This window comes from Dromiciops gliroides, chromosome 4 (assembly GCF_019393635.1).
Source record: "Dromiciops gliroides isolate mDroGli1 chromosome 4, mDroGli1.pri, whole genome shotgun sequence".
Taxonomy (NCBI): domain Eukaryota; kingdom Metazoa; phylum Chordata; class Mammalia; order Microbiotheria; family Microbiotheriidae; genus Dromiciops; species Dromiciops gliroides.
In genome coordinates this window covers 315,818,277-316,106,634 of record NC_057864.1, presented here as the reverse complement: position 1 = coordinate 316,106,634, position 288,358 = coordinate 315,818,277, and the positions used below count along the sequence as shown (strand labels likewise).

Here is a 288,358-nt window from a genome sequence, read left to right as displayed (position 1 = left end):
AAAATCTTCCTAATATGTACTCAAAGCTACCCAAAGTCAGAACCGATTGTCACAGTAGGTAGTCTTCCCTTACAAGTTCTTCAAATTGGGAGTACATCATTATTTAATAGTGTTGTTATAGGTAGAATTCATGATTCAGATAGAAGTTGTTACATGATTTCTTAGGGGGCTTCCAAATTTAATATTCTACAATTTAATGAAAATTCTATCACACAGAGACATTATAATAGATTTTATATGAAATTTGATACATATTAAACAATATTAGTAGGTACCTACAACAGTACATCCTTTCATTGTATTTGAACAAAGCCAAATCATTTAGATGAAAAGTGAAAAATTCAGCAAATAGTGCAACTATTCTATTGATGCAAAACATATAATATTTGTACTTATACAGAAATTTTATAGTAATGGAGACGGACCACATATGTCTCCTCAGCTAATTATACCCCTTTTATTTGGTTGTGATCGCCTGACAATCAAGTTAATATCCTCCTAAAAAATAAGATTTACTTCATATTTCCCCTGGTTGTCAATGCAATCAGAAATTTTGATATGCTATGTCTATTATTTCCTTATTCTCTGCATAACCTGTCACTCTATCATGAGGGGGGAAAACTGAAAAAATTTCCTCTCCGGTATTATGAAGGCATGGAAGAGTATTTTGTACTTTGGGGGTTATTTTAAATGAACATATGGAAACAGTCATTTCTTTAAAAAGACCATCAGTGGGGGCAACTAGGTGGTGCAGTAGATAAAGCACTGGTCCTGAATTCAGGAGGACCTGAGTTCAAATCCAGTCTCAGACACTTCACATTTATTAGCTGTGTGACCTTGAGCAAGTCACTTAACCCTCATTGCCCCACGCAAAAAAAAAGAAAAAAAATCAGTATAAATTTAGACTGGTCATTCTTTTCTTTACCTAAAAAATATATTACAGTGAAGACACTTATTTTCCCCAAATGATGAATTATTATATATTAATAATTAAATGAAATATTCTATAGTGAAAAAGTAAACAGTTCATGTTCCTGGGCCTGACAAAGAATTGCCTTAGACCAGATGAAATGGACTGGATGGGTTTTTTTTTCTTTTTTACTCTCCCAGACTTCCCACTATTGTGGAAAGTATCCCTTTTAAAATAGAATTATTTGTGCTTCTTTGCATCCTCCAACCTTGTACTTAAGACTAACTAACAGGCATCTATTGACATATAATGTCCATATTCATTTATGATCTTTAAAAGACTAGGACGAGGCAGCTAGGTGGCAAGTGGATAGAGTACCAGCCCTGGAGTCAGGAGGACCTGAGTTCAAATCCAGCCTCAGACACTTGACACTTACTGTGTGACCTTGGGAAAGTCACTTAACCCTCATTGTCCAACCAAAAAACAAAACAAAACAAAACACAAAAAGACTAGGACCAAAAACTATATTGCCCTACTTTGTGGATCACTGCTCTTTGGTCCACAGCCCAGGAGAGATTCCCATCAGCCAAAGTTACTCTGAAGTCATTTCTATGACCTACTTTACTCCTATCCCAATTCTATCTTGGAGCTCTTTGGGAAAGAGAATATTTCTTTTTAAATAAAATGTCACTGTTTCCACTTAAGACCTCTGAAGGGGGAAGAGTTTGTTCAGGCAGGGAGTTTCCCAGATTCTTCCTGTTCTCACATCTGATTTCAAGCAAGAGTACAAGATAAACTAAAAATATTGGAGCAATTGAATTCCTTGGTGCACAGAGGAATGTACCCTCAGGCAACTGAAATTCAGAGGAGCACATTGGGCATTTGTTGGAAACCAATTCAGATTGTGAGGTTAAAGAGATCAACTTCACTGACAGATAAGAATCTAAGTTGATATGCAGCACCAGTAACCACAGTGCAAAATTCTAGAAAAATGCCAAAGTTTTGAGGTAAGTAGGACAAGTTGGGGATATGTTAAGATACAGGATGCATTTATTTATTTGTTTATTTAGGGGAAAACAGATGATCCTATTCTCTCTGGGCATAGTCTAGTAGGTAGGGTCTTTGCCAAGAATTTGGACGATTTCCCAAAGTGCAAGGTGCCCAAGCTATACCCTATTGTTCCCACAAAATGGATTTACTGTGGTCCTTCTATAGTGATAGGATTGGCATAAACCCAGAAACTTGTTGTGCTTATCTCTTTTTTTTTTTAGAGTCTTTTTTTCTTTTGTTTGTTTGTTTGTTTGTTTGTTTGGTTTTTTGCGAGGCAATGAGGGTTAAGTGACTTGCCCAGGGACACAGAGCTAGTGTCAAGTGTCTGGAGCTGGATTTGAACTCAGGTCCTCCTGAATCCACGGTCAGTGCTTTAACCACTGCGCCACCTAGCTGCCCCTGTGCTTATCTTTTGCCATGCAAAGAATCAGTATAATTGAAAGTTCAGATATGGCTTTCTACAGTCACACAAGTAGAAAAGCTTCAGAAAAAAAGAATGACCTAATGATTCCCTTGTTCTATGACCATAAGTCAGTCACTAGTTTCTATTCCTATTTCCCTGTTGCCAGAGGGGATAAGGCATTCTTTCTCTAAGATAGGTAGTGAGAAGCAATGTGGTATAGCTTTGTAATCCCCTCAAATCCAAGAAGAGGTAAGTTCTAGCCTTGCCTCTGACACACACCAAATGTGTGACTTTGTACAAGTCACTTATCTTCTCAATAATATTGTTGTTTTTCAGTCATTTTTTGAGTCATTTCCCACTCTTTGTGACTCCATTTGAGGCTTTCTTGGAAAAGATCCTGAATTGGCTTGGCACTTCCTTCTCCAGTAAGCCTGGTATTCTATTCACTGTGCCACTTAGCTGCCTTCTCAATACTGTGAGATTAAAATTGGATATTAGATCATAAATCTCCCCTACTTAACCTTAATTTATCTCCCAGACTAGTAAATGGAAGAAGCTTCTGGTTTTCTAGTTAGAGCTTTTATTGCATGGTAGTCACAAGGTGATGTTGATTAGAAGGATAGGAAAGTAGAAATACAATACAAATCGTCTTAAGTCTAGGCTTAGTCTATATTCTGTATAAAACTCACCAAAACCCAAGGCCACCTTTGGGGAGAGAGACCGAGTCAAGCGCGTGCTGTTAACCGAGAGCCGGGCCGAGTCAAACTCCAGTCAGCGTCTGTCTGTGCAGCTCAGTCAGGAGACCAGCGGAGCAGGAAAAAAAGGCCCCACTTCCGTTTTCTCCTTGCCTTTTAAGCTCGCACCCCAGAAGTCGAGTGCTCAGCAGGTAATCTGGCGTGCCGCAGGCAGACTAGTGTGCGTAGCTCATGCTGTTGGTCTCCTCCCCAAAAGGGTGGTCCTAAAAAAAAACCTGGCATCTCTCCATTATCTAACTGACTGTTAAAACTTTTTACCACATTCCCCCCTTTTGTTCCTCAAGAAACAAAATATTTCCTTGATGGAACAGTAAAAATAATATAATAACTATTGCTAACTAATAATATGTGAACAACAATATAGAAAAGGAAGAGAGGAAAGTTTTGTCCAGAGGGGCGATTGTTTTTTTGTCCTCATTAGTCTTGCAAAGGGAGAGCCTCTGCAGAGAGTACATGTTACACTGGTGTCTCTCCATTATCTAACCAACTGTTAAAACTTTTTACCACAATACCAAGCAACTCTTTAAAACTAGAAGTAGTTGAGAACTTTACCTACTTTGGTAAAGAGAATTTGCTATCCTGAGAGTTCTTAAAACCAATGGAAAGAGAAGTTCAGTATCTATTTCCTGTGCCTTTTGGGAGTTTTAATTTTCAATACCATGTTGAGATTTTTATGAGAAAGGGATAAGTATGATCCTTTTTCCTTATTTTAATGGTCAATATAATTTAAGGCTCCAAAGATTCTTTAAGAAAAATAAACAGATGTACTCTTTATTTCATTAAAATAGCACCAAAATAGTATCTCCTTTCATTTTAATGAGAAATACTCCATTCATTTCCATATCCATAAGAAAGTAGTGGTCTGCATATAATTTATATAGTTAGTAATAGCATGATTGGTAGTTTCTGGGTGATCAGTCTTGTATAAGCAAACAAACAAACAAAAAATTCATTGCTACTAGATGTATAGAATAAGTTCTAAAGAAAGGAAATCATGTCCAAAAATGCAAGCATGGCTTTGGAATGTTTTCTCAAGATAAAAAAAAAAAAGTCACACTAGTCCAAAAAAGCAAAAGTCCCAATGCAAATTAAGCCTAATATTTCAAGTGTTTAAAAGTGGCTCTCAGATCTAATAGTATTTTTTTTTTCTATCACTCTTTTGTCACAGGCTTCTTCTCTAACTTTTCACTGATTTGGTTCTTCTATATCAGATAACATTTTTGATTGTGAATATCTTTGAGTTTGATTCAAATTCCAACCTGGAATATGAGAAGATGCATATAATACATAATGAAGTATACCTTTCTTCTCTTGGCAAAGAGATGGAAGACTATCAGATGCACTTACTGAATATCCAATAGTTTAATTTAACGGTTATTAATATGTTAATAGTGTGTAATTCTCTGTGTCTCTATCACTCTCCTGGTAAGGAAATTCCTTCTTGTAATGCAGATGGATGACTACTGTACAATTATCCTAAAATCAAGCCGTGAGGAGGACAAGTGACTTACTCAGGGTCAAACAGCCAGTGTGTATCAGAGGCAAGATCTGAACCAGGTCTACTGGACTCTGGCTAATTATCCAATCATTATACAATGAAGATTCTCTTTTCTTTGTTACAAGTGATAGTCAATTGGGGGGCTATGGAAGGGGAAGGGATTTCCAGAATTGACTATAATATGTGAAGAAAACACAGCAGTAAAACTCAAAGGGTTCTTTTTTAATATGATTCAACCTTCTCACTAGATGATAATCAGTCTCCAATAGTTTTTATCAATAGTCATTAGAACAGAAAAGGACAGCTATTTTCCAAGACTATTTTAGTTCTCAGCTTTACTTTACCCCCTAAGGTATTGTTTTCTTAAGCTCACATCATGATATCTGGAGTTAAGCTCCACGTCAACCCCGGGAAGGTTGTAGCATGGTATCTGATCATGATTTTAACTATTCACACTTCTGTGACTTATGGCTGCCAGCTGGTTGCAACTTGACTTACTGTGAACAGGGGTTATTAAATATCCAATTTAATCCTGATCCAAATCCCAAGTAACTGGGTAATATATTCTATCTGAATGATTAGGTAAATCTGCTCATAAGCTTATAAAACAAGCAAACCCTACATTTCTATTCTCATGACATAGTGAGAAAGAGAGAAACAATAGTAGAGATTTGGTCAACCAGAGAATGTCACAGAAAATTACATATCCTTCTCCCAAGGCAGGAGCAATAGATATAGGATAGTGGCATTTCAAGTGTGATGATATTCATATTTTGGTTTTGTCCTTTATAAGTTATTAGCATTAATCTACATCTTATTAAGAACTGAGAGAAGGTAGTGTCCAAGACCTGTCCAAGATTCTTTCTAATTGCTTTTCAGTGAAAACTATTTGAAAATTTATTTCAATGATGCCAAACATTGGGCTTTAAAAAAGAAATCATACTTAAAGTTGAACATATTCTGTCTCTCACTGCAACCATCTTTGAAAATGGTTTCAAGGGTGATTGCCAGCTTCAGAGAAGCCAAGGCCATCCTTTCAGTCTTTGAAAGTTGTGCAATAGAGAGCAAGGTCCCCATAAGCATCAAGATGCCATGCTTCTGGTAAACTCCATTTTTAAAAACCCACTGACTTTACTTTGAAGACTACATCAGCCTCCAGAGGAAAATAGGGCAGCAGTCCAAAATTTTCTTGGCAGTCAGCACAAAGGAAGCAGCACATCAGTAACAAGGAGAAACAGCAAACTTCAGCAAAAACAAAGAACTGTCCCAGCTTAAAGAGAGAAAAAAAGAAAGAAAAACAGGCTACACGATCACCTTATTCCACTGCCAAGTGGTACTAAGTACCTCCAGAAAGAGGGTAATATTCCCCTGTAAATGAGAAACTGCAAATACACCTAGAGTGACTAAAGAGAGGAATTCCATATCCTGATGAGCATTAATTACAGATGGTCAGTAGAATTAAAGCCTTGAGTGGAGACAGGGCCTTGTCTAATAGCCAACACATTATCATGTCAACAACATGCTCTGCTCAAACCTTTGTTTGAGGGGAAAGTACTTCAAGATTGGCTAATTGTGCAAGGCAATGTTGCTGTCCATTATAGAAAATCTGAGACTACCTAGTAGATTCCAAAAGAGGAAAGGACTTTATGACTGTCAGATTACTCATTGAATATACTCATATGGTACTGCATTTTTGTTTAAGGACTCTGTGAGGTTTAAATTATGACAGTAAGTTTAGATGTAATTAACTCAAAGAGTCCTTTCAGTGTACAATCAACAATGCCTATCCTTGGGTAGAACCAAGCACAGTTGATCCTTGAAATTTTCCACCATATTTGGAAAATACATATGTTTTTGATGAGAATTGGACTATGAATAGACTTTCCAAACATTGAATCCAGTCCAACAGTTAGGTAATAAAAAAGCCATTCCATCATCAATGTTCTTGTTATACTTTCATTCCTTCTGTCACATTCTCCTGCTTGTCAGCCTCAAAATTAATTTCAAAGGGGCGTGGGGGTGGCTGGGGAGGGGAAGCCTACTCAGGGAATAATTCTTCTCTTACCAGCATTTGTCAGTTGCTATTGTCTAAAATAAGTAGGTTGCCAAACAGATCAATGACGATGTCATTGGCACAATGATAGGTAAAATGTGACTTCTGGGAGTTTGACTTTGCAGCCCTCTATCAGAGACCCAAATATCTGATGGAAGTCAAAATCATGTTTCTTTTTTAGCTCAAGAAAAAAAAAATCATTTTACAGCTTATGGAAGACAGGTAGTTAGCATGGTTTTCATTTCTATCATTTAAGGGGGCTAAGGGGACATGTCTTTCAAGAAAACTCAATGTTTTCTGATTGACATTTATAACAAGAGCCATAGTTTGCTGACCCCTGATTTATAGTGTTAACCTGGAAATTAAGGAAACAATCAATATAGGAGAAAATAAGGTCTTTAATCAGGGCAGAGGAACTATAGCTCCTGGTATTGCAAAGTTCTGAAGCAAGGAATACCCAAAGATGGGGACAGAAGACAGGGTTTTGATGGGTAACAGAACAAAAAGGGAACCAAAGATTGCTTCAGAGTGACATATAGCTACTTAATGTAAATGAACCTTTGACAAAAGAAATAATAGAACTTCTCCTAAGTTAAGTATAGGCTACTGACTCTGAATAGAAACTACTTAATGTAGGTGGACCCTTTTTACATAATAACATAAAATCCAGGGATTAAGGTGGGGAACATTGGGAGGGGATAAGTTACTTGCATAAATCCATCAAGAGTCTGGAAATGACAAAGACAGTCAGCCCCAGGCAATTCATTTGTCTGGGAAAGAGGGACTGCATGGGGAATCAGTTCTCAGTAAATTTTGTAGTTCTCAATAAAAAAGCATTGTGAGAAACAACTGGGACTTTTTTTTCAGGGACTTGAGCAAATTTTCTACTATAACCCAGCTATACCAATCATTTTAGCTCTCTTTTTGCCCCAGTTTACCTCTCTGAAAAGAGTGAAAATAAGAACAAGGCAGCAATACACTCCCATGTTAAACAAAATGAAAAGGAACCCAAGGGATTACTTTGAAGTGAACAACTATGAAAATTATGACAACATTGGAAAACAGCTTTCAGTTTAATTTCTGATTCCTGGAAAAAGCCATTGATGAAACAAACAAACGCAAATTTATCATATAAAAGAACACATAGTGCAACTATGAGCAGGAACTTCAGGGAATTCCCTCTTCCTCCCTCACCCCCCCCCCCCCAAAAGAGACTTCATAGTTTTTCTTTTTTTGTTTTTTTAGTGAGGCAATTGGGGTTAAGTGACTTGCCCAGGGTTAAGGTAACTAGGAGTATTAGGTTTCATTTCAGGCTAAGAAAATTTTCTTAAACAGCATTTACTTGTATCTTGGTAATAATTTTCTTTCTTTTAGATTTTAACATAGGGCTCCATTAAGAATTACCTTCTTTGAATAAAACTGGTGCTTTAAAAAACAAGTTGTGAGAGTATCACAAGTATCACAAGACTATTCTATAAGTAGTGTCCACTTCTGAGAGGTGTGGAAATAGAATCCTTATCACTAGGAATCACCATTATAAATTACATTTCTAGAGAGAGAGAGAAAGATACAGGCACACATACTTATTTATATTTCTATTATTTTAAAATTGTACTTCATATGATATAATCAACAAGTTGAAAAAATATGATCTATTTCATGTAACTAAAATTTGTGAAAGGTCTGACTAAAGCAATTTTCACGTAAAGAGACATTCTTTAATAGAAAAGTGAATAAGTGAAATGAACAGTTTTTAAAGAAATTAAAAGCTATAAATGACCACAAAGCACTACCTGTAAGAGAAATGCAAATGAAAACAACTCCAAGGTTGTAAATTGCAACCATGCAATTTGGCAAAGATGACAAATGGAAATAATTTTGGCAGGGCAATTGGAAAACAAGCATAATTGTGACATAAAAAAGTTTGAAAGACATAATTTTGGGGAAATTAATCATTGCTAGCAGATAATTAATAAAAGGGGTCAGTGGCACTCTTGAAAGCCAAAGATCCCTCATGAAGTCTACTCTACCCTTATATGCTCTTGGAAGAGTGGGTGTTCCTGAGAATTACAATCAACTCTGATTAGTTAACAATTAATGAGAAGAACGAACATTATGAGAGGTGGGCTGGAGCTGGGGAATGTGACTCTGATCACTCAGTCTTGCACAAAGAGTCTCTTATCCATATTACCCCCTACCTAGGGTAATCTAGACAAAAGGGGGTCCACCTACACTCAGACCTGGCTAAGTGGAATGCAATGGGTCTAAATTCACTTTAGATTAAATGCTTTGTTTCTGTAGTTGGATGGGGCAGCAACTCCCTCTACATAAGATGGTCTAGGTGGGGTAAATTTGGGGGCAAGGACAGAGATTTTCTTAAAAAGGAAACAACCCTGGATCTTCCCAATAATTGGTTATTTAATAATCTTCTCTCTCACAACGAAGGCCTGGAGTTTTTATGTGGTCTATCCATTCAACTTGGAATTATGTAAGAAAAATAAACCAAACTATTCACATCTTTTGGGTAACTATTAAACTACTCAACTGAGTAAATAACACAAGAAAGTCGAAGATAGAAATTAAAGATCAATATTTTCCAACAAGTTCATAGTAGCTCTAAGATTTCAGGTTGGGGAAGAGGAGAAGTAAATGCCAAGTGATTGGAAAATGATTGGAAAAAAATATAGAACATGAATGTAGTAGTATTTTTTTCTAATATTAGAAATGATGAACATTAGAAACTTAGGGAAACATGGGAAGATTTCAGTCAACAAACAGTTAAAAATGCCAGGCATGATGTTAAGTGCTAGGGATGCAAAGACAAAAATCAAGCATTCCTTACTCTCAAGAAGTTTAAATTCTATCAGGGAGAAATAATCTGTATACATATTATTAAATGCAAAATATATGCAAAAGCAAATATTGGCAATTTCAAGCAGGAAAAAGGGGGGGGGTGGCAGGAATAACAGAAGACCTCATAGAAGGTGGAACTTCAACTCCATCTTGAAGGAAGGTAGGAATTCTAAGAACAGAAGTGGGAAGATGATAAATTCCAGCCTTGCAAAGGAATAAAGAGGATTGATTGTTAGTTGTAAAGAACAGCAAGAAGGCCAGTTTTGTTAGACCATAAAATATGCAAAGGGGAATAATATATAATAAGACTACAAATAAAAATGATACATTACAAAATATATTATAAATATAAATTGAGCAAGGTTATGAAGGGCTTTAAATGACAAGCAGAGGAATTTGTCTTTGATCTTAGAGATAATAGGGAGCCACTAGAATTTCTTGAGGGGTGTAATGACATGGTCAGACTGATCCTTTAAGTATAGCAGTTTGGCAGGTATGTGAAATATGAAGCAATTAGGAGAATGTTGCAAAAATCCAAGTGAAAAGCAATGAGGGCCTCTACTGGGGGGTGACCATGTGAGTGGAGAGAAAAGGATGGATGCAAAAGATGTCGCAATCTGAAGAGAGAATGAAATGACTGATGTAAATGCAAAAGCCATCAATAAAGAATTGTTCGTAAATTGACATAAAAGAGGAGGAAGTTTGGGCATCACTCTCAGGAAACATTAAGTTTCTGTCATATTTTATAAAGTGTAGTTCAGAACCCATTGATATTTAAATATTTCATCAATGATAGAGATCAGAGGTAAGAGGTTAAGAAAACTTTTTGTGTCAACCCTTTGGCATTGGGGTGAAATTCATGAAACCCTTCTTGGAATAATTTAACTAATTGAAAGAAATGTCAGATTTAATTTAAAGGTTTGTGAAAATTAAGGTGTCACTTTTTCCCATTCAAGTTCACAAACCCCCTGAAATCTAGCCCCTGCTAGAATTCATCTGGATGAAAGATTCACCCATACTTCAGTCATTCAGAACTCATCTGTAATCATCTAGAACTCCATCAATTCACACATAGTGCTAGGAAAACAGAGTTTAAGGATAAGCACTCAAGAGAAGAAAAAGAGGATCTGGAAAATAAGGAGAGAAAGTGATCAGAAATAAGCAAACAAATTTAACATCAAAAAATGCAAAATGATGACACTTAGGTGTACATGTGATTCTAAAACAACCTGGATGAAAAGTAAAACATTTGGTCAATCATTCAGGTGTTTCAGTTCTTCATCTATAATATCAGTCAATTAATAGAACTGCAATTTCAATGGAATTTGGTCATTATAATAATTGGAACAACCAGATGTTGGGGGAAAATAATGACAGCTTACAAAAACTAATTAGATAGGGATCAGTGTATTGGCATAGACAGATGAAACATTTAAAATTTAAGCTAGTAAAGAGCGTAGGTTTTGGTATTAGGAGGGAACTTTGAGATCAATCAATTAATCAAGCACAGTTTACAAATAAGAAAACTAGGGCCAAAAGAAAGGAACAGACCTGCTCCACTTCAGAAAGGTATTAAGTGGAAGGGCTAGGATGTGAATTCAGGTCCTCAGATTCCCAAATCAGGGTGCCTTCAATTGTTGTTGTTCAGTCATTTTTCATTCATGTATGACTCTTTGTGACCTCATTTGGGATTTTCTTGAGAAAGATACTCAAGTGGTTTGTCATTTCCTTCTCCAGCTCATTTTATAGTTGAGGAAATTGAGGCAAACAGGGTTGAGTGACTTCCTTGAACTCACACAGCTAATAAGTGTCTAGGATTAGATCTGAACTCAGGAAGATGAATCTTCCTAACTTCAGGACCAGCACTCTATCCACTGTGCCACTGTACTAGCTTCCTTCAGTTACACTATAGTAACCATTTTCCATAACAAATGATATTTACATACAGTTTTAAAGTTGACAAAGTACTTGATATACTGTTCCTCATTTGTATCTCCTTATAACCCTATGAGGTAAATAATACAGGTCATAGGGTCCTAGAATCATTGAATTAGACCTGAATTGGATTTTCGAGGTTATATGGCCCAATCCCCTCATTTTACAGATGAGGAAATCTAGATAGAGGGACGCAGAGTGACTTCCCCAACATCACAAGAGTAGTAAGTGGTAGAATTGCAATCCAGATCTTCTGACTCCAAATCCAGTATTGTTTCCATTATACAATGCCTCTATTTTATAGATAAGGAAACTAAAGCTTGGAGGGGTTAAATGACTGACCTATGATGATACATCTAGCAAGTGGATTTCATAAGTGTTTTGTATAGTGATGGGGCAATAAAGGAAAAAGCCATATACTTAATACAGAAGACTTAGGTTAGAAGGAAGAATTTCTTCATAGTTTAGTATGAAATGGATCACCCCAAAGACATTTTTTTTTTCAGGATACTCATCTGGAAGTCTTAACAACAACAACAACAACAACAACAACAACAACAACAACATAATAATAATAATAATAACTTCAACAATAACAATAATATTTTTCAAATAAAAATAATTATGGAAAGACAGACATGGTGACTAAAGATGATGGACTGGAATGTTAGAGAATTTTTCAATATTTATGATCATATTTAATTCTACTATACCTCTTGTGTAAGTTAAGATTCTAAATGTGGATTCTAATCTGTTCCCCCAGTTTTGGGGGAAACTGACTAAAATCACTGATAAAAACGAGTTTAGGTTTTTAAGGGTTTATTGGAAAATAGAAAGAAAAAGATTGAGAAACAGAATTCCAACAGCCTGGTATTCCTATCTTTCCTCAAATTTCCTGTGAAGTCCTCTGCCGCCACCACCACCAAGTCAGGAACCCAAAAGCGCAAGAGCTCTCCGCGCAGGCTCCCTCTCCTCCTTCCTGTCTCCTCCCAGAAAATAGGGGGCTCCTCGAGTTGATTGGCTGGTAGCCTTGATAGACAGCACCCATGAGCAAACATCATTTCCTGACGCCAAGGAAAAGCCACAATGCCTCTGAGACATTTTCCTCATGGTGGAGCTTTCCCACAGCAAATCTCCAGTAGGTGGCATCATTCCAATCATTACACTCTAAAGGTTTCATGACTTCAATTTATTAAAAGAAACAAAGTTGAAAGGCATCTAGTATATTGTAGTAAACAGAGCTTCAGTTTCAATGCCTCAATTTCCTCATCTGTAAGATGAAAAGTAGGTAGTAGTTGGGTGGGACAGTGGATGGAGCACTGGGCCTGGAATCAGGAAGACCTGATTTAAAATCTGGCATCAGAACACTTACTAGCTGCTTGACCTTGGGCAAGTCACTTAGCCCTATTTGCCTCAGTTTCTCATCTGTAAAATGATCTGGAAAAGGAAATGACAAACCACTCCAAGAATCTTTGCCAAGAAAATTGCAAGTGGATGTCACAAAAAGTAGGACATGAATGAAATGACTGAACAACAACAAAGGTAGTTGTAAGTAGTACATAGCCTATAAGGTCCTTTCTTGCACTTTTATGGGCCATACTTGATGTCATTTTATCATTGGAAATATCAGGTATATGTTAATGGAAGTGGTAGGTGGAGACTGGGTAAAGAGTAATTTGAAGGGAGCAATGGGTAATGGAATTTGCTCCAGTAGCTCACATTTATATAGAGCTTTAGAGTTTTCAGTATGCTTAATATATCATCTCATTTGATCCTCACAACGTCCTTTGAGGGAGGTGTTATTGTTTCATCCCCATTAATGATGAGGGAACCTAAGCTTCACAGAAGTTAAGCAATTTTCTCAGGATTACACTTTTTTTTTTTTACTGGTCCCAAGCCATTGCTTTTTTTTTTTTAAATAATAAACATTTTTTATTTATAGTTCTGAGCTCCAAATGTTTTCTCTCCTTCCTTCCCTCCCTTCCTCTCCTGAGGTGATAAGCAATCAGACATGGGTTATACGTGTACAATTATGTAAAACATTATCATATTAGCCATTTTGTACAAGAAAACTTGAATAAAAGAAAAAATGTAAGAAAGTGAAAAATAGCATGCTTCAATCTGTGTTTAATTTATATCAGTTCTTTCTTGGGAGGTACATAGTATGTTTTATCATTAGTCCTTTGGGATTGTCTTGGTCATTGTATTGCTGAGAATAGTTGTCATTCACAATTCTTCATCAAATAATAATGTTGTCTCTATGCACAATGTACTCTTGGTTCTGCTCAGTTCATTATACATCAGTTCATACAAGTCTTTCCAGGCCTTTCTGAAATCATCCTGCTTCTCACTTCCTATAACAAAATAATATTTCATTACAATCATGTACCACAGCTTGTTTAGCCTTTCCCCAATTGATGGGCATTCCTTTGATTTCCAATTCTTAACCATCACAAAAAGACCTGCAATAATTATTTTTGTACAGATAGGTCTTTTTCTCTCTTTTTTGGGGATGTCTTTGGGATATAAACCTAGCAGTGGTATTGCTGGAACAAATAGTATGCACAGTTTTGTAGAGCTTTCAGCATAGTTCCAAATTGCTCTCCAGAATGGTTGGATCTTTTCAAACTCTACCAACACTGGATTAATATCCCAGTTTCCCCACATACCCTCAAACATCCAATATTTGCCTTTTTTATTATATTTGCCACTCTGATAGGTGTGAGGTGATACCTCAGAGTTTTTAAATTTGCATTTCTCTGATCAATAGTGATCTAGAGAATTTTTCATATGATTACAGATAGCTTTGATTTCTTTTTCTAAAAACTGCTTGATCATATCATTTGACCATTTCTCAGTTGGGGAATGACTTGTATTTTTTATAAATTTGACTCAGTACTCTATATATTTAAGAAATGAGGCCTATCTCAGAAATACTTTTTTCAAAATTTCTTTCCCAGTTTTCTGCTTCCCTTATAATCTTGGTTACATTAGTTTTGTTTGTGCAAAACTTTTTAATTTTACATATTCAAAATTATATGTTTTACATTTTATTTTGCTTTCTATATCTTCTTTGGTCCTAAATTCTTCTTCTGTTCATAGATCTGACAGATAAATGATTCTATGCTTTCTTAATTTGCTTATTTTATCATTCTTTATGTGTAAATTATGTACCCATTTTGACCTTATTTTACTATAGTGTGAGATGTTGGTCTATACCTTGTTTCTGCCATATTGTTTTCTAGTTTTCCCAGCAGTTTTTGTCAAATAATGAGATTTTATTCCAAAAGCTTTGATCTTTGGGTTTATCATATACTAGGTTATTATAGTCATTTACTACAGTGTAATTTCTACATATTTTATTTCACTGATTCACTTCTCTATTTCTTAGCCAGTACCAGATTGTTTTGATAATTACCAATTTATAATATAGTTTGAGATCTGGTACTTCTGGACCACCTTCTTTACTATTTTTTTTCCATTTGATTCCAGAGCTTTTGTTTTCCAGATGAATTTTGCCATTATTTTTCTAGATTTATGAAATATCTTTTGGTAGTTTTATTGGTATAGCACTAAATACATAAATTAACTTAAGTATGGTTGTCATTTTTATCATATTGCCTTTTCCTACTCATGAGCAATTAATATTTTTTCCAATTGTTTAGATCTGACTATTTGCGTGAAAAGTGTTTTGTAGTTCTGGTCATATAGCTCCTGGGTTTGTCTTGGCAGGTAGACTCCCAAGTATTTATATTGTCCCCAGTTATTTTAAATGGGATTTCTTTTTCTATCTGTTGTTAGACTTTGTTAGTGATATCTGGCATTATACTTCTAATAGATATCAGAGACAAGATTTGAACTCAGTCCTATTTGACTGAAAGTTCAATGCTCTTCCAACTATATTACAGTGCCATTCTTTAAATAAGTAAATAAATATGTGCATGTATGCATGCATGCATGTATGTAAGTATGTATATTTAATTTTTAAATTCTATTTTATTCTCAGGTTTGTATTCTCTCCTTCCTATATACCCCTCCCCCACACAATGAGAAAACACACAGTGCCATTCAATAGACCTTGACTCCTATTTTGATCATATGAAAAGTAATATTAACCATGGGATTATATATTTAGAGCTGTTAGGGACCCAAAAGGTCACTGAGTTCAACCCTTTTCTATTATATATATATATATATATATTTTTTAATTTTTATTTACTTTTGGGGGGGGGGAGCGGGGCAATGAGGGTTAAGTGCCTTGCTCTGGGTCACACAGCTAGCAAGTATCTGAGGCCAGATTTGAACTCTGGTCCTTCTGAATCCAGGGCTTTAATATCTGCACTACCTAGCTGCCCCACCTACCCCTCTTCCTATTATATTTGAGAAAACTGAAGCTAGGAGAAGATAAGTGACTTACCTTGGGAAACACAACTAATAAGTATCCTGAAGGAGGTTTTGAACTCACTTTTTTTGTTTGTTTCTTGTTTCTTTTGGGGGGGGGGTTGTGGGGCAATGACTTGCCTAGGGTCACACAGCTGGTAAGTGTCAAGTCTGTGAGGCTGGATTTGAACTCAGGTCCTCCTGAATCCAGGGCCAGTGCTTTATCCACTGTGTCACCTAGCTGCTCCCTGAACTCACTTTAAATACATTACTCTATCCCCTACATATTTTATGCTGTTGTAAATATGGCCATTCTTTTCTAACAGATAGATACTGTCCCAAAGGTAACATGATGAATTGGGTAATTAATTCAGTTTGTCTAGGCTACAGGGTGCAAAGGAGAGTAATATAGAATAAGACTAAAATTGTAGATTGGTGTGAGATTGTTATGGACCTTAAATGCTTTTCTCTCCTAGTGTAGGAAATAATGATAGTAACAATTGTTATAGGGCCTAGCACCCCAGAAGTTCTCTGGGGTACATCAGAGAACCTTCTCCTTGAGAAACTAAACCAAAGGACAGACACACCTAAAGAGATAAGTGGAACCTGATTGTGACTGAGTTAGCTCTGGGACCACCATCTTTCATTCCAGTCTCCCTCACCCCTGGGGAGATAAGATTAGGTGTGGCTGCTGCCTTTGTGGCATAAGGAGGAGAGAGATGGTTTGATAGATCTGCAGCCATCCCTCACCCAACTCCTCCAGCCACCACCAGTGGGGGATGGTCCTTCCTCAATAAGGGAACTTTCTACAGTCAGATGATCACCCCCATGAGTCATCTATAAAAGTATCTGCCTGTCTCCTGTTCAAGGAGATTGGTATTTCAGAGCTATGCTCTGTGCCATGCCTTCTCCCCATGAGAAGAAGTCCAAGGATTTCTCTTTTGGTTTCCCTTCTCCAGTCCCTAAATAAACTATTATCTTATTCTATTGCATTTATGTGCAAGAGGGTGTAATTCTTTAAAGATGAATTCTTAAGAACTCTTACCCCAAAACCCTACCCCTATCCCAAACCGCCCACCTATTTCCCCACAACATAAGAATGGTAATAATAATATCTAATATTTATTTACAGCTTTAAGGTTTCACAAGTACTTTACACAAATCTCATTTTATCTTCATAACAACTCCATGAAGTATATTGTATTTTTGTCCTTGTTTTTGAGATGAAAAAACTGAGGCTAGGATAGTTTAAGTGACTTGCCCAGGGTCACTCAGTAAGTGTCTGAAGATGATTTCGAATTGAAATATTAATGATTCCAACACTCTATCCACCGCAACAATCTACTTCCCAAAGCAGAAATGTACCACAAGTACTTAAAATGAAGGAGATATAGGGAGGAGGAGATATTGCATTTAATATTTGGGAATCTTCTATTTAAAAGTGATAATTGAGGAAATGGGATACACATATCTGTATATGATAGTAAGGCAGAGGATAGAACTTTAGGGGCTATTCATATATACTATGACATTTATGGTGCAATTCTGCTAGAAATAAGATTATTTGGGGGGCAGAGCCAACATGGCAGAGAGAAGCCAGCAAGTTGCTTGAGCTCTCCTGCAGTTCCCTCAAAACGAACATTAAATCAAGCCTCTAAATAGGCTCTGAAACTACAAAACCTATGAAAAGACAGAGACACAATCTTCCAACTTGAGATAATTTAGAAGAATTCAGGAAAGGTTGGTCTCACTCAGGCAAAAGGGGAATATAGCTCAGCTCAGTGCAGCATAGCATGGAGAGGGTCTGAGCAAATCAGCAGGAAGCTCTTGGCCACAGCAGAGCAATTGAGTTCCCTTGATCCTGGCTCAACAAGCTGGTGGCACAGCAGGCCAGTTGTGAGATCTGCCAGCACCAACTGAGAGGGCCGGCTGCCAGTTGGAGGGCCACCCATGAGACAGGCTTTATTGGACTGGGCCATCCCAGGGAGCAAGACCAGGGTGATGAGGAATTGATAAGCCATAGAGGCCTCAGAATAGAAAGCCAGTGACACAGTCCCTATCCCCCAGCACAAGAAGCTTGAAACAATGACCCTTGTCAGTGATCCTTGTGCCCCAGGAGCAGACCTCAACTTAAAAAATAAGCTAAAATATGAGTAAGAAACAAGTGAATTCTACAAAACATTTAAAGAACAATTTAAAATTTAAAGAATAATTAATTCCAATATTATACAAATTATTTGGAAAAATAGGTGAAGGAGTTTTAATAAATTCCTTTTATGACACAAATATGGTGTTGATACCAAACCCAGGCAGAGCCAAAACAGAGAAAGAAAATTATAGACGCATTTCCCTAATGAATATTGATGCAAAAATCTCAAATAAGATATTAGCAAGGAGATTACAGCAAGTGATCACCAGGATAATACACTATGACCAGGTGGGATTTATACCAGGAATGCAGGGCTGGTAACATTAAGAAAACTATCAACATAATCAACCATATCAATAAGAAAACTAACCAAAATCATATCATTATCTCAATAGATTCAGAGAAAACTTTTGACAAAATACAGCACCCATTCCCAATAAAAACACTAGAGAGCATAGGAATAGGTTGAACTTTCCTTTAAATAATAAGCAGTATCTACCTAAAACCATCAGCAAACATTATATGTAATGGGGATAAGTTAGAGGCATTCCCAATAAGATCAGGGGGTGAAACAGGGATGTCCATGATCACCTCTATTATTTAATATTGTACTAGAAATGTTAGCTCTAGCAATCAGAGAAGAAAAAGGAATTAGAATAGGCAAGGAGAAAACAAAACTATCACTCTTTGCAGATGATATGATGGTATACTTAGAGAATCCTAGAGAATCAACAAAAAAACTACTTGAAACAATTTACAACTTTAGCTGTAATGATTGGAATGATGCCACCTGCTGGAGACTTACTGTAGAAGAGTTCCACCCATGAAGTGAAGGTCTTTGAGGGCAAGACCAGGAGTCTTTTCTTTGGCGTCAGGAAGTGACATTGGCTAGTGGGAGGAAGAAGGAAGAGACTGGTGCTCTGTCTTGCTCTCTTTCCTTTGGACTCTGGTGGAGAGCAGAGCTAGAAATGTGCTCTCCCTTTAATAGATATGAATGTAGGCCTTTCTCTCTCTCTTTACCAAATTCTTATTCTCCTTAATAAATGCTTAAAAGTCTAACTCTTGCTAAAGTTTATAATTTATTGGCGACCACACATTAGATATTTTAGACAGACTAGCTGGAATTTTAGCCCTTAACATAGCAAAGTGGCAGGATATAAAATAAATCCACATAAATCATCAGCATTTCTATACATGACCAACAAAGTCCAGCAGCAAGAGATAGAAAGAGAAATTCCATTTAAAGTAACAGTAGATAATATAAAATACTTGGGAGTCTACTTCACAAGACAAACTCAGGAACTCTATGAACACAATTACAAAACATTTTTCACACAAATCAAATCAGATCTAAATAATTGGAAAGATATCAATTGCTCATGGATAAGCCAAGCTAATAAAATAAAAATGACAATTCTACCTAAACTAATTTACTTATTCAGTGCCATACCAATCAGACTACCTAAAATTATTTTATAAAGCTAGAAAAAATAATAACAAAATTCATTTGGGAGAACAAAAGGTCAAGATTTTCAAGGGAACTATTAAAAAAATACACAGGAAGGTGGGCTAGCTATACCAAATCTGAAGCTTTATTATAAAGCGGCAGTCATCAAAACTATTTGGTACTGGCTAAGAAACAGAGTGGTGGATCAATGGAATAGGTTAGGCACAGGAGACACAGTAGTAAATGACTTTAGTAATGTACTGTTTGATAAACCCCAAAACTCCAGCTTCTGGGATAGGAACTCAGTATTTGACAAAACTGCTGGGAAAACTAGAAGATATTGTAGCAGAAACTAGGCATAGACCAATATCTTACATCTTATACTAAAATAAGGTCAAAATGGGTACATGATTTAGACATAAAAGGTGATACCATAGGTAAATTAGGAGAGGAATGAATAGTTTACCTTTCATATTTATTGACAGGGAACAGTTTATGACCAAACAAGAGATAGAGAATATTACCAAATGCAAAATGGATGACTTTGATGACATTAAATTCAAAAGTTTTTGTACAAACTGAAGCAATGTATCCAAAATTAGAAGGGAGGCAGAAAACTGGGAAACAATTTTTATAGCTAGTATTTCTGATAACGGCCTCATTTCTAAAATATATGAGGAACTAAATCAAATTTACAAGAATCCAAGTCATTCCCCAATTGAGAAATGGTCAAAGGATATGAACAGGAAAGTTTTCTGATGAAGAAATCAAAGCTATTTCGTATGAAAAAATGCTCTAAATTACTACTGATTAGAGAAATGGTAATTAAAACAACTCTGAGGTACCACCTCACACCTATCAGATTGGCTAATATGATAAAAAAGGAAAATAATAAATGTTGGAGAAGCTGTGAAAAACTAATTGGAACACTATTGCATTGTTGGTGGAGCTGTGAACTGATCCAACCATTCTGGAGAGCAATTTGGAACTATGCCCAAAGGGCTATAAAACTGTGCATATCCTTTGACCCAGCAATACCACTATTAGGTCTTTTTTCCCAAAGAGATCATAAAAAAGGGAAAAGGACCCACATGTACAAAACTATTTATAGCAGCTCTTTTTCTGGTGGCAAGGAATTGGAAATTGAGGGGATGCCCATCAATTGGGGAATGGCTGAACAAGTTGTGGTATATGAACGTAATGGAATACTATTATGCTGTAAGAAATGATGAGCAAGTGAATTTTAGAGAAACCTGGAAGGACTTACATGAACTGATGCTGAGTGAGATGAGCAGAACTGGGAGAACATTGTACACAGTATCAACAACATTGTGTGTTGATCAACTGTGATAGACTTGACTCTTCTCAGTAATACAATTGTCCAAGATAGTTCCAAAGGACTCATGATGGAAAATGTTCTCCAAATCCAAAAAAAAAAAAAGAACTGTGGCATCTAGATGCAGATTGAAGTATACTATTTGTATTTTGTTGTTGTTTTTCTTTTTTGAGGTGTTTCCCTTTTGCTCTAATTCTTCTTTCACAACATGACTAATGCAGAAATATGTTTAATGTGATTGTACATATATAACCTATGTCACATTGCTTGTTGTCCTGAGGAGGGGGGATAGAGGAGGGGAGGGAGGGAGAAAAATCTGAAACTAAAAATCTTATAAAAACAAATGTTGAAAACTATCTCTACATCTAACTAGAAAATAATAAAATACTTTTGTGATAATAAAATAAAAGGAAAAATATTTTTCTATGACAGTTAAGAATCTTGTCCACTTTTATTCTTAATGTACATTACTGGGCTTCCCATCAGGCCCCTGAGGTACCCCTCACTCCCCAAAACAGTTCAATATAATACTATACAACATATAATTCAAGTTTAGTCTTCAGAGACTTTCCCTAAAATTCAGCCCCAATGTTCTTTTTACATAATTTCAGTCATAATTAATACCACCCCCCACAGTGCTGACCTTTATATAAAGTACAATAAAACATTCCTCTCTCTCCAGGGTGTTAGCATTCTCTAGCACCCTTTAATCCCTCCCCTAAATCTTAGATGTCAGCAGAAAACAGTAAGCACTCAGAATACACATTTCATTGTAGCTCATTTCTTCAGTGATAAGAGTTGTTTTTCTTACCGTCCTAACTATCCAGAACATATTGTAAATACCTTTGTATGGTCAGCTGTCAAAAATCTGTAGGCTTTAGGACAGTCATCCTTTTTTATTTACAAATCCACTATTGTCATATACCATGAAGGTCATCATTGTGTATGAGGCCCTAGCTGAATATCTTTTTTCCCCCTAAAACCTGGTCATATCTTGATTTTCCAAAGATGGCAGCTCAAATTTAGCTTAAAATAAGGTTTCAAATATAAGGGCAGAGGGAAGAAATACTTCTTTCTGATATGCCTATAACTACATTTTTTTTTATCCCTATCCTCATTCTGATAAAAAAAGACTAATGGTTTAGTTACTCTTTCCTTATGGAGGAGTAAAAATCACCCCTTGACATAGTTCTAATTTCTCTGACCACCTCTATAGTACACTGACAGATTTCATTCAAAGTAGTTAAAATTATATTCATTAAAGTGAAAGATTCATGCTGAATATGTTCTATTAAAAAGGGGAGTACAAGGAAAAAAGGATCTTCCAAAAAAGGAAAGTCATTAAAAGTGTTTGGCTCTGTATGTGTCTCTGTCTCTGTCCATCTCTCTGTGATCCTCTGTATCTCTGTGTCTGTTTGTGTCTCTGTTTCTGTCTTTGTCTCTGAATCTCTGTATCTCTGACTCTCCTTTCTTCCCATCTCTCTTATTCCCAGTGCTTTTATTTCATAAAACTTAGAAAATTTGACACTATATGGACTTTTATTCTCTCCCATGTCCCACCCATGGACAATGTCAAGGTCATGACCCTATGCAGGGGTTCTTAAACTGGCATCTGTTATTTTCCCCCATAATTGTACCTCAGTATAATTTTTCTCTTTTTAAACCTATGGGTTTTTTTAATGTATTTAAAACCATGATTCCGAGTAGGCAGCCAAAGGCTTCATCAACCTGCCCTAGGGTTCCATGACATTAAAAATAAAAGATTAACCCTTGATGTACGGTCTCTGGTTGCCTGGGCTCCATGGTATTAACCAAGACCTTCCTATATTGAAGAAGGACCTGGGAAGAGCCTTCAGCAGAGGTCACCGAAATACAGTACAGTTAGAGTCACAGTACAAACAAGTCAAGATGAGACACTTGGTGTACCAATCTTTCAAGCTAAGGGACCAGGCAGTTGACTGGAGTGGAAGCCAAAGCCAGTAGCTTCAAGTTCTAATCAGAGAGCTGAATGGTCTAGTTCCAGTGTGGGTGACTGGGGGTGTCACGTGTACAAAAAGAAAGTTGGACCCAAATCAGGAATACAAATTCAGGGATTCTAACAGAAGAAAAGGTCTATGGTTCTGGCATCAAAGTCTCCATACTGGGTGAGGGACAGAATTATGCTACACAAGCATTCCTATTTGCCCCATATTGTGTATTGTGAGTTTTTAAGATTAGTTTCCCTTTAATTCCCTTCTATCACTGTATTGTAACGATTGGAATAACGCCATCTGCTGGAGACTTACTGTAGAAGAGTTCTGCCATGAAGCGAAGGTCTTTGAGGGCAAGACCCAGGAGTCTTTTCTTTGGCATCAGGAAGTGACCCGGGCTAGTGGGAGGAGGAAGGAAGAGACTGGCGCTCAGTCTCAGTCTCTTTCCTTTGGACTCTGGTGGAGAAGGGAGCTAGGAATGTGCTCTCCCTTTAATAGATAGGAATCTAGGCCTTTCTCTCTCTTTACCAAATTCTTATTCTCCTTAATAAATGCTTAAAAGTCTAACTCTTGCTAAAGCTTATAATTTATTGGCGACCACTCATTAGATATTTTAGACAGTTTAGCTAGAATTTTTAACCCTTAACAGTATTCATGGCTTAGTTGTCTTTTTTTAATCAACAATGAAATTCATAAGCAGACTTTGGGAGCCTTTTAGTCATAATGCATCCCTTTTCTACCAGGTGGGACTACACTTACAGTACCGTAGAATTTAGAGCTAGGGGAGATCTTAGAAATCTTCCAATACATTTATTTTGCAGGAGAGCAGAGGACCAGAAAGGTTATTTGATATGTATACTTAAGGTCACAGTAATACTAAGTAGTACTTACTATTTACAGTGGTAGGGGATATTTGTCCCTCACTCAGATATCTGGAGGTCTTCTGCATAGAGAGGATAATTGAAGAAATAGCATGACACCATAAAGGTACCAAAACTAGTTCTTCAAATCTAGTGCCCTTTCCCCTATACTAAACTCCCTTGTGCCTTCTTGAATTATGACTATTTTCACTTATTAACACTTATTCAGTGTTCTAAGTGTATGTATAATCCTTTATGATAAATCTGCTTTGCAACCTGGGTGTCTAAATCTTGAAAAAAGAGAAAGGTACAAGTATTTATTAAGTGCCTACTATGTGCCAGGCAGTGTGTTAAATGCTTTAAAAATATGATTTCATTTGATCCTCACAACAATCCTGTGAGGTCAGTGCTATAACCATTTTATGGTAAAAACAAACAAATAAACAAACAAAACAAAACCAAGGCCTACAGAGGTTAAGTAAAATGCACAGGGACTCAGAGCTAGTAAGTTTATGAGGACAGATTTGAACTCCAGGATTCCCAGGACTCTACCCACTGTACCACCTACCTGCCTTTTTTACAGGAAAGATTATAATAATGATCAAAGTGCTTAATAAGTAAAAGGAAGTGACTAAGATAGTGGAATAAAGGAAGAATAAAAGAAATAAGAAGGCAAAGAAAAAGAAATGAAAAGAGAAGAAAAAGGAGATAAATGAAAGAAAAATGAAAAAGGTATTGGAAAAATGAGGTGTTTTGGAAGCCAAAGAGAGCCAACATCCACAATTCAAGTCTAGTGCAGCACAGAGCAAAGGAATTTCCTGGGATTATGAGACAGAATCGCCCAGACAGAAGTAATCAAGTCTATGAATGATCACAGAAGTTATGGTCACCAGGAAATCATAGTGAAGTCAGCTTCCCCACAGAGACAGAGGGAACAGAGCTATAGGTACAACACAGACTCACCAGATAGGTGGCAGGTGTAATATACTTTCATCATCTACTACTCTTATAGGAGGCAGTGAGCCTGAGCCTAACAGGAATGTGTGATACTGATGATCTGCTGAGAAAAATTGTTGTAGAATGAAGATTCTGGGACAATTCAGATGCAAGAGAGTAAGAAGCTAAGAATTACCCTCCTACAATGTTTTAGATTCTCTCCTTTTGTGTGTCTGAATATACATTGCTTCCCTCCACCCTCCTGTATTGAAATATAAGCTCTTTAAGGGGATGGACTATATTTTTTGTTTTTTGTTTTTGTTTTTTAGTATCCCAGAACTTTGCACAATGCCTGTATCATAATAAAAGTTTAATAAATTCTCCTACTCTCACACTCACACTGTCTCTCTATGTCTGTCTTTGTCTCTATGTCCCTGTCTCAGTCTCCATTGTTTCCTCTTACCTATTTTCTCTCTCTCTCCCCCTCTTCCCTTTCCTTCTCCTGTCTCTCCTTTCCTCCACCCCGTCTCTCTCTCCCTCCCTCCCTCCCTCTCTGTCTCTCTCCCCCTTTCCCCCTCTTTGTCTCTGTCTCTCTTTCTCTCGCTGTCTCTCAGTAGTTTTAAGACCACCCCTGTCTCTATTCTCAATGGACGCAAGGCAAAGAGCAAAGTTTCCACAGGTGAAGGCAGTTATATCCTGCCACTGCAGATATAAGAAAACAACAAAGAAAAAAGTTTTACTTGCATGTCACAATGCTTGATAGAGAGTAATGCTGTTTGTGATGGATATCCTTAGAATATGGAAAGCAAAGCATTTCATTCATGGCTTTGTTGATTTTTACTAGTATTTAGGGAAATTAAAAGGCGAAGGGCGGTGGAAATGTTATAAGTTTAATTAGGTACTTCATTCCCCTCAATGTGTAAGGAATTAATGTTGCATCAGTAACAAGATTATATGTTCAATTCTAACTTGTATTGACCTAAAAGCAACCTACCTGAGTTATAATTCTTTCTGTCTCCTATACACAACTTCACTTGTTTTGGTTCATTAATCAGAACCACCTGGTAACATAAAACAAATTGGACAATTAAAGAAATGTGAGAGCCTTATATGCATTAGGACAAGAAAACTTGATACCTAAAGAGTGCCCACCAGTCTGCAAGTCTGCTAAGGGAATGTGAATCAGGAAAAGTAAGAGTCAATCAGAAAACTCCTTATCATTCATCATTACCACCTCTCATCACAAAACTAGCATTCCATTTTTGCAGCATGAGAGAAATCATTCCAGGTATCATTAGCTGGCCATTCTAATGAAAATGATACTCTTAACCATATATGCATATTAATATATACATCTATATGCATGTATCTAAGCTAAATACAAACACTTATGCATATCATGGTGTTAATATAAAAAAGAAAACTATTACTGTAGGATGAATGTTAGCATAACAATAACCAGAAAATATAGATTCATGTAATATTTACATGTATGCTGTCAATTATTTCAAATATCCTTATGTGCATGGCATGAAAAATACCAAGAAAATATGATGAAAGAAAACATTTTTCTTGATGATTCAATTTTATAAATCATGATTGCTCATGAGTGAGTGCCTTGAATACCAAATTAATAGTTTACTAAATGGCAGTTTAAGCACTAAATTTCCAAAATGCATGTCCAAAAAGGAAGCAAAGTAGGTTTATATGTTACACATTCGGTAGCTCTGACTTACAGCAAGCCCCTTTCACTGGGCCTTGACTTTGCTACTTTTGTAAAATGTTTGGGGGCAGGGGGAGGGAGGGGAGGCAGAAACCAGATTTCCTTTCAGTTCTAACAGTCTATGTTAGCACTAAGGTAAGCAATAAAAGTTGGGCATAAACAAAAGGAAAAAAGTAGATTCTATCCAGTGACCTTCATAAATGATATCTTGCATAGTTCTGTAAGGAATTTAGCTAATAAGGTAAATCTTTGCAATATCTGAAATCATTCTTTTTAATATGATGTACTTTTACATAAAATCATGTTCCTATGAAATGGCACCAGCAAAGATTATATTTGTTTCAAAACTCCAAATCAAATTGTGATTTCAGTAATCACAGATGGGTATAATAGCTTCTATATCTCCTTATCTTTTATTATTCCCACCTCTTATCACAGAACTAGCATTCCATTTTTGTAGCATGAGAGAAATCATGCCAGGTATCATTAGGGAGCCATTCTAATGAAAATGAGATTTTTAATCTTATATGCAAATTAATGTATACATCCATTTGTATGTATATTAAATAAATATGTATATACTTATAGCTACAATCTAGAAAGATATATGTGTGTATATATACATACATATATACAAACATACTACATATATACATACACACATATATATGTATATTAGAAAGGATCAGCTGTTATCATGTCCTTCTCCCAGTTACCTTCTACTTATTTTGTAAATGTATTTTGTCTATACTTATATATTAACATATACCTATATATTTCTGTATATGTATGTATTTCTGTATGTATATATTATTTTCCCTAGTAAAATCTAGGCATCTTGAGAGCAGGGATGATTGAATTTTTCTCTTTGTATCCTTTCACCTAGCTCAGTCTATATAGTAGGTCCTTATTAAATGTTTGTTGATTGATCAATCATATCATCTAATCCACACTTTTTCTTTTGCTATGATCTGTTTTGGAAGCCAATGGATCCATTTACCCATAAATAAAATTGTTGTTGTTGTTGTTGTTGAGTCATTTTTCAGTTGTGTCCAACTCTTCATTACTTCATTTGAGGTTTTCTTGGCAAAGATACTAGAGTGGTTTGTCATTTCCTTCTCCTCCCCATTTTACGGATGAGGAACTGGGGCAAACAGTGTTAAGTGACTTGCCCAGGGTCACACAGTAAATAAGTGTCTGAGGCCAGATTTGAACCCAGGAAGATAAGTCTTCCTGACTCCAGGTCCACCACTCTATCCTCTGCAGCACCTAGCTTCTCCAATAAATAAAATACATAGGATTAAAAGGAAACCAATAATACTGGAATATATATGTATACATATATATGTGTGTGTGTGTGTGTGTGTGTGTGTGTTTGTGTGTGTACTCCAGGTTAAGAATCTTTGATCTAGCCCAACTCTATTATTCTATAGAGGAGAAATGACAGAGAGATGATGTGATTTGCCCTGTTTCATACAGCCAACAAGTAGCAGAACTGAGATTAAACCCCATGTCCTCTAACTGCAAATCTAACACACTTTCTACTATAGTACCTTGCCATTACAATCAACCTACAGGAAAAAAAAAATCTTTCCATCTCCTCACTTCCATTAAAAAAAATTAGTTTTTCTAGCTAGCAACTCACAATTATGATATTACACAAGGTCAAAGGCAAGAACTCCTTGTGCATTAATATTGGGCTTTAGTCTCCTTGTTCTTTTTAGTCTTTTGTTGTCAATGTTTCACTTATGAATCAAAGTTCAGAATGAAAAATGAACGCACTGTTTTCCTCAGTTCTCACTTTTCTCTGTCTTCACTGGGAGTACCCTTTGGCCAGACTAGTGTTCTGCTCTTTTGCCATCTGAGCTTGCCATTCTCCTTGCTAAGCACAGCAGCTCTTACCTAGGTTATGTGAAGGCCAATTTACAACTGCACATCTAAGCATCTATATACCAATGTGAACCGTTATGTTTTTATCCATCCTAAATTCCTTATGTAGCTATTCTAACTACTCATCAATGTAACCAATTTCAATCAATTCTCAACACTCCTGTCTTGAATACTCTCCTTCTGACTCAGAACACCATCAACAAGTGATTAAACCAGCCAATTTGGTAGTCAGAGATAAGCTTTTGAAGTTCAGACTTTCCGTTAGCACAGCTGTGGAAATATCCTATATAAACAAGGTCACACAAGACTCAAACTTTTCTGCCAATACACAGAGCCACAGCAAATACTGTACATGAGGCATCTCATTGCTGGCTCCTTTCCAACTGAGTGATGAAATCCGTTTATCAAAATCACTGTCAGGTAAATTTTTTGCAAGACCTTGACCCGGTTGTTCCTTAAACTATAGGAGATGGAACACTTTGTAATATGTTTCCAAATTGAAAGTCACTTATCCTCTTAACAGCCCCAAGAAGGTTTATGAACTAAATGCATGCTAAAAAATATTTTGAAAAGATCCAGTTAAAGCCTAGATGGAAAGCTTCAATGCAATGGATTGTGGTATATTCCCAATTCTATTGGAAATGGGTTTTGAGAATTAGAAGTTTATAGTCCTATTTACTCAGGGAAAGAAAAAAAAAGCAAAGCTAAACATCCTGGAAATGGGATGTAGTAAAAATCTAGGATTTCATCCAACTATTGCTTGGAAATGAAAATTCCCTAATGGGAAAAGGTCTTTGAAATGGGACATCTGGGTTTTACTAAGTGGGTAATTAAAAGTTTGAAATCTTGCCTGGAAAATGGGACAAAGGCTCAAATTACCAAGATAGGTGAGACATTCCCCACTGCCTTTATCATAGGAATGGCCAGGGTCCAGATCCTAACAAAACAATGCATCTTAAGTGAGGGGAGTGTGAAACCACCCAGGGACCAAGGTGACCAGTATCTGATTTCACTGCTCCATATTTCAGAAAACCTTCTAGTGTCTCCTCAGCTATTGAAACATCCCAGTGCCTGTAGCCAGACAAAGTGGATAATGCCCAACAATGTCACTATCTTCCTGAAAGGCTGTGATTTTTAATGACCACAGGAAATCAAGACTTGAGCTCTCCTATTGAGTCACCTGGCATCAACTCGGAAGGAAAAAGCATCACTTATTATGCACTACTGTCACCTCCTAAAGGCTAGAGGTGAATCTGGGAGGGACCACCCCCATTCAAGCACTGACATGTTGACTCTACTTCATTCTAAGAATCAACAAGATTACAGGATAAAATAATGAGCCTGGATGAGAAGCAAGTTAAATAAACAGAGACATCTGGGGAGGATAACAAGCCTTTCCAAACTAGCTTATACATGATCCCTCCCCATATGATATAACCCGCTTAATCTTTCTGAAACATCACTATATTTTTTTAAGAGTCTCGCTTACAACAACTAAAGGAACCTGGAGATTAGTGACAGCGGATCTGGGCTAAAACTTGGGAGACATTGTCTGCTATATCTTGAGGTTTCAGGATATGCCCGACAGTAAGACCATTATTTTCAGCAGGCTGTGCAATGCATTAAGGGCAACTTGTGACATCATCTAGCATGTATTACTAATATCTTCATCGTCTTTGCAGAAGTAATATCTTGGAAACACATGGAGAATGAGGGGCTTTAGGGGCTAGTTTCCAGGAGGGGTTTCAGGGAATATTCCTCTCCTCACACAATTCTACAAACCAGTAGGGAAGTGTAAAGTATAATATTGTAGTAGAAATGTGAGCATTGTGCCATGCTAAGAAAATGTTTAGTTAGTTAGTAAGTGTAAATTACTTTAATTTGGCACAAAAGGAAGACTTCCTGAGGCTACAAGCTAATGCACAGCACATTAGTGCTTCATAATTAGAATGCAGAAATGCTCAGCACTGTTCCTTGGGTTGGAAATCTTTTACAAAGATATTTTTGACCATCAAAGTCTATTTCTGTTGCATAGAACATTTGAAAGAATGGTTGGTTTAGGCTCTTTCCATCACATACAAAATCGAGATTATATAACTTAATGACTGGATCAGATTACAAGGGTAGAAAGGTATCCAAAGTTCTTCCAGTCTGTACCACTGATAGGAACATGTAGCCAATTGTTTTTCAGTTTCTGTAGTTACTTCACCCCTGAAATGACGTTCCCTTTTCAAATTATTTTATATTACTAAGTAGATGCTTTGAATTTGTTGTCTTATATCTCTATTCCATCTTCATCCTTCCCTCACTGCTGCCCTCCCCATACATACACACAAAGTAGACTATATGCTTCTTGAAGGCATGGCTTGTTTTTATTATTGTATTTCTATGTTCTGCACATAGCATAGTGACTACCATATAATAGACATTTATTATATGCCTCTTCACTGTTTCTTTCTCCCCTGTCTTTTTTTTTTGATGCAGCCTCCTCTGGCCATGCATTTTTTCCTCCAGCCAGTGAGCATTTGAAAAAAGAATTTTCAAACCCTTATAGGTCATAGGGAATGTAATATATGCTTATGGGTCATAGGGAGTGTCCATATCTAAGCCAGCATAACAAGTGTCCAAAGGTTATAAGAAAACATAATCAACAAAGGCTGTAATATGAGCTGGAATACCACAAGGATTCAAACGTTTACCCTCTTTCATCATCAGACACCTACAAATGATTCTCAAAAAATCATTAGAGAAGGCAGAACAAATAAGAGACCATTTGAGTGAGGAAGTCAGAAAAAAATAGCTAGTTCTGGTCATATAATGTCTTTGTCAGCAGCCTTGTCCTTGCCCCCTCCAGATTCAGGTGAGAAGAAAGCTATATTTTCCCTAAAAAAAGGTAGATAACCATTGAAAGAAATGAGTTTAGACTGGTCTAGAATGAGATCAATTTATTAGACTATGAAAAATACAGAAACACAGAATCAGAATCTGAGAATTAGAATAGGCCTTAGCAGTCATCTTGTCTGATTCATATATAAGTAGGAATTCCCTCTGTAACATCTCCCTAAAGTGGCCTTCCAATCTTTAATGATATCTAGGAAGAAGAAAACAATTGCTTCCTGAAGCAGTCCATTTCACTTTTGAATAAATTTAATTTTTAGGAAGTAGTTGTTGTTTTCCTCCCTTGCAATGGACTTAAATGTACCTCTCTTTAACTTCCACATTTTGCTTCTATTGGTATTCTCTAGGGACAAGTGGAAAACATCTAATCCTTCTTCATGACACATGACAGCCCTTCCACTATCTGAAGACAAAGATCATGCCCTCTGTAAGTCTTCTTTTCTTCCAAGTAAACATCCCTAATTTGCACAACTGATGTTCACATAATATGGATTTGAGCCTCCACCTGGTTGTTCAGCCATAAGCTTGTTCCAGCTGACCAATGTCCTTTATTAAATGTAGCACTCAGAATGGAACACAACACTCCAGATATTGTCTGACCACAGCAGAATACAGTGATTATAACCAACCTTATTCTGCATGATACCCTTTTTATACAAGATTAGCTTTTTATGGCTATCACTTCATACTGTTGTCATAGAATTATAGTCCATTAAAATCCCAAGCCTTTATCTCATCAAATCCTTACATTCCTATACATGCACAGTATTTTTTCTTAAACAGAGTGTGGAGCTTTGAAATTATTCTTATTAAATTTCTTCTAATCAGATCCAGTCTATTCTTCTAGCCTCTCTTTGGTTTGGGGGAACCGGATTCTGTCATCTAACATGTGAGCTATCTTTTCTAGTTTCATGTGATTGGCAAACTTGCTAAGTATACCATCTTTACCTTCATCAAAGACATCGATAATACAATGACCAGTACCACTCCACCAAAGATTTACTGGGAAAACAGTTTGGTATAATGGAATGAACCCAGAATTTAGATTAGGAATACCTGAATTTTAATATGGGTCTACTTCTTAGATAGTAATGTGACCTTGAGCAATTCACTTAACTTCCCTAAATCTTGGTTTTCTCATTTGCAAAATGGAGTGAGGAAGGCTGTATAGATATTTTCTCAGGTCCCTTCCAGCTTTCATCCTATGTCTTCCCTTAGAGTTCACATGGAGCCCATGTCACAATTTTAGGGTTATAGCCATATCTCTCTATGGCTAGATAGTCATTTGACCAGCTTTAATTCCATATAGCCTTATCATTTATCTCCACCATATTCACAGCAGCATCATGAAAGACAACATTAAATATATGTGTATCTGAAACAGATATATCTAAAGCATTACCCTTATCCATAAATCTAGTGATTCTTGAAAAAATGGAAATTATTTTTATCTTGTGTCACATGTCCTTGTTGAACCAATACTGGTTCAAAGAGGCTAACACTTCCCTTTCTGAATGCTTATAGACCACTTCTTTATTAATATGTTGTAGAATTTTTCAAAGCATTGAATCAAGCCCATGGATTGTCTTCAATCCACCTATAAATCAAGAAAACACTTGCTTTATTTCAGTTCTGCAGCATATCTCCCATTTGTTGTTATTTTTCAATGATTACTTTAATTAATAGGGTCCAGCCAGTCTGAACTTCTTTCCTACTGCTCTTCTCTTTACTTCTACTTCCCCTCCTCTACCTTCCACTTAAAGATTTGTCCCAGGGTAACTTCAAAATTGAGACAAATACAGAAGGAAAAAAATCCCTAAAACTAAAATAAAAACCCCAACCAAACAAAAAGGATTATACTTTTTGAGTATGTCACTTGAAACAAAGAATTTGATGGATGTCTAATACCATAAATTGTTTACCTTAAATATTCCTAACTGTTCGGAAAGTTGAGTGTATTATGTGTATTTTTAGAATCACTGAAAGTAACTTTCTACTTCACCTTGACCGTCATTCCAAACTTGGACAAGCTGATCTAAATGTTTATAAATTATTGTGGTACCTTAAAGCTTAATTAGTGATTTGCTAAAACATGCTTTGGGAAGATAAATCATGTAGTTTTGTTCTTTTGGGAAATCCAAAAGAGTTATAGGATCAAAAGTTTTGGGATCAAAGTTGTGCTTTTTTTCTAATTCTCAACCAAGTATTCATTTCTTATTCTATGCCATTATTCATAAGAAATTCTCAATGATATACCTGGTTTCACCATTCAACCTGAGTAGCAACTATACAGCTGAGAGAACTGCAAAGTCTATAAATTCCCCAAGAAGATTTATGCTGAAAAGTTTGCCTATCTTTACAAATTCTCTTGTTCTTCTACAAATATCAGAAAGTGGTAAACAAAAAGAAAAGAAAGATTTTTCTTTTTTTCTTTTTTTCTTTTTTGTGGGACAATGGGGGTTATCTTACTTGCCCCAACAGCAGTGTTGTTTGAAAGAATATACTGGGGGCAGCTAGGTGGTGCAGTGGAGTCAGAAGGATCTGAGTTCAAATATGTCATCAGACACTTGACACTTAGTAGCTGTGTGATCCTGGGCCAGGCACTTAATCCTCATTGCTCTACGAAAGAAAGAAAGAAAGAAAGAAAGAAAGAAAGAAAGAAAGAAAGAAAGAAAGAAAGAAAGAAAGAAAGAAAGAAAGAAAGAAAGAAAGAAAGAAAGAAAGAGAAAAGAATATACACAACATTGCCACCATCTCTATGCAGGATTGTATTGAGGCAAAATTATAAAAGAGGTGGTTTGTCTCCATACTACTATTTTTTAACTCCCCTTTTTGAACTCTTCTGCTAGTCAGAGTCCCTTTTCCACCTGTAGGACCCAACTACCCTCATGGTCTTTTCACCTACTCTTTTATCAAAAGTAGGGTAAAAATAACCTGACAAATGCATTCATACTAAAATGTCAAGGACTGATACCAGCACCATTTATTATCTATTCTGGAAGCATTCAAATGTAACTAACTAATGTAAAAGTTCCATAAATTAAATAGTGAGCATTATCAACAGGCTGATGAAGAAAGGATGCTTGCCCTTCAAAGTATCCCTCAAATCATCTCCACAGACAATGAATTATTCTGCTTAGTCATATCTATCTCTGTAAAAACAAACAAAAAAAAGATACATGATACAATATGAAAGACAAAAAACTTACCTTTAAATATATTTTTTTAAATGGAAAAGCCCTTTTTTCCCTGCAACAACATACTGAGGTAGGTAGTGTGAGTATACTTATTTTTATTATGTAGATGAGAATGCTGAGCCACTGAGAAGTTAAGTGACTTTCTTGTGGTCCACCACTCATGAACAATGGAGACATGGTTTGAACTGAGAGCTTTCTACTACAGTGGCAAGTCCAAAAACTGCCAACATGTCTTTTTATCTGAAGTGGCTGCTGCTTAGGCTTATATGCCATGATATCAGAATTGTGGCATTCCATAGCAATGGAAAAATCAGATTAATGGAGAAACAACTGAAGAAAAATAATTTTCTCCAGAAAGGAGTGATAAAGGATCATCTTGAAGAGGGAGTGCCCTTGAAATTTTGCAGTGCCAGCATGTAGTTTGTATATGGAGATATAGTTGGTTTCTTCCCTCTCCGCTCCCCCCCCCCCCATTCTCACATAATGGGAATGGGGAAGGAAGTAGGAAGAGATTAGGAGAATGTATTCAGGGGAATGTTGGTAAATGTTTAATGATGTTAGCAACATGCTGGGGGAGGGGATTATGAAGGATAGATACACTTTTCAGATTAATCTGAATTATTAACATTTTCTCATTCATTTTCTTAAATCCAGATGATCAACAAAATAATAAATCAAGCTATGATTTCTAACTTTTGCCTATTTCTAAGGAATAAATGCTCATACTAAAAATTTAACAATCAGCTCTTCTGCACTAATAAGTGCTAGTTCCTGCACACCCCTTTGTCAGAAAAAGAATGTATAGACATTTTTTGAGCATAGTCCTATTTCAAAACATTAGAAATCATACATAGACACCAGCCCTGGATTCAGGAGGACCTGAGTTCAAATCCCTTCTCAGACACTTGACACTAGCTGTGTGACCCTGGGCAAGTCACTTAACCCTCACTGACCCTCAAAAAATATTTTTTTTAAAGAAATCATACATAGAGATGGACATTATATGATTATATGTACATATTATATATGTATATATATGTGCGTGTGTGTGTATGTGTGTGTGTGTGTGTGTGTGTGTGTGTGTGTAGTCATACAAATAGGTAAGCTACATGAAATGTTATCTACAGTGGAACTATCCCCCTGGTTGTTATTTTTTTTTTCCAGGCAACTGCTGTTTATTCAGGAATAATTAGTTAACGAGTTTGTGGGTTATTTAGACCTTTTGGTTTTCCTCCCCCTCCTGTCTCTTACTGTTGCCTCTCTACTGGTTATTTCAAAGCTGAATAGGGGCAAAATGAAAAGTGTGTCCATAACCATTTATACAATTTCAGTTAGGGCACAAGACCTCTCTGGATCTATTTCTCTCATATATAAAATGAGATGGTTGGACTACATGGCTACCAAGGTTCCTTCTAGTCCTACATGTAAATCTCTGTTCCTGTGAATTCTGAGGTCGTTTCCAATTTTTAAATGCTATTACCAATTATTAACATCGATATAATGTTTCACAGTTTAAAAGTTGTTTTAAAATTATATCTACTAACTATATAACTTTTGATGTGATTTCACCTCTCAGGATGTCAGTTTCTCCACATGTAAAATGAAGAGATTGGATTGGGTAGCCTTAAAATCTACTAACTCTAAACTTTTGTGATCTAATTTCATCTTCCCCAAAGCCCTAAATGTGAGCTAGTTATAATTAATAATAACTGATATAAAACATTAAAGCTTGGGGGATATTTTACATAAATTTTCCTATTTCAATCTCTGAAACAAACAGGTAGGCACTATATTATTATTTCCCCTTTTGTAGGTCCCCAGAGAGTTTCAGTGACTTGCTTATGGCCACATAGCTATTAAGTGTGGAAAGAATTTGTATTCATGTCTTCCATCCTTGAAAACCTATATGCTCTCTATTATACCATGCTGTCTCTTATTATTCTTTTAATTTTGTAAATTGTTATTATTATTTTCATTTACAAATAAGGAAATTAAGACTCAAAGAGTTCACATGGTTTATCTCAATAATCTCTCAGGGATGACCCAGTACCCATCACCTCATCATAGATAGGAATTTCAGATTTTAAGACATCAGTAGGAGAGAGATTAGGTAGAGAGGGGGAAAGAAATCATATATAACATGTAGCTAGTGCCTACTCTGTCTTTTAATAGAGAGAGGCCAGGACTGGATTTCTGGGGGAGAAAAGAAGGAGACGTAAGAGGGATGTGCTGGGAATTAAAGAGGACCAACTGGTAAAGCAGTCTTTGTAATAGTGAAGATTAGGGAAAGACTTGGAGTCCCATTAGTGTCAGGGAAATGGAGGTAAGTCATACAGCAGCCACAAGGCCTGTTGAGTGGGAACTATGGATTGTACACATTTCCATGATGCATGAGGTCGTATCACTGGGAGCCTGGCCATCTGAAACCTGGTGTATTTCTTAACACACAAGCCCTTGTTCACAGAGACAGGAGGGAAAAAAAAAGGCCAGTCCTCACTCCATTTTCAATCACAGTTTTGCAGATCACATAACAAAGTGCTCTGAAGAATGCATATTCACCTGGCTGAATTTTCAACCAACAGCATTGTGGGTTTTTTGGGGGTTTTGTTTTGTTTTGTTTTGTTTTTTAAAGCATGGAGGAGACGTGTAAAGAAGAGAACAAAGGAATCAGGCGTCACCTTGTGGGCAAATGGTGCTATTTCTTTTCAATTGAATTTTTTTTTTCTTCATTTCATGACTCTAGAATAGAAACAGCAATGAGAAGCAGCTTTTCTGATAAATTGCCTGAAACCTGGCAAACACAGCTATGAGTAGAGACTTGTTTTAAGAGCTAGATTGATGATATTGCTCTTAGAGAAGCCATGAGTATAGCCTACATGTTCTCCAATTGAGGCTTATCGGGAGCAAAGGAAAACTTAGAATACAAGTACCAGACATTCCTACATCCAATGGTCCTTCTCTTTTTAACATGGTCCCAAATCTCTCTGTCCCATGCTTTCCATATCTGTTATGGCTGATAATATCCTTTTCCTCCACTAGATTGCTAGGAGGAATAGCAAAATATGATTATGCTTGTAAATATGAAATGCTAATTAGCATTACATAAGCTACTAGCTGGAATCATCATTGCATGCTGGTTTAATTGGGGTATCTTTCATTCTTGGCACAGCACTCTGTTGAGTGAAGGACCAGTTGGACAAGTAGGGAAACTGAGGCATGGAAGGAAAAGCAGTTTGTCATAGTTCTTGCAGTGAAAAGAAAGGGAAAATAGCATTGGTTTAAAAAAGATTTTATCTAATAGAAACATTCTGATCCTTCACATACTATAAATTTCAGCCAACAAGGCGATTTGCTATTTCCTTAAACACACTGTTCCATCTCCTGCTCCCACACATTTGCATAGGCTGCCACCCATGCCTGGCAACTAGGTGGCACAGTGGATAAAGCATTGACCCTGAAGTTGAGAGAACCTGAGTTCAAATCTCACCTCAGACACTTACTAGCTACGTGACCCTGAGTAATACACTTAACCCAATTGCTTTAAACATCCAGGGCCATTTCCAGTCATCCTGAAGTATATCTTGTCACTGGACCCAGATCACTCTGGAGGAGAGAGTGAGGTTGGTGACCTTGTACAGCCCTGCCTCACTTAAATCCAATCCAGTGTAAGTCATGACTTCAAAGGTGATGTGCTCCTACAGAATGAAGGCCAAGCAACAACACTCATTCCTAGAATTCCCTTTCTTTTCATTTCCATCTCTGAGAATTCTTAGCTTTCTTAAGGACATGGATCAGGTACTGCTTACTGCTTCTGATAGAAAGTATTCTTAATCCACCAGTTAGTCCTCTCTCTGTCCTTGAATTATCTTTTATTTCCTTATTTATTGCCATATTGTGTTCTACAGCATTCTTCCCAATAGAAAATTAAGCTCGATTACAGCGCCCCAGTGTACAGTACTATGCTAATAAGAGAGCTGATTCACTTTAACTTATTTAAACCCCCAAGTGGCCACAAACAGGACAATCATAGATTCATAAAACCAGAACAGTTATTTGTTGTTTTTGTTGTTCGCTTTTTCAATTGTGTCTGACTCTTTGTGACCCCATTTGTTTTGTTTTTGACAGAAATAGTAGAGTGCCATTTCCTTCTCTAGCTTATTTTACAGATGAGGAAACTGAGGCAAACAGGGTTAAGTGACTCACCCAAGGTCACACCGCTACTAAGTATCTGAGGCCAGATTTGAGCTCAAGAAGATGAGTCTTCCTTACTCCAGGCTCAGTCCTTTATCCACTGCACCACATAGCTGCCCTAGAACAGGAATTTAGACCTAAAAAACCCAGTTCAGTCAAGCATAGGCAAATCCAATATTCTTTGTTTCCATCATGGTTATAATCAGACCCAACTTACAAATATATGGTAATAAATGATTTCACCAAGGAAGAGTCATCATCCCTGCTGTTTCTACGAACCCAATGTCATAGATCCACTAGGAGTGTGAGGGGAGACTTTGAACTTTTAAAGAAAATGGGTGGTCATGGTGAGAGGGAAGAATGAGGAGGGAAGGAACTATAAGAAGTAAGAGCACTTAAAAGACAAGCCTGGGAAAGGATTCTCAGGAGTAGCTGGTCTGCCTAGTAATGCCATCATTGCCTCTGAGTGCCTTCTTTCATGTAGTCTGGAATACTTTTCTCATCCTTTCACTCTTAAAAACTATTTTCTCCCTGACAAGGCTAAGCTCATGTGCCAACTTCTCTGTGAAGTATTTTATAATTCTCTCCAATGTTTTCTCCTGCTGTAATTTTACTAAAGGAATTTGCCTGGCTCTGTGCTTTGCCTCACTCCGTGTCATACTATACTTATCGGCATCCATGCCATATCCCTCTCAGTTGACTATAAACTCCTCAAGGACTAAAACTATTTTGCTATTCATCTTTGTATCACCTATGCCTATCATATTGTCTGGTACATAGTAAATGCTTTGTTTGCTTTGAAAAGAATTGCATAGATTTTCTCTTTTTTCATTTCTTTTTGCTACCCTGCCTAATACACCAGCATTTTGAAATTCATTTAGGTTTTGAAGCATTCTTTTTGAAAAACAAATGCTCTTCTGAATGATTAAGGTGTTACCAGTCATCTACCTAGTAGTGAAAACTGGTTCAGTAAGATTATTTCCTTCTGAACAAATACTGCACAGAGCAAAGAAAGGCTCAATTGAAGGAGTAAAATTGGAGAATTTGGGAACAGGAAACACTTGGAAGTATAAGGCAGGCCTGGGTAAGATGCCAATTTGAAGGATGATGGAATTAATTAGAGGACCACTAAGCAGTTCAGGGTCTGGGGAGAAGAGTAAGAAGCAGGAGAGGACTGTGAAACAGAAAATGGGAGTGTGTAAAAAATGAGCTTTACCTTTTTCAAAATTATGCCCAGGAGAGAAGAAAATTATCTTCTCCTCTCCTCCTGATGTCAAGGACCAGAAATTCAGAATATTATTATTTATAACTTTCTGGAAGAGGCAGCTAGCATTTCCTTTGTTTTCTTCTGGATCCCAGATCTAAGATCTTGGGCAAATCACTTAACTTCTCTGAAATTCACTTTCCTCATCTACAAACTGAGGGGTTAAGGATAACTGATCTCTTAGGTCCGTTCCAGTTCTAAAATCATATGAGTTTCTCTCCCTCTCAACAAACAAAAATAGCAAATCATTGAAAGCCTGTCATAGAGCAAATCACCTATTCAACCCACTACAATCTGAGAATGGGGTTGACAAATTATATTACACATGTTAAAGATACATGTTCCAATTTTGAGTGGTCTATGGACTAATCATTGCTACTGCTTCTTCACTGCTTATAAGTTGTTGCCTGTCACCTTCTCACTGCTTTCAAGAGTTGGCCTGTGGTCACACTGCTTCCTTAGCCAAGTCTTGACACTCCAAAAGAGCAGAGGTTATGAACTTGGCAAGCACATCTTGAAAAATTGCTGACCATTGGGTTAGGTTCTTACAAGTGGCAGTAAAGTCTGATCAACCCAAGTCTACGGTTAACACTGGGAGTCTGAAGTCCTATTTCCAAAGTGTGTTATGATTGAAAAGATGGTGGATTGTAAGTCATGGGACCTAGGTTCCAATCAAAACTACTACTTATTATTTGTGTGACCTTGGGTAAGTCAACTAATCTCTAAGCAATGGCTTCTTCATCTGTAAGATAAAAGGGTAGGATTATGGAGCCTCTAAAATCCCTTCTTTGTAATTTTATTATCAAATATGATTATATTCAACTATAAGTTTACTATATGGCCAAGGGCAAGTCAGTTTTAAAAGAATAAAAATTAAATCTTTCTATGGTACAGCCTTACTGTTTATTATACTATACTATACTATACTATACTATACTATACTATACTATACTATACTATACTATACTATACTATACTATACTATTAAAGATACTTTTCAGCCATAGACCTTGGTCACTGAAATTTGTGAGAATCAAGTAGCTAATTTTTCCCTGGGATGGAGATACTGCATGGTTCCCAACCTGTGAGCCAAGGACTCTAGGGAGATAATTTAAGGGTTCTTACAATCCATCTGTATACCAAGTATTGCCATGTTGATCTTTATTTAGCTCCAACAAAATATGCAGTGTGACACTGAAAAATAAATAGGCAATGTGTCTAGCACATATATACATACATATATATCTATATCCATCAATATGTGTGTGTGTGTGTGTGTGTGTGTGTGTATATATTCAAATGTGTGCTGATACCATTATTGTCTTACAAAATACAAATTCATTTAAAAGTATTACAGAATCTGGGGCAGCTAGGTAGCACAGTGGATAAAGCACTGGCCCTGGATTCAGGAGGACCTGAGTTCAAATCCGGCCTCAGACACTTGACACTTACTTGCTGTGTGACCCTAGGCAAGTCACTTAACCCTCATTGCCCTGCAAAAAAAAGTATTACAAAATCTATAGTAATTTTTGTTATCCTATTTGTCTTAATGGGGCACAGTGGATAGAGTATCAGGCCTGGAGACTAGAAGTCTCATCTCCTGAGTTCAAATTTGACCTCAGACTTAACAACTGTGGGACCCTGGGCAAGTCTTTTTTTTTTCCCAGGGCAATGAGGGTTAAGTGACTTGCCCAAGGTCACACAGCTAGTAAGTGTCAAGTATCTGAGGCCAGATCTGAACTCAGGTCCTCTTGAATCCAGGACCAGTGCTTTATCAACTGCACCACCTAGCTGCCCCATCTGGGCAAGTGATTTAACCCCATTTGCTTCAGTTTTCTCATCTGTAAAATGACCTGTAGAAAGAAATGGTAAACCATTCCAGTATCTTTGCCAAGAAAACCCCAAATGGAATCACAAAGAGTCAGACACAACTGAAAACGACTGAACAACAACACCAAATTTGACTTAATGCACAATTTTTCAACTATTTATCATGGGGAACACACGTGATAATGGAACTGTAGAATTCTCTGAGGTTAGAAGGGAAAAACACTTTTGGGGTACTGGGCAAGTAACCTCATCAGCAGACCTGAACTATTTGTACAATTTATGGAAATATTGGAGAGCAAAGCAAAAACCTTTTGCATTTCAAGCATTAAAAGGGGGATCTTCTTCTTGAAAAGGTTGGAAACTCCCAGTGTAATATAAAGAATTAAGGACTGGGTTTTGAGGCTTTGCCATTAGCCAGTTATATGATTCTGAGTAAATCACTTCATCTTTTTGGGTTATGGTTTCCTCATTGTGTTAGATAAGGACAGACAACCCTCCAGCTCCAATGTTAGATAAAGTGCTGTTCTTGTTGACTTTTCTCTGTTTTTCCTTGCCTACCCTTCCTTGTTGGCATATGATTATTTTTTTGAGGGTATATGGTTGGTTACTTTGAAATTGTGGTGCCACATAATTATCATCTCTGCCAAGGTAGCAAGTGAAAAAAAAATCTACAAAGCATAGTGGCTATGAATTTTCTTACAAAACTTGATGCCTTGGAATTGTTTCCTCATCTGTTTCTGACTCCCCCATCCTTCCTCTGTTCCCCAAACTCATGAACTAGAATAACACAGATCATCATAAATGGTCTCACTGGGACGTTTTCCAAGTTTCATATGATACATTTTTTAAAAAATAAAAATAAAATTTCCTCCTCTTTTCTTTTGCCCAGATAACTCTACTTACCAGAAAGCACCATCAGTCCTATCACTGAATCATACCCTATTTAATCAGAACCATGCTGACACTGCAATCATTAATTCTTTGGATTCCTTTCCACATTCCAAGAAGTATCTTCATTATCAATCATGTAGATCCAACGTATACTCCATGAGGTGAAAAAGACAAAGAAGGTAAGAGAAAATCCACAATATGTATTGTGATTTGTTGATTTTTTTTTAATGGTGAAAAAGCAGCTTAATGATGAAGACATTTATTTAGTAACCCTTAATTAGCATTTTTGTACATTTATGCAGCTCTTCACCCGGCGTTCTCCCACTCTTGGGTCTCCACCTAAGACCCCTAAAAAAATAAATATTTCTTTGGTCTCTTTTGCTACCCCCCCCCCAGAATGCACTCTAGAAAAATAAGAAAATATTTCTCTAACTAGTCTCCCCAAACACAAATAATGTGTCCTCCCCATCCAAGACAACACTCTAGGTAACAATGACATTAAATACCAAATCGTTTTTATTTCACCCCATTGAAATGTGTAAAATGCAAAGGACTCATGATATGCAACAAGCAACCCACTGGGTCTTGGCTGCACTTAGAACAGTGCCTGGCACATAGTAGGAACTGAAGAAATATTGATTAATTTATTGATTATACCCAAAGGGGTATAATCTTCTAATACTGGACTCCTGAGGATAGAAGGATAGAACCTTGGGGTTACTCAACAAGAAATCCCTTATCATCAGTCCTGTACTGTCTGTAGAATTTGTACAAATAATGAAGAACAAAAACCAAAGATTTTTACTCTTCATAGTGAAGGAATAATTGCCTTACTGATTCTATATCTGGTGGTAGGAAAGGGGGAATATGGATGATAACTCTTCTCTTTTTAATAAGCATGTACTATTTAGAAAATTCTCTTTGTCTGGATAGAAGTTTGGATCTCCTGTCTCTTGAACCTGGGTTTATGCCCAAGGTAGTACAGGAAACCTGGACCAAAGGCTAGATAGAGTTGACATTGTCATGTGGGTAAGTAAGCACAGGCAGCTCCTGTATACATCTTTAGGATACAACTGGTATAGTGAAAAGAGCACTGCATTACTGACTTTCTAATCAGAATGCTGCTAGATGTAGTAGTGGGTAGTATACTGAGCTGGGAGTCAGAAATACCAGAGTTTAAATTTGACCTTAGATACTTACTAGCTATGTGACTCTGGTCAAGTTTCTTCATTTCTCTTTGTCTCAGTTACCTCATCTGTGAAACAGAAATAATAATAGCACCTATCTTTCAGAGTTGTTGCAAGGATCAAATAAGGTAATGATTGTAAAGTGCTTAGCACAGTACCTGTCACATAGTATTATATGAATGGTGGTAGTGGTTGTAGTGGTGGTGGTGGTGGTTAGATAGTGCATTGGGCTGGCTAGAAGTCAGAAAGATTAGAGTTCAAATCTGGCCTCAGATACTTACTAGCCATGTGGCCCTGGGCAAGTTACTTAATCTCCATTTCAGTTTCTTCAACTGTAAAATGAGAATAATAGTAACACCTACCTCCCAGGGTTGATGTGAATATCAAATTAGAAAATATCTGTGAAGTATTCAGCATAGTCCTTGGCGTAGTCCTTCCTTCTATTTAAATTCCACTTCTAAGACTTCCTACCTTTATGATACTGAACAAGTGTCTAGTGTCCATAGACTTCTGTTTCCTCTTCCATAAAATGAGTCAGTGAGAGTTGGACTAGGTGGCCCTCTGAGGTCCAGATCTTTGATGAACATATGATCCCTGGATGCTGCATGATGGCTTGGGAAGTCAAAACCAACTGTTATTTCTCTGAACTTGAATTCATACACAGAAAATCAGGGATAGAGGTGAAGGAAGAAGCAAAAGGTCAATAGTAACTACTCTTTTGGGCCATGTGGACTTGAACATGAACATATATTCCAAAGTAGCCACTGATAACTTATCTCCCCACTATGAGGGGGGGGGGGTAAGGGAGAAAGTGAAGATTGTTACACTCTAGCTCTCTCAAAAAGAAAAGCAAGGGGGCAGCTAGGTGGTACAGTGGATAGAGCACCGGCCCTGGATTCAGGAGTACCTGAGTTCAAATCCAGCCTCAGAGACTTGACACTTACTAGCTGTTTGACCCTGGGCAAATCACTTAACCCCAATTGTCTCAAAAAAAAAAGAAAGAAAAAAGAAAAGCAGAAGGCAAAAGTAGAGAAGAAGCCTCAAAAGATCTGAGTAGATCTGCTAGTTTAGTTATATAGTCTAGGACAAAAGTATGTCCTTTCAAAAGTCAACAACAACAAGACAATAACAATAGCTAACATCCATACAATGCTTTGAGGTTTGCAAAGCTTTTTAACATAGATATATTAGCTTGTTGTGAGATAGACACTATCATTATACCCATTTTATAGATGAGGAAGCTGGGGCTAAAAGCGTTTAAAAGGGACTTTCCCAGGATAACAAAGCTAGCAAGTAACTGAGGCAGTTTTCATACCAAGGATTCCATGTCCAGTACTGGATATCATCATCTGAAGGGGGCTGAATCAACCTATTCATCTTGGGAACAGTCACTGAAAATTCTCAAGGGCAGCGCCAAATCTCTCAGTTCACTTTAGGGTCAGTTTTGGTCACTGAAACTTAGTTGGGATTTTCCCATTATCATCTTAATAAATAAAGGAATGATGACTCTTTGGGAGGAAGTATGATCAAAGCTTACAAACAAAAGGTTACCTCCCAAGAAGGTCATCAAATTAATCAGAAAAATCCTCTGATAAATTTCCTTCACATTTAAACAGTAAAAATCCATAAAGAAAATATAGGCATACAGCATTACAAGCTCATGCAAAATGTTTCATGATTAGAAGACTCAAAAAAAGTAGCAATAGAGGTTCAAATTGCATTACTATGCTCCAAAATGACTGGGGGGGGCTAGTCAAATTATTCTAGCAAACTTAATGATCCATATGGGTCAACACAAGGCTTGTATAGTATAAAGAAAGCTGGCCATGTCAAAAGAATTAGAATCAAATCCTGGCTATTTGATTTACTTGTCATGTGACTTTGGGGCAAGATATCAAGATATATTACCTCCTTGGGTATTTTTTTCTACATAAAAACTCTGAGGATCTTCCCCTCCCAGACTGTTTCTTTTGTGCAGGCAAAATAGGCCATCTTTTGCCTTAATTCTTTCCTTGCCTTTAATTACTGAGTGGGCATTGCCTCAGACAAACTGAGACCTGGGAAAGCACTTTAAAAAGGCCAAAGTTTCTGTCCACCCCCACCCCAGTATCCTGAGCCATCTGCAGTCATCTTGACTATGTCTTGCCCCTGGACTCTAATGACTCTGGAGGAGAGAATAAGGCTGAAGTCTTTGCACAGCTCTGCCTCACTTAAATCCAGTTCCCTTGCAAGTCAAGACATCACCCTACTGATGTCATTGGTCCTTTTCAAGAAGTAAGGACTCAATAACAACAATGTAAATTTATAGGGTTGGGCTAGGTGATCTCTAAGGTCCCTTCTAGATCCAGTATTCTTTATGCTAAGCTGAATGAATCACCAGCAGGTCTGAAATGAGCAGATCCACTAAGAAATAAGACGGTACATCCAGGGAGTCCTAAGTATCACATCTGGTTCTAAAAAGAACTCTGTTTTGAATGCCTCAGAAGTATATACTTCTTACTTCAGAAGCCAGCAGAAGTCTTCCATGAATCTATCTGATGAAGGAAGGGAGCAGGGATAAAGAAAAGCATGACCAGAGGATGTGAAATTGATCATCATTTGCTTCCACCCAATTGTGGCATTTGAGTCTCTTACATCCTGCCCTGAAAAATTCCACTGGTTACCGTGTGCAAAGTAATATTTGCTTTTATTTGTTTTCCATTTACCTGCCATTAATTTAAAGTGACTTTGCCTAAATTACACACTGCAATTTCATGGGATTATTTATTATCTGAAGGCTTCGAAGAGAGTCCATTAACTATTAATTTATTAATCTCAATATACCAAAACTTTGTGCTGGAAGATTATTTCAGAACATTATGATACATGAGTGTAATGTACTCATAAAATATGATGGGAGAAACCATGCAAGAATTTTCTTCCCTACCTCAAGTCCATAATCAATCCCATTTACCTTTATTACAATAAAAGAATGATATTAACAAATATTGGTCGAAATTAAATGCACTTTAATTTTGCCTGCTACTAAAAATTATTCAACAATTCTTGAAAGCTAAAATCCAAAAAAGTTTAAGCCTAAAAGCAATAGTAAAATTCTTCCTTAAAAAAATCTGATAAAATAATCAAGAGTCTGGTTAAGTAAGAATATCTACAATGCAAATGTTTAAAGTGTACTTTTAAAATGTTAAGTAATGCCCTGCTCCCCACCTCCCTGAAATTCATACAAATGATTAAGGCTCTTGGCTTCTTCTTGCTTCTAGAGTTTACATCTTTTAAAAGTCATTACCAGGGGCAGCTAGGTGGCACAGTGGATAGGGCACCTGCCCTGGAGTCAGGAGTACCTGAGTTCAAATCCGGCCTCACACACTAAACACTTACTAGCTGTGCGACCCTGGGCAAGTCACTTAACCCCAATTGCCTCACTAAAAAAACAAAAAAAACAAAAGTCAATACCAGCAATTTCACTGGGGCAGTGAACTTCCAATGAGGGAACTTCCTTTAATAATGTAGATCAACAAATGTTCTGCTATACTTCAATAATCTTTTTTTTTTTTTTTTTTTTTTTTGGCCAGGCAATGAGGGTTAAGTGACTTGCGCAGGGTCACATAGCCAGTAATGTCAAGTGTCTGGGTCTGGATTTGAATTTAGGTCCTCCTGAATCCATGGCCAGTTCTCTATCCACTGTGCCACCTAGCTGCCCCAATACTTCAATAATCTTAAAGAGCCTCTTGGGACACTGAGAGGTCAAATTACTTATCCATGGTCTTACATATCTGTGTGTATTCAAAAGGAAAATTGAATTAAAATCTCACTGACTCCCAATCTGCTTTTCAAATCCATTGTACCAGTGGTTCTTATTTTCTTTTCATTCAGTCCCCTTTTACAACTCTTAAAAATTATGGAAGAACACAAAGAGTTTTTGCTTATGTGAGTTAATAATTATATTTAACAACACTAGCTATCATTTATTTAGTGCCTATTATGTGCCAGGTTCTTTACAAACATCTCACTTGATTCTCACAACAAGCTGGAAGAAAGGTACTAATATTATTCCTCTTTTACAGTTGAGGAAACTGAGAGACAGAGATTAAGTGATTTGCCCAAGGTCACATAGATAGTAAATACCTTGGGACATATTTGAACTGAAATTAAAATGCCTTAGTATTATTATTTCAATAGTTTTGACTTCTCGAACCCGTTGAATGGTCCTGAGGGCCTCCCTCCAGTGGTCCCCAAGCCAAACTTTGATAAATTCTATACTGGGGTAGCTAGGTGGCACAGTAGATGGACCTAGAGTCAGGAAGACTTGAGTTCAAATCTGGCCTTAGACACTTACTGGCTATGTGACTTTGGGCAAGTCACTTAAGTCTATTTACCTCAGGTTCCTTATTTATAAAATGAGTTAGAGATAGAAATGGCAAACCCCTTCAGTATCTTTGCCAAAAAAATCCTAAGTAGTGTCATAGTAAGTCAAACATGACTGAACAATACTATATCTACCATGGTCCCTCATTTTTTAGTGTATATTGGTAAATTTAAACCTGTTCAAACATCGTTAATCTTCTCCAAGTTTTTCTTAAAACATACTCTGATTTTAAATTCAACAAATATAGGGCAATGCCTTCTCTAATAAGACTCAGTAGTCATCCCAGTATAATACTGCCTATAGTTACAAGCTCAGGACTCATTATTCCCCAGCAGTTCATTTGCCAGACTGAACTTCTGAATCAAAGATAACATTATAGCTGTGCTTTATGGCCTGATTGATAACATAGTCAATGCTAGCAACCTGTCCCCCAGAAGGGATCCAAAAGCTTTGCAAAGTGTTTATGATGCTGATAACCCCAACTGCTGACTTTAGGAGAAGGAAACATTTGATGGATGAAAGAGGTTGTAAGATCCTCTGCACCCAGATAGCTTTGGTGAGTTTTGCCGTATATCATTGCTTGGACAATTACAGCAATTTATTCATTCCATTTGATCACAAACACTTATCGGATTTTTATAGCAATATGTTTTGTAGCAAACGTTTGATAAGTATAATGAAACCATCTTGCACTGAATCCCAGGAAAGAGGTCGGGAAAAAAAAAAAAGGGCTGTTCGAAAGGCAGTATTTCACTGTATAAATCATACTAGATCCCTCCTACTCCCCCTCTCCCTCTCATTGCACACTGTATTCTTAGCCCCGCTGGAATGCAGAGCACCCAGCCAGGCATGTAAATCCTCTATCTGGAGGGGCAATTTTCACAGGGAAGGGAAGAGACTAGGCAGAGTGGGGAGGGAGGAAAGGGGCTTGGCAGGCTGGGAGGAGGTGGAACGCTGCTACCTTGTAACCAGCTCCTTCCCTTTTGCCACTCCCTGACTTCTTCCGGAACTACCTCAACATCTAACAGCTGTTGCTGACTGCAATTTTAAAATAAATGAAATGGGACATAGAGCATTTAGGGAATTAGTCAAGGGAACAGGAGATATAAGATTCAAGGACAAATCAACCCATCAGTCAAGAAGCATTTATTAAGAGCCAACCACCCTGCTAGGTGTTGGAGATTCAAAGACAAAAATGAAACAGTCAACACATTGAAGGTGTTTATTTTCTGTCAAGTGAAAAAACAGGTTCACTGCATAGGCAAAATTAGCATATGCAAAATACATACACTTTAAATACAAAGTATTCCCTCTGGGAAAAGGCACTAATAGTTGAGGAGATTGAGAAAGGGCCTCACATAGGAACTGGTGTTTAAGATGAATGTGGGGGGGGGGAGGGGTGCAGCTACATGATGCAGTGGATAAAGCACCAGCCCTGGATTCAGGAGGACCTAAATTCAAATCCAGCCTCAGCCACTTGACACTTTGTGACCCTGGGCAAGTCACTTAACCCTCATTGCTGGGGGGGGGGGGGGGAGAAGAGAGATGAATTTAGAAGGGAGCCAAGGTTCTCAGAGGAAGAGCTGAGGACAGAGTACATTCCAATCTAGAGGAACAACCTGTATAAATGCAGAGAGCTGGAAGACAGAACCTGTGTGATGATCAAGAAGTAGGCCAGTTTGGCTAGACCAGAGTGTATTGTAATCAGCCTGGAATAGTAGCCTGGGACCAGAGAGTTAAGGGCTTTAAATGCTAATAGAAGAGAAAAGAGAATGGATGAAATAATGTGTATTAAATGATTGCTATGGTCCAGGCATTGCACTAATTTGGGGCAATACAGATAGTGGTGAGGTAGAGGTAGGAGTGTTTAGGAAAGGTAAATTAAAAAGAAAGTAAATGTAATGAGGACATTCTAGTCTTTTCCTAGGATTCACATTCTGATGTAGTTTCTTCTACCAGATTACCTTCTAAAACGCAGTGCCTGGAGGGCAACAGGCAGAGGGAGGTGATATCAGAAGTAGGAGGTAAAATTGTTTTAAAGATAAAAAAGACTGGGAGAGACACAGATGCTAAGACACATATGCCCCCTGAAGCTACCAGTTTTAGATGTGTAACATGACCTCCATGGTATTTGAGTAGGACTCTGACTCAGCATTTGTATTGCAGGGACAGAATCGAGCATGAGCAATGCAGCTCTGGAACCCTGGATGAGAAATCATGTGTTCCTGTTTGTTCATTTAGTTGTAACTACCGAAGCTTCTGTAATTGTCTAATACATTCTTTTTTTTTTTTTTTAAATTTTGTGGGGCAATGGGGGTTAAGTGACTTGCCCAAGGTCACACAGCTAGTGTCAAGTGTCTGAGGCCGGATTTGAACTCAGGTACTCCTGAATCCAGGGCCGGTGCTTTATCCACTTTGCCATCTAGCTGCCCCTGTCTAATACATTCTTAAACTAATTGTTTCTACCCAGCTGCCATAGCCATAGTTCTGTTATACAGCCCTGTACTTCTAATTAACTCTTTCTTCTTGGTTCTTGTTGTGGTTGAAAATGAATGAGTGAAAGAATGACTGAGAAACTAATTGAATGAATGAATGAATGTATGAATGAAAGCATAAATGCAGTGGATAGAGCATCAGACCTGGAGTCAGGAAGACTTATCTTCCTGAGTTTAAATCTGGCCTCAGAGACTTACTATCTGGGAACGTCACTTAACCTGGTTTGCCTCAGTTTCCTTGTCTGTAAAATGAGCTAGAGAAGGAAATGGCCAATCAGTCCAGTATCTCTGCCAAAATAATGGGGTCACAAAAATTGGTCATTCCTGAAAATGACCAAACAACAACTTGCTATGTATCATGAATGGTCTTTTCCCTTGAAGAAACTGTATTTTAGCATTATAGGATCATAGATTTTATACATATAAAGATCCTTGATGGGGGAATTGATATAAGGGAAGGGAGGATGAAAGGAGCTCACAGTTTGAGCACTATGTTTTAGGTTTAAAAATAACTACATTGTGTTGAGGGTCATTCTGAAGAGAAGGTTACTGAACTAAAGTTAGAATAGATTAGTATGTGGTGGAGGCTACCACAATCTTTATACACACATGCACATATACATATATATACACATACACACACACACACACACACATATATGTATGTATTTTTGACGACCTGTACTTCTGTATATGTTAAATAAGCTCAGATTTAGAAGATACTTGAGAGCACATCTAGTCCAACCTATGAACTAATAGTGATTCCCTTTACAACGAGAGTCAGTCAACAAAACATTTCTTAAATGTTCCGTGTGAATCACTGGGCCAAGCCCTGAGAATATAAAGAAAGGCAAAGACATTTATTATTTTCAGAGTTCACAGTCTAATGGGAGAGATAATACACAAACAACTATGTAAATTCAAGATATATACAGTAGAAATTGGAGACAATAGTCTAGGCCAGTGGCTGCCAGTCTTTGCTTGAATACTTCTGCTGAAAGAGGACCCAGTAGTGCTAAAGATAAACCTTTCTACTTTTGAATAATTCTAATCCTTAGAAAGTTTTTTTTTCCCTTATTCAAGCGAAAGAACTGTAATTCTCTGTAATCCAACCCATTCAGTCAACCAACAACCAACTAACCAATTAATCAGTCAACAAGCATTTATTAAGCACTTACTATTTGCCAGGCTCTGGGCTAGGTAATGGGGATTCATATAACAAAAGTGACAAAATCTCTGCACTCAAATAGTTTGTTTATATGTTCTCAGATCCTATATCATATACAAGAAATCTACAAAAATAAATATACAACTGATTTAGGGGGTTGTATTGGGGTAGGAGTCAACTAAAAACTGAAGGAATGAAGACCGGATTCTTGAAGGAGGTGACACTTGGAAAGGAGTTAGTTGTTTCCAGCAATAAATTATCTCTTCCAGGTACACCTGGAAAAGGTACACCAAATCTCCACAATCTGAGTGCCAGAGGGAGGTAAAAGAAAAGAAGGAAAATATGGATGGTAGCTTTTGGGGCATAGGTGAGTGATCATTGACTGTTAAAACAGTGACCTACCTGGATATAACATGAAGCCATGGAAATGTTCAGAAAGACACATTAGAAAAAATAAGAAAGAAACCCAATGTGTATCCAGCTTCCTCTTTGTATCGATTCAGAATAATAGGTCTGATTGGGCACGAACCAGAAAGGGCTGGACTCCCAGGGTGAAACCCACAAAAGAAAAACCAGTCAAAGACCTCTCACATATCAAACTGAAAACAGTTCCCATCACACAAAATTTCTTGACTAGAATTGTCATGAACAGCATTTCACCTATATTGATTACAAATGATTCCATTTATATGGAGCCTTAGGGATTTCTCAGCTGAGTATTGAGATCTCTCTTTTTAAAAAAACTGCTGAAAAGATCAGAGTTCATCATGCCTACACTCAGATATGCAGGAGACTTGACAACTTTCCCAAATTCTTCTTTATGTAGTATCTCCCTCCTTCCAATAGGGCACAGGACTATACACCCATACATGTATGCACACATACATGCAAACATAGACATGCATATATATATGTGTGCATATACATATAAATGTGTGTACATAAATATGTCTATATACATTTAGGCACATCAAATTCAAGAAATCCCAATCTCAAGATTCCACTCATTCAGTGTACCATATTTTCCTAGCATTCAGTCCTAGACCCCTTTCTGAGTTAACCAGTTAGTGAATGAAAAGCCATCCTCTTTTTCTATGACACAACTTGAAATTTGTAAAGTATAAAGAAAACATTCCTTAGACTTTGACCTTCAAATTTCTAATTCACTCGTAAAATCCATGGTTATGGCACATGTGATAGTAGTAAAGTTTTCTAATATTATTTAGAGATTAACTATGGCTCTGAGACTACCTTAATTGATTAGCCCATGCATTATATTTCTGAGCTACCAAAGACACTTCCCTAGATACCTGTCAAACACCAGTAAGTAGTATAAACATCATGCTACATATCGTTTGCTTATAAAACCAAGGATGAGTGTGATGTTCAGGATATTGGTGATCAGAGTGCCTGAGCAACAGAAATCAGAGGACTACAGAGGAAGCACAAACAGATGCCTTTGCTGAGGAAAAGGCCTTCTTCTGAGTGGCAGATTTCTGGACACAGAAGCTGCTGAATGATTTTGTCTGAGCCAAGGTGATGGTTCAATTTGCCTTTTTACTAGAGGGTTCAAGACTGAACACCCTCCATGTTTTATGAGTAAGAAAAAAGAGAAAATTGGATTATCTTATATCTGCAGGTTTTAGGCCAGTCAAGAAGAGCTTTCAGGGTCAGTATCACTACTTTGCATTTGGTCAGTAAGACTATCCTGTATACTGTCTTAGATAGAGTACAATATGCTTTGAAATAGAGTGAGAAATGTCTGACATGAGTGCTGGAGTTTCAATGATTTCAGAGAGTTTGTATTAAGATAAAGGGCCTCCTCAGTCACAATTACAGTGCCACAGATATAGATGATCTCCCTTTCCATACAGTACTTTACAGTATTGATCTGGATGGAGGTATAATTGGTTAGACATGTAGAAGAATAGAGCAGAGATGAAACTCATGATTAGGATGATAATAGTACAATATCCTGTGACAATAATTAGTTTTAAGCCTAAGGGAAATTTAATTGCCACATAGGTGCATGTGGTTCTCTCCTCTGATGTTTTAGGGTGTTTATATTAAATGAAAACTTAGAAATATAATCACAGTTGCTCTGAGCCCCCAGTTAGGAAAAAATGAACTCCTACCAACCATTTAGACAGGGATTGCCTCTCTGTCTTAATTTACTTTTGTTGTTGTTGTTGTTTTGGGGTTTTTTGCAGGGCAATTAGGGTTACGTGACTTGTCCAGGGTTACACAGCTAGTAAATGTCAAGTGTCTGAAGTCGGATTTGAACTTAGGTACTCGTGAATCCAGGGTCAGTTCTTTATCCACTGCGCCACCTAGCTACCTCTTAATTTACTTTTATATTTATTGCTTACTGTGAGCAATGAATATTAATAATAGATATCTTAGGAAGATTCAGTACTTCCCCTTTCTTCCTAAATCCTTCAGATTTTTTGTGAAAGATTTTACTGATGAAATTTGGATTAACTTTCTTGTACCAGATAATACCTAGGTGGAAGCTATTGTACTCTGCTCAGCTTGGGTGAGGTCTACATTCTTTGAATTGATGACCTTATATAGGCATACCTTATTTTAGTACAGCCCACCTCCAATCATGTTGACCAATTAGATCCTATTGTTATTTAATAGACCGCCTACTGTTTGGAAGGGTATATGAGCTGTGAGTCCACTGCCATTTTGGTCTTTGGTCTGAGAGAAATGGCCAAACCATTTTAGTGATTGTTTTACATCTCTGCCTTGAGGAACTATAAGAGATTCAAGCATGTTTATAGACTTAATTTGCATGTGTATAATTTTGTCCTTTTGGAAGGAGAAAGATTCCAGATAAAGGAAAAATTGGGGAGCATTGGCAAGTTTCCTAGATACCTGGGTTGAAGTATTGCCAAGAGGGAGTAATAAGCTTTACAGAAATGGGCATTAGGAACTAAGTGATCAATCAGAAGCCAAACAGTTCCTTAGTAGATATAGAACTATGCATCATGGTAGCTATTCCCAAGATACTCAACCAGTGCATAAATTGAAAAGGTATTAGCAGTAAGTCCTATGCTCTTACCATATTAATTTTACTCAGGACAAATCCTTCTCATTCTACAAATTTCATTTGCCTCTCTTCAGAAAGGTCAAAGGGACTGGTTGGCACCTTCCTTTCTAGCATCACTTAGCAATCTCATGTTTGTATTTCCATGCCAACCATTTGAACTTCTTTCTCTCTTCCCAACCTCAAAAAGGTTATCTTTGTCCTACAAATACTCTCTGACTTTTCTCTCATGACTTTAGAAGTTAGCTGACAGCTTTCTTTTATCTCCTACCACATGCCATCATCCTTTCCAGTTTCATCATCAATGCTAATTATACCAACTGTCTTAACATTTTTTTAGCCTTCTCAACTCCAGTGACCTCCATGTTCCCGCCACTCATGCCAAGTAGTTCAAAAAGTCCCTTTCCATACCACAATTTCAATCAATCTATCTCTTCCACTTTCTCAGCCTATTAAACATGCTTTTCATCTTAATTATGAATATCCTTTAAGTTCTTAATCCCTCCATATTTTCTCAATCCATACCTTTTATTACAACTATATTGCTACAAAGCCAAGATCCCATGGTTGATCATTTCAAATATCCATTTACTCTCATTGTAGAATCATTGGCCTTTTAACCCCAAACTGCTCTAACCATCTATTCCCTAATCCCAGGAAGATCTTACGGTCCATATTTTCCATTCCCACAACTGGGCTTCTGGGTGACACACTAGAGACATACACAGAAGGATATTTAGTGAGTCATAGGAGGCACAAAATGAGAGTACTGTTTTATACATAGTGTTTCAACCTAACAATCTCATGAGAAAGGTGGTTGTTGTCATTGTTACTGTTGTTGTTCAGTGTTTTTCTTTTTATTTATTTACTCACTTATTCATTCATTTATTCGTTTGCTTGTTTGTTTGTTTATTTTTCCAGGAAAATGAGGGTTAAGTGACTTGCCCAGGGTCACACAGCTAATAAGTGTCAAGTGTCTGAGGCCAGATTTGAACTCAGGTTCTCCTGAATCCAGGACCAGTGCTTTATCCACTGTACCATCTAGCTGCCCCCTATTCAGTGTTTTTCCAGTCATGTCCTACTCTTCATGACCCCATTTGTGGTTTTCTTGGCAAAGATGGTGGACTGGTTTGCCATTTCCTTCTCCAGATAATTTTACAGAAGAGGAAATTGAAGAAAACAGGCTTAAGTAACTTACCCAGGATCCCATAGCTAGTAAGTATCTGAGGCCATATTTAAATTTAGGAAGATGAGTCTTCCTGACTCCAAACCTGACTCTATTCACTGGGCTACCTAGCAGCCCTAAGAGAAAGATAATAGGTACAAAATCTAAAGCTAAATCCATAAGAATCATAAGAAAACAGAAATACCATAGAGGTAAAAGCCTTATTAAATGATATCAGAAACATGAAATTCTTAAATTTGTTATTCTCCTTCTTCATTCTCAGCCTATTTCATGCACTAGATTCAGTAAACACAACCAACCTAGCAGATTTGTGTCTGATAATGAGAAGCCTCTGACTGCTTCCCTCATACAAGAAACTTAGTCTAACTCATTCTCTCTCTCTCTCTCTCTCTCTCTCTCTCTCTCTCTCTCTCTTTCTCTCTCTCTCATACACATATCATGCATACATGCATGCACATACATGTCCATATACATCACATAAGGAGTGAAAGATACTTTTTTCTGTCCAACCATAATAAGAAAAGGTAATAGTAGTTGTGGAGGAGGTAGAATATGCAGGAGAAATGATTCTGTTAGGAGGAAGGAAATATCCAAGCCTGAGGGAAAAGTAACTAGAAACCCAGCCCTAGTTAGTCTTCTGTACATGAAGTTTTCTTTATGCAGGGATTCAGCCAGGACATATCATTTCTCTACAATTAAAGGAACATGAAAATGCCTGGCCTCAAGGGTGTATGTAGCAGTGGAAGGAGAGGCATTCAAGTAGTAAGGAAAAAAGCCAGAGATAAGTTTCTGAGGATGCCATACAATAATAAGAGTGGATGGCAGCAAGGCCAAGACAATTTGGACATGCGCCCAATTCCAAAGAATTTGAGCAATGAAACTCATAAATACTAGAAGAAAAAAATGTTAATTTTAAAATGTCAACAAATTCAATAAATACAAAGGAAAACAAACCAAAAGTCTCCCATGACAAGAACAATATGGAGTTCTGGGTCTTGTGACCAATAAGAGATAGCACTGTACATTTTCTTTAGGGCTCATTGACTCTCAAAAACTCCCTAAAAGTAGAATTATGCCTCAATAGTAGAATAAATACAACTGTCTCAACAGAAAACACCAGGAAGCCTAGGGTAATAGAGTTATAAGTTAAGGGCAGCAAATGCTAATCCCTAAATAGCTCACTTAGTCAAGGAGGTATATATAGGAAGTTAGGTGTGTGTTCTGCCTGGGGAAGTTTGCTGATTGATCAGAGAGAATAAGGACAAAGGAAACTGGGACAAGGCATCTGCATACATATTGAGTTATACCAGGTTTGTAGGAAAAGTGACTGTAATCTAGCTGGGGCCTGTACTGCTTCTCCTCACTGAAGTAATTTGTGGCAAAGATCAATGTCAGTGAAAAATGAATTATCAAGTATTAGAGGAAGCTGAGACAGCTTTATGTTCTAGCCATTAGAAGAGCCATCATCAATAGGGAAGGAGTCAGAAAAGGAGTAATAGGAGACTATAAAGAAAAGAGATTAATGTCACCAGAGATTACAGGAATAAGAAAATTCAGTTAACAAACCTAAAGTATAAGCAAATAAACTAACAGGTAAGATATTAAAGCAAAAAGGAAGATGAGTCTAATGACTTCAAGAAGCTCTAAATACATTTCAAAGCAAAATAAATTGAACCAATATCTGGTAAAAGAGAAACCCGTGGATTCCCAAGAAAGCATGGAACCACAAAAGGATGTACGCAAATAATTCAAGAGGTAAATTAGAATCTTGAAAGAAAAAGGTAAAAAAGGAACTAATGTCAGGATGCATAACCTGCACAGCAGAAATAACTAATGGAATAGAAAAACCTGAATTCATTATAACAAGTCTTTAAAAAATGGTGAAAGATAGAGCAATTGATATGGAATCCAAATATACTGAACTATAGGACAATCTGAAAGAAGAGAAACAAAAAAATTAATATTAAAATAATATTTTTTATACATAGAAAAGAAATATTGATCTAAAAGACAGGATGCACAGATACAACTTTAGAATCATAGGTCTCCCAGAAGAACATCACAAATCATAACCCCTGAAGAGTATAATAATACTAGAACGTCAAAAAACCTAAATCCCAGAAATAATACAAGAATAATGCTAAGAAACATCTGCATACGGAAAGCAAAAACAATCAAAAGCATCTACGGATGGTCTCTGTGGTAGGTATTGTGAGGAATGGAATGTACTGCAAACTCTAAGACATCAGAATCAATTTTAGTTAGAATGACAAACAGCAAATTCTTCAAACAACCAGAAGAATCCCCTCCAAATATAAAGGAAAGGAAATTCAAACACCACAAAACTATTTTCTACCCCTGAGAAATTGTAGATTACATATCTATCTATCTATCTATCTATCTATCTATCTATCTATCTATCTATCTATCTATCTATCTATCTATCTATCTAACTATCTATCTATCTATCTATCTATCTATCTATCTATCTATCTATCTGGAGAGAGAGAGAGAGAGAGAGAGAGAGAGAGAGAGAGAGTGTATATGTGTGTGTGTGTATGATAACAATATATAATATATATTCCCCAAAGCAAAAGGACCTCACAATGCAACCTAAAGTGCAATCCAGAAAACCCCTTCAAACATGATGATAACCATCAATTTAAAAAAGATGGAGATTTAATAAAAGGAAAGTATATAAAGCATTCTTACAAAAAAGACATAAGATTATTCAACTCCAAACACTTGAAGCAACAGAAACAGAAAGGTAAATTAATATATCCACTAATGAAAGCACAAGTAAAAAATTATTTCAATTGCTAAACACTATTAAGAAAAATAGAGCTAAAATGATGAAAACAACTATGGGGCTTAAAAAAAAGAATCAGAGTAACGAGAACATTAAAAAATTCCTTTCATAAAATGCATTAGATAAAGATAAAAGTGGAACTTGAAGAAATAAGAGAAGTAATGGTGAAAGAACAACCATACCCTTTCTTGGTTTTTTGTTTTTTTGGGTTTTTTTGGTGAGGCAATTGGGGTTAAGTGACTTGCCCAGGGTAACGCAGCAAGTAAGTGTCAAGAGTCTGAGGCTGGATTTGGACTCAGGTACTACTGAATCAAGAGCCAGTGCTTTATCCACTGCACCCGCCATTGCCCCCATAATTGCCTTTTATAATGTAATTATGGAGACCTATGGTTGGCTTTGCTATCTTTGGGGGGGGGGGAAGTATTGACCAATTTTGCGGACTTTTTTTCTATTCTTTCTTTTAAAAATGTACTTTTTTGGGGCAGCTAGGTGGTGCAGTGGATAGAGCACCAGCCCTGGATTTAGGAGGACCTGAGTTCAAATCCAGCCTCGGACACTTGACACTTACTAGCTGTGTGACCCTGGGCAAATCACTTAACCCCAACTGCCTCACCAAAATATACATACATATATATATATACTTTTTTAGATGAGTTAGCTTTTATTTATCACTAATTCAAGAAAAACATAGTGTTTCATTTTTGTCAGGCATGTTAGGCCTCAGGGATAAGAAGACAATAAGAATTCTTGTTCAAAGAATCACACTGATTAGAAATGACCTTAGAAATCCAGTATTAAGGAGGCTTAACAGCATAGTAAATGAAGCATTGAACTTTAGAACAGGAAGACCTGGGGTCAGATATTGCCTTAGAAATTTATTTGCTGTGCAACCTTAGACAAATCACTGAACTTCTCTCCAATCTAATTTCTAATTAATTCATCTATAAAATGGGGAAATAATAGTACCTATCTCATGGGTTTGTTTTGAAGCTCACATGAAGGGGAAGGGAATAATAATTTATTAAGCACCTATGTTGTGCCAGACACTATGCCAAGAATTTTACAAATATTATCTCATTTGACTCTCACAGCAACCCTTCAAGGTAGGTGCACTTAAAAACCCTATTTTATAATTGAGGAAACTGAGGTAAAGAGAAGTTTAATGATTTGTCTAGGGTCAGATAGCTATGAAATGCTTGTGATCAGATTTGAACTCAGAGCTTCCTGATTCCAGACCCAGCTTTTTATTCACTGTGTCACCTAGCTATAGATAGATGATAGATGAAAGGCGATAGATAGCTAATATGTACACACATATATGCACATATGTGAACTACTTCGTAAATCTTGAAGTATTATATGTGCTAGCTATAATGATTATGAATATGATGATATTGAGCAGGTTATAGTTAAATTTACACTTACTCAAGAATTTACTTTATGACATACCAACACGACATATCCTAGAACTTTACTTGAATACCACCAATAAAAGGTAATCTACTACTTTCCTAGGCACTTCATCACAGTTTTGAATAACTCATTGTCAGGAAGCTTTCATTTATATTGAATATAAATCTTTCTCTTGCTCCTAGTTCTGACATCTGAGAACAAGCAGACACCAAATATATTCCTTTTATCTTTTATTTTTCAGTTTAAACATTTTTATTTATATTTTTCTGTTCCAATCTCTATCCCTCCTTCCCTCCTCCCTTCCCAAGGCAGCAAACAATTCAATACGGGTTATACATATATGATCATGTAAAACATCATATTTGTCACTTAATGAAAGAATGTGAAAAATAGCATGCTTCAGTCTGTTCCATCAATATCAGTTCTTTCTTTGGAGGTGGATAGTATGTTTCATCAATATTCTTTTGGGATTGACTTGGACTATTGTACTGTTGAGAATAGTCAAGTCATTCACAGTTCTTCATCGAACAATATTGCTGTCTCTGTGTACTGTGTTCTTTTGGCTCTGCTCACTTTCCAATAATCATTTTGTGAGAATCAGGGTGCCACCCCCTGCTGAGAAAGACATTGTGAGAACCAGGGCAATGCCCCCCTGAAAAGAAAGCCTGTGACTAGCGTCCAGAAGCTGCGTGGAGTCTGGAAGTTACGTCTATTCATAGACTGCCTGTAAGTCATGTTAATCAATGGACCAGACAATTAGCTTGGAGCTGTGTGTGGGGATTGCCCCTTTTCTGGTCAGCAGCAAGCTTCCACTTGAACAGACTGAGAAACTATCTCTTTCATTTGGGAACAAGCATGTGGTGGCAAAGCAGGCAGGGTAGACAGATCTCCTAACTTTCTGAACTCCAAGTGTTCTCTTTTTACTAATATGTGGTATGCTTTAATAAATGCTTAATGCCCAAAGACTGGTGCTAAAGCTTCTAATTTAAGGCAACCACACATTTATATTTTAAACATCACAATTTCATACATGTCTTTCCAAGCTTTTTTGAAGTCATCCTGTTTGTCATTTCTTACTGATCAGTAATATTCCAATACCATCATATACCACAGTTTGTTTAGCCATTCCCCAATTGATGTGCATACCTTTGATTTCCAATTTTTAGCCACCACAAAAAGAGCTGCTATATTTTTGTACAAATAGCAGACCTTCCAATAATTGATAATGGTCAAGCCAAGCCAAGGCAACATGAATTTATTAAGCACTTGCTGCATGCTAGACATTGTTCTTAAGAACTTGAGACTCAAACAAACAAACAAAAGACTCAAAAAAGAAACAGAGTCCCTGCTCTCAAGGAGCTCAGTCTAATGGGGCATAGAACATTTAAACCACTATATACAAACAAGATATATATATATATATATATATATATATATATATATATATATATATATATATATATATATAATTAGACATAATCTTAGAGGGAAGGCATTAGCATTGAGGTGGCTCAGGAAAGGACTTTCACAGAAGATTTGATTTTAGCTGAGATCTGAAGAAAGGCAGAGAAGCTAGGTGATAGAAATGAGAAGGAAGAGCATTTCAGGTCTAGGGAAAGGTCAGTGAAAATATACCAAGTCAAGAGCTGGAATGTCATGTGTTGTGAACAGCAGGAGGCTTATATCACTGAATTGCAGAGTACTCTGTATGAAATCTCTTCTCTAGGCAGAATAATCCCTATCCCTTCAACAAATTAGCATGTAATATATATGTGCATATATATAGATAATATATAACATATATGTATGTATACATATATAGATATATGTATATCTGCATATGGATAGATAGATAGATAGATAGATAGATAGATAGATAGATAGATAGATAGATAGATAGATAGATATGCACACATATAACTCAAAGGCACCTCCTCATTATCTCCCTTTAGATGCTCTCCAGCTTATGAATTTTCTTCCTAAAATGTGGTGCTAAGAACTGAACATGATCTTCTCTATATGTTGTGACCAGGTCAGAGTATAGTTAGACTATTGCCCTCTATTAATACAGCCCAATATCACATTCACTTTTTAGTCTATCACACATACTATTGATTCATATTACTATAACAGTCCCCCAGATAAACTGCATATGGAAGGCACATAATGTTTTAATTGGTAACAATAAAGAGAATGCAGGACTACAGAGAATATTTGGGAGTAATGCTTTTAATATTTCATATATCCTGGCACATCATACTATCTCTCCTCTCTTACTGCTCTTACATTACATTTTCATAGTCATAGCTATCCTTGTATGACTTGCCAAGAAATAACATGGTAAGGGGGATAGGAAGGAAGGAAAGCTTTAAACTTAAGAAAAATATGGGTTCAAGGCATGCCTCTATATGTGATTCTGGGAAAATCATTTAACCTTTCTGTGCCCCAGGCAACTCTCTAAGATTATAAATTGTAGAACAGTTAAATGAATGAATAGGGCAGCTCAGTGGCACAGTGGATAGAGTGTCAGGCTTAGGGTTAAGAAGATCTGAGTTCAAATTCATTTTCAAACACTTAATAGCTAGTGATCCTGGGCAAGCCACTTAACTTTGTTTACTTCAGTTTCCTTATCTGGAAAATGAGTTAGAGAAGGAAATGACAAACCACTCCAGTATCTTTGCCAAAAAACAAAACAAAACAAAACTAAAGATGTCATGAAGAGGAGGACATGATTGAAAAATTACTAAAGGACCCCAAACGATGACTGAATGAATGAAGCCAATCTGCATTGGTAGAAGGTGCTTCCTTACTATGAGTTTGATTAAACAAGTGAAATCATTGGTCCAATTCAAGGAGAAAAATTACATATGCACATATATGTATATATATATGTATATGTGTGTTTATATCCTTGGTAGTGTTGATTATGCTATTCATGCTATTTATGGCACATATCATCAATTGTCTTTCCATTGTCCATTGGGTCTCCTATAATTTTGATTCTTTGCAGACTATACTGTCCTGTGATTTTCAGTTTTATGCATCACTGGGAGAATAGTAGTATAAAGGAGATTTTTATTTTTATTTTTGTTTTTGCATTAGAAGCACTCTTCAATCATTGAAAGTGGTAAGCAGTTCTCTAGTTATGACCCATGAGACAATTTGAGGGACCTTAGATAGTAACTGAAACCTCAAATTTCCAGTAAAGAATCTCCACCCAATTCTCCTCTTCTCAAGGGATATTTCCCCCAATTTTTATCTAGTGAAATTCTACCCCTTGTTTTCAGCCTGCTAGATGTTCACCTCCTCTATGAACCTTTCTCTGCCAGCACAAACCCAATGAAGTCTTCCTTTTACTGAAATGATACCTCTTATGTGCCTCTTTTTATATTTATTTGCATGTATGATAAGCTGCTAGAGCACAGAGAGGATGTCTTATTTCCTGATATTTCAAATTGTACCTAACAGTGCTTAAAATTTAGTAAAAGTTAAGAAAATTGTGGCTTTTTTGTTTTTGTTTTTTCAGGGCATTGAGGGTCAAGTGACTTGCCCAGGGTCACACAGCTAGGAAGTGTCAAGTGTCTGAGACCGGCTTTGAACTCAGGTCCTCCTGAATCCAGGGCCAGTGCTTTATCCACTTTGCCACCTAGCTGCCCCCCAACAAAATTGTTTTTAATAACAATAATAGTAAGCAGTGTTATGGACTTTGCAGTGGAAAATTAGTTGAATAAAATAATTGGCTACATAATTCTGTGGTTTAATTAGGAAAGTCAAAAGACGAATGGATCTCCTCTAAGGTATATGTAATTTAAGATAATAACAATTTAATAATATGATAATTCTGCAACATGTTGGTGTCCATTTTATAGGTGTTAGGAAACAATGCACATATAAGAAATTGTACATTACATCTTGATCTGGTTTTTGGCTCCTCACCCTCTTGCTAAGGGGTAAAGTAACTCATCTTGTTCATAAAAAATCACCAAGTATTTATTGAAAAAGTAGCAGATTCACCACACTGTGTCAGGTATCTCATCCGAGTCATACCAATTGCCACTGGTTAATTCTTTAAATCTCAATTTAAGTACTCCATTACCCCAATCTATGTGTAATCTCATTTATGTGTTATTCCTTTCAATGATAGATGGTGATCCATTGATGCCTGTATATTCTGGGTGATATTTTTCAGTCTTCCCATAAGTTTTCCACCGAGACTCCACTTAACAAGATTGAGGCTTTACTTGCATCCTCTTAATATGTTAAGTAGACCAAAAGAGCACGTGATCCATCTATAATATTATTCTTTACTTTCATGATGTGAACAGTCAATTTCATCTTTGATCCATACATTTCTTCCGTTGACATTAACTATAAGTAATGTATACTGATGTTATACAGAGAAGTAAGTTCACACATTCAACTTAGTTACCCAATATCTTATCATCGATTAAGAACTGAACATAACCTTAATAGGTATCTAGTAGAAACTCAACATTTTACAGATGAGGAAAATGATACCTTGAGAAGTTAAATGACTTCTCAAGGTCATTCAGGAAATGACAGAACTGAAATTAAAATTCAAATCCTTTGACTCCAATACTCTATTCTCCTATACCATGCTGTATCATAACATTTATTCATTTCTTCCCTTGACCTATAGTCCAATTTGTTTCAGCTGTCACTTGCTGTTGGGTTTATGCATGCTGCAAAATTTCATTCAATTTAAGATGAAATAATTTGAAATTTGTTAGACCTCACCTAGTGCTTGGGCTGAAGTTTACTTTTGCATAGCAATTTAAAAAATATTTATTTCTCAATAAATTAATAATTTGAACAAGAATGAATGGAGAACTATTTCAAACTCTCAGGAATTGACAATTTTATAGCATCAAGTATATTACAACTACCTATCTATTAGCAATTGCAATAATAATTATTATTATTATTATTTTTTGGTGAGGCAGTTGGGGTTAAGTGACTTGCCCAGGGTCACACAGCTAGTGTTAAATGTCTGAGGCTGGATTCAAACTCAGGTATTCCTGAATCCAGGGCTGGTGCTCTATCCACTGTGCCATCTAGCTGCCCCTGCAATAATTATTACAAAGCACTTATATCTATTTATTGAAAGAGGTAATGTACAAGGACCTCTACTAGCCAATAATGTGTTAGCCTTGGGTGGATTGTTATATATCCTGGGAAGGAATTAAATGGCATACCTACATATATACATACATACATACATACATACATACATACATACATACAGTGTGATTCAATCATTTTACTGATTCAGATCTGTTTCTCCCACAGATAATCTGAATTAGTGATGCTTTAATTTATAGATGAATAACTTTTATGCAAAATACCTAAAAACTATAGCTTTAATAATGCTAAAATGTGACTAATACATATTAATCCATACAAATCTCAATGAGCTAAAATTGGACACTCAAATGAATTTTGTTCAGTTCAATAAACATTTCTTAAGTATCTATTATGTGTAGATTGTCATGCTAGGTTCTGGTATACCGAGACAAAATAATACTCAGTTAAAATAAGACAGTCCCTACTCTCAATAGAGCTTACTATGTATTAAGGATATAAGAAATATACACAAATGGACAAAAAAATTGAAAGGCATGAGTGAATAAAGGTCCAAACATGATCCTATAACAAATTTGAGGAGGGATGACTCAGTGTCAGCTGGGAGAATAAAGAAAAACTTTACAGATGTGGTTGCGCCAGAGATTGGCCTAGCTGAAACAGAAAGATTTCAACAGGCAAAGAATATCAATATACAAGAGATATGGGAAGAGAGTACATTCTAGGTACAGGGAATAGTTTTAGAAATATATAAAGGTAATAGTAGTTATGTACAGAAGATTAGGAAAAGTTGTATAGAAAAGCTTAACTGCAAAGTGAAGAGCGTGAAAGAGGGGGATATGAGATAAGTTTTAGAAGATGATTGGGGGGCAATCTGTGGAAAGCCTTTAAAGCCTTACTGAGGTGTTTAGCCATTCTTTAGTAGTTTAGAGACAATGTGGTCTAGTGGGAACAACACTCAAACTGAAGTCATAAGACCTGAGTGCAGATCTCTATCTTTCTACATACTATGTGTATGACTTTGAGCAAGTCACAAACTCTCTAAACCTCAGTTTCCTTCCTTGTTAAATGAGGTGGTTGGACTCAATGATATCCAAGACATCTTCCATCTCTAGATCTGTGACAATGCGGAAATTTTTCTGATGCCAAATTTTGCATGACATCATTAGAGCTATATTAAGCATATCCAGATTAACATAGGGAGATAAATTAGGAGACTATGACAATAATCCAGATGTGAAATAATGAGGGCCAAAAGTAAGTTGGTAATAATGAAAATATAAATGAAAAAGCAGATGTGAAAGATATTGTGTGGATAAAAGGGGTAGAACTTGAAAAATGTGTTGTCTAATCAAAATTGCTTTGGTAGTGATAATTTCTCCTGTACCTAACAGTGCTCTGAAGATAGGAACCTCTTAATCAATGGATGTTGAATGACTGAGTGATAACTTTGCATGTATAAATCATTTGTTATTTGCGTTCTCCAAGAAATTCAAAATCACATGCAAACACCTACCCAAGAGAATGTGTTCTATGACTTTACTCAGAGTAACTAGCTCTGTAACTTCAACCCTGAAGACAATTGAATAAAATAGAATGTCAGTCTCTTGTGGATAGGGAATATTTCCATTTCTGTCTATGTATCAACAATACCTAACAATGCCTTGCACTATAATAAATAGTTGTCAAATCAAATTTCAAGCAATTGAACTGAAATGAGCAAGGACAGACAACAGTATAGCACAAGGGATAAAGTTCTGGACCTAGAATAAAGAATACCACAATTCAAATCCTGTCTCAGTTACTTATTGGCTGTATAATCCTGGGAAAGTCTTTGGACCTCAGTTTCCTTATTTGTAAAATAAGGGGGCTGGATTCAATAATTTCTTGAGAATCTGCCATCTCTAAGTGTATAATCCTATAAATTTTTTAAACTTTTCCATTATGCTTCTAACTTGAAAAACATTGTTTTGACCTTACTTTTAGTATTCAAAAAAAGCAAATCAGTCACAGAATGTTTCCCCTAGTTGATGCTGCATATTTTTCCCTCATTTGTTGGCTTGTTTGTTACTTGATCTTAAAAATGTCTCACAGGAGGCTTGTAGACACATGGACCCAAAAAAATAATTTAAGTATAGAAATCACTTGAATTAAAACTAGCTCAGCAGACACAACTTTGCCATGTTGGAATAAAGAAAGGGGAGAAAAAAGCAGACCTTGCACCTGATGGTCAACAAACTAGCAGTTTGTTGTTCCAGAAGGGGAGGGAGTTTCAGTGACAGAGATCCTCGGAAACCTTCTGCGTCTGGTTCCTTGAGATTCAAATATGGCCTTGTACCTTCTCCCTGAGCCTCCAGGCTTGAAAGTCATCCAAAAGCCAGCAACCAATCTAAAGTAGATTGGCTTCCACCCAAATTTAATGAAACTTCCTTAGAGGAAACTGATTTCCCTCATTATCCTTTATGTAGATAATATGTGGAATTAATTCTCCTTCACTAAGTTATCATTACATCGAGCAGACAAACACAGATAGAATGTTATTAAAAGTAATGGAATGGGTTCATCCACTGTTAACTTTAATGGCTTGTATCCCTCTGATCATCTCAAATGCTCAAGAGAAATGTGCAGCCTTATGGCCTTCAAAGATTAAAGGTCAGAAGCTCAGGGTTTCCCGATTTTCTGCACAGGAGGAGAAGATTTTTCTCCCCCTACTTCCAGTGCCTGAAAAAGATCTGAAGGAAGCCTGGATTCCCTTTCAAAGGCTCTGCCTGAGTTCTAAAAACCCTTGAATACCAGGCTAAACTGCATGTGAATGTGGCATGCTGATTTATGCAGTGAAACAGTAAATATGAACTCACTGAATATTTAACACTGACTTGGGGCTTTTTTAGTTGGAATTCGTATTTTTTTCTTAAATATTTGATTATTGGGAGACAAGGTCAGATGGAGGCAGGAGTTCAGCCTTGGAGTCAGAAATCAATCAAATCAAGAATCATTTACTAAGGTCCTCCTAGGTGTCAGGCAATGTGCTTAGTCTTTGCCCTTAAGAAACTTATGGTGTACATTCTTTGGGAGGAAAGAGAATGTGCACATATATCTGTGTACAGAACAGATACACGATAAATACGTGGTCATTTGTCCAAAGGTGGAGGGAGAACTTAGTAGGTAAAGAGATCAAGAAATTCTTTATGTAGGAAGACACATATGAGCTAACACTTGAAGAATCATAAGAGCCTGAACAGGGAAATGGGGTACTTTTTAGGCAAGGGGTGCAGCTTGTGTTGTTATTGTTGTTCAGTCATTTTTCAGTCATATCCAACTCCTCAGGACCCCATTTGGGATTTTCTTGGCAAAGATACTGCAGTGGTATGCCAGCTTCTTCTCCAGCTCATTTTACAGATGAGGAAACTGAGGCAAACAGATTTGCCCAAGGTCATACAGCTAGAAAGTGTCTGAAGCTGGATTTGAACTCAGAAAGATAAGTCTTCCTGATTCCAAAGCTGGTGCTCTATCCACTGCACCATTTAGCTGCCAGGACAGCTTATACAAAGGTAAAGAGTAGGGACATAGAATTCTATGTGTGAGTAATAGCAAGAAAAACAGTATGTCTAGTCTATGACTCCTATAAGGAGTAATCTAGAACTGGGTTCAAATGCTGCCTCAGACACATACTAGTGCTAATACCCTTGATAAGTCATTCAATCATTAAATATCCTAAACAGTTCTCTAAAACAATAAGATATAGAACTGCCAATTTGTTTCAATAAGAGTATCCATACCAGACAGTCCCCACAGTAATTAAATCATAGTTCTAGAACCTCCAAATACAATGATGATTCTCAATGAAAATTGCATTATGGTCTCAGAAGAATCAAAATTGCAAGTGAACCAATGTATAATAAAGGACATAAGGAAGCCATACTAATGTGTCAATGTCATAAAAGATACCCCCAAATCACTTTGACAGAAAGGACTGAAAAACAATAAGAAATAAGAACAGGGAAAATAAATTAAGAGAACAAGGGTTGTGTAGATATTCACAAAATATTAAAGGACCTAGAGAAAAATCATCTAGTGGATAAGGTAAATCCTCTTTGCAAGAGTTTCCCTAACCAAAACACCATCCCTGCCTACCAGTCCCCTATATGTATGTTGTTTTCCGTTATTAGATTATAGAGTCCTTGGGAGGAAACTGATACAGTATTGCTTTTTGAACTCATAGTCCCATTAATTAGCACAGTGCCTAACACATGGTAAGCAACTAATCAATGAGCTTTTTCATTCATTCATCTATTCATTCATTCATTCATTCCCACACAAGATCACAAATATGTGATAGGGAGAATATGAAAGAAAACTTGACATACTTGAACACTTGCTTGAATTTACTAAGATGAAATTCAGTAGGGATAAATGTAAAGTCTTTCCCTTATGTACAAAAAATCATCTTCACAAGTATAAGAAGGGGAAGTTCTAGAACAGATGTAGTCAAGCTGGGCCAAATGATTTGAATCCATCAAGGGCACTTAGGTGCTCTCTTACAATGTGCTTACTTATTTTGTATATCAACTCCCTCTTAGTAGTCATTCTTGTTCTATAGTTTTCAGAGCAAAGGTAAATCTCATTGGCAATTAAAAGAGAAGCAACATAACAGTTAAATTAAAAATATTTTTAAAAGAATCACACAAGGTAAGAAGGCATGAATAGACTATAAATTGGCATTCATGGAGGGAGTACCCACATTGATTACATCAAATATTTTTGTAGGGATCAAATATTTTTATTTATTAATCTATATGATGGGCAATAGCCTTTTCATTTTAAATACTATTATTTTAAAATTTACTAAAGTGAAACTTAAGTAGGCTTTTAGCAACAGCTAAAAGTTGTGGGGTTTTTTAGTTAATGGTACTTTAGCTATCTAAAAGGTAGCTTGATGTAGTTGAAAAAAAGGCCTCAGAGCCAGGAAGTACTGTATTCAGTTCCCACTTTTGGTTCATACTGGCTATAAGACTCTAGGCAAGTCACTTAGTCTTTCAATGCTCTATGTCAGGACTTCTTAAACATTTTCTACTTGTGACCCATTTTCTGCTGAGAAATTTTTACACAACCCCTGGTATATAATATAAAATAGTTATACATAAACTTTTACTGTTGCCAGATTTTTCTCAACCCCCACATTCAGTTACATGACTCACAATTTAAGAAGCTAGGCTCTATCTAACTCCACAATTAGAAGTTACAGAGAAACTACCAACTTGAATGGTGAGAGTTTTTTCAACTGACAATTCTCTATCCCAGAGAAATCACAGGTTCAAACATTAATCCATTCTACTATATCCAGATACAGTCCCTGCTTTCTAGTTATTTCCTAAATTGGACACACATATATAACATCCATTTTGGGGTACATGTTGTAAGGTACCCCCCTTTCTACTTTAGAGGAGGCCCAGATGTTCTTTAGATTCCAACTGTCAACCATGATGACACTTTGTATCGGCTACTGAAGTTTTACTTTGTGGCGATATTAAACTGGTAGCCTCTACCCCTTGAGCCTCTTCTTTTTGCCAACCTAAGGGTGTAAGGATGCTTCTCTGAGCTTTAGCGGTTTCATTAGGGAGATGTCCTATTCCACCCTGGGTCATAAGCCACTAGCTCATGACTTTCTAGGCAAGCCTTTGTCCCATCTGTGTCATCTTTCTTTTGGTAGCAGTCCCTGTGAGAACTTCAAAAACCGGCATCTTTGCCTCTCTCTGGACACCCAAACAATGGGGTATGAGCTACTGGAAAGAGTAAAGATGGCAATGGCAGCAGTGTCAGAGGCAGAGGTAGACTGACTGCAAGGAAAAGAGTCATCTAAAAAGAGAGAAATCACTGAAAGAAAGAGCCCACTTGGCATTGATCTGGCTGTACTCAGAGGTGATATCTGTAATAACTAATAAGCAGTTCTCACTGAAAAGCTGTCTGCAAATGTCACAACAAGGCTTGAATACTAGCCTCTCAGTTAACTGCAATCATTCTATGATTCTTCATTACTTAGTGTTCCCTTTCCTGTGGAAATAAAACTTTCCGTGTGGTTCCTAATTTATATTTATACTCCAGGTACCTTTTTTACTCTTTGCCCCCAAATAGAAGAACCATTTAGATTAGAGCCAAAAAATAGAATTGGTTCTCAGCAATTCTGAGGGGGATACCAGGGAAATATTCATTCTCCCACTGAGGAGACAGGGCAAGTGTACCATGGACCAATCACAAGGGGCAGCAAAGGATCTAGAATAATAAAGGTCACCAACCCCTTTGGCTTCAGCCTACTGTTGCCTGGCTGGTTGCTGTGTTAGGTGGTACAGCAGCTTAGGAGCTAGGAGGCACCTGGATGATACAATGGATAGAGGGATGCATCTGGAGTTAGGAAGACCTGAATTAAAATCTAACCTCAGATACTTGTTAGGTATGACCCTGCACAGTCACTTAACCTTTGTCTACCTCAGTTTCCTCACCTAGGAGATGGCAATAATGATAGCACCTGTTGTTGTGAGAATCAAATTAGATAATACAGTTATCCCTTCCACATTGTGGGAGTCAGGGGAAGGGTACCCTCTTGATCTTGAAAATCAGCATAAATTTTTTGGCCCTCTCTTTGTATCAAAGAAGAAGGCTGATTTTTTTTTCTTTTTCTTTGATGGCATATTTACAGTACCCTATTGTAAAATTTGGGTTAAGTATTTGGTCATGGACTCTGTGTTATCTTCAGCTTCCACATAACTTCCCCAAAATTAAAATTTAATTTCTTATGCCAGCCCATGATATATCAAAACCAGGGTGGGGAAAATTACAATGTGGAAGGGATAACTGTATAAAGCACTTGCAAACATTAAAGGACTATATAGATGTTAGAGACATACAAACATAACACAATAATAACAATAGACCAACAATGATAGAACACATTTATCTATCACTTCAAGGTATAGAAAGTGATTTCCTCCAAGATTTAGGTACTTAACTCTATTTTGCAGATGAAGAAATCAAGAAACAGTGAGTTTAAGTGGTTGCGATCCAGCTTTTCTTACCCCAAATCCAGTGTTATTTCCTCCATGCCATACTATGTCCTACCAATAATAATAAAATATTCATAATAAATTAAATTCAGCCTTAAATACAACTTGAGTACATAGTACTCAATTTCACAAATCACATCTTATGGTATGTGATAACTCCTTATTTTAAGACTGTAAGAAAGCAAACACAATCAACAACAAAAGCAATAGCCTGCTCCTCTGTTGATACCTAGCACTAGAACATTCTAAAATTGAATGTTCAATTATCAGCTTTTGACCATCAAATCATTGGTATGGTCCCTAGAGTTTATTCTCATTTAGGAATTAGGCTGTGAGAAGCAGCATATTGTAGTTGACAGAGAGTCGGTCTGAGAGTCTCAGAGAGAGAGAGAGAGAGAGAGAGAGAGAGAGAGAGAGAGAGAGAGAGAGAGAGAATCAGGTATAGAGGTTAAATGACTTGCCCAAGGTCCCACAGCTAGTAAGAGATTGAAGCCTTGTTTGAACTCACATCTTCTTAACTCCAGGACCAGTGCTCTATCCACTGCACCACCTATAGGTGCTCTAAGTATTTCTTAACACAGTTGTGTCATGAGATACTTGATAAGAGTTTATTACATCCCTTTTGGTTCTAACTCCTATGACCGGATGAAACCCCTAATGACAAAATATTAGAAATTGAGTCCAAACTAAATTCAGTATTTATTATTCTTTGGACATTTTTTGGGGATACTTTTATAGACAGTTACTTCAGGGAGGGCATGGATGAGTTTATTAGAGCAGCTCTACAGACCTACTGCATCTCTCAAGAGTTTCTTTTCATGGAGATATAAGATCAAGGTAAGCTGTGATAGAAATAGCACCCAGGGCTAAGCTAGAGCTGGCCAGAGATCTGCTGATGGTAAGGACCTTTTTATTTGTTCTCCTTTAATTTTCTTCCTTTTCTAGTTTTCTTTTCCTATTTTCATAACTCTCCTTTATTCCCCCTACTTTTCTCCAGTGGCTACAGATGGCATGCATGAGGACACTAGAGGTTCGGAAGTTATTAAAACCAAGTTCCTTAAGTGATCTGGACAATTCACATAATCTGACTTAGAATCAATCACCAAATCTCTTTTTGTTTTTGTTAGGTACTGCAAAATTTTAGCCAAGGTTATCCCACTAGAGAGAAGTCAGAGATAAAGTTACTGCTGACCATTTTTCTTTTAGAAACTATCTTCTAAAAATGGACACCAGCATTAACTTTATTCCTTTCCTTCTAAATAAAAGGACCAGGGGGAAAATATCCAGAGTAGATTGAGGGTGAGTTTTTAGTAAAGAAATTATACATCATCATTTCTTCAACTTCCTTCTTTCTCTTCTTGGAGGCAGCATGATGTAGTGGGAAGTAAGAGTGGAGATCAGTACTACAGATTCAAATTCCACTTCACTAACCTGGTACTTAGGTTAATCACTAAACGTCTCTAGACATCACTTCTCCTTTTGTAAAATGACAGGGAGTTAGATTTGATGGTCTCTGAGGTCCATTTCAGAAATTAATTTATAATCCTACATTCTTCTCTGTCATCCATATCCTCAGCCAAATTCAACACTGGCATGTGTGGTAGACGTAGATGCCTTTGGCTTTTACAGAATTTACTTTATTGCATATCTTTGATCGGTACTGACTCTATATGTGTCAAAGTTGAAATTTGTGACCACCAAAGTGCTATGATTTCAGGGATTCTGAAAAGGTTCTTTAAAAATATTTATTCTTGAGCTATCTTGTTGATACTTGAAATTTCACAGATAAAACCCTATTCCTTTATTCTACCCCCTCTAACCCCTGGTTGCCTCACCAAAAATAATATGCTGTGCCTTCATAGACAGACCATCCTTTATACATACCTATGATTAAAATTTTGTTGTCTATTCAAATACAAAATCAAAAACTCTAGGACAGGGAATGTGGAAAGCCTTGTCAGTCATTTATTACTTATTAGTATTACTTACCATGTACCTACTACTTTATCTTTTTTGATCTCTGCAACAGCCCTGTCTTACACTGAGAGAACTGGGTCTCAGAGAAGTAAATTTGCCTAAAGTCATATAGTTGATAAGTATCAAAACCCAGATAAGCCTTCTGACTTGAAATTCAGTGGGCTTTCTCCTATATGACACTGCCTCTCTATGAAATAATAAATAATGGGAAAAAGTATTTCAGCCACAATAAAACCTTAGCCCATGCTTCATCTGGGCATGGAGATAGCCTTTGATTCTCAAAGGCTATATCAGTAGAATATAAGCTCTGGGGGTAGCTAGGTGGCACAGTGGATAATACACTGGCCCTGGATTCAGGAAGACCTGAGTTCAAATCCGGCCTCAGACACTTGACACTTATTAGCTGTGTGACCCTGGGCAAGTCACTTAACCCTCATTGTCCCACAAAAAAAAAAGAAAGAAAAAGAAAAAAGAAAAAAAAAAGGGGGAGGGGGAGAATATAAGCTCTGGCTGATTCTTCCATTCTAGAAATGCTTTGAAAATGATTCTAGTGATAGACTATTCCTGTGGTCTGTACATCAACCCATTTTAATACCTATTTTAATACACAAAGTTTCATCTCCAGCAATCTGGCCACTAAGTAATGAATTGTCTTGACTATGGCAACCTATCATATTGAGCAAAAAATAAGAAAAAAATTTTTTAAATAAGGAAAAATGGCGGCTTATGTCCAATGAGTTGGATGTATAAAGGAAAATATTTGATGGAATTTGGGAAATTGAATGTGGCTTTTAGTGATCCAAACTAACACAAAAATTCACTTCGTTAATTTAAATGTTCTCTGTTGCTACATGGCTTCAGATCTTGGAAGACAATAGTCTCCAAAGAACCAAAGTTGTAAGTGGCTCAAAGCGCAAAAGACCTTTAACAACAAATAGGAAGAAGATCAGAAGCAGAAAAATGGAGAATGCTATAACTATGACTTTGTAAGAGGAAAAATGATTGAGAGTAATTGAACAAGTAAAGAATCTTAGGGAAAATAGGTAGCACAGTAGATAGAGTACTGAGCTTGGGGTTAGGAAGATCTGAGTTCAAATACAAACTCATATACTTACTGGCTGTGTGACCTGGGCAAGTCACTTAACCCTGTTTGTCTCGGTTATCTCATCTGTAAAATGAGTTAGAGAAGAAAATGGCAGACTACTCTAATACCTTTGCCAAGTAACACCCAAAAGGAGTCACAAACAGTGGACCATTTCTGAAAAATGATTGAAAATACAAAAAATCTGAAGGAAAACAGTAGAAGTGACTGAGAAAATCAGGCTATTTTATACATTGAAAATAATCAATTAAATATTAATAACTGTTAAACAAGCTTAGTTAGTTGCATTGATGTTCAACATTAAGAGTTCTTTTTATTTATTTGTTTGCCAAAAAAGGTTTTGTTTGTTTGTTTGTTTGTTTGTTTTTTAAAGATAAAGCAAGTAAGTAGAGCTGTAGAATTGGGAAACAACCAAGCAATTGCATATCAGAATTTTTATACACAAGATCTTTCGCATGTCATTTATAGAATGAATGAATACAGTGGAATACAGAATTTGATATGGAAGACCGTGCAGGGGAAAAAAAGAAAGGAAGATAGACTTTGATGGATGTTTTAAAAGGGATGAATCCTGAGGTTGGGAGTAAGTCAATAAGGCAACCTTCACCTCTTTAACTCACCCCCATGTCTGAGTTTTAATAAATCAATTAAAATTCTACTTATGTACAGTAGTCATTGCCTTTGAAATATTACCACTACTAAAGTTTCCCTCTGGCACCTTTAGATGTTACAACAGGAGGTCAAGGGATTGGATGACTGTAAGGATCTTTTTTTCATAGTCATCTTTCAATTAAAGCAGTTGGGAGTTGCTATTAAAATGCTTTTTTTTTTTTTTTTTTGCTATTCGAGAGGCCTGAAATCTATAATGAGTGAGTTTCCCAAAATAAAATAAATTTCAGCTCACATCAATTTCTTGTACCTTTTAGGAATGGTTTGATCAGCTCCCTTCCCAAGGGGGCTTAACTTTTTAGTTTTGAGTTATGATATTTTAATTTTCTTAGAGGGGTTTATGAGAACTGAACTTGAACTTGGACTTTGAGGCAAAAGATCAGGGTTCCAGTCCCAGTCCTTGTACTAGCTACATGATCTTAGACAATTAACTTAGCATCTCCATGGGATGAATAATATAGACTCTAACAAGGCTTTTTGTGAGAATCAAATGAGGCACACTCTATAAAGCACATTGCAAAGCTTACATCATGATATAAATATCAGTGATTATTATTTCAAAGATAATGTTAACATTTTCAAATCACTTTTATTCAAAGCAATACATATATTATTACTGGGCTCTTATTCGGGTGTTATGATGGTCTAATAATACTAACGCATCATAGAATAATTGAGAGAGTATATGGTGTAGTGGGGTAGAGTGCTGAACCTGGTATCAAGGAGAGCTGGGTTTGAATTCTGCTTCATATCTTTATTAGCTGTATGACTTTAGGCAAGTCACTCAATTTATCTGTTTCAATTTCCTTATCTGTAAAAAAATGCAGATACATCTAAGCCCTAATTAATGTAAATAATGAATCCCCTGCAGAGCTGAATTATTTGAATCTGTACTGCATATTTACATTGGACAGGAACCAATTACCGTATTTTACATAATTATAACTTCAAATAGTGCTAATTGGAATATATGCAACCTCTTCAGGGGATACATTATTTGCACTAACAGGAACTTAGCTGCAGTTATAATATCTAGATCAGAGGGTTAATGTAAGGATCACCTGAGATAATGTTCCTCAAACTCCTCCCTCAATGCCTGGCATAAAGTAGGAACATAATAATCACTTAAGATCACTTCCTTGGGGGAAGGAGGGGTGGTGATTGTTTCATTTTTGCACTTGAATCCCACAGCCTATCATAGTGCCTAGTAACTAAAATATTGATTGACTGAATAAATAAATAATCATTGCTTGTTAATTGACTTACTTGTTCTTTTGGTTTGGTTTTGTTTTTTTGGGTTTTCTTGTTGGGCAATAAGGATTAAGTGACTTGGCCAGGGTCACACAGCTAGTAAGTGTCAAGTGTCTGAGGTCAGATTTGAACTTAGGTCTTCCTGAATTCAGGGCCAGTGCTTTTTCCACTGTACCACCTGGCTGCCCCCTGTTAATTCTTGTAAAGTACTTTGCAAACCTCATAATTCTATATAAATGTTAATTAACTATATTAATCATTTTATATATGAATATATCACACATATGTGTGATATATACATATATTTATTATTATTGCTATTATTTTCTATTATCCTCCCCAATCCCTTAATAAGATGTTAATTTTAGAAACTGTTTCATTGGTATCTATAAAGTGAATAGTCAAGAGATGATTCAGGGACCTTGATTGCTAAGGAATTAATGCCCGAACTGCAAGTTGTTTCCTACCTATTTGAAACTGTCATCTCTTTAAAGAAACAAAAACAAAAACTCCCTGACACTTCAGGGTTCACCAACCTGCTCCCTTTTTAAGTTTGTAATTATAGGAACAGCCTCACCCTCAGGTATGTCTTGGGAATTAATGACCAGCTGGGGTTAATGGCCCACATAAAAACCATGCTCCATCAACACCACCCAACTAGTCATTAATCCCCAGGAAATGCCCAGTACCTCAATTGTTATGGCTTAATTTAGACTCCCTTCATTTTCATTAAGTCTTAAAAATCTTGCTGCAGCCACCCTGAAGCTTTGTGTTTTATTATTCTGTGTCCAAACAGTTGAGCAAGAGTGGTTTTCCTAGCTACTGATCAACTCAAACAAAAATGTACTTTATCAAAAGCTGCTTTAAAAGTCATCGAACACCCTCACACATTTCAATCTTTTTGGCAAATTGAGCTTTATAGTCAAAGATTGGGGTGGAGCAATGTTTTATTAGGAAACCATCTCCCCACTCCCTTATCTCACCCCACCAAGTAACTAAAAACATTCCATTTATTTTCATCATTATTTTCTCCTAGGACCAAAAAGAAAAAAGAAAAAAGCTTTTAGAAACTTACTTAGTATTTATAAGATGTCTCAAGAGGTAGCTTGAAGAAATGGTGAAGAGACCAGCCTTAGAACCAGAAAGATGGGTTCAATTTCCACCTAGAACATGGTCTATTAGCTTGACCCTAAGCAAGAAACTTAAGTTCTCGGTTCCTTAGGCAATGCTTTAAAACGATAAATTTGAGAATAATTCCTAATTTCATTGAAAGATACTTTTTCCAGAGAATTTCTTATAGCAAATAAATCTATGAACATGTGTGTGTGTGTGTGCAATACACACATTTATGTGGATAACTAGGTGGCACAGTGGATGGAGTACTGGGCCTGAAGTCAGGAAAACCCATATTCCTGGGTTCAAATCTGGTCTTAAGCACTTAACTAACTTGTGACCCTGAGCAAGTCACTTAACCCTGTTTGCCTTAGTTTCCTCATTTGTAAAATGAGCTGGAGAAAGAAATGGCAAACCACTCCGGTATCTTTGCCAAGAAAACCCCAAATGGATTATGAAGTTAGAAATGACTGAAAAACAACTGAACAGCAACATGTTTATATGAATGTGTGTGTTTGTATAAAAGAGAGTGCGTATGTATATGCATGATATATATGTATATATATGTGTATATATACATATACATATATATCACATGTCTAGGTACTGTATAAATGTACATACACATATATATAGTATGCATACATATATATCCTCCCATATATTTACTGTATTTATCACCAAGATACTTCTAACTCAAAAAGAAATTACTATAATACACAGTTAATAGAAGGATGATGTGATATAGTAATAAGAAGCACAGTCTTAAAGTTAGGAATTCAAATTCTGACTTTGACATATGCTATTTATGAGATAACAAATAAATTACTTGGCTACTCAATGCTTTCTAGGCAATTCTCTAATTACAAATTACAAATAAATAGCTGATCTACTTAGGTGTGGAAGGGGGTTCCATAGTAAGGGGTTCCCTATAGCCAGTAAATTATAGGTACACAGACACACACACATATACACAAAGTTGTCTCAAACACTGAAGGTTAACTGCCTTGCACTTTTAGTTATTCCACCGCCCTTAAAGATGTCTTCTTATTTTCTATATCTCTAGTACTCACAGAAATGTGAAGCTTCAGTGGCCCTGTTCTTGGTTCATTTCCCTTTTCCACTGGATGCATGGAATATCAGCAGGGCTTTGAGAAGTGACAGTTAGGGATAGGAGAGGTAAGAAGTATTTTGAGATATATTAATATGTTAGATGTCTTTCTCTACCAAAGTTAATGATGGGAAAAGGATAAGATCCTTGCAGCAAAAACAATATTTACACTTTAGTCTAAAAGAGAACTAGGCCTTTACAATCCATTTCTATAGCATATTTAACAAAAATATAAGAATAGGTCATGGTTAGAGCCTTAATTATGTGATTTTGTGTACCAACACAAAATAGGGAAATCCTGGAGATACACAATTAGAAACTCTAATTCTGAAACATGTTCTTGTAATACAAATACAATTCAATCTACTTGGGACAAACATCTAGAGACCCAAGAGCAAGTACCATGGAATCCATTTGTAACACTAGCACTGGGGTATAGAACTAACAGTGTAACAACAGGTTTTGATTTGTTGGTTTTGTTTTGGGGTTTTTTCCCCTGGCTAAAGCTATGCCTCTGGACAGGTGCTTTGAGCTGGGGTGGATCAGAAGCAGTGTTCTGAAAAATAGAAGATGTGGGTCCTAGACTTGACTCTTCATTCAGTTCCAGAGTCTGCTATTTCTTTTTTCACCTCAATAATGTCTCTGAGGCTCAGTTAGCTTATATAAAAACTGCAAAGTTTGGTCTAGTAGATTTCTAAGATACTTTCAAGTTCTAACAGTCTCTGATTCTATTAATTGATGGAATATTAAATTGCTAAAGTCAATAATTCATTTAATCATCAAGCATATATTAAGTTGCTATGACCTGCTTAGCATTGTTCATGATCCTGGAAATATAAAGACAAAAATAAAAAATTATTTATCCTCTAAGAGTATACTTTTTTTCCCACCAAATGACATAGAGGATGCTAGGTGGCTCAGTGTAAAGAGCTTGGAATCAGGAAGACCCGAGTTCAAATACTGCCTCAGACATTTACTAGCTAGTGCTATTGATGCTGGCCAGGTCAGGTCACCCCTGTCTGCCTCATTTTTCTTATTTGTAAAATGGGGATAATAATATCACCTATTTCCAAGCGTTCTTATGAGGATAAAATGAAACTATATTTATAAAATACTTTGTAAATTTTAAAGTGCTAAATAAATGGTAATTATTATTGTTATATCACAAGCAATAAATCCTCCTAGATATTTACTGTATATATCACCAAATGATTTTTAGCTCAACAAGAAATTCCTATAATAGTCAATAGAAGGGCAGTGTGACATAGTAGATAATAGGACATATTTGTAGTTGTTCTGCTTTACAGCAGCATAGTGAAATATCGTGGTTCTCAAAAGGTTCCTCCATTGTAAGTTTCTCATAACATTTAACTAAACTCCTCCCTATTTCCCATTACTTTTACATGCCTTAGCCACCACCCCTAACTGTAGTTTGCTGCCCATTCTTTTGGATTTAGCATCAGGAATGCCACAATAGCAGCTACTATTTTCAGACATGAAAAATAACTTCTTGTGCTTCTAGACCTGAGGAAATAGACACAAAGGAGATGAAAAGGAGAGAAATCCCAAGGCATGGGTTTGGGAGCCCAACTTAAATACTTATTCTGTTGCAGATTTGAAGCCAATCAACATGAGTCTGAATGCGGGCTCTTTCACTTACTCGATTGTGACCTTAAATAAATCACTTAACCTCTTTGGCTCCTTGTTTCCCCCTTTGTAAAATGACAGAATTAGACTAGATGACCTCTAAGGTTCTTTTCAGCTCTAAATCTTTGATCTTCACTTTATTATGCTACCTTTGCCTATGTGAACTTTTGTTGTTATTCAGTCTTTAAGTCATGTCCAACTCTTTGTGATCCCATGGACCAGGTCCTTCCATTCTCCACTATACCCTATCTCATTTTTTTTTTTTTTTTTGGTGAGGCAACTGGGGTTAAGTGTCTTGCCTAGGGTCACAAAGGTGGTAAGTGTCAAGTGTCTGAGGCCAGATTTGAACTCAGGTACTCCAGAATCCAGGGCCAGTGCTCTATCCACTGCGCCACCTAGCTGCCCCTATCCACTATATCCTAAAGCTTGTCCAAATTCATGTTTATAACTTTGATGACATTATACATCCCTCTTATCCTCTGCTATCCCCTTCTCCTTTTGCCTTCAATGCTTCCCAACATCAGGGTCTTTTCCAATGAGTTTGATCTTTTCAATATGTGACTCAAGTATTTAAGCTTCATCTTCCATATTTGACCTTCCAATGAATAGTCTGAATTAATTTCTTTAAGTACTGACAAATTTTATCTCCTTGTTGTCTAAGGGACTCTCAAAAGTTCTCCAGCACCACAATTGGAAAGCATCAATTCTTCAGCACTCAGATTTCTTTATAGTCCAAATCTCAGAGCCATATATTACTACTAGAAAAATCATAGCTTTCACTATATGGACCTTTGTCAGGAAGGTAACATCTCTGCTTCTTTGTCTGCTGTCCAGATTCGCCAAAGCCTACCATCTAAGAAGCAAGCATCTTTTAATTTCATGACTACGATCTCCATTTCATTGCTGTAGTGATCTTTGAGCCCAAGAGTATAAAATCTGACACTGTTTCTGTTACTTCTCCCTTTACTTTCCAGGAAGTAATGGGAGCAGTTGCCATGATCTTGGACTCAAAAGACTTGGGTTCAAGTTCTGGTAAACAACTAATTAATAGTATGTGACCCATGGGAAAGTCACCTAACCTCTCTGAAGTTAGATTTTCTCTTCTGTAACATGAGTTAGATTCCCTCATTTGTAACATGGAGAAGGTAATACACTTTAGCTCAAAGGGTTGCTGTGAAGCTCACCCAAGATATTGTACATAAACTGTATTGTAACCATTGTGCACTACTTATAGAAAGCAATCCTTTATTTCCTCAGTGGGGCAACTCCCAGTGTGAAAACTTGCTCTACCAAAGCAAATGAAAAACTAGCTATGACTTAATAGGTAAGTCCTAGGGAATTACCTGAGGCACATAGCCTAGGGTAAGAGATTTACCTAGGATTATACCACCAGTGTCAAATGCAATATCTGAACCAATGTTTTCCTAACTCCAAGTCTTAAATTTTATCTGCTCCGCAAATCTGCCACCAGAGTGTTATGGAAATATAAGCTGCTGTTGTATAGACAATTAGTGTGGCTTAATGGATTGAAAACCAGCTTCAGTCAGGAAAAGTCTAAGTTCAAATCCCACCCCACCAACACACACACACATTACATACATACATACATATATACATACATATTATCTGTGTGACCCCGAACAAATCTTTTAACAACCCAGACCCCCAAAGCAACTCTCAATAACTAAAAGTTAAAAAGTAATTACTGGACAGGCATAGTGACATGTGGAAATAAAGCAAGAAAGGATGAATACTAAGGACCAGTGTTTTCCTCTCTACTAGCTCACACATTCCTTTCTAGTCTAGTTATACATCCTTTCCTACTGACCTCAAGGTAGACTATCTGGTGGCCAAGATCCACAATCCCTTCCCCCACTAGTCTCCTATTTCAGTCAAGACCCATTTATGATCACCTGTTGGTTTCTAGTACTTTGCCCAGACCCCCCCCCCCGCCCCTGCCCCAACACTCACTGAAGATGGGGATACTTCTATGACTCTAGGCCCTGGTGCCTTGGAAAAGAGCTTGCATAATCACCCTCCCAAGATCTGGCTGGCCATACCCACCCAGGGAATCTTCTCCAAGGATCCCCTTTCTACATGGTAATGGGATTTGTAGGAAGCAAAACAAGCCCCTCATGTCTTTGGATTTTCTTCTGTGAATCTAACTCAAGGTAGAGGCCTCTCAGGTGAAGCCTATCTGGTGGCCCAGTTGTACTTAGTGCATTTATTTCTATGGACAGTTCAGGCATAGCTTTATCTTGCTACTGAGGTAATTTGTCATGTGCAGACTTGATCAGCTATGCCATTTCATTTAGATTCCTTGGGAAAGAGTCACCTTCAGTTGGCAGATATATGAGTGATGGGTAGTTGTCAATTTTTCATTTTGGCCCACAGGAATGCCCTATCATATTGGACCAAACTTAATTTTCCAATTAGTCTGACACTCTTCAGTGGGGATTGCCACAATCATTCGTTTGATAAGATAGACCTGGGCTGAAGCTACTAAGGGTAATGATTTTGCCTCTTGCTTATGGGTATCTTGGTATTACAACTACATGGGCCCTGGTGATGAGGAGAACCAAAAATGTCTAGTTCTTCCACTCGGCCATTGGATAGTTACTCAGGGATATGCCTTCCTCCAAGGAAAAACCTAGTTTGAAGATCATGTGTCACCCCTAGTACTGTTTGCAAAATTTGAAAGGGGAGAGGTCAGGATGGAGGCCAGATATATGGGGGGGGGAGGTGTCTTCTTCCCCTAACATAGAGGAAAAGTTCCATTCAGGGTTCCACTGCAAACTGTTTTAAATGGGATTTGCTTTCCCCTGCCTGGGTTATCCTCATCCATTTGCAACACTACCACTGCCTAATTATCTCCAACATCTGTGTGGACTGCTAAACAAGAGGGCAAGAGGTGGTGTAGGGTAGTGGGAGTTGTCTGCTTCTTGATTTTCCACTATCATTATCAGTTAGGAGCCCTATCAGTTAAAGGAGGCCTATTCCTTTAACCTGATAGATGTCTTTATCTCTTTTCAAAACACTGCTAAATCATTACCCTCCTCCCTCTGTCATAGGAGAAGGAAGAAAGGAAAAAGAAGGGAAGGGAATGGAAGGAAAAAAAAGTTCCCAAACTCATGGCCTGCTACTCTATTATTAAAGAACTTGTAAATATACTTGATAGCATCCAAAAGTGAGAGCAATGGCTGTTGCTTGAATCAGATAAGGGAACAAATTACACTCTCTCTCTCTCTCTCTCTCTCTCTCTCTCTCTCTCTCTCTCTCTCTCTCTCTCTCTCTCTCTCCCCCTCCCTCCCTCACTCCCTCTGTCTCTCCTCTGTGCTAAAGATAAAATCCTTTCCAAAGTTTTTGAGAATATAAAACGTCAAATCTACTATCCTTCAACATTTTAAACCACTCTTTGCTGAGTATCCAACTTAGAGGATTGTGGTTTTTGTTTAAATACTCCCAATTTTAAATAAACATACTCAAATTACTGTTTAGAACTCTAAAATTTAAACCAACTAGCATCACCATATTTTTGTTCTTGTCTGTTTCATATGTTGCCATAGCCAAAGAAGTCATAACCTAGTGGCTAGCCTTTAGTTTCCTATATGTAGATAGGTAAACCCATGCATAAAAGATTTAGTCTCTTATATGAGACAATAATTGAAACCTATCTTTTTTTTTTTTTTTAGTGAGGCAATTGGGGTTAAGTGACTTGCCCAGGGTCACACAGCTAGTAAATGTTAAATGTCTGAGGCCGGATTTGAACTCAGGTACTCCTGACTCCAGGGCCGGTGCTCTATCCACTGCGCCACCTAGCTGCCCCGAAACCTATCTATCTTAATAGAATCTGTCAGAGCTTGTATTCTTCTGGCATGAACTCTGATTATGTAGATTTGCCTCTATGCCATGGATTGGGGGGAGGAAGTTAGGACATGGAGACATCATGAAGTATTTACTATGAACTTAGAATATAATGTGGGTAAAGCCATCAGAATGCTTTTTATACTGGAAAGACACAGGAGAAACCAGATACACGAGTTCAATATAATTTTATCTGCTTGGAGCAAACACCTAGAGACCTCAAACCAAGTACTACGGGATGATTTGCAATTTAACCATTTTTGGCCCCTCAGTCATGGAAGTATACTTGCACAGTGTTGGAGTAGTGAACCAGGGAAGGAGAGGCTGTTAAAGATCATGCAATGTTTAGACTACTGAAAAACATGAATTAGACCTTCAGTACTCAGAATGTAAGATTACTGTCTAATAATCGATTGAGTCAAGGAATTTAAACATATCCATATTGACATTCTCACTATAAATAAACTCAGAAGAAGGTGGGACTGAATGAAAAATTCTCCCAAATAGACAATTTCAATGAATCATTCCAAAGTAGGTAGCTTCTTGTATATCAGGTATGACTCCTGAATTCCACAGAGCTCCCAAGATTTCCCATGCTACCTACTGTCAACTAAAGGCAAAAGTCAATCTTTCAATATCATTAGTTGCTATCTTTGCTTCCAGAGATAGGAGGGTCTCCAGATTATCTCTACATGAAAAGAAATCCAATATTCCTAGCTCCTAGCAATTCCACTAATTCAGTGTGGAAATAGAAACTTCCTGTCAGTAAAGCTCCTCCCCTTTCCTACTATTGTCAATATCTAACCTTATAAAGAATTTTTCAGGGAACTATTCAACTTTCAGAGTCTCTGTCACCAGCTACAGTTCCCAGGTATTGTAACTATAAAACCAAAGAATTTAGAGCTAGAAATAATTCTCTCATCATCTGACAGATAAGAAAACTGACACCAAAAAAGGTTGTCAATTTCTTTATTTCTTCATCTATCTATCTATCTATCTATCTATCTATCTATCTATCTATCTATCTATCTATCTATCTATCTATCTAAGTTTTGATTTCCAAATTCTATCCCTCCCTTATTCCCTACCTCTCCACCCTCCACCCTCCCTGAGGTGGTAAGCAATCAGATATAGGATATACATGTGCAATTATGTAAAACATTAACATATTAGTCATTTTATATAAAAAGACTCAAGTAAAAAAAAGAAAATGCAAAATAGCTTGCTTCAATATGTGTTCAAGTAATATCAGTTCTTTCTCTGGAGGTGGATAGTACGCTTCATTATTAGTCCTTTGGGATTGTCTTAGATCATTGTATTGCTGAGAATAGTTAAGTCATCCACAATTGCTCAAATAATAATAATACTGTTACTGTGCACATTGTTCTCCTGGTTCTGCTCACTTCACTGTACATCAGATCATATAAGTCTTTCCAGCTTTTTCTGGAATCATCTTGCTTGTCTTTTCTTATAGCACAATGATATTTCATTACAATCATATACTGCAGCTTGTTTAGCCATTCCCCATTTGATGGGAATTCCTTCAATTTCCGATTCTTAGCCACCACAAAAAGTTGCTATTTATATTTTTGTACATTTTTTCTTTTCTCTTTTTCACAGTTACTATTGTTAACTGTTTCCCTCCATCCTATTCCCTTCCCCATGATATTTACTCTATTATCTATCTTCTTTCACCCTATCCATCCTCAAAGGGGATTTGCTTCTGACTGTACCCTCCCCCAATCTGACCTCCCTTCTTTCATCCCTCCCTCCTTCCACTTTCCTGCAGGGTTAGATAGATTACTCCACCCAATTGAGTGTGTATGTTATTCCCTCCTTGAGCCAACTCTGATAAAATTAAGGGCTTTGAGCCAATTCTGATGAATGTAAGGTTCATTCAGAGCCCTGCTCCTCCTCCATCTCTCCCCCCACTCTAGCCCTTTCCTGTTTCTTTCATGTGGGATTTTACCCCATTCTATCTCTCCCCTTCTCCCTCCCCCAGTGAAATCCTCTCACCCCTCAATTTTACCCTGAAGATGTCATCGTGGGGCAGCTAGGTAACACAGTGAATGGAGCAACCACCCTGGACCCAGGAGGACCCAAGCCCAAATCTGGCCCCAGTCACAAGACACTCACCCACTGCTCATCCCCTGGCATGTCACCCAACTCCAGCCACCCCACAAAAAAAGATAAACAAAAAAATGCTTTACAGATACCATCTTTTCATAATAAATTCCCACTTGTACCCCCTGTCTAAATTTATTTCTATCATCTTCCCTAATACTGAGAAATTTCTTATGAGTTAGATGTATCATCTTCCCATGTAGGAATGTAAGCAGTTAAACCTTTTAACATCCCTCTTAATTTGTTTTTCCTGTTTACCTTTTTATGCTTCTCTAGGGTCTTGGATTTGAAAGTCAAATTTTCCATTCACTTCAGGTCTTCTCATCAGGAATACCTGAAAGTCCTCTTTTTCATTGAAGTTCCATTTTTTCCGCTGAAAAATTATACTCAGTTTTGCTAGGTAGGTGATTTTGGGTTGTAATCCCAATTCCTTTGCCCTCCAGAATATCGTATTCCATGCCCTCTGATCCTTTAATGTAGAAGCTGCTAAATCTTGTGCTATACTGATTGGGACTCCATAGTACTTGAATTGTTTCTTTCTGGCTGCTTATGGTATTTTGCCCTTGACCTGGGAGGTCTGGAATTTGGCTATAATATTCATGGGAGTTTTCATTTTGGGATCTCTTTCAGGAAGTGATCAGTGAATTCTTTCAATTTCTATTTTACCTTCTGCTTCCTATCAGGGCAATTTCCCCTGACAATTTCCTGGAGGATGATACCTAAGCTCTTTCCTCTATCATGGTTTTCAGGTAGTCCAATAATTTTCAAATTATCTCTCCTGGATCTATTTTCCAGGTAAGCTGTTTTTCCAAGGAGATATTTCACATTGCCCCTATTTTTAAAAATTCATTTGTATTTGCTTTATTGTGTCTTGATTTCTCTTAAAGTCATTTGCTTCTATTTGCTCAGTCCTAATTTTTAAGTGATGATTTTCTTCAAAGAACTTTTGTACCTCCTTTTCCATTTGAACAATTTGGCTTTTCAAGCTGCTGACTTTTTTTTTTTCATAACCATCCTTCATCACTCTCATTTCTCCTTCCATTTATTCCTCTACCTCTCTTACTTTTCCCTCTATCTCTCTGACTTTATCTTCAAAGTCCTTTTTGAGAGCTTCAATGAGACCAATTCATACTTTTCTTGGCAGCTTTGGATGTAGGAGCCCTGATATTTCTATCCTCTTCTGAGGGTGTACCTTGATCTTCCTTGTCACTAAAGGAAATTTCTGTGGTCTGCATTTTTCTCTGTCTGCTCATCTTGCCTCTCTCTCTCTCTCTCTCTCTCTCTCTCTCTCTCTCTCTCTCTCTCTCTCTTTAAGCTCTTTGGGGTTTTCAATCTCTTATTTATTTATTTATTTATTTATTTATTTACTTACTTATTTACTTATTTATTCATTTACTCATTTATTTATTTATTTATTTGTTTGTTTGTTTGTTTGTTTGTTTGTTTGTTTATTTATTTATTTATTTATTTTTGCCAGGCAATGGGGGTTAAGTGACTTGCCCAGCCAGGGTCACACAGCTAGTAAGTGTCAAGTATCTGAGGCCGGATTTGAACTCAGGTACTCCTGAATCCAGGGTTGGTGCTTTATCCACTGCGCCACCTAGCTGCCCCCTTGCCTCTACTTGACTTTTAACTCCTTTTTAAAGTGGGGCACTGCTTCCATGATGTACAGTCCCACGCTTCAGGGGGTCTAAGGTGGTATGATTTAAGGAGGGGCAGGTCCTTCACTTGCCTGGTCTGTTCTCTTATCCATAGATAATCCTAGGCCAAATTGCTAATTAACCAGGTAGCAAAACTTTGTATGCTGTGGTTGTTAGCTCTGAAAAGCCTGTTCCCCTCCCCCACCTGGGCCACTGCCACTTAAGCCTACTTCCTGGTTCCCAGCAGGGGTGAAACACCCAAGTTCTGCCTCAGTGCCAGTAGAGACCCCCATAATCTCCCCCCAGCCAAGGGCTCAGCTCTCTCATCAGACTTTGAGCTTAGTTCCAGACAACACTGGTGCTATAGTTGATTCAGAGGTTCTGGGGGTCTTTTTCTCTGGCAAGGCCTGCCTAGGACTGGATCTTTGTCAGTGTGACCATGGGGTTGGGCTCCACTCCTGCCCCAGCACACCAGCCCCCTCCTATCAACCTTCTAAGGTGGCTTTGGCTGGAAAATAATCTCATCCCTTTTTTTTGTGGGTTCTGTTGCTTCAGGAATTGTGCTATGACATTATTTGGAGTTTTGGGGGGGTGATCATGTCATGAGTTCTGAGAGCTTACTGTTTTTCCTCTGCCATCTTGGCTCCACCCTAGAAATCCTCAAGTCAATTTCTTAAAGTCCTAAAAATAGTAAACAGAAGAGCCAAGATTTGCACATAAGTTTTCTTGTTATTATAATTGTTTTCTAGATCTTACCTGCGATTTTATTGGCTTACATGAGGAAAATTCCTCTACCCATGTAGTATAATACCTATTCTTCAGCTTTGAGTCTTATTGGTAGGAGGAGGGTGAACACAGTTATAAGAGTTTAGTCAACTTGCCCAGGATTGTTGTTGTTATCTTGAAGAGGACCATGACATGAGGTGATGTCATGACTTGCAGTGAATTGGATTTAAGTGAAGTATGGCTATGCAAGGCCACTAGCCTCATTCTCTCTTCCAGAGTCATCTGGATTCAGTGGCAAGATATACTCCAGGATGACTGGAAAGGACTCCAGATGTTTGAGGCAATAGGGGTTGAATGACTTGCCCAGGGTCATGCAGCTAGCAAATGTTAAGTGTCTGAGATCAAATCTGAACTCAGGTCCTCCTAAATCCAGGGTCAGAGCTGTATCCACTGTGCCACTTAGCTTCCAGGGTTACAAAGTGAGTGGGATCTGAGAGGTGGGATTTGAATCCAGGTACTCCTTACTTTGATACCTGCTTTCTATTCATTATGCCGTTCCTTGGGGGAATCCATTGTTAGCTGGGCCCTGAGTAAAAGAAGAAGAAGCAAACAAACAAACAAACAAACAAACAAAAAACAAAGACTATAGTAGATGGGATTAGATTAAACATAAAGTATAATATCAATATGGCAAATGCTCACTAAATATCTATCCTGGTCAGAACACTATTCAGGAAATAGGGGAGATACAAAGTTCACACAAGAAAAGTTACCTTTGCATTTTAAGAGCTTATTCTAAAGGAAAGCACACTGACACAAATAGTTATAAAATATGGTATTACGTGATAATCATATTAGAGAGTTCTTCCTGAGGACTGAAAGAAGAGAAATTATTTAGTGTGGGCAAAAGGACAGAAATGAAAGCAATGGGAAAACAAGTTGGGTTTCAGGAAATATTTGGTGTTGTACAATTTACTCTGTGTGGGCCAGTCTTCCCAGGGAATTGATGAAAGCCATATCCTTTGGGACTTTTAAAGCCAGAGCAGATAACATATTAAGAAGCATTTTCTAGAAATCAATTCTGTACTGGGAGGAGGGTGAACTCCATGACATATTTCATTCTTTATTATGCTTTCCTGCAGTTCAGCAAAATTTCAAAAGATTGAAAAAATTCTTTTCTTTTTTTTTTCCAGTATTACCTTTATTTCCACATATACTGAGCCTCTTTTCCCTCAAGGAAGGAAAAGACAAACATAAGTTGTATTATATCTTTGTATCCAGTGATGGAAATGAGGTAGGAAGCAGCATGGATAATGGGGTGAATACACATTTATAAATGTGATTTGATAGTAATAAATAAACTTGTAATAGGAATGTAGCCAGAATTTCAAACTAATGGAGAGAATAAATTTATGTTCCTTTCATTCCTCTGTCCCTCCCCCCTTATAACCACATTATAATTAGAATGACAAGTTAAGAATATTCTACTGTTATAGCATTCTCTAAAACTTAAAAATGTCACAATTTTCTATGTCATGCACACAGAGATTAAGTAAAGACATAATAAGTTGGTCTCCTGAAGGCTAATCACAGAATCTTGGGTCTTCTCTTCCAACCCATACTTGAACAGAAACCCTCCGCTCCCAACCAATAAATCACCTAGCCTCTCCATATGAATGCATCCAGCAATAAGGAACCTGTTAACTTCTAGGATTATTCATTCTACTACTTTGGGACCTCTCTAATTGTCAGGAAGTTCTTTCTGTTGAAATCTATGGAGATGGCAATGAATTAGCAAGGAAGAGAAGAGTAGGGTGACAAAGTGGGTTAGCATGGTGACTAAACTCAGGAGGCAGCAAAGGCAATAGCAAAAGAGTCAAAAGCAGAAATAGTATTAGAAGAAGGAATCCTTTTGATTGTAAACTCCCTGAGGGTAGGGACAATTCTTGTTTCTCTTCTTAACAGGTGGAAGTAAGAAAAGGAGGGAAGAGAATAAGCATTTATATAGTGCCTACTATGTGCCAAGCAAGGTTTTTACAAATATCTCATTTGATCCTCAAAACAACCTTGTGAGGTAGATGCTGTTATTATCATTTTACAGTTGACAAAACTGAAGCAGATATCATATGACTTGCCCACATTCACACACTGAGTAAGTGCCTAGGGTCAGATTTGACCTCAGGTCTTCCTGACTCCATGACCAGCTCTCTATCCATTCTACCACCTCTTCTAAAGGAGAGCATCCTTTACTTGGTAAACAATGGTAACAAAAGACAGAAAGGAAGGAGGTGGAGAATCATCTAGAGTTTGACTGGAACACAATATATATATATATATATATATATATATATATTCCAGATTGTTTTCATATTATTTCCCGAGGATTATACACACATGCACACACACACACATATGTGTGTGTGTATGATCCAGAAGAAATATAAGGAAAACATTAAAAACTAATTATAAGAAACTCATTAAGGTCAAACTGTTTACTTATATGTGAAAATGTCATCACTATTCTTAATACTATCATTATTACTAGGGTAGTTTGAAAGAAAGGTAGAAGTAAATTGAGTGTGATGAGATGATTCTAAAAAAATAAAGTGGGGTGTGAAAGGAGGAACTGATACAGAAGAAGCAGGTGGGGGTGGAGGACTGGTAGTACTAAGAGCTTTAATTATCAGATAGGTGAGGGATTTTGTTTTATTTAGTGGTTTTTGTTTTGTTTTGTTTTCCCTTAGAGGCAATATGGTGTTAGTAGAACTTCTTGAGCAGCAGACAGACATGATCAGAATGATTAGATGCACCGTAAAGGAGTATTAATTTGGCAGGTGTGGGAAGGATAGATTATCTCATTTATTGGTGAGAGACAGAAGACTTTGAGACACCAAGCAGACTATTGCAATAGTCCACACAAAGGGTGTTAAGGGACTGAACTGGGAGCATGACCATGTGAATAGAGAGGTCAGATGTAAGAGATGATGTGTAGATAGCATCAAAAACTTGACAATGAGTTTGATATAGGGGATAGAGGTGAAGGAGAGTGTGTTGAAGGTGATAATGAAGTTGCAAACTTTGGCATCAGAATCATATATTACAAGTAGAAACTACCTCAGAGATCATCTAATCCAAATCATTTTAGAAAATGGAAGCAGGTTAACTGAGTTGCCTGGTTCACATAGGCATATATAGAAGAGCCAGGATTTTAGCATAGGTTTTCTCACTCCAATGCCAGTTCTCTTCCTACTACACCATACTTCCCTTATCAGAAGTAAGGAAGTTGGGAAAAATCATAGGCTCTGGAGAAAATATAACGAGTTTTATTGTGGACAAGTTGAGCTTGACATGATAATGGGACAGCTTATTGGAGATGTTTAATTGGTGATTAGTGTGGGATTGGAACTCTGAAAATCTGGATTCATAGGTCTGGGAGTTATCTTTGTAGAAGTGATAACTCAGAAAACAAGGATGTCAATGAAATCTAGATTCATCAAAGAAGACTTAGGGAAGAGTTGAGACCTGAGCTGGACTCTAAGGAAAAGGTAAGAAAGAGAGAAGAAGCAGAAGTAGAAGAAGAGCAAGAACAAGAAGAAGAAAAGAAGAACAAGAAGGAGGAGGAGAAGGAGGAGGAGGAGGAGGAGGGGAGGAAAGCATTCTAGGTAAGTAAACAATATGAACTTTTTTTCCATTTGTTGCAATTAACATATTATGTGTTCCTGTCATAATGGAAGTGGGAACATATGCTTGCAGTCATTACTGATGCTGGGGAAGGGAGGGAGAGATTCACCACACACACACACATGCCTTTGAAATTCAATAACATTGGTTATATCCCAACAAAGAGGCCACACTGAAAGAGACTAAAAGCATTCTCTCCTTACTCCTCATTCTCTGCTAAGTAAGTTGTTCTTCCCCACTCAATCACCAATTGTCTTTGACACAGTCTGGCTCCCTAACCCCCACCATGTCAAGAGGATCAAAGGACAAACATGAATACTCTAATCATCTGTATTTGGTAAAGAGCCAGAGCACATGTGGTCTGTGAGAAAGGTCCAGGGGGTAGGCCCATCCTTAAGCATGATCAAAAGGATGACTTCCGCCATTGTATATTCATTGATTATCAAATTTTATAAAGGTGTTTTTTCAACTAGATTCTGATTTCTTCAACATAAGGGTAAAAACATCTTCTCCCAGTGCCAATCAATGTCTTCTGTATAGTTCATAGTTACAGAGTCACAGAGGTAAGTAAGTCAAGGTAGGTGACTGCTCCAGAGTCCTGTAGTCAATATATAGCAGAAGTGGAATTTGAACTCAGGTTCTTATAACTCCAATGCAATCACTCTTTCATTTATACCATATTTCCTCTCATTATAATAATAACTTGAATTTATGCAGCGGTGCAGCTTTATATACATTATCTCATATCTCCTTTTTCAATCACATACTTCATTTTTATTTTGAGCTTGGTCCACATACAGCTTTCCTCTAAGGTTGTTTCCCAAGCTTCTTGTGCTGCTCAATGTTATCCTTGGATAGAGATGGCTGTGGCTTTTCCCTTACAAGCAGAGGTAGTTTCTTAAAGGGTTAGAGATTCATTTACTTTACATTTCTAGTCCACATCTTGCTTTGGCAGATTGTCATATGCAATTTTGTTACAGTTAATAATTTAAAATGCCCTCAAAGAAACCCAGCCAAGGAAAAAAGCCTTAAAAACAAAGCTCATAATGGAAACACCAACTGGTCCCTGATTCTTTAAATATGGAAACAGAACTATGTTGGTCTTGGATAGACTTTGGCTTGTTAAAAGATATATACAATTATTATTTCAGTATGAACTCCTGGTGTCAGAGACCTGGGTGCTTAGTAATGAGAAAAATTCAACCATAAGGAGTGAAAACAAGAAGACCTTGGAGCAATAATATTCAGTATATTGTACAGAGAAAGAGAGAGGGAAATATGGACAGACAGAGAGACAAAGTGAGAGAAGAAAAAAGAAAGGAAGGAAGGAAGGTAAGAAGGAAGAAAAGAAGGAAGGCAGGAAGGAAGAAAGGAAGGGAGGAAGGAAGGAAGGAAGGAAAGAAGGAAGGAAAGAAGGAAGGAAGGAAGGAAGGAAGGAAGGAAGGAAGGAAGGAAGGAAGGAAGGAAGGAAGGAGGGAGAAAGAGAGGGAGGGAAAAAATTTTAAAAGCCAACTTTTCTATAGCAAATTATATCACACTTTGCTTTAGTTGATCCATTCAGAAACAACAAAAACAACAAACAAACCTGAACTCTACTACACATTTTTGTCCAAAATAAATGACCCGTGGTAAGATTCAATCCCTGTCTCTCTATGTCTGTGTCTGTCTCTCTGTCTCTTGAGAGGAAAGGGTTCTGATAAAATAGAGAGCAAAAATGGCATTTTGCTGGGGTAAAAGTTCCAAAATAGGTCAGGAATTCCTTCAAAACAGTAGACGCCACTTTTTAAAAAATCAAGCTGTCTGCTGCAAATCTAGTAACACTGTTGATCCTCCAAGTTTTTCCCACTGCCACTATGAAATGAACCGAAAAAGAGCCCAAAAGCAGTTCAGCACCAAAAACCTATAAATTGCTGTAAGGGTTTCATAGCTTTTCATCCTTCTAGAAGGAACATTTAATAAAATCACCTGCTTCTGACTTTAAACCTTAAGTGTAGAATTCACAAGGACATCTTTTCATCTTATTCACAGCAAGCTTTAAGGGCTCTTTGTCCCTGGAATCAGTTATGCCTTCTCAGAGGACATTTGTCAAAAGGCCTGCTGTATCTCCAACATTTGTGAGGTGAAGGAGCATAACCCCTAGAGACATCATAGAATCTTAGACTGATGGGCTACCAAGCTAGAAAGGATCATTAAATCTAACCTGAGGTTTTTTTACACATAAGGAAACTGAGGCCCAGAAAAGGGAAGTGACTTGCAAATGCTTTGAATAGGGAATAAATAGCAGAGCAGCTGGGTGATAGAGTGGATAGAGTACTGCACATGGAGTCATTAAGATTCCTCTTCTTGGGTTCAAATCCAGCCTCAGATACTAACTGGCTATGTGAACCTGGGAGAATCACTTAACCCTGTTTGCCTCAGTTGCCTCATCTGCAAAATGAGCTGGAGAAGAAACTGTCAAACCAATCTAGTATCTTTGCCAAGAAAACTCCAAATGGGGTCACAAAGAGTTGAAAATATCAGTATCCTTACCAAGAAAACCCTAAATGGAGTTACAAAGAGTCAGACACAAGTGAAAAAATGACTGAACAACAACAAAGTGGTAGTTTCAAATCTGTATCCCATGTTTCAAATCTAGTGTTCTCTCCACAACAAAATATTTTCTCTGCCATCTTAATGTCCTGGTTCTTCTATCCACTAGATGTATAACCCTAGGAGAATCACCGCTTTCTGGACCTCAGCTGCTAGGGGGCTCCTCAGTGGATAGAGTACTGGAACTGGAGTTGGGGAGAACTCAATTCAAATCTGGCCTCAGAGAGTTGTATGATCTTTAGTAAGTCATTTAATCTTTGTCTACCTCAGTTTCCTCAACTATAAGATAGGCATAATAATAGCTCTTAGGTCACAGGGTTGTTGTGAGGATCAAATGAAATAATATTTGTAAAGTGCTTAGCACAGTGCCTGGCACATAGCATGTGCTTAATAAATGTTTGCTTTGGGGGCAGCTAGGTGGCACAGCAGATAAAGCACTGGCCTTGGATTCAGGAGGACCTGAGTTCAAATCCAGTCTTAGACACTTGACACTTACTAGCTGTGTGACCATGGGCAAGTCACTTAACCCTCATTGCCCCGCAAAAAAAAAAAAAAAAATAATAAATAAATAAAAATGTTAGCTTCCTTCCTGGGAGAAGGAGAAATCTATGTGTTGCCTAAGTTTCCCCCCAGCTCCAATAGAGCCTTCTCCTCCATTATTGCCTTCCATGTGTTATATATGTATCAATTTCTTGCGTCCCTCATTAGAATATTAGGTCATTGAAGGAATGGACTGTTTTTGTCTTTTGTCATACATAACCCTTTGCCCTTAGCACAGTCTGAAACAGTTGGTGCTTAATTAATGTTTGATTGCATGACTAGCCCTATTCAATTCAACAAAGACTTAAGTGCCTATTTAATGAAGCACTGTGTTAGACACTAGCAATAGATAAAAAGTAAAAGAACAGTCTATTCTCAAGTATGTTTGATATTTTGGGGGTCATAGGGGAAGTATACAATATGTACCCAAATAAATTAATATAAAATGATAGTAATTTCAATGGTTAGGGTTAGTAATGATAGTATAAAATGATGATAATTTCAAGGGGAGATAGCACAAGTAACTGAGGGGATCAGGCAAATTCTCTTGTGGGACACAACATCTGAATAGTGCTTTGAAATCAGCTAAGTACTTGATCCAGAAAAGGGGAGGAGAAAGATCATTCCAGAAATGGAGAATTGCTCATGCAAAGCCATGAAGATGGAAGAAATGCCATGTATGAGAAGTGGTTAGAACAGTTTGACTGAAATAGCTAACATCTGAATTGAAGCTAGTTATTTGAAATGAATAGAAAGGTTGATGAGAGGCACATTGTGGGGGGCTTTAAGGGATGCTGAGGGCTTTGCATTTTATAACAGAAAGGATAGGGAGCTACTGAAGATTTTGAGTAGGGAGAGATCTGTATTTTAGTCCTATCCATGTGGCCATCACACAAGATAACATCCATCTCTTAGAAAATTGTCTACACTACAATTCTCAGACACAAAGGAGAAAAATTATAAATACAATAAGAATAGATGAAAAGTCCTTCCCATATGTCCTTCCCCCCAAAAGGGCAACAAATATCTTTGACAAATAGACTGAAGTACGAAGCTTAGTCAAGAAATAGGTTTTGGGGGAACAGTTTAGAAATTTGAGTTTACAAAAATTTTATAAACTTGAAAAATCCTTCCTGGTCTCCCACCTGCCTCCCTTTCTATTGAGGTCCAGTTTCTCCTTAAATTGTTAAAATACTTTTTTCCCTGGCTTTGCAGATTTCTTAGCTTTTTAAGCCCACCATAACGTGCTGAGAATTTGAGAATAGGAGCCTAGGTTGTATTTGAGCAGGTCTATGAATGCATTTGGGAACTGCTGTTTTCTGTACTCCTGCTTAGGAGTTGAGACTTCAGTCAAAGAACACAGCAGGCATTCTGTAATGTGGATTTTCTCTATTTTCTGTGTGGCCTTCCTTTTCATTTTTCTTCCTTTCAACACATTAAGATCAGATCTCTCTTGGTCCATCTTAGCAAACCCTAAAGGGTCTAAAATGTGTTTGTAATATTCACATATGCTTGAAATATTTAAATGGTTTGTTATACCTCAAGGTAACATGCTTGAGTTCAGTTCCTCTTTTTGTATAATATGACTAGGAAAGCAAATGATACCAATGCATGCCAGAGGCAAGACTGGGATATTGGATAGAGTACTTGACCTCAAGTAAGAAAGACCTGGAATCAAATCCCAAACCTCTATGACTGTAGGAAATTCATTTAACCTGTCTGAGTCTCAGTTTCCTCATCTGCAAAAAAAGAGACAATAATTCCTTTTCTATTAACCACATGGGATTGTTGTTGTGAGGTTCAAATGAGATAATGAGACAAGGATAATGATGTTTTGACAAATTTTAAGTGTTTTATAAATGTCAGCAATTATTATGTTCCTGTTCTTCCAAATATTTTTTTGAGATGTGATTGGTTATCTTTTCTTTCCATTATTACAATAGCTATTCCTCGTGTATTTTTATCTCTTTGATCAGAATTTCCTCTCACTGGAAAACAGAATTACAAGTCTCTGGTTCCCTTATACAATCTGCAATAATCTTGAAGACCTTATGTCTATCCAATTCTAGATTAATTTTTCCTTAGCTCACACTTCTGAAACATGAGATATGACCATGAGTTAGTCTTGATAAAAAACAAACAAACAAACAATAAAAACAACTTAGGCAAGAATGAAGGCAAGAGGGGGCAGCTATGTAGCACAATGGATAAAGCACTAGCCCTGGCTTCAGGAGGATGTGATTTCAAGTGTGACCTCAGACACTTGACATTAGCTGTGTGGCCCTGGGCAAGTCACTTAACCCTCATTGTCCCACCCCCCCAAAAAAAGAATGAAGGCAAGAGCATTGGGTTTAACATTGTCCCTGGATGCACATTCATTATTGAACCATCTGAGATAGGGTTGGGAGCAAGGGAGTCACTGCTATTCCATAGTGCTCATGCCGGGATGTAATGAAATGATGGTAACCTTCTACTACATTGTAAGAATACCTGCCTTTGTTTAATCAAGAAGTATCTCAACTAAAACCAAAGAACTCATAACCATGTATGAATGTACCATGTAAGAATATATCATACACAAAGATAACATTCATGCAACCATGAATTATATAAAACATTATTTTATTTCTATTTATTTATTTATTTGTGAGGCAATTGGGGTTAAGTGACTTGCCCAGGGTCACACAGCTAGTAAGTGTCAAGTGTCTGAGACCAGATTTGAACTCAGGTCCTCCTGAAACCAGGGCTGGTGCTTTATCCACCGTGCCATCTAGCTGTCTTGCTGTTTTTAATGTATCTATTACATAGCATAGTTCTTAGACACATAACAGCACTTAATAGAGGCAGAGAGGTGGCTCAGTGAATAAAGCACTGGGACTGGAGTCAGGAAGACCTGAGTTCACATGTGGCTTCAGACACTTATGAGCTGTGTGACCCTGAGCGATTCACTTAACTTCTATTTGCCTCAGTTTCTACATCTGTCAAATGGGGATAACAAAAGAACCTACCTCCCATGGTTGTGTGAGGATCAAATGAGATAATAATTGTAAAGTACTTAGCATAGTGCCTGGAACATGTTAAGTGCCACATAAATGTCAACAATGATTAATAAATGCTTGTTAAATTGAATGGAATTGCCACTCAACTTTTATTAGTAAGATCAGCAAATGCATGTATCCACTGTGTAGAGGCCTGCTAACAGCATCCATGCATTTTCTCCTTTAACCAATATTTCCTGGGCACCTAATCAATTCAAAGCAGAACAGAAAGTCTTGGAGTCCTTGAATGCAGTAGACACATAGACATGCAATTCCTAAAAGAATGAACAAAAGCCTGGCAAACAAAAGCACAGTTTGAAATCAAGTAACATCTAATAAGAAGTTACTAAGGTTGCTAGGTGGCACAGTAAATAGAGTACCAGACATGGAGTCAGAAAGATTCATCTTCCTGAAATTCAATGCGGTCCCAGACACTTACTAGCTATATGACCCTGGGTAAGTCACTTAAACCTGTTTGCTTCAATTTCCTCATCTGTAAAATGAGCTGGAGCAGGAAATGGTAAACCACTCCAGTATCTTTGCAACACACACAAAAACACCCAAACAGGGTCATGAAGAGTTGTACATGACCGAACAACAACATCACAGCACCTACTAGGTGCTAGATTCTGTGCTAGGTTCTGGGGATACAAACTCAAAGAATGAAACAGTTCTTATTTTTAAGAAGCATTCCAAACATGGTGGAAGGCTAATATAAAGTCATGGCATCTGGAGAAGGAATGTCATATTCAAAGAAATGCAAGTAGGAGAATATAACTGAAATAAAAATACATGCATAAAAGGGAGAAATATGGAGAAGGTGGAGAAAGTAAGAAAGTGAACAGGTTATAAAGAACTTTGAATGACAAACAAAGGGTATTCTGTCTGATCTTGAAAATTGTAGGAAGCCCATGTTGCTCAGTGAGTCTGAGGGTTGGGACAGTGTAGATGAAATGGTCAGATCAATGCTTAGAAAATTCACCCTGGTAACTGAGTGGGCTATGAATTAGCATAGAGATAGACTTGAGGAAGAGAGACCAGTGAGAAGACTATTGCAGGAGCTCAGTGTCTCAGTACTAAGGGCCTGAACTACACTTGTGAGCCAGGGGTATATTGGAACCAAGCTTGAATCAACTAAATAGAGGAGATGGTTAAATTTTTAGTGAGCTTTTATAACTTAGAAATCAGTAAATGCTGCAAATAAGGGCTTGATCTATTGTTTTTCTTAATTTCTAAACAGAGTGACAGAGAAAAATGTTAATAATTCAGATTAATCTTTAAAGTGTATATTGTATACATTTTTTTCAAGAAGTTGGCTATTAAACATTTACCAGCACACCCCTGAGGGGCAGTGTGAATGGGGAGGAGATATACTAAAGAGACATTGCAATGGTAAAAATGGAAAGATTTGGCAGTCTTCAATATATAGGGTAAGCATGAGTACCTAAGGAATCCCAGTGCTTGACATAACCACTAAGATATATTAAAACTTCGTTTTCTCTCTCTTTTCTTGATAGAAGCTAACAACTTTACCTCAGATACTCTAATTGTCCAAATTCACTGATTATGCTTCAGCTGAAGTAAAAAAAAAGCAGGGGTAGCAGTCTTTATCTCAGACAAAGCAATAGCAAAAATAGATCTAATTAAAAGAGATAAGAAAGAAAATTATATCTTACTAAAAGGTATGATAGATAATGAAGTAATATCAATACTAAACATTTATACGTCAAGTGATATAGCATCTAAATTCTTAGAGGAGAAGTTAAATGAGTTACAAGAGGAAATAGACAGCAAAACTATAATAGCAGGAGATCTTCCCCTCTCAGAATTAGATAAATCTAACCACAAAATAAATAAGAAAGAAGTTAAAGAGGTGAATAGTATATTAGAAAAGTTAGATATGATAGATGTCTGGAGAAAATTGAAGGGGGATAGAAAGGAATATACCTTTTTCTCAGCAGTACATGGCACATACTCAAAAATTGACCATGTATTAGGGCACAAACACCTTATAGTCAAATGTAGAAAGGTAGAAATAGTAAATTCATCATTCTCAGATCATGATGCAATAAAAATTACATGTAATAAAGAGCCATGGAAAGGTAGACTGAAAAATAATTGGAAACTAAATAATCTCATCCTAAAGAATGAGTGGGTCAAACAACAAATCATAGAAACAAATTCACTGGAAGCAGGTAGTGATAGAAAATACATTAAAAAGATATGGTTTGGGGCAGCTAGATGGCGCAGTGGTTAAAGCACTGGCCCTGGATTCAGGAGTACCTGAGTTCAAAGCCGGCCTCAGACACTTGACACTTACTAGCTGTGTGACCCTGGGCAAGTCACTTAACCCCCATTGCCCTGCAAAAAAAAAAAAAAAGATATGGTTTGGGGCAGTTAGATGGCACAGTGGATAGAGCATCGGCCCTGGAGTCAGGAGTACCTGAGTTCAAATCTGGCCTCAGACACTTAATACTTACTAGATGTGTGACCCTGGGCAAGTCACTTAACCCCAACTGCCTCACTTAAAAGAAAAAAAGATATGGTTTTCCCATGAAAAAAGTCAGATATACTGACATAGAATACATTAACCAAAAAAACTCACCCCAAACCCTGAAACTTTCACAGATTTCTAAAATGTATTTTTTGTTACTTTAAAATGCCCCCCCCAAGGCATTAATTACACATTCTTTGCCATGGTAAAAATCAAAACATCTATTTCAGCTCTAGATGTTAAGAAAATCCTCAATAAAAAGTTTCCCTTTCTGATTTGCTCAGCCATGAATAAGTTAAGTTAGGTCCAAATCATAATCACTGCAACTTCATGCTAGTCTTGTCATGTCACTGAAAAGCTCACCCCTAACCCACAAATCCCCTCATGCCAGGTTAGCACCTATACATAACAAATAGACTTGCCAAGTCACCTTGCATAAACCATGTATCTAGTGACCTAGTTGCCTTTATCTAAACAAAAAACTGGGAAGAATTTATATAACCCTCTGGTTAATTTGATAAAATTATTATAGTCGGCCCATGTCCACGAAAGAAAATTTTGACTCATATGCCTCAGGACCAAGAAGAAAGCATAACAGAAATGAGAATTGGGTAATATCTTCTGCTCATTTCTGTTCCTATTTCACTGAGGTTTTATGAAAGGCCACTATGTTGCAACAGAGCCCTTCTGGGCTGGCCGCATGCAGAGAGAATATTCAATGTGAACAGCCCAATGGGATAGCCAAGAAGCTACAGAAAATCCCAGACAGGCACAAAACAATCAAAACCAGGTGCTCTATACTGGGGCAAAGGAACTGAGAAACCTAAGAACTTGAAAAAGCAAATTATGAAACAGCTGTGGCCACATCCCTCAAAACCTCATCTCCTGAAAATTGTGTTTATAAAAAAAATTCCTATTTAATCAACCAAGGAAGCAACCTTAGTAATAATGTCATTTCCAAACTGTGAGCTTCCTTGAACTTCTTTGGGTCTCAGTTAGGACTGAAGCTCTAAGATGCTCAAAAGAGCCCAAACCTAATGCTTCTAGTTCTCCAGGCTGGTCCCCTGGTAAATAATCACTGTATAATTTAGTGTTAGAAGGGAACATGCAGTATCATCTAATTCAGTCTTCTTATTTTGTAAATTAGGAAACTGAGGTACAGAAGGATACAAGGACTTGGTCAAGGTCACTAATAGTGAGTGAATTGAAAAGCCATAATTTGAAGCTGTCTTCTCAATCAAAACCTAGTGTTTTAAAGGTATCCTACCCAACATAGTACACAAGAAATGTTTGTTGATTTCTTGATGCTAACTCTTCATCCCCAGGTCACAAAAGTAGCAAAATAATATACTCAACCTTCACACTTATATCTTATGATTCTAAAATCAGTATCCTTTCCAAAAACTTCCAACTCCTTTATTAAAAAAAAAGGAAACAGGCCCAATAGAATTGAGTGAATTGTTCCAGAGGAGGATCTGGGATCAGTTTCTGATCTCCATTTACTATCTATCTATTTAGTATTGAGCAATTAATTTCATTTCATTTTCTTTCAGTTTCCATATCTGTGAAATGAAGAGGATGGAGAGGCAGCATGGTGCAGAGTAAAGAATACTAGATTTGGAGATGAAGGATGTGGGTTTGAATCCTCACTGTGTCAGTTATGCCCATGTGATTTTGAATGTCACTTAGTTCAATATCAATCTTTTAAATAATATTTCATTCTTTTCAATTACATGTAAAGACAATTTTTACACTCATTTAAAAAATTAGTTCTACATTTTCTCGCTTCTTCTCTTACTGCCCTCTTCCTAAGAAGGTAAGCACTTTGATATAGATTATGAATGTGTAATCATGCACAACATATTTCCATATTAGTCATAGTGTTAAAAAAGAAATAGGCCAAAAGAAAAGAACCACAAAAAAATGTTAAAATAATATGTTTTGATCTGCATCCAGACTCTAGCAGTTCCTTCTCTGGATGCAGAGAACATTTTTCATCATGAGTCCTTTTGAATTGTCTTGGATCATTGTATTGCTGAGAAGAGCTGAGTCATTCATAGTTGATCATCACACAATATTGCTGATACTGTGTACAATGTTTTCCTGGTTCTGCTCACTTCACTTTTTTTTTCAGGGCAATGGGGGTTAAGTGACTTGCCCAAGGTCACACAGCTAGTAAGTGTTAAGTGTCTGAGGCCAGATTTGAACTCAGGTACTCGTGAATCCAGGGCTGGTGCTTTATCCACTGTGCCACCTAACTGTCCCTGCTCATTTCACTTTGAATCAGTTCATGTAAGCTTTTCCAGGTTTTTCTCAATTCCACCTGCTAGTCATAGAGCACAATAGTATTTCATTGCATTCATATACCACAATTTGTTCAGCCATTCCCCAATTGATGGACTTCCCTTCCATTTCTAGTTCTTTGCCACTACCAAAAGAAAAAGAGCTTCTCTAAATATTTTTGTATATGTAAGTCCTTTTCCTTTTTTGGTGATCACTCTGGGATACAGGTCTAGTAGTGAGCTCAGTCTCAATATTGCTACTGATCATACTCCTATGAACTCATACCCGGTATATCTTGCCTTCTTCATTGTAACCGAGTCCCTGCTTTATACCCTTGTCCTTGGCCTTTGTCTTGTTCATCCATATCTCAAACTCTGCTTTGATTCCTTGCTCCATTTCTCTAGGACTGAGACCTGCTTTGTGTTTGCTATGCTTCATTCCCTCCTGCTAGTATTTAAACAAACATATATGTAAGAACTGGCATCAACCATTCATTTTAAGTCATATAATCTTTGGGTTCAAGAATAACATAAAGGTGTTCTAATCCAACAAAGGTCTAGTCCAACGAAGGAACTCTACATTCTCAGTGGAACAATGAATAGTTAAGAAGCAGATAGACAGTGTCTGTTAAACAGTTGGTGATGATGAAAGAGCTAGAGGTAACTGGAACATTGGATATCTATCTGACAGATAATAGCTAATAGGTAGCTGCTGTTGGCATTAGGGCACTGGCAAGGAACTGCCAATTCTAAATCAAATGTTCCTGAATAACTTGCACAAGTTATAAGAAAAGGCAGGGGTGGGGGCAGCTAGGTGGCACAGTAGGTAAAGCACCAACCTTGGATTCAGGAGGACTTGAGTTCAAATCTGGCCTCCGACACTTGATACTTGCTAGCTGTGTGACCCCGGGCAAGTCACTTAACCCCCATTGCCCCACAAAAAAAAAAGAAAAGTCAGGGGAAAGTTGCTATTTTTAAAAATTCCTTACTCAGCAGTCCCCAGTGCAGCAAATAGGTGGCTTTCTCTGTAAGTTACCCAGAGAGTTCACAGAAAGCAAGTGTGAAAGCAAATTAAGAATCTCCATTTTGACAAATTTGGAAGAAAAGAAAAGCATTTCAGTGACCTATAGGGAGTGTATTATCTTTGTCTTCCAGTAAAAAATAGCAATTACAGTTGTGTAATTGGTCTCCCTATTATAAGAGAAAGTCCCTGCTCTGAAGGAATTCCAGACTAGGATTTGTGTTGGCACATCCCTCAAATGCCTGGCCTGCTATGTGTTTGTGAATTGGGGCAAACCTCCTGGCACTATAGTTGGCCAATCACTTTTCTATAGCATATGGCATCTTCACTGTCATAATCTGACTAAAAGTGAATATTAGATATTATTATGTTTATCATTTGTTGCTATAAAAAGCATTTGATTCCATGGAACAATATGCCACAATAAAGGATCTCCTCCCAAAAAGATATCATACTTTGAATACATTAAAACCGTAATCCAACACTTTGTTAACAATGCAACAACTGAGATATGTGCCTGATTGTTCTTACTTATGTGGTACAAAACAGGGAGATATATGCTTGCCAGAGGTATTTGCCAGACTCCAAATGAGAGAAAAATTTCCTGTAGATGGTTATGTCCTTCAGCTATTCTTATTTGCAGATGACATTGTGCTGATCATGTTTTGTCCCAGATCATTGAAGAATCTCCTAAATGGGACCCAAAATCACTCTTATAATGGCATTGTGAAAAAATTAATAACTGGCCTCAAAGACTCTTTTTTTTTTTTAACCGGGCAATGAGGGTTAAGTGACCTGTCCAAGATCACACAGCCAGTAAGTAACAAGTGTCTGAGGCCAAATTTGGACTCAGGTCCTCCTGAATTCAGGGCCAGCACTTTATCTACTATACCACTTACCTGACCCAGATCTCTCTTCTGACATCTACTGACAAGGTAACCCTAGGCAATTCCTTTAGACACCCAGGAAGATCTCTAAGGCTATAATGCTACTGAACTGGTGGTCTTTTGAAGAAGGTCATATCATGGAGATTGTCTATGCTGATGAAATTACAGATATGATCAAAAAGAAAATTTGAAAGATCATTGAATAGAGTTTGCCTAATTATCAATTGAAAAAAACCAAGTTGAAAGATACTTATTGTCCAAATAATAATATATAAATTGTGAATAGCCTATAGAATTACATAATAATTTGGTCAGATGGGAAAAATCAAAGAGAACATGGGGGGCAGCTAGGTGGTGCATTGGATAGAGCACCAGCGCTAGATTCAGGAGAACCTGAGTTCAAATCTGGTCTCAGGCACTTGATATTTAGTAGCTGTATGACCCTGGGCAAGTCACTTAACCCTCATTGCCCCCCCCAAAAAAGGAGAACATGAATTGCATTTTGGTAAATGATGCTATACCTTTAATGACCTCAGGCTCCTCCTTAAAGTAAAGGGCCAACTTTTTAGCATCAATATTCTTCTAGTGATGTTATTTGAATTTCAAACATGGGATATCACAAAAATGAATGTTTGAGGTTACCCAGAGAACAACAGAGAGGTCCATTATGGTCATGCATATTATGAACAAAGGGCTTAATATGAAAAGCAATTATCTTAAGAAGAGGGAGCAGTGAAGATCAGTCAGTCAGTCAGTAAACAAGCATTTAATAAATACTATGTGCCAGACATGTAGTAAAAAACAGATAATAGAGGACCATGCCAAATGTGCTTTATTAATAACCATACAGTGTGAAGGGAGGTGGAAAACATTGGGTGGAATATCTATGAAGGATTGAAAATAGGTAAGTTGTGTGTGGTGGGGTGGGGTGAGGTGTTGCAACCTGAATCACTGGACAGAGAACCCACATGAATGAAATCAGAGATTCATTAGAGGATCCATGGAAGAGTAAAGAAAAGATGAGAGGTGGCCAAGTAATGATAGATAAGAATGAAGCCCAGTGTGAGAAGATATCCTTTATCCATAGGGATTCTATTCTTTTCATCTTACTCTGTGCAATGTTTTCTGAAGAATTAGAAAGATATTCAGTATTTATAGTTATTTTAGACTCATAGTCCTTCAGCTAAAAAGAACCTCAGAAATCATTGACTCCAAGACCCTCCTCTTTTATAGATGAAAGGAAGATTAATAGACTTTTCCAAGACCACAGGACTGGTAAGTGACAGACAGAGCTGGAACTTGGATCCATGTCTCTTTTTCTCCTTGCCCAGTGACCTTTTGAGGCAGCTATGTGGTGTAATGGTTAGAGCATTGGACTTGAGTCCAAATCCAGAATTAGACATATGACCCTGTATAAGCCATTTTAATGGCTATTTGCCTCAGTTTCCTCAAATGACCAGTGGGGATAATAACAGCACCTACCTTCCAAGGTTGTGGTGAGAATCAAATGGGATATTTCTAAAAGCACTTAGTAGTTCCTGGCACATAGTAGGCTCCCTATAAATGCTTATGCCCTTCCCTTTCCACTATACTCTATTATGTCTTTTCTTTTCTTTGTATGTGTGTTTGTTTGTTACAGGGCAATGAGGGTTAAGTGACTTGCCCAGAGTCACACAGCTAGTAAGTGTCAAGTGTCTGAGGCCGGATTTGAACTCAGGTTTTCCTGATTCCAGGGCCAGTGCTTTATGCACTGCGCCATCTACCTGTCCCCTATGTCTTTTCTTTCTTTTTTTCCTATGTCTTTTCTTAATGGAACATAGTTGGCCCAATTTTGAGTTCTGTTTTATTGTTCAAATCCACATTATAGGGCAGCTTGTTATTGTTCAGCTGGTAGTGGCTATTGGAAATTCAGGTAGGTATAGTACATGAGAAAGAGCAGTGGGTCCACCAGCCAGAGCTTGAATCATGGATCTGCTACCAACCATTTTTGTGACCTTGGCCAAATCACATGAACTGCCCATGCTGCAATTTCTTTATCTATCAAAGGGTTGGATTGCATTAGATGATTCTTAAATGGCGAAGGAAAGATAGTAAAGGGACAGATATTTGAACTAAATGATCCCTAAGGTCTCATCCAGTTATAACATACAATTAGATGTGATCTACTTTGGCCTCTGATTGAATTGTGTTCACCAATTAATTGGAGATCAATTTCTTCATTTCCTTTTAATTCATTTTTACCTTCCAGGAACTTCTCCACGTACTTCACCCTAATTAGGATTTACAGCTATCTTCTCAATGTGACATCTTCCCATCCTACTAGTCCTAGCCTGTATAATCTCTAGCCTATATTAAGAACAGGTATGCTAAGGATGCCTTATCATTCTTCCAACAATTCTATCTTCCAAAACATTAGTGAAGTCGAATGTTCACAGAATCGCATAATTTAACTTAATTAGCATGTCAGTTTCCAATACACATTTCAAAAAAATTTTCACCAATTAGACCCAAACTAGACCAATGCAAACTACAATTGAAATGTCACTGTGGCATTTGCTGTCAGATTACAAAATTGTATTTTCCAAAGCTAACTCCTTTGATGTTTTGTTATTTCATTTTGGATACTATGCCTTTAATACGGCTAGTTGACATCAGGCAAACAGCAGTTCCTGGATATGGGTATATTGAACAAATTGGCTGGGCTTTCCTCACTAATTGTCCTTTGGAACAGACAATTGTATGTCCAGTTATAACACACAATTTATTCAATTATGCTTTTGCTCAAAAAATTTCAACTCCATTAAAATAAGCACAAACACAATGAGCTAATATTTAATTATAGATATTTACCTACATATTTTTAAATGATCCAATGTAATGTGAGAGGCAGTGTGGTGTAGAGGATAGAGAGAACTGGCCCCAGAGTCCCATGACCTGACTTAAAGTTCCATTTTTGATACATACTGACTGTATGATCCTGGATAACTCAACTTCTCATCTCCCCTAACCCCATTACTTCCATAGATTCTAGCCAGCTATCTTATCCCTAAATTGAAGTGTAGATGCCAATCTCTATTATTTGAGGGAATTTCTTCACTGAGAGGTCTAGTTTGCCTCCTCATCCTTCACCCCCATCCTCCCCCGAAAAGATTTATATTTAAAGGAATGAGATCTAATTCTTTGATACTTCCTGATTTCATTGTGGCTAGTACTCCCTCTCCTGGTGTAAATTGTAATTCATCTATGCCTTCTTATTCTGATCTATTTTTGTATATGCTCTGTAAATCCTCCATAGGGAATCTGCGATGTACTGGAGAAGGTCCTTAAAGTCTTGTAATAATTTTGAGATAGCAGTGCAATGTTTAAGCTATTGCTCTTTGAGCTATATTATGATTAGCACATACTGCTTTGAAAGACTAGAACTAGTAGAGTGCACTCACCTCCTTTTGCAATATATGTTCTTGATATATGTCCTATTTTGGAAGCAAATTATTATTGATAATATGGTGTAGCCAGCTTGTATATTTATAATATGATTTTCATTGCCTTTTTAATTGTTGATTATAATAACAACAATATCAATATAAATTATATGGCATTTGTAGAATGCTTTCATGTTTCCAATGTGCATTGAGTATATCATTTGATCCTGAAAACAAGAACGTGAAGTAGTTTTCATTATTATCACCATTTTATATGTAGCAAGGTCCCACATGGAGTGAAAACTATCACCCTACATGTAGTATAAGAGTGTTATCATATGGCTCCAAAGAAAATAGAATAGACAACTCAGTTCAGTGAAGTAAGAGAGTTCTAGTTTTCACCCAAGAGGAGCTTCCCAATTTATAGAAACATCATGATGGAGACTGTTAACTCCTCCCATATCTTCCCAGAGGTTTTTCTTTCAGCAAGCTGAAATGGGATTGACATCTTCCATATTCCCTCTCAAAGCTAGGAGCCAGAAGTACCTGAAATAATTAGATGCTTGAAGAGAACTCAAAGACCTCTGAAGAACTGAAGACCTCTCCTTTCTTGCTCTCACCAGCTCTGCCCCACCCTTCAAATAGGGCAGTATAATAATCTTCACCAATGAAGAGAGAGTCCCATACCAATGAGCTTTAGGATAGAGGTTAAATGTAGATGAGGAAAATGAACTGAAAGGTTAATTAACTTTTCCAGGCTCACTGTGGCAGTGATTTAAACTCATATATTCATTATTCTATGTCCAGCTACTCCATATATTATCCTATCAAGATTATAATATGCTACCAATATTCTTCTTCTTCTTCTTCTTCTTCTTCTTCTTCTTCTTCTTCTTCTTCTTCTTCTTCTTCTTCTTCTTCTTCTTCTTCTTTTGGCAATTGGGGTTAAGTGACTTGCCCAGGGTCACACATCTAGTAAGTGTTAAGTGTCTGAGGCCAGATCTGCCAGTGCTCTATCCACTGCGCCACCTAGCTGCCCAATATTCTTCTAATAATGTGACATTCCAAAACTCACAGCCACATAGTGTTATTGGGGAACTATTGATATCTAAAAAAGAATATGTGTGATAGTAGAAGGTAGTATGATAAGATCACTGAAGGAATTGAGCATTTTCTCAAAGCTATTCAATCCACCATCCCCCTGTTCAATTCTAGTCCCAGTTTGTCCATCTGCAGTGTCTGCACAAGGTGGCAACTAGCTATTCAACTACATACATACAACAATGTGAACAACTGTGAACTCTTTGTTCTCTTGCTTTATTCAGTGTGGATTAAGTAGCTATGAATCTCTTTTTTCAAATATAATTTTTATAATTTTGAATAAATATCTCCTCTACCTTCCATCACCCCAATCAACAACAGCAAAAAATAAAAACAACAATAAGAAAACAGATATGAGCAAAGAAATTTCTTTCATTGACTATATTGAAAAATATGTCGTATTCTGTATATTGATCTCATTACTTCTCTGCCCAGAGTTGGGAAGCATATTTCATTTTAAATTCTCTTCAGTAGTTTGCCAATTCATTTATCAAAGTTCTAAAGTATTTCAAAGTTATCTTTTCTTCATAATGTTGTTCTTTTATAAATTATTCTTCTGGTTCTGTTCACATCACTCAACATTAGTTAACATAGGTCTTCAGAGGTTTTTTTCTGATATGTACATTTCCTTATATCTTTTGGTGCAAAAAGTCCCATTTCATTAATCAAAGACAATTTTTTCAGCTATTTTTCAATAGGACACTCCCTTCATTTTCAGTTTTTAGCTACTGTAAAAAGCTGCCCTACATATTTTTGTACCTATGGATCCTTTTCTTCTTTGATTACTGTGGAGTACATGCCTAATGGTTATTTCACTGAATCAAACTTTATACACAGTTTAACAACTGTGGGGAAATAGGTAAAAAATGCTTTCCAGAGTGTTTAGACCAAATCACAGCTCCACCAACAGTGTATTAGTGTACTTATTTCCTTGTAGTGTCTCCAATATTCGTCATTTTCCTTTTTTTGTCATCTTAACCAATCTGAAAGGTATAAGGTGGAATCTCAGAGTTAATTTATCTTGCATTTCTGAAATTATGAATGATTTGGATAATTTTTTTCATATGGTTATTGATAATTTGAATTTCTTCTTTTGTAAACTTTGTTCACATCCTTTGATCACTTAAGGAGAATGGTTATCATTCTTATGAATTTGAGTCAGTTCCTCACATATCTTGCATGTAAGATTTTTGTTACTGGAAAGACCTTTTGATTTTCGGGGACAATGATTACAATGCCATTTTATAACAATAATATCTATAGACTCTCACCACATAAATGGAATCACTCTTACATTTGGAGTCTGTCCAAGACCTCTTCCAGCACAGAGTGGCAATTACCTTTGGTGAGTATGAGTTTCTCTTTTTCTACATGACTCAAAATTAATCATCAAGGAACTATCAAATAAATTAACCTTTGTTTTATCTGTGAAAGAATTATGTATGATCTTAACATGTGCATATGAAACTTCCTTTTAGATGTGAGTTTTTCATGCTATATTTTTCTTTACTGAAGCAAATAACAATTCTCAATCAACAAACAATAAACACAGCAGGATCTTATATTCTCTGCACTTTTATTCTGATATTTACCTGACTAATGATGGGTTCTTCTAAAGATACCAGTCTGAAAATGTCCCTGTTCCATTCTCATATTTTTTAATCATGCAAATTGGACAGCTAGGTGGTACAGAGGATAGAGTGCCAGGCCTAGAGTCAGGAAGAACTGAGTTCAGATCTGACCTCAAATACTTACTAGCTATGTGACCTTGGGCAAGTCACTTAACCCTGTTTGCTTTAGTTTCCTCATTTGCACATCCTTTCCAAGAAAAACCCAAATGGGTATGTAAGAGTCAGACACAATTGAAATTATCGTACAACTCTCAATCTAAACACCTATGCATATATGCATATTCTATATATATTATGTATAACGAATGTAGATTCAATATATTAACATATTTTGAATATACATGTTTGCATATATATTCAAAGACTACACACATATAGAGAGACATTCCTTTTTCTTTCATTAATATCACTATTAGCAACCATCACTAAAGTTAAATTCATTCTGAACTTTTTCCTATGGTCAAAAGTTTTCCAGAGCACAGTTGTTTCTTTAGCTCCTTAAGGTTTTGTATAGATTGACATCAAAAAGTCTTATAACTAGCTAGTATTCTTTAGTTTTTCAGCAGCTTTTAACTACCTATTTATAATTTAATGGGGTGATGTTAATTACTACCTGAGCATTCCCAATTACTTATTTAAGTACTTCCAGCTCATTCACTTTTCTCTGCATCCTTTTAGCACTAAAAACATGTTCTCTGCTTTTGTATTTTAGCTTAAGATTGGAATAGAGAGAGGTAACCTCATACATGTATGGAAACTAGAGGCAAAACAATTCCCCTAAGGTCTCCTTAAAACCCTGCGACCATCTTTTTCCAATCAGGAGAAGGTAATGTCCTTCTATTTGGCTTCTCCCAGACTCACTAGTTCCATGACCTGCCTTAGCAGGAAATGATTTCTTGGATCAGCTCTGCAAGCTTCTGTACTTTACAACTTAAGATACAATCAAGACTTTCTGAGAGAAAATGCTTCTTTTTTAAGGGGCCCAGGTCCTTTTATTCTTCAGAATATTTTAAAATGAATTTAATACAAAACAGAAACAAAATATATATGTATTATATATATGTATATACACATACACATACACACACACATATATATACACTGGATATAGACACACATAAATACTGGATATATACGAACACATATATACTGTATATATGTATACTGTATGTATATATGTGTGTATGTGTATATACATATATGTGTGCACATATATACACATATATGTATATATACACAAGTCTCTTCACAGCCACGTATTTCCTTAGAAATAAAGGCATTTAATCAATTGTAAAAGCTAAACCAAACTCAGACTATGTTAGGGAGGGTGGGGATACTTGCCTATATAGGAAAAAAACAGGACATGGGAAAGAGCCTTCGCTCTGGATTTGAATCTCATCTCTGATTCTTACTAACTGTGTGGCCTTGCACAAGTCATTTAGTTTCCCTGGGCCTCAGTTTCCTCATCTGTAAAATGAGGGTATTGGACTATATGACCTCTCAGATCAACTTCAGCTCTAAATATATGATCCTTTCTTCTCTTCCAAATCTATCTGCCTCCCTTACCTCTTCTTCCACTCCTACTCCTGCTCTTCCAACCTAAAGTTAAAAGTGGTTTATTGAGTTTAAGGAATTCATTTAGCCTAAGAAAAGTTATTTAAATCTGCCTTGTCCTACCCAGAAGAACAGTACCTGGGCTTAAATGTTGACTGCCCCGATGAAATATAGCAACAACCCAGGGGAACTGAGGAAACCAGTTATTCATTCTTCAGACTTCATGATGTAGAATCTTTGATAGAAAAAAAATTAAATATATGAGGACCTATTCACAAATGAAGATGACTTCCTTGAACTTTAGGATATGGAGACCGAATTTGTAGCAGGGATAAAGAATATCACCAAAAATCTTGTTTGACTCCACTAATGAGAGCCTGTGATTTCTTTCTAATAACCCATACTGTTTCCCTATTAATTTCATTCCAGTGCTTAATTGTCAGTGCATGACACTTTAACCACTAAGCTTATTATGCTATAAATAGTCTCCTTGCTGTTCCTTCAGAGCAGACACAAATGGGAAGAAATCTCTTGTTTCCAAAATACCTCCTTAGTGTTTAAATGTTAAGACCAGAATTGCACCAGGTGAAATAAACAAATCAACCAAGATAAAAAATGATTTCTTCATTCTCTTCAATTTCCTGACCCTGAATAGGTAAAAGTCTTTTTAGTGTATTTTTCTCTTATGAAACATCACTAGGACACATATTCTTTTATTGGTCCAAAAAAAGAAAAGAGGCTGTGTTTCCATGTGAGAGCATTAGTGTGTCTCTATCTATGCAAACAGATCAGGCTAGTTCATTCCACAACACCTTGGGCTGTGTCATGTCAGTGCATTTTTATAACAACCTCAAAGATAAAAATAAGTTACAGAGGATTTTATCAGGACCTTTGGTTATAGGAATTCATTATGCCAACGGAACAAGGCTACAGTCAGGCATCAAGGAGGAATCATAGGGCACAATTTCAGCTTAGCAATAAATAAGATTTCTCTCTCATTTTGTGGCACAGTATTACTTCGTTGTTATTGATGGAAAGACAATGTGGCTATATCAGTGAATCCGATTTTCAGAAATTATAATGAAATTCCTCCAAGAACTACCTTCTGGAAATGGGATGGTACTTCTGGGACAGTGTCCCTACCTACGAAGATAATAATTTAGTGACTAGAATTCAGAATATTTAGATTTTTGTTTTAATATAGACAAAGACTTTGATATACAAATGGCATTATATAATTCAACAGCCATTTATTAAAATGCATGGTATGTGAAAGGTGCTATGCTATTTATTGTTGTCATTGTTATTGTTGTTCAGTTGTTTTAAGTTATGTCCAACTCTTTATGACCCCTTTTGGGGTTTTATTGACAGGGATACTGGAGTAGTTTGCCATTCCCTTCTCCAGTTCATTTTATAGATGAGGAATTTAGGGAACCAGCATTAAGTGACTTGCCTATGGCCACACAGTTACTAAGTATCTGAGACCAGATTTGAACTCATGAAAATCCAAGCCCACTGCTTTATCCATCTAACAGCCAATGATTTCATTAGGGTTTTTTGTTGTTGAATTGTGTCTGTCTTTTCATGACTCCTTTTGTGGTTTTCTTGGCAAAATTACTGGAGTGGCTTGCTATTTCCTACCCCAGCTCATTTCATAGAAAAGAAACTGAGGCAAACAGGGTTCAGTGACTTACCCATGGTCACACGACTAGAAAGTGTCTGAGATTTGATTTGAACAGAGGAAGCTGAGTTTACAGGGCTCCAGGCATAGCACTCTACCCACTTCACCACCGACATGCTATGCTAGATGATGAATATATGAAGAATATCATAAAATGGTCCCTGCCTTCAAGAAACTGATGTCTTATGATAGGGGTAAAATATGTATGTATACAAGTTGTGAATACTTCCCATGCAGAATGGGCAGATGAGAAAAATTTGTTCCTATAACCATGAAGGCAGCCGAAGTAGATACTCTGGAGTCTTAGAACTTGGCCAGATATTGAAGATGCCCACCTCATCCACTATATCCTGGGCCATTATCAGTTGTTTTGACTTTTGTCTTGTCACTAGACTTCAATGACTCTGAAAGATAGTGAGCATGATAATTTTGTGTGACTCTGCTTCACTAAAATCCAGTTTATGAGCAACTGAAGACATCACCCCATCATGTCATTGGTGCTCTCCAAAAATGAACAACATCAATGTATTTATTGTTATTGTCATTTTCAGTCATGTATCACTCTTTGTGAACCATTTGGGGTTTTCTTGGCAAAGATATTGGCGTGGCTTACCATTTCTTTCTCTTTTACAGATGAAGAAGCTGAGGCAAAATGGGTTAAATGACTTCCCCAGGGTCACACAGCTACTAAGTTCCAGAAACCAGATTTGAAGTCAGGATGATGAATCTTCCTGCTCTAGGTTCAGCACTCTATTCAATGTACCACTTAGCTTCATATAAATATAATGACCAAGCTGGGTCCTAAAGAAGAGATAAGAAAATTTGGCTCCCTCCCTTCTTTGAAGAATAGGGAATGTATGAGTATGGAGCTGTCAGGTTCCATTTATGAACTGGTTAGTTATACTGACATTTTTTTCTCTTTATTTTTTATTCTTTGCTATAAGGAATGACTCACGGGGTAGGGGAGGGACAACTATGTATTGAGAAATGAATGTAATGACATAACAAAGGATGTCAATAACTTTAAGAGGTTAAGAAAAAGTACGTACACAGATAAATTAAAACAAAACAATTTGAAGAGAGAACACTAGTAACTAAAGGGATATGAAGATTGAAGGAGGCTAAAAGATCTTGTGGCACCTAATATGAGCCTTGAAAGAAGAGTTTCTGGGGCAGCTAGGTGGTGCAGTGGAGAGAGCACCGGCCCTGGAGTCAGGAGTACCTGAGTTCAAAACCGGCCTCAGACACAACACTTACTAGCTGTGTGACCTTGGGCAAGTCATTTAACCCCAATTGCCTCACTAAAAAAAAAAAAAGAAAGAAAGAAAGAAAGAAAGAAAAAGAAAGAAGAGGTTTCTGAAACTCATCTGGTTTTTGTTTCTTCTCTTCATCTGTCAAATTGGAAAGGTCTCTTCCAGGACCCTTGGAAATCATTACCTTTACTCAGTATAAATGTTTTGACCCTATTCTAATAAATGAAGGGAAAATACACAGAGCATGTCTTTTGTGAGATGATCTCCATATCTTTTCAGGAAACTGGTTTAGGGAAATTAAGGGATAAATTCATTAGAAGTTTCAGGTAAGGATAGAGCTGGATGATGAATAAAAGAGAAGCAAGTGTATTTAAGAGCAAAGGGGACAGTGACAGGACAGTGAAGAACAAAGCAATTCACCTCATCAAACAGAGATTGTGATGATAACCAAAGGCCAATCACTCTTCCAAATATGGCAGTAGCAAGGAACCAATACAGTAGCAATTTATTTATTCCTGACTACCAAAACCTGCAGGCATGTTAGTTCCAGGTTGATTTTTCTACCTAGCATGTCAGAGGGGAGACCTATGCTAGAGATTTAGAATGAGAGGAGCAGAAGGAATATCAGTAAGCCTTGGGCTTGCTTAAGGTCACAGGCTTCTGCTGAACATTCTTCAAATATACCTTGAAATCTACCATAAGTAAAGGCATTTTGCTTTCCCCAATTTTGCTAAATTTAACCTCCATATTTTGTGCATAAATCCAGAGGCCATTTGATATTCTCTTTATAAGTTTCTAAGAGTATAAATTGGGAGAATGATACTTTACTAAAGTGTTCTGTTAAAATGTTAAATCAGTATTTATATGTATGTATGTAAATATGCATGTGTACATATGCATGTATATTTGAATATGCATGTATATACACACATACATACATATATAATACATTCACTATTTTGGTCAGAACTATGCTATCCATTCTTTCTATGGTCCTTTAAATTGACATGCTTAATTTGATATCCGCTATTTTAAATGATCAGAAAATTGCATTATTTTTTATTCCATTCTCTTTCCACAATCAAAAAAGCAAAAAATAGAATATAAATGTATAATATCACTTCCAGGGCTACTTCCCTAGGTCTAATTTGCACTGGCTTGCTGGGCACTCAATGAGCAACTGCTATTATTTTTGTTTTGTTTTGTTTTTTGCAGGGCAATGAGGGTTAAGTGACTTGCCCAGGGTCACACAGCTAGTAAGTGTCAAGTGTCTGAGGCTGGATTTGAACTCAGGTACTCCTGAATCCAGGGCCAGTGCTTTACCACTGCGCCATCTAGCTGCCCCACAACTGCTATTATTTTCAGAGATCTAGGGATAACGCTGTGGAATTTTTTTCTTAGTACTGTCTCCTATGAGCCCCTACCACTGTGCTTCCCATTGACAGCTATCAGACTAAATTAACATTTAGGAAAGATATTTGCTGCTATTACAAAAGCATTTTCTCCAAATGAGGGGTATGCTCTTCCCTTGCATTCAAAAGGTCCCTGGGAGAATGAGTTAAAATTTAAAGTACAGTATTAATGAGACACACATATAAAGAATATGTGTGATAAAGGGGTGTCTCCCAACTCCTGGATTCTGGAAGTCCTTTTCTCCCTCAGAGATTCCTCAGGAAATTCCAATTTAGTGTAACTCTCTTTTAGGTTCAAAGGGCTAGTACCCTCATATAGTTCATAGGTGACATCTCTCTATCTCAAGGGGTCATAATTGGCCTTCTAACTGTGTCCACTTTGTCCTTTATGTATCTCTCAACTCCTGATAAAGATGTTGCCATTATGGTGGACACAGCCACCAATGCTACTGGGAACTCAAGTTCTACTGAGCTTTTGAAATTCACAAAATCATAACCTGCTTGATTCTGTCTCAGAATACTTTTTGTGTGTGTGTGTGTAAGATTAGGAAAAAAACCCAAAGGCAAAGGTAGACATGTTCATATCATCTAAGCCCATGTATGAGACAGGAAAACTACCCTTACTCTTAGGCTCTCTCAGGACATCAGCCATAAGGCTTGTCATCTTTTAGCTAAGAGGTAAGAGAATAGAAGTGTAGCATATTCTTTTCTCAGGACACATTCTGTTTACCTTCAGCATGTTTCTTTTTTGCTCTAGGTTGAATTGTTGTCTCCTATTGGTCCAATTTCTCCAATAACATAGTCAATCTAGGTTCCAGTTATAAGGGTTTGTCCACCCATTGTGATGAGGTTAGAGGAAAATTCCTTATTACTTAGTTTATTCCAATGATTATTTGATTGATGCAATTAAGGTGTCTTTGTCTAGTCAAATGTCTACTATGTGCCAGGCACTGTATTAAATGCTAGGGATACAAAGAAAGAAAAATACCCAGCAGTCCCTGACCTCAAAGAGTTCACAGTCTAATTTTTCTCTTCTCTGTTTGTATTACCTGAGGTAGGAATGGAAATCCCCACTCTTACATATGCTCATCAACACTGTTGGTTATACATTCAATAAAACAAAAAATTCATTAAAAGACCATTCAAAGGAAGTAAAGAACCCCTTACTAACCAGGGTCATTGAATAACCTACAAATAATGGTGTTATTGTGGTGTTAGTTGTTATTATCATTCAGGATTTTTGCTTCCTACCCAAGGGGTGTGTTGGAACCTTCTCTAACAGTCTCCTTAGAATTCATTAAATTTTCTATGACAGCATTTTTATGCCTCAAAAATTGGCAAACACTACAAACCAGGGCTTGCTTTATTGTTTTATTGGTTGTCTAGACTTAAGAAACTAATGGAGGTGTTGTATGAAAGGAGAGAAGGTTAGCACTCCCCATGATAAGGATGGAAGAGGTCCTAGTGGCCTTTACAACACACATACAGTTAAAAAACTAATGTGGCAAGAAACTAATGGAGAAAATGTTAGTAATTCCTATTTAACTTAAAATTGTTTTGTACATGCAATTTTATTTTTCAAAGAGATGGTTTATTAAACGTTTACCACTACACCCTCGCCCCACTCCCACCACCTTCTGAAAAAAACCTATGGCAGCTCATTTTTATTCATCAATTGTAACAGAGACCAAAGGATAATTTATTTAGAACTGGAAAAGCCCTTAATGATCAGCTAGTCCAATCCCCACAGTTTACAAATATAGAAATAGAGGCCAGGAGGGGTTAGGCAAATTGTCTAAAATCTCATAGATTACAAATAGTGGGGTCAAAATTCAAACCCAGATCCCTTAATGCCAAACTTAGCATTTTTTCCCACAGTGTCATGCTGAAGGGAACAGAAGGAATCAATTCTTTCTGACAATAGAGCTGAATCCATTATATCACATGGATTATACATTTCATTCTAAACATAGGAAAGATAAGGTGATAAGAAAAATACAATAGATTATATAGTTTTGTCTTTCTGTTGAGAGAAAAAAGAAAAAAATATCTACTGAGGCATGTCATCTTCATGTAATTAAGTTTAGAAGTAGCCATGATATAGTAGGTGGGGAACTATTCCCAGAAAGAAGAAGACTATTTGAATTCCCACTTCTGGTGCATACTAGCTATGACAATAGGTACTGAAGCAAGTTTGTTCACCTCACAGTTCCCAAGCACTCTAAAGCTAAACTTCAAAGAACTTTAGTAATGATCAGCATTAGCAGAAGGAGGTGTCTTACCAAGGATTCCCTACACAAGTGAAATCAGAGTTGTAGTCCAAAACAAACAAACAAAACTAAATGAAAGTAGTTTATTGCAGGTATCCTTGGATAAAGGTCACCAAGTGACATAATGAACAATATCACCAATTGTATTTTTGCAAAGGACACAGAAACACTATTTACTAAATGGTTCTCAAATTGATAGAGGTCATAACATTGAATCATTACTCAGTGAAGGCATTACTGCAAGGGACTGAGATAATGGATGTCTAGGTAATTTACTTTCTCATAGTATAACAATGCAAGGATAGGACCTGAAGCATCTAGATAAATGGATAGTTAACATGCCCATTAGATTGTCTACCTCAAATATCAGGTTTCTTAAATGAGATTTGAACAGGTGCTTAGATCTCAAGTAACTGCCTATAGCAGAAATATTCTTTGCTGTTGATTAAAGTAATTGTAATAATCTTCGGATACCATATGTGACAAAGGCAAAGTTAATAATCTCTTGTAGAAATGTAAGAAAAAGAATTGTATTCTTGCCCAGGAAGTGTCAAAAAATGCCCCACTTACTTGATATTGCTCTCTCTGGTAACAAGAGGAGAAACTTCAAGCTGTAGTTTTATTGGGCACATTATGAGTCAGCAGAGCCCAGGGTCAGATATCTATCACAAGCTTATTTGTGTTGTGATTTAAGAAGGCCAGATTACAGTCTTGCCCTCTTCCCACTGCCCATGGACAGAAAAGACACAAAAGTCCTAGACCTGGAATTCCTACTCTCCTAGAAAAGATGGCATCAAGCCCCTGATGTCCAAATACCCCAGAGGGAAAACCCAGGGAATTGCACCAATTAACACAAAAGGGTGTGGAGGAATGGGACATCAATGATCTTTTGAGATCATAAGTTCCCAACTTTAAAATATTTCTTTTTTTTAAATGAATGAAGCATGCATGATGTATTTACTCTGTACAAACACTGTGCAAAACACTGGGTATGTAAAGATAAAATTAACAATCTCTGCTCTCAAGGAGCTTCCATTCTTGTTGGGATAAGATAACACATATGGAAGATTGAAGCTGCATGGTAGATAAAAAGGTCTCATGGTCCTTGGGATGCTGGCCAAGCAGATATTAATACTAATTCTTTAATGTCATTTCCACTGATAAAATCATCAGTTTCTGATGTTGAACCATTTGCCAGTGGCAAGGATTTTAGTGGAAAGACTTACTCTTCTGAGTCTTTAATAGCTTTCACTATTGCAATCTGCAGTGTCCAGTTCTTCTTAGCTATGAATGAGCCAGAAGCAAAGATTAGATTCAGAAGCTATAACATGTTCATCACACAAACATTCTAATTAGAATGATTAGAATGATATATTCTCCAAGTACCAACTTGGTTGGCATTCTTTTTATGCCATGACTACCAAATATAATCTCCTGCTTCCCTAATCCCGGCAGTTCAGAACCAATTCTCGACTAGATAAACATTCTTTTCCTCATAGTCTCTTCCCCGATATGTGTTTCCATTCTCACTCAACCCGACCCCAATCTCTAGATACCTCTGCTCACTTTATCCCCTTTGGTCTCTAAGATGATCAGTGACCTATTAATTATCAATACTAATGTCCATTGAGCCATCTAAGTGTTGCAGAAGATAGATTGCCAGCCTGGAGTCGGAAAGACTTATCTTTCTGAGTTCAAATCTGCCCTCAGACACTTACTGGCTGTATGGCCCTGGGCAAGTCACCTAACCCTATTTGCCTCAGTTTCCTTATCTATAAAATGACAAACCACCCCAGTATCTTTGCCAAGAAAATCCCAAATGGTATAACAAAAAGTAGGATACAACCAAAATGACAGAGCAGCAACAACCACCAATGTCTTTTTCTCTGCCTTCAGATTCCTTAAATCTGTCGAAAAATTGAACATTTTGTACCACTTTCTTCTTGATTCTCTACTCTCCATCAACTTCATTTACACTGCAATCTTTTGATTCTCCTCCTACCAGTCTGAACACTTGTGCTTAGTCTCTTTTTCCTGGTTCATCTTCCTGTGCTTATGTCCTAAGTATTGTGGTAAAAAATATGAAAGTTTTTTATTTCTCCTTTCTCTTGTATGTTGTTCTGTTTAACTAAAAAATACCAGAAAGGGTTATTGAACCCTATTGCTTGATACCTCACTGAAAACATTGAATATTGAAACTTGCTAATTGAAGTCTTACTTCTTTTTGATAAATTTGGCTTTGATCCATACACATGGTGGTAAAAAGTGTTACAGATTGCATAAGTACCTCAACCCTCTATTAGAAGTCTAAGGATATAAAGGAGGGGATATAATGGAATTTATTAATTTGATCATTGACAATGCTATGCTAAGGTTTAGTAAAAAATACAGCAATTCAAACAGTTAAAGAAGATAATCCAGCTTTCCAGACCAGAGTCCAGAATCCAGTTTTCCAGACCAGAATCCAGTTTCCTCCTGATGACATCTTACCACTTCAAGAAGACAAGAGAACTCAGAGATTTTATATGAACTGTTTTGCTTTATTAGCTTTTACTATCTCCTTTCTGTTATAATATATTCTATCTGTAACATGTACTCTCTGCAGAGGCTCTCCCTTTGCAAGACTAATGTCAAAGCGTCGGTTCATGAGGACAAAAAAAAATCGCCCCTCTGGACAAAACTTTCCTCTCTTCCTTTTCTATATTGTTATTCACATATTATTAGTTAGCAATAGTTATTACATTCTTTTTACTGTTCCATCAAGGAAACATTCCATTTCTTGAGGAAGCAAAGGGGGGAAATGTGGTAAAAAATATGAAAGTTTTTTTAACAGTCAGTTAGGATAACTGAAAGATGCCAGTTCTTTTTAAGGACCACCCTTTCGGGGAGGAGACCAATGGCATGAGCTACGCACACCAGTGCACCTGCTGCACATGTCAGACTGCCTGCTATGCACTCGACTTCCGGGGTGCGAGCTGAAAAGGCAAGGAGAGAACGGAAGTGGGAGCTTTTTCCTGCTCTGCTGGTCTCCTGACTGCACTGCACAGACGGTCTCTCTCTCTCCAAAGGTGGCCTTCGGTTTTGGTGAGTTTTTATAAGGAATATAGACTAAGCTTAGACTTAAGACGATTTGTATTGTGTTTCTACTTTCCTATCCTTCTAATCAACATCACCTTGTGACTACCATAACAATAAAAGGTCTATCTAGAAAACCAAAAGCTTCTTCCATTTAGTAGTCTGGGAGATAAATTAAGAGAAAGGTTAAGTAGGGGAGATTTATGATCTAATATCCAATTTTAAATCTCACAGTATGAATCTCCATCAAGACTCTCTTCTCAATCCCTATATGTGGATTATCTTGGGGATCTCATCCATCTCTATATCTTTATTTATCATCTCTAAGCTAATTCAGTCCAATTCAGTTCAACTTGTATTTATCAAATACCTAGTCTCTGACTGTCATCATGCTAGGGACTAGAGATACAGAAATAAAGGAAGCAATATCTGCCTCCAAGAAGCTTCTGTTCTACATTTTTTAAAATGTGAAGAATAGGATATGCAAGATATATGTAAAGTAAATACAACATCATTTCAAGAGGAAGAGCACTAATAACTGGGGTAGAGGGAAGGGAAAGGGAAATCAGGAAAAGTCTCCTGTAGGAAAGAGCATATGAATTATGCTTTTAAAAAATCTAGGCATCTTAGGAGGCAGAAGTGAGAAGGGACAGTATCCCTGGCATGAGGGGAATAGTGAGAAAGCCAATTTGACTGGAACATAGAGCATGTAAGCAGGAATAATACATAAAAGTCTGTAAAAAGAGGTTGACAGGTTGATTGAGAAGGATTTTCAATTCCTTAAAAAGGAGACTAGATTGTATTTATCCTAGATGAAGGTTTTGTTAACTTTTTGGTGTTATGAGCCCTTTTTTGGGAGGGGGTAGTAGATTTTTTTTTATTTAAACATTTTTTATTTAGAATTTTCCCCAAGTTAATGTACAAAAACCATTTTTTTCCTGTTAATTTTTTAAAACTTTGTGTTCCAAATTTTTCCTCCCTCCCTCCTTAACCTTCCCTAAGAAATCAAGCAATGTAATATAAGGCATACATGTGTAGTCATGCAAAACATCTTCACATTAGTCAGGTTGTGAAAGAAAACAGACAAAATAACAGTAGAAAGAGGAACTAACAAATAAAATCATACTTCAATCTGTATTCAGATACCAACAGTTCTCTCTGTTGATGGTTTGCATTTTTCAAACATCCTTCTGATAGCATCCTGCTCATCATTTCTTTCACAGTTATTATTGCTAACTGTATTACCCTCCATTTTGTTTCCTCCCCTTAATATTGACTCTGTTTTCTATCTTCTTTTACCCTATCCCTCCTCAAAAGTGTTTTGCTTTGGGGGCAGCTAGGTGGCACAGTGGAAAAAACACCAGCCCTGGATTCAGGAGGACCTGAGTTCAAATCCAGCCTCATATGCTTGACACTTATTAGCTGTGTGACCCTGGGCAAGTCACTTAACCCTCATTGCCCCCCCCAAAAAAAAAGAAGAAAAAAAGAAAAAAGTGGTTTGCTTTTTATTGACCCCTCCCCAATCTGCTTCCCCTTCCTTTGCCTCTCCCCCTTATCCCCTTCCCCTCTCACTTTCCCTCGAGTTAAAATATATTACTATACCCACTTGAGTGTGTATGTTATTCCTTCTTTGAACCAAATTCTGATGAGAGTAAGGCTCACTCACCACCCCACTCCTTCCCCATCTTTCCCTCTACTCCATAATTTTTTTTTTGTTTCTTTTATGAGAGCTACTTTATCACCTTCCAACTCTCCCTTGCCCTTTCTTCCCATGTATTCATCTCTTATCCATTAACTTTATTTTGAAGTTGTCATCATGGATCAGCTAGGTGACACAGTGGACAAAGCACCAACTCAGGAGCCAGGAGGCCCCAAGCTCATATCTGGCCCCAGACATAAGCCACCCTACTCTGCCTGCCCCACAAAAAACAAGGATAAACAAAAAATAAATGCTTTACAGATATCATCCCTTCATATTCAATTCACACCTGTGCCCTCTGTCTAAGTATATTCCTTTTAGCTGCCCTAATACTGGGAAAGTTATTATGAGTTAGAAGTATTATCTTCCCATGTAAACAATTTAACCTTTTAATATCCCTCATGATTTCTTTTTCCAGTTTACCTTTTTATGCTTCTCTAGGGCTTATATTTGAAAGTCAAATTTTCTATTCAGTTCAACACAAATGCCTTAAAGTCCTCTTTTTCATTGAAGTCCCATTTTTCCCCTGAAATATTATACACAGTTTCGCTGGGTAGGTGATTTTTGGTTGTAATTCCCTTTCCTTTGCCCTCTGGAATATCATATTCCATGCCCTCCGGTCCTTTAATGTAGAAGCTGCTAGGTCTTGGGTTATCCTATACTGTAGCTCCACAGTATTTGAATTCCATTTTTTCTAGCTGCTTGCAATATTTTCTCCTTGACCTGGTATCTCTGTAATTTGGCTTTAATATTCCTGGAAGTTTTCATTTTGTGATCTCTTTCTGGAGGTGACTGATGGATTCTTTCAATTCCTCTTTTACATTCTGTTTCTAGAATATCAGGGCAAATTTCCCTGATGATTTCTTGGAAGATGATATCTAAGCTCTTATTTTGGTCCAATGATTTTCAAATTATCTCTCCTGGATCTATTTTCCAGGCCAGCTGTTTTTCCAAGTGGATATTTCATATTGCCCTCTATTTTATTTTTGTTCATTTGGATTTGCTTTATTGTGTCTTGATTCCTCAAAATGTCATTGGATTCTATTTGCTCTATCCTAATTCTTAAGCAATGATTTTCTTCAGAGAGTTTATGTACCTCCTTTTCCATTTGGCTAATTTGGCTTTCCAAGCTGTTGACTTTTTTTTTTAATGACCCTACTACATCCATCTTTCTCTTTCCATTTTTTCTCTATCTCTCTAACTTTTCCCTCTACCTCTCTTCAAAATCCTTTTTGAGAGGTTCCATGGCTTGAGACCAATTCATATTTTTCTTGGAAGCTTTGGATGTAGGAGCTTTGACTTTGTTATTATCTTCTTCTGAGGGTATATTTTGATCCACCTTGCCACCAAAGCAGCTTTTAATGGTCTGCTGTTATCTCTGCCTGCTCATCTTGACTGCCTATTTCTTGGCTTTTAGCTCCTTCTTAACATGTAGCACTGCTTCCAGGATGCACTGTTCCAAGCTACAGGGGATTCCACGTGCTATGATTAGGCTTGTTCTCAGCCTGTCTGGGCTGTAAGTAACCATGGCCCACTTTCTCTTTAACCTGGAAGCAGAAATCTGATTGAAATATGGTTCTCTATGGTTGAAAGCTTGGCATGCCTGTGCCCCTCCCCCACTGGGCTGCTGCCACTCAAGTCTGTTTACTGGTTCAGAATGTGGGTGTTCTACCTTACCTCCAGCAGAGACCACAGCTATTTCCCCCTGCCCAACTGCCTCACCCCCTCACCAGTCCATGAGCCGAGTTTCAGAAGAAGCCGCTGATGCTAAAGATTATGAGGCTCTGGAGGCCTAGCCCACCTGGGGCTGGATCTGTGCCATGTACTGAGTTCCTCTCTTACACTGACCAGCAGACAATCCCAGCCATCTATTTATACCATCTTTGGCTGGAAATAGTCTCACTGTTCTTTTGTGGGTTATGCTGCTCCAGGAATTGTCTTATGGCTTTTTTTTTTTTTTGAGGTATGTGGATAGATTTGTTGGAAGCTTGGAGAGTCACAGACTTTCCTCCACCATCTTAGCTCTGCCCTCCCCCCCATCCCCATGAGCCCTTTTGAAAGACTGGTGAAACCTATGGAGCCATTCTAAAATGCTTAAAATAAAATACATATGATCACAAAGAAAAACAGTAATATTAGAATAAAGATGTATTTTTTTCTTATCCAAATTCATGGATCTCCTGAAATTTATCTGTCCTAGGGGATTCCTAAGTACGAGTCCTTGGACAAATGAATGACATGGTTAGGCCTGTAATATAGGTGAATTTGGCAGCTGTATAAAGAATGAATTGGCAGAGAATTTGATTAGGAAAATTTTGCAGTTGTCCAAGGAAGAGGTGATAAGAGACTGAATAGAGTAGTTGTGGTGTGAATGAACAAAAAAGGAGATAGACAGTAGAGACGATGTTGTAGATGTAAAATGCATAGGACTTGGCAACTGATTGTATATATGGAGTGAAGAAGATTGAAGTTTCCCCAGGATAATTCTAAAGTTACAAACCCAGATAACTGGAAAAATAATAGTGGCCTTGGTAATAACTGAAAATTTAGGGGGCAACAAGGTGGTGCAGTGGATAAAGCACTAGCCCTGGATTCAGGAGGACCTGAGTTCAAATTCAGCCTTAGACACTTGACACTTACTAGCTATGTGACCCTGGGCAAGTCACTTAACCCTCATTGCCCCCGTCCTAAAAAAAAGAACTGGAAATTTAGGGAAAGGAAGGAGTTTGGTGGGGTACAGGGGGAAATATAGTATGTTCTGTTTTATTCATGTCATGTTTGAGAAATCTATGTTACATCTAGAAGAAGAGGCCATGGAGGTACTTGGTGATGTGGGAAAATTCAGGGGGGAAATGATGTCTAGATATGTATATTTGAGAGTTATCTGCAGAGAAATGATAATTGATTCCATAGACCTAATGAGAACACAGAAAGAGACAGAGACAGAAACAGAGACAGAGAGACAGAGAGATACATAGAGAGACAGAGAAAGAGACAAAGAGACTCAGAGAGAGAGAGAGAGAGAGAGAGAGAGAGAGAGAGAGAGATATTCTCAAATCTATATAACCATTTTTAATCTTTTCCCTAACTTTTAGGCCTATGTTTCCAACTGCCTATTGATTATAATCACCTGTACCCCTGGCCATGGCCTCAAATTTAACTTGTTCAAAATTGAACTCCATGCCTTCCTACTGAAACTTACCCCTCCTTGTACATTCTTTATTTCTGTTGATGTCATCATTCTTTCTGTCACAGTCTTAAATGCCTGGAGTCATCTTTAATATTTCTTTCTTCCTCTGCATTCATTTAGTTGTAAAATTCTGTCCATAATACCTTAATAATTTATTGCATATTAATCCCCCTTCTCTATATGTAGACTGTATATTAACTCTATATGTAGAGTATATATAAACTTTTCTATATGTATATGATCCAATTCTCATGCAGCCCCTTATTAATTCTTATTGTGCCCAGAATATGCTCCCTGAACTCTGTTGCCTGTTGAAATTCATGTCTTCATTCAATACCCAACTCTGGGGTGGAACCTTCAATGAAAACTTCCCTAATTCTTGCTCCCACACACTGAACGTCTCCCCCTCTAAATTTTTCTTAAAGCACACTCACTGTCTTTATTATATCTCGCTTATTTTACTTGTCATGCTCGTTTATTTGTTTTAAATATATTTCCTCCTCTTTCCCTTCCCTCTCCATTAGAATTCAAGCTCTTGTAGGATAGACATGGTAGAGATTGTTTTGTTTTCCATCTCTCTGCATCAAGGATCTAGAATTTGCTTTTACATTGCAATTGCTTGATAAACATTGGTTGAAACTGAATTAATATGCTGCATGAATAATCCACCACAGCGAAGCTACTGGCTTGCTCTGGCTCCTACAGAAGAAGGACAGTTGTTCTCATAATCTTTAGTTCCCCAAAAATATGATGCAATTTTATATAAGTAAATTTTCAATAATAAGTGACAAGAAGGTTTTGGAAGCAGATGAGATAGCATAGCTGGATATGTTTTAACAAAATAGAACACAGGTTCAACCCCTCTATTATTTACTGCACCATTATATTTGGGAAAGGTTATGGCCCTCTGTCTTCTGTGGTTGAGATTTGGGGTAAAGTATTGATTCCACAGCTGCATCAGGAGTAAGTACATGGCTGCCATCTGTTACAGAGCATCAAGGCATTAAGTAAAACATCCCCAGTAAAACATCAAATATGGGACATGATACTCTGCCTTCCAGGACCATAATCTCCAAAATACTAACAAATAGAAGGCCAGGCCACTTTGAAACAGATATACATAGAAGTACTTTATGATAAAACCTACGTTTTTTAAAAAAATTGAAATCTTCTCAAACTCTAATGATTTATTGGAATCCAAAAGATTTATACTATATAATATGAAAAACTGTCAGACCAGAAGTTTAGGTGCAGAAGCTCTGGACTCCATGATTCCCATGGTCTATTTTATTTTTCTAATTTTAATTTTTATATTATTTTATTTTCCTATCATTTTCAAATAACAGCATGTCAGTAACAACAACCATAAAAAGTACCTTGCCACAAAGCACAAATCAAGAGAGTGACCAGGTCTATATATGCTTAGTTTTATGGTATATGTAATTTAAAACTATTCTGTTGGTCTACCAAGGTAGCTTGACTGCAAAGTTTATCCTTAAATAACTAAAGTACTTGGTAGCTAAACTATTTACATTACTGGATAAAATTCTTTAGGATTAACCATTCAAAAGATGATGAATGTTTATCAAATACAATTTTGGGGGGGTTCAATTAATGGTTTATGGAAATAGATTACCAACAATTTAATTACTTTTGAAACCATTCCTCATCAAAACTTAAGTTTTACTGGAATGGTAAGTTTTTGGTCAAGAACTAAGGAATGAATTTGCTTAAAGAAGTGTCAACATAATTTAAAGTGTGGGGGGTTTTCATGAAAAGGAAGGAAAAGTTAGAAATTCCTATTTGCAGGTGATATTATCCAAATAACAAAGTCACAGAGTACTCCTTAGTATCCTCAATAAGATTGTTAAAGAGAACAGCTTTAGCAATAATAAGAAAAACTCTTACATCACCTTTATGTTAATAATTAATAATCTAATTCATTCCCCAATGAATTCACTAAAGTGATTTGTTTGAGAATTTGTTGGGAAGTATCTAGTTTGCTATAACCAGAATGCACATGAAGGTTCACAAACTTCCCTTGGTGTTCAGTGATTATACCTATGGATTCTTCAGTCATTCTATGTCTTTCTATCTATTTCCCCTCTTCCCCCTAGGAGAAGGAGTCATCATCATCTTTATTGTCCATTCATTATCTTCTTCATCAGCCACTTTTTTTTTCATTCAGGATAGGTTAAGGGTTCTGAGAAGTACTTAACAGTAATAAAGTCATAGAATCATTAACTTAGAGAATGAGGGGACATTAGAGACCCTTTGGTCTGATCCCATTATTTTATTGGTCTAGAAACTCAAGCCTAAGGTTATTAAGTAAATTACCTGATGTCTCATTGGCATTAAGTATAAGAGATGGGATTTGAACAAATATTGTATGATTCCAGAGCAAATGACTCTTTTGACAAATACTTCCAGAGGTGGTCTGAGTTGTTTAAGGAATGTAGAAATAAGTTTCCATTATTTAAAACAATTTATCCTTGAAATGTCTCACCTCTAAGGACTTAACAGAATGATTTGAAAATACCTAATTTTAAAATTAACAATAGGCTTTAAGAATGTGCAGTCTGGCAGACCTTCTTAGAATCTAGCTTCTCATACACCTCCTTCTTATACACCAACCTTCAGATTAGGCTATTTGATAGGCCTGGATAATGTCAAAAGGCTATGTAAATTAGACATCATAATTGTTAGTTCTCAAATATCTTTATGCAAGTAATGACAATTTCTCGAAAGAGGAAAGACACGAGTCCCCAACAATTAAATCAAGAGCTATGAATAGATTTTTGAAGTGTTACCAAGTTTATTTTCAAGGCAATTATCACTGCCATGACCTTCTCCCTGTCACACCACTGCTTTTGCTGGTATTACAGTCAGAGAGAGAAGTGAAGTCACCCACAGCACTCTTTCTCCTTCTCTGCTAATTACTATTAGGAATACCTGTTAGTGAGGTACTTTAATCTCTACCTAGGGACAACATTCTCCTCCCTAGTTTCCAGAAATCTTCAAGAAAATCCTAGTATAATGATGAGTTGTCCATCTCCCTCTGAGTCAACATTGCTTGTAACTGAAAGGATCCCTTGGCTATTGATGCATCTCACTTTTTGAAGCAAGCCTGATATAATTTCCATAATACATCTCAGCTTCTAAGAAGTAGGCAAGATTCCCTTCCAAAAAAGGAAAACAATTAGAAAGAGAGTATGAACGCTTCTTTAAGCTTCAAAAGATTCCATGGGAAGAATTGGTTTGAGGAAGCAGCATTGTCTTTAAGTAGAGGAGACAAAATTAAGTAAAGAGAGACTTTCCATGAACCAGATCAGGAGAGAAAACAGAGACCATTGAAGAAGTCTGGGAAAATGACATTACCTCAGCCACCTGAAGAGACCTTTATGTAGTTGGGTGAGGCTGTGGGACCTAGGTGTAAAAATAGCAGGAGGTTTAAATAGGTCAATGTTGATTACTGACCTAGAGGTAGGAAAGAGTACAACACAGCCACTTACTGGGCAAGCTGCTAAAGAACTGGCTTCTGGGTAATAGATAATTATCATGGGGCAGCTAGGTGGTAGGGGCAGCTAGGTGGTGCAGTGGATAGCGCACCAGCCCTGGAGTCGGGAGCACCTGAGTTCAAATTCGGCCTCAGACACTTGACACTTACTAGCTGTGTGACCCTGGACAAGTCACTTAACCCCAGTTCCCTCACTAAAAAAACAAAACACAAAAACAAACAAAAAAAATAGATATTTATTACCACCATCTGGTGGAAGAGAGCAAATTCTAAGGAAGTGAAGCAGAGAGAGGACATTGAAACAATCAAGTAAGATCAATGGCCCCATTAGAAACATCAACTGGAGGATTTCGGTATCAAGTACTTGCAAGGGGAGCTTGTGCCTGCCCTTTAGACAGCATCACATATTGGATTCATCAGTGTTCATCTGGCAGTCAAGTGGCTAGATCAATGATAAGCCCTCAAAGTGTTGCTGGGTTCTTGGTATCAGGAATAGAATAATAGAACCACTGAATTTAAGACTTGAAAGGGACCTTAGAAAACATTAGAAACAGTTCTCTGTAGAAAGTTTGGGGGGTCATGTATATAGAAGGAATCAGAACTATTCTAACTTTTCCACAGAGCCTTCAACGTGCTTGTGTTTGGGCATTTAAGCATGTTGTTTCCTTGATTAATTCATTGTTTTTAACTCCTCTGTCTCTCTAATAGCTGTATCTCTGTGTGACAATATTATATTAATGTTATTATATTCAAGTAAAGAAATGCTGTACTGGGTATAGTCTAGACTTAGAAAAAAAAATCTAAAATTTCAGGCAAAAGATTGGCACAACCAAATGGCCAAAGTTTCTAAAAGAGTAGATGCCTAGAGAAGAATAATAAGCTTTAAAAATGCAAATATTGGTGTTTCAATCACATTTTCCCAATAAGGAAGAAGAGGAGAAGACATCCTTGGAATATAAATTATCTGTACAAGGAGTACTCCATTGAGCTCATATTTACAAAGGGCACATAAAGAAGCTAGAGGGGTAACTATATTAACAGATGTGATTTCTGTACCACAATCAGTAATCTTTGTGGAAATGGGAAGACTGGAATGGCTCCAAGAGACTAAAGATGATACAATGACTCAATTTTCAAAGAATAATATTAAAACTACAGAACTGTGGAATTTATGTCAATCACTGGGAAAATGTAAGCCAGTTATAGTAAATGCTTATTGACTGACTGGTTTGTGAACATTTAGAAAAGGATACAGAAAAAAAGCCATCAGCTCATTAAGAAAAAGATATGTCATACTATTCTTACAAATTGTTGTGAGTAAATTTATAAAACTAGCTTTTTTTCTTAAATAACGAGACCTGTGATTTCTTTGGTATAGATAACATTAAATGGGGATATTGCCTTGGCCAATGAAGATCAGCAATTACCATACAACATACAGTCCTAAAGTGCCAGCATGGCAGAAAGGATGAACAGCCAGCCTTTGAGTCAGGAAGTTCTAGATTCAAGTTCCATTCTTGCTCTGACATATACTACCCTGTCCTGTCACCTTGGACAAGTTATTTAACCTCTCAGTGTCTCAGGCAACTCTTTCTAAGACAAGCATATTAAGTCAATGTTGAAAATTATCCTGAATTACTATAATATCCTGCTAACTAGATGCAACTGCACAGTGAAGTGAATAGAGAATTTGACTTGGAGTCAGAAAAGAATTGAAGTCAAATCTGGCTTCAGACACTCACTAGCTGTGTGATCCTGAGCAAGTCACTTAACATTTGTCTGTTTCACTTTCCCCAACTATAAAATGAGTATAATAATAGTGCCTACTTCTCAGTGTTGTTGGGAAGATCAAATAAGATAATACTTGTAAAATGCAACACAGAGCCTGGTATGCATTAATATGGTGTGTATAAATGCTTGTTACCTTTCTCCACCTAACTGGTTTCCTTGCCTTCAGTCTCTCTTTCTTTGGTAATTCATCTTTCATACAGCTGGCCAAATAATCTTACAAAGTCATTAGTCTGACCACATAATTACACTGCTAATTTTTTTTAAATTCAATATTTTGCTATTACCTTTAAGTTTTTTATAAGCTTTTGAATCTGACATTTATAGTACTCCACAATCTGGTTCTCAATTCCCTTTCCAGCTTCATTTCAAATTGCTCTCCTTCACATACTTTAGATTCTAGACAAATTGAACTACTTCCAAACTAGAGATATTATTTCCAATACACTTTCTCTCAACTCTCCTTTCAGAACCCTTCTTTTCCTTTAAGATAATTCAGGTGTCACCTTTTCTATGTAGTTTTCTCTGATTTCCCCTTATGTATATATACTTTTCCTCTCCAAATACAATCTGAGGACACTTTATCACATTCTCTGCTCTTCTTCTACTACTCAATTTACCATCTATAAAAATATAAGCTTTTTGAGGACTAGAATCACTGCTTTTATTTTTTTTGTTCCTAGCATTTAGTACAATGGTAGCCATTTGATAAGTTTGTTGAATTATCAAATTTGAAGATAACCTTGAGATTTAAGTTGATGGTACAATAAATAGAAAGATTGGCCTAGAGTGAGAAAAACCTGAGGTCAGACTTGACCGCTTACTAGTTCTATGTAGTTCTGTAACCTTGGGCAAGTTACTTTGCTTCTATCTGCTTCAATTCCCTCATCTATAAAATGGAGATAACATTTTACATATCTCCCATGGTTGCTGCAAGTATAAAATGAGAAAATAATTGTAAAACATTTTGAAAACCTTTAAAGAACTATTTAAATGTTATACTATTGCCTTCAGTATAATTTGTAAGGAATGTGTAAGCTCCTTGAGGACAGGAACTGTTTAGGTTTTGTATCACCAGTGGTTTTTGCAATGCCTTGAAAAGAGTGGGAACTGAAATGTTTAGTGAATTTGAATTTAAATGACACAGACCGTACTACTCAACAGAATATAAGTATTTAAGGGAGAAATGTGTATTGATATAAATAATATGATTGCAAACAAATGTGAGATAATTACAACTAAGATAAGTACATAAGAGAAATCTAAGCAAAGTAGCATGAGACATTTGAGGAATGATAGACTACTCCATCAATAACAGCAGAGAATGTTTCATGAGAAATGGCATCACCAGAGTTGATACTTAAAGGAAGGGAGAGATTTTGATAGATGGCTATGGATACTAGTCCTTTCCAGGCATGAGAAGCCAAATGAGCAGGAACTGGACAAAACCACAGGATGTAGAATAATCCAGTTTGGCTAATGTGTAGAACATATGAAGGGGAGTAGCATGAGATAAGACAAGAAAAACAGATTGAAGCCAGACTGTGAATAATCAGATGCCAGAAATGGGAGTTCATACTTTAATTGGATTTTGGGTAGAGGAGTAACATGGTAAAAAATGATGCATTAGGAATACTGTTTAGACAATTGTTTGAAGGTTGGGTTGCAGAGGAAACAGGATAGTGGAAAGGACACTGGGTCTTTAGATCTTATTCTGTATAGTAGGTCTTCCTTTGACTTCCTGAATGGACTTGGATTTAACTTCAGTTCCTCTCACAAGCAGTTCAATGCCTTTTAAATGGCTTCTATACTGATTTATAGATAATTCCTTTTTATCTAAGAGATTAGTTTAGTTTTGGCAAATTTTTATTTTACATTCATGTATTTTCAAGTGTTTCACCTTTAGTAGTATAAAAAGAATACTAGCCTTTCTCTTCTATATGCAGATATTGACCATGAAAATGGAAGCTAGTCATAGTTGTCATAGGTAAGGTTCTACCCCCAAATCTAAACTTGGGCAGGGCCAAAATGTATGAGACAAAGACCTGACAGTAGGAAGTTGTGGGAAAGACTTCAAGTTTTAAGGAGACTAGAAACACTGTATGACTCAATAGTGTAATACAGCAGCCAAAATAATAATAATAATAATATCTTCTGCCATCTTAATAAAAAATTAGCATCAGAAACAAGAAAGATAATAGTCTCACTGTGTTCTGGTCTGATTATATCATTTCTACAGTATTATTTTCAGTTCAGGAAAGCTATAGCTATGTGACTTGATACCCTAGAACTAAGTAAATATTAGTGATGCTCATTAACCTAATTATGTACTCTTGATGGATCTCAAATATGGACCCATTAGTAGAATTTGAAGAAACACAAGTTTCTCAGAATACTTCAGTTCTAGTCCTGCTTCAGTTAATTAACTAGCTCTGTAAGCTTGGGAAAGGCATTTCACATCTCTGAGACTCATTTTCTTCCTTTGTAAAATGAAGAGATTGAACAAGATGATCTCTTAGTTCCATTCCAGTTTTTAAATTCTGTCAAGTACCTCAATGAAGTGGGTAACCAAGCTGGGTAGATTACTTGAAATCATAATATAAAGAGATCACTTGAAGGACTAAATGACTAAGCCAGAGAAAAAAGAAGAATTAGAGAAGATAGTTAAGGTTTTCAAATATTTAAAATACTATTCTTTGAAAGGAGTAAACTTCCAGGGAGCAGAATCCGGACCAAAGGGCTAAAGTTATTGGGAAATGGACTTCACTTTTGTATCAGTAGACTTCCTAACAATCACAGTTGTTGCTAGATAAATTAGTGAGCTCTCTCTTTGTAACTATGCCTCTTTTTGAGAGATGTTAAAGGATGACAGGTAGGTAAGTGACTCAATGGATAAGAGGACTGTATTGGTAGTCAGAACACGTGAGTTCAAATCCAGTCTCAAACACTTACTAACTGTGGCAAGTGACTTAATTAAGCAGTCTGTGCCTCATATCACTCATCTATAAAATGGTTATGATAATTGAACCTACTCCCAAGGTAGTTGTGAGGATTAAATGATATACTTGTGAAGCATTTTGAAAATATGGAAATATTATATAAATGATAACTATTGATATGGAATTCTTACTTTGGGTAGGAAGTTGAGGTAGATGCCTTTATATAGTTTCTTCCAACCTGAATAAATTCATGGAGAACTGCTCTATACACTTCAAAGATTAGTCCTTCTTATCAATAACAATGGCACACATTTATGAAGTGGTTTAAGATTGTGACATCCCTCACAATAGACAAGTAAGTTTTTATCATTTCCTTTTAAACATAATGAAAATCAGGATCAGGGCAGTTAAATGAGTTGCCCATAGTCACAGCTAATAAATGTCTGAGGAAGGATTTGACTCAATTTAACTAGAATATAGAATGTGGAATGGGTATTAGAATGAGATAAGGTGTCCTGACTCCAACTCCAATGTTCTTTCCACTGCTGCATGTTGTCTCTTGTGCGACCTGAGTCCAAAAGGGGCAAATCTATTTTAAAGTAGTCAAGGAGATTCTGGAGATCTGTCAGGACAAAAACCATCTAGTGTCCTTTGCTTAGGGCCATCTTATTAAAAGTGATCAAATGGCTCAAATGAAAGACATGGCACTCTAGGGTATATACGTTTTTAGCAAATTATATAATTAATAATAATAATGGATTAAGTACTATATAATTAACATGCACAATATTTTTAGTAAATGATCAGATGGTTCCCTATTTTTAATTAGCTAACATTTCTAGAATTAGCAATATATGAGGAACACTATGGACTGTAGACAGTGGAAGAATTATGTTCTTTATAGGGGTGAATATTATATGTAAGAGCAGTGTTGAATGTTGCAATTTGCCCATTTTAATTTCAGGTATTAGCAATTACACATTGTGTTTTTCAGTATCATAAAAATGACATGATTTTATGAAATAAGATTAGCTGAAACTATAAGACATTCATTAAAAACAACTTTAATAGATGAGCCATAGAATTTTTTGCTAATGCAAGAATCTATGTCCATGCATTCACTATTTATGATACCATTTGAGACTTACATAAAATATAAGTCAAGAGAATGCATTTCATTCAATAATTCACAAAGGTAGCAAATAACAGCAAGGGGAATTGAGAACAAACCAGGTCTTTTCACTTACTGTAATATACTGATATTGCATCTGTGGTCTCCAATATGAAATTCTTAATTTGGAGCCAGACAAGTCGTGCACAGTAGCAAGATTAGAAGGCTATCTGAAGAAAAAAAAAACAACTAGGAGCTGTTTCTGGTTCACAATCAGGTTTTCAAACATGCTAATCAAATTTGGGTGCCTGCTAACTTGATAATTAAATTTACAAATGATTGGAAATATTTGCTATGGAAAGATTTAAAGTCCTTTTTGGAATCCTAATGAAAGCTCAAGCATTATGCGTATGCCTCTTGAGGACCCACCGAGGATAGAGTGTATTAAAAATATAATTGGTTTTAAAGCACATTTGATTAAATTTTTTTCCCTGCAATTCATGCTGTCTGCTTTGTAGTCACCTTTCAGGTTATTTCCCATTTCCTGAACAATGTACTCAAAATGCTGGTAGGTGAATGTGCCTCCTCTGGTTTACACTAGCTATTCTCTATACTCTATCCTCCAACATAAAGCTATCTTATAGAAAACCTGGAAGAATAAGCTCTCAAATTGGTCAATACTTTTAAGAGAACTATTTGTATTATTTGAAATGGAGACAAACTGTGCATTGTTAGGAAACCTGTGTAAAACAAGCGATGTTGTTTGGTGAAGTCTCTATGAAGTTGTAAAATCCTTAATTTGCCATGTCAGTGACTCAGGTCTGACATGTCAGTTCATCCCAGACCAGACACATTGCATTTCCATGACAAATAAAGGCATTGTTGAGTCAAAATTAAAATGTGCAGCCTGTTATTGTCAGAAAAATTAAATGGATTTCTAACAGATTTTTCCTAACCTCCTGTTGATGGAGAAATGCCAACTTCCCAATTTTCTACCGGTGGTTGTTAATAGCCCCTTGCGGTCAGTTCTTTTGAAGGCACCCATTAAAGCAGAGTCAAAGGGCTACAAAATAAATTGGCTGGAAAATAATATCAATGCTGCCCTGGGATGACCTCATCTATAATTGTTTGCATAAAGGGGCTATAAGAGCAGTATCATGGTTAATCTGGGCGTCTTTATTTCTATCTATTCAGGGACCTTAAGGGTCAATGTGATTTACTAACATCCCTTGCAAGTTATTAAAAATGTTGAACAAAGTTGATGGAAAGGTGTTATTGCTTTTGTAATAAAAAATCACTTTCATGATACTGTTTACAAATAAATTTTATTAGATTTTACTTTCAGTCTGCTCACCCCATCCCACCACCTCCTCAGAGTTTTCCAGCTACTTGATAACAGTGGATTATTTGTGAGCATTTTGCTTTCCTTTTAATTTATATAGTACCAGTGATGTAGATGATTTTTTGCAGGGCTTACATTATAGATGAGGACACTCTCTGCTACAGGCTGCTAGAAGGCTCTTGGCTCCACAAAGGACAACAGGATAGGCAGAGAGCCATCCTCCTTCTACCTCCCCTATCATATCATCATGTGAACTGTTCAAAATAAAGATTTGAATGATTCGGAGACTTGCTGACTTTTATAGATCACTCCAGGCACACAAAGAGGCACCATTAGAAAGTGGCTTGAATGAATTTTTAACCATGCCTCCCTGAAAATAGAACTGGCAATGTTAGCAAAATACCCAATGGCCACCAGCAGGCATAAAATAGCACAGAGGGGACAAGGTGAGAAGCACTTTCCTATAGTTTGTAAAAGGAGGAGAAAACCAAAGGAAGAATTGGGACAGATGGTAATAGATCTTCATCTTTGCCAGGTATTTATTAAGTACTTAATTGCCCGAGGAACTGGGGTGTGTGGTATATGTGAAGAAAATACAACTATATTTTCTTGTTTCTGGAAATTTAAGGTCCAGCATATTATAGAAGGAAAAAACAGGAAAGTATACAGAAAAAGGTCATAGCAAACAAGGTGGGGATGGGGGGAAGAGTATATGAGAGTAGAAAAACAAAAGAAGTCTTTTCTTATAGTCATAGGTCATTATCACATAGCAAGCAAATTCAGAGGCAGACTCTCTACTTTTTGTATCATTACCAAGTATGGTTGTAACAGTGCTCCCAAAAGTCAACAAAGAAATCAGAAGACATGGGTTCTAATAGGACTTAACATTAACTTGTTATATAACTTTTGACTGATTCTTTGAGAATTTTTGTTTTTGTAAATAATTTTATTAATATTTTATTCCCTTTATTTCTGATATATATCTGTCCTCCACTTCTGTCCTTAGAGAGATAACTTGCTTAAAAATAAATTAATTAATCAATCAATAAACAGAAAAAAAAATCAGTTCAACAAAATCAACTAACACATTACCTATATCTAACCATATATGCAATATTCCATATTCTTAGTCCCTCACTTCTGCAATGAGAGTTGCATTTTCTTATGATCACTTTAATTACATGGCATTCAGTTTCCTTTTATTGTTCCTTATTTTTTATTGTTGAAATTATGTATACTATTTTCTTAGTTATTCTTGCATCAGTTCATATGTCTTTCCATGCTTCTTGGAATTTTTCATATTTAATGTTCCCTATAGCACAGTAATATGCCATTATGTTCATTCATGTACTATTTGTTTGGATATGCTCCTAGCAGTATGTATGTGTATACACACATACATTTATTTATATGCATATATATTTATATGTATGTGTATGTATATAAAATAGGTATATATTTTTGTGTGTTTATGTGTGTATGTATGTAAAAGAACTCTTTGTCTTTGACCTAATTGAAATAGATGCCTAACACTGGGATTTCTGGGTTAAAGGTTAATTTCAAATAACTTTATAGAATACTTACATGAATTCACAGACCCAAAAATAATATATTAATAATATTGTCTTTTTTGTTCCCTCTTTTGTCATCTTTGACAAGTTGTGATGTGTAAGGTAATACCTCAGAGTTCTTCTCATTTATAATTTGTCATTTTGAACAATCATTCAATTGTTTATATTTTGGAGGGTTCTTACCCTTTTCTTAAAGATACTTTCCACTTCTGAAATTGAGTGATATATGTGACATAAGAAAATCAATCTCATTACTTTGTATTTGGACCTTTTGTTTTTGACCGTCTTGTACTAAAATAAGGCTTACATTTTATATTACTTTGCTTCCAAAAACTTCAGAAGTTTTCTCTTTTAAATATCTACAAGCTATTCAAGGGAAACTTGTAAGGTCAAAGAATTTTGTAACATACAGGATCTTTTCTGCATCAGTCTCTAGTACACTACCCAATAACAGCTCAGTAAATACTTTCTGATGAATAAATCTGAAAATGATGTTTTCAGATTTAGTGTGAACACTAGTTGAATTTTAATTTTCGCTACGTTGTAGTATTTTTCATTTTACTCTCAAATGCATAGTTATTTGCAATGACAGTTGTCTAAGAGGTCATGAATTCTAATCCCCTCATTTATAGGTAAAGATACTGAGACCTTGAATTTGATAAATTGCTTCCATTTATACATCTTGATAACAGCAGAGTTGGAACTAGAAACTAAGTCTCCTTACTACAACCAAATACAAGGGAATAGTTATATAATTTAGTATTCATGAACATAATTCTTATATATTTTAACTTGTTAATTGAATTTACAAGTTGATATAATACACACACAATATAATAATCTGAATCAAAGTCACATTATATTTAATGTTGTAGTTGACTTTCTTTTTTTGAAGAGGAAGAAGTTACATGAGATTAGGAAAGAAGGGAGTCAAAGAGATGATATTCTAATTCATTGTCATGTGGATTTCCCTAATCATTCTGTTGTAAATTAGAGGAAACCTAATACCTAGAGGTGTCAAGAAATGACAGAGATCCATGAGAGGAAGGGTCTGAATCAAGGTCTGCTCTACTGGAGGCAGTAAGATAATGGAATTGAGAAGGAATGTCTTAGAAAGCATAGAAAAAGAGATTGGGAGGGAGGTCTAATTGCAATTGTGCAAACTAATATATAAATTAAAAACGAGAAATGGGGCAAACTAGAGACTAACACAAAGAGGGAAATTTGACCTCATATGTATCATTCAGATTAGTGAGATAAGACTCATGACAGAAATGTGGCTATGAAAATCTGTACCTTATTCAGAAGATGAAAAATGATATAAAGATTGTGAAGCAGCATTGTAGATTAAGAAAATATATTAATACGAAGAAATTCAGAAATATAAGGTGGGAAATATAGTGAAGAACATTTTTATGAGAATTAATTGACAAGGAAACAGAAATGATATTTTCAGACTGCCAGAATAAAAGAATTAGATAACCAGTGAGAGGAACATCATATGCCAGTTGTGGAGGTATAATGTGGAAATGAAAAAGTAAGAATTGAATTCATCTTTCTGAACCTCTGCCAGTATATTTCTGTCTCTGTTTCTGTCTCTCTGTCTCTCTCTCTCTGTGTCTCTCTCTATCTCTCTCTCTCCAGCTCTCTCCTTCCCTCCCTCCTTTTCTCTGTCTCAGTCTCTCCCTCTTCTCTCTGTCTCTGTATCACTGTCTCTCTTGTCTTCTGTTTTATATATATATATATATATATATATATATATATATATATATATATATATATATATATATATATATATATATATATATATATATATATATATATATTACATTTTGACCGAACAGATTGCTGGAGACTTAGAGAAAGGAGAGGTAGGTAGGTTCTCATGACCTAATATTCCCTAGGCAAAATCAGCATAGGGGTGTTGGGAAACTCTCAGGAATAAAATATGAAAAAAGACAAAAATTACTACACTGAGAAGGAAAAGAGGTAGTTGCTTACAGAAACAGATGTGACTGCATAAGAAACTTATGAACCAAGTGAGACTTTTAGAAGTTATATATAGAAGATGGAATCAGGGACAAGTAACAGAAGATGAATACTAAAACATATGACAGTTATGTATAGATAATATCAAGAACACTAAAACTGTTAATGAGCTGAACCTGGTGATGTATGTGAAGGACCAAAAAAAATGTTAAAATTCACCTATTTGGGAAACAAGAGGAAGAGCCAAGGAAGTATAGGACCTCTGTTAATGGTAGACAAAACAGCAATAATTAATGACAATGAGAACAGGAGATTATTCAACTCCTTTTGATTTGCTTTTCTCTCCTAAGAAGAATTATTTGGGGGGGGGGAGGGCAGCTAGGTGGCACAGCAGATAGAGCAGCGGCCCTGGAGTCAGGAGTACCTGAGTTCAAATCCGACCTCAGACACTTAACACTTACTAGCTGTGTGACCCAGGTCAAGTCACTTAACCCCAATTGCCTCACTAAAAAAAAAAAAAAAAAAAAGGAATTATTTTGGGACTAGAAAGGATAAAACAAAAAAGAATAGTGGATCATTGAAACTAAAGATAAGTAAAGATATTGTAAGAGGAATCCAAATTCAAGTAGTTCAAGTCACTAGGCCCAAATGTACTACATACTAAAATACTGATCAAACTAGCAACTATGGTTATTGAACCACTATTGTTGATTTTTGAAAATTTCCATTAGGAAGTAACATTAGCAAAGGGAAAATGTTAGATAGGTTTTCAAAAAAGGATAAAACAGTAGAATCTGCAAAAAAAAAAAAAAAGGTTAATGGCAATTTCAATTCCTTATAAAATTCTAGAATGCATTATGGAAAGCAGGGTTTGTGAGCATTTAGAAAGAGAAGAAGGGATAACTAACCCATGGCCTCACCCCAAAGAGGTCATGAACAAACTACATATGAGAGAAGTTCATAATTTAATACATAATCTTTTGGGAGGTTTTTTATATTTTATATACATGCTCATGCTGGTTGATGATTGTTAAGTTCATAAGAAAATGGTGAGTTTTTTGTTTGTTTTAAGAAAAATTGCCACCAAGATAAAATATGCTATCCCCATATTTGGATTAGAATCTCCTTGAAAACAGTAGGTGCTCTGTAGTGCTTGATGATTTGATTTACCAGCCTTATAATCCTGCTAGTAATTAATAAGCAAGTCTATTGTTTATTATGGTAGTCCATTATAAATTTTTTAAAATGTGTGTATCCAAAACTAGAACATCTATGCTAATGGTGAATATTTGATAATCCAAAAAAATGTAAATTCAAAATAACTTATATTGTCTTTATAGGACCTTTTAACCTGGCAATAGATTTGTTTACTGTTCTTTTACTTTAGTTTTTACAGTACCCACGTAATGATCTAATATAATGATGACCTGATTCAGAAACATTTAAAGCTATTTGGTCCCCTAGACAATATTACAGGACAAATGCTGTCTGATATGCTAGTCTTTGCAGAGGATAGACCACATCAACTCTCAGTCTCATGTGAAGTACTGACTGAAATAAGGTGCCTTTCTTCTCAAAATTAGCTATCTTTCTGAGTCTTATCTTCCCTTGAAGTAGAGAATATAATCATTTTTTGTTTTAAAGGTTTTTTTTTCCTATCAATCCCAGTAATTTGAAAAAGAAATCAAGATCAGATAATTTTACCAGAATTTTTAATGATAAGCATGACAATGTCAACAAGCAGTGAATGAAGAATTTTTATTGAACAGCATCCATGTAAAATCCAATTGACTATAGAAGGAGTTTTTGAGTGTTCACTTTGTCTTAGTAACGGGCACATAAAAATAAAAAGCATTTGATAAGAGGCTCTTACCTAGCAAGGTACCAGACATATGGTAGAACTATAATATATATCTGTTGATTGATATTAAAAGAAAACAAATCTATTTTTCCGATAAAACACAGGTTACAGATGATAATTATGGCTACAATTGAGTCTAAGTATCAATTTACACTTAATCCAAGTAAAATGTTATTTATATTAAAGTGACTTTTTTTTTGGTTTTGCAGGGCAATGAGGGTTAAGTGACTTGCCTAGGGTCACACAGCTAGTTAAGTGTCAAGTGTCTGAGGCTGGATTTGAACTCAGGTCTTCCTGAATCCAAGGCCAGTGCTTTATCCACTGCCCCACCTAGCTGCCCCCTAAAGTGACTTTTAAATTAAAAAGAAAAGGAAGGAGGAAGAGAAGGAGAAGAGGAGGGGGAAGGAGGAGGAAGAAGAGGAGAAGAAGAAAAAGAAGAAGAGGAAGAGTAAAGGGAGAAATACGTCAAAGTTGGAAAGGGAATCGGATGAAAAGAAACTCCCTCATTAGGAAGGATAGTTAAGGAGATTAATTCTATTAAAATAAAGATATAGGTGTTGGCATTTTGTTCCTTTCTGCATGGTGGGCAGAGGAGAAGAAAGAGAATTGATTAGGGATGTTAATCACTAAAGAAAAGACACAAAGAGCAAATAAGTTAAGGACAGACTTTCAAAAATAATTTTCATGTTGTGTTGTCCTAAAGTGCAAGAATCATGAATTCATCCTGCAAAGGGATTTTGATAATAAATTTCAAGATGCTGGGCAAGTTCAAGGGAAATGCTCTTTGTAAATGAGGGCTAGAGGAAGGGGAATGGGATTAGATTAACCTAGATGATAATAAGGTTTGAGGATAAATGAGAAAGATCTCAAATTGTATGCCCAGGCTTTTATTTTCTGTAAATATTGTCCTTTATCAATATAATGCTGATATATCTTTGATGTTTTAAAGGAGATAACTGAGTAGAAAGGCACATTAATTTTTCTTAGGAACTATGACTATGAGAATATGACTATTCAAAACAGCAGACTATAACCCAAACATTATTGTGCACCTAATAGTAGAGCAAGACAGCTAGATGGCTCAGTGTATAGAGTGCTGGGCTTGGAGTCAGGAAGACCTGAGTTCAAAAGTGGCCTCAGACATTTATTATCTATGTGATCCCAGGTAAGTCACTGGACTTCTGTTCACCTAAATCCATTGGAGAAAGAAATAGCAAACCACTTCAGTATTTTTGCCAAGAAAACCATGGACAGTATGACCCATGGGGTCATGCAGAGTCAAACAAAACTAAACAACTGAACAACAACAGTAGTAGCACCACATACTAATTACAATACAAGCACTTAAATCATAGAATCAACTAAAGTGATGTTTCAATGCCTATATAGGTTAAATAATAATCAAAATCATAGCAAGGATATCAGGAGGGGGATCAGGTTAGGGAGTTTCTCCAGTCAATAATTTCCTTTAGGGAAATCTAGACCTGTTGTAACTGAAGTGGAACTCATTTGAATAAAGTGCCCTTCCATGGATTGAAGATTGACTTTTCTTAGAGACAGTTTCAATTATGTGTTATACCCTCATCATCAACATTTAATTCATATCTTATAAAATCAAGGGATGCTTAATCAGTGCTTTCCTGATTTCCTAAAAGACCCTGACATTGGGATAGATTGAAGGCAAAAGGAAAAGGGGAAGACAAAGGATGAGATGGATGGATAGTATCATAGAAACAACAAAAATGAACATGACAGACTTCAAGAGATAGTGGAGGACAGAAGGGTCTGTTGTATTATGACCCATGGGATCACAAAGGGTCAAACACAACTTAACAACAACGTGACTATTTTAATGGTCAAACAAAAACAATGAATGTAGATACTTTAACTCCTTAGAAGGGGGCCTTATTTTCCCATTGAAAAGAGTTCAGAAGGATGGCAAATCAAGGCTAACAAGCACATAAACAAGTCTAACTTTAAGCAGTTTTAAAATAGCTTCTTGAATGTAATAATAAATTACCAAATACATACTCCTGCAGAAACAATCTACAGGATCCCCTTGGTTTTGACTTTGGTCTTCTTTTCTTACCTTTTCAAAAGTAAATATTAACAGATGATTATTGTCTTGACATATTCAAGAGAAGTGTCTCCAACTGTAGATTATTCATTTTAGTCCCTGAAAGAATGAGGAGTAGGGGAACTGAAGGAGGGGAGAGGTTTTGGCAAAAGCTGATCTAACTGTGTAGGAGGGAGATTAATGGAAAGCAAATTGGGGAGCAATTAATCAAACAGCATTAGAAAGTGAATAGGAAGAAACAAAGATTTGGGGCTTGACAGGAAAATTCTAAGTTCTTTGTATTTGTCACCAGTCAGAAAAGAAAAAGAAGAAGAAAAAACAGAATTGGGCTGAAAAGTTCATGAATATGCTCCAATTAATCTGTGTGCTGCAGCAATGCTTTTTAGTTTGGTTCATTTAAATCTGAAATTCTCTTCCTCGTTGATGTCAGCTAGTTAGCCAAGATGGTGTATTACTGTTATGATCACTGTAGCACACATAATTTAGATTTATCTCTTTGGGGACTCAGCTCCACCCCCTGCTAGCTAATATGCTCTCCATGTTTAATGATGCAAAAAATGTCCCTGAGTACAGGTTATTTATCTTTATCAGGGCCTTCCTTGGGCGGGCTGTCAGTTATCAGCTCGGATGTTTGTTCCTAAATGGTTTGTTCTCATCCACATTCCAGGGCAATCCTGAGGCCCACATCTTCACTGATGTTTGCAGCTTAAGGTTTTCAAATATACTGTAATAATGCTGATTTATGTGTCTGAATGAGCTGCTCTTGTGATCCGGAGGTACAGACTCTGAAATCACTGTCATGAAAATACAAGATCAGTCCAAAATCCCAGAAAGAACTTGGATCAGTAGAAAAGACCAAAAGCAAAGTACAAAAGGTTTCACTGTTTGGTTTTCAATTGGTGATCAATCAGCAGTCAAATGATAAAGGTTATTCCAATAATAGTGAAGGCTGCCCATGTATCTATCAATCAATAAACAATTAAGTGCCTACTATGTTCCAGGCACTGTACTAAGCCCTGGGGATATAAAAAGATGAAAAAGACAGGTTCTGCCCTCAAGGAGCTTATAATCTAACATGACCTGAAAAGGAAAAATAAATATTATCAGAGGTTGAAAATCACACCAGGAGAAAAAATCAATAAGCATTAGTCAATACATATTTGGAGGCAGGGGGTGGGTGCAAAGGGAATAAGCATTCATTTAATGCCTATTATGTACCAGGCACTGTGCACTAAGTGCTTTTTGCAAATATTGTCTCATTTGATCCTCACAATAATCCTGCAAAGTAGTGGTTTTTATTATCCCCACTTTACAATTGAGAAAAACTGAGGCAAACAGAGGTTAAGTAACTTGCCTAGGGTTACATAGCTAGAATATGTCTGAAGCCAGATTTGAACTGGGCCCTTTCTTGACTCCAGGCTCAATGTTCTATTTATGTTGTCACCACCTGGGGGACACAGAGCCAATGATTCCTTGGGTGTTAAGAATTCCCTATTGAGGGCAGAGGAGGTGAGAGAATAGAGAGATGAGGAACCCAACAAATTGTTTTCAGGTCTAGGAGTTGGTTGACTGAGCTCTCTATATCCAGGGAGTATTATGGAACAGGGAAGGACGGAACCAAGATTTCAGATATTCATAAACAGATTTTTGAGGGAAATAGGTGGGAGGGAAATTAGGAAGTTTGTTGTTTGTTAGTTCCACATCTCTTTCATCTCCCAACTCTTAAATAAAGCAATCTAAAGCAAGTCTAATCGAAAAAAAAAAAAAAAGAATTCCCTATTGAGGAAACTACACCTAACAAAGCAGATCAGCAACTTGGGATATCATAATAGCACAGTGGAAAAGTTGTTGAATTTGGAGTTAGAGGACCTGGGTTTGAATTCTCCTCCTGCAACTAACAATCTGTGTCACTTTAGATAAGTCATTAACTTTTCCAGGTCTTAGTTTCCTATTCTGAAAAATGAGATTATTTGGCTAGTTGATCTCTAAGGTCCCTTCCGGATCAAAAGCTACGACTCTTTGTTGTTTTGGTTGAGCCATTTTTTTAGTCATCCAATTCCCTGAGACCCCATTTGGGGTTTTCTTGGCAGAGATACTGGAGTGGTTTGCCATTTCTTCTCCAGCTCCTTTTACAGATATGGAAACTGAAACAAAGAGGGTTGAGTGGTTTACTGAGGATCACACAGCTAGTAAATGTCCAAGAACAGATTTGAACTCAGGAAAATGTCTTCCAGACTCCAGGCCCAACACTCTATCTACTGCACCACCTAGCTGCCCCTATAAGTCTCTTTTTTAAAATTTATAATATTCTCACCCATTTATGTACCATGACAGCTACACTTCAACTATCTTCCTCATCCCCCTCCCTAGTAATCTGGACTCTGCCCTTAGAACCTGAGAGTCAATCTTTCACCTTATGTTTTATAGAACTAGGTTTTCAGAACACATCCTAGACAGTTAAACTGAAATGAACCATGTTATCATAGGCCCTTTTCCCCTCCCCTTTATATTTTCTTCTTCTCCTATTACTATGCAACCTCCTTTGGGGTATCTTACATATGTTGCTTACCAATATCTCGAGTTATATCCTTAGCACTTAGCATAGTGCTTAATAAATACTCATTCATTCATTCATTCATTCATTCATCTAGAGTTACCTGGCACAATGAGAGGTTATGACTTGCCAAGGATCACACACTAGCATGTGTCATAAGCCTGATTTTAGTTATCTCCCTGACTTTGAGATCATTTCTCTATCTTCTATCCCACACTGCCTATCAATCACCATAAAGATAAAAAATGAAATCAAAGAAACACTAATCCACATTTAAAGGAATCAAAAGGAGAAGATCAAGAAGGAATTCATTCTTTACAATTGGATCCGAGTAGGTCACTGGAATTATCTTTTTTTTTATGTGCTGCCCCTCCCCACACTATGATATTCAGGTGGGCATACGGAGAACAAATAAAAAATATATTCCTGGAATAATTAAGATTTCTAGTTGCTTTAATATTGTTCCATGTGCTTAGACAAAGCCTTTTGCTTATAATGAGACTGCTCTGTGAGCATTTGAAAAGCCACAGTGGCTAGACAGCATAATGTTTTGACTAGAACCTTTCTTTCTAATTCACTTGGATGGAAATATTATAAGCTCTTGTCAGAGTCCATTGCTAGTACTGAAATATCTTTGGAGAAGAAATAGATAATCCAGTGAATAGGGAAAGTTATGGGACTTTTGACTTGGTGTTTTGGGTTAATGGGTAGAGAACTAGCCTCAAATTCAAGTAAGACTTAATTCAAGTTTGGCCTGTGACACATATCAGGCAAGTCATTTAACAGATGCAGCTAGATTGTGCAATGGATAGTGTGCCAGGCCCAGAATTAAGAAGATTTAAGTTCAGATCTAGCTTCAGTCCCTTACTAGCTGTGTAACCCAGGACAAGTCACTCACCCTCTGCCTGCCTCAATTTCCTCATTTGTAAAATGGTCATAATAATAGAACCTATTCAGAGGGTTGCTGTGAAGATAAAATAAAATTATATTTATAAAGTGCTTACAACAGTGTCTGGCACATAGTAGGTGCTATATAAATATTAGCTATTATTATTGTTGCTATTAACAGAGCTCTAGCCAATTTTTTAAGACTCAGAAAGAGTGTGTGCCTGCAACTGTAGAGGGAATTTTATCATCTGGGAATTCCCTTTAGCTATGAAGTTACTGTTCCAGTCCATCTTCCATCCCTATCCCTATCCCTATGGGAAAGTCCAAAATAGAAAAGCATGTGACTCCACAAGAAACACTCAAAGGAATGGTAAGTATAAATGAAAAGATAAAATGAACTACTAAGGGAAATTTAATGAGCTCCTCACACTGGGGCTAAGACTAACACTTCCAATCTAGGTAACTCACCCACTGTCCTTACACCAGGACTGTTAGGAACACCTCCAAAATATGACTTGGAAGAAATTGAGACAGGATACTAACAGGCATTTCACCAGTGAACCTCAGCATAATGATTTTCAGCTAATGGCAGAGAAGAGGGAATCCATGATGGTTCAGTATTACTACATCCACAATTCATAGCATCTCTGGTTATTTCAGGGTCAGGCTAGTTCAGGTCAGCATAGGAGTCATGGCTGCTTGCTAAAGATAGGGGTCCTGGCTGCTTTGGAATAAGAATTGCATAGGCATTGCCCAAGTCTGATTGGGTTACTTCTCCTAAAGCCTTAGATAGGGAGTCCCCTCCCAATTAGCAAACCTGGATAACTTTCTAGCCTGTTCCAAGTAAAGAAGTATTTGAATAATTAAATGCCCCAGAGAAGGGAGAGTACAGAAGTAAGAGAACAGGTAGAACAGGGGTAATGACTAAGGAATAGATATTGTTCAGTCATTTCAGTTGTGTCTAACACTTCATGACCCCATTTGCGACTTTCTTGGCAAAGATACTGGAGTGGTTTGCCATTTCCTTCTCCAGATCATTTTACAGATAAGGAACTGAGGTCAACAGGGTTAAGTGACTTGCCCAGGGTCACATAGCTAGTAAGTGCCTGAGGCCAGATTTAAATTCAAAGATATAGACTCATAACCCAGCTCTCTTTCCACTGTGCCACCAACCTGCCCCACAGAACATATATCCTATTGGTACCAGAACTTTTCTCCCCAAAAATTACAACATTGCCGATTTCAACTGATAAAGGAACTTCTCCAGAAGGTTAGACTCATGCAAGGGCCTAAGATTTTCAGCACATAAGGTAAGGTTTTACTTCTAAGAATGTCAATGAATCTCCCATAGCTATGCAGAGTACTCTACAAAGTTTCATTTTACTTTGGTTTCAAAATAATCTCTAGTATTTCTGTCTTCCTCAGTCACCATGAAATTACAATGGTCTATTCTACTCAACAGAAAAGCATGAGCCATAATCATTAGGACAATAGAAGTAACCTGGTTACTATTCTTATAGCAGGTCTTTCCACTTCTTTTGAATTCAATTTTATTATCCCACAGAGATCAAGAGAAGCCTCAAGCATTCAAAAGAGGTCAGAAATCATGATCTTATACAGAGTATGCTTTATTTTTAACTCCATGTAAATCACTTATTTTGACCTTTCCTTTGGAAAAGGATTATAATCTTGTTTTTTTGAGGAGGTCAGAGGAGAGCGGTGTTTAATTAATTAACACATACTCTTCCCTTTTAAAACATGAAATAATGAGACCACTGTATAGTTGAATTTTTCAAAGGAGATCTTAGGTATTTTGAACTATGATTCATTTTTGAGTTAATCTTTATTACAGTAAGTCCCTTCACAATATGTGAAACATTCTCTAAGGCCTGATCTAACTTTACATACACTATTTCAATGAGAACAATCTCTCCATACTGTCCCACACATTATCTACACTTTTCCCTACCTGTGTGGTTTTCATTTCTTCCTTCATTCATAATTGGTCCATAAAGTTGGTCCATCAATAAGTTTTAATAAAGTGCCTATAGTGGATAGAGTTCTGAGTATTAGAGGAGATAACCAATACAAATTAGATCTGGTTGCTGCACTCAATGCACTTTCCACATGCTATTCCCCCCACCTTTTTTTTTACACCTCTCTAAATCATATACTTCTTTTGAAATCCAGCTCAACTTTCATGCCCTTCACAAAACCTTCCCTGATAATTATAGTAAATGAACATCTTTAGTTTCCCTGAATTCCTGTAGCATGGTTTATAACACATAACCTAGCATATGATTACATCCTGTTTTATATTCTCAAGGAATTCATGTCTCTACCTCTACCCTTCTACATATACTATAAACTCTTCAAGGGCAGGGACTTTATCTCCTGGTTTGTTTGTATTGCCCAAGCTGGGCACATACTGGGTATTTAATAACTTCATGGTTAATAAATGGGGACATTTCTTTGGAAATACATCATTTGCTCTTTTTTGAAAGAAAGATCTGAATTACTCTGGAACATCCATCTTTTGAATGGGGGACTGTGGAGGGAAGAAACCAACATAAAGATGTAAATTAAGTGCTGTTTTCCACAAAGTTCTTATTACCATTTGGTCTAGACTAAATTATGTCCAAATTATGGTGAAAACACTTGAATGAAGTAATTTTCACAGGAGGCTGTTAACTTGAGAAAATACCAAGAAATACAGATCAGACTGAAATGAGCTTTAGTTGTATACTCCTTGATTCAACTATTTAGATAATGTACCTTCATTTCAATCAGCAACTAAACGTGAGTGAGATAATGGTATTTCCTGTACAGGTATAATGAGACATCAGTCCAATGACATGGAGTAACATTAAAAAATATAAAGGAATGCTGGGATAACAAAGGTTTAATTATCCCATTCCCCACTCTCCACCACTATGTCCAAGTCCCGACGTGCTTCTCTTCCAACAATCTCCTTCCACCTGTCCCAGTCACCTATATCCCATACATATTTCTGTCTTTTTTCATGTTTGCCTATAACAAGCAGAAGATGCCAGAGTAGCTAAGAAGCTGTACTTCTTGGCTCAAAATGGTCATTTCCCTGAAGGAATTGCAAAAAAATTGCCAAAAAGGGAAATGAAGCTAGGAATTCATTGACAACTATTTATTAAACTTTTACTATATACCAGGCATTCTGCTAAGTTTTGATGATTCAACGAAAGGTAAAAACATCTTCTGCTATCAGAAAACTCCCAAGCTAATGAAGAGCTCAGGATCTAATAAAGATCTCTGTCCTACTCTTAACAATGAGGAAGATACAGTGTAAAATGGAAGCTATTCCAAGTACTAGTACACTTGAGAGCAGGTGTACTAGAACAGTGAGTACATTTTGAGCTAATACTCTACAAATGATTGTCTGGCCCTTCCACCAAGAAAATGTGGTAGTGAGATGGCTTTCACAATTTGAACCAAAACGATGCAGAGAAAATGGAGCAAAAAAGATAATTCTGCAATGAGGGAGGGACAAGTCAGGCAGAAAATGGCAAAAAGGAGTGAATTTTCATGTGTAGATGAAGGAAAAGAGTAGAAGCCTTCTTAAACACCCTATACAAAGAATTCCCATAGGATGTATAACCGTTTTTCAGACTTATGGTAACATAAAGAGCCCAGGTTATTTTTTTTCTCATCTCTTGGCTCTCTACTCCTTCAGAAGACCTAGGATGATATCCCTAAGCTCTGGTTTGAATATCCCTAGTAGAGAAGATGACAACAAAATCCAAAATTGAAAGCAAGTGCACCATAGTGTAACAGAAAGAAATTTGATTAAAAGAAAAAAAATTAGCAAATTGAATTCTCTTGAAAGAATTGCATCTTGGTAACCTAACCCTGCAATGTCCATATCTCCACTTTTCTTGTATATATACTTAAATGTGTACTTATTTCCCCTTCCAACCCTTTTAATCTAAGTTCTTCATGAATAGGAATTATTTCATTCATTTTATTTGCATCCCTTTACTTAGCACTGTGCTAGACACATAACAGGTATTTAATTAATGCCATTGATTGATATCTTCATTCATGTACTGAATGATTACTCTGTCTCTATGTGTATATGTATATGTACATATTTAGATTCTCTGGTTGTGGGAGCTCTTCCTAAGAAATCTATTAAACACTCTTACTAGCATGATCTCTTCACCACAATTGCTCCGCTGTCTTCTCTGAGAAGGGAACTGGCAATCTCTCATTGGTACTCTAGATATTAGCTGAGTATGGTGGCAGAGATTCCCTTCAGTACCTATTGCTTCTTCTTTAATAGAATTTTCTTCTGTAGTGCTAAGGTTCCATATCATGATCTACTGTAGTTTTCCTTGAGGCTTAGTTAGCCCCAATCTCCACTTCAGCTAGACTTGAATACTATCAATTAAAGTCCACAATATGGATTAAGTTGCCCTTAGCACTATGTTCATTGTTGCAGGAGACACATAGCTAAATAGGAAGTAGCTCCTGTCCTCATGGAAACTTAAAATCTATTAGGATGATAGAATATCTACTTTCCCTCTTCCCAGTCTGGAAAGCACTGAGAGATAGCTTTATAAAATAACTCATAGAGGGGAAAATACTGGAAGTATATAAAAATTCAGATTAAAAAGTGATTAATAGTATAACAACATAATGACTGATCCTTATCTCCACTTTCTCATTTTTGCAAAGTTTTTTACAAAAAAACATTTTCTCACATTTTGAGGAAATCCTGGATGAAAATAAGAGAAGGAAACAGATGCTATACACTTTCCAAAGTAATTTTGTACAGGAGTTAGTCTATATATTTACAATTATATATTTGACTCAAAAATACAATGAATACAAATATCCTACCAGGCTCATCATCTGTTGATTGAAAAAAAATGACTCAATAGAGAAAAGTTTAGTCCTAAAGTTTCTCCTCTATGAAAGAGTCTTTGGTTCATATAGTAAGCTCATACAAAATTCCAAAGTAAATTTAACTGGTCAGTGACCCTATGATGTTGAAGAATGAAAAAAGGAGAGGTTTGCTATTAAAGATGTCAACCATAGTCATGGAGAATGACATTCCTAGGATCTTAATCAATGACTGGGTTTTTTTTTTTTGGTGAGGCAATTGGGGTTAAGTGACTTGCCCAGGGTCACACAGCTAGTAAGTGTCAAGGGTCTGAGGCCGGATTTGAACTCAGGTCCTCCTAAATCCAGGGCCGGTGCTCTATCCACTGTGCCACCTAGCTTCCCCTTAATCAATGATTCTTAGCCTGGGGTATGGGAACTTTTTTGATAATATTTTGCTTTTTGGTTTTTTTTAAATAATAAACATTTTTTATTTATAGTTTTGAGTTTCAAATTTTATACCTCCTTCCCTCCCCTCCCCACTCCCTGAGGCAGTAAGCAATCAGAGAGGGGTTATACATGTTCAATTATGTAAAACATTACCCCATTAGTCATTTTGAATAAGAAAACGAATAAAAAATGAAAGTGAAAAATAGCATGCTTCAGTCTGTGTTCAATCAATATCAGCTCTTTCTTTGGAGATAGTTTATTTTATCATTAGTACTTTGGGATTGTCTTGGATCATTATATTACTAAGAATAGTTAAGTCATTCACAATTGTTTATCAAACAATATTTCTGTCTCTGTGCACAATGTTCTCTTGGTTCTGCTCACTTCACTATACATAAGTACATTTTTGGTAATATTTTGATAACCACATGTCAATATAATTGGTTATCTCTGTAATTGAGGACACTACTATCCTCCCAGATACCCAAGCTCACAGCATAGGTGTCATCCTATTGATTTTACCTTCCTCACATCTCTCATAGATATTTCCTTCCCTCCTCTGACAGTCACCATCCCAATATAGGTCCTTATCACATCATACTAGATTATTTCAATAACCTGCAAGTTGGCCTCTCTTCCACAAGTCTTTTCCACTCTAGTTCATCCTCCACTCTGCAATCAAATTAAACTTCTTAAAGCATAGATCTGACCATGTCATACCACTACTTATTATCTTTCCCCTTCAATCCTTCTCCTACCTTATACTTTTGCTATTAGGGTAGAGGGCCCTACATCCTCCCAGTCCCTCAATCTTACAACCCAGGTGTCACTATCTCTCACCTCCCATATCTAATCTGTTTGATATTCAAAGTTCTTTATAATCTGCCTCCCTCCCCAAATCATTCCAGTCTTTTTGACACCTTATTCTCCCCACATACCCTTGATGCAGTGAAACTGGCCTCCTTGCTGTTCCTTGCATAAGATATGCCATCTTCTGACTCCTGGCATTTTCACTGACTGTCTTCCATGACTTAAATATTCTCCTTTCCTGACTTCTTTCCATTTCCAGCTAAAATTCCATCTCCTAAGAAAAGCATTTCCCAATTCCCCTTAACACTAGTGCCTGATTGCCCCCCAGATTTATCCTGTACATATCCTGTTTATACAGAGTTATTTTCATATTGTATCCCACATTAGACTGAGATCCTTGAGAGCAGGATTTTTCTTGTCTTTCTTTGATTCCCTAAAATTTAACATAGTACCTGGCATAAAATGGGTACTTAATAAATTCTTATTGACTGTGGCTTTTAAAAAAATATGCATTTAAAAACATGATTCTGAGAAGTGGTTCATATGCTCCACTTAGACTGCCAAAGTCATCAAGGAACCAAAAAAAGGTTAAGAACCTGTAGTTAAAATGGAATCATGGTACCATAGAGTGGTAAGGGTCTTCAGAGGGCCATCCAGTAGTAAGCCAGTGTTGTTCAAAGATCCCTTTTCTAATACTCCCAACAAAGTCATCCAACCTTCACCTTCACCTTTTCTAACATTCCCAACAAAGTCATCCAACCTGCTAGAGAAGAACCCACCACCTCTCAAGGCAGCTAATTCCATTTTTGGATCATTCTCATTGTTAAGAAGTTTTAAAATTCTATTTAGCAGAATTCCTATCTCCTTATAAAGAAGAATGATTTCTAACAGATGGTATGATCCTCCAGACGCATTTGTTTGCAGATGTTATTTCACTGATTGAATCAACCCTGGAATATGACAAAGTCTTGTCAATAAAATTTTGACTACCCAAAAGGGATGTCTAACTGGATACAGTAAAACCAAATGGATAATGCATAACTCTATGGACTATAGCATGTAGTTGAATCACCAGTTCATTGAGTTAGTGCATCAATGAATGTACCTAGGTCAAGCCCTTGAAAACAGATAATAAGCTTGGTCTGGAATTGCATAGAAGTGAAAAAAAATTGACAAAATTTCATTTGAGAAACTCTATGATGCTTTCAATGATCCCTAACTGCTTATGGTTTTAACACTTATGTTCTTCCAGTGATGATGTATCCTGGGTAACCAAGATATCCAAAGAATAAAAATTGAGGGTGATTTAAAGGTCAATATACAGATATGCATGTAGGCGCTGCCATATTTTCAATAATGATTTACCTGCATGTAAAGTATATTATCCAAAGGAAAAAAATATAAGAAAAACAAATGGAATAGAGATCAAGTGACTTTCCTGTGGGCACACAAATGACTTTCCTAAGCCTATCACAAAGTTATAAATGGACAACCAGAGTACTTGTAAAAGAGTAAGGCCTCCAATACATTGGGGAGATAATCTACAGTGGATCTTTGGGAGAATATTAGCAGGAATCAAGATGACAAAGGATAGATAGGCTGTAAACCTACTAAATGGGATAACAGTTCCATCAAAGTACTGAAAAAATGATAATTGTGTTGAAGAATAAATAAAAGGTCTGCACAAGATTGTTGTTGTTCAGTTGTGTCTCCAATTGAGATTTTCTTGGCAAAAATATTGGAACAGTTTGCTATTTCCTTCTCCAGCTCATTTTATAGATGAGGAATTAAGACCAACAGGGTTAAGTGACTTGCCCAAGAGTCACACAGCTTGTATGTTTGAGGCCAGTTTTGAACTCAGGAAGATGAGTCTTCCTGACTTCAGGCATGGCATTATATCCACTGCATCAACTCACTTCTTTTTGTACAAGATATTACAATGGAAAAGCTCCCTTGTGGGTAAGGGGATTGTAGAAGTATATAACATTTAAAGTGGATTTTGAAGAATGGGTAAGATTTAATTGGGCAAATATTGGTGGTGGGAGTGGGAACTTTGAGGCATAGATAATGGAGGTGCACACAAAGAAGAGTGAGGGGAATGTATATGAGAAATGATGACTATGCCACTTTGTCAAATTGCCCTGTTCTTGGTCCCCTGACTGTGTCTTCCCCAGGGTTACCATATGTTTTGAAAAAGGTCCAATGAATACTGAGATATACAAAGACACATTGGCCTAAAGCAATGAAAGTTTTATGAAGGAGGTACTCACAATGAGCAGTCACCTCAAGTTTTGTTTTTCTTATCTGCTCCTGGGGCTAGAAGAATGGAGTTGAACAACTCATGGCAGTTCAACATTTACATTTATAGGGTCACTTACCTAGGTGGTCACCTGGCTTAGCTAGGACACAGCTACATCTACCCCTGGTTACTAGGGCCTAAGAATGGCCATTTGGTTGTGGGTTTTTTTTTTTCCTCAGAATACCTCCTTGGAACTGGCTGAACACTCAAGGATCTCTACACCATGCATCTCTTTTGTATGTTTTTTAAATATATCTCCAACTGTAATATATTAGTGTAGTGCTGAGCTGGCTAAATAGCAGGACTATTAATCACTTTTACATGACTCCCATCTTTTGGAGGCCAGCCTACTCTTCACCTTGAGCATAACATCTCCAGCCACTCCCTTGGCTCCTTTCCCCTGGAAGCAGCTTTCTCCTCAAATCAAACCTAGGGAAAATGTGCCATCTCAGTAGCAGCCTGACTCATCTCAGCAGCCTTAGCCACTACTTCTAATTCAATGCCTAGGAGAAGTTGGGATAAGGAGTCTTTCTGCCCTGGACAGTTGTAAGAATGAATCAACAATATTCTTATAGTTCTGAGATCCTTTCCAGACATAGCACTCTGGCAAAATAGTGCAGTTCTGTACCTATCCTTCCCAAATTACTTCCACATCATGGTATTCCCAACAATTTAGTAAAATTAGCTATGCAAGTGGTTCACAGATTTATCATAATTGCTAGTTTAAGAGATAAAGTAAATGTTCAAATAAAGATCAGTAAACACTCTTTGCTTTTAAGAAGCAAGATAATCCCCCATGGAAGTCATCAGCCTTCTCCAAAGAGCAGAAAAGAGGGCAAGAGAGGAAAGAAAGATCACTAGCTCTGATGTCAGGAGCTCTAACCAGTTCCAGCAACTGTGATGCCTGCCCCAAGTCTCATGTGTGGCTTGATCATACTGCTTTTGTTATGAAGTCTGGAACCAATGAACTACTTCATCTTGTGTCTTCCATCCTCCCAGAACCATATTTTCTGACCTCCTTTTCAAGCTTCTCAGCTTGCCTTCCCCATTAACCCTTATGGTTGGGACAATTTGGTGGCGCAGTGGATAGAGTTTTGGGCAACTGGGCATTAGGAATGCCTGAGTTCAAATTTGACCTCGAACACTTAGTTGCCATGTGATCTTGGCCAAGTCACCTAACCTATATTTACCCTCAGTTATCTCAGCTATAAAAATAAAATTAATAATAGCACATACCTCGCCAGGGTATTGTTAGGATCAAATGAAATAATATTTGTAAAGTGTTTAGCTGGGAATATAGTAGGTGGTAAATAAATGTCAGTGGTGGTGGTGGTGGTGATGATGCCAGCTTTTCAGAACCAATTCTAGGGGGGAAAATCTCTTTAGAGAGTTGAGGAAGGATAGGCTACCAGATTACTGCCTGATGAAAGGTTATTTATTTATCTCCAGTGGTGTTTTTAAATACTCATCTATGTATGTGAATATTGTTTCTATGATTAGAATGTAAATTCCTTCAAGATAAGGAGTGTTTCATTTTAATTCTTGTATGCCCGGTGCCTAGTGCCTGGCATATACTAGGTCCTTAATAAATTCTAGTTGGTATCCAAATAACTAAAGCATAAAATATGTGCAGAGAAATACATCAGAAAAGGCTAGAATTGTAGGATAGAATCATCTTGCATAGGACTTTGAATGAGAACTTAAGGACTTTGGCTCTAATTTGTTAGGTGCCAGAGAGCAACATCAACTCATAGTAATACTGACCTGTCTCCTTTAGATTTCCCCTTCTGACTTTGGCTTTTGGGGAGAAACAGCAGAAATGTGCAAACAGAGGGGCATAAGCTACATAGCAGCTTTGGTGGCCCCAAATTCAATTCAATAATGCTAAATATCAGTTTCCTAAAAGACACCCTCTATTTGTCCAAGACTTGGCCATGCATCTTAATTGCTCCTGATTATTCTCCCCTCATAAGGGACTAGATAGAAACAGTAAAATTGTGATTCCTAATCATCACCACCTCCATTGTAACTAAATTGATATTTCTGAAGTGCCTATAAGGACTGGGAAGGGGGGGTGTCAGCTCTTTTGGTGTGATCATTCAGAGGGAAGGAAGGAGGGAACAAGGGATCAGAAATTCTGGCTGTAGCAAAGCAGAGTAGAGATTGAGGGTTTTAAAGAAGATGCTATGGCGGGGGGCAGCTAGGTGGTGCAGTGGATAAAACATTGGCCCCGGAGTCAGGAGGACTTGAGTTCAAATCTGGCCCCAGACACTTGATGCTTAACTAGCTGTATGACCCTGGGCAAGTCACTTAACTCCCATTCCCCCCCCCCAAAAAAAAAAGAAAAAATAGATGCCATTGCAATTGCAGGAGAGAAATTACTTTGGTGTTCATGCTAATAAGAGAACTAGCAAAAGGAAGTTGGGTGGGGGGCAGGGGAAGATAATCTAGTAGGAATTACCCAGTCATGAGTTAGGATTTGGATAAAGGAGTAGTCAACAAACAATTGTGATCCCACATCCCATAAGTACAAATGTTTTTAAGCATATATTCCCAATATGCTATATGAATTAATTCATCAATTGTTCTTGGACCTCACCATTATCTCCAATGACTCATCCTCCAGCAAGATTGAATCGTCTCTGAAATTCAGTCCTCAGAAACCCCAGGCCCTGGGATTCATGCTTTCATCTGATTGGAGAAAGTGAGGGGTGGATATATGAGAACTCTTCTCAGGGCCTTTATTTAAAGTGGAGCCACATAGAGTCACCTCATAATTTTCCATGAGGCTGTAGGACTTCACTTTGCCCCCATCCTACCTCCATACTACCAATTCTACTTTTCAACTATCTATCTATCTACCTACCTACCTACCTATAGATATGTAGACATAGAAATAGATATGTAATTTATACACACATACGTATATGTATATATATTCCCTCCTTTAGAGTGTGAACTCCATAAGAAAGAGGCCTATTTGTTTGCCTTTCTTTGTATACCCTGCACTTATTACAGTGACTAGCACATAGTAGGCACTTAATAACTATTTATTAACTATAGACTATTGATTATACATAATATATTATGCACATTATTAAATATATGAAAACATGGAAAAGAGATAAGATAAAGGTGAAATAAACAATTTAAAAATTATTTAATAGCATAAAAACCTTTCTTCTAACTAAATGATCAATACCAATATTTTTAGTGAGTGATATTTGATTGGATATGCTTTGTTTTTTAAAAATTCCAATGTATGTACTGTAGATAGGTAAGACTTGTAAATAATAATTGTGAGTAATTGATTCTTTTCTTGATCAATATTGCTAGTCAAGCTGGTAAATATATTTTTTAAAGTATATTTTTTAAAATTTAAAGAGATATATTATAGGAATCAAATGATAGGTTATACTGGTCAGTGAACATAACAGTTTTTAAAGAGGATTTATGTTTCCCTGTGTATAGATACCACACACAATGGAAAACAAATAAACCAAGCAAAAGTGATTTGTATCTGACTTCAGTAGGAAGTATTCAATAGAAATTCATTTCTTTTTCTTTAAGTGGTCCTATATCTTAATTTCCTGGTCATGTTTTGGAATTCTCTTTGTAGTTTTGCATTATTAAGGCAGTTAGATGGCTCACTGATTAGAGTGCTGGACCTGGAGTTAGAAAGACCTGAATTCAAATCCATCATCAAACACTTACTAGCTGTATGACCATAAACAAGTCATTTAATCTCTGCAGACCTTGGTTTCCTCATTAATAAAATATGGGTTATAATAGAACCTACCTCCTAGGGTTGTTGTAAAGATAAAATGAAACATGTTTAAAGAGTCCTGAAAACTTTAAGCCACTATGTAAATGTGATGATGAAGAAGAGGAGGAGGAGGATGGAAGAGAAGGAGGAGAAAAAGAGAAAAAAAATGATTTGCAAAAAGGTCAGGATGACTAAGCCATGGAGTACAGAAAGGGAGATAGGTAAAAGAAAATGAGAAAGAGAAGTTGAGACCACACTGTCAATAGCTTTATAAGTCAAATTGTCATGATAAAAATCTGCAAAGAAGAGAAACTGAGGCAAAATATCTCAAGCATGTTTCATTTATTAGCAAAGCTAGCAGTTGCCAACAAATAGGGTCAATGGAACCTCAGTAGCCAAAGACATTCATGGCAGAATACTAAGCATTCTTAGGGTCTAAAAAGAAGAACTAATCAAAGTATGTATTCATGAGATTGATACATATTCATGATATTAATGCATATTTATAGGATTTATAGGAATAGGGAAGTAGGTTGATTTGTAACAGGGTTGTAGGTGTTCCTAACTCCATATGACTTTAATTAGATCAAACCTCAGCTTTCTTACTGGCTCAGGTATCTGTGATTAATAAAGCAACTCATTGATATATTATGAGAGCATCATGGAGTGTTTTGTAAGTTTTCCTGAGTCCAAATGAGGAATTAACTTACATCCAAAAAGGGAAACTTTAACTCATGCAGAAAAAGAGAAGTCTTACAAGACAAGGGAATTAGGCTCAGAAGAGTAAAGAACTTAAACTCTTACAACTCACTGATAAAAGCTAGCTTAATTAAGTTTAATAATTCATAGCAGGCCTTAGCTAAAAATCAAGTCTGATTATATTGATTGAACACAATTCCCAATTTGCATTTCTCAAAATAGAGAAGTTCATATTTCATCCTAGAATCAGTTGGGAGTAACTAGAGTTTATTAAGTAGAGAGGGTGACATGATCAGATCTGCCTTTAGGGGAAGTACTTTAGTAGTTATGCTGAAGATGAGTTGGAGTAAAGAGAGGCTTGAAGGAGAGAGACCAAAAAAAAAAAAAAAGGCTGCTGCAAAAACTCAAGAGAGGAGTGTTTAGGGCCTGGACTAAGGTGGTGGTTGTGTGATTGAAAATGATGCTAGTGCTAGTGCTAGTGATAGAAATTTGCCTACAGCTTCTGTATGTGGGATGAATAAAAGTAAGAAATAGAGGCTAACACTAAGGGTGGAAACCTAGATAACTGGGAGGATAGTGGTGCCCTCAAAAAAGGGAGGGGGATTAGGAAAAGGGATGGGTTTGGAGTGAAAGAAAAAGTCATCAGGTCTATAATGAAGATTGTAACCCATACATGCTTGCTAAACCTTCAACTCATGTCTTACCCAAAACAGAAAGGGAGATAAAGGAACTTTCTCAATGTTCAGTGACTCAAAGTGTAGAGTCTGCCCTTCTAGGGGTGCCTGTATAGCCACAAGTTGATCTTATGGAGCAGGATGTAAGCATGTTAGGATGACAGAGTGTGTGCAGAATTTTCCTAGATGAACCTGTTCAACTCTTATGGAAGCCCCATTACAGTTAAGTTATACCTAACCCAAGGGGCCATCTATCTATCATGCAGAAGCAGGGAGGTTAAGAGGTTGCACAATTGTAGTAAGGAGATGATTGAAAGACTGCGAAGATAATAGGTGAAGGGTAACATTATGGATAGAACTGGGAAAAAATGAAAAGTTCAGCCAGAATGTTTAGATTATTGCTAGTGTGGAGCTTACCAGTGTTAATGTGCTTTCAAATTCCTAGCACACTGGCAGCATTCATAGACATCATGAAAGTAATAACATCATAATGTAGCTGGGGATCTTGTAAACATTATGGAGAATTCAATTTATGAGATCAAAATACTGAAAAAAATCAAACATGGGTTGCCTTCATAAAGTTATTGGGTAGTTATTAAAATGAGTAAGACTAACGTCTTATAACCACTACTTGAAACTCTAGGGTAGCCATGAAAATAAGCAGATGTCTATGTGCATGAGACCTAATTTTAAATATTCTGTCTCTTCTTGCTATTCTCATTTTGTAGTTTAAATGAGACTGAAGACTTGGAGGTAGGGAATTCTGTATATTTTTTTCCAGCTCTTAGCATAGTGCCTGGCTCCTTTCTAATTCTACCCTTAATTCCAAGTACTGCCACAATGAACACAGTATGCTATGAAGCACCAAAGAAACAGATGCACCACAATTAATATCCTGCCCCCAACTCTGTCAGTTATAATGTTCCCTTCCCTGGAAACACTCCCTGGATCAGCTCTTACCTCATTATTAACCCTATTTTGTCTATAGACAATGGTAAACACCCTATGAGTAGCAGCCATAGTAACTAACAACATGATATAGTAATAGTATATGCTGGAGTTAACTGGTTCAAATCCGATCTCAGAGTTACTAGAATAGATGTGTGATATTGGAAATGACACTTAACCTCTCTAGGTCTCTTTCCTCATCTGGGAAATGAAGGGATAGGATTTGATGAAAGAGAAGGAAAAATACACATTTATAGAGTACCTACTGTTTACAAGGCACTGTGCAAGTGCTTTACAAATACCTCATTTAAACTTCACAATAACCCTGGTAGGAAGTGCTATTATTATCTCCATTTTTACAATTGGGGAAACTAAGGAAGACAGAGGTTAAGTGACTTGCCCAGGGTCACACAGCTAGTAAGTGCCTGAGGCCAAATTTGAACTCAGGAAAATGAGTCTTCCTTACTCCACGTCTAGGTCTCTATCTACTGCATCACATTGCTACCCCTAACTGTGCTACTGGCTGGCTCTAAGCCTGATGACCTCTAATGTCCTTTGCAGCTCTAAATTTATGATCCTATAATCTATCATCCTATCATCCTTCTTAAATGCCCATGTTCTTCTTCCTTCTCTCTGTTAAAAATGTCAGTGGAATCATCCCAGTAGAAATGTTAGCTGCTTCTTTCCTATTAAATTCACAATATTTCTCCATTTACAATGTCAACAGATAAGGGCCAAATACACTTGACTGAGAGGGGAGTAGAATTCAAAATAATCATAATTACAACTTACAACATAAAGATAATGCGAATTTCTGCTTAATGACAAAAAGCAGCCTTTTACCTACCTATGTAATTGTTTACAGAACGTTAAATATAAAAGAATAATCACAGTATAGTGAATTGTCCCTGTACCATTTCTATCAGAAATTCATTGAAAAATAGAAGATAAGAAGAAGAATAATGAAGATAATCCACAGAAACTGATCTTTCCCACCAACCTTCTCTACTATATCATACAAACCTCAAGACTGGGGCTAGAATGAATCAATTGCTTCTTTGGGAACTGCAGTGTCACACCTGGATATCACAGGAACAAATGTTCACAGAGCCTCTTAGCACTGAGATCTATTACATTCTAGTCATAAGAGAATTATTTTCATTCTATTGGTCAAGAAAGAGGTCCATTAGCTCTGCTGGTTCGCTAAGTAACTCAAGTTATTGTCACTAGGGTTAGTCAAAGATCAGCCTTATTCTGCAAAGAGCTCCTGTGTTAATGTATCATAACAGTACATCAAAATGAGTTGCTTAGAGGAGCAGTCTCCACGATTGTCAGTTAATCTGGTCATATATTATTTTACTGAGATCAAAAATGGTCAGTCTTTCCAGGGGCCAACTTACAATTATGCCTTGCATTGAGCAATAAATGACAAAATAATATCTGAACTCACAAATAGCAGGCATCCTCGATTTCTACAAGCACATTAAGGAACTCCATTTTACTTGGTTTCTAAAGTGACAAAGCACATTGTCATAAATACATCCACTTCCCACCTACCTCAAAGAGTTGTTAGGTGGAAAGTGCCTTGTAAACTGATATAGCACTTTGTAAAATATGATATAAATGTGAGCTATTGTTATGACTAAGTTCCTCCATAATTTGGCCATATTTCACATTGCTCTCCATCACAAATTGCATTCCAGCCATATAGAGTTACTAGTCATTCCCCAAACTGACACTCTAATCTCCTTTTCCAAGAACTCACACATGCTACCTCCCATGCCTGGAATGCATGGCCTCCACAAGTCTCCATCTTCTCTTCCCTTAAGGTTTAGCTCAGGTACCTTCTTTAGTTTCAGAAACCTTCCTTCTCAGCTGTAAATGGTCTCTGCCTCCTCTCACATTGAGGAGAATGTTGCCTGGGACCCTCCTTTTTTCCTATTCCCCCCACACATATCATCTAATATGAGTAAATAAATATAATATATATGCAGATATTATATATATGCATGTAAAGCTATTAAAGCTAGCGTGTGTGTGTGTGTGTGTGTGTGTGTGTGTGTGTGTGGGTGTGTATACACACAGGGAGATGTGTTTAATTTTATTAAGCACCTATTATATGCAAAGCCTGGGGATTCAAACATTGCAAATGCTATAGTCTCTTCCTGCAAGGAAAGTACATTCTAAAGGGGAGAAGGAGCTAATAAAGAATACTTGCACTTAGTGGGTGCTTAATGGATTTGATAAAACAAAGGTTCCAAAATCTAGATATTTATAATCTAATGGGAAAGGTCACATAAAAATAAGTAAATCAGTATGATACAAAGAACAAGATAAAGACAGAGAGATCTAGATGAGGTATTAGAAGAAGTATGAGCAGAAAAATAATATTTCTTGGTGAGATAAGAGGTAAGCATCAAGGAAGGCTTCATGAAGGAGGTAGTAGATGCCTGTTGGGTCTTATATGAAGGGAAGGAATTTTACAAATGTAGATTCAGAAAGTCCATTCTAGGTATAGGATGGGAGGACTCTGTTTATGATATAATCTGCCAAATGCCACTTTTTTTCATTCTACTCATAAATATTTGCCACACACCTCACAGCAAGAAACTATTTGAAATATATCATAAGTGGACTTAATTCTAACATGTAAGATATTTACTAGCCAAGTGACTTTGGGCTCTGGACAAATCACTTAACCTCTCTTAATATAATTATATCTTATCTCTCATCTATAAAATTGGGGATAATGATAACACCTATCTCACAGGACTGTTATGAGATCAATAGTTCTGATTGATAATGATACACTTAAATCTTTCTTAACACGAGTTAGCATTTATATAGCACATTAGGGTTTGCAAAGCACTTTACATATTTTTATCACATTTAGAGTGAATCATTTGATCCTCGCAACATTCTTATGAGATAGATCCTATTATTATCTCCATCATACAGAAAAACTAAGGCACAGGAAGGTTAGATGACTTGCCTAGCATCACACAGCTAAATAAATGTAAAAGGCAGGATTTGAAGTCAGGATTTCCAGACTCCAACTCCTGTGTTCTATCTTCTAATTACTTCAATTCAATTTAATTCATCAAACATTTGCTAAATGACTATTTTGTGCCAATCTTTCTACTAGGCACTGGGGATACAGATGAAACTGGAAAAAAATGAAAACAGAGAACTGGCATTCATTCTATAGGACAATAAGTAACATAGATAACACTGATGAACATTATCATGTTGCTTTTGTTTTAAATGATTTTCACCTAAGTCGGTTCTTTGTTGTTATTAACAAGTTTAGTTTTTTTGTTTGGTTGGGTTTTGGTTTGGGGGGTTTTGGGGGGGGATGTGTCTGTGTGTTTAACTAGATAGATACTCAGGATTTGACAGGACTGGGGGAAGGACAGTGAGGAGATTGGGAGAAGATGACAGACATATCCTGAGGACATAGGACAAAACTTCTGCAGTGAGATTTCATCAGTGCACAACATTGGCCCTTCTCACCTCAGTGCTATGAAAATACAAAAATAAAATAGTCAATATACTCAAGTGTCAAAAGTTGACTTCTATTTCTTCACATTCCCAAAGTCAAATAAAATGTATGACTACATTTAGGTGTATTATGGGACTCACCTGATGGTGAAGTAATAAGCTGTACCCACGAAAGAAAAGCAACATTAAATGATATTTCCTTAATGTTTTCTAAAACACACAGGATTATTAAATGCAAATTGCTCAGCCTTTTCTATTATGTGTCAAAATTTGATTGAGGAATGCTACATAATCAGTTAACAAAAATAAATCTAAATGATAGCTTTGCTTTCCTTCTCTCACTCATCAACAATTTGTCCCCAAAAATAAAAACACCCAAATCATCATAATTTAAATAGATTCTTTATAACTTGCCAACACCTTAGAATAAGCCATTTAGACTGAAAAGTGAAAAGAAGATGAATTAACAATAAAGTGGTATACTAAGATGAATGAATAGGAGAACATTTACAGTTAGAAGGTATGCTATTCATTTTTATTTTAATTTAAATAAATAATACTTTATGGAAAAATAAGGTAGAAATGAAAGAATGCCAAAGCAGGGGGAGCTAAGGAAGTAGTCTTAACATAACATTTTGAAGCATAAAGCTAAAACTTGTCTTTCCTCCCCTGTAAGACATTGCCAGTGTTTATTTCCTATGCTCAAAACACATTAAAAGAATATCAAATAGAGATATCCAATGAAATTATGCAAAAGAAATTAGAGAAAACACTTAACAGGCCTTACAATGGATTGTCTTCATAATAAGAGTTCCTTATTCCCAGAAAAACTGGATACAACCAGTCTAGTGTTAAACAAAAGGAGGCAGAGGCGGATGCAATAAAAGGTATTGTTAAAACTGGTTCTTAAGTGTTTTGTGGATTCCCTTTATCCTTATTTCACTCATTTCCAAAGACAATGAAGGATTAGCACTCTCTCTCCTCTCTCTGTCTCTCTCTCTCTGTCTCTCTCTCTGTCTCTCTGTCTCTGTCTCTGTCTCTGTCTCTCTCTCTCTCTCTCTCTCTCTATATATATATATATATATACACACACACATATATATATATACATATATATACACATCTATTCATATATGTATTTATATACACATAAAAATGAATTCTATTCATGTAAAAATTTGTTGGTGTTTAAAATATTTATTTTAAATGGCTTCATTCTCTTTAACTTCTGTTCATTGTGATTTAAAAGTGTGACTTCTTTAAAAACTCAGCTAGTTATGCCTTCACACTAAAAGGTGAAGAGGGGGACCAAAGAAGAGCTCTCCTTCTAGAAGATTAAAAAGTTCACATCTGAGTAGAGATCTTTCTAAAAGCCAAAAAGAAAACCAGACCTGGAAAATCCAAGACATCAAGAATGTCTGAGCCATCAAGTGTGTCTGTCTTTATGTATAGATATGTGCATATAATATGTAAGTTTTCTCTAAAGTAAATTTTAAGATATATATGCATACATATTCTATATAGAAAGATATATTTATATAAACATTTGCATATATATCATTGATGTATTTTGTCCTTATATCACAGTCACAGTCATTTTAGTTTTTCCATCTCCGGATTGAACCTTATTTTGTAACAAAGAAAAAATAATTAAACAAAAACATCAACAGTGGCAACATCTGATAATGAATACACAAATTTCTGTTCTGACCTTTCTGCTGTGAGGATAATAACTCATCTGAGTGTTATTTGTTTTTCTTAACATTCGTTGATTTTTCAATTACTCAGAATTCACTTTTACTTTAGTGATCTTTTTATTTATATTTATGTTACTGTATATAATCCAAGATCACAGAACTAGTGTTAGAAGCAATGTCAGAGATCTAATTAAACACTCTCTTTTAACAGATGAGGAAAATGAGGCTCATGGGGATGAAGTTCCCTGCTCATGACTACACAGGTAGTAACTGAAAGTCAAGATTTTCATACTGTCATCTTGTTTTTGCTTATTTCACTTCTGTATAAGTTCATTCAATTATTCCCACACTTTAAAAATTACTAGTATTTATAATTTCTTATCACATGGTACTGTTCTATTTTCATATACAATAGTTTCTTCAGCCATTCACCAATCAATCATAATGCACTGCTTCCAGTTCTTGGCTACCACTAACAGTGATGTAATGCATATTTTGGAATATATTTGATTTTCTCTTTTTGTCTTTGACTTCCTTGAGCAAATGCCCAGTAGTGAGATCATTGCATGAAAGGCAATGAAAAGTTTAGTCGCCTTTCTTGTATAATTACAAATTTATATACACAATAGTTGGACCAATTCATAGCTCCACCCCTATGTTAACATGCCTCCAAAAGTACATTAGTTGTACTCATATTTTGTCATTTTTATCAATGTGCAAGATATGAAACAGTACTTCCAACCTCTTTTAATAGGCATTTCTCTAAATATTAAAGATTCAGATGATGTTTATATATATAGAGAGAGACTTATAAATTACAATTCTTTTCATAGTTTTAATTAGATGCTAGATCATATTAAAGATAAATCTTTTTAATGCCTTTCATTTTAAGGTCACCATTGCAGAAGACATACAATTAAGAATCCAGGTCAAGGTGAGGTTGTCTGTATGCTCCTGTTTATAGATAACATCATGTTAATAGATAACACTATGTTAATTGCATGTTAAGAGCCCTCAAGATATTATCAAGCCTCCTGGAACAGACCTGTAATTAATCATAGCAGTTTTATTTATTCATCTACAAAGGAAAGTCCAAATGGATGAATAATGTCTATTGCTCAGATCTCAATCTGTATCTGAATTGACATCCTATGTATCTTATCCAATGATGTCTATCTGGTAGAGATAATACATATAGACAAATTGAGTCCAGAAGTGAAAAGGAGAGGGAAGGGAAGCTCAATCACATTGGGGAAATCTCAAAGCACTTTTACTCATCCCATAACAGCAAAGGTCTATCTTTTCTATAGAAATAGTTTACTGTTATTGCCGTATATCAGCAAGACCTGGACCACTGCCTCCAAAGAACTAAAGATAGTCATCACACGGAGCACAATGGAAAGGGGGGTGATGGGTCTGAGCAGGCTGCAAATTATAACCAATGAAGAATTCTAAGGGAAAAAAGGAATAAAGGATATCTGATACATAGTAAGTAATATATGCTTGTGGAATAACTGACAGGAGCAGAAGATGGTCTTGTCATATGGCAAGTATCAGGGATGACAGGTGGATATTCAGAATGTTCCCTGTTACTTCCATGACATTAGGAGAAAGAAAAGGTCTATTGTACAATGTGATTTTGTGGTGGACTTTGGGGAGGACAAGGTCAAGAGGCACAAATGATAAGTATTCATGGATAGGTGATGAGCTACACCTTTAGAGGGAAATCTTAAATCTGAGAACACAGATTCATTTGAATATTTGAGTATTTTAATATAAATGAGTACTATACTGTTTCAAAAGCTTTTTTTCTATCTAATGATTATGCTATCATCTTTATACCTAATCTATTCCACTGATTAACCTCTCTATTTATTAATCTCTATTAATATCGATACTAATACCCAATCATTTTGATGATTATTGCTTTATAGTATATTATAACATGAGATCTATTACTGCTAATCCCCCTACCTTCCTTCTTAAAAATTATTTATTTTGAAATTCTTCACTTTTTCTTCCTCCAAATTAATTTCATTATTTTACTTTCAAAGTTTTATTCAATAAGTGAATTGATATAGATTAATCAAAGAGTAATTTACCATATAAAATATGTTCTTAATAATAAGAAAAGTATTGTTCCCAATTTTATTATATTGGCTCAGCCTACTAACAGTAATTTACATATCTACAATGATATAGGTCTTGTGTAAGGAGTATTTTGTATTTATATTCACAGAGGAAATTCCCATTTCCCTTTATAGATTCCCTATGTATGTCTTGGTAGGTTCCTCCTATAGTCCTGTAGTATTTCATACATTCTGTAGTTGTTTTAATTGGACTTTTTCCTTCTATTTCTTCCTTCTGGATTGTGTTAGTACTATTCAGATAGGCTAATGATTTATGTGAAATTTGCAACATTGAAGAAGCTATTAATTTATTTTAATTGATTCTAGCATTCTCTAAACCATCATATCATCTATAAAATCAGTATTCTTTTCTTCTTTGTCTTTGTTTAATACTTCAAATTTTTTGCCTCAATGTTATGCTTAACATTATATCAAATGGTAGGGGAGATTGTTGATGTCCTTTTTTAGTCCTGATCTTATTGAAAAGGCTTTTAGTTTATGCCTATTGTTTATCTTTTTTTAATCAATCATCAAGCATGTATTAAGTACTATATATCAGGCTAAGGTACAAAGAATGCCAGTACAAAGAATGAAACAATATCTAGTAACAAGGAACTTGTATTCTTTTCTGTGTGTTTTTAAAATTATTTTCATTTATTTAGAATTTTATTTTCCCCAATTACATGTAAAAACAATTTTCAATAACCATTTTCAAAATTTTGTACTCCAAATTTTCTTCCTCCCTCCCTCTCCAGCCCCCCTTAAGAACACAAGCAATTCAATATAAATCATACTTGTGTAGTCATGCAAAACATTTCCATATTTGTCAGGTTGTGAAAGAAAACAGACAAAAATTCAAGAAAAATTAATTTAAAAATTATACTACAACCTGTATTCAGGCACCATCAGTACTTTTTCTGTAGATGTATTGCATTTTTCATTATAAGTCTTTGAGTTGTCTTTGATCATTGTATGGCTGAGAATAGCTAAGTCATTCACAGCTGACCATCTTACAATATTGCTGTTATTTTGTATACAGTACATTTCACTTTGTATCAGCTCATGTAAGTCCACATTTTTCTGATAGCATCCTGCTCTTCATTTCTTATAAAACAATAGTGTTCCATCTTAATCTCATCCCACAATGTGTTCAGCCATTCCTTAATTGATGGGCATCTCCTCAATTTCAAATTCTTTGCACCAGAAAAGAGCAGCTATAATTTTTTTGTACATATAGGTCCTTTTACTTTTTTGTTTTTTAATCTCTTTTTGGATACTGACATAACAGTGGTATTACTAAGTCAAAGAGTATTATAGCCCTTTGGCCATAGTTCCCAATTGCTCTACAGAATGTTTGAATAGGTTTACAACTCCACCAACAGTGCATTAATGTCTCATTTGCCCCATATCCCCTACATTTGTCATTTTCCTTTGCTGCCCATTTTTTCTCCTGAAGGATTATAATCAGTTTTGTGTGGTAGATGATTCCTGGTTGTAATCCCTGCTCCTTTGTCCTCTGGAATATGATATTCCAATCCCTCTGATCCTTTAATGTAGAAACTGCTAAATCTTATGTTATCCTGACTGTGGCTCCACAATACTTGAATAGTGTCTTTCTGGTTCCTTACATTATTTTCTTCTTGACCTGAGAGCTTGGAATTTGGCTATAATATTCCTCAGAGTTTTCATTATGGGATTTCCTTTAGGAGGTGATCAGTGGATTCTTTCAATTTCTATTTTACCTTGTGGTTCTGTAATAGCAGGGCAATTGTCCCTGACAATTTCTTGGAAGATGATCACTAGGTGCTTTTTTTTTTTTATCATGGTGACTTTCACATAGTCCAATAATTTTCAAATTATCTCTACTGGATCTATTTTCCAGGTCAGTTGTCTTTCCAATGAGATATTTAACCTTGCCTTCTATTTTTTCCATTCTTTTGGTTTTGCTTTATTGTTTCTTGATTTCTCATAAAGTTATTAGCTTCCATTTGCTTTATCCTAATGTTTAAGGAGTTATTTTCTTCAGAGAGCCTTTGTATCTCCTTTTCCATTTGTCCAGTTCAGCTTTTCAAGGCACTCTTTTCTTCTTTGGCTTTTTGTATATCTTTTACCATTTGGCCTAGTCTGTTTTTTAAGGTGTTATTTTCTTCACTATTATTTTTTTTTTTTGCGTGTGTGTCTCCTTTACCAAGTTGTTGACTTTTTTTCCTTGATTTTCTTGTATCATTCTCATTTCTCTTTCCATTTTTTTCTCTACCTCTCTTACTTTATTTTCAAAGTCCTTTTTGAGCACTTCTATGGCCTGAATCCAATTCATATTTTTCTTAGAAGCTTTGGATGTAGGACCTTTGATTTTGTTATCTTCTTCTGATGGTGTATTTTGATATTCCTTGTTACCATAAAAACTTTCTAGGGTCAGCATTTTTTTCTGTTTGCTCATTTTCCCAGCCTATTTCTTGACTTTTAACTCTTTGTTAAAGTGGGGCACTGCTTCTAGGGTGAGGGCACACTGTCCAAGCTTCAGGGGTTTTGTATAGCTGTTTTCAGGGATACTTCTAGGGATTTGTAAGTTCTTAGTCCTTCCAAGGTAGTATGATTTGAGGAGAGGCATGTTTAGTACTCTCCTGGCCTGTGCTCTGGTCTGTAAGCAACCACAGGTCTGCTTTTCTGCCCTGGAACTATGAGCAGAGTCCCACTCCACTGTGGCCACAAACTCCAGTGAGTTTGTGTCCCTCTCTGGCTTGGAACCACCACCTAAGACTGCAACCAGAATGGGAGTATGGGCAAAACAACCAAGTCCTACCTCAGTGCTAGCAAAGAGGTCTCTGTAATCTCCTTCTGACCAAGTGTTCAACCCCTTTACCTTCTGTGGGCTGAGTTCCAGAAGCAGTTCCTGCCACCGCTGATTCAGAGGATCCCAAGGCCTGCTCTTCATTTGCTAGAGCTGGAGTTGGGGCTGGGGCTGTGATGGACTGCATTCTACTCTCACCCTGGTACAAGAGACCTTTCTTGTCAACCTTCTAAGTTGTCTTTGGCTAGAAAATTATTTTACACTTCCTTTTTGTTCTGCTACAAAAAATTATCTTATAGCATTATTTGAAGGTATTTGGAGGGGTCTTGAGGAGATCTCAGGCAAGTCACTACCTTTCTTCCTGCATCTTGGCTCTGCCCCCTATGCCTATTATTTATAATGCTAACTTTTGGATTTGGATACCATATTTTGGATTTTGTTTACCATATTAAGAAAATAATCATTTATTTTTATGTTTTCTGTTGGCGTTGGGTTTTGTAAAAAAAAATTGTTTTGTTTCCTGTAGCTGTTATATAATCATAAAACCATTAGGGATATGGGTCTATAGTTTTATTTCTATGTTTTAACACTCTATTTTTAGATATCTCAAATATATTAGTATCATACATGGAATTTGATAAGATGCCTTCCTATTTATTATAAACGGTTTATGTAACACTCTCATTAATTGTTCTCAAAAAGGTTGATAGAATTCATTTTTAAATCCATCTGTTTCTTGGCAATTTATTTATGTCTTGTCCAATTTCTTTTCTGATGATGGGTAATTTAAATTCTTTTTATTTTTTGGTATTCTGTTAAACTAGGAATTTTATATTTGTAAAATTTCATCCATTTCATGTAAGTTGGTGGTTTCATAAGCCCATAGTTAGGCAAAATAGTTTCTAATGATTTCCTTTATTTTTCTTCATGTCTTGTGCATTTCCTTTTTGATATTGGCCATTTGGTTTTCCTCCTAATTTTAAAATAAAATAGCTTGTCCATATTATTTTTGATTCAAGGTTTCATTCATTAGTTCAAAGGATTTTTGTGGTTTTCTTTTCAATTTTGTTATTCTCTGCTTCGATTATCAGAATTTCTATTTTGGTGCTTAATTTGGCTTTTTAAATAGGTTAATATTCTGTTGAATATTGTGCTGACTAATAAACTACTTTCTATTTCTCCTTATGACCTATTTAGCTTTTTCTTTAAATATTTAGATTCTATACTATTTCCTACATATGTAAAAAGCATTTATATTAATTCATTGTGTTGTCTTTTATCATAATATATTTTCTCTATCTCTTTTAATCAAAATGTTTTGTTTTTATTTTTATTTTTTTCTGTTACCTTGTATGGGATCATGATTTCTACCCCTACTATTTGAGTTTGGTTGAATTATAATAGATTTTGCTCTAATCTTTTATTTTAACTCTATGCATTTTTATGTTTCTACTGTGATCCCTATAAACAACATCTTATCAGATTCTACTTTCCAATTCATTGTTATTCTCTTCTGTTTTATGAGTTCATGCCATTCACATTCACTATTATGACTGTTAATTGTGTTTTTCCCTTTCTTCAATTTCCTTGTTTTTCCTCTTTGCTCTCTGCTCTCTTTTTACAAAGAAATGATAAAGAAGGAATGCATTTAATATGAGTGCTCAATGCTTCATGCAATTTGTTTCTGCTCCCTTTCTCCTCACCCAGAGCTCAATCATAGATTCTTACTTTTTTTTTTCATTTTAAAGCCTCTTGACAATCCATTCTCTGAGGTTTTAATTCACATTTTAAGGCTAATCTCTCCCTTAATCTCTCCTCTCTCATTCACTCCACCCTATTCCATCTCTCTCCATTGCCTCCTGATCCCTTGTTGAGTTGAATGAATTACTCTATAAAACTTTACATATGTGTATATATGTGTTTGGGTCCTACTCTCCACTAATGAGTTTAGATAAAAATGAAGTTCAAGGGATGCCTGTTCCCTTTCCTTCCTCCTTATTTGCATTCTATTTCTTCTTCCCTATTATATGTAATTATATGTATTATATATAAGCTTTCTACCCCTTTCCTACCTAGTATAATTCTTTTCCTTTCCCTTTACTTTCTTCTTTTAAGATCATTAAAGCATAACAAAACTACCACTATGCAGTCTATCTTATTTAAGTCTCTTTGAACAGTGACCACATTAGGTTTCTGAATGAATACTTATAAACATTTCTTGGATGTAAGTCTATACCTTTTGCTTTTAAGAATATTAAATCCCACACTCTCAGCTCCTCTGCAGTTATGTTTGCTAAATTTCCTATTATCCTAACTATGTATGCTCACACTCTTGTTCAATTTCTGTATTTTGGCTTTTTGTAACATTTTTTCCTTTGATCTGTAAGGCTCTGGATTTTGGTTCTGTTATTCCTTTACTTTTTTTTTTTTTTTTTTTTTTTTTTTTGGGGCAATGGGGGTAGTATGTGTCAAGTGTCTGAGGCCGGATTTGAACTCGGGTACTCCTGAATCCAGGGCCAGTGCGCTATCCACTGTGCAACCTAGTTGCCCCTATGTTATTCCTGAGAGTTTTCATTTTGGAATTCCTTTTAGAAGGTAATTGATAGATTCTTTCTATTTTTACTTTGTGCTCTGATTCTAATTGTTTTAGGCAGTTTAAAAAACACTTTCTTAAAATATTATATGCATACTTTTAAAAAAATCATTACTTTAAGGTAGTCCAGTGATTCTTAAATTATCTCTTTTTGATATGGATTTCAGGGCATATATTTTATATTACTATCTTAAATTTATTCTATATTTAAAATTTTTTTTTACTTTTTAAAATATTTATTAAGTCATGGAGTCATTAAGTTTTCTTTGGTACATACTAATTTTCAAGGAGTCTATTATTTTGGTAAGGTTTTGTTCCTCTTGTGCTAATCTGTTAATTGTCCTAGACCTTCCTTCAAATTTCTCATTTCCTTTTCTCTCATGTTGCCATTCATTAGTAGGACAATTTTAAATTCTTTAAAAATATTATTTCATCTTTTCTAGAAATTTCAGTTGACCTTGTGGAAAATGTATATTTGTTTTTTTATAAGGTTTTGTTTATACATCTTTGCTGATTATTCTCCTCTTCTGGCTTCATATCGAGTATTTTTAGCACTATAGTAGCTCCATATTATGTGTCTTTTTTATTAATTTTTATAGCTTTCCTTCCCTGAATTTGGAATTTGTATTAGGGCCAGGCAATGTAAATTTCTGGAAAGAATGTTCAAGTCTTATAGCATACTCATCTCTATTTTCTGGGGTCCAAAATAATTGAGTGCTGTGTTCTTCAAGGATCATAGGGGTGACACACCAGGCAAATGTCACTAATTTGTAATTCCTCTTTCTAAGAAATATTTTTTTCTATCCAAACCCCTGTCCTCAACCCTTACTTTCTTACCCCTTCTAAATAGTCTAGGAATATTCATTCTCAATTAAATCATCATAGTATAGGAAAAAGCATTTTGAAATCCATGAGGCCTGATAATTTTATTTATTTACTTATTTTTATCTTTTCCATTATCACTTATTTCTCTGGTTTCCCATTTTCTTCGCTTTGATGTTATAATCTCCTATTCAACCATCTTCATGATATCCTTCTTTTTTTTTGGCTTTTTTTTTTGTGAGGCAATTAGGGTTAAGTGACTTGCCCAGGGTCACACAGCTAGTAAGTATTAAGTGTCTGAGGCCGAATTTGAACTCAGGTCCTCCTGAATCCAGGGCCGGTGCTCTATCCACTGCGCCACGTAGCTGCCCCATGATATCCTTCTTTAAGATACAGTCAATCCTCTCACCTCTCTGTGGGTATATTTGTGTATACATTTTCTACATTCAATTGATAAGATTAGGTCATATTGAGGTTCTAGGGACTCCTAGTCCCATTTATGGTGTGAATTGCTGATAAGATAAATGGTACCATCTTTTAAAATTTGATCCCTTGAAGTATCCAATCCTTCCCCTGTGAATACAGGAATGTGTTGCAAGAGTCTTGTTTTACCTCTTCCTAACTCTTCATGTCCTCTTCAAAACTGTCAAATTATTCCCTTTCTTTAGCATAACCATCTCTCACAATCCTCTCTATGACCTCCCTCCTCCGCAACATTTTTTTTCCTTCTTCATCACTGCAAAGACAGGGGAAAATTGAAAGATTTTTGCACATTTCTCCTCTCAAATCTTGACTTGTGCTTACCTGTACCCCTTATTCATCTCTTATAAGGGAGGAGCTCTTTTATATTATCTTACCACATCTATCATTGATTTCCTAATGAGAAAAGGAGATTTTTTTTCCCTCTGAAATATCAATTCCCTTCTTTCTATTCTCTTTTATTTTCCCATTTACATACACGGATCATAAGATTTTTTGGCTCTTTGGTGCTTGCTGCCATCTCTCAGTCAATGAAAGAGATTTTTTAAAAAGAAAGAAGTATTGGGGAGCTAGGTGGCACAGTGGATAAAGCACCAGCCCTGGATTCAGGAATACCTGAGTTCAAATCTGGCCTCAGACACTTGACACTTACCAGCTGTGTGACCCTGGGAAAGTCACTTAACTCCCATTGCCCCAAACCCCCCCCCACCACCAAAAAAAGAAAGAAAGAAGTATTAAACAAAAAGAATCCCACATCCCTGACCTTGTGTAGTTCTCTAGATACATGCATTTTATTTCTTACATTTATCTTTCAATTCTATCTGAATTTTCTTCTATTTGATCAGTATGGATTTTTTTTAAATGATTCAAATGAATCCCTTTTTCTGAATTATTTTCTATATTCAAATTCAGCTTAAATCTTTGCAAGATATGTTACTCTAAGGTGGCAGCTATTCTTTACTCTTAAAAATATGCACCTGAAAATTTGTTGTCTGATATTATAATTATGAAATCAACTTCAAAGTTTCATAGTTGGTTAAACTGGGAGTTTCTTGCTTTTGGTGTTCTATGGTTTCTCTCTCTCTCTCTCTCTCTCTCTCTCTCTCTCTCTCTCTCTCTCTCTCTCTCTCCCTCTCTCTGTGGGGAAATGAGTGTTAAGTGACTTGCCCAAGGTCACACGGCTAGTAAGTGTCAAGTGTCTGAGGCCGGATTTGAACTCAGGTCCTCCTAAATCCAGGGCCGATGCTCTATCTACTACGCCATCTATCTGCCCCCTATGGTTTCTCTTGATATGCACTTTGCTCCCTGCTCCTAATATTGTGGCAAGTGTTTGTGTGATTTCTTGAAATATGATATTAAAATTTTCCTTTTCTTAACATTTTTCCCTAGAAGACCTATCATTTATAGATTTTTCTCTTTATGTCTTAACTTTAAGTTCAGTGCTATATTTAAGTTTGGTTTTATAGAGCTTTCTTGTGTTCAAATCTTAGAGGGGTTTGTTGTTGTTGTTGTTTGATTTTATTGCATTTTTTTCCCTTTTGCCTCTTAATTTTTGCTGTTCAGGGGATCCCCTCTTATAGAAAGTGTCTCGGATGTTTGTTCTATATTATGTAGTTTCTGTTTAGATTTGATGATTTCTTCCTTAAGAGTTTTAATTTCTTTCCTTATTTCTTTGATATTTTTACCATGTTCTCATTTTTACTCTCTAAAGTATTTTTGGTGGTTATTGAAATTGTTCCATTTCATTTCAGGAATGTCTTACAGAATTTGTTGTAATGCCTTAAACTTCAGGAAGTTTCAACAATTTAGTTTTAGGTAATTATCCATTGAAATAGATTTTTTTCTTTAAATAATTGATAAATTGTCGTCCCTACTAAGCCTTTGTCTGTCTTTATCAATCCCTCTTTTGATTTTCCTATGGAATCCTTGCTATAAGTGTGCTTTTTACTGCTGGCTCTATATCTTCAGAAGACCCAACACTGTTATGCCCCTATTGCAGGCCTTCACAATGACTGAATGAGAGTTGGAACTCTAAAGAAGCATGAGAAGTTGTGACAATTCAGCAGAAATACTCCAAGAGAGTTTATAATTACGTCTATTCTCCACCTTTACCAATTCAACCCTTTTAGGTTCCACCCTTCTCTTTGAGAAGATTTTCTTCAATCCCAGACTAACCATAGAGGGCATGTTAAGAAGCGGGTGGGAAAGGATCCCCTAGTGAATGACTGTGGGTAGTGTGATTTCTATTTTCTTTTTTTTGGTGAGGCAATTGGGATTAAGTGACTTCCCTAGGGTCACACAGCTAGTAAGTGTTAAGTGTCTGAGGCTGGATTTGAACTCAGGTACTCCTGACTCCAGGGCCGATGCTCTATCCACTGCGCCACCTAGCTGCCCCTCAAGGTAGTGTGATTTCTAAAAGTATTTTATTAAGCTTAAGGAAATAAATGAGAAGAGACATGCAATCAACTATTTACCTTCCCACCAGAATTTCATAAAAATTCTTCTAAGAAAGATGTGACAATTTAGGGATCAGTTTAGAGGCCAGGACAATAACCAATAAGAAAATTGGGATTTTGCCTCAAGGCATCAAATGTTTATGGCACCAAATTTAGAGGGAGCTAAAAGAATTTTAAATCCTTTAGCATTGTGTAAAAGCATGGCTTTTTAGCAAAACAAATAGGAAAAATAGGAAAAATTTATTTTTATCAAAATAAATAGTTCAAATAGAAAAATGACCAATGGCAAACTTGTGTGAAGCTCTCCCTCCCCAGTCCCCCCACCCTTGTCCAGTCTTCTTGTACTCTACACTTGAGAGTGCAATTCATGCTTCTTGCCCCAGTCATAGTTTGTGGCAAAATGAATCATTACAACTCTGGTGAGAGGAATAGGTCCAGCTTGCTTTAAAACCAATTTTGAACAAATTATACATGGACACCAAATCTGATAACCTAGGCTCTACATCTTTTGATATTTCTAGGATATGGAGTTGAAATGTGAAGCTAATCTTCATACTATAAAGAGATGGAATAACTTTTGTTCCTTATCTTTTTTTTTAAATAAAGGAAGTCTTACTAGAACTTTAAGGAGGAAGATACAATGTGGCAATGTTATTATTTTTTAGTTGCTCCCCTATACATTCTAGTATTTTTCAATGAAGTGAGGTAGATATAGTGTCCCAGAGGAAATTTGGTAGTTTCTCTTGAATTCTCAATCCTGTCCTCATCACTGTTCTTACTTGCAAATGGTCTTGTATGCTTGCTTCTTCTGTTAAGTAATATAAGTGTCTCCTTTATGAATAATGAAACTCTTAGGTTTCTCTGGACCTTGGCTCTACTGGAACAACAGCAGCCATTAAAAGGGCAGGATATCATGAGCAAAGACTGAGCTGAAGCCAAGTCAGCCAAGAGTGTAGAGGATGAAAAGAAACCCAAACCAAAAATGAAATCCAGTGGGTGGTATGTATAATTTTAATTACATCATCCTGTTCTGTATCTATTTTCATCCCCAAACATATTGTTAACTGCTGTTATAACTTATTTCTGCTTTTTCTTCAGTAAAATGTAAAGTATCCATCATGCTGAAACACTTAAGTTGCTGGCAGTTTACTCACATTAGATCTCATTCGCAATTATACTAGTGTTCAAAATACATTACCTCATTTGTCTCATCCCCCTTATAGTTTTTCCATAATGAATTAGACCAATTAGCTTCAGATGACAGAAGGAAATCTTAAATAACACTGTCTTCATTTTAAGAAATGTTTAGCTGAAATTCAAGGGCGGGGAGGAGAGAAGCAAACCACAAACATACAAACCTGATTAATTAATTTGCTTTATAAAATGGACAAAGATAAAAAAGTAACCAAAATTCAATCCTAAAATCATTGTTTGTATAGTTGATAAAACAGATATAAAACAAGAGAAAATTAGTCTGCCTCCCTAGAAATTTCTTTTTCTTCCTTCCTTCCTTCCTTCCTTCCTTCCTTTCTTTCTTTCTTTCTTTCTTTCTTTCTTTCTTTCTTTCTTTCTTTCTTTCTTTCTTTCTTTCTTTCTTTCTTTCTTTCTTTCTTTCTTTCTTTCTTTCTTTCTTTCTTTCTCTTTCTTTCTTTCTCTTTCTTTCTTTCCTTCTTTCTTTTTTTGGTGAGGCAATTGGAGTTAAGTGGCTTGCCCAGGATCACATAGGTAGTAAGTGTCCTGAATCCAGGGCCAGTGCTCTATCTGCTGTGCCACCTAACTGCCCCCCTCCCTAGAACTTTCATGTGAGGTCATACTGGGGCCTTTGGATACTTTACTTTTCAAATGGGTGGATCAATCTGTCTATCAACAAGCATTTATCAAGCACCAGCTTTGTGAGCAAGGAGATAAATCTGATTCCATTAGTGTAGGTATCTCTTCCCATGGTAAAGATTAAAATTTAGCTACTTCTGTCTATCCTGTGTATCTCTTGTCTATTTCATGATTATATGTCCACTGCAAGAGATCCATGAAACATGATGAGTCTTACTAAATTTCTTTTGATATCATGAGAATGATGAAGTACAATGGTACAATGGAGTAAATGGTCTATCCACTAGTTATTATTTACTCTTACCATGTGACCAGCCGATCTTCGTTTTCAATGACACATGTTTTTAATGGTATCTCTTACTCTGGCTCTTCTTTGTTGTCCCTTATTTTTTTTAATGTTCTGGAACCTGCTTGTACCTGACATGTGCTTCTCCACTGCCTTCTGAGTAAGACTTGCTTTTGGTATTCCATGATTCGCAGCCATACAACCACATTGCAAGAATACTGGTATTAAAGAAAACTAACTTCCTTTGTATCATTAAGAAATTTAAGGGAGCTTACAATAATTGAAATCAGCTCATTGCAAAGGACAACTCTCATGTTCATTGGGAAATCACCAGATCATCCTCAGTACTGTTAAATTTAAATTTATCTTGTTCACACTCCCCCTCTCCCCACCAATGTATTAACTCATCAAGGAAGTGAAATCTAACCTACTAATTGTGCTAAACTACAAGAGGAACAACACCACAGGTTCAACTTCAGGAAGAATCAAAGGGCATGTGAAGCTAATAAGAAAAAAATTCAGCCCAGTAGGCAAACTGTTAAGGCACTTCTAGAAATCAATCTCTGCATTTTATGAGCCCTATCACTAGGGCACTGGAGTGCCTTGTTACTAATCAGCATAGTGATTATCTCTTTTCTTTGTAGATCATAATTGTTATACCTCATTGCTCTATCAAGAACAGCCTTTGCAGTGAAACTTGCATGGACTAGTTGTCCAGATATAATTGGGCAGGAGCAGGAAGTTATGTGCTTAATAAGTCATTGTCACATAAGAAGTCAACAGAAAAGACATACCAAAGACAAAATTTGCTCCTTAAATTTTTCTCAGTTACCCAGAGGCACAATTTGACCTCCTTACTCCTCCTTTCTCAAGGTGACTTTTAATAGGTCTCTTTTAATGTCATAGTAGTTAAAGGTAATTTAACTTGGGAAGGGAAGGGAAATAGGGACTCTAGGTCAATAGAAAGGAAGGCTTTCACATTATGAGAATGTGTTTTTTCCCCCTTTTCTCCAAAATTCTGCCTCTGTCTATGCAAAGGAAGGATACATTAAAGAAAATGAATCATCAAGACAGTAGAATTAGAGTCCCTTAGAACATGACTGATTTGGGGGCTCATTTTACTCTCCTTAGCATTTTCTGTGGCTCTTACAAAAATTGTCTATACCATGGAAAAAATATATCTTCAGAGCATCACTAAAATCTGTGTACAGATTGTCTGGGCAAGTTGCATAGTTTGGAAAAGCTGGCTTTTGAAGATACTTATCCCTGTCAATTTTGAAAATCACTTTTTATATTATTTATTTATCAGAACTTAGCCCAGAGAATCTAAGGAGTTCAAAGTTAATGTTTTTATCTTCCTTCTCCATGCACCCCCAGAAACAAATATGAATATCTTATTCTCAAACCCAAGAAGAAAGCTCTTTTGTTAACTAAGGAGCCCTAGGGCCACTGTTGGGCCCAGCAAGATTTCATAGTGGAGTCAGAAAATGAGGACCCATACTCCTATGGTTTAATTTTCTAATCATATGATACTTGAAGAGGTTTTTACCAAAAGCAGAAATAATAGTACTTGAACCAACTAATATAAGATAGCTAAACTCAAGTGTAAAAGTGTGAGTTATGAGTGCTATAAAAAGAGAAGAGGAAGAAAGGAAGGAAGGAAAGAAAGAAGAAGTATTGTGAGCCAGAATAATCAAGGAAGGCTTCACAGAGGAGGTAAAATTTGAAGAATGTGTAGAACTTGGAGATTAGCAGCACAGTTGTTTAGTTCCTTGTCAGGGGTTCAGAATAGATTAATCCCTACTATTAGATTTCAAAGTCTTTATTAGTTGTTCCCAAGTCAGCCACTTCTACCACAGAAACAAGTCATTAATTTATTTATTCAATTAAATTTTTAATTAATTAAATTATTTAATTAATTATTATTTAATTATTAAATTAATTATTAAATTAATTAATTAATTAAATGTTTGTTATGTGCAATGCACTGTGCAAGGTGATGCAAAAGACACAAATTTTATATAACACCTGATCCTTTACTTTGTAGAGTTTAGGGTCAGAGATGATGGTTGTGACAGTAAAGTCAGCTCTGTGAAGAAGCTCACAAAGTCCTCTGACCAAAAATGTCCATTTTCTGCAACATTTGCTTCTCTTCTTGAGAGTGTATTGATTTTCAAAGAACCCCATGAGGTAATTGCTATAAGTCTCATTAACCTTGTTTTAATGATAAGGAAACTGAGGTTGATAAAGTGACTTTCTCAGGGTCACCCATATTGTAAGTATTGAAGGATTAGCTATGAGCCCAAGTTGTCCTGACTTCAAATCTAGGAGTCCATCCATTAAACCAGTGGTATTTAAACTTTTTTTTTATAATGATGAAACAGGGCACACTGAACATTTAAGTCAAGAATGATATTTGAGAGTCAGAGGCTCACACATGCAATTGCAAGTATAGGTTCCAAACTATTCATGGAACACCTAGTGTGAAACTTGAGGCACAGTTGTGGGTAACATCACACATGCTAAAAACCATTTCATTATATCATGCTGTTTATATAATTCATGACATCTTGATTTGCATAGATTTAACATGTCTTTCCATGTGATATTCATAAAGCCATTAATCCAAATCTCTTAAGTAAAAAGTAATGTGTATTTATTTCAGAACAGATATGGAAGAAGTAAATATCACAGAGGATAGTAACAGATATTTACTCTTTTCTCCAACCTCTGAAGTTGGCCCTTCTCCTTGCCAAGGTTAACCTTTGTATATTTAGATTTAAAACTTTAGATTTAACAGGTTACTACTATGTGCCAAGCACTGTGCTAAGTGCTTTATAAATATCTTATTTCATCTTGTCAACAACTCTAGGAGGTAGATGTTTTAATTATCCACTTTTTAAAGATGAGGAAACTTACAAACATAGGTTAACTAACTTGCCCAGGTTCATATAGTAAGTTAGTGTATGAGGCCAAATTTGAACGTAGGTCTTCCTGACTCTTGTGGAGAGTGGAGCAGAAATGCAGGCTCCCTGAGATAGATAGCTGAATCTAGGCCTCTTTCTCTCTCTTCACCAAATTTTTATTCTCCTTAATAAATGCTTAATTCTAACTCTTGCTAAAGCTTATAATTTATTGGCAACCACTCGTTAGATATTTTAGAAAGACTAGCTAGAATTTTAGCCCCTTACAGTGTTCTAGCTACTGCGTCAACCTAGATGGCTTCTGCATGTATGCTTGATCTCATCTCCTCCCATGTTCTCCAGTAGTTTGCACCCTCATACATTCCCCCTCCTCAAATCTTGAACCTCTCCCTTTGAACTGTTTTCTTACCTACTGACTTCAAACTAGCCCAGTCTCCCCCAGCATTAAAAACAAACAAACAAAATTCCTTCATTTGATACTACCATCTTGTCAAGCTATTATGTTTACCTCTCCTCTCTTTCTTGGTCAAATTCCTTGAAAAAATTCATTTATATTTACTTGCTTCCTCTACTTTCTTTCCTTTCACATACTTCAAAACTTTGTAGTTTTGCTTCCTACCTCATCACTCAACTAAATCTGCTGTCTCCAAAAGTACCATCACCAAGTTGTTTCTTATTTGCCAGATCTGACAGCCTTTTTTTTTTCAATCTTCATCTTTCTCAATTCATCTGCTATATTTGATACTGCTCATCACTCTCTCCTTCTGGATAATTTTTTTCCTGTGAGTTTTCATGACATTAATGTGCTGGTTTACTTTCACTTTTGCAATCACTGTTTCTCAATCTCCTTCGTTCACTCATCATCTACATCTCACCCTCTAAGTAGGTGTTCTTCAAGGCTCTATTCCAGACCCTCTCCACTTTTTTACATTCTTTTTCTGGATAACTCCTCAGTTCCCATGAATTTAATTCTGATCTCTATAAGGATAACTCTTATATATATATATATATATATATATATATATATATATAATCCCATTCTTTGAGGTTCAACCCTGGAACATCAATTGCCTATTAAATATTTCAAACTGGATGGCACAGATAAATTTTAAACTCAACACATCAAAAATTGATTTCATTGTCCTCCCTATACTATCCCTTCTACAAAATTTCCTTTTATTTTCTGTCAAATTCACCACTATCCTTCCAGTCTCCTGTATCAGAACCTTGGCATTATCCTACAGTCCTCATTCTCCCTCACTCAAAATGTAAGTACCTGCCAAATCTTACCATTTCTATCTCCACAATAGCTCTGCCATCCAACCCCTTCTCTTCATTCAGAAATTTTTCACTTTGGTTCAGGCCTTCATTATCTCTCACAAAAATCTAAGCCTTCAAATTGTTCTTCCTGACTTAAGTCTCTCTCCCCACTCTAATCCACTCTATACATTGCTGCCACAGCAATTTTCTTTAAGCATAGATATAACTAGGTGATATCCCTTGTCAGTCAACTCCAGTGGCTCCCTATTACCTCTGTTTAGCTTTGAAAACCCTATACAACATGTTGCCAACCTATCATCCCAGCCCTCTTGATACTACTCCCCATCCCACAGTCTATGATCCAACCAAACTGGCCTTCTCTTTGTTCTTCAAATATCACACTTCATCTTATGTTTCTATACATTTGCACTGGCTGTCTCATGCCAAGAACGTGCTCCTTGCTTACATCTACTTCATAGACTCTTATCTTCCTTTAAGGCACAGTTCAAGCACCATATTCTACATGAAGCCTTTCCTGATGTCCCAACTGCTAGTGTTCTCCTTCCTAAACTACCTTGCATTTAACTACTTTGTATGGTTTTGTATTTATTAACTTTATATTTATGCTGTACCAAATTTTATATGTATTTGTTGTTGCTACCATTAGAATGTAAGCTCATTTTGAGTAGGGAGGAATTGTTTTGTTTTTTGTACATCTAACCTCTGCGAGAAAATAATTATTAATAACGTTTTTCTAAGAGAAATCCAGACATTAGTTTTAGCTGCTCTCTGCCCCTCACCAGAAACCAGCCTGGGATTAGCCTTCCTGTGAACAAAAGGAATGCAGATTGATTCTTTTGTTTAGCTATGGAAAAAGCACACCTAGACAGTTGGAATTTGATCTCTAGACCCCCTCCCCCCTCCCAAGTTATGTCAATGGAGCTGAATGATGATAACCAATTAGCTTAGATCAATGTATGGTGACCTGCCTCTATAAGAAGAGGATAAAAAGACTGGACAACAAGGGGCTTGCTATTTTCTTCTCTGGACTGTCTTTTTACCCTCCACGCGTCCTCTCCCCCCCACCCCCTTACCACTCCTTGCCCTCTTGAATAAATATACTGGGTATGTAATTGTTTAGGCCTGTAAGCTGGTGACTAGTGAGGAAGTCAGGGAGACACATGGTCAATACTTTAATAATATGTGATATTAATTAATAATAAGTGCTTACTTGCCAAAACTAGTACAATAGCCATTAATATATAATTTAGTAATATTTTAGAAAACCCAGCCTACTCCCCCAATAATTTAAATAATACACCTCAGTGTTTAGCATAGTGTCTAGTATATAAAAGCCACTTAATAAATACTAATCAGTTGAATGATTAACTACTATCTATATAATCTAAGGTTTATTCCAAGAAGAAAATTCTATTCATTCATTCTTTCAAAAGTAGAATCTTGAAAGTAGAATGTGGTAGGACTTTTAGAAGATATATCAATAATTAAATTCAATAAACATTTACTAAGCATCTACTATGTGTCAGGCACTGTGTTAAGCACTAGAGATATAAATAAGAAAAAGAAAGACAGTCTGCTCTCAAGGAGCTTGCAATCTAATGGGAGGAGACAATACACAAAAGGAAGTTAGAAAGGAATAATCTTGCTCTGTGGACTTCAAGCCATGCAGAGCTGCAGCTAGAAAGTGAAAAGTGAGCTGTAAAGTCCACATCTTGCCCTTCATAAAGGAAAGTTATAATAGGTGTTTAGGAATTTGGAATGTGTTGAATATCCAAAACTGAGCTAAACAGTCTGAGGAGATTTCAACTGATCAGCTTATCCTGGGAGGAGCATCTTGTTCTGTTGAGTTCAAAACAAGCAGAACTACAGATGGAAAGTGGAGAGTGAATATAATCAACATAGGTATATCATCTCATGTATATATAGGGAAGAGAAGTTCATAGAGCACAGCCTCTTTTTGGCTATGTAGACAGCAAGAAGAAGATGAAACAAAGGATGTGACTCCTGCTTGGAATAGATGGGATGCTCAGAGGATCAGTTTTTTTGTTTTTGTTTTTTGTTTTGTTTTGTTGTAGATAGAGCTGCATGGAACCTCAGGATAACTCCACTCTGGGGTTCACTTTCCTGATTGGTAAATTCTTTGCTGGGAGGATCATTTCTTGATGAGCTCCAGAAATACTCAGTATCTGTTCAACTCATTGCTCAGACTGGTGCACCTCCTCCTCAGCAACCTTTTGCATAGATACTATTGCAAAACTCAAAGATGAAATTCAAATCTATGCCATGCACAAGAATAAGTTGAAGGAAGTGAAACTATGTAATCTGGAGATGACTTAGGAGAATTAGGATAAATTTCTTCAAATATTTGGAGGATTGTCATGCAGAAGAATGATTGAACTTTTGTTCTGCTTAGCCCTGAAAGCAAAATTTGGAATCCTCGGTGAAAATTACAGGAAGATGGGTTTTTTTACCTCAGCCTGAGGAAAAAATCCTAATAATCACAATTACCAGAGCAATATTGTTTGATGACTTAATTATTCTCAGCAATATAATGACCCAAGACAATCCCAAAGGACTAATGTTGAAGCATACTATGCACCTCCAAAAAAGAATTCATATTGATTGAATACAGACTGAAACATGCTATTTTTACTTTCTTTCATTTATTTTCTTTTATTCAAGTTTTCTTGTACAAAATGACTAATATGGTAATATTTTACATAATTGCACATGTATAACCTATATATCATTACTTACCACCTCAGGGAGCAAAAAAGGGAGGGAGGGAGGAGGAATAAAATTTGGAACTCAACACTGTAAAAAAGTTTATTATTAAAAATAATAATAACCACAGTTCTTCAAAAGTGAAATATGTTATTTCAGAGGTCCACGAATTAACTATCACTATAGTTCTGCAATCTGAGGCTTGATAAACATTTCAGGAAATCACCAAGCAGTTACTATATACCTGTGTTATAACAGGCACTATGCTTGGTACTCAAGAAAGAAATACTTTCTGCCCTCAGGAAGCTTCAATACTAATAGAAAGTTGAGTGAGATTATATAGAAAGCATTTATGATTTGTGTAGGAGTTGGACTAGATAATCATTGAGGTAACTTCCAACTATAATGATCTGTGATTACCATTTCACAATCCCTGTTTGACAGAAAAAGAAAATGAGGCTCAAAAGGTCACATAGCTAATACGTGTCAGAGCTGAGACATGAACTCAATATAATGATTCCTTTTCTGTAGGAGTTTTCAATCTAGCTGAGAATATGACACTTGAATATTTTATCATTATCATTATTATTATTAATAGCTAGCATTTATTTAGTGCTTTGAGTTTTGCAAAGCACTTTACATATTTCATCTAATTTGATCTTCACTTCTACAGAGTCTCTCCTCCCCACACACCCCAATGTAAGGATCTAAAATTCTAGCTATGATGTCTAAAATCTAATGAGTGGTTGCCCCAAATTAGAATCGTTAGCAAGAGTTTAGACTTTTAAGAATTTATTAAAGAGCAATCAGAAGTGGGTGAGGAGATAGAGAGAGGTAAAGATCTAGCTATTTCTAAGAGACCCCATCATCCAACCTCTCCAAACTGAGGTCAGGAACTCAAAAGACTCCAACACTTCCTTCCTCCTCTCAGAAGCCTCCTCTTCAACAGGAAACAGGGACATCCACACCCACACAGCTCCAAGCTAAGTGGTTGGCAGCCCTGATTGACAAGTCCCACAGGTGGTTCTACAGAAGTAACTCCCGGACACCGGGCTGACCTTTGAAATCCCAGAAAAGGTCAGTTCCAGATGCTAACATCACATGGCTTGTCCTCACATGCCTTCTCCTCATGGTGGAGCTTCCCTACATTATCACTCCAGCACCAACTCTCACCCCAAGTAACACCTGCCCCATCCCATACTATTATTATCCCCATGGCTCCAGTGAGGAAACTGAGGCAAAGAGTTTAAGTGACTTGCCCAGAGTGATAGAGTTAGTAAACATCTGAGGAAGGATTTGAGTCTTCTTGACTCCAAGGCCAGCTCGCTATCCATCACTGCACCACCTACCTGCTCAATGTAGTATACTACAAGGAAGAATTTGGCACAGTAAACCCTTCCAGCCTTGTTATTGTCTCTTTTATGATATATTTCTGTTTCTACCTCTTTAACCATACCTCTGTTTCACTGACTGGCTCTTTGTTAGGTTTCCAGGTTCCTTCATGGTTCTCCAGGCTCCATCCTGGGTTTCCTGCTCACCTAATCTATCAAACTTTATTTATTTCTCTCAACATCCTGCCAGATTTGAATGAGCTTTTGTTCTCTCGCTTTTTATCAGATTTAAGTCCCTCCCTTGTTTCCCAAAACTTATTCTCCCATCTACTCAGATTAATATTCACCTCAACATAGTACCATTAAGTGGTGCCTAAACTACCACCCAGGCTGCCTCTAAGCCCTGTAGGATGTTTACTCTTTGAATTGAACTCTGACTTTCCTCTTCCTCCTTCCCCCTCTTAAGACAAATATTCACCAAGGATCTATTCTCACTCTCTATATCCTCTCTATTTGGAATTTGTCCACTGGCAAAGCTAAAATTATCCCCTCTATAGAAATAGGTCCTCCCCTCATGTCCAGGTTTGTAGTTCCAACTGTTTACTGAACATCTCCATCTGAGTTTCCTACTGTTTCCTCAAGGTCAAAAAATTAGAAACTGAATTCATTATCTTGAAACTTGCTCTTCATCCTAATTTTTTAATTTTGTTTATACCACCACCTTTCTACCCATCACTCAGACTCCCAAGCTCAGTCATTTTATATTTCCCCCTCTTTTCTGTTCTATATTATCTAGTTAATCACCAAATCCAATTTTTCTAGTCTATCAGATTACTCACATCAATCTCTCCTTACCATTCCCACTGCCAGGACCCTGGTCACTTTGAGTTATTACTTCTGTCTTCTTTGTCTCATATATATTTTATGTACACATATTATTTTCCTTGATAGAATATAAACTGAACTAAACAGAGATGCTGTTACATTTTTTTGTCTCTGCAACCTTGGTGTTTTAAACAGTGCCCAGCTCATAGTAATAGCTTAATAGATGTTTATTGATTGATTGACTTGCTCAGTAGCTTCTTCCTACTTTCAATCCATTCTCCAATCAGAGTGGGAAAGCCTCTCTTCAATCCTTTTAAGAAGTAGCTGCCAGAGATTTATTCCTAATACATAGATTTGATTATATCACAACACTACTCAAAATGTTTCAATGACTCTCCACTACCCAGTGAATTAAAAAAAAAATCCTACTATTGATTTTCCAAAAAAAAAAAATCCTGTGGAAAACCAAAATAAAATAAAACAAAAAGGTTCTCTGCCACCAGAGTTCCCAACTTCTATACCAATGTATTTATACTCTAATACCTTTCCAGATAAAACCTTAGAAAAATCAATTAATCTTACTGTATATTCTAAACACAGCAGTCACTTTAAATACGTATTGTCCTTGCTTTTATATATTTCTGCTGCCTTTTAGGAATTGGGTGCCAAATTCTTCTAAGCAAGTTCATTTTTTTTTCTTCCAAATGGGTCGATTAAAGGAAAAGCTCTCTATCCACTTAATGGGGAAAAATTCTCTACCTGATGGCTATATATGTAGCACATAACTTGTCACTGAATTTCTTACAGAGAGGAGAAAGGCGATTAAGGCAGTGATTGTATCAACAGATTCATCCAGGCACTAAAAATGTATTTGTAAAATCCCATCTACTCTTTTGATAACCCTTCATGATTTTGCAGCATTTTAAGTTTTCTCTGAGGTGCTTCAGTGATGTGGAACTGAGTCATTAGCTAGTTCTTCAATGTGTAACTGCTCTTACTGGTGAAGAGAGGTGGAAAATGAAGTGTTTGAAAGTAGAACAGCTAATTCTAGTTAGCAAAATGCCAAAAGAATGGCCCAAGTGGTTGTTCTGTAGAGTTTTCCCCCTTTCCCCCAAGCCCTAAGGATCATCTTCCCTGTCCTATGCCAGGAAGGCAACAGACCCTATTTCCTCCCAGGGTGCTGATGATTACTACTATGTAGGTTTTTAAGTAAGATTCTTAGTGCAATATTACAGCTGTATGCTCATATTTAAAATATATTATTATCAAGTCAGTGTTAAACTAAGACAAATCTCATAAACTGATGTCAGCATTACATCCTCTTCTTTCTCATGTGATCACTGAGCTACTACTGCCAACAATTCCTCACCAGTAAGCAACTGGGATTTCAACATAATAACAATCCATGTTTATCCACCCCAGCCACACACACACACACACACACACACACACACACACACACACACACACACACACATTGTGGTTTGTGGAATAGCCATTAGTGGCTGCAACAGTCAAATTGTATCTTTTCTAGAATCATACTCATAGTCACATAGATCAGGGACTACTAACACTGGGAAACCTTGTAATTGTTTCTTTAAATTTTGATAAGGATAAGGATTGGGATTGGAGCTGTGATTCATTGCTATAAGAAATTCTTAGATGAGAAAATTCCCTCTACCAGTGCAGGTAGGCACATTACCTACAACTAGACATATTGGATAGTTGCTTAGAGCACTGACAGGTTAAACAATTTCCTCATGGTCATACAGACATTGTATGTCAGAGGCACTACCAAAACCCAGGTCTTCTTGGCTTCAAGGTCAGCTCTCTATTTATTACATCACACGGCTTCTTGACTTTCTCATCCAATTTTGAAAATCCAATGGAATAGTGTTACAGAATACATTCTTAAAATAAGCTATTTCAAATTGATCTTATTTTCATACATTTGCACTAAGTTCATAAGAAAGCAATATGGTACAGTAAATAAGACTTAGTTGTACTTTAGAAGCTGGAAAATCTGTGTTCAAGCTCAGCTTCTGACACAATGGTCTATGTGACCCTGAGCAAGTCACCTGATCTCTCAATGTCCCCAAGCAACTCTCTAAATCTATAGGGAATCTGCATAGGCAGATAAACATCCTCATTAAGTGCTCCTATTAATTAATTAATTAATTAAATCTCAATGATATGATATATTCTTTGCAAAGCTTGCATCATCTCATGTGATATGATGCTAGTGCCACTATTTTTGCCATCATCCAAAATCAAAGGAACCCTAGAGGTCATCCATATAGTTTATCCCTACCTTAAATAATAATTCCTTCTATTATATTCCCAACAAGTAATCTCTACATGGAAACTTCCCCAAAAAAGGAAATTAGATTAGATATACAAAACATAGAAACAATAGACTATAGTGGTATGTTTGAGAAAAATTAAGGATGCTAACTCCTAGAGTAAGGATTTGCTTTTCAACCCAAACTGCTAAGAAACCTGGAAGGCAGCCTGGTAAAAACTGTTTTAGAGCAACATTTCACCTTATATCATAATATAGTCCAAATATATATGATCTAGTTTGATAATGTCAGATCATTTTTGAAAAATTAGAAAAACAGAAAGGGAGCTATGGAATATGAAAAGAGTTATTTATGAAACAAGGGTTAAATAGTGTGATGATAATAAGGCAGACAATTTTGATAATAAAAGTCATATTTTTGCACACACAAAAACAGTGCAATTAGAATAAAAAGTATAAATTACAGCAAATCTCTGATATTGAAAACATACAGAAAATTTTCTCATGGAAATCCAAGCTATCAGCAATAATCTAAAAATCACTAATAATAAAGGGGAAAGCAAACTATATTAAATTTGTTATACCTTATAACTTTTATATTGTCAAAGATGAGACAAAGTAAAATGATGATTATTAGAGGAGCTGTGGGAGAGCAGGAACACTAATATATTGTTGGTAGAGTTGTAAAGTAGTCCAACCCTCTTAGAAGCAAAAACAAAAACAAAAAAACTAAAACTATATTCAACATGCAACAAAAGTGTATATGATGTACCTTGACTCAGCAATGCTATTATTATAGTTATACCCAAAAGATATAAAACAAAGCGACAAAGCAAACATATTTAGAAAAATATTTATGACATCTTGCATTTGTAATTCTGGTTCCTAGATCTCCCTCAATTCATAACCCCCCGTGGGACCCTACATCACCCCCACACAGCAGGAAGCAGTAACAGATGAGATGATCTTTGTCCTTTTTTCTAGGGTATATGAAAAGGGGGTAATGATGGAGGAGGCAAAAAAGGGGTTAACAGAAAAAGCTAAGACCCAAGTTCTAATTTAGATATGAGCTCTAAAAGGGATTCAGACCCCAGTTAATGGATAACTTAAGACTTGGGAAATGAGTCAGGGCCTAGTTTCTCCCCTATCCACGTAAGTCAGTACCCATAACAAGAACATAAAGAGGCAGGTCATAGACACCTTAAAAATAGCAATGATACATTGACAAGGTATAGAAATTCTACTGATAAATGAAAATGTTTTGAAACTAAGTATGGGAATCAAAAAGTGACATGTGCAGAAAAAGCCAAATTGTCCCCAGATTCACCTTATGATGTGTAAACCCCCAAAACATACCCCCATGGAAAAAGGTACCCACCTCGAGGGTTAGCTTAAGCCTCCCAGAACTCCAAATTAGGATAAGCCCTCCCCTGTACCTCCCTAAGGTGGATATTATTATAATGAGACTGATAATAAATTAATCCATACTATAAATATAACTATCGTGTCTTTCTCTATTCGAGAGATACCTTTCCACTTTTCTGGTTCTCTCCCTGTATTCACTCATAGTATTGCAATAAAAGTTGGGAAACTGAGTTATTGAGTCTTATAATTATTTGGGGGAAACTCACTATTAATTTGACCCTAAATCCATCCCACATCATTTGGCACTCAACAGCTGTAGTCAAAAACAAGAAAATAAATTGAATGTCCATCAATTAGGGAATAGCTGAACCAATTGTGGAATATTAATGTAATGGAATGTTATTGCTGTAAAAATGATGGAAAAGATTCATTCAGAGAAACCTGGAAGGATTTTTATGAAATGATGGAGAGTGAAGTGAGTATAAGCAAGAGAACAATTTATACTATTACTATATTGTAATGGAAAACAACTATGAAAGACTCAAGAATTATGATCAATGAAATGACAAATAAAAACTCCAGAAGGCTGATGATGAATCATATTTTCCACCCCTTGGCAGAGAGGTGACACACTGTAAGTAAAGAATGAGATATACATTTTCAGACACAGCTAATTTGTGGGTTTATGTTACATTTATTATAGTTTGAGGGAAAGCTTCTATTGACCAGAAGGAGGGATAAGAGGAAAGCAATAGAATGATAGGGATGAAAACAAAGGAAGAAAAATTTGAATGGTGAATCATTAAAACAACAGAAGAAAGTAGAAAATTTTAAAAATGGGAGACAGAAAAGCCAGCTGGAACCAACATTTTAATTATGAAGTATAAAAAAACTGTATGTAGTAGAGATTGAAAACTTCAATATGCTATCCTTTTTCTATGGTCTTCTTTGTACAAGAAAATGTTGATGTCTGTTGTTATTTGTTAAGTTTACAGTAATAAAATACATTTCTAAAATTAAAAAATTAAATATCTTAGGGTTGTGTGCTCAATTCAAAGAGAAAGACTGAAGAAAAAGGAAAATGCAGATGATCCTGCAAAAAGCAAAATATGATTTGAGAAGAGGGGTGATTGCAGCGTGAAAAGGACAAATAATTGTCTTATATGAATGTTATGGAATACTATTGCGCTATAATAAATGAGGAAATAGAAAGTTTCAAAGAGACATGAAAAGATTTATATGAACTGAAGCAGTGTGAAATAAGCATGAAATGCAAAGCAACTTATAACATCAATATTTTTATAATGAATAATCCTGAAGACTTTTATAAACCTAATTTATATAATAATAAGATTATGAAAATAAACAATGTTGGGGGCTGTAAGAACTATAAACAATGCAATGATCATCTATAATTCCAGAGGACTAATAATCAAGCATGTTATCCACTTCTGAAAGTGAAGCTGTGGATTCATGGGAGGAAAGCCAATATTGCAGAGTTAAAGCAAGGACTTACCAGAGCTCTTTTAAATTCCCTTCCAAACAACTTTTTTATTTTTGGGGGGCAGGGCAATGAGGGTTAAGTGACTTGCCCAGAGTCACACAGCTAGTAAGTGTCAAGTGTTTGAGGCTGGATTTGAACTCAGGTCCTCCTGAATCCAAGGCCAGTGCTTTATCCACTGTGCCACCTAGCTGCCCCCCCTTCCAAACAACTTTAAAATAATGACTTGGAATGAATTCTGGTATGGCAGAACAAACAAAAGGATGAGGTGAAACATTTTTTTCTAGCCCAACACAACTTAGAAGGTCAGCAGGAAAAATCTGCCTCATTGGGGTAAGAATGAAGAACAATCCAGCTCAGGCCACCAGCAAGCCAGCAGGCATTGAGGGGAACTGAATTCACAGTGGTGGCTTCTGGAGCTCTCAGCCCATGGTAAGGGGATTAGACAACTTGTCAGAAGGATATTATTGAGACCCTTAGCTAGAACTAGGTGCAGGACTCTGTTGCATTATCTATTCATAATTCAGGTCTCAGTCCCAAGGCAAAGAAGAACACTAGGACACTAGAACATATGGCCACAGGGGAATGAGTATGCTGGTCACAGTTCAAGGGCAGAAAGGAGTGATTGTTGTCTCTCACAGACCAGATTACAATTCAGGAGAGCAACTACCACCCCTCTCCTTAGATCTTACTACCTTGGAAGAACTGAAAACTTGCAGACTACAAGAACTAGTTTTAAAAATAGCAGCATAAAAAATTAGAAAGGGTTCCCCCCCACCCCACCCCAAGAGCAGAGCCCAATTTTAACATAAAGGTGAAAGTCAAGAAATAGTCTGGGAAAATGAGCAAATAACAACAACAAAAAGAATCTGACCATAAAAAGCTACTATGGTGACAGGGAAGATCAAAACATATACTTAGAAGACAACAACAAAGTCAAAATAGCTAAATCCAAATCATAAAAGATTAAAAAAAAACCAGAATTAATCTCAGGCCCAAAAAGAAATCCTAGAAGATCTTGTAAAAGATTTAAAAAATCAAATAAGGAAGGTAAAGTAAAAATGGGGGAAAATGAGAGTGATATAAGAAAATTATGAATAGAGTCAATAGCTTGGCAAAGGAGGCACACACATACACACTGTGGGGACCAATTTTTAATTGGGGAGTGTTATCTAAGTGACTCACCACAATATTGGGGCAAGGAAGGAGACCAGCAGCCTCCCTCAAAACAGAACAGGATTTATTTTAACAAGAACGAACTTAAAAAAACAAAAAACACAAACAGGATCAGTAGTATCAAGGTAAAGGAAATAAAATGGGGAAAGGGAAAATAAAAATACCACAGTCCAGGAATCATCTAAGAATATGCAGCAGAACTCCTGCCACCTTCCAGCATCCAGCTAGAATGCCCAATTCTCCTCCCCCAATCCCAGAAAAACCCCACACAGCCCCAGCCAATGGGATGGCCGCTCTGACAGTCACATGACTGTCCTCACTAGGCTTCCAATCATTATAATTTTGCCACACCCATGTAGGCATCTGCAAGTGGTGATGACATGACGTGCCAGTGCCATGACAACGGCTACAACCAGTGGGTGGAGTACCATATGGTTTGCGGAGCCCCAGGCCAGTGCGCACGGAGGCATAAAAATCTCAAATAACAATTAATTCTTTACAACACACATATACATACATACACAGACACTGGAGAAAATAACACCTTAAAAATGGAACAGGCCAAATGACAAAAGAGGTACAAAAAAAATCTACAGAAGAGGAAAAAAATGCAGAATTGGCTTAATAGAAAAATATGTACAAAAATCCATTGAAGAGGAAGAACTCCTTAAAAAGAATAAGTGGAAAAGGAGGTACAAAAGCTCAATGAAGAAAATAAATCCTTAAATATTAGAATTGAGCAAGTGGAAGTTAATGACTTCATGAGACATTAAGAAACAATAAAATAAGGGGCAGCTAGGTGGCACAGTGGATAAAGCACCAGCCCTGGGTTCAGGAGGACCTGAGTTCAAATTTGGCTTCAGACACTTGACACTTACTAGCTGTGTGACCCTGGGCAAGTCACTTAACCCCCATTGCCCCACCAAAAAATAAGAAAGAAACAATAAAACAAAATCAAAAGAATGAAAAATGTAAAATATCTCATTGAAAAGACAACTGACCCAACAATAGATGAAGAAGAGATAGTTTAAGAATGATTTGGCTACCTGAAAGCCATGATAAAAAAAAAAAACTATACATCTTATTTCAAGAAATTACCAAGGAAAACTGCCCCAATAATATAGATTGAGAAAAAAAATTAAATGGAAAAAAATCTACCAATCATCTCCTAAAATGATCCCCAAATGAAAACTCCTAGGAATATTATAAACAAATTTCATAGTTCTCAGGTCAAGGAGAAAATAATGCAAATGGCCAGAAAGAAACAATTCACATCTTGTAGAACCACAGTCAGGATAACACAGGATTTAGCAACTTTTGCATTAAAAGATCATCATATATTATTCATATAAAAGGCTTGGAATATGATATTGAGAAAGGCAAAGGACCTAGGATTATAACCAAAAATCTCCTACACAGCAAAACTGTGTATAATCCTTCAGGAGAAAAATGGACATTAACTGAAATAGAGGACTTTTAAGCGTTTCTGATGAAAAGACCAGAGTTGAATAGAAAATCCAACTTTCAAATACAAGACTCAAGAAAATCACAAAAAGCTAAATAGGAAAGAGAAATCATAAGGGATTCAATAAGGTTAATCTTTTTATATCCCTATGTGTGAATAGAATTCTTTTAACTCCTAAGAATTTTATCATTATTAGGGCAATTAGAAGGAGCATACATCGACAGAGGCCATGAGTGAGAATTGACTATGATGGGATGATATCTAAAAATATTAAGGGGTGAGAAAGACAGATGACAAAAATGCTATGATTTTAAAAAAGGTGAGAAATAAAAATGCAGTGGGAGAAGGAGGGAAGGAAAGGTAGAATGGGGTAAATTATCTCATATAAAAAGGCACAAAACAGCTTTTACAGTGGAGGGTTATATGGGGAGGTAACTCATTAGAATGGACTTAGAGAAGGAATAACATACACACTCAGTTGGGTATAGAAATCTACCTTACCCTATAGGGACTTGGGAGGCAAAGGGGATAAGAGGAGAGAGGGGAGACAGAAGAGAAGGCAGATTGGGGTAGGTGATGGTAAGAAGTATAACTCTTTTGAGGAGGGACAAGGTGAAAGAAGAGAGAGAAGAAGAAACAGGAGAAAAAACAGGATGGAGTGAAATACATAGTGATCATAAAAAAATCAAAGTTTCTCTGAGAAAGGTCTCATTTCTCAAAAATGTAGAGAACTGAGTCAAATTCATAAAAACACAAGTCATTCCCCAATTAATAAATGGTCAAAGGATATGAATGGGCAGTTTTCAGATAGAGAAATCAAAACTATGATTATATGAAAATATGCTCTAAATCATTATTGATCAGAGAAATAAAAATTAAAACAACTATAAACTACCACCATACACCTATCAGATTGGCTAATATGACAGAAAAGGAAAATGACAAATGTTGGAGAGAATGTGGGAAAATAGGAATACTAAAGCACTGTTGGTAGAGTTGTGAACTGATACTACCATTCTGGAGAGCAACTTGAGACTATGTCCAAAGGACTATAAAACTGTATATACCCTTTGACCCAGCAATACCACTACTAGATCTATATCCTAAAGAGAATTAAATATAGGAACAGAACCAATATGTACAAAAAAATTGTAGCAGCTCTTTTTGTGGTGGAAAAGTATTTGAACTTGAGTGGATACCCATCAATTGGGGAATGGCTGAACAAGTTATGGTATCAACGTGTTATGAAATACTATGGTACTATAAGAAATGATGAGTAGGATGCTTTCAGAAAAACCTGAAAAGATATACATGAACTGATGTCAAATGAAGCAAGCAGATCCATGAGAATAGTGTATATAATAATAGCAATATTGTATGATGATCAACTGTGAGTGATTTAGCTAGTTTGAGCCATACAACAATCCAAGACAGTTCCAAAGAACTTGTGGAAAATGTTATCTGCCTCCAGAGAAAGAACTAATGGAGTTTGAATGCAGATTGAAGCATACTTTTTTTTTTACTTTCTTTTTCTTTTTTTTATTGGTCTGCATTTTCTTTTGCAAATTGACTAATATGAAAATATTTTTTGCACGACTGCACATCTGTAACCTATATCGAATTGTTCCCCTTCTCAGTGAATAGAATAAGAGGCTGAGAGAGACTTTAGAACTCAAAATTAAAAAGAAAAACAAATGTTAAAAATTGTTTTTACATACAATTGGGAAAAATTAAAAGCAATTGTAGATTCAGGGTACAGAATAAGAAATTTATTTTTGGACATGGACTAAAAGAACATTTGTTTGACTGCATTTTTACAAAAGGATTTCTTTTACTTTTTTCCCATTTGGCTTTAGAGTAGTAAGGAGAGAAAATAGATTTCTAACAATTAAAAAAATGAAATGTGATTACAATAAAAATAATACACAAATCAAAGGGAGTCATCAAGTAAATCCCTGAATACAGCTATCTGTGGGAAAGTGATTGTTGCTGGAGTGCAACAGGCCCTTGACATCATGTCTTCTCTTCTAAAAGTTAAGCATCCCCACTTAACCAGCTATTTCTCACATGATAATTTCAGACTTCTAGGACCTGGGCTTAAATCCAGCCTCTAAAACTACCTGTTGTTACCTTAGGCAAATTAGTCTTCCTCCTTTGGCTTCAGTTTACTCATCCACAAAATAACAAGTTGAGCTAGGTGACTTCTAAGGTCACTTCCAGTTCAAGAGCTATGATTTTATTATTTCAACTTCCTGGGCACACTTTTCTGGACATTTTCCAGTCCAATATTTCTCAGTGAGTAAATCCCATAACCCTATAAATACAATGTTTAGCAGAGTAGGAATATCGCTGCTCTCAGTAGGAATGGTACATTAATATAAAGACAGCCTAGAACCATATTAGTTTTTTTAATAATAACATCACAATATTGGATTACATAAAGCTTGATCTTTGAAATTATAGAGTGTTCCACATTGTTTGTTTACTAAAATTCTGGATGAAGAAACAAAATAGAAATTTCAAAGTCGTCACTTCTCTCTACTTTATCTCATCTCATCTCTTATCTCATCACAGAGGCACCTAAGTGGTACAATGGATAGGATGCTGCACCTGGAGGACCTTAATTCAAATCTCGCCTCAGATACTTATTAACTATTTGAGATTGGGCATATAACTTAACCTCTTCCTTCAGTTTTTTTCACTTGTAAAATGGAGATAATAGCATCTACCTTCCCAGGTTGCCATAAGAATCAAATGAGATAATCATTGTAATATGCTTTGCACAGTGCCTAAAACACAGTATTATATAAATATTAGCTATTATTATAATATCTATATTCCTAACCATTTAAGGAGGCATGGCTTCCTAAAATTAAAAGGTGATCATCCCTTTGTACTCTGTTCTGGTCCCGATTATTTGAGAACTCATTTAAGAAGATTATTGATGAAATAGAAATCATTTAGATAAAGCCAAGGAAGATGGTGAATAGGCTGGAGACTATGTCCTAGAAATGGGTATATTTAGCCTAGAGAAGGAAAAACTAAAAGGCATTAAAGTTGTCTTCAAGCATTTGAAGACTGTCATGTGGAAAAGGGATTCTATTCTTTTTGGCCCCTGATGAAAGAACCAAGAGCAAAGGGTGGATGTTTCAAAGAGAAAACTGTAGGGGAATTTCCTACTACAACTATACAAAAGTAGAAGTGCTGAGCATTGACCTTTCCTCCAACTCCCACTGATGGTATTTAATCTGAGACTAACTAGTCGCTAATAACTGGTCAGGTATGTTATTGTAAAGATTCTTGTTTTTAAGTTGGCTTAGATATCTCTTGAGATCTGTTCTGGGTAGTAAATTCTGTGATTCTGTGATGCTCTGTTTTTCTTCTTGTCCACCTTTTTCCAAATCCAAATGGATCTGTGACCTCATTGACTTAGAAGTCCCCTCTAATAATGGAAATATTATCCCATCCATTTTAACCAACATTTTATTTGATCACTGACATTGTTCTCTCACGAATTTACCATCCAAATTGTGAGTTCTTTCCTCAACTTATCCTAAAATCTCAAGGATAATTTGGAGCACATCAGATGTCCATGAGTTATCTTGCACTCATTTTCCTACATCATCTTTTCCCTCAATCATAGATTTCTTTGATTATATCTTTTATTCCAGTTTGTCTTTATATTTTCTCATTTGTTATGTATTTCATTCTTTTCAATCCCACCACGTGTTTTTTCTCTCCATTGTCCTCTGACACTCTTTTAAAAAATTCTTCACAGACTATAGGGAAGCCCTCACTTCCAAAACTGTAGCCCTATAACATTGGTAGAATATTATATTGAAAGGATGAAACTTTATTTCAAAAGGTTTGAGCTTTGCAATTTATAAAACTTGATCCAATCTTCTTTTCCTAAATAATTCTTTTTTTAGCTTTTGTTTTTGCAGGGCAGTGAAGGTTAAGTGACTTGCCCAGGGTCACACAGCTAGTGTCAAGTGTCTGAGGCTGGATTTGAACTCAGGTCCTCCTAAATCCAGGATGGTGCTTTATTCACTGTGCCACCTAGCTGCCCCTTTCCTAAATAATTCCTATCCCAACTTATAGTTCATTTTCATTCTATTCTAAATATATAAATTAATGGAAAAAATCCATTATTGTCATATAATTGCATCTCATGATCTGGACATCCATTTGGCTTTTCCCTCTTTCATCTCCCTAGCCATTATGGAAATGTGGATGGTTAAGCCAAACTATTTTTTTAGATACTTTATATTTATTCATGATTTCTTTATTCCATTTAATCCTTAATTCCTTACTGAATCTGTGTGGTAGCTATTCAATATGGTTGATTTAAAATGATTACTATTCTTCTCACAATGCAATTAGTTCCTATCAAATTTGGAACTAGAGTAGAGGGTATATTGATATTCTCTCTTCACCCATGGGTGGGGTTTGCCCATGCAAATTATGTGTGTTCACATGAATCTAGATGTACGTGACAAGGAGGCAGGAATAGATGTGTCTTGAGTCTCCTCCCCCTACCTTTCCTTTTTTTTTTTTTAGCAACAAACATTTATTTTATTTTTCATTTACATGTAAGGGTAGTTTTCAACATTCATTTTCATAAGATTTAGAGTTCTAAATCTTATGAAAAAAGCCAAACTTTTTGATTTGATGCAACCAATATTATTATTGTTCTTCTGCTTCTTCCTCTTCATCTTTCATTTTCGAAGAGCAACAACAATTTCATCCACAAATAGATGAATCTAGAAGATCTCACACACTATAAAGAATCCTTTCATTCCTTAGGTTCTACTCTGAAATTCTATAGTAACAATGAGCATCATTGGTTAGCATATGTCTCTTTGTTTCAAACCTTGTCTGTCATTTGTGATTAGAGAGCAATAGAACAAGGTTACACCTGTTGTTATGTTTTTAAGGTATCTTTAATAATTTTGATGAGTGGCTAGGAGACACCTTGTTGAAAAACAGCTTCTAGGATGACTTTTTGCTCTACTGATTCAAATACATTCTTTGATAGTCTATAATAAGTAAAGTAGCATCTTATATTCTCTACATCTTACAGTCAGTTGTATGATGGTTAACATGTGGTCAGCTGTGTACTAGGGGAAGAGAATAAGCATTTATATAGTGCCTACTATGTGCCAGATATATTACAAATATTAACTCATTTGGTTCTCATAACAACTGGAGGTAGATAATTTTATTATATCAGTTTTATAGTTGGGGAAATAGAGGTCCAGGGTCACATACCTCGTGTGTATCTGAGGCTAGAATTGAACCCTTTTCTTCAAGAGTTCGAGCCTAGAGTTTTTCAGGGTTTTTTGCTATGTGTGTGTGTGTGTATGGCAATGAGGGCTAAGTGACTTGCCCAAGGTCACACAGCTAGTAAGTGTCAAGTGTCTGAGGCCATATTTGAACTCAGGTCCTCCTGAATCCAGGGCTGGTGCTTTATCCACTGCACCACCTAAACTGCCCCCAAGCCTAGAGTTTAATCCACTGTGCCATTTAGCTGCCTACTGTCTCTTCTGAAAGCTTGACTGTTGTCTACAAATGCCCTCATTGACTAAGCCCTCGATATATGTATAGATTATTAAAATAAAATTTTATGTATCTAGAAAATTAGATATGTAGACCAATAGTTATTTATATTCCCTCCATATTTTAAAGGTATTAATAAGAGCTATGATTTTTTCTAAATATATACTTTTTGTTTTCTCTGACATATTTTGCAAGTGACTCAATTAATCAAAAGTGTAAACTAAGTATGAACAAGCCCTTAATCAATTTGAGATGGATAAAGTGTTTTGATATTTTGATAATGACAGATTATGTGACAAAAATATCTCAAGAGTAACTAAAAGAATCAGAAACATCTCTAGCCCTATATTTAAAACACTAAGCCAGTTCAAAATTGTGAATCCAATGGCAGTTCACTCTAGTGGACCCCCATCTAAGACCTTGAGAAAGAATTGCTTGGCAGTAGGGGTAGGGGAGGAGGTGTGAGAATTTGTTTCTTTCTTCCCAGGTGACCATGTGAATTTGGGAAATTCTTGGCACTGAGCAGAAGTCTTACAGTTTACTTTAGTCAATGGCAGAATCTACTAGAGCATGAAACCATGCCAACCAAAGGAAGAACCTTCAGATGGATATGAAAAGATACTCACCAAAGAATGATGGCAGGTTCCATCCTCCCGATTTGGTGCATTTCCACTGACTGGCTCTCATTACTGGGATATCCTCCCTCCTCACCTTTGCTTCTTGGAATCCCTGATTTTTTCCAAGAGTCAGCTCAAAGTTCACCTTCTGTAGAAGACCTTTCTATTCCCCATACCCAGCTAAGCCTTTCTCTCTGTTACCTTACCTCTATGCTGTATCTAAATTTTTATGTACCTATTTCTTTACATGTTGTCTCATTCATCGGAACCTAAACTCCCTGAGGGTAGGGTCTTTTTTTTTTGTATTCCCAGTTGGTAAAGTGACTGACCAAGCCCTTAATAAATGCTTATTGATTGATAGTATTTAACATAGGCATTATTTTTTTTTTTAAAGAGGAGAAAAGTTAGGTAGTACAGTAGATAAAGTGCTAGGCCTGGAATCAGGAAGACATCTGCCACAGTTCAAATCTGCTCTCAGACACAAGCTATATGACTTGGGTAAGTCATTTAACCTAGTTTGACTCGATTCTTCAATCTATAAAATGAACTAGAAAAGGAAAGGGGAAACTACTCCAGTATCTTTGCTAAGAAAACACCAAATGGGGTCATAAAGAGTCTGACATGATTGAAAAACAACTGGACAGAAACCATTATCAAAAGTAGATATGGAATTTTATTCACTTGAATTTTGTGCCTTGAGTTGAACTGATAGTAAGTGATGAATAGTTTTCTCAATAAAAAAAAAATAGGAGCTACAGCATAAGATTGGCTAAACTGCTCTGTACCCAAACCCCCTGAATAGGACTTTAATATTTGCTACTTTTTGGAGGGCAGGGGGGATGGAAGTTATTTTCTGAGTGCTTAGTTCTATAAATTTCAATAGGGGGTTAAAATAGAAGTATGAAGAAATATATTTCAGAACTTTCAAAGACAGCATGGTTTCAGTTATCTCACTGGTCACTGAATTTTTAATTAAGTGGTCTTAGATTTTTCCCTTTGCTTTCTTAGAATAGCAGCAGCATGGAAGAGTAATCTAGGCATTTCTACCTTTACCATGGAAGGAAGAGATTTGTTATACCCACAAATCACAGACTAAATCTGCCTAAAACTAGTCTTAGTGAAATTAGCCATGGGCCTTCCAGAGTGATAAGATTCTTGATACGTCTGTTAAATAAAACCCATTTCACAGATTTCATGTTGAAAGGAACCTGGACAACTTAGAAACTACAACTCTATCTTTTTATAAAGGAAGAAAGTGAGTTTCACAATCTCTTGTGGCTTGTTTAGGGTGACAAAAATGGCAGAACAAGGATTTGAACTCAATTCTTTTCAGTTCAAATTTAGCCCTCTTTCCATTTCAGTAGAACATGCTACATCACACTATCCTTCTCTATGACTGCAACAAACAAATGCATGTGTTAGATCATTGGTATTTCTCTCGTTCCTGGTGTAAATCCTAAGATGAAGGAAGGAACAAAGTCTTACAAATAACAAAATCTAAATTAAAGTATTTTGTTTTTCTCTCTAGACAGATTTTCCATTCAGCTTTTAAGGGAAGTTTTCAACATGATATTGGGGAAAATTTATCATTTTAAAACAATGCATTGCTATAAAAATTGCTATTCATTGTAAGAATTAAAATCAAAGACTTCCTAAGGGAAAAGCAGCAAGGAAAACTAAAAAGAGCCCCGGATTTAGAAATCTACTTCTGTCACTTACTAGCAATATGTCCTTGGGTAAGTCACTTAACCTATCTGAGCCTCAGTTTTGTCATATATAAAACTGAGATAATAATCCTTATATGACCTCCCTGACAGCATAATTGTAAGGCTAACACTGACTTTCAAGCATCATGGAAATAAGAGCTATTGTTACAGGTGTCCCTTAGTTGACATAGTCAATATATTCCTGAAGTACATCTGGGTATAACCAGATGTTTTTTGTAAATTGAATCATGTTTTGAATACACTGGGGTAGTTAAATATTGAAAGAAATGCTGTGGTGAATCCTTTCCTAAAGCAAAGAATCCTTTTGTAATGCAAATAACCTCCTTTATTTGCTTTTGGTTCAAAGTTGAGCAATGTTTTCTTAAGGCAAGGAGAACCTAGAACACTGAAAAATGAGGCTGCCACAGCACAGTGGTCCAGATCCAGTTGACTGCTCCATGGGACACTTGAACATTAATGAAAGATGCTTGTATTTCACTGTTACTGCTTGTAAAAGGGCAGGGTCTCCTTCATAGACTGCTGGACTGGGGCTCCCAGAAGCCTCCAAGATAAAATGCAAATTCTTCAGTTAGGCATTTATGTCTCTGTATAAGGCAGCTCCAGCCTACCCGGCCCAGTTAATTTATTGGGATGCTACTCTTCTGTGTACATTCCATTTTCCAACCAATATATAGCTTTTTAAATTTTTTTAAAAATTTTTTATTTTATGGTGAGGCAATTGGGGTTTAAGTGATTTGCCTAGGGTCACACAGCTAATAAGTGAAAAGTGTCTGAGGCCGGATTTGAACTCAGGTCCTCCTGAATCGAGTGTCAGTGCTCTATCTACTGTGACACCTAGCTGCCCCGAATATATAGGTTTCTTGCAATTCCATCTATACAATATTCCTTCTCCAGTCTCTGTCCCTCTCTACTGGCCATTCCCCATTCCTTGAATATATTCCCTTCTCACCTGCAATTTATAAAATATCTAGCTTCAGTACTCAGTTCTTCTATATGAGGCCTAGTAGCTTTTCTAAAATTACTTTTCTCTTATCTGTGTACCTATTGTCTACTCCTCCCCTACAGAGACAGCTAGGTGCAGGATGGAAGATGATGGGTAAAGTACTAGGCCTGAACTCAGCAAGATCTGAGTTCAAATCCAGCCTTGAACATTTAAAAGGTATGAAACCTTGGTCGATTCACTTCTCTTCTGGTTGCCTCCATTTTCTCAACTATAAAATGGAAAAAATAATAGCGCCTACCTCTCAGAGTTGTCATGAGACTCAGATGAGATAATTTTTGTGCTGTACTTAGCACAATGTCTGGAAGATAGTAAGTGCTTAAGAAATGCTTGTTCCTGGGACAGCTAGGTGGTGTAGTGGATGGAGCACCAGCCCTGGAGTTAGGAGTACCTGAGTTCAAATCTGGCCTCAGACACTTGACACTTACTAGCTGTGTGACCCTGGGCAAGTCACTTAACCCCATTTGCCTCACTAAAAAAAAGAAAGAAAGAAAGAAAGAAATGCTTGTTCCTTTACTTCTTTCTTTCCTTCCATCCCTTACCTGGCCTTTAAACTGTATTTTCCTTAAGGGCAGAGACTTTTTCATTTTTTTTTCTTTGTATCTCCAATGTTTAGCACATTACCTGCAAAAGAGTAATCATTGTCCACTGAATGAAATAATGAATGAATGAACCAGGAAAGCCTGGGTTCAAATCCTACCTCTAATACTTGCTAACTGCATGACTATGGACAAAACACTTTAATTTCTATGTGCCTCAGGCCATGGATGTGGCCATAATCATATTAAAATGTAATTGGAAGGGCAGCTAGGTGGTACAGTGGATAAAGCACTGGCCAGCCCTGGATTCATGAGGACTTGAATTCAAATAATACCTCAGACACTTGATACTTACTAGCTATGTGACCTTGGGCAAGTCACTTAATCCTCATTGCTCCACAAAAAATTTTAATTGGAAAGTATTTGGTAAAATAAATTTAAATGCAATAGAACATAGATAATGTCAATATGTGGTTTCCTAATTCAATATGCAGCCAACCACAAGGATCCTTATTATGGTTTAGTGATCCCATTTCTATATTATTTTGACACCACTGCCTCAGGCAAAACCTTAGGACTTCTCTACTCATTTTACAGATGGAAGAATCTGAAAGTCGGATATATCATGTCAAATATTTAGCTTCATTGTCCCAGAAGTGAGTTACTGACACTCTAAGTTTCAGTTCCCTTGTCTGTAAAATGGGGATAATAATACCTTGAAGGGTTTTTGTGAAGCTCAAAAAATTTCCATAAAGGACTTCTCAAACTTAGAAAGCAAAATATAAAGATCGGTCCTCTTGACTACAAGCATGTAGTCACCTATTTTGAAGAGCAAGTTCAATAAGCAAAAAAAAAAAAAAAATGAGCTGTGTGCATCCCATCCAGCTCAAGTGGCAAGACAGAAGATAAGCAGACAGATAGGGCACTTTCCCTTTGCCTCCCCTTGGAATATTTCTGCAGGCAAGCATGACATTTGTATTGTGAAAGACTTATCTGAGGTAGTGAAGTATTCAAATGTATAAAAAGTGTGGCATTCTCCCCTTCACAAAGGAAAGAATTAAAACTCTGACCACCATAACCAATATGCTTAGTGAGCTCAAGTATAGCATGAACAAGGAGCTGAATTTGGAGAAAAGAAACCAAGAGGGAGGTTTATGAAATCTTGAATGAGACCAATAAATCCTTCAGCACATGGTTGTCAGGTTCTCGGCCCATAGGCCAGATGTAGCCTGATGGATAGCTTTATCTGTCCCATATGGCAAATTCAGATTGCACTGTGATTTGCTGTCCTTCTCCCTCCAATGACTAAAACAAGGCTCCAGGCAATCTTTCAACTACTTGCTTTAAAAGAATATGATTTTAAGTTAGGGTTCCCTTTACCTCTATTTCTGTGTGTTCACCCATTTTTGTGCCTTCCATAATCAGCATGGGATTTGAAAGACTACTCTTCAGTTTTAGAGGCAGACAAGAATACTGGCTAATGTGCTGGCTGTGTAGAGAGGAAGACCTGGATTCGAATCTACTTTTGACCTAAGTACTCTGTGCACCTGCTACAGTCTTATCCAGAGTGTGCCTTAGGATATTCCATAGGATTTCTTTCCCCATTTTACAGATGGGGAAACTGAAGTCTGGGGATGCTGGGGTCAAACTTTTAGCTCAAAGGCCCCCAAAGTGAGGTGACTCACTCAGGAAAAGTAGATTATTTATTGCTGCCATCACCCAAATAGTATTTATCAAGTGCCAGGTGCTGTGTTCAGAGATGATGCAAAGTCACAAACAGAACAATCCCTGCCTTCAAGGACCTTACATTTCAAGAGAGAGAGACAATATTTTAATGTACAGATATATTCAAAATAGAATATGATTGGGGAGAGGGAAGGCACTAGCATCTGGGGGTTTTAGGAAAGGATTCATTTAAAAGGTCCTCAGAGACAAGTCTTTATGAGCTTAAAATATGTCTCCACTTGCTTTATGCAAATAGAATTGCCCCACGTGAGCTGAGAACAAAAGTAAGGGAAGTCACTAACTGTAAAGGATACTGAGCGCATTTCCAAACAACAAAGCAGTCTGAACTTAGAGAGATAGCGTCAGAAAACATGCTACTAAGAGGATTGCTGCAAACCAGTCATATAGATAATATTTAGAAGTACTATTCTTTTTGTCTCTGCCTAAAAAAAAATCTCTGGGTTCTATAACTCGAAAGAATCAATCCAAATGGATCTAAAACAGAAGTGTAAAACATCATAAACTGACGCCTTCCTTCTGGCTTCACCAGAATCCTAACTAAGGGAGTGAATAGCTATCAGTTACTTCCAAGCCTCCTTTCACCTTAGCTGCAGCCCCCAGGAGAGCTAGCTTTGATACTGCTGAGGCTGAACCTGGAGTCTATTTGAAGAGACTAAGCAATGGGGGGTAGGGATATCTACCACCACCCTCTCTTAAATCATGCTTTCAATCCACCTCTCCCAGCCTGGAAGGTGATGGCACACAAGCACCAAAGCCTGCTTAAAACCTGGCGATGTGGGCTTTCACTATAGCTTCAAGCCTGAGATGTGGACACTTCAAAGGCTACAAAAAGGCAGCAGCCACAGTCCCCCAGCTTGAGCTGAAAGGAAAAGTGTGAGACTCAGTGAGGGCTTAAGGGCTGGAGATGGGGGGAAGGAGGGATGTGCAATAGGGAGAAAGATTAGGTTCCAAGAGTTTGGAGTAATTTTTCACTTTAAATCCATTGAAATCTAGTGGGGGGGGGGAGCAAAACTAAATGGGAGAGAGGGGAAGAGAGTATGCAGAGGAGGAAGTAAAATCTAGTTTAACATCTCCCATGTTCATGTCAGGGTTTTATGAATCCTCCAGACTTGGTAGGATTTGTAAACTCTGAAACAAGCCTCTGGACAGCTTGGTACTTGCCCAAATCTTTTGCTGCCCTCTGTTTAGCTGCTTGTTTTAATAATAATTGGTTTATGAGAAGGGCCTAATCTAAATATTCCAAAATGCTATATTTCTTCTAGTTAAGATCCTCATTTTAAAATTTATGTACAAATCCAAACTGCTCCTCCAGTTTCCTGAATAACTCACTCGGGCTGGATTTCATTTGGATTTGATTTCCGGTGTTATGCCTAACAGTTTCATAAGCTTTTAACTAGTGCCCATCAGCACTAATGGCTGGGTATTTGAGATGGGCGCTTAGGGGCGGAAAATCTTCTATTTGCAGGAATACTGGCTCTCTAGTTTGGGCACTAAAATAATTAGGACCCTTTGCCCATAGACAGGGTGTGAGTGAGTGCTTTTCTAATTGAAAACTATGGGCTTGTATGGTGTTGTTTTTAACTGATTTCTCCATGAGCAGCTCTGGTAAAATGGATATTGTTTAATTTTCATTTTGAATTAAAGACTCGGAGACCTGAATAATATAGAAGCTAATGATGAACTCAGCGGTGCTGAAGCTCCTCAGAGAGCCATAGAGATGTATTAAAACAAGAATTATTTTGTACACTGCACTGTACTTCAACAGGGGAACCTCAGCAGAATGTAAAATCACTTCCAGGATAATGAAATTACAAAAGAATTTTAATCTCATGTTAAATCTCTTACTACAAATTATTAGGACAAAAAGAAACAGGGGAGAAAATGGTTTTCTGATGAATTTCTCCCATGAATCCCCAAACTGGACATGCTTTCTGCTTCAGTTACTTCCAAAGCTTCATCACTGACAGAGAGTTAAAAAAAATTGACTTTGCTAAATGCAGATACCACTTAAGCAGCCATTGTGAGGACATTTAACTGGTGAGGACAGAGATGACATGTCAAACTCCAAATTTCAACAAAGTAATTAAATACCTACTACATGCCATAATACATATCCTGTAAAGTGCTGGGCTTACAGAGATGGAAAAAAAATGCTTTACCCCTAACCCTTGCAGAATTTAAAGTCTAGGCATGCACAAAAACTATTCTGCATTTTAAAAACGAGACATGTGATTTCATTGGTAGAAAACTCAAAAGGAAACTTCTTATATCAACTGAGATCAGCACCTGAGATGCAATTTATAATCTTAGAGAATTATCTGGGGTACCTAGTTGAGCAGGATCACACAGGCAGGATGTATCACAAGGGGAACTTGAACCCAAGATTTTCTGACACTCCGGTTAGTTCTCCATAATGTAAATCAGAATGTGAAAAGTGAGTTAGAGATATCAAAGTGATGAAAGATTAGGAAAGCAAGGAATTAGTTCCCAGAGTCAGCAGGGGAATCAAGAAGACTTTGGAAACAAAGTGTGACTATTTAAAGCAAGAAGGAAACTTAGAGGTCATCTAGTCTAATGCAACCACTGCACCATCATCAATACTTTATTGTTGAAGAAACTGGTGCCCAGAAAGGAGAAATTGCTTGCCAAAGGTCACACAGGTTATACGTGAAAGAACAAAAAAAATCAAATCCAAATTATCTGACACAAAAAATCTTGTACTTGTTTCTCAGAACAGCACTGGCTTCATTAAAAAGGTGGCAACTGAACTGGGTATTGAAAGGAGAAGAATTTTGTCAGGTGGGAATGTAAAGGACTTCTCTTCCTGATATGGAGAGTTGATGGGGTATGGGGGAAGAGATTTGGGAAGGAAGTCTGTGGTTTCCACAAAGACAAAGAAGTAGGGATAAGTGGGATGAGATAAAAGAATAGGTAGTGATCTAATTTACCTGGAATATAGAATGAATAAAGGAGAATAATATGAATGTGTAGAGTTGTAAAGTTAGATTGGTGTCAAATTTCAGAAAGCCTTGAAAGACAAGATAAAGAGTCGGAATATGAAGATAAGGAGTCTGAGATAATGGCAATGATAATAACAAGCTAGAATTGATATAGCACCTACTATGTCTCAGGTGTTGTACTAAGCACTTTACAAAGATTATCTCTTTTGATCCTCAAAACAACACTGAAAGGTAAATGCTATTATTATCTCCATTTTACAACTGAGGAAACAAGCAAACAGAAACTGAGACTTGCTCACAGACACACAGCCAGGACATGTCTGAGGCCCCACTGATCTCAGGTCTTCTTGACTCCAGACCCAGTACCCTATCCACTGTGCAACACAGTTGCTTCAGTTAATATCTAACTGATGATACCAAAAAGACACTTTTCAAAGTTCTGTTACGTACAGATATGATCACAGACAGCATTATACTTTAATTTGTTTATAAATATCTTATCTATAACTATATCTACATCTACATCTATCTCTTATCTCTATCTCTATCATCTCTATCTTTAAAAGTATCAATCCCTTTTTTTTCTACATTTCAGGTATTTCTAGATCTATTCCATCACCACAACAACCACATCTAGAATTGAGTCCTCTTTGTAAGGGACAAAAACAGGTGAGCAAAAACAACCAGTGCCATGTAAGAATGTGAAATGTAGGAAACATACTGCCTCAGTTGTTCCCTGTCTCTTTGCTGAGAGGAGGGATAGATATATTTTGTTAACTGTTCTTTGAGACTTAGTTTTTTCAATAACTCAGAATGATGCTTCCTTTTCATAATCTTTTCATATGCTTTACTATTGTCATTACTTTTATTTTCCTTCTGGTTCATTTTATTTCACTCTGTATCATTTATATAAATCTTACCTTGCTTTTTTGAATTCCCTATAGATGATACGTCTTACTACATATTAATATTTCTTTACATTTATATTCCACTTGTTTGTCTGGCCATTTATTAGTTGATATGTACCTACTTTACTTCCTTTTCTTTGCTAACACATACACATATGAGTTCTGCTGTGAATATTTGGGCCTTTCAATTTTTGATATTCTGAATATATGTACATGTAGGTCCAGCAGTGAGATCATAGGTCAAAGGCATGAAGAGTTTAGACACTTTTCTTACATAGTTCCAAATTGTTTTCCAAAGTGATTGGAGCCAATCTCAACTCCACCAATAATGTAACAGTGTACCCATAGTTCCTCCAACCTTGAATCCATTTGCTTTATCAACTTTGCATAATTGTAGAGTGTGTGGTGGAATCCAGAGTTGTTTTAATTTGTATTTCTCTTACTATTAGCAATTCGGAGCATGTTTTCAATATAGCCATTGATAGCTTGTATTTTTTTTTCTTTTAAAAAAACATGGATAAACCTACTTTGTGATGACATGATTACCTCATTGGAAAGGCTTTTGGGGTCAGATGGTGCCAGCCCTTAAATTGGAATTAGGGGACTCCTACCTGAACTGTTGAAAAGACAGATGGCATCTCGTATCAACACACAACAAAAGTCACACTATTACTTACTGCTATGTCAACAATGAATAACTTCATTCAACACACAACATAGTGCTAGAATAGATCTGGCTTCCCAACCTAGATATTAGATTTCAAAGGAAAGAATAGAGGGTAAGAAAAATAAGGTAGATCTATCCTGATCCCCATGGATTAGTGAAAGTCTTCAGCTCCTGGTCAGGGGGAATGTATTACAAATATTTGAAAAGTAATATGGCAGCTAGATACTTGATCAGTATTTGAGAGATGATGATAAAGATTGAGAATTCCCAACTCTTGGGTGACTGGGAATTTATATTGCCTTAAATGTGGAAAAGTCTCAATACTCTATACCTGATCTGAGGGCAGCTAGGTGGTGCAGTGGATAAAGCACCAGCCCTGGATTCAGGAGGACCTGAGTTCAAATCTGGCCTCAGAAACTTGACACTTCCTGGGGAAGTCACTTAAACCTCATTGTCCTGCAAAAAATATTAAAATGTTGCCATGATCCAAGACAATTCTAAAGAACTCATGATGGAAAATGTTCTCCACATCCAGAAAAAAAGAACTGTGGATTTTGAATATAGATTGAACCATACTGTTTCTACTTTTTGGTGTTTGTTTTTTCTTTATTGAGGTTTTTCCCTTGTGTTCTGGTTCTTCTTTCATAACATGACTAATGCAGAAGTATATTTAATGTGATTGTACATATATAACCTTTATCAGATTGTTTTCTGTCTGGGGGAGGAGGGAGGGAAGGGAGGAAGAAAAAATTTGGAACTAAAAATCTTATGGAAACATATGTTGAAAACTATCTTTATGCATAACTGGAAAATAATAAAAAACTTTTATGATAAAAAACAAAAAATATATATATACTCTATACTAGATCTGGTCAGTATTGGAAATTTTCCCAGTTTCTCCCTTAAATAACTGTTCCACCACCAACCCACAGAGTCAGTTCTATGGTTCTCATGTGCTCCAAGATAGAAGGGGTGCTCATATCCAGCTCCAAAAAAAGGTAATTTTTGATAGTGGTACATTCATAACGTTCTCCACAACACCCTACCAGCCACACACAATAACCTCTCCAAGGAAGCACAATCATCAATGAGCAATGTGCAATATCAAAGTATCCTCAGCTTCTCTAAAATCAAGGCTGACTTCAGACAAATACAAGTGTAAGAGATGCACAGACACCGTATAAGTCATTCAATCATTAAAACAGCCAAAAACTAAAGTCAAGAACATATTTTGGGGGTGGGGGAATGGGGCGGGGGGGGGGGGAAGGCCATGCAACCAAACTGAATATGGCTTGGCAAGCAAGAGAGAAAGTTATCATGAGGAATTAAGTTAATGTTTATAGACACAGATAGAATTAGTATGTAGGCTTATTTTTCCATTCATTAGGCTAACAGAAGAATATTACACAAAGCCTATGTTAAGCTTTGTCAACTATAAGATAAATTTGCAGTTGAGGTATATGTCATGAAGCAAAACTCTGACTTAGACTGACTCACTATTAGCACAAAGCTAAAAGCTTCACTGAGAGAAAAATAGGCATTTGGGTGTCAAGTGAAAAAAATACACTAAGGAATATATTTGCAGTATGTTCCATATCAAAATACAAACACTAGAGGAAGCCCACCAATAGAGATGGGTCTCAAGTTTTTGTTTCATATTGTTTTGTTTTTTGAATTCTGTTTCAAGTTTAAACCATAATGTCCTATTTAGTGGTCACTGGAGTGTCACAATCCTTCAGAGCTTTGCATTGAAAAAGCCACCGAACCTTCTGTTGCTTCTTCTCTCCCAGACTCAGTTCCTTCACCATGAGAGAGTTGAAATAGATGATGTCTAAGGCCCTTTCCAAACCTACAAGTCTATTATTTTAGTTTCATAGAGTCACCAGGACTCAATTAACCTAACAAAAATTTCAGAAATAGGTCTAAAGAACCCTATCTTCCCTTTGGCCATTTTCAGAGAGGACCACAAGTTCTTATTCTCAGAGGTGTGAATTGAGACAGTAGTGATCCAACTACCACATTTCATCTCCATAAGACCCATGCAGACCAGAATTAAACTGATTTAATTTCCAATGAGATTTTTTCTTTTTAAATTACAACATTTTAAAACATTATATCTCAGAAGGCTCAAAAGTCGATTGTTTATTGACTTTTCTACTGGGTCCATATAGTGTAATTAGTCTTTATATCTCTATTTTTAAATTGCTTATTGGATTTTCCAGATTAAACAAATCATATAAGAGAAATGTACAGTTTTAGAAATTAGGGAATTAAGTCAAATGAGTATATCATTACAATATCATATCTATAGATGCAATAGAGAAAATACTAAAAGAATAAATGTTTGCTTTTGTTTTCATGCTTGACTTTTTTAAACCATTGATGGATACTTTTTGCTTTTTACATCACAGTCCATTCTGAGTATCCCTCCTCCCTCCTTACTCTATCCCCAACATGTACACCCCGCATAGAACCACTTTGCCAAAAGGCAAAGTGACCAATTCTGACAGTCATTCTGTACCCATAGTCCTATACCTCTGCTAAGGAGAGGTAGGTATGTTTCATCTTCTATTTACCAGGGCCAAGAATGGTATTTCGAGCTGCCCTTCAAGGTTTTCATTTGCATTATTGTAATCATTGTGTGTTTTACTCTCCTGCATTATCCAGCTTCATTCTATATCAGTTAATCCTAGTCTTTTCTAAATTTCTCATATTTCTCATTTCTTTTTTTTTTCTTTGGCAATGAGGGCTAAGTGACTTGCCCAGGGTCACACAACTAGTAAGTGTCAAGTGTCTAAGGTCAAATTTGAACTCAGGTTCTCCTGACTCCAGGGCCAGTGCTTTTTCCACTACACCACCTAGCTGCCTCCTACCATTTCTTTCTTGCTGTGGTTTATTTTAAGCCTGTATTCCTTGGTATTGGAAACTTTCAGTGAGGAAACCTTTCTCAATACGGACAAGCAGTTATTCTACAATCGTTCATCTTAGCTGTCTAGGGCATTGCAAGTATGTCACTGTGTCCAGGGTCATGGAGGAAGACTTGACTATATCAGAGTCAGGATTGAAACCAGGACATTCTGATGCTAAGGTTGGTTCACTCTCTCCTATGCCATATTCTCTGTCCATTTCTTATGGTCTATCTTTGCTGGAACAAAATTTTTTAAGACTGGAATAAATCCTGAATGTAAGATGCTATCTAAAACAATCATTTTTTCCTATACTTTTTACTTACTTTTGACCAAATTTCCCCCTAATAACTCATGTCAAATTTTTCATTTCCAACCCTGCTTCTACTCCTTCCATTTCCAATACTTATTAAATGATCAAATCAGGTTTCCTAAATAATACCTGAAATGAATTTTAATTGTAGAACTCATTTAACTGGTAAGGGATTGTGTTCTACTTTAAGTATGAGACAACATACCTATTTTTTGTAGATTTTTCAGCTTGTTTAGTACAATTTAGTTCAAATTGCCACTTGTAGAACCTAAGATAGAAAAATGTCTGGGTCACATTTATCCTGGTCTTTTAAGCTACTCTATTGTATCAGCACAATGGAACTAAAAGAGATGTGATTCCAGAAGCCATGTCTGCTTCTATTCATTTGTGCCAAGTTCCACATTATATTTATCTCCCAGCTATCACCCAAACACAGGCCCAATTCATACAAAACAGCCTTTGTACTATCACCAGGATTCCTTTCCTGGGGCTGTAAAAAATTAACTTTGAATTCCCTTTGCTTTCACCCCCAAAGCTCTTTGTTTCCCTTTCATTCTTTGTTTTATTTCTTCTATTGCTAAGTAAATGGGGAAAAACCCTTGTAAAAATTCAATTTTAAAATCCTATGTCCCAGATCCCAAGGGAGTCTCTTGTGTTCCAAATTGGGTTAGTTAAATCAAGCTGCTACTTAGTAAATAAAAATGCTACATGAGATGGATGTTTCTGGACAGTGTGAAAGAACATCTTTCTTTTTGGTTTTGAATTAAAGGGATTAGAAAAGTAAAACTAATTTTTACTCATCCTTATCTGCTTAGAGTACAAAATCCAGTATCTAAAGCCTTTTTTTCCTGGAGAGTCTCAAATGACTTGTATTTCTCAGAGTTTGAGGATGTGAGGTAGAGTAAAGTTAAGTGACAAATGATTGTGTCAGTCAGTAAAAAGATATCAGAGATTTACCAACTCTGGTCGAGATCCAGGATTAGGTCATGTAATACGATGGCTCACCCTCTCATGTAAAGCAGAACTAGTGCCAATTTCAAGGACATAAATCAAAAAAGACCCTGCCTTAGCAGATCACTGTCTACTGGGATGACATCATTACCCACAGCCCTGTCTGAGATATCACTATCTCTCCAAGATAGCAGTTTTAGGAGCTTCAAAGAATGTACTCACAGATTTCTAAATAATCCACTCATTTGGAATATTTGAATGTGCCACTCTGGAGATATAATTGGGTTGGGGTAGTAAGATATAGCATACCTTTAGATATAATTAGGGTGGGATAGTTAGATATAAGTTGTAATACATTCAAAATATTTAATTTTGCTCAAAAACAGTTTTGTCCCATTTAAAAATATAATTTCAGGTTCTAAAGGACTTAGATTCTGGGTAAACTGGTTTAAATAAGGACCATAGGGTGACAAAATCAGGATAAATCTTAACATACAACTATTTTCATATTGTCTCACTCATTAGAACAATAGTTCATTGAGGGCAAGGACCATGTTTTTCCCCTTTTCGTATCTTCAACATTTAGCATAGTGCCTAGCGTATAGTAAGCTCTTGACAAATGCTTATTGACTCACTGAATGATTGACTGACTGACCAACTAATGGAAGTAACCTTGAGAAAACATGTTACCCAACCCTCTCATTTTACAAATGAGGAAATTGAGACTTATAGAGGTTAAATGACTTGACCAAAATAGTACAAATGGTGACAGAAATTGGATTTTTCTGCCACTGTGTGCTACATGAACCTATCACATAGAAAGGAGATTAAGGTAGGTCATTTGTCAATTTCCAGAAAGTCAAATCTAGCAGACAAGAAACCACAAATTTCCATTTCTGGTTGGAAGGTAGGGGAGTAACTACATTCCCTCCTTTCATTAAGTTCCCTGTCAATAGGGTAGAAAAGTAAAACTTCACAAGATTGGAGAAAGAAGATGGAAGGAAAGTACCCTGAACAGCATCAACAATTCCAAAGATTACATATCCTGTAGTCCTTTCCTAAAGTCCTACTCCAATAAGGCAACCTCAACTAAAGGTGACCTGAAGTTGTCAAAAGCTCTGTCATTGATATTGCTCTTACAGGCCTTATCAACCTAGAAAGGTTTCAGGTTCAGCCTAGTGATAGATGATGTTTCTACTGTATGTGGAACAGCCTAGTTAAGGTAAGAGATAGTCATAATCAAGGGACAGAGCACCAAGCAATTAACTTGTTTGAACACAGCATAAAATCATCTTTTATCAGTTAGTTGGTTTTCAAGGAGAGGTCATAAACTTCTCCTTCCCTTCCTTTCTCCTTTGACTGGAGGAGAACCTTTCCAAGTGTCAACAGGATGTCAGATATCTTCCTATCAGGATCTCCAGATCAGCTGGAAGCATTGTCTGCATTTTCAAGAGCCAAGAACAGGTTGAACTAATGGTTCTACAAGGAGCCCAGTAAAGAGAGTACATCACATATAAGGGGAACTTCTTGAGCAATCCAAGAATGGGATAAAAGTTCTTCCAGCCACTTCCAGGAGTTATGAGTTACATCTTTGCCATGTGTGCTTTTTCAGCTGGAGCCATTATTCCCTCAGGCTCTAAATGTACTTGTGACAGAGGCTGTCACAGACTCTCAGAGGGATGCTTTGTACCAACTGTACTCATTGGACCACTTTAACAAATATCTCTTTCTAAAAAGCTACTTAAGGCTAGATGAATAAAATGTTTTTCAACTGCTAAACGTGAAGAAAGCACACCAGTGCAGGCTTGAGCCAATGGCATTAGAGAAATATTCCTGACCCCTTCAGGCATACCTTTAGAATATGAGGGGGGTCTAGCTCTGGGAACACATGTAATCTGTAAGAAAGGGAGTTGGGATAAGACTATTCCAAAGCTAAGAGCTAAAAATATCAGAATTACTGTTTGCCTCATGTAACTCACACTAAAATTATCCAGGTGAGAAGTAACAGTGGCCTGAACTATGATGACAGTGTAAATGGAGAGTAGAAGATGCATATAATAGACCCTGGGGAGATAGAAATAACAGGATGCATCTGACAGCAAAAACGATCACAGGATCATAGAAACTGACCTCCAAGGTCATCTAGCCTGACCCCCATAATTTGAAAATGAAGAAAAGGAGACCTAGGGACGTTAAGTGATTTGACCATAGTCACATAAATAGTTAATATCATTTTCAATGAATGAAAATAGCACAACCAACTCAGTCAGTCAATAAACATTTGGTAAGCACTTATTCTATGCTGGACACTTTGCTAAGCACGAGGGATAAAAAAGGCAAAAGACAGTCCCTAGCCTCAAGGAGCTCACAATGTAACTCAGACATACACAATATCAAGAATATAACAAGAAAAGAGGAAGATGAGGGGAGAAATTCTCTCCTATACAATCTAATCGCTAAGGCAATATATCTTGTCTATAGTTTGTACCTTTTAGTTGACAAGTGAAAGTCATCATATTCTTCCATTGTTTGAACATTACTGTTTATGAGAGTTTCCAAAGAAGATAAACAACTGGTCAAAAGGAATTATGACTAGATAAAAATGAATAAACACTAACTTGCTTATGTACCCGGATAAAACACTAAGCTTACAAATAGAGACATATCTTTTCCTTACAGAATTTATGTGCTACTTTATTAAAATTGCCTATACAGTTCAAGATGTCACTGTCACAAGACATTCATCCTTCACAAATATTTTTATTCCAATAATCTACCACAAAGATTCAGAGGAATTCTATTTCTACAGAACTCCTACCTTCAAAATGCAGAATAATTGAATAAGAATACAAGTACAATAATATTCAGTCACAGTCATAAATAGAGTAGAGCCATCAGGGCCTTCAGGTGTCAACTTTAGAATGTTCACTTTGTCCTCAGTGGTTTTATCCCCCACACCCTACCTACCAAACACCCTACTATCCTAGAATTTCACAGTTCTCCAGTTGGCTTGAACTGTACAATAAAACACTAGTTCTTCATCATGTATCTGCCAAAACAGGACCTCATTACTATAAAGCTCCTTTCCTAGGATTCATTTCACCTCCAACTTGATAGAGCAACTGGTGGTACTTTTTGGATGATGGACTGCTCATTTCTCACATTAACTAAAGCAACTACAATTAGTCTGCCCTTTGCTTCATCACTGCTATCCCTTTTTATTCCCCATGTCTCCCTGTTGTTTGATATCTTCTTTATCATTGCCAGTCATAACAGGCTTTACTCCATATGTGCCCTCCCACACCTACACATACCCATGCACCTCACACCAAGTGAAAGGCAAAAGTTTTCCTGGCTATGCCTCTATCTGTAGTTGCCATTAAAACTCTGGATGCATCTTCTTTTCATTTGTTTGGGGTAGGTGGCCCTACTCGTCATATAGGAAAATTACTCAAATTCAAAAAATTATGGTTGTGCTTCAACCATTTTCTTAATCAAGTTTTCAAATTCTTGTGTTTGAGCCTTTCATTATACAAAAACTACGGAAGGAAACCAATTTTTTTTACACATTTCCTGTAAGAGATTAATGGTGGTAGATAGAGAAAAACAGGAAAGTGTAGGTATAGGTCATTATCTCTTCCCTATGTTTTTCTCAGATACTGGCATAGCATAGATTAGGTTTCTTAGGTCATCCTAGCATATCTTTCCCTGACTCAGTCAGGGACAAATTTCACCTGCTGGTCTCTGACCCACTTCTAGTGGTAATCAACACTTGTGGGCTCAAGGCCATCCATACTCAGCAGGTAGAACACAATAGGGTGGTAAGTAAACTGCTTTGATACTAGAATCAGAGTTCTTCACTCACTTGTTATCTCTGTGACATCCCGGATTCTGCCAGTGCTATAGTACCTATCTATTCTTAACTGACTTTCAAGGTGGCCTCTTGCCTGTCTAGACCTGCCATATCTGCCAGACTCCTTTTGCTTAACTGGATTCCCATATTAGCCTCTCCCAAACTACCTTGTCCCATTGCTCTTCATGCCCTGATGTGGCAGGTGTTTAATCAAAAGCTGAAAGTGTTGAGGGAAAAGAAGAATGTGTTTCTTTGGACTTCACAGAAAATGCCTTAAGAAGAAAATGATCCCAGAATCTCATCAGACCAAAGATAAAAATAAGGTATAAGTTCATTAACTTGGGCTGTTCATTCAAAATCTGTGATAACTCAAGCTATGGTTTCAGATTATATTTTCTGTTATCTATGAAAAAAATCATTAAGCAAATTAGCAGTGTTCAAGATCATGGAGGGACCACAAAAACTACTTAAGGAAGGGAACTGTTTCCCAATAATTTAGTAATTCCCACTCAAATCACACATGACTCTTATCTAGTCAATATTGTAGGTGATCTAAGGACCTGTACAAAACAATAATTAGTCAAGAAAGAATTAGTGTATAGCAACTGAATTTTTTTTAAGGTTTTTCAATACTTTCTTCATTAAACCTTTCTTAATCAACTAGTTTAAGTGTTCTCTTCCCATATCAAATTTTCCAACACTTCCTATATATATTTTTCTGTGCATATATTATATCCCAAACTTCCACACCCCAGGAAAATGTAAACTTTTTTAAAGTTAACACTTCAATACATAGGGGGGAAATGCTTTCTATAGAGTGAGCCAAATTATATTTTAATAACTTTTTGAAAATTCTTTTTCTTTATTTTTTGCCATTTACAAGATTTGATTTTTCACACCTAATATAAATTTATTTCCTATATATACTATATATGATGCTATAGTACTGTAAAATAAAAACAAAAAATTAAGGAATTATTAACTATTCAAACACCTTCATTTCTTTTGGCCTACCCTGTTGAATTTTAGTTTAATTAATGACTCCTGCCTCTGTCATCCTTAATTAAAATTACTGAGGATTTTTTTTTTGTAAGTCAGCCACTTAGACCAAAAAATTCAGGTGTTCTTTGATGTTCATATGCCTCAGTCACTTTGTTCAAAGAAGCCACTCAGGGGCAGGTATAGAGTCCTACAAATGCTGCAAGTGAGCAAAAGTTATTGGCGTTCATAGGCTCATAGGCTTATAGACCTAGAGCTGAAAAGGATCATAAAATTCATCTAATCAACCTTTTCATTCAATTTTCATTGAACTGGGGGTTGAATATAAGAGGTAATCAAAATTCCCACATAGGTGATAGTCCAGGAACCAGATCAAAAACTGTGTAGACAAGACAAGGAGCTAGAAAGAGCCTAAGATTGGAAATTGTATCTGAAGTAAAAGCTGGGTCAAAGCAAAATCTAAGGAGGTATTGGTAGGAAGACAGTTCTAAGTTTAGAGGCAATGGAAAAAAGAGGAGCTTTGAGTAAGACAAAATAGTTATTTTAATTAACATGTTACTTTTAAGTCTAGCCTTTTACAAGTCCCCTTCTTCATCCAGAGTTGCCTAAATTTCCTTCTGTGGAAAAACTTCCTCAATATTCTCAGTGGGGTGGAAGCAATAATCTAAATAAACAGCATCCCACCTCTAACCCCAGGATGTCACCTCACATCAACATGTAGTTTAGGCTAGTTTTTCCTTATGTAGTAAGAAGACTCCGGCTCTCTCTTCCAGAACCATGTCGGCATGTCTGCTTCTAAGAGTTCTAGGTTACCCTGAAGGGTTTTAAGTGTCCCACCTGAGCCCCCACTGCTGTATTCTTCTCCTTGTCAGGTACTAGTAATTAACACCCCAATTCTATTTAAGCATGTAATATCATTTAATATCAAAGGGTTGAAAGTTATAAGAAAGAAAGTCTGATGTTATAAGTAAGAACGTATGAACAAACATTTTTCTCAACATCTCAGGATATACTCAGTCTTGTAACAAGTAAAACTAAATATGTGGTGGTCTATCTCTGTCCCAAGTGTAGGGAAACTAGCTAGGGTTTACTTATAAATTAGAAGCTTTGGCACCAGTTTGGGGGCATTAAGCATTTATTAAAGAGTAAAGAGAGAACACATGGAATTCAGAAAGTTAAGAAACCTATCTACCCTAGAGGAGAGATAAGAGTTCAGCCTGACCTGGTTCTTCTCTCAAGTCTTCTGCCACCAAGCCTGTTTGAGAGATCTGAACTGTGTGAGAAAGCCCTTCCTGCTTCCCCAGTAGAGGCAGTCCTTACACACTGCTTCAAGCTAATTGGCTAGCATCACCCTGTGGTGAACCCAGAGGGCTCTCTGTCGGCACTCTGACTGAGTTCCCCCTCCCCATACTTGGGCTGTGGTCACTGAAGCAGCAAGAGTTTCCTGGGGGAGTTTTGTGGTCAAAGCTTGAATTCCAGAGACAATTCTTGGCCGGTCTCGTAGGGTTCGGGGAGCTAGTTCTGCAAGCCTTGCCCTGTTAAGGCCTGGAACAAGTTCTGTCATATCAAGGCTGAGAGGTTGAAAAACTACTCATTCTCTTAGAATTATTCTTGCAGAGACTTTATTTGATTTCTTTGTGGTTTTTTGCTTTAAATACTGAGGTATCCTGAATAAAGGACGCACAGAGTTATTCACCCACTAACTGATGCTGATGTGTGAATTTTTTATTGTCTCCGATCCTCAACTCCCATCTTCAGCCTGAACCACGACCCTGATATCACCCAAATCCATTGGTTCACTTGACTTGAGGTGAGCTGAGAACAATAACCTCTTCAAAGCCTGGCAGGTGTGGCTTCAATTGAATTAACTTTAAGTGGGTTAATCAGCAAAGTCAATCACTCTCAGTCAATCCAATCAGTCCAAATCAATCTGGGACCTTTGGGCATTGGCAAAAGCCAATTATTTTCTTATAGACTCTAAGGAGAATGAGCCTACACAGAACAGTTCTTATAGACATTGGTTCCACCAAGACCATGTCTTAATGATTCCTGGATGAGTCCTCATCTCAGCTATAATGGGCTATGTCCTAAAGGTCACTCCCAAAGGTCACTCCTTCCTTGGGGTACTTATGAAGAGTTGAAGGAAGGGAAAAAAATCCAGATGCTGGGAATTGGGATGCTACTCTTTCACAAAAGAACAAATGCCATGGCAAACAAAGAACCCTAGATTATATTCATAAAACCATGTGATATACTTGGTGGAGAGAGCACAAGGCTTCTCCCCCATTGTTCCTCACCAGATGCCATCAGTAAAATGTTGAATGAGATCAGCCAAATAGCCAGAGATCGGGTGTGAGCTGACCCATGCCTTTGAGAAGATATCCCCTTACTCTCAACTACACACCCAATTAAAAACAGCTTTACATTTACCATGTGATTAGCTGGTCAGCACCAGCTACAAGACTATCTATCTACACTTCCAGCACAGCCTCTCCAAGGCACTCCCATTATGTATCATCATGACTTCTCTGGGAAGTATATGCCCCAGCATCTCCACTTGGTAAAACACCATCATAGACAATACTTGTATGCACGAGATCTCATCATACTTAAAAAAGTATTGGAGCTCTCCTTGAGATTTGATTGCCTCAGGCAACTAAGGCATGGGTCATTGACATGGCTTCTTATTCACCTGGGTACAAAACAGGACAAGCAATGCTGAAGCTTCAGACCATAGAACAGCAGTATGAACAACAGTAGAAAGTTTTACTTAACGAAATTAATCTTTTATCCTGGAGTAACTTCCCCTTCTTGTTCTGATTATTCTCCCCCTGCTTTGAATAGGTCAAATAAGTATTTCATTCCATTTCAGTTTTGGAATTAAACTATCAGGAGACTGCCTTGAATGAAGCTAAGCCCATTACACATGGTATAGACATGCCACAAATGTCTAGATATATTCCTGGCCTTCCTTCAAGAAAAATTGACACCACTCAGGGAAAAGGTCTCTGCAAGTGGTCACAGCACCATGGAAATGAATATGTAAGTCTTTTAAAAACTGCAATTCTCTGGACCACAATGGATAAGAATTGCATGCAAATTGTTCACTAAAGTTTTTTCATCATTACCTATTTTGCCAAGTAATTTCAATCTGCAAAAATAACAAATAGTTCTACCCTGTATCATTAAACCCATCTACCCTTTTCCATTTGATTTTCTATTTCTTACAATTGCTTTCATCATACCCTGAGGGTTTAGGAAGCTGATGTTCCTGTGGTTTGATTTTAAATATTTTAATTAAGTGGCCTTCTGCCCCAAGGCTTCTGAAAGCAATTTTTGAAAAGTCAAAAAGAAACAAGAGACAAACACTAGAGCACCATTGATAAACTATAACTGCTACCTACACTATGTTTTTCCAGAGCCCAAACACTTTTGATTTCCAGTAACTAGAGAACACTAGGTATGACGGTAAGTAACATGGTACCCAAGTCAGTTGCCTCCCCAGAAAGGTAAAACTCAGAGCTCAGACTTCAGCCTCTGGCGAACATTCATTCATTCATTCATTCATTCATTCATTCATTCATTCATTCATTCATTCATTCATTCAGCAACCAAGCAAGCATTAATTAAGTGCCTATTATGTTCCAGGCACTATTACTAGTGTATACGCATTGTTAGGTATAATTGTTACATATAATTTTAAAAAATAAAAATAAAATCATATCCTCAAGGAACTTAAATTCTACTAGTTATTTTATATACTCCTACAGACACTGGTTGTATGAAAATGAAAGTTTTTTAGGGTTTTAAATGGAAATTATTTTGAAATTCATAAAATTCTTAAAGAAATGTGAGTTATTATTTTATAGCAGGGATTACCTAACTTTTCCTGATTAACTATATCCTCAGATATATTTATTGAGCCCTATAACCTCTCTTCTGACCTCTATTCATCAACAATAGACATTTTTATGTACCATAAATATCTTGAGTTCAGTAGTCTTTTCCCTAATGCCCTTCCTATTTCAGAACTTTCCTTTTATTGTAGAGGGCAGGACCATCCTCCCTGAAATCCAGGCTCACAATTTCTTACTCTCAACTAAAATATTCAATCTGTTGCCAAGTGTTGTCTTGCTACCTCCACAAAACCTTTGATAAAAGACCCCTACTCTCCATTTACACAACTGACACCATAGGGAAGGTCTTGATCACCTCACAGCCAGACTATTTATTGGAATAGCCCACTGGTTGGCTTCCCCTACGCCAAGATTCTCCCCATTTTAGTCTATCTACCCAAATGTCAAATTAATACTTCTAAAGCACAGATCTGAACATGAAACCCTTCCCCCCAAACACATACACACATACATATGTAATACACTACTAAAACTCCAATGAATTCCTATTTCTTTCAGGATCAAATATTAATATTCTGTTTGACTTTTGAAGACCTTCAAAATCAATTCCTTTTCTTAGACTATATTATTATCTTAGACTTATTATGATTATCTTAGACTATATGTATTATTATCTTAGAGTATATTATTATCTTAGACATAGATTATCAGTCTTCTTAGACTATACTCACCTCTAAATAGTTTACATTCCAGACACACTGACCTGCTTGCTATTCCTTTCATAAAATACTTCACATTTCACTTCCTTGTTGTCATTCCCCACCTCCAGCTCCATGCCTAGAATGTACTTCCTCCTCACTTCCACCTTCTGGCTGCCCTGGCCTCCTATAAGAATAATATCAAATATCACCTTCTACATTAAGCCTCTCTTAGCTGCCCCCTCCCCATTATTAATGTTTTCCCTCTATTATCTCTAATTTACATTGTCTATATCTTGTATATATACAGTTGTTTATATTTATTCTCTCCCATTAAAACATAAGCTCTTTAAGGGCAGGCCTTTTGTCTTGCTTCATATCTGTATTATAGAACAGTGTAAGAGTTTACTAAGTGCTTGGTGACTGACTGAGTTGTGATATGAATCATGTAACAAGAGAGAAAATGTGTAATTGTATGAAGGTATTATAAGAAAGACTGACTTGGGGCGGGGCAGTTAGGTGGCACAGTGGATAAAGCACCACCCCTGGATTCAGGAGGACCTGAGTTCAAATCTGTCTTCAGACACTTGACACTTACTAGTTGTGTGACCCTGGGCAAGTCACTTAACCCTCATTGACCCACCAAAAACAAAACAAAACAAAAAAAGAAAAGAAAAGAAAGACTGACTGGATTAATAGACTAAATGCTAGCCTGGAGTCAGGAAGGCGACCCCACTCCTGGATGTATATTACCTATGTGATTCCAGTTAAGTCACTAAAGCTTTTAATGCCCATAGGCATTAAAGGTAGTTTCTTATCAGCAAATCCTTCCATGGATAAATGTAATTATTTGCACTAAATAATTTATTTCAAGGATAGACAATATTCCTTTGGAAAATTTGGGAATTGGTTTCATCATTTTGGATGAGATGATCTCCAATGTCCTTTCCATTGTATGACATTTGGTTGGGGGGGAGGGGTTGAAATGAGAGTTAAGTGACTTGCCCAGGTGTCTGAGGCTAGATTTGAACTCAGGTCCTCCTGAAACCAGGGCTGGTGCTTTATCTATCCACTGTACTACCTAGCTGCCTGGTCCCATCATTTTGGAAAGCAACTTGGGAATTATCCTAAAAATGACAGAACCCTTATACCCTCTGACCCAGAGATCCCACTTTTAGTTAGATATACCATGGAATTAAAATACACACACACACACACACACACACACACACCCCACACACACACACACACACAGAAAGGAAGAAAATTCCAAAATATTCATTTATGAGAACAAAGAACTGTAAGAAAGGGTAACTATTGATTGAGGTGTTGCTAAACAAACAATTATATCAATGTGATGGAATAGTATAATGACATATAAATAATGCAAAGGAAGAATATAGAGGTGTATAGGAAGACATATGAACCGATATAGAATGAAATAAGCAGGACCAGGAGACAAATACCTAAATAATTATAATAATAAAAATGGAAAGAACAAAAATGGAGCTGAATACTTCATAATTAGAATGATCAATCTTGACTCCAAAGAAAAGATGAGAAAACCCAGCTCCCTTCTTTCTTTATAGAAGTAAGGAAATATGAGAACCGAGCATTGCTTAGACCACCACACTCGATTCATATATGAGTTGATTTTTCTAAACAACTTTGTTTTCTCTTCTTTATTAATATTATTGTTTTTAACAAGGGAAGGCTCTCTGAGTAAAGGAAGTGAAGTGGGATATATTCAGAATGGAAAGTAATATAAAACCAGATGATATCAATAAATACAAAACTTTTGGGGGAAAGTTATCTGCCAGTATGTGCATTGGGAGAGTTGCTGGAAATATAAGAGTCTAGATAGCCATTGCAACTAGATATAAGAGGATAGATAGCTCTGATCACATTGCTCATCTCCCTTAAAATCCCTTCCAGCTAGGACTGGGTAATGGTCAAGAGCCAACACCTAGATTCATCAACCTAGTAAGGCACAGAAATCTATTAACTGGGGTGCTTTGTTTTATAATATAAAGACACAATACACCCCTTGCTTATTTTATAGGCATCTTTCAGATAGTTATCTTTTGTAATAAAGAAGCAAGTCATAACCTCTGTTTTCCTCAGGTTCCTCTGCTGGAAAATGGAGATAATAATAAAACCTACCTCCCACAGTTGTTGTGAAGATCAAATGAGATTGTATTTGTAAAATGCTTATCCCAGTTCCTGACATACAGTAAGTGTTATAAAAATAGTCTATCAATAGTACTGATATAATTGTTGTTGTTACTGGTTTTCCCAAGTCATCCCACCACCATGTTCTGATTGCCATTGGAAATCACATTGAAAATGACCCATTTTGATTCTTTGCACCATTTATATGAGTTTCTTCTCTAAACAGAATGGCAAAAATCCATACCCTTTTTATTTCTGTTGCTTATGATGTTCAAGTTCAGAGCTATATCTCCCCTTAGCCAGTGTTCTTTTTTGGCATTCTCCCTATACTTTTTCATTTTTTTGTTTTTGCTTTGACCACCTGAATTCCTAATTGGCTTTATTTCCTCCTCATCACCCAAGCCTATGTTGGTAACTTCTCCCATGGGAAGAAAGTTCAATGACAATCAGACAGAGAAGTGCCTTCCTTCCATTAACGGGAATAACCATTGATGGACTATGGACCTACTCACTAGGAGTCAATTGAACTCATGCAGCTTAGCACTTTTACTTTTTCTCTACCCCCCACTCGTTTTTTCCAATAACATCTTATCAGTTCCTCCTCTAATCCAATCCATTACAGGAAAGTGAAGTATCCTTCATTTATTAGCTGCTTTCTGTTAAGACTTGGGGGACTGAACAAGGAGGAAGAGAGAAACACTCAACCATGGAAATTTGGTCATTTTAGGAAAGGGGGTGTTGAAATCTCTATACTCAAGAGGTTTCATAAAACACTTCAAAATAAATTACCACTTTTGTCACATTTTCCTCATTCCTTTTGAAATGTTATATTGACACTGGCAGCACAACCCCTCTCCTTTCACTATCAGCAATAGAGTAATAAGACTGATTGATCCTCTTATCTTGGGCTAAGCCTTCTTGGCCTTTCAAGTGCATTTCCTGTATCATTAAAATTTCCATTTCCAGTTTCTTGAAATCAACAACAAGTAACTATTTCTTACTCTATTTTATAGGACAGTTGGGCCCTTGTCATTAACAAACACTTCAGGTTTCTTAACTGACATTTAGTTCAAGTGGATTTCAGAAAATATAATTAGGCTCTTTCTCTATGCCTCTCTCAGGTGTTTATTGCTTTGATACAATGCTTTCACCTTCAGGACACTTCAAGATGATGTGGGCAGGGTTGGATTACCTTTACAGATCAGGTCAAGTAAATGCCCCTAATGTAAAGGATCCTAGGATAACTGATTTATAGCTAGAAAGAACTTTGGCAACTATCTCATTCAACCCTCTTATTTTACAGATGAAGAAACTGAGACCCTGGGGAACTAGGTGACTTGTTCAAAGTATCAAAATACCCAAAGTCAGCAGGCCCCATCTGTTTCCTCCTTTCCCCACCCCATTCCCTGGTGTAAGTCATTTAAGGAATTATTAAGTTATTAAAATATTTCGTTAAGTAAGTCATGTCAGGTGTTAGTTTCCTTCCTGCCAAATCGACCACAGTGACCCTATGCTAAGAACACCACTCTCTCTGAGTTATCAGGCATACTGATTTGTATTTCATAGCATATTTGTCCATGTGGATTTTCACTAGGGAGAGAATGTTCATCCTTCTGATTCTTTTTTTTTTTTTTTTTTGTGGGGCAATGGAGGTTAAGTGACTTGCCCAGGGTCACACAGCTAGTAAGTGTCAAGTGTCTGAGGCCGGATTTGAACTCAGGTACTCCTGAATCCAGGGCTGGTGCTTTATCCACTGCGCCACCTACCTGCCCCCCTTCTGATTCTTAACATAGATGATAACATAGTGGCTCTCTATCCACTATACTACACTCCCTCTGATATTAAGGAATATTAGGAACATAAGAGATAGATCTCTAAATGGAAGGAACCTCAGAAGACTTCTAGTCCAAAACTTTGATTTTACAAATGAGGAAACTGAAGTCCAGGAAAGCTCAGTGATTTGCACAATGTCACAAAGGCAATAAGGATCACATGCAAAATTTAAACCCTAGTCACTAGACTCCAGAGTCAGTGTTCTTATTCATCATAAAATCCTTGTTTCCTGTAGCTAAGTAATTAATCCATCAATAAACATTCATTAAGCATCTACTATTTGCCTAAAACATTTAATTTTTCATATCTCAGGGAATGGGCAGAGCATGTCTGTTATGCCCTCATGGTGAACTTCTCTTTTTCAATTGAGTGGGCAGTATCTTAATCTCAATTTCATGTCTTCATTCAATAGATTTCCAAGGTCCAGATTTTCCTCATAATTTATATCCGCAAAAAAGGGGGCTATTTTCTTTTCTAGCCATGCCACTCCTGGCAGGAAGGCAAATACAAAGCCTTCTCTCTATCTCTGCCTCTCATTAATTGGGATTTCAATCATCTTCAGGCAACTTTCCAGACAAACCTAGTAAAAACTGTTATTCCCTTATCCAGCATGACTTTAAGGTGGAATACACTAAAGCAGATCTGATTGTTTCTCATATTAGATCTGAAATCTTTCTACTTAGGCTTAGAGCTTTCACTCATTAACTATATGATATCCCTAGGAGATAAATAGGTGACTGACAATGATGACCAAACTCAATAATAATAACTTGGAATTAGGACAGACGGGGTGGAGAGGTCTGAAAATGAAGTGAATAGGACTTTTTTAATGTTAAATGCAAATGTTCAAGCCCTTTATTCAGAGTCCTATCTTCGCCTGAAAGCCATACTTGATGGATATTGCTATATTTCAAGGGCTTTTTTTCCTTAAACTTTTTCTTAAAGGTTACTTTAGCTTTTCAAGGAATCAAAAGGACCAAGAAGACAGAAACTAGAAGATGAGAATCTACTGTTAATTTGCTTAATATGTATAAGATGGCAAGAAAGCATGGCTATAGTAGTTAGAGTCAGAAAGACTTGAATAGCTATGTAACCAAGAACAAGTTTTTTGTTTTTGTTTTTGTTGTTTGTTTGTTTGTTTCTTGTGGGGCAATGAGGGTTAATTGACTTGCCCAGGGTCACACAGCTAGTAAGTGTCAAGTGTCTGAGGCTGGATTTGAACTCAGGTCCTCCTGAATCCAGGGCTGGTGCCATATCCACTGCACCACCTAGCTGCCCCCAAGTTTGTTTATTTGTTTGTTTGTTTGTTTGTTTTAAACTATTTCAGGCAATTATGTAAAATTCTAAAAGGAATACACTGTTGAATATGAGAAAGCACTAGATTTGGAGGCAAAGTGGCTAGGTTCCATTTCCAGCTCTTCCACTTATTGTCTGTATGACCTTGTCCAAGTAACTTAGCCTTTGTGGGCCTCAGCTTTCTCCCATGTAGAATCTGTTCTGGCTCTAATGTTGGTGCAAACAAAAAGTGTTGGATTCTCAAAATCAAAGAACGTGGTTTCAAATATTGGCTCAGCCATTTATTTCATGTGTATTGTCAGGTAGCTTGTCTGGGTCACAATTTGTAAAATTTGTAAAATGGGGGAGGTTAGATGAAATGACTTCTAAATCTCTTCTTGTTCTAAATCTATGATTTCTATGATTTTGTAATTATAAGTAACAGATGAGTTTCCCCATCTATATCAATTAAGAGACTTTTCATACCAGGAACTCTTCATCCTGATGAAATCCCAGGACTTTATCTCCCCCAAACAAACATATTACCTATTTCCTTTTCAGACTTCTTGTCTAAGGGCAATAGACATTAGAGTGAAAAGGTAGAAGAGTCAACCCCAGAGAAAAGTCATATGCTTTAGTCTTCTAAGGTAGCCAGCTATTAAAGCAAAGAAGGCAGGTAGATAAGAGTGAAAGGGCAGGAGTTGGAGAAAGGGAGATGGGGAGAAGGGCAAGAAATATTACAAGTTATGCAAAAATCCCAGCAATAATAAAGAACCTGGCAACAGCTGCACATCTACACACAGCCCCATTCACCCAACTCCTTTGATTTGTACCTACAATTGGCCACTTACCCCTCATGATGAGGATGTAATTAGCCAATTTGCAAAAGCTGGGAGAAAGGTGAATCTTGGTAGTAATACATTTCCAAAGGCTCTCTTAAGGGTCCTTTCTGGGAACTCATTACAGTACTTAGGTTCACCCAACAGTCACTGACTTCATATTGCCATTTCTATAGATTTCCTATTCAGGAACCTAATGATACACCACTGGAGTTTACCCATTAGGTTAATTGGCATATTTTGGTGGAGTACCTGTGAATTTACCACCTGCCCCCATTTAATTCTGTTTGACCCCAACTAATATCCTATGTCATTTAAAAATCATCTTCCTGGTTTGACATAAAAATCTGGAGACAGGAAAAAGCACCTGTCATTTTCAATATTTGTTCTCCTGTTGGCAACCCTTTTCCTGAAAGAATGGCATTGCTCTAAAGGGGATTTTTATTTTCTTAGCATTTAAGTTTAAAAAAAAATCTTGGCTTCTGTAGAATAGAGAACTTTATTATTCGAGTCTCTTCCTGGAAAAAAAAATGTTCCTGAAGACTTTCTTGTAAAGAGGTATTGTCTTTGTTTCTTTCAGGTAAAGGATTTTCCTTTCTCTGTTGTTCATCTATCGTCTATTTCTTTTACAATGGAATTTTTTTCTACTTAATTGTTTATGGGAGACTTATAGGTGGGATAATTGTGGAGAAATATATTTTTTACTATTTAATAAGAAAATTATTTGGATTAACATTGGCCAATTATTATAACAGCAACTTGTACCTAGGGGGAGACCTTATACAATGATTTCAGGAATGAATGAATGAATGAATGAATGAATGAATTTTCATGGAGATCCCCAATAAGTATTTTAAAAGACCATCTATTAATCAGGACACAAAGTTGTAAGAATTCCAGGGACAGAGCGGGGCAGCTAGGTGGTGCAGTGGATAAAGCACTGGCCCCGGATTCAGGAGGTCCTGAGTTCAAATCTGGCCTCAGACACTTGGCACTTACTAGCTGTGTGACCTTGGGCAAGTCACTTAACCCTCATTGCCCCACCAAAAAGAAAAAGAAAAAAAGAATTCCAGGGACAGAGATTCACACAGCTAGTCAGTGTCTGAGGCAAGATTTGTGCTCAAGAAGATGACTCTTCCTGATTCCCAGTACTCTATCTACCTAGGTAGATACACACAGGGATCTTGCCTAGATATGATTTGTTGATATTCAAACAAAGGATATAGTTAGGACATGTGCCAGGTTATCACATAGCTACCCATAACATAGATAAAGCCTATTCATGAGCTTGTCATCTTTGCCAGGGCCACAGATTGACCTTAGTGGCTTTTAAATATGAACCATAAAAGGTTTTATATTTAAGTGGACAAAGATAGACTTTGGCTCTTTTAAAAATCACTAATTTACTGGGGCGGCTAGGTGGCGCAGTGGATAAAGTACCGGCCCTGGATTCAGGAGTACCTGAGTTCAAATCCGGCCTCAGACACTTGACACTTACTAGCTGTGTGACCCTGGGCAAGTCACTTAACCCCCATTGCCCCGCAAAAAAAAAACAAAAAAAAAAAACCCACTAATTTAGGATAAACAGAGGTCAGGGACCTCTGAATTTACCAGTTAGAAATAAGCTGGATAGGGGGCAGTTAGGTGGTGCAGTGGACAAAGTACCAGCCCTGGATTCAAGAGGACCAGAGTTCAGATCCAGCCTGACACTTGATATTTAGTAGCTGTGTGACCCTGGTTAAATCACTTAAACCTCATTGCCCCACCAAAAAAAAAAAAAAAAAGAAAAAAGAAAGAAAGAAAGAAAAGAAAAAGAAAGAAGCTAGATAAAAATTCACAAAGATATTGGTTTAGAAGTAGGAAATGAGATGGACCATGGAGATTATCTGATCCAACCTCCTCATTTTATAGATGAGCAAACTGAGTATCTTAGACTTTGGTGACTTGTCTGAAGGTTACCCAGGTCGCAGGAATATAGCATGCATGAAGGAAAATAGCCTGAATTATATCTGGACAGCTAGGCAGAGGCCATATCACAGAGGACTTTTGGTTAAGAGAATGACATGGTCCTACCTATATCTGGAGAAGATGAATTAGGCATCTGAATGGAGAATAGATTTGGGTCAGCAAAGCTTCTATATAAGAAGAACAATTAAGAGGCTACAGGTGATGATACAGGCTTGGACTAGGAAAATGGTTATATAAGTGAAGAGCAAAAGAGATACGTGAGGGATGATGTAGAAGTACAACCAATAAAGCATGGCAACTTGTTTAGTATGACCGGATGAAGGTGAGTGAAGGAAGAGCTAAGGATTTGAATCTAAGTGACTATAAGGTTGGTGGTGCTGTGTATAGAAATAAGGAAAATTTGGAGTAGAGATAGGGTTAGGAGAAAACGTAATGAAAATGCTTATGGCCATGTTAATGATAGTTTACTTCAATATATTTACAGTGTTTTGTATATCTCAAAACATAGACTATGGTATTATGAGTGTAGGGGGCTAATGAAGTTTGTTCTGGCCAAAATACAGCACTGAGGCCAACAATTTTGTTACTGATAAACATGAATAATATAGGCAATGCTGGTTAGAAATATAATAAAGACAGACGTAATGGAACAGGGAGCGGTTGCCTACCCATTTTGTCTTCATCCTAGGTTAAGTTTCATGGTGATCAATGAATAAGATGTGAGCTAAAAGAAAAACCATTACACCAGTCCCCAACCCCTCTGAGGTTAGTTAGGTTTAAACTGTCAAAATGTATTTCGGTTACAGATTTGATAATCAAAAATTTAACAAGGAATTTTCTAATTCTAAGCCTAGTAATTCTCTGGCATCAGGAGAAAGGAGGTCAGATAAATAGAGATTCTTAGCCTCAGGGTTCCTTCTAACTGTTGTTAGCTACCTGATTGGTTGTGGTAGTTCATAGATGTAATGTATGCTCTCAAAGAACTTTAGTCCACCTACTGTTGCTAGAAAGAAGCTTACCAGCCCATGCACTCCTAGCAGATGGTGGCAAAGAGCAGAAGTTGGCTATAAAGTTGTTGAAAATTTCAGGTCCAGCTAGAATTGCCTTCTATAGTGAAAAATTACCAATGTCCTGTTATCATTCCGATTTTTGTTGGTTTCTGTGGAATATGTCTTAGAGGGCAGGAATTGACTCGACTATTTTTTGTATTCCAACACTTAACACAGTGCCTGGCACAAGATAGGTACTCAATAAATGTTTATTGATTGATAAACTGAAAGAGTAGGGCTATGAGCTACCATAACCAACCAGGCAACCAACAAAAACTAACAGGAACCCAAAGCTAAGAATATCTATTGATATGATTTCCTTTCTCCCAGTGCCAGAGATTACCAGGCTTAGAGTTAGAAATTTCCTTTTAACTTCCTGTTAAATTCCAAATTATCATCTCTGTCACCAAAACACATTTGCAGGGGCTAAATCCAACCACCTTCAGAGGAGCTAGATAAGGACTAGGATAATGGGTGAGGGCATTAAAATAAGTTTTATTGTAAGGCTTTAATTTTGCATCCTAAAGTCTGAAATTTGGAGAAGTTACCATCTTTTCAATAACTGCTATTATTTTAAATTAATTTTTAAGTCCCTTTAGAAGCCAGAAATTCTGGCTAGCTCAATGTTTAGGTGAGATTAAAATCTCAACACAATGAGTAACAATAAAAGTACTTGTTTCATTCTGCCTGAGATTTTCAGAGTAAAAGTCCACATATACCTGAGGTTGGACTGCCCCCAGAGGATAAGCAAGTATTCATCTGGTGTTCTTCTTTAAATGTGTAAGATAATAACTAGCATTTATGTAGCTTTAAGGTTTATAGTCCCTTAAGGTTTACAACATGCTTTACAAATATTATCTTTTTAAAAAATTTTCATAACAACCCTGGGAGGTAGGTGCTATTATTATGTTCATTTTACAGAGCAGGGAAATTGAGACAGTGAGAGGTTAAGTGACTTGCAAAAGGTCACACAGATAGTAAGTTTCTGAGGTCAGATTTGGACTCAGGTCTTTCCAACCCTAGATGCAGCTCTCTATTTATTGCACCACCAAAGTGTCTTACATTTGTCAGAGGTAAAAAAAATGTCAAGCTGAGACATTAGGTCATTCTCACACCTTGCAACTCTATTGATATCAGTGGGGTTAATCTGACTCCCCTTGTGGAGACAACACTCCAAATCTGTGTCTATGAAATACGAGAAGTCTGAATGCAGATGGAAGCATACTATTTTCACTTTTGTTGTTCTTTCTTTCTTTTTTCAGGGCAATGAGGGTTAAGTGACTTACCCAGGGTCACACAGCTAGTAAATGTCAAGTGTCAGAGGCCGAATTTGAACTCAGGTCCTCCTGAATCTAGGGATGGTGCTTTATCCACTGTGCCACCTAGCTGGCCCTCCAACTAATATCTTGATAGCCTTTTGATAACCTCTTAATATGTTCACAGTGATGCTCTACTTCCTTTTCCTTCTGTCATTGCCTTACTAGTTTGACTTTAACTTTACCTTATTACCTTCTCCTTTCCTTTCCTCTTCTCCTTTTTCTTCTTTCTCCTCTTCTTTCCTCAGCTCACTTCTTTCTGTATCTTTCCCCCGCCAAAAAAGGCAAAGAGAAAACAAAATTTTGCCAATGTATGTACTGTATATCCTCATTCTAAATAAGTGCTAGTAATTAATAATAATTATAGCTTACAAGGCATTTTCATATTTGCAAAGAAATTTACATATGTTATCTCTTTTGATTTTCACAATAACCCTGTAAGGTGAGTACTATTATAATCCCCATTTTGCAGATAAGGTAACTAAAACTGAGAGGGGTTAGGCTGGTAAAGAGGAGTGAACAAATATTTCTGAAGCACCTACTATGTGTCTTTCAGGAGCCTTTCAAATATGATCTCATTTGATCCTCACAACAACCCTGGCAAATAGGGGCTATCATGATCTTCATTTTACAGTTGAAGAAACGGAGGCAGGCAACAGTTAAGGGACTTGGGCTGGATCACACAGCTAGTTTTAGACTACAGTTAAACTCAGGTATTCCTGACTCCAGGTCCATCACTCTATCCACTGTGCCACTGAGTTGTTAAATAAGTTGCCTAGGATTATACAGCTGGTCTCTGTCTGAGGCAGGATTCAAACTCAGATCATTCAAGTGGCACATTCTATCTGTGATCCATTGTGATTTATTTTTATTATTATTTTGGTATGCTTGGGGTAGGAATTGATGAAATAATCTTGCTTCTCAAATGTTTACTTTCACTCTAAATTCCCCGGGGCAGGGGGGGAAGGCATTTAATATAGCATAGGGTATACACACAATAATAGTCAGTATATATCCTAGGCACCTAATACTATGCTCTGCTTTTAGAAACCCTTCAAGCAATCCTGCTACATCCCTTTTAATCTACTGGCCTGTTTTTGATACTTTGGGGAGCCTGGAAATCATTTTCCTGCCAAAAGCCTGGTGAAGGAGGGAAGAGGGGGCCATGGAAGCTTCTGCTTGGCAAATACAAAGCAGCATCCTCTCATCTAGCAAAACAATGAGATTAGCTCTTTTATCACTAATTTTTTGCTCTCCTCCACTGCTTGGTAAACATGGCCTGTATGGCTTTCCTTCTTATCAGCTACAAAATGAATCTGTTTTTGTTGAAGCACTGTCAATCAGAAGGGCTTTTCTGTTCATATACTTAGTGATATGTCCAACTGAAAAAGACAGACTCTCATTTTCTTCCTGCAATATCTAGCTCTCACTTTAACAGGAAGGAACAACAAGAAGCAAAGCAAAACAACCCCTCCTCCCCGCTCCCCCCAAAGGGCTTTTCTGTGTAGGAGAACCTGGAGTTCATTTGCTCAGTTGGACAGATTGAGATAAAAAAAAAAACACAACACAATGAAGGTCAAAGCTATTAACACTGGACTAGAGGACATTCAGCCTGTTAGACTCTGGTTAGACAGTGCCTTTCTAATGGGCTGGTTTGTTCCAACATGTCATGTAAACACTAACATTAGCTAAAGCTGGGGTGGTCTGGGGCCAACTTGATCTTTGATTAGCTACAAAAACATTCAATTCTTTATATCCCAATCTGAATAGTCAATGAACCTCTTCATCCCTCTTGATTGTGTCATTTCCAAATAGACCTAAAGTTGACTTCCTGCCAGCAACCTCCTCGTGGTTTTTTTGTTGTCATTTTTCCCTGTGATTGACAACTTCCTTGCTAATTCTTTAATTTGAAGTCCAGGACCTAAGACTTGACAAAGGATGTCCTTGATCACCAAGAAAGGCCAAAGAAGCTTGGGGGCTCTCTGGGAAGATAACTCGTTTGATTATATACTTGTCAACATACCATGAAGCAGTTACTTTCCTGTAGCTCAGGAAGTTACATGGTCCTTTTGTTCCTATGGTTCCCAGAAATTAGATTTTGAATGCTCTGAAAGTACTTCCTGGAACAAACTTCCCCTTCTCCTGTACCCCTAAGTCAACCATCCAACCACCCACTCACATACATAAACTTTAATTCCCTGTTTTGCCCAATGAGGTAGAGTAGTTACATAAAAGATATGTCTACCTTTGTATACCTACTAAAGCACCAAAATAATATTCAGTCACTCAACTACATTTGAAAGCTTGAGGCAGCTTCCTTTCTCTTTATGCTAATTGGTAACCCTGCTCTCAGGAATTGTGATTCTCTCTTCCTTCCTTCTATGCAAGTACTGTTCATCTCTCAAATCCCAGGTCCTCCACGAGGTTTTCCTTGATTTTTCCTCCGTGGAACTGCCCTACAATTTTTTCATTTCTTTGACTTACATGACTTTTAACTAGAAAATCTTATGATGAAAGGGACAGATGACTTCAAAGATTATGTAGTCTCTGAGACATGACTGTGAAATCTGTGCAAAGAACTAGTGGGCCCCTAAAAAAGAACTTGAATGAAGAATGCAAGGAGGAGGAAGAAGAGATGAGTAAAGAGAAAAAGGTGAATAATCTGAGGAGGAAAAGATACAGAAGAAGGATGTGAGCTGAGGAAAGAAGAGGAGAAAGAAGGAAAAGGAGAAGAGGAAAGGAAAGGAAAGGAGAAGGCAATAAGGTAAAGTTAAAGTCAAACTGGGAAGGCAGTGACAGAAGAAAAAGGAAGTGGAGCATCGCTGTCAACATATTAAAAGACTATCAAAAGGCTATCAAGATATTAGTTGGAGGGGCAGCTAGGTGGCACAGTGGATAAAGCACCATCCCTAGATTCAGGAGGACCTGAGTTCAAATACAGCCTCTAACACTTGACACTTACTAGCTGTGTGGCCCTGGTAAGTCACTTAACCCTCATTGCCCTGGAAAAAAAAAAACAAAAGAAAGACATTAGTTGGGTGCAAAAGAGGTAAAAATTAGAGTGATAATTTTGGAGTACCAATCACCCATAGTTTACCTCCAGCAAATCTTCAGGGAAACTACTAACAAGAATGACAAAGAATAAGAATCTCACTTTGGTAAGCTTAGTCAGTGAGTTAGTCCATAAGCATTTTATCAAGTGCCTACTATGTGCCAGACATTGTGCTGAATGCTAGGGATACAAAGAAAGACAAAATACTGTCCCTGCTCTCAAGGAGCTCACAGTCTAATGGGGAAGACAATATATGAACAACTACATACAAGCAAGATTTATACAGGATAAATTGGGAACATCAGAAATTTTGTAGAAATTTTGTCCCTGAAAATGTATGATAAGATATGATATACCATGACATTGCATGGCATGGTATGGTATGGTATGATATGGCACAGCACAGCACAGCCTGTTCAGTATGGTATGGTATGATATGATGATATATGATGTGATGTGATGTGATGTGATCCACTATGTTTGTTCTGTCATAGCTAAGGGATTGCTTCTACCTATGCTTGAAGCACAGGCTGTCATCCCACTTAGACGAGAAGCTAAAAGACCTGGAGGAATACCTCTACATCCTCCAGGTTATTTGGAACAATGCTTTGAGTAGGAAGCCGTTACTGCCACTGGTTAGTGACTTCCATCCATCTAAGCCACTTACTTGCTGCGTGACTTTGAGTCCATGGACCTCAGTTTCTTGATCTGTAAAATCAGGAGGGTTAGACTCAAGAACCTCTAAATTGATGATCCTATTATGTATTCTAGTCATTTAATAGAGAGGGAATGGATAGAGAGCTGTCCTAGAATTTAGGAAGGCCTGAGTTCAAATGGTCCTTCTGGTAAATACTACTTGTGTAACTGCTGGACAGTTCCCTCAGCCTCAGGCAACCCTCTAAGAATACTAATATGTAGCCAAGATTCCCATCTGATTGGCAGAGAGAGTTTTCTCAATGCTTTTCATATACCAGTGATTTAAAAAAAATTATGAAATAAAACAAGCATTTTCATAACATAGTAGAACAAAAATATTAATTATTAATTAACTAGGTCTAGTATATGTTAATTATTAATAACTAGGTCTAGTACAGGTCTAGTCCAGACAAACAAACAAAAGATATTTCATTATAGTGAGGTTATTTCCTGTGGTTGCTCTAGGGGAGAATTTTGGGAGTGGGGTAGGCACTACTTATTATGTCCTGTTTAGAGTGAATTAAGTTAAACAAACCTGAAATAGTCAGAAACATTGATAGAGTCTAGGTCATCCCCACCTAATCATCTTACTCTACCTAATATCATTCATTGGTTCCTCAGCAACATAACTTTAATGGAACTATGTTATATGGGGCAGTCAATTCTAGAGTAATATATATTCAGTGACAGATATGCTCTGGGAACTTTATCTGGATAGAAGAGCACTGGACAGATGGATTGGAGAGACCAAGGACCAGTGAGCATATGGGGAATTAAATAGTAGAGGTGGTTGGCTTTAAGACAAGAAACAAATGTGAATGGGCCAGGAAAGGCATTTGCAGAGACTAAATAAGAAAGCTGAAGAATCTATGACATTCTGGAAAGTGGATGAAAGAGAAGTTAGTTCTTTACAATTTCCCTAACTGGATTTAATGAGAGATGCTCAGTTGAGTTTGGTCACTGTTTCCCAAGGGGCAATATATATGTGTATACAGAGACACACATCTACATATGTGTATATGTATAATAGACAAATACAAACATATACATATAGTATCTATTTACATATGCATTTTATGTGTATGTGTGCATATCTATATTGTGGACATATACATATATACATGCATGCATATGTACCTGTATTCACATACATATATGTGCATATAGCTAAGAAAGTCACAATCCCTCTTCTCAGAGAAGAAAAGGAAAAGGAAAAGTGTTGAGTGAAGCTTGTAGAAATTGACTAAATTTGGAAATTTGGAATCCAACTGGGAACGAAATTTTTGCATTTCCCCTTTCTTAAAGGGACTGGGACAACCAAAAGGGTCAGTGGCTTTGAATTTGCAGAAGTTGAGTGAGCACAAGATCCAAGAACAAAGAATGTGTTGATTTGTTTAAAACTATGTTTTAAAATGTCTAGATTGTTTTTATTATTATTTGTTTTTTCCTTTCCCGTTGTTCCCCATAAACATAGTGAGGTTAATTAAGCTGAGCATTAACTAGTTGTGTCTTTGTTATGAATTGAACTCTGCACTGGTGCTTAACATTTCTTTGTAGTTTTTGCCAACACTATGTTAGTGTTTTCCCCCCCTAATTATCTGTGTAGATCCAGCCTGTGTCATGTCTCTCTGTGACAGGTGTGTGTGTGTGTGTATGTGTGTGTGTGTGTGTGTGTGTGTGTGTAGGAAAGAGAAGAAAAAGAAAACTTGGACTGGTTATTATGGAACAAACATTCAAAGTGGGCCTAGCAATGACCTGGACTGGTTATAAAGGCTCCATGAGATGACATTAAAATAAATTTTTTCACTTTGGGGTGGGGTTTGGTTACAAAATCTTCATGGCATTAATGAAAAATGACAGTGATCAGTGTAATGTTACATGAGATTATTCCAGCATACTGCTATGGATTCTCCACTGGTGACCTGAGCTGAATTTTACCTTTCTAAGAAGCCCAATTGCAAACGAACTTGTCCAGGGAAGCTAGGTGGTACAGTGGATAGAGCATGTGCCTGAAGTCAGAATAACTCATCTTCATGAGTTCAAATGTGGCCTCAGACACTTACTGTGTGATCCCAGCCAAATCACTTAACCCTGTTTGCCTCAGTTCCTCATCTATAAAATGATCAGGAGACATAAATAACAAACCACTCCAGGATCTTTGCCAAAGGAAAAAATAAATAAATAAATGGGATTCAAAGACTCAGGCACAACTGAGATGACTGAACAACAATTCAATTTTCTATATCTTCTGTATTATATCTTTGGTTTCCTTTATTATTATTATTATTTCTTTTCCCCTTCTTCTAATTACCTTTTTCATCCTTCCCACTCTATCACTAACCTATCAATTTAGATTTACTGAGCTCACTTTGGCTAAAAGCCTAAAACCTACTGTATCACAAAACCGTAGAGCTTAGAGGAATCTTAGAGATCATGTAGTCCTGCTTCACCCATGTTACCTTCAAAAATAAAGGACTGAGGGGGCAGCTAGGTGGCACAGTGGATAAAGCACCGGCCCTGGATTCAGGAGGACCTGAGTTCAAATCCGGCCTCAGACACTTGACACTTACTAGCTGTGTGACCCTGGGCAAGTCACTTAACCCCCATTGCCCCGAAAAAAAAAAAAAAAAGGACTGAATGTTCTTTCCGTTATGTTCCCCATGTTCCATTGTACCTTCGGACCCATTTCAGCCTACATTTCAATTCCTTAGACCATCATTTTGCTCCATGCAGGAGACTAGTTTTCCAAAATTTTCAGACAACATTGAATTTTTAGATGCTGATCTGGAGGAAGCCTTTGAGTATTGGTCCCTCCTTATCTCTGCTCCAGGCAGTCTGAGCCCAACAAGCTGTAGGATAGACATTAAGGGCTATAAAGTGCAACCTGGTCAACCAGAGTTATCAGTGTCTTACACAGAAACATAGAAAAGACTAATCCTGGATAACCTCTGGAGAGCATGTGAAAGTCCTGAAAGCTCTTAATACACCTAATATAAAATAGACTTCTAAGGGGGTGCTCAGCTTCACTTCAAATTCCAATCTTTTTTATGTTGAGCAACAAAGGATGAAGAAAGAGTTTTTTAAATAAGTCTGGGGAGTTCCTAGTCTAATTTTCTTCAGGAGAAAGAGTACTGTTATTGTTTTCAAATGGGCAGATTTTTTTAAGCTAATTTTCTGCAAATGTTTACAGAGAATTGCAAGCTAGCAACCTAGGGAAAGTTACAGTTCATCACTCATAGCATCAAAGCCACAGAATTTCCTAGCTCAATGGGACCTTAGAGATTTTTGGTCCAATGCTATCATTTGACAGACATCCTGTCCTAAGGAACCCTATGAGAGTAGGGAAAGAATGAATACCTGCTAGGGACTAGAAGATGGTTAGCAGAGGGGCTGCCTTAGGTGAGAGAATAAGAGAATCACCAAGCAGCAAGGAAATAAGACCCTATGTTGCAATGCCACAGGTTGATAAGATTTAGAGCTGCAGGGTATCTTAGATATCATCTAGTCTAACCTCCACATTGCACATAGGATGAAACTGAGGCCCAATATGATAAGTGATTTATTCAAGATAACAATGCTAATGGGAAGGTTAGATAGGATTAAATCTTGGGACTTTCTGACTCCAGATCCAATATAATTTCCATAATACTGGCAATCATCACAGCAAAATAACAATATAGTTCAAAGTTCAACATCGGGATGTTTTATTGGAAAGTTACAAGATTCAGGAGTTAATCACAAAAAACAGAGTCCAAGCAGCAAGAAGTAGGTTGAAAGTCAAGGAGACCACAGAAAGTACTCAAGAAAATGATCAATACATGTGATTTGATATGACTGATTTGTTTCACAATGGCTCCACCTAAGTCAGTGACATTTTATAAGAGCCTGCTAGCCCCTCCTTCTTAGAGGCCCCCAAAGCATATGAAGAAGAAAGTAGTACAACCATGGGGTGAACATTAGCTCTCATTCTAGAACACTTCAATACCTGGTTTGACAAAATTTGGTTAGTTATAGTTGATGATTAACTCTGGGACTTGAGAGTAGTACTTGGGAACTCCTATTCATTCATTGGTACTGTAGCTCTCCCAGTCTACTGTATGCCAGCGATCACTCCATTGTCACTACAACTTATTGTTCAGTTGTTTTCAGTAATGTCTAGCTCTTTGTGACTGAATTTGGGGTTTTCTTGGCAAAGATACTAGAGTAGTTTGCTAATTCCTTCTCTAGCTCATTTTGCAGATGAAGAAACTGAGGCAAACAGGGTTAATGACTTTCCCAGGGTCACTCAGCTAGTAAGTTTCTGAGGCAATATTTGAACTCAGGTCTTCCTAACTCCAGGCCTGGAGTTTTATCCACTGTGCCATTATGACTTAAGGATTTATCAAATTATGTAATCTTCTTACCCTTTCATGACTAGTAAGAGTTCTATAAAGATTTTTTAACTACACATATGTTTCAAAACAAGCTCATTATTTAAAAAAAAAAGAAGAAGAAAGAAAGAAAAGATCATTGCATTCCAGGTCTCCCATTTATTCCATGGATGACATTGGGTAAGTCACTTAACCTCTTTGGGCTCAGCTTCCTCATGTATAAATGGGAAGGTCAGACTAGATAGGCTATAAAGTTCCTTCCCACTCAATCTATGACCTGGGAAGGAGAAATGGATATAGAGTAAGGTAGATAATTCAAGACAATAGGTCATGAATATAATTATCTGTACAATGGGGAAGAGACATATTAGTTGATAATATCAGGTTTCTAGAGATCCTGAACAGAGATCTAAGATAGCTAGACACAGCTATTCTCACAAGATATTTTCAAGGGTGCAATATTGGTTATCTTCCCTTTTATGTACAGTTTTAGCCCCTTGTAGAGCATATTGCAACTTAACTCAGGCAATGTACAAGTATTCCCCAAAGGAACTGTCAACTGCCAGAACCAGGATATGAGGTATTGGAAAGATCCAAGCTGACAGAAAATAATTTGTTTTGTGTGGGTAAGTAAAATAAATGACTATAGAAAAATTCAGTTGTGGACAATAAGAAGAGATAGCATGTAGCAAGGGTTGTAATGGTAAATGTTCAACAACTAGCTGTCCGGGGGAAAAAATAAACAATTAATGTCTGGATGACACACTTTTCAGTATAGCCTGCTTTAATAATATTTCCTCTATTATTTTTTAAAGTAACAAACATTTTTTATTTATAGTTTTGGGTTCCAATTTTTATCCCTCCTTCCTGCTCTCCCCTCTCCCCTCTCTGAGGTGGCAAGCAATCAGATATAGGTTATACGTGTACAATTATGTAAAACATTACCATATTAGTAATTTTGTATAAGAAAACTTGAATAAAAGAAAAACATGAAAGAAAGTGAAAAATAGCATGCTTCAATCTGTGTTCAATCAATACCAGTTCTTTCTTTGGAGATGGATAGTATGCTTCATCAATAGTCTCTTGGATTGTCTTGGATCATTGCATTATTGAGAATAGTTGGTATTCATAGTTCTTCATCAAATAATAATGCTGTCTCTGTGCACAATGTTCTCTTGGTTCTGCTCACTTCACTATACATCAGTTCATATAAGTCTTTCCAGGCCTTTCTGAAATCATCCTGCTTGTCATTTCTTATGACACAATAACATTCCATCACCATCATATAACAGAACTTGTTTAGCCATTCTCCAATCAATGGGCATTCCTTTGATTTCCATTTCATAGCCACCACAAAAAGAGCTGCTATAAATATTTTTGTACAAATAGGTCTTTCTTTTGGGGGATATCTTTGGGATAGAAATGTAATGATTGGAGTGATGCCACCTGCTGGAGAGTTACTGTAGGAAAGCTCCGCCATGAGGAGAAGGCATCTGAGGGCAAGCCATGTGGTCAGTTCCTTGGTGTCAGGAAGTGACGCTTGCTCTTGGGTACTGTCTATCAAAGTGTGGATGGGATGTTCCCAGTTTCACAGGAGGCTTGTGGGAGGAAGAAGGAAGCATTGCGCCTTTTTTGTTCCTGACCTTGCCATGGCAGGTTGGATGATGGGGTCTCTTAGAAATAGTTAGATTTTTACCTTTCTCTCTGATCATTAGATCCTAATGCTCTTTGATAAATACTTAAATACTCTTGCTAAAGCTTCTAATTTATTGGCAACCACTCATTAGATATTTTAGATGGTATAAGCTAGATAGCAACCTTAAAGAAACCTAGCAGTGGTACTGCTGGATCAAAGGGTATACACAGAGCATAGTTCCAAAATGCTCTCCGGAATGGTCAGATCATTTCACAACTCTGCCAACAGTATATTAGTATCACAGCTTTACCACATCCCCTCCAACATCCAATATTTTCTATTTTTGTTATATTTGCCACTCTGATAGGTGTGAGGTGATACCTCACTTGTATTTTTATAAATTTGATTCAGTTTTCTATGTAATTGAGAAATGAGACTTTTATCAGAGATATTTGTTTCAAAAATTCTTTCCCAGTTTTCTGCTTCCCTTGTAATCCTGGTTACATTAGTTTTATTTGCCCCAAAACTTTTTAATTTTATATAATCAAAATGATCTATTTTACACTTTGTTTTACTCTCTATATCTTCTTTGGTCCTAAATTCTTCCTCTGCCCATAAATCTGACAGATAAATGATTCCATACAGTCTTAATGTGCTTATGGTATCATCTTTTATGTATAAATCATGTAGCCCTTTTGACCTTATTTTAGTATGCGGTGTGAGATGTTGGTTTATACCTAGTTTCTGCCATACTATTTTCCAGTTTTCCCATCAGTTTTTGTCAAATAATTAGCTTTTGTTCCAAAAGTATGGTCCTTTGGGTTTATCATATATTAGATTACTATAGTCAGTTACTATAGTGTGATTTTTACCTATTCTACTCCACTGTTCCACCTCTCTATTTCTTAGCCAGTAACAGATTGTTTTAATAATTACTGCTTTATAATACAGTTTCAGATCTGGTACTGCTGGATTCTATCATTTACTTAAGTATAGAAAATCAAAAAGCAATTCCTGATTTGTAACATTTGTTGATTTCTCAACTGTTAATGCTTACATTGAATTTGGTTTTTGTTTTGTTTTGCAGGGCAACAAGGGCTAAGTGACTTGCCCAGGGTCACACAGCTAGTAAGTGTCAAGTGTCTGAGACTGGATTTGCACTCAGGTGCTCCTGAATCCAGGGCCGGTGCTTTATCCACTGCACCACCCAGCTGCCCCCTGCATTAAAATGTTAATAACCAAGGGGCAGCTAGATGGCGCAGTGGATAGAGCACCGGCCCTGGAGTCAGGAGTACTTGAGTGCAAATCCGGCCTCAGACACTTAACACTTACTAGCTGTGTGACCCTGGGCAAGTCACTTAACCCCTATTGCCTCACTAAAAAAAACAAAACAAAACAAAACAAAACAAAAAAAACCCAAAACACTAGAAAATGTTAATAACCAGCTTTCATGAGCCAGTTTGAGCTAGATCCAGAAACCACACATGCCATGTTGTCCCCTCTATATCATACTGCAAATAGGAAGTTCAAAGGTGCTCCAGATAATTAGAATTAGTGTGGGCAATGATGATGTGCTGAGCTCCCTAAGGAAGGTGTCTCCTTTTCTAAAATATAACTATGACTACAGGTAATTTTCTGCCATATTATATATAATTTATTTTTCTTCTTAATCAGAGTCAACTTGCAGGAAAATGAATGAATGAATCTTGTTGTTGGTCCTTCATTCTCAAAGAGGACCATGACATCAGGGTGATGTCATGACTCTCACAAAACTGAATTTAAGTGAGGGAGGGCTGTGCAAAGTCACCAACCTCACTCTCTTCTCCAGAATCAGTTGGGTCCAGTAGCAAGATATAGACCAGGATGACTGGAGATAGCCCCTGATGTTTAAAGCAGTTGGGGTTGTGACTTACCCAGGGTCACACATCTAGTAAGTGCCTGAGGTGATATTTGAACTCAGGTTCTCTTGACTCCAGGGCCAGAGCTCTTGTCACTGTGCCACCTGGATGAATGAATGAATGAATGAATACAGGAATCATTTTAGTGTTTACTAGGTACAAAGCCCTATGTTAAATACTAAGGATACAAATTGCAGTCCCTTCTCTCAAGGAGTTCATATTCCAATCAGAGACACAACACATAATGAAAGTTTTCAAATGAATATTGGACAGAAAAGTCCCATGGTTTTTAGAGTGCAGCAGCAAAGCTGATTATAATAGCTCTTCTTTCATGTCATTTCCACCAATAAATGCTATTAGTTTCTGATGTGCAACCATTTAATAATTACAGGAACGTTGGGGACACAAACTTTCTTTTCTGAGTCCTTTATAGCTGTGCCCTTAAGTACCTACAGGAACAATTACCATGATCCTTCTCCATAGATGCAAAGTATGCAAAGAACAATGTGGCCAGCACCAGGAACATCCTAGAAGATGTACTGTTTTAAGAAAGTCAGTTAGTCAGTTGACCAACATTTATTAAGAATATCCTATGTGTTAGTACTAAGCACTAGGGGTACAAAGAAAGACAAAAAATAATCCCTGCCCTCAAGAAGCTCACAATATAGAAATAAGACATATCCAGGATAAATTAGAGGTAATCAATAGAGGAAGGAACTAGCATTAAGGGGGATTTAGAAAGGCTTCCTAAAGACTCATTTGTACAAAAGTATAGTAGCTCTTTTTGTGGTGGCTAAGAATTGGAAATTAAAAGAATGTCCATCAATTGGGGAATGGCTAAACAAGCTGGGTATATGATGGTGATGGAATATTATGCTATGAAAAATGACAAATAGAACAATTTCAGAAAGGCCTGGAAAGACTTATATGAACTGATGTATAGTGAAGTGAGCAGAACCAGGAGAACATTGTGTACAGTGACAGCAATACTGTTGATGAAGATCTGTCAATGACTTAACTATTCTCAGCAATACAATGATCCAAGACAATCCCAAAGGACTAATGATGAAGCAAAGTATCCACCTCCAAAGAAAGAACTGATATTGATTGAACACAGACTGAAGCATGCTATTTTCACTTTTTTACATTTTTCTTTTATTCGTTTCCTTATACAAAATGACTAATATGGTAATGTTTTACATAATTGCACATGTATAACCTATATCTGATTGCTTACTGCCTCAGGGAGGAGGGAGGAGGGAGGAGAAGGACAGAAGGAGGGATAGAATTTGCAACTCAAAGCTTTAAATAAAAACGTTTATTATTAAAGAAAGCAACAAAGAAAGAAAGGCTTCCTGAAGAAGGTAAGGTTTTATTTGGCCCTTGAAGGAAGCCAAAAAGGCAAAGAAGTAGAGATGAAGAGGGAGAATGTTCCAAGCAAGGGACAAAGCCAATAAAAATGCCCAGAATCAGGAAATGGAGTGTCTTATTCAAAGAGCAAGGCCACTGTTACCAGATGGCCAAGCATAAGGTGGTCAGGGTTGTGCAGGAGCAAGTTGTAAGACTGGAAACATAAGAGGGGGCCAAGTTATGAAGACCTTTGAACACCAGAGGATTTTACATTTGATCTTAGAGGTGATAGGGAGCCTACGGGTGCTTTCTGAATAAGGAAGTGACATGGTCTGACCTGTGCTTTCAGAAGATCAATTTGACAGCTAAATGGAGAATGGACTGGAGTGGTAAGACACTTAAATTGGGGAGACCAATCAGTAAAGTATTGCAATAGTCCAGAGGTGAGTTGATGATGACCTTTACCAAGTTACTGACAATATCAGAGTAGAGAAAGAGACATATAAAAGAGATGTTATGGTTATAGGACTTGACTACTGATTGAATACGGGAGGCAAGAGAATGAGGAAGAGGAGGACACCTACATTGAAATCTTGAGCAACTAGTAGTATTGTGGTATCCTCTACAGTAATAGGAAAATTAGAAAAAGGAGAGGGTTTGGGGAAGATAATGAGTTCAATTTTAAACATTCTGATATTAATATGTCTATAGGAATCCAATCTAGATATTCAATAGGGAGTTGAAAATGCAAGAATAGAGGTCAGGAGAAATGTCAGAGCTGGACAAATAGGTTTGAGAATCATCTGCATAGAGATGGTAATATAATCTATTAGAGCTGATAAGATCACAAAGATCACAACTGAACTCATTACCTTTCCCTCTAAATGTCCCCCAACCTCCTACCTTCTATTACTATAGAAGGCACTGCCATCCTCCCAGTCCCTCAGGTTAGAAACCCAGGTGTCACTCTGAACTCCTCACTACCTCTCAAACCACTACCCATATTCAATTTTTTTGCCAAAAATATGTTACTTTCACCTTTTCAACTCTCTCAAATACTTACCCTTCTCTCTTCTGATACCGGCACCATTCTAATGCGGGCCCTCATCACCTCACACCAGGACCATTGAAATATCCTGCTGGTGGATCTGCCTATCTCAAGTCTCCCCACCCCATTCTATCCTCCATTCAGCCAACAAAGGGATTTTCCTCAAGTGCTAGTCTGACCATGCCACTTATCTGCTTAACAAACTCCAGTTCATCTGTTTCACCTTCAAGATCAAATAGAAAATACTCTCTTTGGCATCTCAAGACCTTCGTAAGCAAGGCCCCTTCTATCTTTCCAGTCTTCTCAGACCTCATTCCCTTCCAGTTACTCTTCTGTCCAAAATACTGGTCTCCTTGTTGTTTTGCATTCCCTTTCTAGGCTCTAAATGTTTTCTCCTCCATTCCTTGAATGCGAACCCTCCTTATGTCTGTCCCCTGGCTTCTCTGACTTCCTTTGCATGTCAACTAAAATCATACTTTCTGCACTGTCTTTCCAAACCCTTCTTAATTCTATTGACTTCCCTTTCATTTCTTTTTTATCTTGTAAATACCATATTTATACATATTTGCTTACTTGCTTGCTCCCCCATTAGATTAAAAGCTCCTAGAGTTTGGGGGCTGTCTTGCCTCTTTTTGTATCCCCTGTGTTGAGTACAGGTACTAGTACAGAATGGGTACTTAAATTGACTTAATTGACTTAATAAACTGATCAAGAAAGCAAAACATTGTAGAATAGGGCTAGGACAGAGGCTTGGAGCCACTCAAGATCCAGTCAAGCAACCTGAGAAGTGGCCAAGTAGTTCCGTTTGAATCCCAATGGACTTTATCAAAGCCTGCTTTTCTAGTGCTATATTTCAAGAAATCACAAATGAAACTACATAGGGCAAAATAGTTCATTGTTCCAGGTTTTTTTAATGATAGAATAAATAAGTAGGGAAAAGAATGAAAAATCTAGCCTGTAAACCCCAAGATACCTTGTGAGGTTTCAGCAATCAAAATTTATGTTCCTTTAGATAGGGCACCCACAGATAAAGGAATGATTCCCCATGTGTACATAGGGAAAGGAGGAAAGGATAGAAAGAGGGAAGGAAGGAAGCACCTCTCCATAAACCCAGAAAAAAAGACCAATGTGCCCTCCTTTTCAGCCTGCTTATAAAACAATCTCAGATAATAATAATGGGTATCTGTGGGTGACAGGGATAACTGGAGGAATTTTCTTCATAATTTAGTCTTTAAAATGGTGATCCAGGGTCAAGTCTAGATCTTTTGATTTTTAGAATACATTATGTCTCATGAAAAGTCTATATTGACCTTCAGAATGAGGCATAGATTTTGGTCAAAGGCACTATTGTGATTGTGAATTTCTGCATGTGAATTGTTCTATGCATCTAAATCCTATCCTTCCATCAGAGCCTACAGTAAAACAATGAAGTTGGCAGTGTTTTGCTGAAGTACTTTGAAATATAAAACACCTGTAGAAAATACAACCAGAGATATTTAGTTCAATAAATTAGTGTTCAGCCGCCTCTCCCCTGAGATGTAGAAAATATATATTAAATTGCTTTTGCTCCTCAAAGACCCCTAGTGCCCCTAACCTGAAATAATGATAAAGTGCATTGGTCTTTATGGCACCTTTATCGAAGAACCTCCAAATACCTTTCCCGACACTAATTCATTAATCCTCAGAACAACCTCCAAAGCAGTCTGTGGGTGGCAAGTAAACATGTGATAACTGAGTTAGCATAGGGTGGTCAAGTTTCCCAGCAAAGATTTCATTTCCATTCTGAACATAAAGCAGGGTGTCTTTGCTGCCTGAGTAATGGAGGAAGGAATAGAGTCACAATCCTCTGTCATCTTTTTGTAAATTTTATTTTATTTACAAACAGCTTTAATTATGTTTGAAATGACATTTCAGACTTTTACCCAAGGCTGTTGAGCAGGATTCATTCTGCTCCTAACCCCTGCGGGCTAATCTTGTCAGAAGCTAAACAGTACTCTCTATGCTGAGGCCATCAGGTTCTCCTTTGATAGACAAATATTAAACAGTGCTTACCATTTGCCAAGTATTGTACCAAGTTCTTTTAATTGATATTCACCAATATTTGGATTATGAAATCATAGTTTTAGAGCTGGAAGGGAACTCTGCTGTTGCATAGTCCAACGTCTAAGTTTCAGGGGTGAACCTAAGGTCAGGAAGTAAAAGACCCAGGCTAGATCAGATAAATAACAGGTAGCAGACCTTGGATTTGAACTCGGGTCTTCTCACTCCACAGCTGGTACTCTTTTGTACTAACAATAATGATGTGATGGAGCAACTTATTCTACTTACATCACTTTTCTTAAATTTTGCAAGCTAAGAACACAATATTGTATTTATTACTACATTTTCTTAAGGAAAAAAATAAAAGACAAGATATTGGACTGTGATTTGCATTTGTTCTTTCCCCTGATAATCTCCCTCTCTCCTGTGGTTCCATTTCATACTCCTTTGTCCTTTGAACTGTTTCTGATGGCTTTCCCTCCCTCTCCTCCATCCCACTGAACCCAATTAAAATATTACAAAGCAGACACTTTTCCTTACTCTGTCATGCTAGTCAAGCCACTTCATCCCTGTGCCTAAGCTACCATAATCTCTGAAGTGAGGCCATTGATGCTGGTCTGGCCAAGATAGGCATTGGGAGAATAGTTCTGCATTTTCACTGTGCTTTGAAATGTGGCACATTAGAGTAAAGCAAGCTTTTCCTGGGTGAAAACTCAGATAACGGCAAAAATTTGCAACTCACTCTTTACAAAGAAATAGCAAAAACACCTGTTTTCCAATCTAATATAAAAAGCATAGGGTGGGGGCAGGAGGAAGATTCAGGAGTCTGTGAAAGGGTCCTCCCCATCTATAGTTATATACATTTTTATTGCCTGCTTTTCGCATAAGCTCAGATGTAATGCCTTTTCTGATGGACATACAAGAGTAGGGATATGAGACAGCGTGGGAGAATGGAAAATTACTACACTGAAGACAAAAGAACTTTAGTTTAGTCCTGAGATTGCAGATTTAAATCAAACTCAACTAATTTTAGTACTACAACACTTAGAAGCATTTCAAGAGAATGTAAACTCCTTGAGAACAGGGGACTGTCCTGTTTTCTCTGATTTTTGTTTTGTTTTTTGTATCTCTAGCACCTAGCATATAGTATGTCTTTATTAAATGCTTATTGATTGACATTGTCCAAAAGTAAAACATCTTAGATACGTGAATATTGACTTGCATGTCTTAGGTTTGGTTGTTATTGCTGTTTTTGTGGTTTGGTTTGGTTTGGGTTTTGGGTTTTGGGGTTTTTTTTTTTGTTGTTTTTTTTTGGTGACAAAGAGGTGGACTTGTGAAAACATCGGTGTAGGGAATGCCAAAGTGTGGAAACTCCTCCCACCAATGCAATACAACAAATCCTTTAGCTCAGAGTCTTGGAAAGGTTCTTGGGGGTTACTGCAGGGTTAAATAACTTGCCATGAACCTACAGCTAGTAGGTGTCAAAGGAAGGACTTGAACTCAGGTCTTCCTGACTCTAAGGACATTCCTCAATCTGCTGTACCAAGTTACTTCTCCATGTTTCTATAGCATCTTGCAAGAGACTCATAGATATTCGGTTACACTGTGTGATCTGAGAAGCACCACAAAAACATTTTCCTACAAAGTTGCTCCCATTCCCTCAATATGAAGGCAATGCAATTCCCAAGAGCAAAGGAGAATTTTAGGGTTTCCATCTAACCTTCATCTGTGAAACATTAATAGTAATAACTTAATAAAATTAGATAGCTATGACTTTGACCAAGGTGAGACATGGGACAAGTAGATTTCAGTATATTTCAAGCTGCTTTCTTTTTTTCCCCCTTGTCCTCTTTAGCTTTATATATGTGGTTTTCTGGAAGAATACCTTTGACTCCATCTACTTGGCATATAGGCCACATTGTAGAGACAAGAGGTGAAGATTTGCCCAGGCACAATTTTGATCTAGTGACCAGTCATCCCCTTTGCCTTTGCAAACTCTGGTATTGCATCTCAATCTACACATTTACTCCCAAACTACTCTAGAATGACCATTGTCACACAAAGCCCCCAGTTTCCACCCTGGGACCTAGATGGAGGAAATAGACAAGAGGAATGGAATATGACCCTACCTTGATCTTTGTCCTTTCTAACCCCTTATTTATCTCATTCAACAACCATTTGTTGAGTGTCTGCTATTCATCCACTGTGATGGGAGGAGAGAAGTAAGGTGATGTTTGTACAGAAGTGTCTTTGCCCTCCAGAGTTTACTATCTTTTTTTCATGTTTCCTTCATGTGAACTACCTCTCCCAGTCCACTTCTCCCCTTCCCCCTTCCCCAGTACATTGCCTCCTACCCCTCAATCCTATTTAAAGATATCATTTTGGGTAGCTAAGTGGCACAGTGGACAAAGCACCAGCCCTGGACCCAGGACATCCCGAGCCCAAACTACAGCCACAGACATTAGTCACCTCACCCTGCTTGCCCCACAAAGAACAAGGATAAACAAAAACTAAATGCTTTACAGAAATCATCCCTTCATATTCAGTTCAGACCCGTGTCTTCTAAGTGTATTATTCCTTTCAGCTACCATAATACTGAGAAAGTTCTTATGAATTAGAAGTATTATCTTCCCATGTAGGAATGTAAACAGTTTAATCTTTTGATATCCCTCATGATTTCTTTTTCCTGTTTACTTTTTTATGCTTCTCTAGTGTCTTGTATTTGAAAGTCAAATTTTCTATTCAGGTCAGGTCTTTTCATCACAAATGCCTGAAAGTCCTCTTTTTCGTTGAAGTTCCATTTTTTCCTCTGAAAGATTATCCTCAGTTTTGCTGGGTACATGATTCTTGGCCATAGTCCCAGTTCCTTTGCCCTCTGGAAGATCATATTCCATGCCCTCTGGTCCTTTAATGTAGATGCTGCTAGGTCTTGTTTTTATCCTTATTGTAGCTCCCACAGTATTTGAATTCCTTTTTTCTAGCTGCTTGCAAATTTTTCTCCCTGACCTGGGAGCTCTGGAATTTGGCTATAATATTCCTGGAAGTTTTCTTTTTGGGATCTCTTTCAGGAAGTGATCAGTGGATTCTTTTAATTTCTATTTTACCTTCTGCATCTAGAATATCAGGGAAAATTGCCTTGACAATCTCTTGGAAGATGCTATCTAAACTCTTATTTTGGTCATGGTTTTCAGTAGTCCAATGATTTTCAAATGATCTCTCCTGGATCTATTTTCCAGGTCATCTGTTTTTCCAAGGACATATTTCATATTGCCCTCTATTTTTTTTAATCATTTGGATTTGCTTTGTGGTGTCTTGGTTTCTCATAAAGTCGCTAGCTTCCATTTGTTCAATCCTAATTCTTAGGCAATTTTTTTCTTCTGACAGCGTTTGTATCTCATTTTCTATTTGGCTTTTGAAACTGTTGACTTTTTTCTCATGACTCTCCTGTATTGCTCTCATTTCTCTTTCCATTCTTTCCTCCACCTCTCTAAATCTTCCTTCAGCCTTTCTACTTTCTATTCAAAGTCCTTTTTGAGTACTTCCATGGCCTGAGACCAATTCATATTCTTCTTGGAAGCTTTGGATGTAGGGGCCCTGAGGTTATTATCCTCTTCTTAGGGTACACCTCGATCTTCCTTGTTATGAAAGAAACTTTTCAATAATTCTCAACTTTCTTGCTTGCTCATCTTGCCATTTTTACTTGCCTTTTAACTCCCTCTTACATTGGAACCCTACTTCCAAGCTACACTGTCCCAGCTTCAGAGGGTTCCAGGGGGTTTTGGTTGAGGGAGGGCAGGTTTTTCTCTCACCTGGCCTGTTCTCTGGTCCAAAGATAACCCTCCAAGCCAATCTTACTAATTAACCAGCCAGCAAAACTCTAGTGTGCTGTGGTTCTTAGCTTCTGATGAGCCTGTGCCCTTCTCCCACCTGTGCTCCCACTGCTCAGGATTTCCTTCCTGGTTCCCCACTGGGGTGGGACAGCCTGAATTCCTCCCTAGGTCCCGCTGACCACCCCTGCACTTTCCCCCGGCCAGCTGTTCAGCCCTCTCACCTGACCGCAAGCTCAGTTCAGAGAAGCTGTGCTGCAGTGATTCAGAAGCTTGGGGATAAGTTCCTAGGCACTGTGTGCCTCAGTTCTCTGTTAGCTTGATCACAGGGTTGGCCTTTGCCTGCAGCCCAGCATGATCCCTTTCAATCTGTCTATGGCTGGAAAGTGATCTCAGCCCATCTTTTTGTGGGGTTTTCTGCTCATGGGGTTCTTTATTGCTGTTTTTGGGTAGTTGTATCCTCTGGAGCTCTGTGCATTAATATCTTTCCTCTCCCATCTTGGCTCCACCCCCATCCCTATCTTTTTTTTTTTTAAACAAATATGACCCTGTTCCCAACTTTTTGTGATACTGAGAGATGCTAAATGGGACTTCACCTTCATGTTAAGTTTATTGTCCCATGAGATTTCTCCACCTACACCCCACCACCCACCCATTCTGCTCTGATTTCTATTTCTCTTCATATCTCCAGAGGCAAAGTAGTTATTCAAACCCATGGTTCATTCTAATACTGTTCACTGTCTAAAGATATGTACATTTGCCTATGGGGAAGGGGTTCTCCTCTTCTCCACCCATCACACTGCCATTCCCCTCCCTGGGTAGCAGAATATATGACTGGTACCAGATTATCAGGCTAGTAGCACTATTAGGAGCCCACGTGGAAGAGTAAGACAGGTGGAGTCATCTAATTATGGCCTAGACTCTTGGGAGTGGAAACATGAAAATGCTAGACCAGCATGAGCGTGTATCCAGAACACAAAATAGTAGGGTACCTCCCTACTATTGGGACCTGTGCTTAACACAGATTTTGTCAATTTCAGGTTTGAGCTTTGTGTGTGACTGTAGCTTCTTTCAGTAGCTTCCTTCTTTACCCCTTCACCCCTTCATAGATCTTGCCTCCAAAATCCTCAAGAGAATTTAGTCCTCCCCATGGTCATTTTTTTAATGAACTAGAAAAATTCCCCAAAAGAATTGGAATATATATATATATATATATATATATATTTTTTTTTCTCCATGGGCTGTTTTGAAGAAATAGCTGCCTATGCTCAGGTCATTGAAAAATGAAAAAAAAAATCAATACCATTTCATGTTTTGATTTCAGCCAGGTGGTAAGGATTATTTGAGCCATTTCCTTACCCTATATAGGGAAATGTCTCTTCCATAACATGGTTAGCTGGAACCACACAGGAAAAATAAAAGGCTTCAAACTGCTACCCTTCCAATTCAGGAGAGATGGACAGTTTGACATAATTTATCCCTCTGAGTATAAACCAGGGACCTCTCAGCCAGAAGTTCTTCTTGCAATGATGTATGTATCTTGAATGTCACAGGACAAACAGTACCCTTAATCATGATATGCATTTAGAATGAGGGTGGTGATGAAAATGAAAAAGCATCATGACATTCAACCCTTTCAAGACAACAGGGTTGCTATAACAATCTGACAGGCTATTTTTATAGTGACCAACTCTCAGTTTTAAAGGCTGAGTCAACCCCCCAAAAAGGAGCTTGTTCAGAGACAAAGGGAGAATGGCAAGTTGGAAAGCCAAGTTGGAGGAAAATCTTGGACCTTACATTGCTTGAATTTGTGTAGATAATTTAATGCATAAAAAGGATGACCTTATAAATTTTAAGGAAGGACCTGAGTAAACTCACTATGTGGTCTTGGCTTGGTACAAGGTTGAAAGGACTAAAGACTGACCATTCTCTTTTGGGCTGTTTTCCTTTAGGCAAAAACCAGTAGGAGACTGGTTAAACACACACACAGAGAGAATAAATTGTGTGTGTGTGTTTTCAATCACTAAGCTTTTGTTCACCACTCCTTATTTCCCAAAGCACTGTATTCTTCACCATGTCTAGTAATAGAGGAAATCAAGCTGATTCCCATGCCCTTTCAAGAAACAAAATCAGTATTTATTTGATTACTCTTCCCAGAGTGAGAGGTAAAAAGCAGAGCTGGAAGGTCTAAATGATAAATCAACATTTATTAAACACCTGCTATGTACCAAACATGGTGCTAAGTCCAAGTAACAGAGGAGGTGGCACACGAGTCAGGAAAAGTGGATTCTTATTGTAGCTCTGACTCTAACTGGGTGCGTCATTAAGTGAATTATTTTACTTCTATGAGCCTGTTTTCTTTTCTATAAATTAAAGAGATTAAATGAAATGGCATCTAAAGGACCATCCAGCTCTAAATTTTAGATTATATTGGCAGATTTGAGATTTACCCATAAGAGTATAGTAAAATAGAGACTGGACCTGTGATATTGTTAACAGAGGAAACTCCCAGATAGGGTAACCCCTTGCCAAAGAAGGTTGGCAGCTTCTCTGCCACTTTTAGTTTTAGAGAGTTGCCTACAGCATTGAGTGCTTAAGTGATTTCCTCAGAGTGATATAATCAGTATATGTAAAAGGTAAGATTTGATTCCTCTTTTTCCTAGGTCTGATGCCAGTGCCCTATTCACTCCATCTGTCATAAACATTTAGTAGGACATTTCTTGCTGTTTCCCTATGTGTCACAAAAAGTAGCATAACAGAAATAAATGTGTAAATTGACTAACTGCAAAGAATTATGTAGTTGGGGAGTATCGTGATAAGTACACAAACTGGAATTTATTCTATTTTCTAGGAATTATGATTTTCTCTCAAACTTTTTCCCTGAATATAACAAAACTAGCATTTATATAGTACATTACAGTTTGCAAAGAGTTTTCAAATTTTTATCTCCACAACAATCCCAAGAGGGAGATGCAATAATTATCTTCATTTTACAAATTAAGAAACTGAGGCAGACAAAGGTTAAGTCACTTGACCAGGGTCACATAGCTACTAAGTGCTAGAGTCTAGATTCAAATCCAGGTCTTCTAAACTTCCTACAGTTTGGTTATTTGTTCCAAAGATCTTTTTAGATGGATTAGATTCTTGGTGGGTTTGTTTTGAACCAGCAAAGAACCAATTTTATTCTCACCTCCTCCTAACCACTACCTTCCCATTTTGCAATTCAGACAAATTGACAGATGAGACACTACTAAGAGGCATGTTCTTAGAGCAAAAAGTGTCAGAAAAGTACTGCTATGCAAGTATTTATGAAATATCACTTGAGGTCAGTGACAGTAATGATGATGAGTTATGAAAAGAAAGAATCTATATGATAACTTTGACCCTTATTTCACATCCATATATTACTAAATACCTTAATATCTTTGCTTACACATAAGGTATATATGTAAATTCCAAATGTTTGCATTCAATTAATGTCTTCCCTGACTCTATCTGTCCCTATCAATATTGTCTACCTTTAATTATAAGCTAGTGGAGGATAATAACAATGTACAGTATCTACTATGGGGTTATAAATTGAAATTTTCACATACAAACTGTTTTTATGATACTGGCTGGAATTTCACTATGTCCATCTGAAGCTTCACTTCCTCCAGAGAAACTAATCTATTGCCTACTGGAGAAGAAAAAAAATTGAAACAGAAAGGCAGCCAGGAATCGAGCTGTAATTTCTTTGGTTCTGTAAATATTTGCTATGCAGATCAAGAGAAGTCAGTTGATTATCCATGTGTTCTATTTTTTATATGCTGCACAACCACTTTTTTGGCCTTTAAAATAATGACTTAATTGTAAAAATACAAGCTGCTTTGGCCTCCAAGAACCCTTACTGCAAGAATGACCATAAAAAACAACAAACATACCGGCTCTCCTTCTGAATTAGACACTGAAAAGAGAACTACTGTCCAAATTCTGAAAACTCTGCACTATCCCACTCAATGACTGAAACCTAAGAAATAGCACCACTGCCCTACTCATCTAACTGGGAACATTCTTGTGCAATCGTACCTATAAAGACATAGGTAGGAGCTCAAAGATTTTCAAGTTGACATGAAATAAGATGACTTTCTTAATGTGGCATTTCTCAGAGTTGTGATTCTCCAGTGTTGAAACCATAAACAAGTTTTAAATAGGCCAACACTACTGGGAGATCATGGACCCATATTTCTGCCCTCCAATCTTTTCATTGCACTATGAGCATGTATAATTTTTTCTCTTTAAGGCATCCTTTTATCTTCTGTGTACTGGGGAAAAGGATACCTTTTTCAAGGACTCCATTCACCTGTGAAACCAAAAGATGTTCCTATGTTCAGGTAATTGGGTTCAGGAGGCAGTTGAAGCTGATAATAAAAGGTAAGTACATGCTAACTTTGGCATTAGGAAGCATTGCTATCAATAAGGCTATTGGAGATGACAGAATTTCAGGTGAGCTATTTAAAATCCTAAAAGATGATGCTGTTAAAGTGTTGTACTCAGTATGCCAGCAAATTTGGAAAACACAACAGTGGCCACTAGATTAGGAAAGACCAGTTTATTTCTAAATCTTAATGAAAGGCAATACCAAGGAATGTTCAAATTACTGAACAATTGTTCTCATTTGACACACCAGCAAGATTTTGCTTAACATTCTGTAAGCTAGGCTTCAGCAATATGAGAACCAAGAATTACCAGAAGAGCAGGCTTGTTTTCAAAGAGGCTGAGGAACTAGAGACCAAATTGTCCACATTTGCTAGATTGCAGGGAAAACAAGCAATTTCAAAAAGAAATCTAATTTTAATTCATTGAGTACACTAAAGTCTTTGTCTAAATTACAACAAAATTTGGCAAGTCCTCAAAGAGACAGGAGTACCAGGTCATCTTACTTGTCTCCTGAAGAACCTGTATGTGGGGCAAGGAGTAGCATTCACAAGTGAACATAGAACAACTGATTAAGATTGGGAAAGGAGTACAACAAACCTATATATTATCAGCTTATTTATTTAATTTATATGCAGAGTACCTTATGTGAAATACTGGGCTGGATGAATTAAAAGCCAGAATTTAGGTTGCTGGGAGAAATATCAATAATCTCAGATATGCAGGTGATACGACTCTGATGTAAGAAAGAGAAGAAGAATTAAGAAGCCTCTTGATGAGGGTGAAAGAAGAAAGTGTAAAAGCTAGCTTGAAGCTTAATGTAAAAAAAAAAACCTAAGAGCTTGGCAACTGGTCCCATCACTTCTTGGAAAATAGAAGGAAAAGAAATGGAAGCAGTATCAGATTTTATGTTCTTAGGCTCAAAGATCACTAAAGACAGAGACTGAAGCCATGAAATTAAAATATACTTGCTACTTGGAAGGGAAACTATGGCAAATCTGAACAGCATATTAAAAAGGAGGCACATCATTTTGCTAACAAAGTTCGTACAGTCAAAGCTATGGTACTTCCAGTAGCAGTGTTGGGCTATAAGGAAAACTGACCACTGCAGAATTGACACTTTTGAATTGTGGTTCTGGAGAAGACCTTTCAGAGCCCCTTGGACAGAAAGGAGATTATATCAGTCAACACTCAAAGAAATTAATTCAGGCTATGCACTGGAAAGTCAAATACTAAAGTTGAAGCTTAAATACTTTGGCCACATAATGAGAAGACAGGACTCTTAGGAAAAGGCCCTGATGTTGGGAAAGATTGAAGGCAAAAGGGAAAGGGGACAGAAGAGGATGGAATGGATAGATAGTGTCAGGGAAGCAACAAACATGAAGTTGGACAGACTTTGGGAGATAGTGGAGGATAGAAGGGCCTGGAATGCTATGGTCCATGGGGCCACATGACTGAATAACTAAATAACAGCATTCTAAATTATTCCCTGGCTCATACATATCTGCTCCTTCAGAGATTCTACCTGCATTTACCACTGGAAGAAGTGGTCTAAGGGAAAGTAGAGAGAAGGTTCATAGATTTAGAGCTGGAAAGGACCTCAGAAGTCATCTAGTCCAGTGCCCCATTTTGAAGATATCTAAAGTGAATTGGTCAAGATCATAAAGTATTCAACAGCAGAACTGATATTTGAACTCTGGTCCTATGACTTCAAGACCAGAACTCTTAATAACTAACATTTAAATAGTCTTTTAGGCTTTGGCACAGTGCTTTCTTCACACCAGTCTTGTGAAGTTATAAGTGAAAGCATTATTATCCTCATTTTATAGATCAGTAAATGGAGGCTCAGTAATGTCCAATAATTTGCCCACAGTCACATAGCTAGTAAATGGAGGAACAGAAAGATAAATTCAGGTTTCCTGACTCTAAATGTAGCACTTGTTCTACCACCCACACACCATAGATATTGGCGTGTACCCCTTTAGTAACCTAGGCTAAATCACTGGTCCTTAGGAGGACACTCATCTCTCCTAAGTAAATCTCCATTTATTAACCCAATCCACATACACCTTTTTCTCTTTTCACTAGGTCCCATACTGAAAAGGCCTGGGAGGGCAGGAGGAGGGTTAAGGGAAGGGAACCATTCCACCTGCATTAACATGCCATAGCATAATACTTTCAAAACAATTTCTGCTTAATGAACAACCACATTTGCATTTCAAGAGTACCTTGGGGTGCTATAAAGTCAATATAGCATAGATAATTCTGAAGTCAACTCTTCTCCCTCTATAAAAGGCCCTTTACTGTAAAAACCAATTCTAATAAAAGGCATCTGTACTCAGATTTCTGCTTTATACAATACACTTCACTATAACATAAAATATTTGGCCCTAAAGAGCAGCTTTATGGAACAGACAATAAAATAATGTAGTTTTGAGTCATGGTTGTGTACATAAAGACTAGTTTCCACAGCTCTTCCTGTAAGGGGTCAAAAATAGCAATTGAGCTGAATTCTGCATGGCAGTGACCTTGGTTGTCCATATAATCTAGAAACTTTATAACAGATGGATTTAAAATACAAAATATTCTTACATTGTACCATAGAGGCTGAAGAAGATATTGTAACCTCCCCACCTATTCAAGCCCTTTTGGTCATAAGTAATAAAACTGAGTTAAATTGGGAGGGATGGTAAAGCCCTGGACCTCCTGAAAGAAATCCCAAAATGAAAGCTCCCAGCAATATTATAATCAAATTCCAGAACTCACGGGTCAAGGAGAAAATGCTGCAAGCAGCCAGAGAGAAATAATTCAAATACTACTGCTGGAGCTGTGAACCAGTCTAACCATTCTGGAGAACAATTTGGAGTCATGCCCAAAATGCTATAAAACTGCATTTCCTTTGATCCAGCAATGCCACTACTAGATCTTTATCCTAAAGAGAACAAAGGAAAGGAAAAAGGCCCAAAATACATAAATATTTATATCAACTCTTTTTGTGGTAGGAAAGAATTGGAAACTGAGATGTCCATCACTAGAGGGATGGTTGAACAGTTATGGTATATGATTGTAATGGAATAGTATTTTGCTATAAGAAATGATGAAGGGCATGGTTTCAGAAAAAACTGGGAAGATATGAAATGCTACAAAATGAAATAAGCAGAACCAGGAGAACAATCCACATAGTAACAGCAATATTGTAAACATAATCAACTATGAAAGATTTAGTAAATGATCAATACAATGATCCACCACAGTTCCAAAGGAATCATGATGTAAAATGGCATTCACCCCCCAGATAGAGAACTGATAGACTCAAAGGTTTAGATTAAAGCATATTTTGCCTTTATTTTTCTTGCTTTTGGGGGGATATGGCTAATGCAGAAATATTTTGCATGAGTTTGACATATAGTTATTGTTCAATTGTTTTTCAGTCATGTTTGACTCTTTATGATCCTATCTGGGGTTTTTGTGGTAAAGATACTGGAGTAGTTTGCAGTTCCTTCTCCAGGTTATTTTACAGATGGGAAACCTGGGCAAACAGGGTTAAGTGACTTGCCCAGGGTCACCCAGTGAATAAGTGTCCAAGGTCAGATTTGAACTCAGGAAGATGAGTCTTCCTGACTCCAAGACCATCATTCTATGCTTTATATGCATTAATGGATATCATATCTCTTGTCTTTTCCATGGGTGGAGGAGGGGTAGAGGGAGGGAGAATATTTGGAACTGAAAATAAAATGAAATTAATCAAAGAAAAACAAAACAAAGCACTCTTCCTTGGCTACCATACCCCTACACGTATCATATTCCCTCTATTAAAATATAAGCTATTTGAAAGATGGGCTATCTCACATTTTAATTTGTATCTGTAACACTTATCATAGTTTTTGGAACACACTAGGCACTTAAAAATGATTTTTTAAAATATTCATTGTCAATCTTAATGCCCAGAGCCTAAATGATCAGCATACCCAGCTTGCTCAAGCACTCAGAAAACTGGCCTGTACTCCACCACACAAATCAGCAAATGACTGGTTTGTGCCAAATATTCAATTTGATTAATTTATAATATGGGATATTCTTATCAAGCTCATGAGTCTTATGGCAGCAGTCTAGTAAAGCCTCTTCCCTCTACTGAGACACCTGGAAAATTAAATTAATAACACAGATACTTATTGATGAACATAGAGTTATAAAAAACAGAAATTTGTTCCCCCTAAAGAATATTTTTGACAAGCTGACTGCCCTTTTGGGACATATCTAGCAAACCAATCAAAAAGTTTACATTGACCAGTTAGCTCCTTTTCTTCTTTGCCTGGTTCAAGAGGCATTCATGCTTGAAATCTCTGATAGGTCCCTATGGTTAAATGAATAAAGTCCAGATTTTTTAGTCCAGTGTTCAAGACCCTCTGGCCACAAAATAACTCCCAAGCCTATTCTCAAACTTATTTCCCTTATGGGCCCTTCAATCAAACTAGATAATTCATCTTCTTCTAAACATGCTTTGTATTTTCCTTTCTTCTTGCCTTTGTTTATGCTGTTCTTTCTCTGGGGAATGTTTTCCCCAGTCGCTTCTCCTCAAATCCGTGACCATTAAAATCCTACCCATCCTTCTAGACCCTGAAAAGACATCAGCTCTGTTAAGATCATTTCTCTAGTGAGGAGTTTTAGGGTACAACTAACTATCCTTCCCAATAAGTAACTCTATATCTTAAAGCAGTGGACAGTGGCATAATTGGCTGCCCAATGATTAAAGAAACATTTCCCAGCAGCAAACTAGTGGCCTCCAGGGAAATCTGTCTTTTCATCTGAATTTTCTGTTTAACAAGGGCTATCCCTGTCAGAGGCCTGACACTTAGTCAGAAAGTCCTTGTAACTTTCTACTTAATTCCTATGGGGTGTCTCATGTTCTCAAGGTTATTCCAGGAGGAGGGTCTTCCAGGGAAATTTCAAAGAGTCCTGTAGGAATGACTCCTTGCAGTATTTTGGGAAGACCTAAAATGTATTGATTCTTCCTGCAAATGAATGGGAAGGTACAAGGTACCAGAACAAATGGCCTTCTTGCTCTCTGGCCACATTCCTGTTTCTGTGTAAATGTAGCTTTCAACAAGCATACATGATATCGATGTGTTTCTTCTCTACTAGATAACTGATAGGCTCCTAGGTCCTTGTAAGCAGGGACTACATTTTATTTATCTTTGTAGCTCCTTTAAGCCTATCTTAGTTCCTTTCACAGAGGAGACACAATAAAATAAATGTTTGTTTTTGAATTCAGTCACTCATTAAATGAATAAATACTACTCTTTTATTTGATTTTGGCTTTATAACTCCACTATTAAAAGAATATTCAGAATGGAGGTTATTGCTATAAGGCAGCATGGAATAATTCAAGCAGAAATACCTAGGTTCAAATCTTGCTTCTGACACATATTGACTGTGTGACCCTGGGCAAGTCACCTAACCACTCAGGGCTCTAGGCCACTCTCTAACATTATAAATTGCAGAGATGGTACTAGCCTGTTTTGGTAGAGGTAGTCCTCTCACCTATGAATTCCTTACCAATAAAATCACAGGTTCAGTCCCTATTTCCCCTTGCTACAATGCATATATTATATGAAGCAGAAACAGGGTGGTGACAGAAGAGGACATTTCAAAGAAAAATTTAAGAAAATGTAAGGTATAATTTAAATGCAAATGTAAAAGTTAGAAAAATGTAAGAAAAACTGTAAAGAGGATATATGGCATAGAGGGAGAACTGGAATGAAAGACAGAGTGAACTCTAAGTTCTCATTAGTTAGGAGAATGGTTATATCATTAAGAGAGAAAATCAGGAGAGAAGGCTGATGTATGTGGAGATATGAGGGTAACTCATCTCTAAGTGTTGCTTCTTCAGCATAAGAACAAGGTGAGCGGATAATATAATAATATTAACAACTACACTTTCAGGTTCGCAAAATGCTTTACATATGTCAACTCATTTGATCCTCATAACTCTGTGAAGTAGATGCCATTAATATCCCCATTTTACAGACGAGAAAACTATGGCACAGACCAGTTAAGTGACTTGCCTAAGGCCACACGGCTAGGGAGTAACTTAGTCCACATTTCATTTTAGGTCTTTCTGAGATCAACATCTAAGTCATGTATTCTATACACCGTGCCACCTACCTGCTTCTGTACAAGTTTAATTAGTCTATTCTATTGCTTACACTCACTTCCTTTGTTCTTACAAATATTGGTATAATTTTTCCCACCCACTTAAGCAGTTTTATATTTTTTATATTTTATAGTTTATAGTTTTATATATTTTTTATATTCTCAGACCTCTGATACCTGTTTAGCAAATTGTACCTAATCACTCAGACCCTTGACCTCTGAGTTGTCCCTAATCTCTCAAACCTGTAGTAGAGTGGAAATAAGAGTTGTGTAGGCAGAAGACCTACACAACTCAATACCTCACCTCTGACACTATGTGTCATGTTGCCTAAAGGCAACCACCCCATGGCCTCGGTTTCTTCATCTATAAAATGAGAGGCTTGTAGTATAAGAGCTTTAAGGTCTCTTCCAGCTGTAAATCTATAATCTTATAGTGCTTTGTTATGAATATTTTCTTCCAAGAATCCTTGAATCTTCATAAGTTCTTGACTTTTGATTACTGCCCATTCATGAACTCTTTCCTTTTCCTGGATACTTAACTCTCAGTTTCCCTACTTGGAAAATATATGTAGTATGACTCTCCCTGTACCAGTATCAGATCACAAGATCATAGAAATTAGATCTAGAAAGGAGAAACCTTAAGACACCTAAAATTTAACTGGTTCACTAGGTTCGCAACTACTTGTGGAAATGGGTTAACTGGTAGAAGTTATTAATACAAATAATAGGACTCCAGTGAAAGAACCTTCAGGGGGAGAGAATGTTGTGACTTGAACAGATAAGTGAAACAGTATGGGTCCAAGATAGAATGTATGGGGGCAAATAATCCAAAACATTAGGGGGGCATCTTAAGGAAATTTATAGCAGCCCAAAGTCAAGAGATTGGAGGATATAGAGGTGCACAATAGCTTGAGCAAGTCAGAAAAAAACATTATGAAAGAAGCAACACCAGGAAGCTATGAAATGATAGTTTGTTTAATGCAATGCTTGTTCCCAAGACTGCATTCTTTTATGTTAACACCATTCTTGACATACACTTTCCTTCTTCGGCTATGTTGACATTACTGTTAGCCCAGGCCGCTCCTTGCCTCCATTTCCCTGTTTGAAAAGGGTAGGAGTGAAAGCAGAGCCTTGAAACGTGACCAGTCGTTGGGCATGTATTTGATGGCAAGGTAAGAATTTATCCTAGATGAGTAAGCAAAATGCAGATGGCACCATGAAGCTAACTTTTTTTTCTGATACAAACATTCCTCAAAATTTCAGTGTTTTATTACATCTGCTTATATTTCCCCTGTCATATCTGGGGATGGAGATATTTTGAATACTGTATTTTTCCTGCCCATTCACAATTATCAATAGTGGGAAAGGAGTTCAAAAGATTGCAACCTAGTATACTAGACACAATGCTACATATGAAGTTAGAATTGCATGGGTTCAAATCCTCCCTTCAATGATTAATAGTTTTGTGACTTTGGGCAAGATTTCACCTTTCTGTGCCTCAGTTTCCTCACATGTAAAATTAGGAGGTTGGATTTGATGGCCTCTAAAGTCTTTTTTTTGGAAGCTTACAGTACAGAAAACTCTTTCATTGACAGTTTTAAGTCACATATTTGTAGAGTTAGACTTATCTTAGTCAAGGCAGTGCCTATATGTGCAGTCATTAGACAACCCCACTGATTAGAGGAATAAGGGTAATTTTTCATGGCAAATCAACAGCATCCTCAAAAAAGGAATGGGGAGACTGGGTGGGTGGGGGAGTTAACTTGATACATGCCTAAGCAAATCAGTATAATCAATATAAAAATGAATCAATATACCTCATATGAGTAAATATCTCATATGAGATAGAAAATGTAAGGAAATCTCTATAATATAGCTGACAAAAATTATTTCAGTAAAAGAAACAGCATCATTGAGAAGAAAGTACCACATTTCTATCAATATTTGCCTATATATCACATAGCAGAAAAAATATGAGGAAAGGACTTACGATAAGTAAAAATTATTCCAATTCACAATAAAATGAAAATGCCAAAACCCCAGAGAACATTCATGAGTGGGATTTTGTTCAGGGTCCTAAATTTAATGAACTGAAATTAAGTACCACACCATCCAACAGTGGGAAATGAAGGATTTTATTTTAATGAGATATTTTTAACTTAACAATAAAGAAAGAACATAACATCCTTGACTTAGTTATTCACCAGAAAAGCAAGTTCTGGTTCTTTGCTATAAAGATAAGTTTTACTTGGAATGGGAAGTGGAGAGGAAGAAAATGAAATAGGCACTGCTTAAGCCCTAATCATATTCCTTTTTCCCCTAAGGTTAACCCCGTGTTTCAACTTCAGAAACACCAAATTTAAGAGTTGGAAGGAAGCTCAGTTAGACCATCAAGTCCAACCATACTTGAAAGGAATCCTTACAATCAGTTAATAGACAAGTGGTCATTCACTCTGCTTGCAGGACTCCCAAATGGGAAATGCAACAACTTCTTGAGGCAGCCCATTCTATATTTGATCAGTTCAAATTATTAGAAAGTTTTGTTGTTATTTTGTTTTGTTATTCCTGACATCAAGCCTAAATTTGCTTCTTTGTAACTTCCACCTATTCCTTCTGATTTTATCCTCACAAGCCATGCAGAACCAATCTAATTCTTGTTCCATGTGACAGTCATCTGAATACATATGTATTTGAATATGTACAGAAATGTATTATATTAGACTGAAGTCAAGAATATCTGGATTCAAATCCTGCCTCAGATATTTTGCAGCTATGCATTTCTGGACTATTTTGATTTTTTGATTTGTATGTGTGCATATATACAAATATGTGTATATATATGTATACTTATATATACACCCATGTATGTGTATACATGTATACAGGTAGCTATAAATATATGCACATGCATGTGAGGATATTACATGTTATGGTGTGGTGTGGTATAGCATGGCATGGCACAGCATGGCACAGTATGGTACAGTATGGTATGGCATGGTATTATAGATTTGGAGCTGGAAGAGACATCAGAAGTCATCTAATCTCAGCTCCTCATTCTATAGATGAATAGTTGAGGGACAGAGGAATTAATTGAATTGACACAACTAGGAGGTATCTGAGACAGGATTTTAAATCAGGCATTTTTGATTCCTGTCTAATTGCACTATTCACTATGATGTGCTGACTTTCAACTTCAAAATGCTCCTTAGTCTTCCCCTTTTCAGACCAACTATCTCAATCAAATTCCTTCAACCAATTTTCATATGATACAGATTTAAAGCACATCCCAATCCTGGTTTTCCTCTTCTGAAAACTCTCCAGCTTCTTGTTAACAAAAGTTCAAACAGAATATGCCACCATACTCCAAATATGGTCTGAACAAGGCAAGAAGTACTTTTTAAAAAACCTGAACCTGTGTTTTCATTAATGTAGGGAGCTTCCAGTGAGGAACTTCCTATGTCACTGAAGATCAAACCAACTCTGCAATTTATAGTCTTGAAGAGTTCCCTGGGGCACAGAGAGGTTAATTGACTTCTTCAGGGGCACAGACAACAGGTGTCAAAGACGGGACTTGTATCTTGATTCTTCCTACTCCAAGGCCAGCTCTCTATCCACTGAGCATGCTGCCTCTTAGAGATTCAGAGATGGCTAAACTTTATTCTTCCATTTGTCACAAATTCTGGGAAAAGCTTAAATCCCAGCAAACTAATTTCACCCATCATAGGGTGTTAGGTAGAATAGTGGAAAGAGAAACAGACCTGAGTTGACATGTTATATCAGATAATTTCTACTTCTGTAACCCTGGGTAAATGACTGAATAACTTTTTGCCCCAGTTTCCTCATCCATAAAATGGGGATAATTTGTGAGTATCAAATGAGAAAATAATTGTAAAACACTCAATGCAGTGCCTAGCACATAGTAAGTGCTATATAAATATTAGCTATTATTATTATCATTATTGTAATCTGGAACAAAAGATAGAGGGCAAAACTATAATCAAAACAACAAAAAGGTAACCTCCCCTATTGGGAAGGCAGCATGCTAGAAAGGAAAGAGAGTTGTATTGGGGTCAAAAGATCTGGATTCAAATCCCTTCTCTGTAGCTTACTCCCTGTGTCACCTTGGGGGAGTTGCTTTTCTGTGCTTAAATTTCCTCATCTGTAAAATAAAGAAGTTGGCCTCAATTATCTCTGAGCTCCTCTCTAGCTTTAGAACAATATTCCCATGAATTTTCAGGCATACTAAATGTCGTGTTATGGAAACCTGCATTTGGTGGAATATTAATAATCCAATTTCATATCTCTTTTCCTGAGAAAAGATCAAGTACAAAAGGGGGGGAAAAGTTAAGAAAATGGGTTCTATTTAATTTGAAGAAATATGTTAAAGAAAATCTTGGCTGTCCAGAATCTAGGCAACCAGCAACAAGTTCAAGCCATGAACCAGGGCACCTACCAGGAAGTGCCTCTCATGTCAAGTCTCTTGGCAGGGACGTTTGACAACCTATTCAAAAGTCGCTTGCAAACTCCAGTGGGAAGAGTAGATTAAAAGGGTTGGTGGAGGTGAGGATGTGCTTCTCTGACTTAATTCTAGAAAGCTGAAAGATTAGTGAACAGCACCAGCAGTTTCATTAAGTGTCTGAGTGATAAAAACTCTTACATTCTTGATACAGATTAACACTAACAGAGATATAACACTAACAGCTGTTATTTGTTCAACAATACAGTGGCCTTTCATAAAGTATTTTGTTCTGAAGGGGCCTCTTAATTCATCTTACAGAGGCTATGGAGCCCACGTCAACCACTTTTCTTCTGTAGTAACTTTAATCAGGGAGAAGAGTGGCACAGTGATAAGAGCAAAGACCAAGATGGAGACTCCTACGTCTCATGATTACCATATTGTGAACTTGGGTAAATCACTTAACCTCCACAGAACTCAGTTTCTTCTTCCTTAATAGGAAAGGGGTTAAATTAAATGGTCTTTGAGGTCCCCTGTGTGTCTACATATATGGCTTTATGAATCATAGGTTATTAACCAAAGTAATAATAATTAATCTCTATTTAGGCTTAAAATATATAGCGTATATTCATTGTAGCAACACTGTGAAGTAGGCAATATGTTATTGCTCTCTTTATACAAAGGAAGAAACTGAGGCACATAGAGTTGAATTAGATTGCCCATGGTCACATAGATAATATGTTAGGGCTGGGAATCAAACTCAGGTCTTAGTCTAGTTGTCTTTCCTCTATAAAAGCTTTAATGGACTTCATCTCATCTAACCTACTGATTTTAGAGATGAGTAAAGTAAGATACAGTAAAGTGACTTGCCCAATGACACATTGATATTTAGTTAATGGCAGCTAGGTGGTGCAGTGTAGTCTACTGTAGTTACTGGGCTTAGAATCAGGAAGATCTGAGTGCAAATCTGGATTTGCACTGTGTAGCTGTGTAACCCTGGGCAAATCATTTAACTTCTTTATGTCTCGATTTCCTCATATATAAAGTGGAAAACATTTCACCTAACTCATAGAGTTATTGTGTAGATCAAATAAGCCAGAATATGTAAAGCATTTTGCAAACCTTTATGTCCTATATACATGCTAGGCATTATTATTATCATTATAAGTATATCTTTTCAAAGCAGAGCCTATAAGATTTTTTTGCTCTATTAAATCAAATTCATATGTCTGAACCTTGCCTGCTCTATACTTTTCAATAAATTGTGTGACTGTGAAGATATGGTCTGCTACAGAAAAATATTTGTGAAAACTTACCTGTTCCTTTCTCATGTTTTCATCAAGGATACCTCAATATGTGAGTAGACCCTTTTCATAGATTGTATAGAGATAAGAAAGTAGATCTATACTTTGATAGTTATTAATGCCCTTTTGTTGACATTTTTGGGTAATAAGACCATTTGTGAACTTTTTCTAATCATTTAGTACTTTTCCCACTTTCAGGCAGTTTGAAAATCTATCGTTCAGTGCTTTCAAAATTGTGTCACAACCAGAAGAAATTTCTTCTGCATATACCTGATCTGGCTCTACTGTTCTTTTGGTTCTGATCAATTTTAATGTCATTTGTATTTTCTCATATAGTACACATCAATGACTGACAAGTTCGATTTTGAATGGAGTGGTTCCAATATCATTAATAATGAAAAGTGTGGTAATATTATAGAATGTTGATTGATCTATTCCATTATTCTTCTATTTGCTGTCTTCTTTCCAATTTTATCTGCCAATGCCCTGGCTTAGTTTATTCTCAGACCAAACTTTCTGCAGATTCGCTTCCCCTCTCCTTTGCTTTTCACTGTATTATGAGGTGATGAAGTAACACTCTCATACTATCATCCTCTATAACACTTTACAGATGAGTTTATATTCTAAACTGATGAGGTTCTTGGCCACTGTGTCTTCATTTGACAAGGAGATTAGGTTTTTGCTGGCTGAAGCAGTTTCTAAGCTCCTTTGGCCTTCCAGTGATTGTTTTTCATCAATTAAACTCCTCTGGGTTATAATGGGAATGTGATTTCTTGTCCTTTATCCATTTCCCATTTTTCAGTATCAACGGCTCATTTTACTGGGTTACATTTGAGCTGCTGTAATTACATAAAATTACTTCTCTTTACCCTTTCTTCTAGTTTCATTTTTATTTGGAACACTGATCTGACTAGTTCTGATGATCTGAATGCTCACAGATACCCGATTCTGAAATGACTCCATATCAGTAACCAGACATTTCCTGTCCTTTAAATCAACTTCATATTTTATGATATTACACAGGATCTACATTGTCCATAAACTTTACAATTCTCTTCTTGAAGAAATCATTCATGATAAGTTAGCATGAATTTTCTGAGAAGTCTAAAAAACCTTTGATTCCTTCCATTCTTAATCCTGTAGCATATTTTGAAACATGTTTTTCACCATCCTCCATATACTCTCCGTGCTATTGAACTCATCAGTTAGAAGCACATATGCGGACTTGGTTCAGAGGACTTTGTCAAATACCACATACAATTATTTTACCTCTTGATCTTCTACAACAAAACTTGGTACCTAAACTGCAGTTATCTTTATGCTGGTCTTTTCCCTTTTAAGTTCTCCATGAGCTCTGTGAGCTGAGATAACCAAGTACCCCAATTAACTGATGCTTCTTGTTGCATACAAGCATATAGTAAAACCAATGTTCTTAACTATTTTATTTTCATTTTAAAAGAGAGAATGTCAACCATCCTTCCATTTAGTTCCCACTCCTTTCTGTTCTCTGGTTATCATTTATGGGTAGTATATCAATATTGATATGGTTCAGTTCTTCCAGTGGTATACCAACTAGATCACTGGACAAAGATCACATTTTAAAAGCACAAGGAGGTAACAAGATATTTGTAAGATTCTTAGCACTTACTACTAACTTTTCTACCACTTTGCAACCAGAGACAAGAGGACTAAGGGCCACTTTGATTTTGTAATTTGTTTCATGATCTTCCCTAGCCAAACAATTCATTCCCTAATAAGCTAGCTATAGATGTTGAGTGTCTCTGGGCTTAGCTAAATTTGTCCTCTGAAAGTTACATAGTCATTTGCCAAGATTGAACATGAAGTCTTGTCAGCATGGTAGAACTTCCAAGAGTTTGGGCTTTGATTTTCAAAAAAATATAAAGCACCAAAAAAGATATCACACAACAATATGTTAGTCAAAACCCATATAATAGGTGTGAGATTAAAATTGGATATTAGATCATAAATCTACCCTACTTAACCTTTCCCTTAATTTATCTCCCAGACTAGTAAATGGAAGAAGCTTCTGGTTTTCTAGATAGACCTTTTATTGTATGGTAGTCACAAGGTGATGTTGATTAGAAGGATAGGAAAGTAGAAATACAATACAAATCGTCTTAAGTCTAGGCTTAGTCTATATTCTGTATAAAACTCACCAAAACCCAAGGCCACCTTTGGGGAGAGAGACCGAGTCAAGCGAGTGCTGTTAACCGAGAGCCGGGCCGAGTCAAACTCCAGTCCGCATCTGTCTGTGCAGCGCAGCCAGGAGACCAGCGGAGCAGGAAAAAAGGCCCCACTTCCGTTCTCTCCTTGCCTTTTAAGCTTGCACCCCGGAAGTCGAGTGCTCAGCAGGCAATCTGGCATGCATCGCAGGCAGACTGGTGTGCGTAGTTCATGCTGTTGGTCTCCTCCCCAAAAGGGTGGTCCTAAAAAAAACTGGCATCTCTCCATTATCTAACTGACTGTTAAAACTTTTTACCACATAGGATAGTTTCTTTTTTAGATGATTGGGTGACATAAAAAAGACTGTGTCACCCTCTCTCATCATTAGAGAGCTATTTTTCCCATTTTGCAGATGAAGAATAAAAAAGATCAAAAGGGTTTTTTTAAACTTCTTAGAAACTTCATGCTTATTTGTCATCAATAAAAAGTGATGTTACAAAGCATTCACATATTTATTTATTTTTGAGGCAATGAGGGCTAAGTGACTACAAAGCATTTATTAAGAGCTAACTATTTGTTAGGTACTGTGCTAAGTTCTAGAAAAGTAAATACAGATAAAAAGACAGACCTTACTGCCTTACATTTTTATATGGAAAGCTTAGATTCTAATGGGGAAAGATTATTTATTTTAAAAAAACATTGAAAGGAGTAGAAAAGCAGGGGAGGAAAGGGAAAGGGAAGAGGAGAAGGTCTCCAGGAAGTGGCATTTTAGAGAAGTCTAGAGGGTAAAAAGCAAAGGTTGAGCAGGGCTGAAGGAATGAGCCTGGCTGGCTATGTCACTTGCTCAAAATGGAGGTTTTGAGTGGAAGGTGCTACAGAAGTGAAGAGATCTTCAGACAGCAGAGAAAAGTCATCATCAGAATGAGAAGACTACTGGGAAATGGTGGAGAAATCCAAAAAGTCCGACGTGGAGTGGGGAGAGAAGAAAAAAAATATGGTTTCTAGATTAGTATCCATGCTCTGTAACAATAGTCCTTCGCTTTTTGATACTTGGTGTTAGCTAGAGCTAGAATAGATTTAGATGACCACTAAAATGAAGGTGACACTAAAATGAAGGGAGAGTAGAAAATGATATACACTTTCATCCTCCTGGTAGAGAAGCAGGAGACTATAGGGACCAACCATTGGTCAGTGTCTCTATTGCTTTTGCTTTTCTAATATCCTTTGTTATTGTTCATCCCTCACAAAACTCCAACTCCTGATTCTGGGCTTTTTCCTGGCATTTCCCTATACTTGCAATGCTTTCCCTCCATGTTTCTTTCTTCTGGCTTCCTTAAAGATTCAGTTTAAAACCTCCCTACTTTCTACTACGAAAAAAAGTGTTTCCTGCTTCATAACTTCCCTTACCACCTCATACTACTAGTGCCTTCCATCTGAGATTGCCTTCAATTTGCCCTTTGTATCTTGTACATCCATAGGTGCATTTTTTCTGTATGTTGTCTCCCCCATTATAAAGTGAGCTTCTTGAGGACTGGAACTTTTTTTTTTTGCTTTCATTTTTTGGCACTATGCCTGGCACATAGTAAGTACTTAATAAATATTAAGTGGCTTGACATCATTTATCATCAATTCTGCATGAATATCCTGCCTCCTTCAGGATGAGTTCATCATCTGATCAGGTCAGCTGTTTTTCCAAGGAGATATTTCATATTGCCCTCTATTTTTTTTTTATTCAATTGGATTTGCTTTACTGTTTCTTCATTTCTCATAAAGTCAGTAGCTTCCATTTGTTCAATCCTAATTCTTAGGCAAGTATTTTCTTCAGAGAGCTTTTGTACCTCCTTTCCCATTTGGCTTTTCAAGCTGTTGACTTTTTTTGGGGGGGGCAGGGAAGTGAGGGTTAAGTGATTTGCCAAGGGTCACACACCTAGTAAGTTTCAAGTGTTTGAGGCCAGATTTGAACTCAGGTCCTCCTGAATCCAGGGTCTGTGCTTTATACACTGTGCTACCTAGCTGCCCCTAACTGTTGACTTTTTTCTCATGATTTTCCTGCATCGCTCTCATTTCTCTCTCCATTCTTTCCGTCATCTCTCTAAATCTTCCTTCTATCTTTCCTCAAAGTTCCTTTTGAATGCCTCCATGGCCTGAGACCAATTCATATTTTTCTTGGAAGCTTTGAATGTTGGGGTCTTGACTTTGTTATTATCTTCTTCTAAGGGTGTATTCTGGTCTACTTCTCCCCCAAAAAAGTTTTCTATGGTCTGCTGCTTTCTTTGCCTACTTATCTCAACCTGGAAGTAGATGTGTTATTGAAATATGATTCTCTGTGGTCAGAAGCTTGTTGTGCCTGTGCCCCTCCCCCACTGGGCTGCCACCACTCAATTTGGCCCACTGGTTCAGATCCAGGATGCTCGCCCCAACTCCAGCAGAGGCTGCAACCACTTCACCCCAGCCAACGACCAAACCCCCTCACCGGTCTGTGAGCTTAGCCTCAGAAGAAGCCACTGGTGTCAAAGACTGAGACTGTAGAGGTACAGTCTGTTCCTGGTTGGGTCTGAACTGAGTGCTGAGTATTCTCAGCCTGATCATCAGGTGATCGCAGTTGCCATCTTTAGCTAGAAAATAGTCTCATTCTGTTCTTATGTTAGTTAAGCTACTCTGCGGGGGGTTTTATGGCATTATTTTGGAGTGCGTGGACAGGTTTATTGGGAGCTTGCAGGAGTCACAGCCTTTCTTCCACCATCTTGGCTCTACCACCACCACCCCCCCCAGCCCAATTCTAGACTCTTGATCGACTTCCACTCACTTTATTTCCAATTCTTTTCTTCCACACTAAAATAATCCTATGAGTATTTTGGCATACATGAGATCTTTCTGTCTCTGAAGATCAAAGTAAACAATTTGGTCACTTTTTTTCACATAATATTAGCTTGTTTTCCAGACTATTGAACCACCCCCATTTCAAATGTGATAAGACTGAGGTCCAAAGAATTGAAATAAATTGCTCAAGATAACAGCTAGTTAGTAGCAGGAGAGGAACCACACTTAAGCCCCAGAAGTATCTATGAGGACCCTAAACTAAGAATTTTCAAAACACCTGGTTTCCAACCTTGCCACTGGGACCAACACCACTCAAGAAACCAAATTGTCACTTCCTATTAGTAACCTGTTTACAGCCAAACATTTTTCTCATTCCAGTTATGCCCTATTTATGTGTAGGACCCTGACAACTACAATGCAACTATAAGCACAGGTACTTGAGGCATCAGTATCTTGTATGATTTAAAATACTACTTTGTAGTTAAGAAGATGAAGACAGAAAGTTTCACATATGTGAAAATACTCATAGCATTTTTTTTTATTGTGGTAGAAAAGAGCTGTAAACAAAATGGGTGTTCATTGAATAGCAAATGGCTATTAAACTGTGCATTCAGTGCTCTAACACAAATAAATAAAACAACTTCAAAATGGCAGTACAGATGGCTCGTGAAATGCAGTGGACAGATCGAGGACACTAGAAGGTAAATGAAAAACAAAGGACTATGAACATAGACTGGTGTCATATCCTTTGAAGGGTATGGAAACTATATCCCCAGTCATCAAGAAACCTGGTATGTTGGAGAAAACTCATTCAATATGTGAATAATTTCATCCAAGCCCCAGACTCAGCAAGAAGTTTTACTCCTTCCTGCCAATCATTAAGGGCAACTTTGAGAAATTGCAATGGAACGTTTCATTGGTCAAGTGAGGAAAGAATTACAATGAAGCTTAAGGTCATGAGTCAGAAAAATAGACCTGAGACCAAGTCTGAAAAAGGAACTAGGACAGACATCATTTCAGGCCACTTAAAAGAGAATTTTAAAACTCCTTGTAACCAAGATAGGTTTAACTTTTTTGGAGCTTGTGACCCTTCCCTCACATCAATGGCTGCTGTCTTTAACAGTCCAGCCACACAGAATCCAGTAGTGTTACTCATAAATCATTTAAAGTGTCCTTTTGGTCATAAAGACCAAAGGCTCAAATCAAGTGGCTTTAGGTACTTAGAAGTAAATTGTAGACCTGTAATAGGACAGATGGGAAGGAGGAATGAAGGTCTTGGGCCACTTGACAATATGCCTCTAAAGAAAGACCCCTTGCAATTAAATGTTTTGGAAATATATAACTGAGATCAAGCCCCAAATGTTATTTAGGAATGTGGGGGGGGGAGGAAGAAACAAGGGCATTCTGACAATGATTTAGCTTCCTGGTGCAGTTTTGCCTTTTCTTAAGGTTAATAACAGACAACCCTGGGGATAGACAGCATCAAGCTGTTTCCAAGATCTGCTGAGACCAAAAGTATGCAGAGAGACATCTGCATACCAATAAGCCATTTGAGATCTACTGCAGGACAATGGGACTCATTACAGCTGCAAACCTGCTGAACTCAGGTCATCTTTGCTCTTATTAAAAGAATGTCTCTTTTACCCGATATGGCAACTGGATTTCTCCTCAGCTGTTGATGAGAAGAATCTCCGTCTTTATTGAGTAGATATTTCCCACAAGTGTTGCTCTCCTTAATGGCAATTTTACCCTATTATGTGTATTTCCCAGGGAGCCAAAGAATGTTAATGAATGTCAAGCCCACATTTCTCTCAGTGGCTGGATTTCCAAATGTGGTTAGAGCAGTGGACTGCTACAAGCACACATGCTAATCAGGGCTCCATCTGCACAGGAGGCTGCTTACAGAAAGAGACAATTATTTTGCTCCGTGCAGTGCTGCTTGGGGAGGGAGGGAGCAGATGTAGAGAAGTGAATTCCCAGGGCTTATGATGATTAGGGGCCCCCCAAAGCATACTTAAGTCTTTGAAATAAATACTAAAAAAAAAGTTTCCAAAACCATGAAAAGGAATCTTCCTCTCAGGGTAACTTCACCATTTATTTCAAAGACTTTTCCATCAGAGAAAATATTTCCCTCCAACTGCTATAGTGACTCGTGCCCAGACATGGGGTGCAATCCCATCATGCACCCAGCAGTAGGTGGGCTGCTTTCCCTTTCAACTAAATGGAGAAGTAGTGGGACAGGAGTCCACAGACAACACTCTGCCATTGGCACTTTGTGGGTAGAGAATATTAAATATCCCGCCCATTGAGTAATCATGCCTCCACTGCAGCCTACATGAGGGGAGAAGTCATGAGTGAATTACTGATCATAATAGGGAGGTTAGATTTACAATAAACCCACAACAACCTTGGGTGGCCCCAATCCCATGAACTGTGCAAGTTTATGATTCTTCAGACACTAAGAAAGGCTCCCAGGCGTCATCTGACATCTTTATTTTGAGGTTTAGAAAATATCAGATGATTATGCTCATAACTATTTCTTCTCATATTTCACTGCCAGCAGTACACATGTTTTCTACATTTTGTCAGCCAGCTAGCAGCCACAAAGTAGCGCCCACAAAGGCCTTTTGCCACCTGAGGTCTACTAACCACACTGATTTAAGAAACTGACCCTCAAAATCAACAACTGAGATCAGTGACTATGCTAACTGCCAAGATTTGAATGTAGGGGAACTGGGTCATTTCTTCCTCTGTGGACTTCTCGTTGTTATTTCACTTCCCAATGGATTTGGGAAATCTAATTTGCAGCATGGTTTTAAATATCATGCTTTGTATGCCAATGGAGGGGGAATGGTAGACCAGATAAATACAGATTGCATATTACATATTATAACTGCATATGGGGAGCAGTGTGGTATAGTAGATGCAGAACTGACCTCAAAATCAGAAAGACCTTAGGTCAAATCCTGTGATCGAGGGCAAGTAACTTAATCTCCTTGCTCTAGGCAGCTCTCTCAGACTCTGGGTTCAAGAGAAGGTGGGAATCTGCATTGGTAGAGTGAATTTTATGAGCCTAGTAAAATCACAGGTCTGGTGCAAACAAAAGGTCATTATGTCATGATGGTTGAAAACATGTTCCTTTTCACTTGTCCATTGTTGTCATGTCTGATTCTTTGTTATCCCTTTTGGGGTAACATTTCCTTCTCCAGCTCGTTTTACAGATGAGAAAACCAAGGCAAACAGGGTAAAGTGACTTGCAGGGGGTCACATGCACAACTAGTAAGTGTATAAGGCTGGATTTGAACTCACAAAGATGAGTCTCCCTGACTCCAGAGCCAGCACTCTATCTATTGTGCCATATAGCTGCCAGTCACTTGTTCATTAGGAGTTCCCTATAGCAATGGAATCACATATCTAATCACTAACCTTAGGCCTATGTCTTACATATAGAAAGGTATGCAGTAAATGCATGTCAAATGAACATGTTCCATAGGGTTGATGCATAAGGAAACCAAAGAGGCCATATAAAGTGATGCTTTGAATCTCTAGATAGAAAAGCCACTCAAGTAAAAAGTAATTTTCCATTCAAAACCATCTCCCCCTAAATGGCTTGTACTGGATCCCTGTGGAGAACAAAGTGGCCAGACACAGAATAACATTAATAGTTCAAAGGGGGGAAAAGGGAAAAATAATTTATCAGGGGTGAAGTTCCATGAAGGTAGGTTGGGATTAATTGAATTTAATGAAGTAACAAAGTATAAAATGGACCCTTTAGTCTCAAAGTCAAATTCAATTTAGCCATTGCATGATATCTACAATTCTACAGCCAAGACAATATTTAGTTGTCCCCCTGCCTGTTAGAGACAAATAATAGCTCATCTTGATCTCAGACCAGAGAAGTTTCAAGGCATCAGAGAACTTACTCCACTTTGTACCTAGCCCTAGAGACCAGGCCTGATCCCAGATCATTCTGCTATACAATGGATAACCAAGTTGTCAAGGTCAGTCCTTGGATAACTTAAAAGATATTAGAAAGTGCATTCTCTGCATCGGGTCTAGACACCCAGGGGCATTCTGGGGCAGAACTAAAACCCCTAATGTTTCCCAGAACAAGATCTTGGGAAAAAACTCATTAAAAAAAACTGTACCATTATCCCAGCTTGCCCCAATCAAGACCTCACTCCCAAGTCTGACCCAAAGCTGAATTCATAATTAACTGCCTATGGGCGGGGCGGGGGTTGACAGGGAGGTAGAGTATCAAGGCATAAGCCTTCGGTGACACCAACCCTAGATCAAAATCCTGACATCCATATGGAGGAAAAAACCTTGTAGTTTCAGGGAGGGTTGTCCCTATGACAAAGGTTGTAAAAAAAATGATCATCTGTGAGCCTGAAATAGCTGCAGAAAGTTTCCTTGAACAAATTGAGCTGATAACTTTGTTGCAGAAGACAGGCCAGGGAAAGAAATCTACCAGTCAGCCCAGGAGGGGATGGGGAATAGATAGGGAGGAGAACATCTGCCTTCTCACCCACACAGGACAGGAAAGAGATTAAGACGAAGACATACTCATATATTATGCAAGAGAGATAAAATGGGAGTTTGACCTCCCCCAAATGTTATATATGTAGATAGACTAGAGTTTGAACATAAATATAGATAATTGTGTTAGCTGAGAGAAACATATTAGCTGCAATGTAAAGACCAGGGATAGGTGAATACATACTCATGCATGCACAAGGGAATGTTTGTAAGCCCTCCTGCATGCACTGCACACAGATAACAAGGGTACAATAAAACTCATAGCAAACTGAAACAAGGTAACCTTATCTGAACTCTTCAGGGCTCATTCCATTTTAAGCCTATCTCTGTAGAATATACCAGAGGGTCCCAGTATCAATCAAACCCAAGAAAAGTATTTAGACTGCAGGCAAGGGAGCTCTTCCCACTGGCACCAATCCACATACCTCCCTGCAGCTTTAGGGTCTGAGGCTGGAGGCCTCCCTTTCCTTTAAGTTGTTTAGAGTGATTGCTTGACAAATTTAGAAAGCCTCCCCCTTCTTCAACACATAACCCCTATTGGACACAGGCTGCTTAGGCATCTATCTACACCCTGGTTTTGGCTGTGGATCACATCTGCCTATTTGCCTAAGGTCATCCACTGAATCCCAGGCAATGGCCAATATTCAATGGATTTCTATGATTCTGAAAGAGAGCGAGGCTGAAGACTTTGTGCAACTCTGCTTGACTTAAATCCATTTTATACTTGAGTCAAGACATCACCAATGTCATTGGTCCTCTCCAAAAATGACGATCAAACAGGGTTCTCTATTGTATTTCACTTTGATTTCAACCTTTCAATGTCTTTCAGATACCTTGCTTCACTTTCACAAAGGAGAGCAAATATTATCTCACTTGCCAGATGTGTGGTGCCAGAACCATTATGATGTAATAATAATATCAACAAAGTTATTGTGGCTAACATTCCCATAGAGCATTGTGGTTTGCAAATTGAGTCAATAAGTTAGTCAGGAAATGAAAATCTATTAAGCACCTACTAGTCAATACTGTACTAAGCTGTAGGGTCACAAAAATAGGCAAAAGATAGTTCTTGCCATCAAGTAGCTCACAATCTATTAGAGGAGAGAACAAGCAAATGGATATGTAAAAACAAGCTATATACAGGATAAATAGAAAATAAATTAGAGAAAAGAAGAATTAGAATTAAGAGTATTTAGGAAGGGCTTCTTGTAAAAGATGGAATCTTTGTTGGGACTTAAAAGAAACTAATAAAGGCAGTAGGTAGAAATAAGGAAGAAGAGCTTCCAGGCATAGGGGACAGCCAGAGAAAATGCCCAGAGGCCAGAGATAAAGTCTTGTTTGTGGAACAGCCAGGAGGCTAGTATCTCTGGCACTAAGAGTACATGACAGGGAACAAGGTAAAAGAAGACCAGAAAGGTAAGAGGGGCTAGGTTATGAAGGACTTTGAACATTAAAGGATTTTGTATTTGAGTCTGGAAGTAATAGGGAGCCACTGAAATTTATTTTGTGTGTGTGTGTGTGTGTGTGTGTGTGTGTGTGTGTTGGGGGGGAGGGGAGGAGGTGACATGGTCAGACGTGAACTTTAGAAAAATCACTTTGGTGATTGAATGGATTAGAATGAAGAGAGATTCAAAGCAGGCAAACCCATCTTGTAAGACTATTGCAAGAGTCCAGGTGTGAGATGATAAGGGCCTGCACCAGAGTGGTGATGGTATTAGAAGAAAGAAGGGGACATATTTAAGAGATGCTGCAAAGGCAATATTGACAAGCCTTGGCAACAGACAAGATATAAGAGGTTAGAGATATTAAGTAGTTAGAGAGGAAACCCTATGTTGTGAGCCTGAAGAACTGGCTCAAAGTGCTTTACAGACACTATATTATTTGATCATAACATTTTTTGAAGTAGATTTTATTATTAGCCTCATTTTATAGATGAATAAAAGCTAACAGAGTTAAGTTATATGCCTGGTATCACAAAACTATCCAGAGGCCAGATTTGGATCCATATCTCTTTGACATCCCCCTCCCCCCAATCCAGTACTCAAGCAAGTATTCCCTCTACCTACATCTGTAAAGAGGAAGCAGATAGTCTCAGGCATTGGTATGGGAGGGGTGCTGCACCTCCACCCTTTATGCACTGCATCTTTTTAGTCTCTCCCCCTCAGTGGATTACCAGCTGACCAAATTATCTTCTGTCTATTGGTTCTCAGAGTGGCATGCTCCCCATAGTCATAGTGCCATTATGCCCCTCTTGAAGGATCCATCTTCATACCAACCTGGACCACCTCCATTGTGCCACCTGACTGGGGGGAACCATATCATATGGGATACCCAAAATCATTTACGGTTCATCAAAGAGACCAGAAGTGAACCTGCCCCCCATTCCATAATAAATGCAGCCCTAGCTTTCCCTAGTCCTAATCTTTCTTTCCTTTCCACTATGAACTCCAATTTTCTATTGTGAGCTTGAACTGCCTCAAGAAGTGGAATATCTTTATTGTCACATACTTATATACAGATGCCTTAGTTAAAAAGAACCATGGGTAAGTACAGAAATTGCAAAAAAAAGAAAAACCCCAAAACACTGGGGAAAGATTCTTTGGAGGGAAAAAAATCATCTTGTCAAATCAAAGAAGATTGTAGGAAAAAAGAAAATATTACCGAGGAAATTTTCATCTCAAGAATTTCCAGTAAAGAAGAGTCAAGAAATGACCCAAGAACACTGAAAAGCATGAAGCTTCAATTTGTCCTGTATAAAGAACCATTCAATGAAAATGGCATCTGGATGGTTAATAAATTCCCCTTCATCTAGATCTTTTACTTCCACATTTCTTCCATCTTCTGATGTTCACTGAGCTTTCTCCTGAATATATAGGATTTCTTGGTATAGCTTCCAAT

At 37.0% G+C, this 288,358-nt stretch overlaps 1 pseudogene; it reads left to right on the top strand.

Moving 5' to 3' along the window:
• The first annotated feature begins 119,471 nt into the window (after window positions 1–119,471).
• Window positions 119,472–119,623, top strand: LOC122727170 (annotated as a pseudogene).
• Window positions 119,624–288,358: the final 168,735 nt, after the last annotated feature.